We start from the raw sequence: 238707 nt of genomic DNA on the forward strand, positions 1-238707 counted from the left end.
GCTCAAGCCTGTAATCCCAGCACTTTGGGAGGCCGAGGCAGGTGGATCACGAGGTCAACAGATCGAGACCATCCTGGTCAACATGGTGAAACCCCGTCTCTACTAAAAATTACAAAAAATTAGCTGGGCACGGTGGCGCGTGCCTGTAATCCCAGCTACTCAGGAGGCTGAGGCAGGAGAATTGCCTGAACCCAGGGGGCGGAGGTTGCGGTGAGCTGAGATCGTACCATTGCACTCCAGCCTGGGTAACAAGAGTGAAACTCCATCTCAAAAAAAAAAAAAAAAATGCCTGAATTGACTAAATATTTATGATCACAGCTAGATTTGAAAAATGACATTCATGCTGCGCAGAAGACTCCAAGAAAATATTAGTAAGCTCTTTGTTTTGACTTTCAGATCTGCTTGAGGAAACTACATTTATCGCTGTCTCAGAATGATGTATGTAAACACATAAAACAAGATCTCCTAAGAGGGGTCCACAGACTGGCTTTGGGAAATCTATAAACTCCATAAAATTGTACAAAGAAGTAGTAATTTACATGCATTTTTTCTGTGTCTGTGAATTTCATCAAATTCACCAAAACATCTCACCAAGTTAGATGTTCCTAAATACCTTCTTTCTGGGACCCATTTGACCTCTGAGTATATTTTACAAATTTAATTGTCTTTCACTGGTCATCCCCATAGCTTGAGTTTCAATTCTAAATAATGTCACTCTTTTCTTGCCTCTTCCTCAAGTCACTTTTTTTCCTTCTCTGTTAATGTGTCTCTCCTTTATTGATCTCATTCCTTCTTTTTCTTCTCGTTCCTTTTCTAACTCCCTTTCTAATTTCCCTCTCTCTCCTATCCTTAGTGAAGCCCACCAGTGACCTCCATGTTTCTCATCTCTCAAAGCTAAAGGTGCTACTGCCCATTAAAAATATTCTATCTAGACCAGACACAGTGACTCACGTCTGTAATCGCAGCCCTTTAGGAGGCCAAGGCTGGCAGATCACAAGGGAAAGAGATTGAGACCATCCTGGCCAACATGGTGAAACCCTGTCTGTACTAAAAATACAAAATTTAGCTGGGCATGGTGACATGCACCTGTAGTCCCAGCTGCTTGGGAGACTGAGGCAGGAGAATCACTTGAACCCAGGAGGCAGAGGTTGCAGTGAGCTGAAATTGTGCCACTGCACTCCAGCCTGGAGACAGACTGAGACTCCGTCTAAAAAAAAAAAAAAATCTGTCTAGGTCTTAGTCCTTCTCTGTCATATGCCACATTCTTTTACATTTATTTCTACCCTCCGTCAAATGCCTGGAGAGTCACAGTGTGAGTCATTGCTGTATTGATAGCGTTGTCCTTCATGAAGGAAGATGACATCACTAATCCACCATCAGTGGGACAGGTGGCCTTGAGCAATTTTCTCTACAGTTGGAGCAAGTGAGTATTACTGTCTTCCCATGCCTCAGCTCATGCCCCTAAAAACAATCTCAAGAAAATTCTAAGCTGAGATTTGAGGTACAGCAAATAGACCCAGAATAGAAAGAAACCAACTTTACTGACTCATAAGATTTTTTTCCAGGCACAGAGTCTCAGGAGGCCCATATTCCAAACTAGTAATAATCAGAATCTTTCAACTGAAATTGATTTTGTTTATGCTTAGTTAGATTTGATTATGCATCTCTAATTTGAAAGAATCAGGTGCACAGTAATGACGAAGTTACCAGTTAGCAAGTACATAGTATGTGTTTTACATCATCTCTAATTCGCTCATCTTTGGGAAAATGATATTCACAGAGATTAAGTAACTTGGAAAAGCCTCATAGCTAGTAAGTGATAAACCCAGGCTTTGAATCTACTTTTCTTTCCATTACACTGCACTGACGTGTGTGTTATAGCTTCTGTTCCTTTCTTCTTGGATGCTGATAAAATGAGCCCAGCTGGTGGCAGAGAAGAGCCCAGCAGCAGCTTAAGTGATGAAGAGGTCCTCCTCTGGCCGACCTTCCATTTCACGGCCAGTTTCCTACATCAAGCCTGAGATGCTTTCAGTAACTGGAGATCTGATGACTAATGCCTGTCCTCAGAGTTTTAAGTGATATTTTCGTAACATGCTATCCTATCCTTGGCAAGGAAGCAGGATCCATTTTTTTTGTCTGTCTTTACTAACTTCTTACCTGCTCTAATTACTTTGATCAGCTGGTGCAGGAAGTAGCTGAGACAACCTAGGAACGGTTCATTTTCTTTCTGTCGCCTGGACAATGATCTTTTCTTGACTGGAGCCAGGTATGCCATCCTTGCACTCCAAGATCAAGTGAGACTAGTAAACGCTGGTCTTCTACTATGCTCTGGCTGCATTTTGTATATGCCCTCCTTCCTTGCAACGCTATGCTAATTGCTGAAATGGAATTTCAGAAGAGGTCTACTGACTTCAGAGACCATATGTTCAGTCACTACTCTGTATTGTTCCCAAAATTCTGAGAGGGAAATTTTGAGGAAAGAGGGGGAAGGAGTTTCTTCTAAATGTAGGTCAGTTTCCCTGGTTGGAGATTAGAGAGAACTCTCGATTAATTCTATAAATATTTGTTGGATGGTTACTACATCCTAGCCTCTCCGCTGAGTTGTAAGTTTATAGATGTACTTTTTTTTTTTTTTTTTTTTTTGAGACAGAGTCAATTCTCCTGCTTCAGCCTCCTGAGTAGCTAGGACCACAGGTGAGCACCACCATGCCCAGCTAATTTTTGTATTTTTTAGTAGAGATGGGGTTTCACCATGGTCTTGATCTCTTGCCATCGTGATCCGCCCGCCTCGGCCTCCCAAAGTGCTGGGATTACAGGCGTGAGCCACCGTGCCCGGCCATCTCTAGATGTATTTTTAAAAAAACAAAATATTAAATCTAGCTCAAGAGACAGATATACAAGAAAGAATATTTTCAAAATTAACTGAGGGGGAAAATGATGTGTTAGAAGCATGAGCAACGTGTTAACAGAAACCGAGAGGAAGAATCTGGACAGGATCCTTTCAGAGGCTGGTCCTGGGAGGGGTGAAGAGGATTTCTGTAGCTGGAGAAGAACAGGAAGGATTTTTTCCACTGAGGATTCACCAGAGTTATCAATAATCATAGCTACCATTGTTTAATGCATGCTATGTACCTGACATTGGTCAAGGTACATTCTATATATTGATTTATTTAACTCTGATAAAAATCTCAAAAATTAATATGATTTTCTCCATTTAGCACATCAAAGAAGTAAGGTTCTTAAAGGTTAAATAGCTTGGCTAAATGCCTGGGCTGGCTGAGGGGGTCTTTGGCTCAAAACCATGGACCTTCTTACTACCTGACATCACATCTGTGATGTGCTTGATAGATGTGGATGCCATCCTCGTACAGCAACCACATTAATCAGTCTATCAATTTTTGTTGTTTATTTAAATAAGATTTCTCCACAGTCTAAGAAAAGACACAGAAACAAGAAGCAGCTCAGTACTAGCCAAGATAGAATAATAAAATAGTATGACTTGTTTATTAGTACTATTATGTTTTCTAGTATGTATTGAGTTTTACCCCATCAGACAATGTTCTAAGTACCTTTCAGATATTAATATAAAACTACTCTATCATGTAATTTCTGTTATGATTCCTGGCTCACAGAGATGAGGACATCAGCACATATCTAGGTGACAGGGCATAGGTCAATCCCCTATCTCATCTATACTATATGCTTTATTTATTTATTATTATTATTATTTTTTTTTTTTTTTTTTTTTTTGAGACGGAGTTTCGCTCTCGTTACCCAGGCTGGAGTGCAATGGCACGATCTCGGCTCACCGCAACCTCCGCCTCCTGGGTTCAGGCAATTCTCCTGCCTCAGCCTCCTGAGTAGCTGGGATTACAGGCACGCACCACCATGCCCAGCTAATTTTTTGTATCTTTAGTAGAGACGGGGTTTCACCATGTTGACCTGGATGGTCTCGATCTCTTGACCTCGTGATCCACCCGCCTCGGCCTCCCAAAGTGCTGGGATTACAGGCTTGAGCCACCGCGCCCGGACTTATATGCTTTATTTGTGGGTGGTGGGGAGACCATTTTATCTAAAGCCTATTTCGTTTGTCATAGCCAAACTCTACTCCTATCCTAGATGCTTCCTTCCTTGACGTTCTTTTTATGTAAATGAAAGCTCCAAATCTGTTTCCCTCTGAATTGTGTCTACTAGTGTCCCTGAGCAAATGGATTTCATAGTAGTTCAAACCAGGCTCTGCTGACTGAGGATTTCCAGGGTCCCTAAGTTCCCTCTGGTGTAAAGGGCAGTGGCTTGACTTACATAGAATGGCTGCCAGACTGGCTTAGAACACATTTGAATGCTTAAAATACCAGTGCAGTCAAAGGCCAGCCTGCCAGATGAATGCTGACTGGCAGGAAGAGCAGACATTCCGAAGAAAGTGCTATCTGTCTTCAAACCCCAGTTCTCATCCAGGATTGAACTCAAAGCTTGGAGCAAACAGCCAAGAGCTTCAAGAGCTTTATGTGAAGCAAGAAAAAAATAAGGCAAAGAAGAGAGATGATGGGGCACCCTTTCCTCTCTGAATCCAGCCCAGCTAGAGAAAACACACAGCCAGGCTAACCTCCGTCACTTGCAATGCACAGCTACTAACCTCCCTGAGCCCTTTTGTGGGACCTTCTCATTCTATTATATATATATATCTAATTCATTCAATCTCCCTCTCTTCAAGACAAGAATTTCACACCTTCTCCTCCCACTTCAAACTACAATTCCTCATATTATATGCACAGCTGATAACAGAACACCCATGTGCTCCCATCTACCAGTCTACCTATATGCACTCTTCACTCTTGTTACAATACGTGAACTCCATGCTTTTAGCTGAAGTCAACCCCAATATGTGTACTCTGAGTTCCATTCCCTTTTACCTTCTCAAGGATTTCCCTCTCTCCAATGTTTCATCTCTTTACTACATAATGAATTCTATCTGCACACAAACGTAACTGACAAAAACAAGCAATGGGGAAAGGATTCCCTGTTTAATAAATGGTGTTGGGAAAACTGGCTAGCCATGTGCAGAAAGCAGAAACTGGACCCCTTCCTTACACCTTACACTAAAATTAACTCTAGATGCATTAAAGATTTAAACATAAGACCTAACACCATAAAAACCCTAGAAGAAAATCTAGGCAAAACCATTCAGGACATAGGCATAGGCAAGGACTTCATGACTAAAACACCAAAAGCAATGGCAACAAAAGCCAAAATAGACAAATGGGATCTAATTAAACCCTAGAGCTTCTGCAAAGTAAAAGAAACAATCACTAGGGTGAACTGGCAAACAACAGAATGGGAAAAAATTTTTGTAATCTACTCATCTGACAAAGGGCTAATATCCAGAATCTACAAAGAACTAAAACAGATTTAAAAGAAAAAAACAAACAAACCCACCCAAAAGTGGGAGAAGCATATGAACAGACATTTTTCAAAAGAAGACATATATAAGGCCAACAAACATATGAAAAAATGCTCATCATCACTGCTTAGTAGAGAAATGTAAATCAAAACCACATTGAGATACCACCTCATGCCAGTTAGAATGGTGATCATTAAAAAATCTGGAGACAACAGATGCTGGAGAGGATGTGGAGAAATAGGAACACTTTTACACTGTTGGTGGGAGTGTAAATTAGTTCAACCATTGTGGAAAACATTGTGGCAATTCCTCAAGGACCTAGAAATAGAAATTCCATTTGACCCAGCAATCCCATTACTAGGTATATATCCAAAGGATTATAAATCATTCTATTATAAAGACACATGCACATGTATGTTCACTGCAGCACTGTTTACAATAGTAAAGACATGGAACCAACCCAAATGCCTATCAACGATAGACTGGACAAGGAAAATGTGGCATGTATACACCATGGAATACTATGCAGCCATAAAAAATGATGACTTTGTGTCCTTTGTAGGGACAATGGATGAATCTGGAAACCATCATTCTCAGCAAACTGACACAAGAACAGAAAACCAAACACCACATGTTCTCAATCATAGGTGGGTGTTGAACAATGAGAACACATGGACACAGGGAGGGAAGCATCACCCACTGGGGTCTGTTGCGGGGGGCCAAGGGAGGGACAGCAGCAGGGTGGGAGGTTGGAAAGGGATAACACAGGGAGAATTGCCAGATGCAGGTGACAGGGGGATGGAGACAGCAAACCACCTTGCCATGTGTGTACCTATGCAACAATCCTGCATGATCCGCACATGTACTTTAGAACCTAACGTGCAATAAAAATAAAAATTACTTTAAAGTAACAACAACAATATTTCATGAGGTGACTGCGAGGATTAAAGTACATTTCACAATGCTTTGTAAATGATAAAACCCTATGTGTTTAGCTGCTGCTGTTGCTAGTGAACCAGAATAGGAGATTGCTTTAGAAGACTTTCCTGAGCAACTGTTTAACTGTTTTCACACATTAAAAATATTAACTGAGCACTGACTATGTACCAGGGGTCATGTGAGGTCAGTGACAGAAGATAGCACGGTCTGTGACAGAAGATAGCACATTGCCAGGCGATTACAGCAAGGCCCTTGCCTCTCAACTGTGGGCCTTGCCTGCAGCCTGGGAATCTCCTGGGAACTTGTTAGAAGTGCAGGATGTGAGGCCTTACCCTGAACATACCAAATAGGAACCTGAATTTCAGCAACATCTGGTGATTTGCTTCCTGCTATTGAGAGTGGCAGAGAAAACATTGTGTGCAGCGGGCGGTTCCTAATTTGTTTGCAGGGTCTCAAGGCAAGCTCCCATCAGAAAGTGACAGTAAAGCAGGGGCCTTAATTTCAGCAGGTACTGAGTACAGCAGGGTTTGCTGTCCACTCTCTGAGTGGTCTTGCTGCCCCCCTTCTTCTCCCCACCACTCACCCCCACTCCAAGCCTGGCACTATCAGGCACTCCTCACACACCAGGGTGAGGAGAAAAGCCCTCTGGCCCAGTGAATTCCTTCTTAAAATGGCATCTACCCCTTGTGGAAAGCAAGTGAGTCTTTTGGAAGAGTTTTTCTATGACGTGTCGCTTGAATAGAGGGATGGCTGATGACTTGATGAATTGTACGCTGAACTCTGACTTTTCGGCACTAAATATAAACTGTGCACATGCTGGAAGAGCTAAATTGAGCGGCGCTGACATAGGAGGGGAGGGAGGGGCTGTGGGGGGCTCTCCCGGGACAGGCTGGAAGCAGCCAGAGTGATGCCCCAGCAGCTGCTGCAGCCCAGGGTTAATTTACGATCCTGTCAGGGAAGGAGGTGTTCTGGCAATTTCATCCCAGGCTGATTTGTGTTTACAGGGATTGGTTGGGAGTCATTTTTCTGTTTTTCAAAAATAATAATGACAAATGTAAATTGGGAAGATGTCTGCCTCCAGCTGATCTGCTTTCTCCCATTTGGGTTATAGCACCGGGCTGTCCTCCTCAGGCTGGGCTCGGATCTCCCGGTGGTTATTTCTAATTCTGTCCCGTGCTGCCCCAGATCTTCTTTGTTTAGTAGAGAAGGCTCTAATTATTTAGATTGAAGGTCAGAATGAGAGTGAATCTCTAGTGCTGCCAAACTACAATGCTCCAAAGTGCCCTTTCTGGCTAAAAATCCCGATCGTCTAGTGCATTTTGGGGAAAGGCACTTAGCTGCTCATCTTGGTTGAGGTTGGGGTGAAGGGAGGAAGAAACAAGACTCCTTGGCCTCTTACCTCTCTCCCAGCAGTGTGAGAAGAGAGCATTAGTGCAGCACTTAGCCTGCCCTGGCAGACAGCAGACAGTGGAGACAGGGTGGCATCATTTCAGAACACAAAGTGGGTCTGCTAGCCCTCCATCTCCCACCGCCACCCTGGCGGCCACTGTGGATAGGGAAGCCACAAGCAGCATCCATTTGCCATTTCCCCTTCATTTTCAAGAAGCCGTGTTTCCCTCCTGGGGTAAGATAGAGATAGCTCATCTACATTTTGATTGCTGTCTTTGGGTAATGAGAACTGGAAATAGGCTCTGAACTCCCTCTACAATCACTTTCCATTAATTAGACTTAATTATGTGGCCCAAGCAAGGAAGAGAGAGCTCCTTTGCCAGTCCATGAATAAATCATACTTGATCTACTCCACTATGTTTTCCCTCACTTCTCCCTGGTTCCCACAAACTCAAAAGGAATAGGGAAGCACTGTGGTCAATTCACCGTATCACTTAGTATCTCGAACCAAGAGCATCTGTGTCTACCATCTCTCCCTCCTCCTCCTACCTCCCAGTGGTGACTGAGAAACTGGCTGGTCTCACCTTCAAAAAAAGGAGAAAAGACAGCATTTGCCCAACTGATGATTTAAGTGTCCTCGTTCGTCCACGTGAGTTTGGAGGTAACATTCAAAGTGATTGACTCCCAAGGAGCTCCCAGGCCTTGCTTTGGGGAATAAAGCTGAGTCCCTCCTGGAAAGTAAGGACGGACTCAGCCTGGGTTCTTGGAGAAAACTTTCCAGGGGTCCCTAATCATGCTCATTTTTAGCATGCCTACTAGCCCATGATTATACCCAAAGTGGTTTAAAAAGTCACAGAGATCTTCTGCTACTTTATGATTGGAGACTGACCTTTTTTTTATTTTTTTGTTTGTTTATTTTTTTTGTTTTGAGACAGAGTCTCACTCTGCTGCCCAGGCAGGAGTGCAGTGGCATGATCTCAGCTCACTGCAACTTCCACCTCCTGGGTTTAAACAATTCTTCTGCCTCAGCCTCCTGAGTAGCTGGGACTACAGGCGCATGCCACCATACCCAGCTAATTTTTGTATTTTTCGTAGAGACGGGGTTTCACCATATTGGCCAGGCTTGTCTCAAACTCCTGACCTCCTGACCTCGTGATCTGCCTGCCTCGGCCTCCCAAAGTTTTGGGATTACAGGCGTAAGCCACCACACCCGGCCTAAACATGTTGATATGAATATGGCTCAGGGACTTGATATGGGCACTCCTGGGAGCCCCAGAAAGAAGTCAGAGGAGAGAGCTACCCTGTTCTGTGACCCCCAGCAGCTTAGTGTCCATCAAACTCCCTGGGGTCTAGATCTCTCCATTCCTCCTGGGTTTCCTGTTACCGGCCCTGGAGACTTGCGGCATGATTTCTCTCTCAAGCCTGTAATGCCACTGGAAGAAGCGTTATCAGGCCATGGAGTCTCTCTGAGAAGTCAGTCAGCAAAAAGCAGCCTCTGGTACCAGCCCTCACTTCAGTGGCCTCTACATGTCTCACATCTGATGGATGGTGATCTTGAACCTAGGAATCCTGGGCGTGCGACAAGATAACGACATATGCAGATTCTCTTGATTTTATAGAATCAACTGACAAGTATACTTTTCACTACTTAAACTCCTCTATCTCTAACTCCAAAGGTATTTTCTCCTTGATTTGCCTTGAATTATGAGAGTCTGTGAGGGGACGAGCATTGGCTAGCAGACTCTCCGGGGGGGTCATCTGATTCCACAGGGTGTGTTCGTTCACTAGCTAATTTTACAACTCGGAAGGAACAGAATTTGAGTTTTAGAAAACTGAGAGTAAAGAAAATGATGTTTATGTAGAGAAATGCAGGTAGATTGGTAGAAATTTGACTGATTTTCATCCTAGTAAAAAAAAAAAAGTAACTCCAAACATTTTACGTGATTGCATTTTAGGCTATTAATCAGTTTTCTATCTTGTTACCAAATTCATTTCCGCATTCCTGCTTGTGTGTGTTTGTGTATTCTTCACATTCTCCTTGAACTCATTTTAGCATCTTACTCATTCCCTAATTAATAAATGGGTTAAGTAAAATTTTTGTCATTTATTCATGTTAATTTGCATGTGAGTCATGATTTTACCTTCTTGAAAATTGTACTTTAGCATAACTTTTTGGCTTAATGTTAACAGCTATTTTATCAAATTAGTAATCACTCACTTTATCAAATTAACTTTCCATTTTGTCAAAAAGTGGCAAAAAAAGAAAAATCTATCTGTTCATATTAGTCTAAATTATGTGCTACAGAATGTTAGAACAGAAGGCTTTTCTGTGATTTCCTAACTTATGATAAATAAGGGAAGAAGATGCTCAGATAGTCTTATGTATTTTCCAGGTATCTTGATGTAAGCTGTCAAATTTACAACTGATACTGTTTCCATCATTATTAGAAGACACTCTCTGACGGCCGCTATTTTAAGCTTTCTGCATGCCTTGACACACTGCATTATTACAGTAATCTTATGAGATAGGTGCTGTTATTATTCCCATATTTCAGATGAAGAAACCGAGGCACCAGGAGTTAAGCAATCTACCCAAAATCCCACGGTATTTGGTGATTTCTGGATTCGAGCCCAGACAGTTTAACCTCAGCACCTGTGCTCCTTAACTACTTTTACTTAATCCCGGTTCTACAGACGCAAAGACAGATGGCAAGTGGGGCTACTTGCCCAACATCACAAAGCATGGAAGTGGCAGTGCCAAGATCTATGCCCAGGTCTGTCTGATTTTCAAGGCAAGCTTTCTTTACTAGATTAAAAAGAGGGTAAATATATTGAAGTTGGATAGAAACTGAGATGTACCTCTGCCCTTCACCCTATTGAAAATCCCATTGGATTTAGAGGTCGGAAAAAATAATTCATATCCTATTCCTGAAAAGCAGTAATCAGCTGGAAGGAAATATGTGTTAGGTGTTTTCACCTATAGACACATACACACACTTCGCATCTTTCTCAAGGTGTTCAGGTACCATATTCGGCTGGATGCTTTATCTATCTGAGCTCTTGTCCTATTTTTTATCATTATCCTGCAAGCCACAGAGGGCAGCAACATTCCCTGAAGGACTTAGCCCAGTTCCTTATGCAAAATAAGCTCAAATAAGGATTGTGGGCTTGAGGCAGACTGTCGTTAGGTGGAGGTGGCCACTCAGCTGAGATCCTGAGCATCCTCAAGCATGATGACTCCAGGAGAGATACCTGTCCCTCACCCCATTGAGATATCAAGGAAAGCTATTATTTACTAGGCGCTGGGTGGGCCCATGGTTTAGGAAAGTCCAAGACGGGGAGGAGTCTGGCTGAGATCACAAGGAAGAAAGAATTTGGAGGACGGGCGGTGGGGGGGGGGCCGAAAGGGGGTGGAGAGGAGAAGTATATTGAGCCGACAGAAAAGGAGAAGCCCACAAGTGAAACTGTTCAGCTAATCAGTTACAGGGGCCTGCTGCTTTAATACCTCATCCCTCCACCGCAGCTCCAGGGCCTCTGTCTGGCCTTTCCCTCTCCCCTCTGTCTCCTCGGTAATCTCCCACACTTCATCCCCCAGCCATTGTCACAAGCAAGCCCCCGTAAGGCAGTTTTCCCCCGCCATTCCCAGCCTTCCCCCTCTAAATATGGCCAAATGAGGGCTCTATGCCCCAGCACCACTCCTAGAAGCTCCTGAGCTGTCCCCTCCGCCCCTGCTGCAGGCTCTCGGACTGGCTCTGCATTGCATCCTGCAGTTGCTGCACCTCCATGTGCTGTGAACTCAGCCCAGCTCTCCAAGCTCTGATCTGCACTGCGGTGCCGCCCCCGCATGTCTTCCCATTCTCCACTCTGCGCTACTGCTTGCAGCTTACATAACCCCCTGCACACATGCAGTGAATTCATCTCTATCATTAAAACCCCTGGCGAGGCAGTGAACGCTGAAATGCTACTAGGTTGTCCTCCTCTCCGGAGCTGTCAAATCGTCATGCCCTGAAACAACAAATCCAGCACAGCAAATACCCTGTGACAGGTCAGAAAGGCAGCCTGATCTAACCATGGACAGCGAACTCTTCTTCCTAAGAAAACAGGGACACTTGAGAAGGAGGCCTCTGAGTCAGTGCTTTGACCTCTCTGCTAGCACAGTGCCTCACCCAACCTGCTGCGACAATCACCAGCCGGGTAAAGCCAGCCAAAATCATCAAATCTACTTTGCTAAGAGAAATAAAGGACAAACTGGTTTGTGCTGAATTTTCTCAATTACCTCACTTCATAGACTGACCTTGTCAGTAATTGCTTCCCGTCTGGCTTTACTAGAATGTTCTACAGTGAAAATATTAAGAATTTTCCCTGGGGCCATGGGCTAGTCCCAGTTTCCTGCTGGCAAGAGTGAATGGCACCAACGTCTCCTCCTCTTGCTTCTGACCAGCCACAGCCACTCTCTTCCTTTCCTGGATTTCAAGTCTCACCCCAAGAAGCCCAGGACCTAAAAAAATCTGCATTTCACCTTCATGGGGATTCTCCTTGTCTTACAGATAAAAGACCACCAAGCCAATTCATCAATCCATCTGCCTTTGTTGGATGTAACTGAGCCACAGAATGTCTTTTTAGTGAGGACAAAGCATTTTATAGGGTCGGGTTCATCACCTGCAGAGGCAGAAAGAAGAAACTGCTTACAATTAACACAACGTGCCTAGGCTGGGAAAGCCAAAAAAGCCACATCACCCTCTACCCAGGACTAATTCCTAAGATTCCCATTTGCTGTGATCAAGCACCCAACCCTAGCAGGATCCAGTTCTCAAAAGCTAGTCTTAAATGTAGGAACAGAAGGAGTATGGATTCGAGGAGGGAAACTAATGAAGAAAATTAGGACCATGGTAGGGTGACTGACCACCCCAGTTTGCCCTAGATTAAAGGGAAGACACAGACTTTCAGCCAGGAAAGTTCTGGGCAGACTGGGACAAGTTGGTCCCACAAAGCAGGGGTAGAAGTGGTAAAGCAATGTCTTCTTGGCAACTTGAGCTTTCAATTAAAAATAAATATGTTTTTCTTCCCAAAGAAAAATGTATTTCATTCCCAAAGTATACATGAAAGTATTTGCTCCTTGGGGACTGGGAAGGAAGAGGACAACTCCTCATGAATATTTTAGAAACTTGATAAGCAGAACCTGATTGGGAACGTAAACAAGACAGCATTACAGGAAAAGGTGTCAAGAAATCTAACGGGCTAAGAATGTTCAGGACATTTAATCTTCAGCTATGTCTTGTTTGTGCCAGTTAGAGGGGCATCAGTAATGAAAAAGGACTCCATATCCAGGATGGCATCCCCACACTCCACTCTTGGCTGTCCCCATCCCCCACATGAAACTTAGAATAGTAACAGTCGGCTTCTACAGGGCATTTGCTGGGCATTGGACGTGGTCTCCTAGAAGCAGTCAGCTGCAACCTAATGGAAAGAGCCCTGGTCTTGAAGTCATGACACCTGAGTTCTATTTTCATCTTGGTCCCTTCTGATTGGATGACCTTAGACAAGCACTAACCTTCCCTAAGCTACAAAATATGGAAAACATTTTCCGCCCTCTTCTTACCCCATTGTTGTGAGGATTAAACAGGTAGAAAGGGCTTCCAGTGACTCTTAAAGTGTTAGGCCCTGAACAACAATTCCCACGATACCTTAACTCCTAATTTCCCATGCTGATTCACATTGTGCCCCGGCATTGGGAGTCATTGTATCCGCTCTAGATAAATACTTAATATTTTGGATATCTTCTCCTTGTGCGTCTTCATCTTATCAAATAGAGCACCTTGAATTCTGAAGTCAAATCTCTTTCCAGGCCTGTTTTGGCTGAATTCATACACCACAAGCATCTATTCAGATATTCAGATGACTGAAGTGGAGGTGAGGTGAAGGCCAATCTTATCCAGAGGGTAAAAGTCTACAGTGACAGCTAGGATAAGGGCACCTGTAGATCAATGACTTCAGAAGGATTTCCAAGGCTTGAATTCCTAAGAGGACCAACACTTGAACCTTGAGCAGGGAATCTAAGGACTCGGGTACCAATGTTGGCTCTGCAACGCACTAAGTAGGTTCTCTAAACTTCAGCTTTATCATCATCAAAGCCAGATTGGATCAAATAGGGGTCAGGTGGTTCAGGGATTACTAGATATTCTGCCCACTTCATTGGGCTATGAGGATTAAATGAGATATGGCAATATTTTGTAAACTAAAAAATGTAGTAATACTATTTGTCTTAGTCTGTTTAGTGTTGCAATAACAGAATACCTGAGCTTGAGTAATTTACAAGGAAAAGAGGTTTATTAACTCATGGTTCTACAGGCTGTACAAGAAGCATGGTGCCAGCACCTGCTTGGCTTCTGGTAAGGGCTTTGGAGCTACATCATAAGGTGATGGAGGTCAGAGGGGAAGCAGACACCTGCAAACAGGCAAAACTCGAGGGGCATCCTGGCTTTATAAAAACCACTCCTGTGGGAACATTCCCATAAGAACTAATCCAGTCAGCCAGAGGGAGAATCACTCACTGCCATGAGAACAGCATCAAGCCATTCATGAGGGATTTGCCCCATGACCCAAACACCTACCAGTAGGACCCGCTTATCAACACCAGCACCTTGGGGACGAAATTTCAACATGAGATTTGATGGGGACCAATCCCAACCATAACCCCATTTAAATGTGAAAGATTAAAGTAAATGTTTTTTATTGTGGCAAAATACGTACAGTAAAATCTGTAATTTTAACCATTTTAATGTATAATTTAGCGGCGTTAATTACATTCATCATATTATGCATTCATCATCACCATCTTTCTTCATAACTATTTAATCACACCTAATAGAAACTCCATACCCATTAAACTATAACTCCCTTTCCCCCTCCCCTAGGCCACTGGTAATCTCTAATTTCTATAAATTTGCCTATTCCAGATATTTCATATAAGTGGAATTATACAATATTTGTCCTATAGTGTCTGGTTAATTTCATTATGTGTAATGTATTTAGGTTTCATTCACATTGTAGCATATAACGGAACTTCATTCTTTTCACGGTTGACTAATATTCCATTGTACATATGTGCCACATCTGTTTTGACTTATGTGCTGCTGGATCATTGGGTCATTTCCACCTCTGGCTATTGCGAATAATGCTGCAATGAATATTGACATACAAGTATATGTGTGAGTTCTTGTTTTCAATTCTTTTTCAGAGTGGAATATCTTGATCATACTATGATTCTATGGTTAGCTCTTTGAGGAACCACCAAACTATAATATTTTCTAAAAAGGCTGCATCATTTTACATTCCCCCACCTGTGTATAAGAATTCTAGTTTTTCCACATCCTCATCAATACTTGTTGTTTTCTGATTTTTTAAAATAGCCATCCTAGTAGATGCGGTATATAGATTTTTTAAAAGGCACATTCTAGTAATACAATCCTCAGGCAAAAGCCCTCAATCAATGTATGTATCTGAATTGGGCATCAACTATATACAAATTGCTTCATTTAGAAAATGCTTCTTGAGTAAGGCACATTGCGTATGTACATGGTTCAGGTGAAGGAAGAGAAAGCTAGAAATAAAGATGGATGTGACGTTAAACAGGAAAGTTTTTCCCAACCAATTGCACATCAGAAACACCATTTGCCAAGGGGTTCTGAGTGATAAGCAACACTTCTGGGATTCATTGCTCAAGACATACCTGTTATTTGTTTAAGGTTGCTAGTCAATAAAGCTTATATCACCATCTCTACTCATCTCACCAGTAACTTATGAAATCATATTACCTTAATTTTTTGCTGTTGTGCATTTTATGAGATGTACAAGACACATACAGTACCATGGCGAAACCCCGCCTCTGTAAACTGCCCTGAGCCCACTGATGTATATCTTCCATTAAAGTTCCCTGGAATGGTCAAACTGTGTTTTTTTATTGGGATAATGGAGGTTATATTCATTGTCCGTATTTCCCTCTTTCTCAGTTTCTTTGCTTCCTCATGTTTTAGTACACTTCCACCTTTCTTTTGCCAAAAAGAAAAAAGATGTGAAACAAATCTTCAGGCTCACAACTTACCAGCTGCATTTGAGTGTTTATTCTCAGATTAATTAATGGCCAGACACAGAGGCTGGGCTAGGAAAGAAAGTAAAGTGTGAGAGACTTCAGCCAATTGAAGACCAAAATGAATTTGAATTATCTCTGAAACCATAATCTATGTCAAAGGAAAATCAGACTATAACAAAAAAAAAGAAAGAAACAGGCCATTATCCACAACATTGTGTTTACCTACATGGTAACACGGAACTTTCCAGGAAATAAGTAAACTGTGGGTAATTTAAGAACAGACATCATAACTTACAGACCTTCACACGAGAGACTTCTATTTGTTTCTTTACATCTGTTCTTTGCTTAACTTCTCTGATTTTTAGATGGAAAACAATTACATCGAATAAAGACTTAACGTCCTACACTTTCTTGCAGCTGAACTTACCTATATTTTTGGGGTTGCCCATGCAGCTTCTAGGAAATGTCTTTTGAAGGAAGAAACACATTTTTCTTCCCTTTTCTTCTTCTTCTTGGATGGAATGTGGATGCAAACTTGAGAATTAAAAAAAAAAAAAAAAGAACCTAGGTTCCAGGGATCTCATACCAGCCTTGGACTGATTAACTACTGATTTTGACACTAGATGACAGAGAAAAAAAAAATCGATCTAGTTTAAGCCACTATTATTTTGGTTTTTTGGTCACTTGCAGTTAAGCCTACTCCTTAGCAATACAACCCTTCGACTTCTGGAAGAACACCTTGCAATCAATCTACAGCTGCAGTTATTGTAATTACAATGGACTAAAGACATATGTTGGGGCTGTTGCTGTTCTCACATTTTTGGAAGGCTCAGTGTTTTGAAGTCTCAAGGATACAGCAAAGAGAATAGGGGCATAATTCATTTTAATATGGTGAACAAAACATGCTGAGGGAAATACACATTCATAAATATATATATATACATGCACACACATATAAATATATACATATGCATGCACACACTCACATAAATATGATGTCTCAATAGATAAGCAAAATACCATTCAGTGGAGAGTGCAGTGACCAGGGTACAAATACAGACACTGTCACTGGATGGTAGAGGCATAAATTGGTGTGATCTTCTGGAAGAAATTTGCCAATATGTATCACAGCCTTCTCTAAGAAGAGAATGTGAATAAAGAGCAATGGCCAAAATTTTCATTGTAGTAGTAGATACACAGAAAGTTTCTGAACCTAAGGGTTCAAGAAGTGTCTGAGATGGCAGTTAACCGGAGTTTTTTTTTTTTTTTTCCCATGAGTTGATTTTCATCAAGGGAAGAGTTTCTAAGCGTTTGGACATCAAGCGATAGAAATGCATAGGTGGCAGACAATGAGACATCTGCCTCCTACCAGTTCCATAGGTCAGTCTAGCCACCAAGGAGAGAGAATCACCCTCGAAGGCTAAAGAAGCTATTTCCATAAATGAGACATAGAGGCCTGAAAACTCTGTTTACTACTCAAGGAAGAAGTTAGAAGACTTAGTGCAGAGCATTCTTCACTTGGGGAAGAACCTTGGTTGGGTTCAGCATAAGATAGATGAAGATGTGCTTTGGCAACCTGAGGGTCTGTAGCTTTGGGAAGATAAGGAGACCTAGCCCAGGGAGACAAGCCAGCATCCGTGGTAGTGGGGAGGTGCTGCCCCCAAGCGGCTGTTTGGACAGTAAGCATCAGCAGGGGGCCAGGAGTGGAAGAGCAGAACATCTGTGAGCTCACCTGGTATATATCTTAACCACACACCCAATTTCAGTTCTCCCTGGGTCAAATTCCCACCTGCATATTCAGTTCTCCCTGGGAGAACTGAAATTGGGTGTGTGGTTAAGATATATGCAGGTGGGCATATGAGCCAGTGAAACGTGTAGCCACAGGCCCGGAAACAACCTAAATGTAGAATGTTAAAAAAAAATTAGGCCGGGCGCGGTGGTTCACGCCTATAATCCCAACACTTTGGGAGGCTGAGGCGGGTGGATCACGAAGTCAAGCGATCAGGACCATCCTGGTCAACATGGTGAAACCCCGTCTCTACTAAACATACAAAAATTAGCTGGGTATGGAGACACACGCCTGTAGTCCCAGCTACTCGGGAGGCTGAGGCAGGAGAAGGAGAATCGCCTGAACCCAGGAAGCGGAGGTTGCGGTGAGCCGAGATCGTGCCATTGCACTCCAGCCTGGGAAACAAGAGCGAAACTCCGTCTCAAAAAAAAAAAATCATGGTTTGTCTCATAACCTGTGAGCCTCATATTATCTGTAGATGTTCAGTAGCCTTTCTGTCCTTCTAAGCTTTTCCCTGTACCACAGGGGCTGAAAGCCTGGAAACCACGTTTCTCAAGTGCTTGTTTGAATATCATCGGGTGGCACTTTGTGACGTTTGCAGAAGAAAATGGTGGGCCATTGCCTCTAGTAGAAGATCTAGGTATCAGCAATCTGATACCATTTGTCTGAGTATCAGCAAATGGCTGGTGTGGGGCTTTGTCAGCCGCTCCCAGGTGCTGCAAGCAGCTAAGCTCAGTAGTAGTAGTGTCACTGCAATATTTGTGTTTCTAGATCTAGAGCCTTCCTAACCATTGCTTCCTTCCAAAGGGAGGCATATAGGAAGGTTGTATAAGCCTTATTCCCTATGTCAAATTCCTTTATAGTGAAAAAACTCAGAGAGGCTTCTGTTTTCACAATCAAAATTTAACGGACACAGCACAGCCTGTTGGTTAAGCACCTGAACTTGGTATCATTCAGACTTGGTTCAACCCCAAGATCTGCTTTAATCATAGTGAAATCTTGAACAAATTCCCTCACCAAACTTTGCCCAGTTTCTTCACCTGCAAAATGGGTTCATGAATATGCCCACCTTGTAGGACTGTCACATGGGTTGAATTCTATAATATATATTAACATCCATAAACATTAGATATCATCATCATTGAATACTGAATAATAATTACATTAAAGAAGTATCATAGTAGATGGAAAGCGAAGAAAAGAATTCCATGTACAGTAATCTCAACTACAAGAAATACAACAATGGAAATATACCAAAATGTTCTCTCTCTAGGATTTACATATGATTCTATTTTCTTATGTATCTTTTTATATTTTTAAAATGATCTACAAGAAGTATTATATACTATTTTATAAAAAGAATAACATGTAATGTTATTAAAATAGTCCACAGTGAAGTTACATAAATATATATTCAAACCTCAGCATCCCTCACAAATTCAATGCCTCATGCAAAGAAATGCACTCAAATAATACTGTTTCCTTGGTATCTAATATTCATCTCTTTCTAAAGATTTTTTCCTACCAGTCCAAGACCAAGTAAGTATTGTGATAACTCCAGATTTGGGTACACTAAACCTCTCGGTCAGGGAATCTGCAAAAAGTGAATTCTGGAGGGAGCAAATATGTTTGCGGAATTATTCTGGCAAGACTGCTTCATTTTTACCACAAATGGGAAGTGACTCTACTTCTAGGGCAGCTGTGGTTTGATATTCCATTCAGGAGAGGTTTGTGTCGGAGGGGTTATTGTTTGTTTTAGTCAGCCTTTAAATTCCTTCATTAACTCTGACGGTCACTTCTGCAAGACTTGGAAAGCCATACTTTCAGGGTTATGCCTCCTTGTGTCACAACATAATTATCAATGGTGTCTTTTGCTTTTGAAAATCTCTGGGTTTAGATAATTATGCACATGTATGTATACCCAATTCAAGACCTACCCAAATAACAAGAAACCTTTGGATAATTTTTTTTTTTTTTTTGAGACGGAGTCTTGCTCTTTCGCCCAGGCTGGAGTGCAGTGGTGTGATATTGGCTCACTGCAACTTCCGTCTCTCAGGTTCAAGCAATTCTCCTGCCTCAGCCTCCTGAGTAGCTGGGATTACAGGCATGTACCACCACACCCGGCTAATTTTTGTATTTTTGGTAAAGACGGGGTTTCACTGTGTTGGTTAGGCTGGTCTTGAAATCCTGACCTCATGATGCATCCGCCTCGGCCACCCAAAGTGCTGGGATTACAAGCGTGAGCCACGGTGCCCAGCCACTTTCGGATTTCTAATAAAGGTCTGTATACAGCATCAAATTGCTCCTTAGTTAACTACCCCAAAACAGCATCTGTTTTGTCTTTGGATGAGCTTCCTGGCTCGAGAAGTTGCAGCCCACTTCCAGCCCCCACCTGAAACCACCATACCTTACATATTTTTTTTTCTCCAACTAAAATACCTCTGGAGTATTGTCCTCAAAAATGAGTACTTTATTTAAGAAAATAAGTTTCTTGAATATTGTATTTATATCTATCTAGCATGCCCACCTGCTAAGAAATTCCGAGCACTATAACCCCACACTCATGTCCTTCTCTTCTCTGTATCACCAGAGATTCACACAGCAGCAATTTGTAGAAAGTCAACGAACTTTGAATTGAACCAAACTTGCTGTGAGTTACTAATAAAGAGTTGATAGAGGTATTCATTATTTGGGCTTATCCATTAATCATATTCATAGATTTTGTTTTGCAATTTATCTTGAGAATAAATGTTCTGGTGGGAATTTTTGTTTATTTTTTAATTTCCTTCTTGTGATTTCATTGCACTTGGAATTGGGTCAGCATACAGCAGAAGTATCATCAATCAAATGAGTCACTGGACTGAAATAAATAAAAGATTGTTAATACAGAGACATTGCCTTTGAGCTTCTTGATGTAATGCAGAAGATAAAATACATGTGTGGCTCTTTTTTTACTCATTGATGCATGATCTTGATAACCTATAACATGCAACTTCCTTCTTCTCCTATAACCTATGACTTTGCCGCTCTACATGAGCATGTGGACTTTTTAGCTTCAAGATGGAGTGCTAATTTACAGGAGAAAGGCATGTGGATGCTCATTAGACTGCAAAAGTGATGGAGCCCATCCCTAAAATGTCCTGCAAGCCTTCATGGAAAGCCCAAGAGCAAGACAGTCCCTTCATAACAAGTGCTAGATGAGTGCTACAGGACCTTTTTATTTTTATTTAATTAATTAATTAATTTATTTATTTATTTATTTATGTAGATGGAGTTTCACTCTTTTGTCCAAGCTGGAGTGAAATGGCATAATCTTGGCTCACTGCAACCTCCACCTTCCAGGTTGAAGCAATTCTTTTGACTCAGCCTCCCTAGTAGGTGGGATTATAGGCACCTGCCACCATCCTTGGCTAATTTTTGTATTTTTAGTAGAGATGGGGTTTCACCATGCGGCCAGCCTGGTCTCGAACTTCTGACCTCAGGTGATCCACCCACCTCGGCCTCCCGAAGTGCTAGGATTATAGGTGTGAGCCACCACGCCCAGCTGAATGCTATAGGATCTTAATGGGAAGAGAAAAAATTGGCTTCTGAGTGAAAAGGAGAGGCCTTGTGGAGTACATGAGACATGAACTAGGTCTTGGATATTGAGATGGGCAAGAGGATTGCTCTTCTGGCCAGGACTACACTATGCAGATGGATAGCAGTTTCTGCTAAGGCTTTAGGCCCCTAGCAGAAATTCTAGAACCCCTAAAGAGGGGCAAAAGCAGCAGGAGAACTCCATAGTTCAGAAGTAGAGGAAAGAGTCACATGGACATGATTTAGGGATGTCCCAGTGGTGGCCCGTGTGGAGCAGTGGGTGCCTGTGTGCATCAGGTGGGGATGAGGCTTGTCAGGAAGTGTCAGCTTTACTCCCATCGCCTCAGGTCTAGGGCAAAACGGCAAGAGGAAGAGGAGACTCCAAATTCAGTGCAATTACATTGTTCAATCCTAGTGAAACGGGATTGAAAGTAACATTAAGTAGAGATTTGTAAAACAAAGAAAATTATTTATTGCACACTTTTGCTTATTGACTGAAATATATATTTGCAATATATGACTCTTGGACGATCTCAAAAAAATGGCAAATTCACCATCTGTGCGTGCTGCTGGCTTGCAAAAGGAGTAAGAGAGGCCTTTACCTCCACGGTCCATTATCAGTCCTCATGCATGGGACTCATCTGCATAGTTTGCCTTGCAAGAGAAGGCAGGCAGTAAGCTTCAAGTCACAGAGCAGCATCAGGCCGAATTCTTTCCTTTGTGAAAGTGCACTGGATACAACTTTACCTAATCCAATTTGAGCTGCGAAATTGGACAGCAAATCTCAGAAGAGCGTCTGCTTTACCTGTCAGATTGTTAACTTACCATTTGCCTCAGCTCCTCCTGAACCAGATGAACAATTTTTCCTGTCGTGCTTAATTTTACATTCCTGTTCCCAATCTAAGCATAAAAGCGGAGGTGTTAGAGCAGGTAAAATGAAAAAGGATCGTGGGACAGCAGGCATTCCGGAAATCAGCATGTACCAGCCCTTTATTCCTATCACCCATTGTCATTGGGTATGTAATCGTACATTGTCAAAAATAAGTGTGTGGTTTTTGTTTTTTAAGAAGGTTTGTCTTAATGCATTCTTCATTACATCAAATTTATATGTCTGTCTTTTTTGCCAATCTCAAGTTTGTTAGCCAATTTCCTACATGAAGGGACCCTGCCATGTGGAAGCCAAAGGCCTGCCAGGAGAATGAAATAGCAGCAGAACTGACCTGCTCTCAGAAACATATTGCAAACATCAGCCTGGAAAACAGGCAGACTGTGTCATCATAAATCCCCTTTTCTCAATTCTCTTGAAAGAAGAGTTGGCCAACCCTGTTCAAAGCACCCATGAATCATTTTGCAGACATCTCCTGGGTGGAGATAAAAATCTCACTAAAATCAGAATTAATGAGTGGCATTTATGATTTGTCCCTTTCCTAACATCTCAGGGTCACAATGGAACCTACCAATCATAGCAACTGGCCACTTACTCACTGGAAGTGAAGGCAGAGGGTTTTCATTATACTGATGCAGGACAGAAACTGAAAATGTCAGCTCACATTTTTTATTGTATTGTTTTTTCTTTTTCTTGTGGTGGTAGATGAAGTCATAGATGAGGAAGAGGCCAGCCTCTGAAAGAAGCTTCCAGGATTGCTTCAAAGAAAAATCAGTAATGTAGACATTTTATATTAGTTATAATATATTTTATTTTATCTTTTTATTTCTTCAATCAAATTAACCAATAATAGTATCCTAAATCTCTGGTTTTATAACACTTCATATTTTTAGAGGGAAGTATGAAATTACATATGATCCCAATTCGATTTTTAAGAAATCAAAGAGGCATGGGGGATAAGCAAAAGAGAAATAGAAACAACTCCCTGAAATCTGTGGATAATAAGGTCGTCGATTTTTTTTACTATTGTGTGTTCTCTAGGTTTACTATTATGATAATTTTACCTTTTACATTTTGAGGGGGAGAAATGTGTAAGTACTTGTGAAAAAAAATCCTTTAAAACCATGTGCTCTTTAATAACTGCATCCTACTGGGATACCTGGGACCGACTGGGAGTATGATCAATGAGAACTAAGACTGAAAGGAATCTGTGGTTTACATCAGACTGAGTAACTTGGATTTAACCCAGCTGAGTCAAGAATGACAGAAAATGGAATGTTTCTAGGTTCTACTCATTCTCTGCAAAGGCCCCTATGCTCGAAATATGAATTTTTTCCTCATCTGTGCCTAGATGAGATTCTATCATCGGATCTGATGGAACAGAGGCATAATGAGGTGTCTGGCAGGTGTTCCTCCGTGGTGGAGATGGCAACACCCCTGCCACTAAGCCTCCACTTCCATCCCCTGATCCATAACAGTGCCAGAGAGGCTGAGGGAGGAGTGGAGTCCGAAAAATTGAGAGAAAGAAGGTAAAACTTACACAGGATCCACAATTGGCCCTGAGGTATATGCAGAAATTTCTAAAGGCCTCCCTTTGCTTTAGGGGCCGTGGGGAGGAGGCTGTCACTGAAGTCAGATTGCAGTGAGAGATTGTAGGGCCATGGGACAGAATCTGACATTTATAAAGAGAACTCCATTACAATGAATAGACTCAGCTGCAGGGTCCCAAGATGGGAGGGGAGTCACAGTTTCCACATTCTTTATGACGAAGGTGCTTGGAAAGTGCCTTAACTCAGCTACCCTGATTCATACACATGAGACTAGGAGAAAAGGGGCTGTGGAATTTACTGGAAAATGATCCTCTCTTTAACATGTTAGGGCTCAAGCAATTCTCCTGTGGGTCACTCCCGATTCCTAACAAAGGATAACTAGAAGGAGTGCGCATTCTCTCTCTCATGTCTAATTCCGGGGATCTACACCACGTGATGGATTCAAGCAGGAGAAAACCAGCACTCGGCTTGGCGCACGCCTGGCAGAATACACAGGATTAGAGGTTCCACTGGCTCCCACAGCAACAGAGGCCAAAGGAGATACAAGCAAGACTTTCAAGGGCAGTTCTAAAAACTCACTGGAGAAGTTGCAGAAATCCCTGGGGAAAGGGGCTTAGGACGAAGTTCAGATTTGGCATTAACGCCTGGCAGTCCCACCGTTAACACTGCCAGGACAATATTATAACTAATAGGTGGGTGATGAACAATGACAACACTTGGGCACAGGGAAGAGAACAACCCTCACAGGGCTAGGTGGTAGGGTAGAGGGGAGGAGAGGGGAGGGACAGTGGGGGGCAGGGAGGATGGGGAGGGATAACACCGGGAGAAATGTCTGATGTAGATGATGTGGGAGGGGGTATGGAGACAGCAGACCACCACGGCATGTATGTACCTATGCGACAATCCTACAGGATGCAGGATGTGCACATGTACCCCAGAGCCAAAAGTACAATTAAAAAAACATTAATATGCTCGAAAGTAGATTTAAAGCAATGCAAATGCCAAGCCACAACGGATTTTAGTTAAGCCAAATAATTAATTTAAAAATTAAGAGAGCCAGACCTTGAGAACCTCTACCGCTGACTATGAGAGGGAGCTAACGTGCTTGGAAAGCCTGCTTTGTACCAGGCACGTGGCAGGGGTTTTGCTTCCCATACTTAATGTACAGAGAGTCTGAAAACAGATTAAGCATCCTCCTTGCATTTTATTGCTGTTTCCAAACCACTATTTCTCTTTTATCCTGACCTTCCCTATACAGATACTTTGAAGATAAGATCTTGAGGTAATACTACTAGAAGCCAGATTCCTCTCCTGCTGCAGTCCTCTCCAGAATCAAAACATCCTAGCTTTCATTATTTGAAGATTTTAGCATCTCATCTCTCCATCAACACTTCATCTCCATCGTTACTTCTACTATAATCCTTGCTGATTTCACTCTCCATGCAGACTATTTGTTTTTAAATATTGGTCTGATCTCTTCTTTGTACTCTATTTCAGACCCTCACTCTCATGATCGTGCATTGTCATCACCAATGCATGACATTTCACTCATTACCTTGGTTCCTGGACAGCATGCCCTATCTCTGTATCTCCTTCTTTCTTGTACTTTAATCCCAATAATTCTTCAGCCTACTAAGTCCTTAAATATTTTGACTTTACCACATTTGCACTGACCATCACGCCCTAACATCCCCATCTCACCTCCTTTTCCAGCTTAGCATTACTAACTCCCTTGCACACACCAAAATGCCTTGTTCCTCTCCTTCCTTCAGTCTAGCCACATTTCCCTAGTTCGGTAGCTCTGCCACCCTTCTAGATGTCAATTTCTTGCCTTTGTTTCCAAGCTAACAATGCTTTTCTTTCCTTCTTTCCACTCTCAGCCGATAACCCTGGAAAAAGGAAGATCCATCAGAAAGAAGCAAGCCCGCTCGTGCTCCAACCACCAAACCTTCCAACCCACATGCAGCTCTCCTGATAAATTCCTCTACTTTTTCTACATTTGCAATGCATCAGCCATCCACGATCCTCTCTACAGGCTCTTGTTCACTGGATTTGGTAAGAATATGGAGAAACCTGAAACTTCACATGTTTAATGGTCAAGTAAAATGATACAGTCACTTTGGGAAACAGTTTTGCACTTTCTTAACAAGTTGAACACAGACTTACAGTAAGATCCAGCAATTGTATTCCTAGGTATCTACCCAAGAAGAATGAAACCATATGTCCATGCAAAGACTCATTTGTGAATATTCACAGCAGCATTATTAATATTAGCCACAAAGTAGGACAATCCAAATGCCCATTTGTTGGTAAATAGATAAACAAAGTGTGGTATATTCATGTAATGGAATACTATTCCGAAAGGAAGAAATAGACTAATGCTATGTGGTACAACATAAATGAGTCTTTAAAATAGAATGCTAAGCAAAACAGGCAAGACTCAAAAGACTACATATATCAATTCCATTTATATGAAATGTCAAAGGAAAGCAAATCTGTAGGGACAGAAAGCAGATTAGAAGTTGCCTGGGCCTGGGAGTGGAAGCAAGAATTAAATGCAAATGGGAATGCAGGACCTTTTGGGAGTGATGGAAATGTTCTGAAACTGGCTTGTGGTGACAATCGCACAGCTCTGTAACCGTGCTGAAAACATTATTTGTATATTTAACATGGATAAATTTCATGGTGTATAAATTATAGCACAACAATGTTTAAAATACAGACCCAGAAAGTCTCATATATGATCATTTTTACACCATCTCTTCTGCTTACCACCCAGCCACTGTCATCTTGCCTGGATTATTTTAATAGTCTAACTGGAATCTCTGCTTTTACCTTTGACTCATTAGAATTTACTCTTTATAGGGTTAGAACAAATTGCATCATGGCTCTGCTCAAACATATCCAGTGGCTCCTCCAGATAAACCCAAAGTCCTCCCATGGCCAACAAGGCCCTACAATGCTCCATGAGCTCTCTGAGCCCTCTTACGTGACTCTCCTCTTTGTCACCAGCCCTGGCCACACACGTCTTCTTGCTGCTCTTCAGCATCAGTCATACTCCTGTCTCAGGACCTTTGCATACTCATCCTCCTACAACCTAAAATATTATTCCATGAGACATCTTCTTGGCAACTCTCACTTCACTCAGGTTTCCTGCATATTATCAGAGAAGACATCCCTGACGACATTCTATTATAACATTCCTCCCTTTCCCTACAAATCATCCCTATCTTATTATCTTGCTTTGTTTGTCTTTGTAGTATTTATCACCTCCTGGCGCACTTTGATTGATAGGTGTGTGCACTTGTGTGTAGTTCCCCCTGACCACCCCATCTAGAAAGAAGTTCCATGAAGATAGGGTCTTGCCTCTTGTTTATTTGCTCATCAGTGTATCTCATTTGATTCCTACAAGCACCATGGAAGTTAAGCCATCTTATTTACAGAGGAAGACAATGATGCTCAGAGAGATTTAGCAGTTTATTAAAGGTCACCCTGCCAATGTTTATCCAAGCTGGAATTTAAGGCCATAATGTCTGACTCCAATGCCTGGAGCCACGCTCACTACACCAAGTCCTACACTGACTGTATACCAAGAAAGCATACCAAGAAGTACAGTTAAACCAAATCCCACTGCACAAAGTTCTGTTTATTCTGTTCCTCTGAAATCCTAGAAAATGGTCTTAATAATTTTGAATCCCAGCCGGGCATGGTGGCTCAAGCCTGTAATCCCAGCACTTTGGGAGGCCGAGACAGGTGGATCACGAGGTCAAGAGATCGAGACCATCCTGGTCAACATGGTGAAACCCCGTCTCTACTAAAAATACAAAAAATTAGCTGGGCATGGTGGCTCGTGCCTGTAATCCCAGCTACTTGGGAGGCTGAGGCAGGAGAATTGCCTGAACCCAGGAGGCGGAGGTTGCGGTGAGCCGAGATTGCGCCATTGCACTCCAGCCTGGGTAACAAGAGTGAAACTCGGTCTCAAAAAAAAAAAAATAATAATAATAATAATTTTGAATCCCTTGATTTTTTTTTACATCAGCAAGATCTGTGTAGTAAAAAAATAAGAAGTGCACTTGCAATGCTGGCTTCCCCACATTTGCTCCATCCTGTAGAAAAGCCAGCCATGAAATAAACCTATAACCCGAAATAAATACATTTCCCATAGCCTGAAATAAACACATTTCAGAAAAATTAAAAATTTCAAGCACTCACATAAATCCAGTTTAACATTAAGAACAAGAGGGTAGAAACATTTAGGATGGATGATGCCAATTCATCACAATCTCTTTCTTCCTCCAGAGCATAATCTGTTACACCTCTTCATAGCAATCCGTGTGATTTATTTGTGTAATCAGTGGATAACTACACCTTTTCAAATTGCGTCTTTGCTCAAAAGCTAGACACCCAAAATGTAATCAAGAAAAGAGTAAAGTATTTATTTACACTAGTGTTCATCTCAATGTCAAGAGACTCTGTTTTTACAGTTTCCTTTTTTCTATATCTTCCTTTATATTTTAGAAATCTTCCCAATATATACAGGTACTTATCAACGCAGTTGTGACCCCAGGACACTCCAAGCATATCGGTGCTAGAGAGAAAGAAAGGAACAACAAGGAAAGGTTCTCAGAGCAGCTGACAGCATGATCCACCTCTCTAAAACACACTGGGGAATCTGTTATTAGCTCCTATGGTGTGCCCACCCTTTTCCCAAGTTCTGAATATATAGAGATGGTGCTGCACAAAGAAAGATGATACTGCTCCACGAATCACACCAGTTACTCAGAAAGACAAGCAGGTGTATCCTCCCTAGTCTCTTCTCCTGAGTTCCAGGAGGTGAGGAACAAGAGGATGGAGCTGAGGCATCCATCACTGAAGTCATCACTACAGTTTCTATTGGAAGCAAAAGTATCCTATAGCCAACCGTCTCAACCCCAGGCAGAAACTCAGCACAAACCTAACATGCTGCTTAAAAAACAAATGAATCATGACATAATCATGGCTGATGGGGGGGAAAGCTGATTCCATATTTCAGGCTTGCTGTTGTATACCAATCCAAGGCCATCACCAAAAAGAGAGAAGTCTTTCTTCTCTTAATCTGCAGATGTCTTTACAAAAAAGCTTTAAGTTCTTTGCAGAAAATTCATACAGAATCTCTATGGTTCCCCCTGCAAGGCACTGCTGTGAAGTGTCTAGAGTCAGAGTCTGCTGTGAAGGCTGTTGGCATTGGTGGAAGGGCAGAGTCCAAGCCTGGACATCACTCATGCATCCTTCTTCAACAGGAGGATAAGGGAAACACTATATTTGTACATAAAACACTGAATCGGATTTATCTGATAGGAGCTGGAGTTAGAAATCATTCACCTCCACCTTATCCTTGTGGATAACCCCCAGTCTCTTCACAGGTCCCAGATTTGGCTGTGCTAACCAAGGGTAATTTGCCTCCTCATTATAACATTTTGACTTCTGTAACCATATTTGGGTCATCAGGGCTTCAAACATAGAATGTTTACAGAACGTTTCTCTTGAGAGAAAACACAGTGCAAGAGTTACTATAGTTTTGCTCGTGGTTAGTAAAACCTATCTTATCGAATTTCAGAGAAAGCTAAGAACCTGGCTGGAGGAAGAGATCACAAATCAATTAGAAAGGGTTTAGCAATTGTCTCCACTGTTCAGTGCAGCCAGGGATCTGTTTTACATTGAATGGACGCTCAATAAGTGTTGTTGGTGTGCTTTATTTACATCTTTTCTAATTATAAAAATTAGAAATCTCAATGCAGAACATTTGAAGCACACAAAAGAAAGAATTCTGGTTTTTACCGTGGTTCCGTGGTCTGTAAACTTTGCAGTCATTCCTTCCCTTCCTGCTTCATCCTGCCTGACTCTGGCTGTGAAGTTTCAGTGAATTAATGCAAGGAAAAACGTTCTGTTTACGTGATGGATTACGTGTATTGATTTGTGTACGTTGAACCAGCCTTGCATCCCAGGGATGAAGCCTACTTGATCCTGGCAGATAAGCTTTTTGATGTGCTGCTGGGTTCGGTTTGCCAGCATTTTACTGAGGATTTTTGTATCAACGTTCATTAGGCATGTTGGCCGGAAATTTTGTGTTGTTGTTGTGTCTCTACCAGGTTTGGTATCAGGATGTTGCTAGCCTCCTAAAATGAGGCTAAAATGAGTTAGGGAGGAGTCCCTCTTTTGCTACTGTTTGGAATAGTTGCAGAAGAAATAGTACCAGCTTCTCTTTGTACCTCTGGTAGAATTCAGCTGTGAATCCATCTGGTCCTGAGCTTTTTGTTTGTTTGTTTGTTTGGCTGGTAGGCTATGTTAACTACTGCCTCAATTTCAGAACTTGTTATTGGTCTATCCAGGCATTTGACTTCTTCCTACTTTAGTCTTGGGAGGGTGTCTGTGCCAGGAATTTATTCGTTTCTCCTAGATTTTCTAGTTTATTTGCATAGAGGTGCTTATAGTATTCTCTGATGTGAGTTTGTATGTCTGTGGGATCAGTGGTGATATCCCTTTTATCATTTTTTATTGTGTCTATTTGATTCTTCTCTCTTTTATTCTTTATTAGTCTGGCTAGTGTCTATCTATTATGTTAAACTTTTCAAAAAACCAGCTCCTGGATTCACTGATTTTTTTTAAGGGTTTTTCATGTCTCTGTCTCCTTCAATTCTTCTCTGATCTTAGTTCTTTCTTTTTTTTTTTTTAATGATTTTTGGTTTCCCTCTGTCCACTTTCCCACCTGTTTATATTCTTTATTGTTTAGTTTGTGATCTTTTTTTTTGTTTTGTCTTGTTTTATTTTATTTTATTTTTCTTTTTTAGAGGGAAAAAGAGAAAAAGAAGGGGAAAAAAAGAAAAAGAGAGAAAAAGGAATATTATGTCATTCCTAAAATGGGTTTCAATAATGGCCGATCAATATTTTGAGTGTTTAAAGTGGTTAATGCATATTTTATGTGTTTAAAATGGAGACCTCTATTGTCTTATTTGTTCTGGATCTAAGTTCAAATCCTGGATATCGTTATCAATTTTTTGTCCCATTGAATCTAAATCTCATTATGTGTCTTATGTATCTGGGTGTTAAGATCTCTTATTGTTGCATTAATCCTTTTACCCTTGCATCCTTGTAGCTTTGAAATCTATTTTATTAAGTGTGAGAATTGCAACTCCTGCTTTTTATTTAGTTATTTTTGCTCTCCATTTGGTTGGTGAGTTTTTTTCCATCCCCTTGTTTTGAGTCTTTGTATATCTTTAGATATATCGTTAGATTTTGTGGATAATGTATATTTTGTGTGTTTAAAATGGAGAGCTCTATTGAGTTTATTTGTTCTGGATCTTAGTTCCAGTCCCGGATATCGTTATCAATTTTCTGTCTCGTTGAATCTAAATTTCATTATGGGTCTTATGTATCTGGGTGTTAAGATCTCTTATTATTACATTAATCCTTTTATCCTTGTATCCTTGTAGCTTTGAAATCTATTTTGTCAAATGTGAAAATTGCAACTCCTGCTTTTTATTTATTTATTTTTGCTCTCCATTTGGTTGGTACGTTTTTTTTTCCAACGCTTTATTTTGAGTCTATGTATATCTTTGGATATACCATTAGATTTTGTCTATATCTTTTGATTGGGAGATTTGGTCAATTTAAATTTAGGGTTGCTGCCATTTGATATTAACTGGCTATTTTGTCCTTTTGTTGATAAAAATTCTTCTTTATGTTAATGCTCTTTACTTTTTGGTGTATCTTTAGAAAGGGTCATACTGATTGTTCCTTTCTGTGTATAATGCTTCTTTTAGAAGTTCTTGTAAAGCAGGCCTGGTGGTAATAAAATCTCTGAGTACTTGCTTGTTCCTAAAAGATTTTATTTTTCCTTCAAATGTAAAGCTAAAATTGGCAGGATATGAAATTCTGGGCTGAAAGTTCTGTTGATTAAGTATATTGAATATTGGCCCCCACTCTCTTCTAGCTTGTAGGGTTTCCATTGAGAGATCTGCTGTAAGCCTAATAGGCTTACCTTTATGGGTAACTCGATCTTTCTCTCTGGCTGCCCTTAATATTTTCTCCTTCATTTCGATCTTGGTGAATCTAACGATTATGTGCCTTGGGGTTGGTCTTCTTGAGGAGTATCTTTGTGATGTTCTCTGTATTGCCTGGGGTTGAATAGTGTCCTGCTTTGCTAAATTAGGAAAATTTTCCTGGATAATGTCCTGGAGAGTATTTTCCGGCTTGAATTCATTCTCTCGGTCACATTCAGGTACACCAATCAAGCGTATATTAGGTCTTTTCACATAGTCCCATATTGCTTGGAGACTTTGCTCATTCCTTTTTATCCTTTTTTCTCTATTCTTGTCTTGTCGTTTTGTTTCATTAAGTTGGTCTTCGACCTCTGATATCCTTTCTTCTGCTTGATCCATTCGGCTGTTTAAGCTTGTACATATTTCACTAAGTTCTCGTGTTGTATTTTTCAACTCCATAAGTTCATTTGTATTCCTCTCTATATTGTCTATTCTTTTCAATATTTCATCAAACCTTTTTTCCAAGTTCTTAGTTTCTTTACATTGGGTTAGAACAAGTTCCTTTAACTCCCAGAAGTTTCTTATCATCCACCTTTTAAAGCCAACTTCAGATAATGGAACACAGTCCTTTTCCATCAGGGCTTGTTCCGTTGCTGATGAGTCCTTTTCCATCAGGGCTTGTTCCGTTGCTGATGGGTTCTGATTTTGAGTATACTCGGCCTTCTTAGGCTGTTCTTTTCCATTCATTGTAGATGAACCGCCTTTCTAATTAGGTTTCTGAGTCGATGTCCGACTTATTGATTCCCAGTGCTGGGATGAGAGCAACCCACTGTGGTGGCCTAAATAGCAGCGATAAGACTGATGGTGCTCTTCTGCCCGGGAATCTCTCGTCTGGCTTCCCTCTTGAGTCCACAACAAGTGGCTCTGACTTCCCGGAGCTACAAACTCCGGTCAGTAGGGGAAGCGGTCCCGTTTGCTCTGCATGAAGAGCTGCTGCGCCGAGACGCCGGCAAAACAACTGCAGCGGCCACAAGAGTCGCTCTGGCGACCCGTGGGGCTCCTCCACTGGGAATTGGCTGATCGGTGAGTGACGAAAATTAGTCTAAAGATGTGGCGTTGTCTTGTTCTCTGAGCTTTCACTGGGAGCTACAATCCCGAGCTGTTAGTGGTCGGCCATCTTGGATCGATCCCTGATCTTAGTTATTTCTTGTCTTCTGCTGACTTTTGAATTTGTTTGCTCTTGCTTCTCTAGTTCTTTTAATTGTGATGTTAGGGTGTCGCTTTTAGATCTTTCCTGGCTTTCTCCTGTTGGCATTTAGTGCTATAAATTTCCCTCTAAACACTGCTTTAGCTGTGTCCCAGAGACTCTGATATGTTGCGTCTTTGTTCTCACTGGTTTCAAATAACTAATGTATTTCTGCCATTTGACCCAGCAATCCCATAACTGGGTATATACACAAAAAATTATAAATCATTTTATTATAAAGGCACATGCACATGTATGTTTATTGCAGCACTGTTCACAATAGCAAAATAGCATCTGGAACTGACCCAGATGCTCACCAATGGAAGACTGGATAAAGAAAATGTGCACATATGCACCATGGAATACTATGTAGCCATAAAAATGGATGAGTTCATGTTCTTTGCAGAGACATGGATAAAGCTAGAAACCATCATTCTCCGCAAACTAACACAACAACAGAAAACCAAACACCACATGTTCTCACTAATAAGTGAGAGTTTAACTACAAGAACACATGGACACAGGGAAGGGTACATCACACATCAGGGCCTGTTGGGGATAGAGGGCTAGGGGAGGGATAGCATTAGGAGAAATACCTAATGTAGATAAAAGGTTGATGGGTGCAGCAAACCACCATGGCATGTGTAAACCTATATAACAAACCTGCATGTTCTGCACATGTATCCCAGAACTTAAAGTATATATTTTTTAAATGTTCTAAAAAGGACACTTGTATACAGGAGCATTTGATGTTATTTCATGGCATCAAAATAATGTGCCAGCAGAGTGTACTGGGATCTTTTCACTTTCATGCAACGTTTCTGTGTTTATTGACATTGCTTCTTAGCATTTAACAAGATGATGGAGAAACACTTCATTGCTTAGAAGGAAAAAATCTTTCAAGCACTTAATCTTTCATCTTTACCTATAAGGCTTTTCACTCTTGGAATCACATAGGTGATCATGATTAGTATTATATCACTCCACAAAATTAATTTTTCAAAATGAATGTGACTAGAAATTGGCCATCTTCCTCCATTTCTAGGTCCGCCTTTAAAATTTGGCCCTCTCAGTTTTGTCAAATTTAACTCTCCTGTGTTCTTAATGAACTCTAGTCTTGAACATGATTGATTCATCATGACTAAGAGAGAAAACTAAGCAATTAATTCCTTCAATTTTTTATTGACATATAAATATTGACATATTAATTCCTTCATATTTTTATTGACATACTTTTTGACCTAAATCAAAAAGTACACATATTTTAAGTTAACAAAACAAAATCTCAACTGCACTAAGCAACTCACTTGTGAATTTAATGTTCCTTTCCAATGTCTTTTTTACTAAATGTTACAAATATAGTAGATGGAATGTAAACCTTTTTAGTATATTCATATTCAATTATGTAAATATAAGTTCTAACCCAAGCATGTTGCTTTGACACATATCAAAGGACTGTTGATCTCAATCAGGTGTAGCCCATCTAATCACTAGATTTCTCTGCTACTGTCAACTGAAATATTTAAATAATTCTGATTCCTCAAGACTCAAGACAACTTCTTCCAAACCTGCCACAACATCTGAATGCTATAATGAATGAATAAGTTAGGGAATTCTAGTCAAGGGAGAAACATAGTTATAAAAATGATGAAAACAATCATTACACTACACTAATAATCAGTTTGCCTATTTTGTTTGTAATAAAAAATATACACTAGGGCCTGTATTCATTCATCCCAGATGTAAAGGTAATGGTGTGGGTTTATAAATAACCATTTTCCCCTCTCAACCTATTTAATGCGGACATGTTTCAAGGCCTGACAGTAAAGCTGTCTCCTAAATGTGCCCTGAGGTATAAAATGAACCTTCTTCCCAAATTATAAGCCGCCCTCGTGGTGTCATTAAGGATAAGGAAGACCTTGGCTCTGGGTTTCTCTGCTCATGTGTCTCGGGCCTGCAGCCCACTGGCAAAAGGCCTGCTTGTCTGTGACATGGATCTCTTGAGGCACCCAGGATGCTCAACCTCAGCTGAGCAGTTCCAGCAATTGGTCTGGATGTCCATGATTTGTCATGATTTGCATTTCTACTGGTGTGGGCACAGTTATATGAATCTGTGATGAGGCCAACCACAGAAAATGATTCTAAATTACTAGATTAATTCAGCTATGAGATAAACTACTCAAATACTACTTATATTTAGAACTAGATTAATTCACCTATGGATTAAATTACTCAAATGCTACTTACATCTCAATGAAACTCAGGTCTTCTCCTAAAAAATTTTAGCTCTTCAAAATGCCCAGAAGATAAAGTTAATTCTTCAGCCTCAAGGACCTTTCCTAAGTCACCTTTTCATTCATCTGTGGCCACTCCTCCATTCTTATTTGGACCTAGTTGTCATCTTGACTCTCCTGGTCATACTCCCTGCCCACTTGGTGCTTATTTGCTGAGTGTTTGCATTATGCCCGGTGTCAGTATACAGCCATGAACAGAGCAAAAGTGAGCCTTGCTTTCATGGAGTTTATAGTCTAATAGAAAAGGCAAATTGATCAAATAAGCAACAAAAATATCTTGGTCTTCTCCACCTTCACACCTTTTTGCCTACATTACCTCTCTTATTTGCTTTGGCTTTTAAATTCTACTCACCTCCATGGCCCAGTCAAAATCTCTTTGTCCATGACACAAACTTTCACTGAGCAACCCAGTCTGCCCACAGGTCACTGCCCCTTCTCTGAGCCCCGTATGCTGTGGACCATACCAGAGTCACTGAATGATCTATGTGCACTGGCCAGCTTACAGCACAATGCAGACATCAATAACTGATCACAGCACTCCCTGCTGAGCCAGGAAATAAGGTGAAGATCCCACTCAACACAGAAAGTCTGCAGCCACTACCAATCAATTGGAGCTGATTTTATAAAAGAGATACTGTCATCCTCAGTCCATTCCATTTACTAGGCAGTTATCAGTGACCTCTGACTTTTACTGTCGTAACATCCTCATGCATAGTTATTATATCTACAACTACAATATAATGCATAAGTCGCAGGGACTAGCTCTTATGTTCCCTTTAATAGTTCTAATTCAGCAACTGTGTATTGAGCACAGACCATGGGAAAGCCCTCTTGTAGATGCTACAGGAAATACAGAGATTAATAAGACATAGTTCCTGCTGCCAAGAGCTCCTGATCTCTTTGAGAGATGAGAATTTTACAAATATCTACAATTCAGGGAAGAATAAAATGAATGCCAGAAGAAAGGCCTCGAGGTTTAGAAAAGCCACGTAATTAGATCTGGCTCAAAGGACAAGCAAGATTTCTTGGAGAAGGTAGCATCTGAGATGGATGCCGTTGATCGCAGAAGGAAGAAAGAGGAGGCAGAGTGCCGCTCTCCAGGCACAAAGAAGAGCCTAAGCAAAGCCACAGAAAGAGGAAGTTAGGATCCATCAGGTATTCTGGTTTGGCCCCAAGAATGCTTAGTATGGCATCTTGTGAATAGTAGGTACTTGCTATGGTTTGGTTGTGTCCCTACCCAAATCTCATCTTGAATTGTAATTCCCATAATCCCTACATGTCATAGGAGGGACCCAGTGGGAGGTAATTTAATCATAGAGGAGGTTACCCTCATGTGTGAGATAGTGAGTGAGTTCTCACGAGAGCTGATGATTTTATGAAGGGCTTTTACCCCTTTTGCTTGGCACTTCTCCTTGCTGCAGCCATGTGAAGAAGGATGTGTTTACTTCCCCTTCTGCCATTCTTGTAAATTTCCTGATGCCTCCCTAGCCATGCTGACCTGTGAGTCAATTAAACCCCTTTCATTTATAAATTACCCATTCTTGGGTATGTCTTTATTAGCAGCAAGAGAACAGACTAATACAGTACTCAGTGCATGCGGGTAGGTAGATACTTTGGGTGGCACTGATTAATTAACAATCTACAGGAACCAAAGAGTCTGTGAGAACCTCATATTCACACACACAAGCATACATACAAACTCCAGAACAACAGACATTTCCAAAAACAGGACTCCAGTCTCTTCTCTAGCAGCTTACAGAGACACTAATTGTAGCATCATTTTTCTTCTTTTTTTTTTTTTTTTTTGAGACGAAGTTTCGCTCTTGTTACCCAGGCTGGAGTGCAATGGCGCGATCTCTGCTCACCGCAACTTCCGCCTCCTGGGTTCTAGGCGATTCTCCGGCCTCAGCCTCCCAAGTAGCTGGGATTACAGGCACACAACAAATTTTTTGCATTTTTAGTAGAGATGAGGTTTCACCATGTTGACCAGTATGGTCTCGATCTCTTGACCTCGTGATCCACCCGCCTCGGCCTCCCAAAGTGCCAGGATTACAGGCTTGAGCCACCGCGCCCGGCCAGCATTATTCTTTCAGAATAATTGATCTAAGCATGTTTTTGGTCTAACAAGGCTTTAAGAATGTGTTCAATAAGCGTTCCTAGAATATTAATAACTAGTACGTGGAAAGGGGCTCCGTGCTCAGATTCACCTGAGGAAATGCTGAGGTAGGTGAGATTTAATGGGTATATTCCACAGTACTTCTTAGAGATTCTGACATGCTATGTCAAAGCAGAGTGGGATGTCATTATCATTTCCTAAATACATTTGACCATAGAGTCTTTTTTTAATGGAGGCTCTCATGGAATAAGTATTTCATAGACCACTCTATGATTTCTATGAGTTATATGCAATTATAGAAAATATAGAAAAACGCAGTTTGCCTAAATGATGAAGACAGGTCTCAAACAGTAGATTGTCAGCTACCAGGAACTCTTGAAGATGCTTGATGTATCTATTCCCTTTTTCATTCACCCTCCATTTTACTGCATCCTACTCCATTGACCACGGTTAATAAAAGCTGATATTTACTGATCCTGTACTATATGTCAGGCTCTGTTTTAAGTGCTAGAACCCTCACAATAAGCCCTCAAGGTCGGCACTAGTATTATTATTATTCCATTTATATAAGTGAGGCAACTTGAGGCACTGAGAAATTAAGGGATTTCCCCACCGCCACCTGAATGGTATGTGGTGGAGCCAGTGCACAACTCAGGCAGAGCTAAGGCTCCTGGCAACCACACAAGTTTCTCATTCAGATAGAGAGAGAGAGAGGAAGAGAAAGACCACATGATGGCTCCTCCCTCTTTTATCTACTGCCTATGATGGATTTAGTTCTGTAATACTCCACTCTCTCATCAGCCTCCCCACCCACCCAACTTTCAATCTTCCATCCAGTCGTCGCTCTTCCTTCACACATGATTCCGATTAAGATAATTAACACCTCAGATTCCGATTAAGATAATCTCCATCTGGCCATGTGGTGTTTTGTTTCCTTATTCTAGACGGTGAAACTTCTTTCCAAATATCTCATTCAGCAATTCCACTTTGATGAGAGAAATCACGAGTTCCAGAAAGATGCGGATTATATATCCAGTGTTAGCAATTACTCTAGGCAGCACAGCGTGACAGAAAATCAACATACATCACCTGTATTTCACTGAAATTTCTCCTGATGAGGAGGAACTTTCTCTTCGCTGAGATCTCTCTAAATTTCCTTCCTAGCCTCCAGAAGAATAGCCCCAGCTTATTCCTCTAGCCTCCTCTATTCTCAGCAGTCTGTCCAAATTTTTACTACTTCTTTCCCTAAAAAAAAGAAGAAAAAAAAAAGTCCCTTTGGCCTCTCCCTCACCTTCCCTGATCAAACTCCACCTTTCATCATGTTTGGTTGCCTCTGATCTCCACTCCAAACCTCTTTCACCTCATTTCTCTTTCTCTCATTACAGATTCATCTCTTCTTCTCTCTGCCTCCCACTGCCATGTGACAAATCCCTTTTAAAATAGCACCAGTGACTCACCCGGCGGATACTGTATTCCATTTATATGTACCGTCTTTATTTTCCAAGGGGCATAAAGAGTTTCACAGAAATTCAGGCTTATTTTTACCTCGTTCTTGTAAAAGAATTGTCTGTAAGAAGGGAATAAAAATGTAGTTGGGTATTTTGTCTAAACAACTTGACTATTAAGGCTGATAACCAGGTTTTCACTTTCCCAGGTTATTTCTTCTCCTCGTCTCCCTCTCTTTGGTGCTTGTTATTTTCTTCAGTAGCCTCACCAGAATTTAGACCTTAGTCTTACAGTTGCGCTGTTTCTGAATCAGTCACCCATGCTGGAACCCTCAGAGCTGACTCCAGCCCTCCAGCTTCTTCATGCCCATTGCCTTTGGGTAAACAGGCCACTCCAGCACTATCCTGAGGCCCTTACCTCTATTTTCACTGCCACAACCTGACTCCAGCCAGCCTCTCCTCTGACCTGCACCAAGGCAATGATTGCCTAATGGTTCCCACTGCCCTCAACCATTTTTCTACAAATTGTTATTCTCCACCTCACATCTGAGCATGCTGCAACTTGGGATCCTCTGTCTAAGATCCCATCCTTTGTCATGGTACTCAGGCCTCCTCAGTCTGGCCTCAAGCTACCTTTCCTCTATAATCACTGAGCTCTATAACACGCCCATCCTGGAAACAAGCAGCTTCCCTACATGTGCCTTCATTTCCCCACCTCCATGCTTTCATTCATTTGGCCCCTCTGGCAGGAGTGCCCACCCTGGTCTTTTCCTGTCAAGCTCTTTCTCAGGTTTAAAGGCACCTCTTCAGCTAAGCTTTTCCTAACTTACCCAGGGTGGACTTAAATATACAGAAGACTATATTCATATAGCTTTTTATGATAATTGTTAAAGTAGAGATATGTATAAGGTAGTACATATCACAAAAATGTATTGGAAGGCTATGATGTCCCAGGCACTGGGTGCATAGGCATCAGATTCATAGTCTTTAACCTACTTCTAAGTAAGACAGAAAATAAAGTCAAATAAATGGTATTTCAGGGTGAAATAAGCAGTAGTAGAGATGAGCCTCCTTCTTCCTCTGGGTGGTTGGTGCCAAGTGCACTCCCACGGACCCAACCTTAGCTTAGCCAATGAGTAATGAAAGTAATAAGGTGAATTCCACCAATGCTATTTTCTCCTATGCAAGCCCTGGCTCTATACAGCCAAGGAAATTGGTGAAAGGAGTCACTGGCCCAAGGCATTTGGCATTCACAGCTGAGCCGCAGGGTGAGTCACACAGTCATGCATAACTAATGTGCTCCCTGGCTAAGCAGCAAAGACTCATGAAGTAAAGGTAAAGAGGTTGTTGCACCATGCCAGGCCAAGTTCAGAAGTCACCAGGTCCAGAGCCTCCTCCCAGCTGGCTTCCTGACTCCTGTCTTGTTCTCTAAACCCCATCTTCCACCTGGCAGCTGATGTCATTTCCCACAGCCTTTAAAACGAAGTACATGCTCTTTGGACTGACAGGCAAGGCCCTTCATAACATCCCCTCTGCCTCCCTGACACCACTTTTGCATCCACTTCCTAACCTCTACGCTGTCCCTTGGTCATATTAAACTACTTGCATTTCTTTAATTCATCAGGATTTCTCTTACCCGCAGGCCTTTGCCTGTGCTGCTTTTTCCCTTTGCCTAGAATGCACTGAAACCTTCTGCATAACTCTGACTCATCCTTCTGGTCTCAGGATAAAGGCTATTTTTAAAGGGAAGCTTATCCCTACCCTTCCTTCATGCTAAGATCTGGACAGCCTTGCTCCTGTGTGTTCAAACCTCACACCCTCTGCTTTCTCCATCATTGCACATATCACACTGCATTGGAATCATTTGCTTACTTGTGTGTTTCCCCAGTGTAAACCCCTGGAAGGCAAACACCTAAAGGTTTCATCATTGCATTCCAGTGCCCAGCCAAGAATGCGGAGTGCATTAGGCATGAGAAGTATGTACTGGTGGAGTGAGTTCACGTACAACTATGAAGACAAGGTCAGGTTTTCCTAGTCAGGCGCAGATAGAACAGGACGTATACATCATCAGCTACTTGGATAGTAAAACCCTAAGCATGAAGCAAATTAGCAATTTAAATCGCATACAAGACAGCATGAATCTGTTATACAAGAAAGCATAACTTGTGTAAAGGTAGTGAGATTATTGTCCAATTAAAAAGGTGTTGATTTTTACTTAAACAAAGTTACTTTATACCAAAATTCTAATTTTTGCTAATGGGACTAAAAAAGGATAAGTTGTGTCATTCTATTCCTTTAAGAGGAAACCAAAATAAAACACAGAAAAAAAAAAAGTTGAGTGAAGCTACTTTTTGAGTAGTGGGCCCTCAGAATGGAAACCCAATGACAACTGGATTATTTTCTCCCTTCTTCTATAAACAGAATTCTATTATAGAGACAAGTTGAAATAGATCTCAAATTGTTGCCACTGTCACAGCTGTAACTTGTAACTCATGTGTAAAGAACCATTACAAGCTGGAATCTAAGAGTGATAAATATAGTTTTCACCCCTGGTGAACACTAGCCAGAATCTCTTCCATTATGGTTCCCATCAAGGATAGGTACAGGTAGGATAGAAATCAAACACGAACGATACTACCTTTCCCTATGTATTATGAATAGACTAGGAAACTATTCTTAATAATAAATATTTATTAATTAGAACATATAAGTGAATGCAGAAGGCATTTAAAAGAAAAATATAAAAGAACAATTTTATTCATGCAGTACTTTCATAAAAAGTGAGTACAAACTCAGTCCATGAATGTATAAAGTGAAATGAGCTGGCTGGCAGGAGAGAGGGTCATGGTGCCAGAGGCTACGCAGTCATGGTCACAGCTGTGTTGGTTGATTGCTGGGTTCCTGTTGGCTTGGTCTGGGTCATGTTATTTGTGGTCTTGGACTTCCTGTCCAGGCTCTTGACCATGTCGTTCACCCACTTGGCTTGTGAATCAGCACAGACTTTTAGGCCACGTTTGGTAATAAAACTGTAATACAAGGAAAACGTAGATGGAGTTAGCCGTATTCTCAAAGCCTCAGGGCCAGGAATTAAGATCAGAGCAGACATGAAGAGATCTTGTGCTGAAATTACTGCAAGAAATAGTCTTTCTGAGCCATGAAATCATAAATGAGCACCCTTCTTCTGCCATCTATTTTAACGTAAAGCAGAAATATCTGCAAATAGTATCCAGCCCCTTGTTCACCATAATTCACAGGCTCATTTTCTCATCCATGTCACCAAATCTTGTAACAAAAAACCTTTGAGGCTATCTAGTTCCATTAGTACATATCCTCTTCCTCTTCAAATTCAAAAATACTCATCTTATTTTTTGAATAAAAGGTGATTGTTCAATTTTCATGTCTTAGAGTAAATCTTGCCATTATGTGTTAGGAAGAGTTATTAGTTCTCAAAATGAGATCCTGGTAGAAGAAGGTCACCATATAGGTTGTCCATTGACTCATTTTCTTGAAATATGCAACTGACAAAGCATGGCACTCAGCCTAACTCAACCCTAAGAACCTCCCCCACTCCAGTGTGGCTTGCAGGGAAACCCTGAATGTGCCAGCCATCTCTAAACCCAGCCCTCAGAGCTGTGCACAGTATTCATCGGACTCTTCTGCTAAGCCAAATAGAGGCAGACTTCTATTCTTTATTTGGCAGACAAATTTTTTGCAATAATCACTATTCGGTTGGGCTGCATAAAGACATGATTGATAAGGAAAAATAAAGAGGTTATTGGTTAAGTTGAGGTGTTCTTCCATGTTAGCCTACTTTTCCTGAGGAGGGCGGCATTTCTATGAACTACATTTCTATACCTCTAGTTATCCACCCAGCCCAGCTTCTGAGGAGGGAAACTCACATTACTGCTTTCAAGGAGCCTTCCTTGATGGTATAGGTCTTGATTCTGTTAACTGGCAGTCGCTGGGTAGTGAGGCTCACACAGACACTCTTATCTGAGACTTCACTCCCTATACCTGGTGAGAGAAAAAAATACCAGACAATTCAAAATAAAGCAATTATCAAGATCACAGGAACAATCATCTGTTAAGTTACTCTGAGAATGTTGTAAGACTATAAGTCCATTTGCTTTTGGGGGGAAGATTTGACTCATAGGCATCCTGAATCTTGTGTCCATCATAAATTCTTAGTAAATAGTTGACTAATTTAAAAATTCAATCAATATAATTGTTTCGGGAATTTCATGAGAGAAGTATCCCATGTCTGTACATTTTCACTTAGACTCTTGGGACAGCTATCAGATGCCCCAGTGACATTCATTCCTTCTTTTATACAGCAGTGCTGATTGTGGCCCACATGTTTTATTAAGACAGATGTTATCCTGTTTTCATAGAGCACATCTTCTAATGAGGGAGCCAGGCAACAGACCGGTAAACAGAAAAGATCATTTCAAATAGTGAAATCTGTTACTATAAGTGACAGACTAATGCGTGAAGAGTAATCGAGGCAAGGCAACATTTAGTGGGGGAGGGAAGCTTGTTTTTCACTGACAAAATAAAGGTGTTCTCATTCTAAACTGTAAACTGTCTCCATTCGCCATCCTCCCAAGATGCTGAAAAGAACGAAGGCCAAAGGAAAGAAGGTGGCCCCAGCCTCTGCTGTCGTGAAGAAGGGTATGGGACAGGACATCCAGCCCAAAAGGGACCTCACCTGCTTAGTGAAATGGCCCCACTATATCTGGTTGCAGCTGCAAAGAGCTGTCCTCTATAAGCAGTTGAAAGTGCCTTCTGCAGTTAACTGGTTCACCCAGGTCTTAGACCCCAAACAGCTACTCAGCCACTTAACCTGATCCACAAGTACCAACCAGAGACAAAGCAAAAGAAGAAGCAGAGACTCTTGGCCCAGGCCGAGAAGAAAGCTGCTGGCAAAGGGGGTGTCCCTACTAGGAAACCACCTGTCCCTTGATGAGCAGGTATCAGCACCATCACCACCTTGCCGGAAAACAAGAAGGCTCAGCTGGTAGTGATTGCACATGGCATGGACCCCATCAAGCCGGTTGTCTTTCTGCCTGTCCTGTGTCCTAAAATGGGGTTCCCTTACTGCATTATCAAGGAGAAGGAAGGCAAGACTGGGACATCCAGTCCACAGGAAGTACCACTGTCACCTTCACACAGGTTAACCAGGAAGACAAAGAAGCTTTGGCTGAGCTGGTGGAAGCTATCAGGACCAATTACAACGATGGATATGATGAGATCTGCAGTATCCTGGGTCAAAAACCTGTGGCTCGCATTGCCAAGCCGGGAATAGCAAAGGCTGAGGAACTTGCCGCTAAACGGGGTTAGATGTACACTGTTGAGTTTTCTGTACATAAAAATAATAAAAACTCTCCTTCAAAAAAATTAATAAATGGTAAAAGGTAATATTATATATATATTTATGTATATATAAATAAGGAAGTCGGCCCTAAAATATTCATCCCCAGTAGTAATGGCCCAAGGGGAATTAAACTATTAAGTTTAGAGAACCATCTTACATTGCAAAAGGAAAAATAACTTGGGAGAAATAATACTGTTAAGGGTTGGGCAAAATCTAATCAAAGTTTCTAAGGCAGACTTTCTCCTCAGCTGTAGACACTGGCCTTTGCTTCCAAGAGAAACAGGCAGCTAAAAAGCATCTAAAGGAACCACTGATAACCACCGAGTCTGCTCTGTAGTGTTGCTAATATCAGAATGCATTTTTAAAGCATGGAACTAACAAGGGTGTTCACGGATGTCGCTTTTCCTCATCATTCCTTTTCCTTTCCTTCACTCCCAATGCCAGTCGGCACATTCCTGCCCTCTACCTTTGCCAATTTATTTTTAATGCTGAATTGTTTCTGAAGCCAGTGAAAGAGGAAAAATCTGGGCTTTATCTCTGTTTCTCTCATATTTTAGAAACAGTATTTCTCTCTGTGAAGTATCTAACATGAACTCCCAAGACTTTATACTTGAAACCACAAAGCCTTTTCCTTATTCTCAGCAATGTTTGTGTGTCTATGTTGTTCTTTAAAACATCACCTTCTCTCAGGTTGCAGAGTTGAGTCAAAGCAGAGACTGCTTTGCCTTACTTTTGTACATAAGAAGCTAGGCACCAGTGAGACTTATTGAGCTCCTTCAAATAGAAAACTTGGGAATCTGAGACTAGTGTCTACAGTTCCTCTCAGTCTCCAACAGAGCTTCCTTCCCCCTACTGAGACCTGAGTCTCCCTCAAATGGTATGACCATTGTCTTAGCAAAATGCCATCCAGGTAGCAGCATGTCACCTAGTGTAGTAATCAAACTTTTTTGTATATTAATTTTTTTTTGTTTTGCACACAATTTCAAGGACTTCCGCCCACCTTTATTCATGGACCCCCTTGTGGACCCATGATTAAATTATATGTCACAGTCCAAAGGATAAAAATTTACTCCAGTCGTAGAAAAAAGTAATCCTTCAAGAAATATCTACTGACTCTCAGGTCAGGGCTCAGTATATCTAAATCTTACCTGGATGTGTCTTGCAGGTTTATTGAACTGTGTATAAGGTGCTGATCTATTCATTAGTACTTATTATAATATGGTCTCTTACAAATCCAGAAAATTTCTCATAAATAATAACATTCATGGCAGTAATAACAGAATCACCCATATACTTGAAGGTAATATTGATTTTCTGGATATGAGGGTTTGAATTTCCAGTCATTCGGGGCTTAGTTTTGTATTGAAAACATTGATTCGCTCCAGAACATACATCCTCTAGTGCATCCCCACATTGTGACTGAACTCTCAAAGATTCTGATGATTTATCAAACTATATACTAAATAGACAAAAGATACAAGTGCATTTATAATCATCACCTCTCATCCAGAGCTAACATTAATTAAACAATTATGGTTTGTAAGGAAATCTGATGTTATTAAATGAATAAATAAGCCATAATATTTATTTAATCTTAATCTCAGGTGATCATGTCTGTTATTTTATTCAATGTATACATAAATAGGCATAGGCCCTGAGTGGTTAAGAAATTTACCCCTAATTACCCAATTAGGAAAAGTAGGAGCCCAGACACTAACCAAATTCTCCCTGTTCTGGGATTTTACAAAGGCCGCTACAGTCAAAACCATCATTCCTGTTTTGCACATGTGAAGTTTAAGGTTCATCTGGGAAAAGCCATTTACTCCAGTCACAACCTGAGTCAAAGCCAAAGTGTGTGCCCACCTGCCTTGCCTCCCTGTCCTTTATCTTACAGACAGCCTATCAGCTTACCTTCCACAATGTACGCAGTAAGAAAGCAGATGCCAAGGAGGACCAGGATGCGAAGTCTCATGGCTGAGGTCCCGCTGAGCTGTGCAGGGAGAGAGTGAGGATCAGGCTGTTTGAGGACCTCTTATATTCCTCCAATGGTCAGCACACTTCCTGTAGTGAGAGGGGGCTTTCAATGTGGGTGTCGGATCATGGAAAATCTTTGCAATACTGATGCTTTCTTTTTTCTTTAAAAAAAAAGTTCCTCTTCCCTGTTCATACTAACCTTGTGGCCATTGCCCCTTTGCGTGTGGTTAATGTGTCAATGAAACCAAATGTATGCATAAAAGAAAATGTGGTCGTGCTGTCTCTGCCACCAGTCTGAATACAGACAGATCTTCCGCTGTAGACATGCCTGACGGCTGTTCACTGTCATGGCCCAGCATGGAAACTGTAAAGGAAATGAGGTGTGGTGGTCTCTGTGTTCCATCCCACCTCATGTGACATCCAGTGTGACACGGGTCTTCCACAACCATGGATCATGAGCCCCTGGTGCCACCCTTTGACTCTCTCAGGAGGTAAAGAGAGGCTGCTGCCACACTGAGTTTCTCAATCCTTTGCTTTCTTTTTTCTCGTTTTTCTCTGCCACCCTTATTCAAGTTATCCCCCTTTCTTCAAACCAATCTCCCCAGGTACCCAAGAAACAATTAAATAATGGTTTGAGCATGTCTATATGCATATGTTTGCTTTATTACAACTTAGCACACACATTTATAAAAGCTTTCGAAAAGTTGTGCTATACCAACTTATTTCAAATAAAAAAGAAAATGATAATCTTATCATCTGGCAGTTTTCATTTTTAATATTTTTCCAGTGACTCTGTATTGGCATACATGTGTTCTCATAATTGTGGTCATTTAAAATATTGTTTTAATGCCAATTTAAATAGCTTCCCTTTTTTAGCCTTTGTATCTCTACTTTGAATAAATATATACACATACACATTAAACATTTTCTTATAACTTATTATCTAAATCAGAACTATAAGGTCGATTTCCTTAATATACACTGAATTACTTCCCTTTAATAACCAGGAGTGGGATTACTGGGTAAAACGATATGATCAGCTTTATAGCTCTTAGTATATATTGCCATATCGTCTCCCCAAAATGTAATTGTAATTTGCAATGCTCCCAGTAGGATTCAAATACTGACTACACTGGAACTTTCCAGTCACTGAGTCTGTATGTGGTTGTTCTTTATTTTACATCGGTAGCTATAAAATGTATTTAGTAAATATATGCATAGTTAAAGGTTTACAAAACATAATGAGGTATCACCCTACGCCTGTTAGAATGGCTGTGATGGAAAAAAAAAACAAAAGATAACAAGTGTTGGCAAGGATTGGAGAAGAGGGAACTCTTGCGCACTGTTGGCAGGAATGTAACTTAGTATAGACATTATGGAAAACAGCAGAGGTTCCTCAAGAAATTACAAAGAGAACTATCATGTGATCCAGGACTTTGGATATATACCACTGCTATATATATACTATATTTACATATATCCACTTTGGATATATACCACTACACATTATGGAAAACAGCAGAGGGTCCTCAAGAAATTACAAATAGAACTACCATACGATCCAGCACTTGGGATATATAGCACTACTGGGTATATATCCAAAGGAAATGAAATAAATGTATCAAAGAGACATCTGCACTCCCATATTTATTGCAACATGATTCATGATAGCCAAGATATCAAATCAACCTAACTAGATAAAGAAAATGTGATGCATATACACAATAAAGTACTAGTCAGCCACGAAAGGGGGAAATCATTAATTTGCCAAAACATGGATGAACCTGGAAGACATGATTTTAAGTGAAATCAGCCTGCATGATCCCATTCATATGTGAAATCTGAACAAGTTGATTCCATAGAAACAGAAAATAGAATGGTAGTTACCAGGTGCTGGGGCAGTTGAGAAGACTTGGGTTGGGTTAGGGAGATACTGGTCAAAGAATACAGAATTTTAACTAGATAGAAGGCATAATTTCAAGAGATCTATTATACAACATGGTGACTATAATTAAAAATACATTGTATTCTCGAAAATGCTAAGAGAGCTAATGTATTCTCATCACAAAAACTGATAGCTATGTGAGGTAATGCATATATTGATTAGCTTAGTCATTCCACAAGGTATACGTATTCTTTAAAACATCATTTTGTACACAATAAATACATACATTTTATCTTTCAATTCTTTAAATAAAATGACATTAATAAAAAGAAGTAAAAAATAAAGGCGTGAACTCTGGAGATTGTGCTTGAGGCTTTCTCATGTTTTCAATCAAATTGACAATTTGACTAATGGCTGAATTTTTATTTAGCATACTGACATGGAATTTGTTAAACTCTCAGAATGAATTGCTCACTTTCAGTCTATCAAAGCATACACTAGAATCTCTTTTGGGGAAGAATGAAATAACAGACAAGAAAGCAGAAACCTAGTGCAAAGTGGACATGACCTGCTAATGGGTGGACATTGGTTGACAACAATCAGTTGAGGGATACTTGTCATCATGAATATTTTTTATCCTTGACTCCTCTCCTTCTCGTAGATGTTATGCCCGATCAGCAAATACTGAAGTTTCTCTATCTTCAAAATAGAACCTAAACACTTCTCCCCACCCACAAACCACCCTATGCCAAGCCACCATCATCTCTCACTTGGATTAGTGGAGTCATGCAACAGCTTCCTAACGGGTCTTTCTGCTTCCACCTTTGCCTCTTGCTCCTTTGCCTCAAGTGACCATATCTACCAAGGTGACCATTCGAAAATGTAAGTCACATCATGTCATTTCTCCACTCAAAATCCTCCTATGGCTCTCCATTCTTACGAGCTAAATTCAAAGTCTTTGCAAGGGCTTACAAGTACCCATGCCCTGTGCTCGACTCTCTCATTCACTCTCTGACATCCTCCCCTGCTGTTCTTTACCCCTCTTACATCCCTGTAGCTATGTGGCCACCTTGTTGTTTCTGAGACATGTCAATTACGCTCCTGAATCCAAGTCTCGGCATTTGCCCATCCCCTCCGCCTGATACTCTCTTTCCTCAGATGTAAGCATGACTGAAACCCTCACCTCCTTCAGTTTTTTTCTCAAATGCTGTTCACTGTGGCTTTTTCTGATCACATAATTTAAAACTTTGTAAACATGCCCGTTCTGGTATCATTTGATCTATATTTGCTATTCTATTCTCATTGGTATCTTCAAATATAACAATTTGCTTGTTGATTTTTTTAAATGTCTGTCTTTTTCCAGGAATACTTAATCTTTTTCACTGCTGTTTCTTCAGAGTCCTGTATAATACCTGGCATAAAAGAGCTGCTCAATTTCTATATCCAGAATAAATGCAAGTATATGTGGTATGTAAGTGCAAGAGTGTGTAAGCAAGCATATGCATGTGTAAGCATCAACTTTTTTTTTTTTTCTGAGACAGAGTCTCACTCTGTTGCCAGGCTGGAGTGCAGTGGCACAATCTCAGCTCACTGCAACCTCTGATTCCCTGATTCAAGCAATTCTCCTGCCTCAACCTCCCAAGTAGCTGGGACTACAGGCATGTGCCACCATGCCCAGCTAATTTTTGTATTTTTAGCAGACAGGGTTTCACCATGTTGGCCAGGATGGTCTCGATCTCCTGATCTCATGATCCACCAGCCTCTGCCTCCCCAAAACATTAATATTTATATCTGCAAAGTCTAGTGCTCTGGAATATCAGCTCTGCTCATGCATGTGTGACCACACAGTGGAATGGGAAAATCCATTTTTGAAGGAAAGCATTCATTGTTGAGGGAAGAGGACAGAAACAAGAGGGGTACAAGTAAAAGAAACTCGATGTTTTCTCCTTCTTATGACTTTCTGGTCTCAATATATTAATTCATCTGAAAAGTTACTTTGTATTTCATCATACATAATGTATAATCCATATAAATATCTCTTCTTCTATAGAACATGTTTGTATAATTTTCCAGTTTTTCTATTAAATAATTTATCTTTTCCTTATTGGTATGTAAAGAATCTTTATATATTTGTCTCACTAATTATTTGTCATAGGTGTTGCAGTATTTTCTCAGTTCATAAATGTAGTTTCACTACATTTATGATGTCTTTGATTAACAAAAATATATAATTTTAATATAGTTTAATTTTTACTATTTTATTTTGTACTTAATGATTTTTGTGCTTTAGTAAATTCTTCCTTTCTCCAAAGTCAGAAAGATATTTACCTCTTTTTCTACTAAAAATTTTAAAGTCTTGCATTTGACATTGAAATTTTCCATTTTGCTAGTGTTCCTTTCTGTATGGACTATGAGATAGAGATCCAAAGGCTTTCTTTTCTTTATACATCCAACATTTCTAGCTCCAGTTTTTAAATAGGTCTACTTTTCCTGCACTACCTTTCACATATTAAACCCCCACATATATGTGCATTCATTTCAGGGTCTCTATTCTGCTCCACTGGTCCATCTGTCCATCCTTCACTAGCACCATTATAACTTAACTTAGTTTTCAGTAACGCAAGCCCTCTTAGTCCTTTTCTTCAGAAGTATCTTGCCTTAAGCTCACTAGTAATTATGAAAACAAAAGTCAAGACCACAGCGTGACCCTCATCTTCTTCCCATTCAAAGTGGTCAAAATTAAAAACTCTGATAGTAGTACTTTGCAAGGATATGAAGCAGCCCGTATTACTTCTGGCTTTGGAAACTGGCATTAACACTTTGAAAAGCAGTTTGGCATTGTCATGTAAACCTGAGCATTTGCATACCATGAAGATCCAGAAATCCTGCTCCTAGATGCATACTTAGAGAATTTCAAAGGAAAGGAGCATTATTAAATGTAAGTTACGTAAAATGTCCAAGTGCCCAAGTTGAAGGTAGGTTAATGGTGGCATATTATACAAAGTAATTAACTGAATAGAAGAAGGTCACATGTAAACTCATGTAGATGATATATAGTTGTATCATTCAGATTAGACTAAGAAAACCAATGTAGATATTCCTAATCAGTTGTCTGTCTTGAATGTTCTCCTCCAGAAAGTGCCACAGGAATTTAGGCTGTTTCCACCTCTGAATAATACCATCTCCTAAAGCCTGGGAGTCTGTTTCTTCCAGCTGCAGGTCGATGATTAAGAGAGTATGGCACACCTCCTCTTATCTAGAAGTGAGGTGTGTTCTTTGGTCCCATATGATGGGTGAGAACCAGTTATCTGGTCCCATCTAGAAGCAAGGACAGAGTGAGAGAATAGAGAATGAAGTTGCATCTGGGAAATGTAATCTAGATCAAAGAGCAGATAAGGTCTAGCATGACCTGTCATAGCAACACAATTGTCATTAATCTAATGGTGCACTTGAGGTTCAAGTTTCTAAGGCGTAAACGTAAAGCAAGATTACTGTGATTATTATTTTCTTTGAAACATGCCCACAACATCTCTTAAATTCCACATCTTTTTTTCCCTAAATTAAAATAGTGTTCTTGTATTTTTCTCTTAGAAAAACAGTATGATTACTGTAAGGAAAATCCAGGCACTATAGAAAATATTTTTAAGAAAATATAGTTCGCCCAAAGTCCACTACCCAGAAGTAACCACTTAACCATAACAGATGGACGCTCTTCCAAACAGCACTCTAGGTAAATATGCCTACGTATATCATTTCACAATCTTTCTACAGCATTCAATGGCTGCAGATTCATTGTACGTTTACAATGTGTGACGCTTTGTGCTAAGTACAAAAGGCCATTAACCCATTTATTTTATCCTTAAAAAAATATAATGAAATAAGTAGAACTATTGTCTACATTTTATAGATGAGAAAATTGAAACTTAAAGAGCTTAAGTAATTCACTAAAAATCACAAAGGTTGGCAATGCTAAAGATACAAACCCTGGTCTACCAGACTCCAAGCCCAAGCTACTAAACAATGCCCTATACTGTCAGATATTTTGATACACCACTAATTGATAACACCCCTCTTCAGGGGTCCTTAAATTGTCTCCCTTTTTATTCAACCATGGACTACTCAGCAATAAGAATATGCATTTCTCTAAACTTTTTATACCTGTCTCTACATCTCTGTAGTGTAAGCTCCCTCCAGGAAGTTCGCTGAAGACAGTCTTACTTTCATACATACTGGTTTCTTTAAAAGGTATAAAAAGGTTAAATGTATAAAAATGAAGCTGGCTGGAAGATTAATGCCATATCAGGTATCTCTCAATTGTTATTGCTTGAACTGTAAAACCAGATTAACCAGGATCTTTGTGGGCTCAAGTGATCTGTCTGCCTCGGCCTCTTAAAGTGCTGGTATTACAGGCATGAACCACAGCATCTGGCCTATTTTATTACTATGAATAACAACGACTGATTTTTATGGAACCAGTGAGGTCTATGATTCTCTGCTTTCCCATACTTGGCCTCCTCCCCATATCTGAAATATCAGGAGGAAGAAACATGATTGACGTCAAGCTGGAAGACATTTTCATCTTCCCAATGAAAAGATCAGTCACAAATACAAGACCACTTTTATGGTAGAATAAGAGGGCATGGAGTGCTATGCATGATCTAATTTTCAGATTAACTAAAATTATTTCTTATTTTAATCTTTACTGAAAACGTTCCAATTTTTTTCTGGTAGAGCAAAATAGAAAAATAAATTCTCAATGACAGAGGCTTACTTAGTTTTAGTGCCTCAGCCAGTAATCTATTGCACAGAACCTGGAAGAATCCTTCAAGTGCAAGCATTACCTTAAAGGGTATATGATATTGAATTGAATCTGAACGGCGCTTCAGAGTTGATTCTAGAAGCAAATTCATCAAGTATTGCCTTATCCGAAGTCTGCTCTCATTGCTTCATATAAAATAGCAGCTTCTCTCCGTTCCCAGAGTTTCTCTTACCCTGCTTTATTGTAACTCATAGCTCTTATCATCATCAGCTGACATTTTTATGCACTGTGTATTGTGGTTTTCCCTCTACTAGAATGTAATGACTGAGAGACTTGAGATTCTAAATCTCTATTTCTGAATTCTCAGCACTTATAATGTAGGAATTCAATAAATATTTATTTATTGAATAAATAAATATAAACTAATTGTCTTGTCATTTTCTTCTTTCCTCCAAGAAGTAAAAGCAGAGGCTCTCCTCAATTTAACATGAAGCCAGCTACTTCACACTGATATTATTCCAGTATGACAAAGAATACAAGGAAAAAAGATCAAAAGATAGTGGCGAGAATAGACCTTAAAAATTATGTAGACTTTTTTTATGAAGGGGAAAACAAACTAGAGTGATGGGTAAGGTCACAAAACCAACTTCTGTTCTGGCACCATCCCTCAGCAGGGCCCAGTGAGAGTCAGGAGAAAGACCAGCACAGACAAAACTACAATATGCTGTATATCCGGGAGAAAGATTAATACATTTCTTTGCTTGCTTTTCCAGCTATGCAAGACAGGGCTCATTCTGACAAAGGGTGAAGTGAAGGATTCATGTGGTGGATTCAGGCTTGCACCTGAGTCTTCACTCTGTCCTCTCAGTGGCTCCTTTTCTGCTGATCCTCTCTGCACCTCAGTGCATTTGGCCAGGACAGACCTTAAAGTGAGATGAATGATAACCTTCAGTGCCACCTGAGAAATCCACACAATTCAATCAGATCTACTTCCTGCTATTCTGTAAATGGCATTCCTTGAGCAACTTTTTAAAAATTCAAAGTGTTAATCAGCGTCTTCCTTTAAAGAATTGTGTTGAATACCCACAATTTCATCATAAGGTATTATAATATTTTTAATAATAAGCCATAGATGTAGAGCTGTATTCATACCAACTTCTCTTTAATAACTGGAAAAGTTATATATTCTACTTGGCTGCTTAGGCTTTTACAAACCACCATTCTCTTTGATTATTTGTGTGTCTGTGTGTGTGTGTGTGTCTTCCTTAGTTGTTTTTTGTCTGTTTTATTGGGTAGAGAGAGGTTGGGGAGGGATAACAGGGGAAGAAATGCCAGATACAGGTGATGGGGGGATGAAGGCAGCGAACCACATTGCCATGTATGTACCTATACAACAATCCTGCATGTTCTGCACATGTACCCCAGAACCTAAAGTGCAATAAAATATATATGTATATATATATATATATATATACTTAACATGAGATCTACCCTCTTAAATTTTGAAGTGCAAAATACAGTATTGTTAACCATATGTAGGCATAAGATTTTGTGGCAGATCTCTAGAACTTACTCATCTCACATAACTTTTTAAAAATCTTTTTTATTTCCATAAGTTTTAGAGAAACAGGTGGTATTTGGTTACATTAGTAAGTTCTTTAGTGGTGATTTGTGAGATTTTGGTGTGCCCATGACCCAAGCAGTATACACTGAACCCAATTTGTAGTCATTTTTAAATCTAATCTTCTAACCCTCCCCTGGCTCTCCCACCCCTCAACAGGCCCCAGTGTGTGATGTTCCCCTTTCTTGCGTCCATGTGTTCTCATTGTTCAACACCCACTTATGCGTGAGAACATGCAATGTTTGGTTTTCTCCTCTTGTGTCAGTTTGCTGACAATGATGGTTTCCAAATTCATCCATGTCCCTGCAAAGGACATGAACTCATCCTTTTTTTTTTTTTTGAGCTCTTGTTACCCAGGCTAGAGTGCAATGGCGCCATCTCAACTCACCGCAACCTCTGCCTCCTGGGTTCAGGCAATTCTCCTGCCTCAGCCTCCTGAGTAGCTGGGATTACAGGCACGCGCCACCATGCTAATTTTTTGTAATTTTAGTAGAGACGGGGTTTCACCATGTTGACCAGGATGGTCTCGATCTCTTGACCTCGTGATCAACCCGCCTCGGCCTCCCAAAGTGCTGGGATTACAGGCTTGAGCCACCGCACCCGGCCGAACTCATCCTTTTTTATGGCTGCATAGTATTCCATGATGTATATGTGCCACGTTTTCGTTATCCAGTCTATCATTGATGGGCATTTGGGTTGGTTCAAAATCTTTGCTTTTGTAAACAGTGCTGCAGTATGTGTGCATGTGTCTTTAAAATAGAATTTTTTATAATCCTTCAGGTATATAGCCAGTACCTTGAGGAATCACCACACTATCTTCCACAATGTTTCAACTAATTTACATTCCCACCAACAGTGTAAAAGCGTTCTTATTTCTTCACATCCTCTCCAGCATCTGTTGTCTCCTGATTTTTTAATGATCATCATTCTAATTGGCATGAGATGGTATCTCAATGTGGTTTTGATTTGCATCCAATTTGTAGTCTTTTACTTCTCACCTCACTCTCACCCTTCCCCTGAGTCCCCAAAGACCGTGTATCACTCTTATGCTTTTGCATCCTCATAGCTTAGCTCCCATTGATGAGTGAGAACATATGATGTTTGATTTTCCATGTTTGGGTTAGTTCACTTAAAATGATAGTCTCCAGTTCCATCTACGTTGCTGCAAATGCCGTTAATTCATTCCTTTTTATGGCTGAGTAGTATTCCATTGTACATATATACCACAATTTCTTTATCTACTTGTTGATTTAAGAGGATTTGGGCTGGTTCCATATTCATATTATAATGACTTATTTTCCTCTGGGTAGATACCTAGTATTGTAATTGCTGGATCAATGGTAGTTCTACATTTAGCTCTTTAAGGAATCTCCACATTGTTTTCCATAGTGGTTGTACTAGTTTAAATTCTCACCATCAGCATAGAAGTGTTCCCTTTTCACCACATCCATGCCAACATCTCTTATTTTTTTATTTTTTTATTATGGCCATTCTTGTAGGAGTAAAGTGGTATCACACTGTTGTTTTGATGTGCATTTCCCTGATCATTAGTAACGTTGAACATTTTTTCATATGTTTCTTGGCCATTTCTATATCTTCTCTTGAGAATTGTCTATTTAGAGAGAACCCCACTCTTTGATGGGATTGTTTGTTTTTTTCTTGCTAATTCATTTGAGTTCTTTATAAATTCTGAATGATAGTCCTTGGCCAGATGTATAGATTGTGAAGATTTTCTCCCACTCTGTGGGTTGTCTGTTTACTCTGCTGACTGTTTCTTTTGCTGTACAGAAGCTCTTTCATTTAATTAAGTCCCATCTATTTATCATTGTTTTTGTTGCATTTGCTTTTGGGTTTCTGGCCATGAAGTCTTTGCATAAGCCAATGTCTAGCAGGATTTTTCTGATGTTATCTTCTAGAATTTTAATAGTTTCAGATCTTAAATTTAAGTCCTTGATCCATCTCTAGTTGGTTTTTGTACAGGTAAGAGATGAGGATTCGTTTCATTCTCCTACATGTACCTTGCCAATTATTTCAGCACTATTTATTAAATAGAGTGTCTTGATGATATGATTATATACCTAGAAAACCCTAAAGACTCATCTAAAAAGCTCCTGGAACTGATAAATGAATTCAGCAAAGTTTCAGGATACAAAATTAATGTACACAAATCAGTAGCTCTGCTAAACACCAACAGCGACCAAGCTGAGAATCAAATCAAAAATTCAATCCCTTTTAAAATAGCTGCAAAACTAAAATAAAATACTTAAGAATATACCTACCCAAGGAGGTGAAAGACCTCTATAAGGAAAACTACAAAACACTGCTGAAAGAAATCATAGGTGACACAAACAAATGGAAACACATCCTATGCTCATGGATGGGCAGAATCAATCTTGTGAAAATGACCATACTGTCAAAAGCAATCTAAAAATTTAATACAATTGCCATCAAAATACCACTATCATTTTTCAAAGAACTAGAAAAAATAATCCTAAACTTCATATGGAACTAAAAAAGAGCCTACATAGCCAAAGCAAAACTAAACCAAAAAAGCAAATCTGGAGGCATCACATTACCTTTCTTCAAACTATACTATAAAGCCATGGTCAGCAAAACATCATGGTACTGGTATAAAAATAGGCATATAGACCAATGGAACAGAATATGAAACCCAGAAATAAACCCAAATACTTATAGCCAACTGACTTCAATTAAGCAAACAAAAACAGAGCTGAAACTTTATACCTGTTGAACAGTGACTCTCATTTCCTCTTCTGCTAAGATCCTGGCAACCACCATTCTACTCCCTGGTTTCTATGAGTTTGACTATTTTAGATACTTCCTGTTAGTGGAATCATGCAGTATTTGTACTTCTGTGCCTAGCTTATTTCACTTAGCATAGGCATTCTGTAAGTTTACCTATGTTTCTGCTTATGTCAAGATTTCATTTTGTTTTAAATCTGGATAATATTCTATTGTATGTAAATGCTAAATTTTCTTTATTCATTCATCTACTAATGGACAAATGGACATTCAGGTTGTTCCCTATCTTGACTATTGTAAATAATGCTGCAATGAACATGGGAATGCAGGTATCTCTTCAAAATCCTGATTTCAATTTTTTTGGATACATACCCAAACATGGAATTGCTGAATCATGTGGTATTTTTATTTTAAATTTTAATTTTTAAAATTTTAATTTTTTGAGGAATCTTTTACTGTTTTCTATAACAGTTATACAATTTTCTTTTTCAACCAATAGTGTAGAAGGGTTCCCATTTCTTCACATCCTCATAAGCACTTGTTATCTATTTTTTCTTGATCATAGGCATCCTAACAGGTGTGACATGATACCTCATTGTGGTTTTTATTTGAATTCCCCCAGTGTTAATAATATTGAGTATCTTATTATATATCTATTGGTAATTTGTATATCTTCCGTTGAGAAATGTCTATTCAAGTCCTTTGACCACTTTTTATAGCATTAGTTAGGATTTAGGGTTTTATTAATTTCTTTTGATTTTGCTATTTATAGGATTTCCTCTTCTCTTTACGATCATGATTATTTTTAATTTGGGTCTCAACCGGAGTTTATAGTGATGATGACTGTCACAATTACATTGACCTTTACTCTCTCAGAGTCTGCCCTTTTTTATGTTCTTGTTCCTTCCTCTTTTCTTTTATTTTCTTTTATGTTATTCCTGGTGTAGGAATTTCCTTAATTCTTGTATTTTTTATTTCCCATTGGAATCACCAAGTGCATTAATGTCTGAGTTTATTGTAAAAGCCAAAGATGAAATCATCCTTCGACTAATATAATTAGTTGATAATCCTAACATTTAAAAAAATCTTTGAATATTTCTCTGGCTTCTGTGTTTTTTCAGAAAAAGCCAAAAGAATCTTGCTAAAGACTACTCCAAAAATGCAATTGCTGGTGTATAACAGACAAGAAAAAAGTTTAATAAATACATAAACTTTACTTATTTGTGCTTAAAATGTTAGTAGGGGAAATGCTAACTCATTTAGTAAACAGTTCCTAGAAGTAAATTTATCAAAAGCAGTTAGAAAAATTTATAGGTGTACTTCAAGCATTTCTGCAAGAATCCTCGCCCCCACCCCCAGAAAAGGTGAACATATAGAAACTAAAGAAAGCAAATAGCAAAATAGAGAAGACCTTTATTTCCTTCCAATGGGGGGAAAAAGTTAATTAATCATTAGGTTTTTGTCTTCCAATGTCTATGGAAGTTTCCACATGATAGCCCTTTTCCCCAAAGTAGAATCCAGAACTCCATTTTCAACTTACCATTGGCATATGACTTAGACTGAACCAATTAAACCACCTCTGCAAGCTTGGATTTGGAAGAGATCAAAGAGAAAGAAGACTCCACATGGAATTTATTTTTGAAGAAAGGTATATGGTTGTTGACAAGAGTCATGGAGTTTGTTTGCTTCTTTGTTTTTTAACTAATAGACTTTATCTTTAAGGTCCACAGAAAAACTAAGCAAAAATACAGAGATTTCCCATATACCCGCTCACCTCATAAACACTCATAGCCTTACACACTATCAGCATCACTTACCAGAGTGGTGCACTTGTTACAACTGATTAAATGACTGACACATTATTGTAACTCAAAGCCTCTACTTTACATTAGAAGCTCACTCTTTGGGCTATACATTCTTTGGGTTTTGACAAATGTGTAATGACATGTATTACCCTCTTAGCATTGATACAGAATGGTTTCACTGCCCTAAAAATCACCTGCACCCCACCTACTTCTCCCTCTCTCCCACCAAACCTCCAATAACCACGGATCTTCTTACTGCTTCCATAGTTCTGTCTATTCTGATTGGCTTCTGTCACTTGGTTATATACATCTAAGGTTCTTCCATGTGTTCTCATGGCTTGAATAACTTGCTTCTTTTTAGCATTGAGTAATATTCAATTGTGTGGATATATCACAATTTATATTTTTACCTATATTGAAGAACATCTTGATTGCTTCCAAATTTTGGCAATTATGAATAAAGCTGCTATAAATGTATGTGTGTAGGTTTTTGTGTGGACACAAGTTTTCCTGTGGACATAACTCTTTTGGGTAAATGCCAAAGGACACAATTTATGGATCATATAATAAGACCACGTTTAGCTTTATGAGAAACTGCCAGACTGTCTTCCAAAGTGGTTATACCATTTTGTAACCACACCAATAATTAATGAAAGTTCATGTTGCTTGACATCCTCATCAGCATTTAGTGTTTTCAGTGTTTTAGATTTTATCCATTCTAATAGGTGTGCAGTGGTGTTCCATTGTTATTTTAATTTACAATTCCTTAAAGAGGTATAATGTAAACTATCTTTTCCTATGCTTATTTGTCATGTATATATCTTCTTCGGTTAGGTGTCTATTCAGATTTTTTGCACTGGTTGTTTAATAAAGTTGTTTTTGTATTGCTGAACTTTAAAATTTCCTTCTATATTTGGGACAACAAGTCCTTTTTCAGATATATCTTTTGAAAATATTTCTCCCACTCTGTGACTTATTTCTCATTCTCTTGACAGTGTATTTCACAAAACAAAAATGTTTAATTTTAATGAAGTCCAACATATCGACTTTCTTTTTTCATAGATAGATGCATTTGGTGTCATATCTGAAGGGCCATCTCCAAACGCATCTAGATTTTTTCCTATGTTATCTTCTAGGCGTTTAATAGTTTTGCATTTTACATTTAGACCTATGATGCATTTAGAGTTACTTGAGTTAAGAGGTAAAAAATCTGTTTCTAGATTTTTTTCTATGTTGATGTCTAGTTGTTTCAGAGCCATTTGTTGAAAAGACTATCCCTTCTCCAATGAATTGCCTTTATTTCTTTGTCAAAGATCAGTTGACCATATTTGTATGGGCCAATTTCTGAGCTATTTTTGTCCCAGCAATCTATTCGTCTGTTGTTTCGCCAATACCACACTGTCTTGATTGCTATAGTCACTGAGTTTTCAGAAGTCACGATAGCAGAGGACCTAGTGAGTGTGACCCATGCAGTATCTAAAATCCAAGCTGTGCTTTGGATAAGTGCTGTGAAGATACACCTGTAGACAAAGTGTGATTTGGGACTTACTCCCGATTAAAGCCTGTTTCGTTGTTTGCAGCTAAGAACTCAGATCTCTAAAGCAACATAAATATGCTTCCAATAAGAAGTTGCCAGATGTATTAAGTTCTTTATTACTCCTCTTGAAGTATTATGGAAATGAGAAAATACATGGTAAGTAAGTCAACAGAGCTAGGTCTAAGTCTTGGCTTTGCCAGTGGCTACCTGTATGATGCTATCTATCAACCAGCTTTCCCAAATCTGTATTTATTCTTCTGAAAATAGGGATAATTTCTGTCTCAATTAAGTAAGTGATCTTAATCTAAAGAATTTAACAGATTATAATGCTTGACCTCGTAACCTACCCGCCTCGGCCTCCCAAAGTGCTGGGATTACAGGCTTGAGCCACCACGCCCGGCCAAACATTCAACTTCTATGGATCCACTTTGGCCACAAAAAAATTCAATTAATGCTTTTTACATTTGCTGTCTGCTAAACATGGGGTGATCTTTTTATTTCAAAGTACCTTTTTATTTCAAAAGACAAGGTAAGTCTCTCTATCTGATTGGAGGTACCAGCTTAGGAACACTGGTAACAAGAGAGAAAGTAATGAAATATTTTCGGGCAACACAAGGACTTTAAGCCTGAGTAAGCCAAATTTTTGAATTGTAGCAGCTCTAAGACTCAAAAAAATAATAGTTGCACAATAGTATCATATCCAAACAAAAGAAGAAATCAGTATATCTTGTGGCCAAAGTGGATCCATAGAAGTTGAATGTCTGGCCGGACGCGGTGGCTCACGCCTGTAATCCCAGCACTTTGGGAGGCCGAGGCGGGTAGATCACGAGGTCAAGAGATCGAGACCATCCTGGTCAATATGGTGAAACCCTGTCTCTACTAAAAATGCAAAAAAAATTTAGCTGGGCATGGTGGCATGTTCCTGTAATCCCAGCTACTCAGGAGGCTGAGGCAGGAGAATTGCCTGAACCCAGGAGGCGGAGGTTGTGGTGAGCCGAGGTCACGCCATTGCACTCCAGCCTGGGTAACAAGAGTGAAACTCCGTCTCAAAAAAAAAAAGAAGTTGTATGTCTAAACTATATATTATTAAAACAATTTCTTATATCTGTTTTAGCTAATTAGAGATAGTTTCACTGAGGAAGTGGTATCATTAGAAACAAAGACAATATTTGGTCTATGAATTTCTGTGAAAAATCATTTTACTTTTCCTCATTATATAAGCAATTTAATGATTATTAATTGCATAAAAATACTTGAAAAACAGATAAGAAATGAAATTCAAATAATCTACAATTCTACTGTACAGAGATCATTATTGCCAGCATTTTTGTATTTATCTTTCCAAAATACTTCCTATGTATTTAGTTACAGATAGATGTCAAAAATAAGAATGAATTATATACTCTGTCACTTAGCCTGTTTTCTTTTTACATAAAACATGAGCATATTCTAGGTCTGCAAATAGAACTATATTGTTTTTCATGGCCACAAAGAATTCCCTTCAAAGCACGTAACAAAATTTATTTAACTATTCACCTATTGATAAACACTTAGGTAATATCCACAGTGGGAAGACGGCATGAAACAGACTGTGGAGAATAACTTTTCCCATATATCCTTTTGCACTTGTCCAATCATTTATTTAGACAAATTTCAGGTGGTACAACTTCTGGGTTAAATAAATGGTATCTATTGGTTTTCATGAATGAGAATCATTATATTACCAGAATTCATCTCAATAAAAAGGACTAAAAACAAGTCTACGGTTGCTTTTTTGTTTTTGTTTTTGAGACGGAGTTTCGCTCTTGTTACCCAGGCTGGAGTGCAATGGCGCGATCTCGGCTCACCGCAACCTCCGCCTCCCGGGTTCAGGCAATTCTCCTGCCTCAGCCTCCTGAGTAGCTGGGATTACAGGTACATGCCACCATGCCCAGCTAATTTTTTGTATTTTTAGTAGAGACAGGGTTTCACCATGCTGACCAGGATGGTCTCGATCTCTTGACCTTGTGATCCACCCGCCTCGGTCTCCCAAAGTGCTGGGATTACAGGTGTGAGCCACCGCGCCCGGCAACTGCTGTTTTCTTAGCAGTAGTATAATTTGTCTTCCACATACTCTCTCCCCCAACCCTCTCTTCATTGTCTCCCCCCACCCTTTCTCTCTCTCGTATGCACACAAATACACAACACACACACACTACCCCTAATGCATGGTCTTGCTGGTAATGCACTGTGCTGAATGTTAGCTTCATCACATTAAGGGAAGCCACAGTAAGCCTACGTGGTTTATTGAAAGTAACCAAAACTGCAGTGAAATTTCGTCACCGATGGCGATGAATACTTTCAAAACCGTTAGTCCTTACACTCCAATCACCATCGGATATTCCTCAGAAGCTTATCTTAGTCACATGTACCAAACTTTCTCCAGCCACTGCTTGTCCTTGATAACATCGGGGATCAGGTAAGCCAGGTTCCTTGTCTCAATTTATCTGCTCCCTCAGGTGTTTCCATAAGCTCTGATGCTAAGCCATGTGAGTAGAAGTTCAAAACATCTGTTCAGTTTAGAGATTTGTCTTTGAAAGGGGAAACTGGGAAAGACAGGGAAAGAATTTAGGGATGCACCCTCATCTGGCATGCAGAAGATAAACATGGGGATTTAATGATTTACTTTCACTCTAAAGCCCTATACTTAAACTTTTTAAAACTGTAGCAGGCTTAAAACATAAAAGAAAATATTTTACCACTTTTACTGCTCACTGCCAATAATTGCTTTGGAAAAGACCCTGCACTTAGAATCACCATGGGAAATTATAAGGACAGAATTTCCATTCCAAAGGCCCACAAAGAAGGGTTTCTTTTGGTATCCTGTAAAAGGCTATATTTTTTATTTGAATAGGTACTAAAGTTTTGTAAGAAAATCTCTACAGACAGGTTTATGCCATAGGAGATAATATTCATGCAAAATCACAGAACTCAAACATGATTGAATTATTTCTTTTTATTATTGCATTTTAGGTTTTGGCATACATGTGCAGAACATGCAAGACAGTTGCATAGGTACACACATGGCAGTGTGTTCTGCTGCCTTCCTCCCCTTCACCCACATTTGGCGTTTCTCCCCAGGCTATCCCTCCCCCACTCCCCCCCCGCTGTCCCTCCCCTATTCCCCCCAATAGACCCCAGTGTTTAGTACTCCCTTCCCTGTGCCATGTGTTCTCATTTTTCATCACCCGCCTATGAGTGAGAATATGCGATATTTCATTTTCTGTTCTTGTGTCAGTTTGCTGAGAATGATGTTCTCCAGACTCATCCATGTCCCTACAAAGGACACGAACTCATCATTTTTTATTGTTGCATAATATTCCATGGTGTATATGTGCCACATTTTCCCAGTCCAGTCTATAATCGATGGGCATTTGGGTTCCAGGTCTTTGCTATTGTAAACAGTGCTGCAATGAACATTCGCGTGCATGTGTCCTTATAGTAGAATGATTTATAGTCCTTTGAATATATACCCAGTAATGGGATAGCTCGAAGGAATGGTGGGAAAAGTTGAAAATGTTTGGACCAAAGTAAAGAGCACCCCAGGAAGGCAGACTGCTCTTCACCTCCGAGAAAGCGACTGCTTGTCATTTACATGCCCCACCAGATCAGTCTAGGATGAACGGGAGAAAACTGCAGAGAAGAATGACCTAGCAGACTAATCTCCTTTACTAACTTCTCACCCTAGCTGCTACATGGAAGCCGAGGGCTTGCAGGGGAGGCCATGACGTACAGCCATTTACTCAAGCAGTTAAAATCAGCACTCTAGGAAAGTCGTAGAACCAGATGTGTATACAGTTTCAGACCCCAGAACACTCAATGTAAACTCATTTAAATTTAATGTGATTTTGTTTATTTGTGGAATATCTACCTCTAAGAGTAATCCACTGTTGTGGTTTAGAGCCCTGGCTCTGGAACCAAACTGCCATGTTCATATCCGTTTGATCACTTAGTAAGTGTGTGACTTCCAGCAGGCTACTTAATGCATTTAATCTCTCTCTGCCTCAGTTTCCCTATATATATAAAATGGAAATAATAATATACCACACGAGGCTGCTACAAAAATCAAATTAGCATATGCAAAACACCTAGAAGACTTCCTGGCATGTATAAAGCACTCAATACTTATTAGTTGATGTTATTAATATAGTATTAATATGCAAAATCTTATGCATGTGAGAGTGAAAGTTCTTAAAAGAATGTTTTAGAGTAACGTCACTTGAGGAAAATTAGTAACAATTCAGTAGAGGGAGAACAAAACAATTTCTTTTGCTTAAATGACTGGACACCTGAATGGGACAGCTGATTTACCAAAAAACTTAGACTATTCCTCTTTTGCATTGAAGTTTGGTATTTAAATACAAAATCCTGACCAGGAAGAGTCTGTTTCTATATGATTTGTTTCTACTGGAAGAGGGAATGTGGAAGTGGAGTGTGGCATCAGGAACCAGCTCTGCACAGCATATTTCTGTATCAAAATTGGACTGAACTTCTTTGTGGTCTCCTCTGACCAGATAAAATACTGGATACCCTGGTATTATCAAAAGGATATAAGGGAAGCTCATAGATGCCATGGGCAGGGATGTACCCAGGCCCAGAGAACAATCTGAATGCAGGATTGGAGCCTTTCAGAGACCCCAGGGCCTCACTTGCAATCTCACATTCCCTCACAGCAGGCTAGCCTTCTTTACCTCCAATGGGACACATGGTGCATCACGGCCCCCCTGGTTTTCATGTTCTCTGTTCAAAGTCCCAGCCAGACTGAAACTGGAGTCTCTCAAGCCCCACTCAAGGTTCCTGGGGGTCAGAGGTAAACATTTGTATAGGATGGCAGAAGGGGTAGTTTTCAGAGAATTGGAAGGAGAGCCAAGCAGACAAACAGGAGGTATCCAATAAAACTAACTTATCAAAAACCAAAGAAACCCACAAACAAAACTGAAAACAAAGCAAGGAGAACCAAGAAGGCACATTTTGAAACTCAAATTGAGATCATCAGATTCAGCAGGTAACAGACAGACACTGTTAAAGCAAACCGCCCCCCCGCCGCCCCGCTTTCTTTCTGTCAATAAAATTGAGGCAATCTGGAGATGTGCTTATTCCAGAAGGAATCAAAAGTGGAAATATCCTTTCTGTAATGTTATGATGGGTAAGGGCAAAGAAGGGCACAGGGGCAGAGCAGAGGTTGCCTCAAAAGCTTTAACCCTAAGCCCAAGCTCTGATTTGCAGATACCTCACCCTAAAAGTTAACCCAGGATTCCATCAAATGAGGTGAAATAGAAATAATTACTACATTTCTCACTTTGTTTAGGTCTTCTAATACTCTTGGCTAAGTTTCATCGATTCTTCCTCATTTATTAAGTCACTTCTGAGACGCTGCTTTGTCATACTTCAGGCCTTCTGACATGCTCTTTCCTCTGCCTGGATCACATTTCCCTCAAGTCAAACCATGGTTAGGATGGTCTACTCCACCTGTGAGTGCAGTTGCCCTGCCCATGGGTAATAAGTAAGACTATTACTCAGTACCCAGGCCAGCGGCCCTTGAAGAAGTTGTCCCCTAGCCAAGTTACGTCTTAATCATGACTTTAAAATAGCTTGTTCCTGGTGCTAAATGGCATCTACAAAGCAGTTAGATATTTTCTCATGCTGCAAGCTCCTTGTTGTTATTTACGGGAGATAATTGAGCATTCCTGCTTCTTCTTTGACCCCTTAGGAAAAAAATACAAAGAGAAAGTTATTTCCTCTCTGCCACCCTGAGCTAGCAAGCACTCAGTTACCTTCCGGGGAATAATCCCATATCCCCCCTTTCCTTTATTCAATGATGTATTCCATGTTTTTGAACGACCACCACTGCTGGAGATTACGCCAGTGGCAGGCTCAGAGTTATAGAGGACAATTGGTTCCCATCCTCAAATATCTCCCAAGCTAAGTTTCCCGATGATCCACGTCTTTTTCTCCTGCTTACATTCAGACCCACAAAAGGCAAGAGGCGAGGTGTCTTTTCCAGAGCTCCCTCGTCAGCCTCATTCCCTCTTCACTCTGGCCAGCCAAGGATCAATATGATTTTTGGCGGTGGTGGGTCTGGCCCAGGCTGAATCTTCCCCTGCTTGGTGCCTGACAGCAGAAAGGTTGGTGGTTTCTCCACTGGCAGTCAGGACAGAAGGTTTGTGGTAGACCATCCTGAAGCTGAGGCTGGGGGCAGGCAGTGGAGCAGATGAGAAATAATTTCTGTTTTGAGAGCGCTGAGGGGAGGAAAGCTGAAGACAGAGGAGGAAGTCTCTGTCCTGCCTCTCAGCCCCCAAGTTTCTCACCCTTTGCTGTTCTCTGACTTAAAATCTTAGTCATTAGACTTTCCATGGGTGATTCTAAGGTTCTGAACTGAAGATTCCCCTGGGTGTGGGATCACCAGTGCAGCCACCTAACCAGCAGGCTGGAGAGGGGGCTGTCTGCCTAGGGTAGGCTATGCAAGAGAAATCAGTGGTCTGGGTGAGCCACTGTATGAGTGGAAAAGCTGACCTTTTCTCCATTCGCCACCACATAAGTCTCACATTTTGATTCTCTGTTCATTCAACTTCCCCATCTGAGGCAGGGTTCCAGCATTTTAATTCAGTGTGTGCTCTGTGTACTGTATTCTGTGTGGGTACATGTGGTAAAAGCAAACTATTGGCCCTGACACCCACATACTCACATAGCTGCTACTTTCACATAGCCTTTATGGGACACTGCTGTGGATGCATGTCATAGCTCCATTCTACGAGCGAGGATTCTCGTCACCTTCTTGGTGTCAGGCTAAGACTTAAGTCCTATCAAGCACAAAAGTCAAGAGGGACATAAGAGCCAAACTGAGAGTTGAGGTCATGCATCTGAATATTCATTGCATGCTGAGTTCCGTCTTTTATCTCATAGGCTGTGGAGGAAATTAAAATTGCTTTGCCACACACAAAAAAAATTAGCTGGGCATGGTAGCATGTGCCTGTAATCCCTGCTACCTGGGGGGGCTGAGGCACAAGAATCACTTGAACCCAAGAGGCAGAGATTGCAATGAGCTGAGATCATGCCACGGCACTCCAGCCTAGGCAACAGAGCGAGACTCCGTCTCAAAAAATAAAAATAAAAAATAAATAATAAAAATTGCCTTGCCAATCACTTTTTCATATTTGACAATTCACTCATATTTCATTAATTCATCCAGAATATGCTCTATGGAGCATCTAACAATTCCATACCCAGTGCCAGCACTGGGGACAGAGGGTGAGTCAAGAAAGCAGGTGCAACACAGAGTGATAATGCAGTATTTGAAAAAAGCAAAGAGTTGTGTGGGACCACAGAGAAGGGGCATTTCTCCCAGTGCGTAAGGACTGGATGGAAAAGTAATTATAGAGGATTGATGACTCAGACAAGTCTTAAAGGATGAGTAGACATTAGCCAGATAAAGGAGGAAACAAGGGTGCCCCAGGATTCCTGGCAAAGGCAAAGTCTAATGACATCGAGACGATAAAGAAATCAAGTGCCTGGATCATAATGAGGCAAGCAAGCTGTTTTGATGTGAGCTCTAAGATAACAAAGGTAGGAAGAAGCCAGACAGAAAAAAACTTCACCTTGTTAACCAACACATGTAGATTTTAACTCAATGTGTTTGGGGCACTGAAGTGTGCTAAGGAGCTTAAGCAGAGTAGTAATGAACTTAAATAGCAGGTAAGAGAATTAGATGAGGCTGTTAGCCATTCAACCAAAATTAGTGCTCCAATCTTGCCTGTCTCCCTTCGGTGTCAGGCACATAACAGACTCTGGAAGAGGATTTGTTGATCTGTCATTTTCTATTTCAAGGCTCTGCTTCTTCTTTGGACACTCACGAAGCATGGACATTCTGGTCATCCTACCAGGTACCTAAGACAATGTAAAAAACAGCTCAGACTTCTGTGTGGTTTTCGGCATTTCTCTGTTGGCCTCAGAGGACCCTTCTAAAACAATGAGAAGGGTGTTTGGGGGAGTATGAAAGCTTGAACTCTGGGCAAACACACCAACATCGCAATGAGTAGATGCCAGTAAAGTGAACTGTAGTTAGACTCTCGCCCAGCTGACAGAATTACTAATATAGGAGCATCAGATATGCCAAAGAGAGTTATTCAAAGAAGCAGGAATAACGTCTCAGCTGCACCACTGACCCACTGCATCATCTCAGACAAGTCACTTAAATGAAGCCTCAATTTCTCCTCTAAAAAATGGAAGAGATCATATGAATCCTGCCTGCCAAATATGATTTCAAAGTGAAGTAAGGCATGAGAAAGTACTTTGTATGCAGTAAAATATTGTAAAGGGTAAATTGTTGTTGTCGTTAGTGGCTCTGCATCTACGTAGAGTCAGTTAAGGCTTCTCCTGCATGTTAAAAGAATATCCTTCTGCTCTAACCTTCCCTTACAAGTACTACTCCCTTCTCTACCCACCCAGCAGGCAATAATGGGCAGTAACATCCGTGATGTTTGCAAAAGCATATGTGATAAAACTTACGTTATACCAGAAAAACTACTCTTTCTAACGAAGTTGCTTTTCTTGTGGCGAAAGTATCAAGAAGTATGCAGTGATGCATCGATAGAAGTTTCATGCATCTTTCAACAACTTGGAGGAGAGCGTGTTATTGTCTCTATTAAAAAAGGAAGAAACTGAGGCCCAGAGATTATGTGACTACATGGGGTCATCACACAGTTGGTAAATAAGAGTTATTTGTCTCCAAATATCTCTATTCCAGTAACAGTTCACCAAACACCCAGTCCTAGGAGCAAAATGGGGACTCAATAAATGACTGATTAAAATATGGCACGGTAGGTAACACTGATGCTGTCATAGTTCAGTGTTTGAAAATTCTGGTGGCTAAAGATTCTAATGGTGCTGTGGCTAAGAATGGTAAAAATTATTCCACTTGAAAGGATGAAAGAATTATTTTTAAATGTATGTTTAGAAAGAACAATGGTAGGATAGAGTTCTAAGAAATCATTTCTCTTTGTCTACATTTGGTTTAATTCATTTATGCAACAAATATTTATTGAGGCCTACAACATGTCAGCTGCTATTTCTAAGAACCAGGGCTACAAGAGTGAACAAAATAAGCAAAATCATTGAATTCATGGAGCAAACATTCTGATGAAAAGGAAAGTTAATCAACAGGATTATATAAGTAAAATGTATTATACTTACGTAAGTATATTATAAACCAGGAAGTCATTAAGTATTAAAGAGAAAAAGTGGCTCACGCCTGTAATCCCAGCACTTTGGGAGGCCGAGGCGGGTGGATCACGAGGTCAAGAGATCGAGACCATCCTGGTCAACATGGTGAAACCTCCTACCTACTATAAATATAAAAAATTAGCTGGGCGCGGTGGCATGTGCCTGTAGTCCCAGCTACTCAGGAGGCTGAGGCAGGAGAATTGCCTGAACCCAGGAGGCGGAGGTTGCTGTGAGCCGAGATTGCACCATTGCACTCCAGCCTGGGTAACAAGAGCAAAACTCCATCTCAAAAAAAATAAAAAATAAAAATAAAGAGAAAAAAAAGGAAGGATAGAGGGGGGGGATGAGATATTGGGGAGGCAGTAACTGAGATTTTTAGATAAGGTAGTTGGAAAACAGGTCTCACTGAGTAGATGACTTTAGGGAAAAGAACTAGAGGGAATGGGGGAGTTAGCCACACAGCTGTCTGGGGGAGCAGCACTCCAGGAAAGCAAAGGAAACAGCAAGTTCAAAGGCCTTCTGGCAAGAATGTGTCAGATGTATTCAAGAAATATTCAAGATGTCCAGAGTAGATGGTTTGAGAAATCAAAGGAGAGAAGTGGTAAAAAATGAAGGCAGAGAGGTGACAGGGAGCAAGGCCATTCTAAGCCTTATAGATTGTCGGTAAGACTTTGTCTTTTACTCTGAGTGAGAAATGAAGACATTGGGAATATGTGTGAGGAGATGTAATACAATCTGACCTATGCTTGTGAGGAGATGTAATACAATCTGACCTAGGCTTCAACAGGTTTATCTGTCCGCTGTGCTAATAGTAGATTGCAAAGGGCTAAGATAGACACAGGGAGACCACTTAGGAGGTTATTACCTCCTATGGAACCAGAGAGAGGACCAAAGAGGAAGGCTCAAATGCTGGTTTATTTTGAAGGTAGAACTGACATGATTTGCTGACAAACTGGGTGTAGAATGTTAGATAAATTGGATGAGACCAAGGCTTTTGATGTGAGACCTGGAAGAGAGGTGTTGCCATTAACTGAAGTGGGAAAGTATAGTAGTTACTGGTTTCAGGGAGAATATTAGGGGCTCTGTTTTGGTCATATTAAGTTTAGGTGCTTAGTAGACGTCCACATGAAAATGTCAGGTAGACAGATATCTGGGTCAGGAATCCAGAGGACATGTCTAAGCTGGAAATAATAATTTTGGAGTCATCAGCTTATATGTGGCATTAAAGTCTTAATAATGGGCAAGGCGTGTAGGTAGAGTTGACCAAAAAAAAATAAGAGGTTTAGGACTGAGCCTTGGATACAGATTGGGAAGATGAGAAGGAACCAGTAAGGAAAACTGAGAAGTAGACAGAAACAGAAGAAAAACCAGTCTTGTGTGGTATCATGAAAGTCAAGGCAGGAGCAAATCTGCCAAATGTGGTAGATTTGTCAGAAATTAGAAGTAGTTGGATTTGACAGCATGGCTGCCGCAGAATGATCATAAGGGAAAAAGCGTCCGTGGATTGGTAAGAGCAGAAACCTTTGAAGAAGGGTTGAGAAGGCCTGGGAGAGGAATTAACGACAACTCTTTAAAGGGAGTAATTTTAGACTACAGTTGCCCCATAAGCATCACTATAGAGGCTTGAAGAATAAAAGTACTATAGCTCAAGTGGAATTGGAGTCAAGGAGGGTGTTTTGTTTATTTTGCTTCTTACATGAGAGAAAAAATATCAAGTTTGTACGCTAATGGGAATGATCCAGTGGAAAGTTTAACACTTAGTATAATATCTAATGTATCAACTATATATGTTTGCTATTCTCTTAAAAATTTGAATTCATAAATGCATTCCCCTAGAAACTCGTTATGCACTCCTGATTCTTTGCATTTTCAATTTCATTATTTCCACCAGGAACTAATCGTACTAGCAATTTGGTCTACAGTTAAACTGTCGCCTGGTACGGATAAGAGAAAGAAGTAATAAATAATACCTTGTTAGAGCCCATCATAATTATACATTTTTTATAAAAACATGATTTAGTTAAGAGTTTTATAAACAGCCATTAGACATAAACTACCTGCCTTCATGTTGGAAAAAATTTTTTAAATAACTGTTGATTTCAAAATTAAAATGAAACCTCCCCAGGCGTAGACTGAGTCTTCCTCCTCTTTAAATGACTACTGATTAGTATTTGATTTAACCTTGGGTGTTTATTCAAAGTTCCAGTGGCAGTAAAGTTGACTTCTCCTAAGAGTCTGATATCTGTGCACCCCAATCCCCCATAGTGGGAGTGGGACATCAACTCTTCAGGTAATTCGAGAAGTAGCTCCCGCGTTGGCAGTCACTTTCACTGACTTCGGTATTATTACTGGCTCTTGGTGTTACCTTAAACAGTTCCTTCAAGAGAATGTCTTCAACACTGTGGTTTCCTGATCAACTGCAACTTCACTTTATAGTAAAACACCCTTCAACCCTTCCTTCCTGTTGCTTCTGCCCTTGCCCCAAACCAAGAGTAGTGAAAACTCTAAGTAATAACTATATAATTTCTCTCTCAGCCTCTTGGTTTCTACTTTCACTCTGGATATACTAACTCAGGCCACAAAATCACTCACAATTCCCATTGCAAAGCTTTTATCTTGTTTCTATTAAAAACTTAATATCGTATCCACTTCTCTGCTACCAGATGCCTCAATTTTATTCTTTTGTAGCCTGTTTTAGTTTTTCGTTTGTTGAGACTAACTTCACACATTTGATTTTTTTAAATAATTATGCATTTGAAGTGAACAAGGAAGAGCTTTAGATTGCAGTTGCCTCAGAACGCTTATTTAATGTTTGATAGGGCAAACATTTCTTCTCTTCTTTTATTGACAGGTACAGTCACATGCACATGTGATAGAGCACAGCAAGAATAGCTTAAAATTGCTTATAATAGTCCCTAACATTTACTGAGCACTTATTCCATCTCTAGCACTCTGCTAAGCATTTGACATACATTCTCTTATTGGATTCTTCATTGTGTTACTGACAAAACTAGGACTTTTGGGAAGTTAAAGCACTTGTCCAGGGTTACACAGCTAACAAATGATTGATTCGGGATTTGAATCCAACTGATCTGACTCCAGTAGCCACCTACTTAACCACTCATGAAAGGGTTTGCTTGCAGGACTATGTATATGGGCAAAACTTGTCCAGCTAAGTCTCAAGGGCAGAGGAGAGAGGTCTCTCCTAAATGAAAGAAAGTCTTGGTAGGAAGGAGTTATAATAACAGTTCATTGAAACTTCATGATTTATCTTAAAATTTGTGATGATTTCGCATTCTGCTTCATATTTATATTGCTTTAACATAAAAGAAATATTTGACTCTATTAAAAGACAAAAAGACATAAATATTTATGAACCAGATGACAAACATTGTAAGGATGTCAGTTTTCCCCAAATTAGTCTACTGTTCAATGCAATTCCAGTTAAAATTTCCATAGAGTTTTTGGAAGAAACTTTCTAATCAATTTTTAAATTTATATGGTGCAAAAATATTCATAGGCAGCTAAAACAAGTTGGGAAAAGAAAAACCAAGAGTAAAGAGAACTGTGCTAATAAAAAACACAGTAGTGCTAAGTTAGAGATTAACAACCAGAACAATAGAAAGCTCAGAATTGTGTTTATAAATTATGCATATATATATACATACACATACATATGTGTGTATGTATGTACGTATATAAACTATGATCAGATGAGAATAAGATATATCATTCAGAATGTGTTGTTGGAAACTTTTGCTTATTTTACAGAGAAAAATAAAATAAGATTCCTACCTCACACCACATACAAAAATAGGCTTCTGATAAATTAAATTCAAGAAGGAAGGAAAAAAGGGAATTAGGAAGAGGGGAAGAAGAAAGGAAGGAGGAAAGGAGAGGAAAAGGAGAAAGAAGGAAGGAGGGAAGAAAGGAAGAAAGGAAGGAGGAAAGGAAGGGAAAGAAGGAACACATAGGAGAATACCTTTATTACACCTGGACGAGGGAAAGATTCCAGAACTATATTCCCAAAGAATAACTCACAAAAAAATTTCGATATGTTTTCCTATTTCAAAATTACAGATAAACACAGAGTTGCTGTCGGTCTCTTTGCCCTATTCATTTTCTTTATAGCGTTTATCGTGTTATGATACTGACTAGTTTACTCGTTTGATTTGGGGTCTTGTGCTCATTTGAGGTATGCGTCAGGAAGGCAGGTACTTTGCCTATTGTGTTTACCACTGCAGACACAGCCCCAAAACTATGTCTGGCATAATATGTGGGCAATAAATGCGTCCTTCATACATTGTCTTAAGGATTTTTTAAATATTCCTGAATCGTATAGATCCCATTGCTATCTGGGATTCCTTTTTTTTTTTTTTTTTTTTTTACCATTTTGCAAGTTCTACTAAAACTTCCTCTAATATAAGTCCTAAAGTGTATCTACAAGACTGCTTATTAGAGAAATTTCAGTTTCTACCATGCCCAAAACTCTAATTAAATCCCTGTAGGCAATAGTGGGACTATTATGGAAATGTCTTTTGAACGCATCATGTACAGTTGATCCATCTAGAGATAATACCTTTAGGATATAACTGAAACCAAAGAATTGAAAATAGAAGAAAGCATATTTCAGCCTAACTCTATAAATTATTTTCTCCCATTTCAATTGTCCAGAAAGGAAACAGGTTGACTTGAGAAGCAGTAAATTATGCAACACTGAAATGTGTTTGGACAGAATCTGCAGGACCACTTACCAGAAAAGGAGAGAAAAGATGAGAAGAAAGGCTCTTTAAGGTTCCTTCCATCCTCAGGCTCTAAGACCCTCAGCCACTTTCTTCTTATACCCACTCCTCTCCACAATACTCTTCCCTTCCCCCTACCAGGAATATTGAAGCAGCACAATGCCAAAGACAGCAATAAACACTATAAGTAATTATTACTTTCAACACGTGATGAGTGACACCAAAAATTAAAGTAAAGCAGGCACTCTGCAGGGTCTTTGTTTTTGGCTCTGGAACACAAAGACACATCGTCAGAGACACACATTCATCTTCCACTCTTAGTGCCCCATGCCCACCCGCACTGAGGAGATGCTCACATGAACATCATGCAAATACTGCAAGGTGTGGGCTGAAATTCACAGGCAGAGGTATCAGCACACATTATGCAGCTTCCACCTTTGGAAATTCCATGGAGAGGCTTGGTCATGCACAACTGAGCACATCAAGAGGTTTGCTCTAGTTTCACTCTGTCTGTAACAGGGGTCCTACCCCTTGTTGCTCTTCTTTAAAAAAAAAAAATAGGGATTCATGAAAGTGGCCTTGGAAGTAGGAGGCGTAAGTTCTGAGTATGGGCACTGGATGCTCAGGAGTTGCATTCCCATACTGATAGCACCTAGATACCTTGTGGGAAGCTGAGGCTGCATCTAGGGCCTTTCCATCTGGCAGGAGTCCCACAACCCCATCCCTCTACCACACCTCCCACCCAGCCTCCCAAACCTAGCCCGAGAGCTCATTTCCAGGAATCCCCAAGAGTGCCTTTGATAGACAATGCCACTCATCTCCCCACCCTGCCTTCTACCTCTCCACCCTAGCCAGTTCTCTGGCTTACACTATAGAGCCTAGTGATGCTTACACTATAGAGCTCTCTGGCATTATGGGCATTTGCACATCCCTTACCTTGTTTCATCCTTTCAAGAGCCTTGTAAGGGAAAACGGCAGGTCTGATTATGTCCATTGCATTCGTGAAGAGACTGAGATGCAGACAGGATACAGTGACTTGCCTAAGTCATCCAACCATGTGGCGAAGCCAGGACATGAGGTCGGCCATCAGAACGCTCATCTCTTGCATTTGCCTCCAAAATAGATCTCTCATCAGGTTGCCAGACAATGATGCCATTCGTGTCAGACAGAGCACCTGTAAAAAGAACAGTCATCCATGACCCACTAGCTCTGGAAAGAAGGGCAGCATGGCAGAACTCTCTGAAATATGAAGAAGTAAGAACACGCTCCCACCAGAGAGCAATTCCCACCAGAACAGCTCTCCTTGAGCTGTGTCACCTTCACATGGAAGCGCTGCCACCTGGGGAAATAACACAGGACAGGTGCAGAGTGACACTGAGATGATTACTTTATCCCCCTCTGCTTTCCCTAGATTACAGGGTAGTGATTATATCAGAAGAGAAAGTGATTTTTCTCAATCTTTGCTAGTGGATTACATGTGAAAGTACAATCACAGCAACCACAGTTCCTGCACCTAACTCAGAAGTGGGTCAGGATATAGAGACATCTGAGAGAAGAAAGGATGACTACTTAAAAGGAGCTCTTTAGAGGCAACACAGGCGAAAGATGCCCTGGTTGCCCAATATTAGGAGGCTTCACAAGGAAAAGATAAGACTAGCCATCTAGTTTTAGTGACAGCGCCTGAGACTCCTGTGTCTGAATTAGGAAGTTGCCTTGATAGTACTTGACTTGTATCGATGGCCTGAGGTCTGCACTCATTCTGCCACTAACTAGCTGTGTGGTAATAAATACAGTAAAATCAAAAGGACACTGGATTAGGAGTTAGGAGGTCTGGGTGGCTGTGACCCCTGGAAAAGTCGCTTCTCCTCTCTGGGCACTGATTTTTTTCACCTATGAAGTAAAAAAGTTAAACAAATGATCTCTGACTTTCCATTCAGTTCTGAAATTCAAAGTTGTTTTCTACACATGGAAAATTAGATGGCTAAACATGTTTTCCCAAAAAAAAAAAATTCAGTCCTAACATTTTAATGTTTCATAAATATATTTTCTGAGTCATTTCTTTCTTGGGATAAACATATGGTCCCTAGTATTTCAAATGATACCTCTGCAATAAACATAAGCTCTGTGGATTGTACTGAATTAGGAAATTGTTGTGGTCCGTAAGATTACCCGCTAAATTATATACCATCGTCATGCAAATTATAAAAAGCCGTCCCTTCTGGCCAGACAACTTGGCAAAGTGTCTCACTGTGCAGAGGTAGTCTCAGAGAGGGCTAAAAGAGCAGTGCTTAGGCTGAATTTCCGCTTCCTCCTGCCTCCTCAGCTGAATACCCTTAGACAATGTACAAACTGCTCAACTAAACAGCAGCCCTAATGGAGTCGAAAATACTGAAGCCTTTTGTTTCAAGCCATACTCAAACTTTCTGAGGAAAATGCAGGGAAGTTAGAGCCGGCAGCATTCTGTGCTCTAGCTGGGCATAGACTGTGCTGAGGATTGAAGGGTTTCATGGTTGCAATGCTTATTTCACTACTGATGCCCTAAAGGATGGAAATAGCACCATCAATCATGGTTCTGGCAAAAAGACAAATCAGAATGTAATCTCCAATGGTCCATGAATAAAATATTAATCTGATTAACTTACAGAGAAAACAAATTATACATTAAACTTCCTTTCAAATAGATTTTAAGCTCCTTGGAGCAGTGGTTTCTTGTTCACTTTTACACCCCCAGAATAGACTACAGTGCCAGGCATGAAACAGGTGCTCAATAAACAATTACTGACAGAAGTCACCATAGGAAGTTGTTTGATTCAAATGCCCCAAGAATGGATATTTGTGTCACACAAACAAAGCATGATGAAGCTAAAGTAGAATTAGGAAAAGTCAACCTAGAGCACTGGTTTTCGATCCTTGGATTGAGATGTTTGGATCCTGGGGGCAGATCCCTCATTGCTTGGTGCTGTCTTCATGATAGTGAATTCTGGTGAGAACTCGTTGTTTAAACATGTGTGGCACGTCCCCCCACAAACACTCTCTCTCTGTCTCTCTCTCTCTCTCTTTCTCTCTCTCTCTCTCTCTCTCCCTCCCTCCCTCTCCCTCTCTCTCTGCCACATTGTGTGTCTCAGCTCCCCCTTTGCCTTCTGCCATGACTGGAAGCTTCCTGAGGCCATGCTAGAAGTAGATGCCACTGTGCTTTCTGAACTGCCTGCCAATTAGATCTCTTCTTATAAATTTCCCAGCCCCAGGCATTTCTTTATAGCACTGCAAGAATAACCTAATACAGACATCAACTAGTGTTTATTGTTTTTAGAAAAAATCTGTTACCTGTGAGATTTTTTGTTATTTTCTAAGAAATTCTTTTCTTTCTGGTAGCTTTTAGGAATTTTCCCTCTGTCTTGATGTTTTCCTGTTCTACTACAATATGTCTGGGTGTAGAACTTTTTAAATTCATTCTTCTTGCAACTGAATGCATTTCTTCAATCTGAAAACTCATCTCTTACCAGTTTTGCTAAATTCTCAGCCATTACTGATATTTCTTCTCCTTTATTGCATCTGGTCTCTCTGTCTGGAACTCCTAGTAGAAATAATATGTTGAACCTTCTCATTCTATCCTCCGTCTTTCTTAACCTCTCTTCTATATTTTCCACATTTTCTTCTCTATTCTGTATTCGACCTAATTTCTTCAGAGCTAAGTTCCTATTTGCTAATTTTCTTCTCAGAAGTGTCTAGTTAATGTTTAATCTGTCTGTTGAGATTTCTTTAAATTATTATTTTTAATATGTTTGTTTAGTTTTATTATTTCTTTTCCTTCCTAATTTTATTTATTTGTTTGTTTGTTTGTTTGTTTGTTTATTTATTTATTTATTTATTTATTTATTTATTTTGAGATGGAGTCTTGCTCTGCCATCCAGGCTGGGGTGCAATGGTGCAATCTTAGCTCTCTGCAACATCTTCCTCCCAGGCTCAAGAGATTCTTCTGCTTCAGCCTCCTGAGTAGCTGGGACTACAGGGCATACTGCCATTCCCAGCTAATTTTTTCTGTATTTTTAGTAGAGACATAGTTTCACCAAGTTAGCCAGGCTGGTCTCAGACTCCTGACCTCAGGTGATATGCCTGCCTCAGTCTCCCAAAGTGCTGGGATTAAAGGCATGAGCCACCGTGCCCAGCCCATTCATTTTAATATTTCAACTATTGTTATTTTTAAAATAACTCCTGGGAAACTTCTCTATTTTCTATATTTCCTTGCCTTTTGTTTTTCTCATTTGCTGTGTTTGTCATCTCTTTCTGTTTCTCTCTCCCTGTTGTTAATGAGTTTCCATCTATACTTTGCAATTTATGCAAGTGAACCTTCTGACAAATGCTTTCTTCTGAAGGAGCACCATCTCTTGCTGTCTGTGGTGAAGAGATCCTCATGGAACAGTGTCACACTGGCCTTTGCTGGAATCCCACTAGTTTCACTATTTTTTTTATTTGTGGAAATTCTTTGTTGTTGTTACTGTTGGTTTCCTTGCTTAGATTTTCAACACCATACAGGTGATATAAATTAGAGCCATATACCTTCTCCCAACAGAGGTTTAACATTGTGATTTTTCTTAGATCACTCTTTTTTAATACACTTCCCAAAATATGTGACCCACTGTCATGCTTGTTCCTGACTGCCAGACAGATATTTTCCAGTCTGTTTCATGGATGGGGCATTTGCCATACATGGCTTTGGGCAAGGAAGTCACTTTCAACTTCTCATTTTATAGAAGGATGAGAACTCCTGCTGTCTCTCCACCAAGAAAATCACAGCCCCCACCCCACTTGTAAGGTCTATACCTGCTTCTCTGGGCACTGTGCCCTATTCAGCTCCAGCTCCTGCTCACTGTTCAGTCTTTAAGTTCGATCTCAGTTCTAGCACCTCCAGATTTCCTTTCTCTGATTTTGAATCCAGAAATTAATTACTTCATATTATATGATATTATCTTATATTTTACTCAGCACTTCCATGTACTTGAAATGGAGGGTATCTTATACATCAGTTTCATCTGCTGTATTGACTGGAAATGATTATTTATATATACATTAAATGTGTCATAATTGGTTTTATATGTGCATTAAATTGATTTAATATAAATATTAAATTCAAATTCATTTGATATGATAAATATTAATTTAGTGCACATATGAAACCAATGATCTACACATTAGTTCTTTAATGTATATATAAATCCTTAAGGATTATTAAGTATAAGGATTAAAATTTATTCTTATTATTTAAAAATGATCTTATAAAATGGATAGAATCAATAATGTTGGCCCATGTCTACAAAATAACTATGTGAATATTGCCACACTGTGTCTTTCAATTGGAGCATTTAGCCCACTTACATTTAAGGCATATGTGAATTTGATCCTGCCATTTTGATGCTAGCTGGTTGTTTTGCTCATTAGTTGATGCAGTTTCTTCACAGTGTCACCACTGGTCTTTAGAATTTAGTATGTTTTTGCAGTGGCTGGTACTGGTTGTTCCTTTCCATGTTTAGTGCTTCCCTCAGGAGCTCTTGTAAGGCAGGCCTGGTGGTGACGAAATCTCTCAGCCGTTGCTTGTCCATAAAGGATTTTATTTCTCCTTCACTTATGAAGCTTAGTTTGGCTGGATATGAAATTCGGGGTTGAAAGTTATTTTCTTTAAGGATGTTGAATATTGACCCCTACTCTCTTCTGTCTTGTAGTCTTTCTGCCGAGATCTGCTATAAGTCTGATGGGCTTCCCTTTGTGGGTAACCCGACCTTTCTCGCTGGCTGCCCGTAGCATTTTTTCCTTCATTTTAACCCTGGTGAATCTGACAATTATGTGCCTTGGGGTTGCTCTTCTTGAGGAATATCTTTGTGGGGTTCTCTGTATTTCCTGGACTTGAATATTGGCCTGCCTTTCTAGATTGGGGGAGTTCTCCTGGATAATATCCTGAAGAGTGTTTTCCAAGTTGGTTTCATTCTCCCCATCACTTTAAAGTACACCAATCAAATGTAGATTAGGTCTTTTCACATAATCCCATATTTCTTGGAGGCTTTGTTCATTTCCTTTCCCTCTTTTTTCTCTAATCGTGCCTTATTGCTTTATTTCACAGAGTGGACTTCAATCTCTGATATTTTTTCTTCCACTTGATCGATTCAGCTATTGAAGCTTGTGTGTGCTTCATGAAGTTCTTGTGCTGTTTTTCAGCTCCATGTTCTTCTCTGCGCTGGTTATTCTAGTTAGCATTTCATCTAACCTTTTTTCAAAACTCTTAGTTTCCTTGCATTGGGTTAGAACATGCTCCTTTAGCTCAGAGAATTTTATTACCTACCTCCTGAAGCCTACTTCTGCCAATTCATCAAACTCATTCTCCATCCAGTTTTGTTCCCTTGCTGGTGAGGAGTTGTGATCCCTTGGAAGAGAAGAAGCATTCTGGTTTTTGGCAATTTCAGCCTTTTTGTTCTGGTTTCTTCCCATCTCCATGGATTTATCTACTTTTGGTCTTTGAAGTTGGTGACTTTTGGATGGGGTCTCTGAGTGCATGTCCTTTCTGTTGATGTTGAAGCCATTTCTTTCTGTTTGTTAATTTTCCTTCTACCAGTCAGGCCTCTCTGCTGCAGGTCTTGTGGATTTTGCTGGAGGTCCACTCCAGACCCTGCTTGCCTGGGAATCACCTGTGAGGGCTGCAGAACAGCAAAGATTGCAGCCTGTTCCTCCCTCTGGTAGTTTCATCCCAGAAGGATACCCACCAGATGTCAGCCAGAGCTTTCCTGTATGAGGTATCTCCCAGTCAGGATACACAGGGATCAGGGAGCCACTTGAGGAGGCAGTCTGTCCCTTATCAAAGCTCAAGCACAGTGCTGGGAGATCTGTTGCTCCATTCAGAGAGCTGACAGGCAGGGACATTTAAGTCTGCTGAAGCAGAACCTGCAACCACCCCTTTTCCCAGGTGCTCTGTCCCAGGAAGGTGGGGGCTTTATTTGTAAGTCCCTGATGGGCTGCTGCTTTTTTTCAGAGCTTATGATTTGGGTCCTCTCTCTGATTATCAGATTAGAGTTACCTGCTCTTTTAAGTTATTAATTGATGAGGTTTTTTACATAATTTGTTTCTTGTGAAATCTCTTCAAAATCTAAGAATTTAAAGATCCATATTCAGAGTATTTGTTAATTTCAAGCATGTTCTTGATGTTAGAGTTAGCTTATGACACATGTAAAATGTGATTCAATTTATACGATATTCAAAATTAAATTTGCACATAGACTTCTCTCATAAGTAGAGAGAATCTTGATTTGTTGAAGGCCACTGACTCTGGTTTTAAGGGACTTGACCTTGGCTTGTATATAGATTCGCTGCTACACACGTACTTAACAAGGTTTTCTGTGATCAATAAGTTCCTTGAGTCCTGGAGTCTGAAGGGATGAAACACCCAGTGTTTGTCTAGCACATATAAGCACTGACAGTGCCAACTGGTCCACAATTTCAGTGCAACAGTCAGCAAGCAAAAGGAGTTGGCAGAGAAGGCAGACAAGCCTAATCAAGCTGTTGTGAAGTGGCTAAACTGTATTCCACAGGATAAGAGGCTTTGCAGTTCTTTATGATGACCACATCACCTTTCTCCTGCAACCTTGTGGTCACAAGGGACCCCTCTGTCCCTCTGACTTCCAGATTTAGGTTAAAGCCTCAAATTCCACAGCCCTTTGTAAAGCCAAAACTCTCCACATAGTTTCTGCAAATTCCTAGAGACCCTTTCTTTCTTTTCATAGTTTCTGCCTCCATCTACTACCTCTATATATATATTGTTTCTGTTTCAACTCCACATCAGTGCTGACAAGACACACTCAGCTCCTCAGATTTCTGCAAAAACAAAGTGATTCCCATCAAGAACTTGGAAAATCAGTAACTTTTCTGATTTTCAGGGAAGCAGGAAATGAAGGGATGGTGTTGCATCATGTAGCCCACGGTCTTCCATCAAGTCACTCTTGGCCTCTTTTTTCTCTCTTGGCACCCTTCCCTTTGAAAGCAAAATGCATTCTACTCTTTATCTCACCCTTACAAGTTAGAAGAGCAAATGTCATTGGTTGCACATGCCCTGGAGTCTCACAATTCAAACTCAATCAACTTACCAAAGTATTTCTTCCAAACAAATAAATATAGTCTTGTCTCTAAAAGTAATCAGTTCAAATATTTTTCTTCACCTCATTATACCCACAATTAGGATTAATACTGGGACAGAGTCTAAGTGCACTCTGGAATAGTTCTCAATGGAGAATGATGAACTCAACCACACGCACTCAGCCTCATGTAAATTTGCTTTAACTTCCATCTACTTTCCCTTTTCAGGTATTAGCAAAGAGAGAACAAAAAAAAAAAGAAGATTTTTCCACATCATTTGGTATGGCAAATTAGGAAGTAGAATATTTTGTGAAGGAACATGTTTCTTTTAGGCAAATATGCTGGACTTGAGCAATGTGGTTTTCAGCCCTCCTGCACACGAAGCGAGGAGGCATCCTACATCATTTGTCCAGTCCCCTTAGATAAAAGCTCTGCCCATAGAAAGCCCTAAAAAGTCACAGAAGAGAATGAGGGGGAGGCAGGAAAGAAGTAGTGACATTTGCAAGGGGCCTAGAGGCTGGGACAACTATAGATTAAAATAGAAGAGTTGGGTGGGGTGAGAGGAAAACCCACCACAGTGATGGTAGAGTATTATTGTTCTTTTCCCCTCATGATGACATATACTAACATACACAAGTACCCTTTCACTTGGTCACACCCACAACTGCCTGCAGAGAAAACCACAATCTTTCTCTGCAGCTCCCCACTGCCTACTGAAGGACGGTCTCAACAGTGAGTAAAGAGTAGGAGGAGCTGTGACCTGGGCCCCGTGCTCATGTGAGGCATGTGAAGGGGAGGAGCTGCATGGGAGGGTAGGTACAGGAGGGCAGGGGGCACCTGCAAGGTCTCACACATGTGAGGCTTATTTTGGTTTCTAAAGGCTCATCCTGTACTTTTTCCAAGGATATTCATGTCTCCCAGCCTCAAGGCTTCGTGTGTAATCACCAAACCTACTTTGTCCAAGAAGCAGAGAATAAAAGTGAGCAGCCACAGGAAGTTGCACCTTTAAAGTGTATTCCTGCACCTACACTTTCAGTCTGAAGGTTTTGAATTCATTTCACAGGTCAGCTCAGATATTACATGTATTGAGATAATGAGCTGATGATAAAACTGAAGCCTGAAGAGTAAGCAGAATGATTTAAAAGGAAGGGAAATTCCTTAATCCTAGAAATTACTGAAGACCATTCTCTTTTTCTCTAGTGCGTTTTCCATTCATTATGTCTTCTGTGATTTTCAAAACAACTCTGTAAGATAAAAACCTTGAAAAAAGGGAGAGGTGGTCCATTCATTTTTTGCTGTATGGCAAATGAGAGATTAAAATGCTTTTCTACTTAAAAATAAAGTGTCATGCACACGTGGTCCGGCGTGGTTCACGCGGGTCACTTTGGCCGGGCCTGGGAACTTCTTAGTTCGTTTGACCGACGTAAGCCGGACCTAGCTCTCGGGTCCCGTTCTCGTCGCCAAGATGGTGAAGCCCAAATACAAAGGACGGAGCACCATCAACCCGTCTAAGGCCAGCACAAACCCGGATCGAGTGCAGGGAGCAGGAGGCCAAAACATGAGGGACCGGGCCACCATCCGGCGCCTGAATATGTATAGGCAAAAGGAGCGCAGGAACAATCGTGGTAAAATAATTAAACCCCTGCAGTATCAATCAACGGTGGCTTCTGGCACAGTGGCAAGAGTAGAGCCAAACATTAAATGGTTTGGAAACACACGTGTGATTAAGCAGTCATCATTACAAAAATTTCAAGAGGAAATGGATACAGTTATGAAGGATCCATACAAAGTTGTCATGAAGCAAAGCAAGTTACCAATGTCTCTTCTCCATGATCGCATCCGGCCTCATAACTTGAAGGTGCACATTCTTGATACTGAAAGTTTTGAAACTACATTTGGCCCTAAGTCACAGAGGAAGCGACCAAACTTACTTACAAGTGATATGCAGTCTCTTATCGAAAATGCTGAGATGTCCACTGAGAGCTATGACCAGGGCAAGGATCGTGATTTGGTAACTGAAGATACTGGTGTGAGAAATGAAGCTCAAGAAGAGATCTATAAAAAGGGACAGTCCAAGAGAATATGGGGTGAGCTCTACAAGGTGATAGATTCATCAGATGTTGTAGTTCAGGTTCTTGACGCTAGAGATCCAATGGGTACCCGTTCCCCTCACATTGAAACTTACCTGAAGAAGGAAAAGCCTTGGAAACACCTCATTTTTGTACTTAACAAATGTGACCTTGTTCCAACCTGGGCAACAAAACGGTGGGTTGCTGTCCTCTCCCAGGATTATCCAACACTTGCTTTCCATGCAAGCCTTACTAACCCATTTGGCAAGGGAGCCTTCATTCAGCTTCTGCGGCAGTTTGGAAAGTTGCACACTGACAAGAAACAGATCAGTGTTGGGTTCATTGGCTATCCAAATGTTGGCAAGAGCTCTGTGATAAACACATTGCGTTCTAAGAAAGTTTGCAACGTGGCTCCCATTGCAGGTGAAACAAAGGTCTGGCAGTATATTACTTTGATGCGTCGGATATTCTTGATTGACTGTCCAGGTGTGGTTTACCCCTCTGAGGACTCCGAGACAGACATTGTGCTAAAAGGAGTTGTTCAAGTAGAAAAAATTAAGACTCCTGAAGACCACATTGGTGCTGTACTTGAACGCGCAAAGCCAGAATATATCAGCAAAACATACAAGATTGATTCTTGGGAGAGTGCTGAGGACTTTCTTGAGAAGCTCGCTTTCCGGACTGGGAAGTTACTAAAGGGTGGAGAGCCCGACTTGCAGACTGTGGGTAAGATGGTCCTCAATGACTGGCAGAGGGGCCGGATTCCTTTCTTTGTCAAGCCACCCAATGCAGAGCCACCTGTGGCCCCCCAAGTACAGCTTCCACCCTCCTCATCTTTGGAAGTTGTCCCAGAAGCAGCCCAGCATAATCCAAGAGAGGAAGTCACCAAAACTGCAGGTGAAGGGTCAGAATCTGTCATTAAGAAAGAAACGGAAGAGAACAGTCACTGCGATGTTAACACAGAGATGCAGCAGATTCTCACACGGGTTCGGCAGAACTTTGGTAAAATCAACGTGGTGCCTCAGTTTTCTGAGGATGACCTGGTTCCTGTAGAGGTGTCAGATCTTGAGGAAGTGCTTGACAGCTTTTCTGATGAAGAGGTGGAGGAACAGGAGCAACAAAGAGACGCTGTGGAAGAGTCTTCCTCGGAATCCGAGGAGGAGCATGTGGGAAATGACAGCAAAGCTGTTATTAAAGCCCTGGATGAGAAGATTGCCAAATATCAGAAGTTTTTAGACAAAGACAAAGCCAAAAAGTTTTCGGCAGTCAGAATATCCAAGGGACTGAGTGAAAAGATATTTGCAAAACCTGAAGAACAAAGAAAAACACTAGAAGAAGATGTAGATGATACAGCACCTTCCAAAAAGGGAAAGAAGCGGAAGGCACAAAGGGAAGAGGAACAGGAACATTCAAATAAAGTTCCCAGGGTGCTTACATCAAAAGAACGGAGGCGAGCAGAACGGCAGCAACAGCCGAAAAAAGTTGGTGTGCGCTACTATGAAACACACAACGTGAAAAACAGAAACAGGAACAAAAAGAAGACCAATGGCTCGAAGGGACAGAAACACAAACACAAAAAATTCAGATAAAAGAATAATGTTTAAAAGGTTTTTATTAAACTATACAAAAACATGCAAAAATAAAAAAAAATAAAGTGTCAAGAGTATACAATTCTACCAAGTTAGATGGAGAGTGTAGGACAGGTCATACCCTAAAGGGTAGAGATTAACACTTGGTTTAAAGGCAAGTAATTAAAACAGTGTGCTCTTAGGAAGGAATAGGCAAACTGACCCAGGGAGCAGAAAAAGAGTGTGGACACAGACCCACATAATCTGTAACTGACCAAGCATGGTAGCTCAGAGGAGAAACAACAGACAATTAAATAAGTGCTTCTGGATCTACTGTGCAACCACATAGAGGGAAATGAAATAAGGTCTCCATCTCACAACAATAAATACTTAAATGTGGGGGAAAAAATAAAAGACTTATAGAAAAAAATATAGAAGATTTTTATGACTAAGAAAAAATACACAAAAACTGAAACCCCAAAGAAAAAGATTGATAAATTTAATGACATTCAAATAAACAACTTCTGTTCATGTAAAGATGTATAAAAAGGGCAAAATACAAGACACTATTAGAATGGAATATTTGCTACACATACAAAAACAAGATTTATATCCAGAAAAAAAATACTTCCTATAATTAGTTTAAAAAAAGAGACCAAAAAATCTTGGAAATGGGCAAAACCTATGAACAGGTGTTTTATAGAAGAGGAAACACAAAGAAGCCATAAATTAAATGAAAACATGCTCAACCTTAACCTCATTAGTAGTTAGGAGAAAATTAAAACTGAATGAAATGCCAAGTCTCTCTTTCCAGATTAATAAAAATAAGAAAGTAAAACAATAACAAGTGTTGACAAATATGTGGAGAAAGAGAATTCTCATTTCCTGCTTCTAGGTTTATAAATTTGTATAAATACTCTGGAAAGCAGTTTGGCAAATCCTTGGAAAGCTAAACATGCACATATCCAGTGACTTAGAATTTTTCTCCCAGGTTTATACCTAGAGAAACTCTTGAACATGTGTTCTAGGAGATATTTCAAGAAAGCTCATAATGAACATAAATTATTTACCTAATATTCATAATAAAAAAGAAAAATAATATATTTTTCATTTCCATCAAAGGGAGGGCAAATTTTTGTAACTAAATTTGTGTTATTATCTGCAAATGTTTTTCTTAATAACAATAAAACTAATACCAATGCCTTTTCATAGCTGTATGTGATCTGTATTCAAACAGGCCTATTAAAGGCTAAACTCTTTTCACATGAATCATCACAATGACCCTGAATGAGGACTGAGAACTGTTGGATTATAAATGGAAAAAATGAGACCCAACCAGTAAAATTTGGTCATAAGTTTAAGAAGAATTAGAAGCAGCTATGAGGAGGACAAAAAAAAAAAAAAAAAGCAAGACCCCAGACTTTCTTGGAATGAAAGTAGAGCTTTCCACTGATGACAGTGGTAATTTTATCATCAGTGAAGACTGATATGCATTTGACCACACATAAGAATTATTTCCTTCTGGTTTTTAAAAAACTCCTTCCTCAAGCCAGAAACGTATAAGTGGATGGCATGACATGAATGTGTATATGTTGTTTTACTCCTACACTGGATGGATACATGAGTTGCTCTTTGAGAGCAGTGTGTCCTCAAGAGTAGGTAAATCTCCTTTCACCAAGATGAAAACTTTTCTAGTAGGAAGGCTTTAGCAGCACCAGTGAGAAAAAGACAGAATTAAACATATCCAGGTTGATTCTTCACCTCTCTAAGTCTTACATTTTTCCATAAATGAAGTGGAGTTAAGAGAGGAAGGGGATAGAAGTGCCTAGAATATGCCATGCACAGTGCCAGGCACATGGTAGGGATTCAGCAGAACCTAGCTCTCTCCCATCAGGCTCTTACACCCACTCATGACTGGCCCATTCCACTCACTGAATGAGAGTCTGGCCTATCCAACATCTGACCATGCCCACAATTCTGAACCCAGATGTGAGCCCACCCAAAAAACACGTAGCAAAAAGTCATGAGGCTTAATAAGCTCATTTAATGGGCCAAGTGTTTTTGCTGAGAGCTGTAGAATATTCTATGTGGAGGTGGGAAAGCAGATTACAAGTAGAAAGCATTTCTAGAGAAGACCCGTGGTAAATTCCCTGAAAAACTACCACAGAGGGGAGAGGCCCCATAATCTGTTGTGATTTATTTTCTCATTCTACATAGATATTTACCTTCACATATTTTTAAAAGAATATTTATAGCAGCCTTTGTAATAGCAAACCTTGAACATAACCCATATGTCCAACAAAAGTAGAATAGACTAATACATTGTGGTATGGCCACACAATGGAATATTGAGCAATAATGAAAAATAGACCCTAGTTGCATGGGTGGATTTTGACAAACCTCAATTAATATTGGAAGAAATGTACATCCACAAAATATGTCCAGTATAATTCCACTCACATAAAGCTCAAAATATGCAAAATATCAACAATATATTGTGTAGAAATATATATGTAAGTGATAATACTATAAATCAAACCAAAAGAGTGATTAACACAAAATTCAGAAAAGTGGTTATCTCAGAGGTGAGGAATAGTAAGACTGGGGAGACACACACAAGAGCATTTTACTTTCTGTAATCTCTTTGCTAACCTACGTGGTTTTGTTATTCTTTGAATTGTACTCTTATTGTCAAAGATTGTTTTAAATTATCAACAAAAACATGAGACTCTACAATTTACAAGCTAGTTCCCAAGCTGGCCAACAACAGCACAATGCTGCCTATTCTCACTGTTACTCTGTCAAATTCATCTCACCCCAAAATATAAATTTTTAATGGATGACCCTTTTAAACTGGGGTCCCAGCTTAGACAGCTATTAAAAGGAGGAGGGAAATGAGCACATGCCTATTCATGATATCTTCTGAGATTCTCATGAATTTAGTCTCCAGATTTCCATCACAAGAGTCAGATGGCAAATAAGAATAGGAGCAGAAATTTTAATTTAGACTCCTTGGATATAAGAGTTAATCTGAGTTTTGACTTTCAGATTTTTCAAATAGTTGGCCCAAGTCAGGTTTGGTCAACCCTTTCTCTACAATAAACTAAAACCTCAAAAAACACTTTCATCACTCTCACAGACATTGAGAAACTATTATCTCTAATAATTGAAAAAAGGATGTTATCACCCTCTTTACACAAAGAAGAGAAGTTTAATGATACATTAAAATAAAGCCTCACAAAATAAGGTGAATAATAGTTACATGTATACTCTGTAGTGCCCAGAGATCTACTGAATTAAATATTATGTTAACAACCCCCATTCATAATATAAAGGCAAACCAATGTTATCAACTAGTAACCCACCCCAATAAGCTTGTTTTAATGAGTAAATATAATATTGATACCAAGAATTTTGGACCTGTGTTTTCTTAGGTCATGGATTACCAGCTCAGCCAGCTGACTTCCAAATGCATAGTGTCAGCCTTAATAGATTCAGGAGAGAATGTGTGGGCCTATCAAAATCTTTATCACGCTTGTAAAAACTCAAAGAAAACATCTTACCTCAGTGAATTTAGAATGCTATCACTTTTGAAATACATAAGAAGTTCTTTTTCTGATAGTAAAACAAAAAATATGCATGAGGAAAATTTTAGAAAAGGTAGAAAAAATAGTCTATTTAAATTTCCCATAGTTCTACCATCTAGAAATTACCACTATTCATGTTTTGGAGCATTTTCATCCATGGTGTTTCTTCCCAGGGACACATTCATATGTTTACATATTTGAGACTCTACAGTTGGTTATCTCTTTTCATATTTTTTCTGTTAGCATCATATCATAAATACTTTCTAATGCCATTAAGTGTTATTTGTTGATCATGCTTATGGTTATATATATTCTCCATATAGGTATGATATAATTTAAATAAAATTTTCTGTTTGGGGACATTTTGGTTGTCACCTTTTTATATCAAAAAGAACTCTCAGTTGCTCCAGTGATAAATGCACTTTACTACAATGCAATCTATCAATGCAGCAAAATTGGACTTGTACCCCATGAATATATACCAATAAAATAAATAAATAAGTGTGCCAAATTATTCTCAAGATAGCTGGAAAACAAAAAGTCTTTGTAGTTTTGTTTTTTTTCTTTTTTTGTATTTTATGTGCATCTCTCATGCTACACAATGGATACCAACTTTTGGACATCAGGAATGTTTTGAAAAATGTCATTGATCTCATTTTGTAAGGCTAGAAATCTATTTGTACATTCCTTCATTTAACAAATATTTATCATGTGCCTATTACATGCCATGAACTGTTTTAGGTGCTAGGGATAAAGCCTAGAACAACACAGATAAAGTTCCTGTCTTCGTAAGCTTATCTTACAGCAGAAGAGACAGAAAGAACATGTCAATGGGGTGTTTACTATAACAGAGGAAAATGAAGTGGGAGAAGGGGGAACAGAGAGTGTTTGTGAGGAGGTTATGGTAGTAGTGGTTTGATTGCATAAAAACAGGGCTGTCCGGAACGATGATAAGCTGAAATTTTAACAGAGACATGACGACATGAGACATAGGGAAACCTGGAAGAGAATTTCAGAAGAGGGAACAGCAAATGCAAAGACACTGAGGTGAAACAGGAATACTCCTGGTGTGCTTGAAGAAAAAAGAGGCCGATATAGTTGAGAAGGTGAAGTCTTGGGCAGAGAGGTAGATGACCAAGCCAGGTCAGGGAGAGCCTCAAGAATCATCCTGGCTGTTGTGTAACCAATAGGCTCTAGGTAGAGGGAGGGGCAAGGTGGAGGCAGAAAGACCAGTTAGCAGGTGATCACACAAAGTAGGTAAAATATGACAGTAGCCTGGAGTACAGGGATATTGGAGACGATGGAGAAATATAATGCTATTGTGGATATATTTTGAATTTAAAGATGTCATACTTGCTGATGAATTACATGGGGGTGTGAGAGAAAGAGAGGAGGCAAGGATGGCTCCAGGACTTGGGCCCAAGGAAGTGAAACAAAGGAGTTGTCCTTTATTGAGGTATAAGTGACCATATGATAATCTATTGCAGAAATCAGAACATTCTTCAGACTAAAGAAAGGAGCTCTTGATCATTAAAACATGACAGGACAACATGCGTGAGCCAGATCTGAATAGAGTAAGACAAATCACCACGCTACTCATTGGTGACCTTGACAAAAGCAGGCTGGATTTCTGTTTTGTTTTAGTTTTTGAGTGACGAAAGAAAAAGAAACTTAAAAAGAGAGAGAGAAAAAGAAACTTGACAATAATGTGTTCAAGGGAAAAGGTGAGAAAAGGAAGTGGAGACAGCTCGTAAAGATAACCCTTTTGAGGAGTTCAGCTTATGGCTCAAAAGGGGACCAGAGAAATGGGCTAATAGATCAAGGAACATTTACATTCAATATAGATTTAATTCTAGATGGGAGAACATTGTGCATTTGCATGCCGATTGGAAAACCCAGGGGTGGGAGAGACACCAGAGAGCAGAAACAAAGCTGGAGTGATACTTCTGATTGGGCAAGTGGACATGGGGTTCTGGGCCATGGAGGAAGGCTTGGCTTGGGTAGGAACAGAAATGTTTCATTCGTCAGAGGAAAAGTAGATTGAGAGTAGTGGGGACAGAAGCAGGTGGAAGTTCTCTTCTGATTGTTTGTGTTCTCTTGATGACTCCAGGAAGCCAAGTCAGAGATCCAGCCAAATAGAAAGCAGACTTCTTTATCACGGACTCAGAACAAGACAAGCTGAGTCCTTGTTTCCACTCTGACTTTTTTGACTCCTTTGGGACAAGTGCTCACATCTCCCCATAACACCAAGAGAGGCACTGGTAATGAGGTTACCTGCCCGTCACACCAGGGATGCAGGGGTGGCGGGGAGGGGACACGCCCTGCAGTCCCTCCTATCAGGGCATAGTGGAGCAGTGGAAGGCATTGGGGTAGAATGTGCAGCGGCCACTGAAGAAGACAAAGTTTGTGCAAAAGGGATCATTTATCTGCCACGAAAAGAGAAGAAACAAGAGGGAGTGGTATCCTTGATGAGGCAAGACGGGGATAGGCAAAGTGCTCTAGAGGGAGACTTCTTTGTTCAAAAGAGAATTCTCGGCGGGCGTGGTGGCTCACGCCTGTAATCCCAGCACTTTGGGAGGCCGAGACGGGTGGATCACTAGGTCAAGAGATCGAGACCATCCTGGTCAACATGGTGAAACCCCGTCTCTACTAAAAATACAAAAAATTAGCTGGGCATGGTGGCGCGTGCCTGTAATCCCAGCTACTCGGGAGGCTGAGGCAGGAGAATTGCCTGAACCCAGGAGGCGGAGGTTGCAGTGAGCCGAGATCGCGCCATTGCACTCCAGCCTCGGTAACAAGAGCAAAACTTCGTCTCAAAAAAAAAAGAGAATACTCCAGCGAACTGTGCTATGCTCTGGAGATTCAGAGTGAGACACAGGCCCTTGCCTTTAGGAGACCATAGGCAATGAGGGAAATAGAAAGCAAGGAAACAGTACATTGTTTGATGTTTTTGTTTGTTTGATTGATTGATTTGTAAATGGGTAGGATTTGGTTACATGATGCGCTAGGAGGAGGACTTTGTAAGCAAAGGAAGCATCCTGGACAAACGTCAGGTTTCTGAGGCGAACAAATCTGCATGCAGCCCTCCCTAGCATCAGGGAGTGGACTCCACGGCAACCTCCCCTCTCCCTGTACATTACAGACATCAAATTGGCCTCCTTGCTGCACATGCTGCGGTCAGTCCCTCTCTAAACTCTCATATGCACAACAGGAAGTGGCAGTTTCCCCCAAGGACACTTCTTAGTGACTTTGAAGTCCCTTAACATTTGGCAGCACTTTTATTTTTAGCATCAGCAAGTGCAGCACCCTCTGCTTGCAACAGCTATCACAAAATGCATCTATTCCTGACTGAGGCCAGACCCACCTCAGCAGTCCAGCCTGTCGAAGCCAGTACTCCACCTCGGGCTAAGTGGACACTGCTGGCACGCAAAACATCATGGGCTTTCGATGACACCTCAAAGCCCGAGGCAGCACACGAACTTTGGAGCCCTTATCCAACACCTTAACTCCTGTGCCACTGATCTTTAATTTCTTCCTTGACATTTAACCTTTCATGACATTTGCCCTCCCTTCCTTTCTCCCTTCCAGGTACGAAGACCCCTGAAAGCTTCCGGACATAAGAGATGATTGCTAAATGATACTGAAACATCAAAGGGCCTGTGTGCACATTAGTAAAATGCCAGTCCATCAGGTGACATCAGCAAACAGCGCAGGAGCCCTCGGTTGGGTCATTGGAAACTTAATCCCAGAAATCTGCCACTCCGCCAGTGGAGAAGCTGACAGGAGGCAATTTTTTTTTTTTTTTTTTTTTGAGACGGAGTTTTGCTCTTGTTACCCAGGCTGGAGTGCAATGGCGCGATCTCAGCTCACTGCAACCTCCGCCTCCTGGGTTCAGGCAATTCTCCTGCCTCAGCCTCCTGAGTAGCTGGGATTACAGGCACACGCCACCATGCCCAGCTAATTTTTTTTGCATTTTTAGTAGAGATGGGGTTTCACCATGTTGACCTGGATGGTCTCGATCTCTTGACCTCGTGATCCACCTGCCTCGGCCTCCCAAAGTGCTGGGATTACAGGCTTGAGCCACCGCGCCCGGCCGGGAATTTTTAACAGAAGTAACAACCAGAAGACAGGCTGAACCTGAGGGTAAGTGACCTGACGTTTAGCAGATGTCTATGATACAGTGGCAGGATTTCTAACACTTTTCCAAATTTCTTAAACTACGCGAGAAGTTCCCTGAAAACAAACAGTGCCACAGTTTCCCATGGCAGGTGTAGAAGCCGAGTCATATCAACAACTTGCTGACCTAATAGGCCATTTCCATTTCTTAGCAATGTTTCTAATGTTCAACCATATTAAAACTTTCCATGGCCCGTCCTGAGTTCTGGACCCATGGGGTAGTTAAGAGAGTGGATGGTCTACCTGGGTTCACATCTTGGATCCACCATTTGCTGGCTTTGTAACTCTCAGCAAATGGCCTCACCTCTCTGTGCCTCCCTTTCCTCATCTGTAAAGTGGAGTGAAAGCAGAACGTCATCCACACAGGGGTTGAAGGGTCACACAAGGTAACGTGTATGCCCTGGGCTTGGTGCTGGGGCAGCACAGAATACATGTTCAGCAATATGATTACTGCTAATATGTATGAAAGTTTATTTCACTTATCTACCTCACACTCAGTGTGCTCAAAACTCACCTTGGGTTTGCCATTAGCCCCAATAAATTCACAGCTTAGTGAGCTGGCTTTACTTGGAATTATGTTTAGGTATTCTTTCATGAAATTAAAAACCTTTAAGTTAATAGAGTTCCTGATATCAGCTGAATGATGAGACAGAGTGATTATTAGGAAGGAGAGCCTTTGACCAGGTCCTTAAAATCACACTGAGTCTTTAATGTAGTAGAGAAGAGCTGCCCTTTCAACTCCAAGTCATGGAACATAGATACCAGTTCCAACTCTCCTATTAGCATCTCACTGTGACGCTTTCCCTGGGTCCCAGCAACAGCTTCCAAAACTATTGTTAAATACTTGAGAAAACCATAACTAAAAGCTCAGGTTTTGGATCATCTAAGACACAAGATTAAATCCTAGATTTCCTGTAGCACAGCAAATTTAAATTTCCTAGTCTCCTAAGGCTCATTTTCCTTGGCTGGAGAGAATACCAGAATCCATTTCATAGGATGCTATAGGAATGCTGTGAAGTAGACATGATCATAGACCTGCTTCCAGCTAATCTAACTGCCCTGTGGACAGGGCAACTGCATCTCTCTGGGTCTGTTTCTGCATCTATAAAATAAAGGACTTGGATTCACTGATCTAAATTTCCTCCAGCCCTAATAAGCTTGATGCCATGATTCCCAGACCCTAGAATATTCAACATCTGTGATTTTACTAATATCGTTCCCTCCTTCTTGAATGCTTTCTTTCCAATCCTTTCATCAATTTCTGATTGTCAATATTCTCTCACAGTATAAGACAAAAAAAAGAATTCTTCATCTTCAAGATCTGTCTCAAAAAGGAATGAGAAATCGGTGTACTAGGAAAAAACTTGATGCCACCACTCCGGGCAAATCTCAGACCACCTCTGATCCTTGATTTCCCCTCTGTGAAAAAGAAATAATACTGTCCACCCTTGATTCCCCACAGTCAAATTGTAAGGATTGACAGATCATTTCATTCATTGTCTTTGCAACTGGTCATTATAAACAGGGCATTACTAGTTGCCATTTTCTCCGTGATCCCCTTTGCTCCTCTCCTACGGCTGCTTCTGTGCTGTGCCTTGTGTCGTTGACTGCATGACTCTACCACAGCCCTGCAAGACACGCGGTGAGGAGGGTCTATCACCAACTCCTCATGCCATCTCCTCGAAGCAGTCACCTCAGAGCTGGCACACAGTTGGTGCTCAGTGAATATATATTTCATGTATTCATTCATTCATTCAACAAAAAGTTATTAAACCATGCTGGCTTTTGAAGTACCATGATGAATGAGACACACACTTCCTGCACTTGTGGAACATAATGGCCCAGAAAAGCGAAAGACATTAAACAGATGAATGTAGAATTCACACAGCAACAAGTGCTAAGAAGGAAAATCACACCTGTTAATAGTGTGGATACGTCTGTGATACTTAATTTAATGTGAGGGGTCAGGGAAAGTCCCTTGAAGAAGTAACAGGGAAGCTGGATCTAAATAATCATATGACTCATTTGGCATGAAGGGGAGAAGGAAAGAAAAGCACACTGCCATGTGTGTTCCTACGCAACTGTCTTGCATGCTCTGCTCATGTACCCCAAAACCTAAAATCCAATAAAAAATTTAAAATAAATAAATAAATAAATAAAATAATCATATGACTGTGTTCATCAGAACTATAGTCTAGGGCAAAAGTCAATATATTTAACTCTCCCCCTGTAGGGTTCTCCAGGTCAGATGAGTATATTCAGTTGGTTACTTCAGTCAATCCCGCATGTGCAGTTCCTCCATGATCTTGCCATGCATCAGACACCTTCAACAAATAATAACAGGTAAAATGTGCTCCTCACCCAGCTCACACCGCATCATCCAGCCCAGCTTCCTCCTCTCTTCCCACCACCCAGCACCACTGAAAAGAGATGGAAAGTCACCTTCCTGCCCAGCAAATCACCTAACCCTCCTCCTTCTGTTCTGCCAGCCCAGACCTCTGGCCTTCCAATTCCTCAGCCTCAGCCCCCACACTTCACACATCACCTTCTTGACACTGAGTTTGGACCTTCACCCAGTCTGCTATTTAGCCACCCACGACACACCTCAGTCCCATTCTCAACCCTATGCAGACGCCTCATGAGAGAAATGATCTTTCATTCCATTGCAGTGGTTTCTCCCTCTGGGCTCTTTCGGGGGATGTGTATTTCCAGAGCACCCCCACCCCAGTTCCGTCTCATTACAGATTGTGGAAACGTGTATCTTTCTTCCTCAGCAAGATGGAAGGCAGAAGTGGGAACCAGGACTTAGCAGGCCACATGAGGTCACACAGCAGGCCCTGCCATCCAGCCCAGCTCTCTCACAAATTCTGCAGAGACCACACAGCTCTCTGATGTTCGAGTAGCTCTGAAAGGAGTTGAGGTATTTACCCTTATTCTGACCAGAATAACGCCCGAGATGTGGACTTTCCCCTGCATCGGTGACTCAACTCCACTGCTTGTGGGGACATTGGGCTATTTTAAGCATTCAAGTCAGCTTGTTCTGGGTTCTGAGCAATGTAAAATGAATGAGATTGTCCTTCAAAGATCAAATAAAAGGTTGGGGCTAAGCATCATTTAGCAGAAATAGCATTTAAATTATACTCACCCAAGACATTATGTCCCTGATTAGATCAGATATAAAGTAGGAATGAAAATAGCACGAATACTTCAATATTAGGCAGAATATAATGATTTACAGCAACTAATTTATGGTCACAAAAATGTAGTGGATTCTCAACAGGTTTCTATTAATTGGTGACTTAAAAGGAAGTTTCCATGGAAAACGACACCATGCAGGAGCACTTCTCTGAGGAAGAGAGACCTAGGAAAATGGCAATTGTCTGACTCGAGAGTCTTCAGACATGCGTCTGTCCACCTGAGACTATGGGCACACACATCTTCAAATGGCTCTGCTTGTGTACAGCCCAGAGGAAGGAAGATTCCAGAGTAAGGGGTCCATGTGGTCTCTAAGTGGAGGCAAGGAAGAAAGCAAAGGGGAAGTGACTACTGAGCCCCAGCCTTGGGAATAAAGATAGATGGCAGAATTCCAGAAGGGCCACCAGTTAACACATCGGAGAGGAGTAAGCAATCATTGACAAGACTTTAGTGAGATTCACGAACTCACTCCAGTCACGAAAGGACATGGTCTGTACAAGGTAATTAGTTTCTTTAAAGAATAAAACAAAATGGCCTGGGGATGAAACAAACTGAAGCATGTACAGCCTGACTGACTGTTTTTCACAACTGAGACATAAGCGTAGATCAGAAACCAGCTCTACCCTAAGACTCCTCTCAATGCTACATGTGGAGCATGCGCAGGAAGGTATTATCTGAACATCTGGCATCAGAATCTCCTTAGAGACTCAGCCATCTTTGGGGAATCCCTGGGGGTCGGGGGAGGAGGTGAAACCCCAGGTGTATACGTAGATCAACAAGCCAAAAATTAATCAGGAAGGAGAAGGAGAGAATGGCCGAGTAACAGAGCAGACTGTCCAAAGGTCCTTTAACAACAAAAGCATTTCAGGATAAATTTGAAATTTTTAAGTTCCTTGAAGTAAATGCCACACTTCTTTGCCTTTTCTTCAGTCCTTTGATAAACTCTGCTAGACCCACAATGATGTGTGTGTGTGTGTGTGTGTGTGTGTGTGTGTGTGTGTGTGATATCAAACAACAGGGTTGAGTTTTCTAGCCACACTGACCAGTGGAGAACAACAACTACACACACACAAAAAGAGTGGTCTGGAAGCCAAACTGCTCAATGGCCACAGAGGCTCAGAACTAAAGATAATTATGAAAGAGAAGCCCCTTTGTGAAACTGCGAAAATCTTAGAAAAGGTATTGAGCTTCCACATAAAATGATTTTCAGGTGAGTCAAATCTGAACCTTCAAAGGCAAACAATCATAGCAAACATCTGGGTCGCATATATGAGCACACTGAGAAGCCATGTATTCCCAAGCTCTGGGAGCAAGCCACTGGCCAATTTCTTTAGGGCAGCCACCTGAAAACTCCTTTGTATCTCTTAAGATTTAAGGAGCAAACAATAGCTATGATATCATCATGGGAAGTGTTTTCTCATCCAGCATTATAAGAAGACTGCATCCCTTCAGACCTGTTAGCCTCATGGTCCCCTAAGCCAATGTAAACAGTGCTGTTGGAGTCATCTATGGGTGCCTGTAAGAGACCACATAAGAGCTCTAGCGACAAAGGAACCTGTTACAAATAAGCCCTAACATCCCTTCACTTAGTTCCTTCTGGTGCTACCCAACTGTGACAGTGCCAGGGTGGCCTAGTTGTCACACTTCCTTCTTGGAGGAAACATAGACAAGATTTCCTGGAGTTGCCTGGGGAAGGAATTCAGGGTGGCACAAATCAGGGTTACATACATAGCTTTCCTCTCCAGTAACTTCTGTGCCCTAAAACAAGGCCAGCAATTGCTAGTTCCTTCACCACATATCCAAGTGTGGCAACAACTTCTTTGTAAGGGAGGGAGAGAGAGGCTGTCCAAGTAACAGAGCAGACCAACAGTCACAGAGCAGCCATTTGACCCCAAGAGTTGAGGACATTTTTAGCCACAAATAACTCTAGGGCCTCATGGCCTGTATGTCTATTCCAGCCTACTCATATACTGTCTTATTTCTGTTTGATAGGAAGTGGTTATTGCACATAGACTAATTTTCACATGGACAATTACCCATAAACTAATTCATCGCCACTGACTAATTGCCAGAGTCTTTAGAAAAGAGATTCAGTATTACTAATGCAGCAGAGCAGATTGCCCAAGAGCACAGCTTTGGAGTCCGATTAGATGTCTGAATTCACTTTTTAATACTTTGGCCTCCCCAAGAGCTAGGAAACAAGAGAGACTAGGCAGCAGGAAAAAGAACCACCCAGGCCTCTGGCTTCTCTGTCTGGAATAAGTTGCCAGCATTGAACTGTCCACCTGGGAAGCCTGTTGTAGGACCTCCTGCTCAGGCAAGACTCCGGAAGTCCAAGCTGGTAGAGCCCTAACTTCACCTGCTCAGTTTGCTGAAACAAATGTGAGTGATCAAAGGCAAGAACAACAACAACTCAGGCTTTCCAACTACTGACCGACACACCAAGGCTTCATCTGTACCTGAGTCCAGACTCAGCCTCTTCCCTGAGCCAGAGCTACCCAGTGTAAACAAAGAAGCACAGGGCTTTGCAGCCAGAAAGGATCACAGAGCTAATCTCATTCAATCCTTTTGTTTTGCAGATTAGGGAACTGAGGTGAAGCCCTCTTAGGTGATGAGCCCAAGATTATAGTCTAATAAAGATGGAATCAGAACCAGTACCTGCCTGGGTCTTGGCATTCAAGTCTAATGATGGTCATTTCATAACATCACACTGCAGCAAACTAGCAATGCAGGGAAAGCTCTCCAAAATCCCAAATAATATATCTAACAAAAAAAAAATGTATTTCAAATGAACCTTCCTCAGGAAAGAAGAAAATGCTTTCGGTCGTCACTGTTATCTCTGGTAGGAATAAGCATCTAGCAATGATGAGCACTTTTCCAATGTGCCAGGCATTGTACTGGGCACTTTGTCAGCACTATTTCATTTACCCTTCCTAATAATCTAATTACACAGGCACCATTATCACCCACATTGTGCTGAAAGGAAATTCAAGACACAAAACGTTATTTGTCCACACCCGCACAGCTACACAGGCGGAAGAGACAATTTAAATCCAGATCATCCATTTCATGACCCATTACTTAGCCACTCTTTTATACTGAAAATAGACGAACAAAAACCATAGCAAAAACTTCACCAAGATGCGCAAAAATGGCTCATGAGCCTTTTCTTTATTCATGATTTGCTTGGTTTCCTGGGGCGCTCAACATCTAAAATTCCAGCCCTCTAACGTGAGTCAGAGTCACTGAGCAAGGGTGTTCTGCGATCCTGTCAAGGGTCCAGTTCAAGATTCTGATGAGGTTTAGGAGATTGTAGAGTCTTGAAACCTCCGTCCCTGTGTGCTTCTGGGCTAGTTCTGTTTGGGATCCAGGGCATGCAAAGGAGCAGGATGAAGTTAGCATCCCACTCTCTCTCCTATATTCTGCCACCGAGAGCTTTAAGGACAAAGATGTGAGCAATCCTAACTGCTCTGTTCGAGTACACAGGGGAGATCAGAAAGAAAAAGAGACAGAAACACAAACCAGGCCTTTGTAAGGCTTGATGATGTGATGGGGTCAGAGATATAGAGGAAATGTTGGTGGGTACATTGCTTGGTTTAAAGGGCATTCGTTTACTTTAGTGTCTGATATGATCATCAAACTGTCATGTACCTACTGGAGCATCTAGGGAGATCTGTTTCCGCCAGTAAGACACTAGTTCTTGTAGGGTCCATCTTCAGATCTGCCTTGTGTCTCAGAAGAAGTAATTACTTTGTGACCCACATGTATTTAGTAATGCCAGAGCTAACTCCAAAAGAAGAGAAAGTCTGTGAGTACACAATTAGAAAGATGAAAAGGCTCAAATTACTGAGATCAGCTTCTTTCCAGAAACAAAATTTGTTTGGAGAAGGGAGAAGAGGAAGAAGACACTAGAGTGAAGGCAATGGGCTCTTGAAGCTGGAGTAGGGGTGAGGACACAAAACTCTTGGAAGAGACATGAGACTCCTGTGGCAAACTTCATGGATAATTCAGTATTGCTTAGGATTTTCCAATGGTACAGGACAGATAGAGGACTTTGGGTTGGCAGAGGTGGGAGTTAGTGGGAGCGAAAGTGGATATACACTGTAAGTAACATGGTGTTATTTTCATTTCAGGTACCAAAAAATAAAACACTTTCATCCCCTGCTTTCTGCCAGGTTCTTCCCATGCACAGTGTCATTTAGCCTTCATGCCAGTCCTGGGAGAGAGGCCCTTTAAGAGCTGCCTTCAATGATTTTTACAGAATGTACCAGCCAGGGGAGCAAGTAGCTAAAATTCAACTCACACTCAGCTTGCGACACCAAGAGTCCACAGGCCACAAGAGAGTCCCCTTTCTAATTCACACAAAGGCACTATTTGGGGTATCAGCAGCAGCTCTGGACATTATCGTCCCATTTTGCAAGACTCAGAGACGGTGAACCACTTGCCTGTGGTCACAACAATAAGTAAGTTGAAGGAAGAGTACCCAAACCCAGTCTGCCTAGGACAAACTTCACTTTTTGTTTCACTCTGCTAGACTAACTTGGTATTTACAGGGTGGGCAAAGGTCAAAGAAATCCCATTAGGACCGATGAAGTGAACAATCTCAGTGTAAGGGCCTAATGAGGAATCTGTGAGATAGACAGCAGAAAGTTCTGGAACCATAGTCATATATAAAAAGGTAGAAAGACAGGCAGGCAGGCACATTCAATTCAACATTGATTTATTAGACATCGGCCAAGTCCCAGGCAAGGGTCTAGGCTCTCAACACAGAAAGGAATAAGGTAACAGCCATAGCTTTCATGGAGGTCACTGTTAATACATAAGGTGAAAATCAAAAATCAAGCAGAACTAAGGGGGATTCATTAAAGAGACTGGCCATTGTTTGTGTTGCAGAGGACAAGAAAACTCCACAGACCCAGGTTGGAACTTGAACTTGACCTTGAGGGTTAAGAAAAGTCCATTGGCAGCAGTTCCTTCAGTAGTAAAACCTGTAGACGCACACTGCAAGAGCCTTGTGACCTCCAGCCACACTGTTGAGCAGTACAGTCTAAGTGTGGGTGGAAATGGCTGGGCCCTGCCTTGGTCTCTGCTGTGCTTCCCAGAGACAAAAGCCCGTGTCACAGGTCTCCTGCCCACAACCTCTCTGCTGCAAAGGCTGAAGGTGTCACAGAAGAGAGAGAAAGAAAAATGGCCCTGAAGGAGTAGAAAAGACTTGTATATTGTGACCTGACATATCTGGATTTTCTAGGTACTGCAGCTCACTTATTTGAAAGTCTTAGTTTAAAAAAAAAAATCAAGCCAGTCTTTCTCTACAGTGACTTGGGCACAGCTGTGGTGAGGCAATAAGGAGCCAGAGCCGGCTTCTGGCTGAGTGACATCTCAAAAGGTCATTTCTGCATAGGCAACCCAACTGCACTCCCAAAGCCTGGCATGGCTTGTAAGGGCACATATCAGCCTCTCAAAGTCCTTCCATGACCCTGTTCTAGGAAGAAGAGGAAAACGGGAGTGAGTGGAGAGAATATTACTCCACATATTTTCTCCTTCTGTCTTTGCGGTATCATATTGAGGAAGGGTTTTCTTACCCTGTTTAAAGGATAATGAACTGGGACAATTTCTACAACATAACTGAGGTCACATATGTCTTAAGGAACAAAGCCAGAAATTTAACCCAACTTTCAAAGCTGAAATTCTTTTTATTTAATCTAGGCAGTGAATACAGACTTGGGCATCTACTTATAAGGGTTTGAAGCTCAGATGTGCTACAAACTAGCTGGAGACTCTGAAAAATTCATTAAACATTGCTTTGCTTCAGCTTTCTCATATATACAATGAGGGTAATAATAGTGAGGATGGTGTGTGTTATAGACACAATGCTCATAGAATTGTATCTGGAACATAGGAATTGCTGTTTAACCAAGATGATGTTTCCATGTAGGAGAAGAAGTAAAGAGGCATTCTGAAAACTGGAAAAGGAAGAAAGGAATAGGAAAGACTCGAGGGGGAGGGGATATTAGAAAAGAGAGGAGAAGGGAGAAGGAAGCAACATTAGAAAAATCATTTTGTAGGCCGGGTGTGGTGGCTCATGCCTGTAATCCCAGCACTTTGGGAGGCTGAGGCAGGTGGATCAAGAGGTCAAGAGATCGAGACCATCCTGGTCAACATGGTGAAACCCTGTCTCTATTAAAAATACAAAAAATTAGCTGGGCATGGTGGTGTGTGCCTGTAATCCCAGCTACTCAGGAGGCTGAGGCAGGAGAATTGCCTGAACCCAGGAGGCGGAGGTTGCGGTGAGCCGAGATTGCGTCACTGCACTCCAGCCTTGGTAACAAGAGCGAAACTCTGTCTCAAAAAAAAGAAAAATCGTTTTGCATTAGCCACACCCAGAATATTCAATCTTACCTATACCTCCTTTCCCACTGTAGAAAACAGGCCACAGCCACAATCAGCCTTTCAGGGTGATGAAAGCTTGTCAATAGATGAAAGATAGATAGGCACACACACAGATAGATTAGATGAATAGATTGGATACATAGATGGTAAACATATAGATAGATAGCTTGCCAATAGCAAATGCTCTTATCATAAATGGAGATAACCAAAAAAAGGACACTAAAATTGAGGATTTGTGACTCCTTGATCCACTCATCCTCATGGTTCAACAAAGAGGTAGCTCCAGTTTGCACCTTCAAAGTCTGCACAGCTGTTTTTACCTGCATACAATGGACCTCCTGATCAGGGACTGCTAACCCCATACTCACGGCATCAATGGGCAGAGCCCAGAGGAGGAGGATCTCTTAGTAACCACCAGGAACAGGTATCATGGTTGCCAAAGGAACATTTAGCTCAGATCCAGCTACTCAAAAAATTGTGAAAGATATGACAATTATGATGTGAAATTGGCCTTCCTGTAGGGGATCTATCATGGTGCAGTGGAAAGAGACTGAGACTTGGGGTCAGACATCAAAGACTGGTATTCTGGCTCCATTATTATTCAGCCTTGTGACACTGAACAAGTCACTCTGCCTTCCTCAGTGCCATCTGAAAATGAGGGTAATAATTTTCTTTCCTGCTATTATATAACAAAGAATATGCCTGGTCTTTGTCCCAGATTGCTGGAAAAATGTGTTCTATACCTCTTCAATTTCCCAAGTGACAAGAGTGTTTTTGTTATTCATGGTGCACCCCTGGACCACACCTTAGTTTACACTAGCGAGATGACTTAGGATGGGGGCTGGTCAAGACAGAAAGGCCAACCATGTCATTAGAGGGTTAAGGATTTGAGCCAGATGTTATCAACCAAAACTCATGAACCCTGGAAAGGGGAGGGAACTGGAGATTGAACTTAATTCTGTGGCCAATGAGTTAACCAATCATGCCTCCCTAATGAAACCCCAATAAAAACTTAGAACGATGAGGTTCAGGGGAGCTTCCTAGTTGGGAAAACACATCATTGTCCCTAGAGAGATGCATCCTGACAACACGGAAGGGGTTAATGGAAGTTCTACATTTGGAACCTTACCAGACCTCACCATGTTAGTCTCTTCACTTGACCAGTCCTCATTTCTATCCTTTATAATTATAACTGTAATTATGATACTTCCATGAGTTCTGTAAGTCATTCTAGCAAATATCAAACCTGAGAGAATCATAGAAATCTCCAAATTCATAGCCAGTCCATCATAGCAGGTGGCCTGGGGACCCCTCAATTTGTGTCTTGCATGTAAAATGAGGGGAGTCTTGCGGGGGATTGCATCCTTAAGTTGTGGAGTCTGCATTAACTCCAAATGATTAATGTCATCATTATATTTCAGTACAAGCATACCTCATTTTATTGAGCTCCACTTTATTACACTTCACAGATACTGCATTTTTTACAAATTGAAGGTTTTGGTATGCCTGTGTTGAGCAAGTCTATCGGCACCATTTTTCCCACAGGATGTACTCACTTCATGTCTCTGTGTCACACTTTGGTAATTCTCACAATATTTCGAATGTTTTCATTATTATTCTATCTATTATGATTGTCTCTGACCAGTGATCTTTGATATTACTATAATTGTTTTGCAGTGCCATGAGCCATGCCCACATGAGACAGCAAATCTGATAAACATTGTATGTTTCTGACTGCTCCAACTGACCATCCCCCCATCTCCTTCTCTCTCCTTGAGCCTCCCTATTCCCTGAAACACAACAATTTTTAAATTATGCCAATTAATAACCCTGCGATGTCTTCTAAGTGTTCAAGTGAAAGGAATATTTCCACATCTCTCACTTTAAAAAGCTAGAAATAATTAAGCTTAGTGAGGAAAGTATGTCAAAAGCTGAGATAGGCTGAAAGTGAGGCCTTTTGTGCCAAACAGTTAACCAAGCTGTAAATGCAAAGAAAAAATTATTGAAGTAAATGAAAAGTACTACACCAGTGAACATATGAATGATTAAAAAAAAATACTTATTGCTAATGTGGAGAAAGTTCGAGTGGTCTGGAGAGAAGATTAAATCAGCTTCATTTCCTTAAGCCAAAGCCAAATCCAGAGCAAGACCCTAACTCTCTTCAAATTTATGAAGGCTGAGAAAGGTGAGGAAGATGCAAGAGAATAGTTTAAAGCTAACAGAAGTTGCTTTATGATGTTTAAGCAACAAATCTATCACCATAATATAAAAGTACAGGATGGAGCAGCGAGTGCTGGTGTAGAAGCGGCAGCAAGTTACCCAGAAGATCTAGCTAAAACAACGGATGAAGATGATTACACTAAATAACAAATTTTCAATGTAAATGAAATAGTCACCTATTGGAAGCAGATGTCATCTAAGACTTTTGTAGTCAGAGAGGAGAATTCAATACCTGGCTTCCAAGCTTCAAAACACAGGCAGACTCTTGTTAGGGGCTAATGCAGCTGGAGACTGTAAGTGGAAGCCTGTGATTACTTACCATTCTGAAAATCTCAGGACCCTTAAAAATTATACTAAATTTACTCTGCTTCTACTCTATAAATGAAACAGCAAAGCCTTACAACAGAACATCTGTTTACAGCATAGTTTACTAAATATTTTAAGCCCACTATTGAAACCTACTGCACATTTAAAAAACAGATTCCTTTCAAAATATTACTGATCATTGACAATGCATGCAGTCACCCAATACATGTAGTCTATTGCTGATAGAGATATACAAAGAGATTCATGTTGTTTTCATGCCTGCCAACACATTCATTCTGCAGCCCATGAATTAAGGAACCAATTCAACTTTCAAGTCTTTTTATTTGAGAAACACACTTTTCAAAGCTATTGCTGGCATAGACAGTGATTCCGCTGATGGAGTTGGGAAAAGTTAGTTGAAACCCTTCTGGAAATGATTCACTATTCCAGATGCCATTAAGAACATTTGTAATTCATGGGAGGAGGTGAAAATATCAACATTTACAAGAGTTTAGAAGTTGATTCCAACCCTAATGTATGACTTTGAGGGATGTAAGACATCAGCGAAGAAAGCAACTGCAGAACTAGAATTAGAAGTGGAGCCTGAAGATATGACTGAATTGCTGCAATGTCTTGATAAGACTTGAATGGATGAGGCATTTCTTCTTATAAATGAACAAGAACAGTTTCTTGAGATGGAATCTACTCCTGGTGAAGAAGCTGTGAACATTGCTGAAACGACAACGAAGAATTTGGACTCTTCTATAAACTTAGCTGATAAAGTGGCAGCAGGGTTTGAGAGAATTGCCTCCAATTTTGAAAGAAGTTCTACTGTTGGTAAAATCCTATCAAACAGCATGACATGCTACAGAAAAGTATTTCATGAAAGGAAGAGTCAATCAATGTGACAAACTTCACCAGCAAAAAGTTGATTACAACTTGTTGTAGGCTCAGATGATCACTAGCTTCTTTTAGCAATAAAGTTTTTTTAATTAGGGTATATACACTAGTTTTTAGACATAATGCTATTATTGTACACTTAATAGGCTAAAGTATTGCATAAACATAACTTTTATATGCACTGGGAAGCCAAAATATTCTGACTCATTTCATAGAAATATTTGCTTTATTGACCAAATAGTGGTCAAACGAGAGAGAGAGCAGGCTAAAAACTTCAACCATAGTACCATTCCCACAAATACATCATTTCTCACTTAAAGAAACGATTTTTAGTTCAAGTCAATAATAATTTAATGTCCTGCCCTTCAGACTGAAGAAGATGCCTCCAGCTTCTCATCTGGGAGATATTTACCCCAGAAGCAACAGCACAGGGAGCAATAGCACAAAAGCACGAAGGCCCTGAGGAAGCTTGAGGGTGCTGCCCATGGGAGAAGGCTGTGGGTATCCAGCTACCTGCGCATTGTAAATTCTTGGTGTAAAGCCACCTGCAGAGCCCACAATACTGGCCTCATTAACAACAGCCGGCCATAGAGTTACATGATGCCTGCAAGAAGATGCAGTGCCTGCACAGTATCAACTAAAAATAGCAACAGGACTGTGCAATGGAAAACATAAGTGCATTCTCCTGAAACAGCTGGATCATGTGACAAGTGAAAGCAAACACCACATTCATCTGAAGCCAAAGAAAAAAGGCTTGAGCAGTTTGCTAAGAGAAACTCAAATGAACCCACCCACTGTCTAATATTGTACCTCTACTGGCTTTTATCTTCTGACAGTCTGTCTACAACACTTAAATGCTAAACTCATATTCATCAATCCTACAGCATTGTAAATTTCCTCTAGAGTCTTTGATTTCTTCCAGCCTGTGAAGGACGTTTACCTTCTATACCAGCTCCCAATTTACCAGTTTAAGACTTGAAGACAAATAGGAAATGCTGCTCTGGTTTCACTGAAGTGCTAGATTTAATGGTTTCTGGGTTTTATCAACTATCAAAATGACTTGAATTTTTTTAATTCGATAAATAAATGCATATTTAGTATTTATGCATAACTATATGAAAATACAGGAAAGATCCAGTCTTTGAACCCAGTTTAAAGTACAGTAGCATGGCCCCAGAATACAAAGAATCACGTCCTAAGTTGCCCACGTCATCTTAGGAAAAATAGTGTGCTGGCCTGCATGGTGAGTCTTGCACCCTGGTGGGTTGGAGAGTATCCCTCTGAAGGGTGTCAATTCCACCTCCTTGCTCTCAGCTGACGTGAGCTCTTCCAGCTTTCCCTCCAAACCACTACTTGCTTTCTAGGTCGTTTTCCTTAGATCCTCTCTCAACCATAAGGACAGATTGATTACCCAACGTATATTGCTGAGGTTATAAGTAGCTATTTAACCGACGGCTTTAACCAGGTATCTTTTGCTGCCTCATCTCAGTCCCTGCTTAGGTAGCCTAGAGAGCAAGTTAAGAATGTTCCTGGCTGTGCACGGTGGCTCACATCTCTAATCCCAGCACTCTGAGGCTGAGGTGGGCAGATCACAAGGTCAATAGATTGAGATCATCCTGACCCAACATGATGAAACCCCATCTCTACTAAAAACACAAAAAATTAGCTGAGCATAGTGGCACATGCCTGCAGTCTCAGCTACTCAGGAGGCTGAGGCAGAAGAATCGCTTGAACCCGGGAGGCAGAGGTTGCAGTGAGCCAAGATTGCACCACTGCACTCCAGCCTGGGTGACAGAGACTCCATCTCAAAAAAAAAAAAACTTGAATCTTTCGTTTTAGTATAATAACCCTAGCACACGCACTGAGTATCTAGCTAACTGCATACTGTAAGTACTCAAAAAACTGTGTGTGTTTAAAAAATTATATATATCAGATAATGCAATTAATATCATGCCCACCAAACTTCAATAACACAGAACTCTTCAATACCATATTCTTCTAGTGAGATTGACAGACATAATGAAGCTGAAATGCCAAGACGCTCTTGTCTAATTACCTGCCCGCAAACCCAAACAAGGTTAGTTGAAGACCACATGTGTCTTGGGAGCAGGCTCTGAGACAACCAGTGGATGTGGGGAGGGCAAGGACCATATTAGGAATTACTATTTCACACCAGCAAAATGGAAATTCGAAATTAATTAGATTAAGAATGGATTAGAGATATAAAGACACAATGTGCTCACGATTGTGAGCTAGTTAGTAGATGAGCAGGAACAGTACCTATGTGTCTAACCCCCATCTCAATGAAGTTTCCTTGCTCTAACAGAGATTAGTATTTCTGACAAAAACTTGCTTGAAAGAGAGAGACTAAAAGACGTGTTTTCCAGATTTAATTATGTCCGCAGTATAAAGTCATTGCAGCTGGATATAAAACCTTTGGCTGCTGACAATATTCCTTTGCAGTTCAGTCTTTCTCTCTGGAAGGAATCTTTCCAGTGTCCTTAAGAGATGACCCTCCAGCCCCTGTCTGGTGTACACAGTCATGAGACACTCACCTTTTCCCAGAGATGCAGGCTAATTTCAATGTTGGGAAACTTTTCCGATTGGAAAATTAAGGAAGTTAAGCTAATCAATTTTCTTAATTGAATACAAAATCATACACCATGGTGAAATCACATTCTTTTATAATAGAAGAGAACTTGCCTTTAAAAGTCTTTATTTATCCATTTTGGGTATGTCTTTTCTGAAAACAGAATTCATATTTAGTGCTTTGGGGAAGGCAAAATTAAGTTCAACTTTTTAAGTTCTTTATATTCCTGAGAAAGGTAGTTTCAGAGGCATCAGAGAAACAATGAGTCCAGATTACACGATTTATTTAACATTTCTAAGTGATATGTTTTCAACTAAAATTTTATTGACCATGTATTAAATGTAAATTCTTCTTTCTATTAAAGTATCTACTATTATGCTGGTAACAATTTGCTAATTGCAAATCACCTCTATTAAAGCAATTTCTCTAAGGACTATTAGATTACATGTTTTCAACCTCACATATTATTCTAGATGTATGTGAAAACAATGAAACTGTATTTCTTTAAAAACATATTTTGTCATTCAGACTTTTTACTCACCAGGTGGGTCTTCTCCTAGTTTAGTGCATGAAGAGAGATTAGATTATGAGAATATTTTTGTTCATGAAAGTCACACGCTAAATCACTTCAGTTTCTGTGCTTTCCAGAAGTTAAACATTTACTGGAAGAAGTCAACATTCTCGATGGCTCCAGTGGACTTTTGGCATTCCTGTAGATGTGGGGAAAAGACACATGGTTCATATCTCTCTCTGGCTTCTGCAGAATTTTACACCAAATACCATATGCTTGGTTGGTGACAGTTTTCTTCCCTCATTGTGTCTTTTAACTCCAAATGTTCACATTTTAATAATTTGCTTGAGAAGAATAAAAAAAGAAAATTGTCACCAACTGAGTGTATGGTATTTGGTATAAAATTATGCAGAAGCCCGAGAGAGATTTGAACCATGTTTCTTTTCCCCACATCTACAGAAATACTAAAAGTCCACTGGAGCCATCAAGAATGTTGACTTTTTCCTGGAAATGTTTAGCTTCTTCTGGAAAGCACAGAAACTGAAGTGATTTAGTGTGTGACTTTCGCGAACAGAAATATTCTCTGTAATCTAATCTCCCCTTATGCACTAAACCAGGAGAAGACCCAGCTGGTGAGTAAAAAATCTGAATGACAAAATATATTGTTAAAGAAATACACTTTCACTACTTTTACATACATCTAGAATAATTGATGAGGTTGAAAACATGTAATTTATTAGTCCTTAGAGAAATTGCTTTAAAAGAGATGATTTGCAATTAGCAAATTATCAGCATGAGTTTGAGAATATATTTTTCTCTTAAAATATGTCATTATTCCAAATTTTGTTTCCCCTCCTAATTTTTAAATTATGCAATAAGTTTTAAAAATGTATGAGTCCTGCTTAAAAGACCTGAAATGTATTAATATGAATGTTACATGATTATGAATTTATTTAGAAAATAACAGTTGCACAAATGTGTAATAACTGCTCTTTTCTCCCCACCAAAAAATGATTTTCTAATCACTACAGACCCCTTCACTGATTTAAAAATAAAAATTCTCATTTTTAGCCAGAGCCATACTTAAAAATACTTGGTGACACACTTAAATACATTAATATCATTATTACATTTTTAAATCTCTTTTTTCTGTTCTTCATATCTACACTGAGAAGATAAAAAGTAGGAGTATGCAAACTAGTTGACTTCATTTCATCGAGACACGTGGTCCAATGGAAGACATTCTAGCCCATTAAATTAGATCAAGGAGAGAAAATGATTAGCATAAAAAATATCTGAAACCATCTACTCTAGTAGTGTAAAAAACAGGTAATAACATATTTCTCCCAATTATTTAGGATATTTTTGAACTCATTGAAATAATTCAATACCATGGGAATTTCAACATTTACAGCTCCAAACCTAAATTTTCCGCAATCACTGGCCGAGAGATTCCTATGGCTTTTCAGCACTAAATATAGAAATAAAATCTATATTGCCAATTGGCTTATTTTTCAATTTGTCATTTGTAATAAATTTTAAAACCACTCTAAATTTCACTAAATTTTTTATGAGTAGCATTTAGTGTCTGAGAGTATGGTCTTAGATATTTATATAGCTGACCTGACCTATATCCTAGCATAGCTTATTAAGAATATTCTCCCAAATAGCAATCTTGAGTGTTGTTTTAGACTTTTCTGCTTACATAGGTATTATAATGATAGTTCATTTTCAGGATAATTTTGTTATCAAAAGAATGGAAAAATATTAAGGAGAATAAATCCTCATCTTTGCAAAGACCCTTCATCCTTAATTTTCACAGTAGTTTTTATTGGTAAACACACAGTAGAAATAATTGGGGATTTGAAAGATGAATGAGGAGAATTAAAAAAAAAAAAAAAAAGAAGTGTGTTTGGAGAGTGAGTCTGGCAACCTGTTGGGTTAAATAAAAAAGAAGCATACAAGTATATGGCTCCTCCATTGTGGTGAGCTTAAGACCTTAGATCATGTGATTTAAGCCCAAAAATCATGTTATTGTTGTTTGGTTTTTGTTTTTTAAAGGGAGAAAAATGTGAGGCAAGCCTTTTTTTAAAGGGAAAGCCAGGTAGAGAACAAGTAGCATTAGTCAGTATTCCATGAAGAAAATAACAACCACTCTAGGTATTCAAGAAGATGAAATAGAATGAAAGTCTTACGTAGTCACTGGACTGACTGGAGGGGCACCATATGCACTGGTGTTCCTCAAATGACTCTCAGGGTACTGAACAGATTCTCTGGAGTAACTGTGACCTTAAGGTCATGGAAAGGCTGCATTCAACAGCAGGCGGATGGAGAGGTCGGGGAGGGATAACACGGGCAGAAATGCCAGATGTAGGTGATGGGGAAATGGAGGCAGAAAATCACATTGCCATATGTGCACCTATGCCACAGTCCTGCATGATCTGCACATGTACCCCAGAACCTAAAGTACAATTAAAAAGAAAGAAAGAAAAAAAATGAGAGGAAAAAAAAAAAGAACTCATCCCAATGGCTGTGATTCAGGAATCGGGATGCCAGGCTCTTGAAGCCAGCCCAGCAATGGCCCCTCAGATCCTAAAAGCTGGCAAATAGGTCTTGGTGAGTCTTGCTGCTGCCTCCTCTGAGCACTCTCTCCAAGGAGGCTACCCACCAGAAAAATTTCAAGACATACTGGAGGGGGTGAGAATTAATACACACAGACCAGGTAGGAGGCTTTTGCAATGGTCCATAGGACAGATGATGGCATCTTAGTGTTGGTGATAGAGATATAAAAGAGACACAAGTTTTTGTCTCAATGAGATTTTTGAAGGCAAAAATTATAGGATCATTTTAATAGGAAAAGTCAAGAACTGCTACCCTTGAAATGGCCACTGTGATGCAGAACTGACAACTGAGGTATCTTCTACACCTGAGAACTGCAAATAAGAACCTGGAAACTTGAGACCCATGTGTCTTCCTTCCACACCTGGCCAGCTGAAGATCAATGTGAGGGCAGCTTTATCAAACTCTTAAATGAGAACAATTGACTGAAGTCAAGATCCATAGCTTCACATCCACTTTGTCTCCTACTCACTCCAGGACATTCTCTGGTTCACTGTTTAAACTAGCCTCCCTTGCCCCTCTCTATCCTCTCCCTAATCCTTACCCCTTCACCCTACTCTATTTCTCTTCTAAACACTTATCACTATCTAGTATTACATATTTGTGTGTTTTTCTTCATTTTTATTTTCTGCTACCACTTCTAAAATGTAAGCTCCATGAGGGTATGGATTTTCTTTTTCATAAGGAATCCTAGTACCTAGAACAGGTGTAGAGGTAACAGAGATTTTAGCAAGAGAGTCAGTATAAGAGCAGAGAATGGCGCAGCCCACGTGAACTGAGCACCCATCCAGTGCTCTGCATCAGGTACCCACTAGGTCCTTGACAAGCACCATTCCCCCATCCAACAATACCATAAGCCTGCAAGATGTTCCTGCCACGCTTGTAAAGATGAGGGAGGTAAGGTGCTTAGCATTACAGAGCTAGTAAATGTTGAAGCGAGGTTCCAATTCAGGTCTGGCTGGCTGCAACATTCATGATCTTTCCACTAAGCATTATAAACTATAAACGGCTACTCAGATATATGCATTATCTATTATTATTATTTCATGCTTAAATTCTACAAAAGCTGTTTAAAAGGATAGTTATCAGAATTAAGTAAAGCCTACAATGCCACTTGATTTAAAGCCTCGATGACTTTCATAATTGTACCACTAGGATATTTTTAACAAATTGATACAGGATAGGAGGCCATGTGTAAGGAACTAGCCTTAGAAATGGGATGCAAATACTAGGGATACACAAATGTTTCTGAGGTGGCAGAACTGCCAAGTGCTTATCTGTGGGAGATCAGTGCCAGGGAACATGCTAGTTAAACTTTTCACATGTGCTAAGAGGGAGTGCATGGTGAAATTTCCTAGTTGCAAGTAACACTAAGTACTCCTCATAGCAAAATGCTAAACCTGCAGTCAACAGAAACTGCAGAGCATTCTACTCTGCCTGTGTAAAGAAGCAGAAAAACAGACAATAGGAACACAAATCAAACTATATTGACAGATTAATAGGTCTAATCCAAGAAAGGACTCTACAGCTTAGGCAAACAGATTCGAGACATTGTAAGTTCATGCAACTGAGGCCAAAGTTCCACCAAACCGCTGGGCATTGCTGGAGAGATTAATAGACACATCAGCGAAATCATAGCAAATGACCAGGCAGCCACACCAGAAACCTTCACTCCTGTGAAAAACGAGAGAGGTCCAGAAAGCTGAATGCTAAATAAGTATAGAGCTAGAATCAGAGGGAAGCATGACAATATAATGACTCTTCAAACAAAAAAAAAATGAAAAACTAAAGACTATCTTAAAGATGGTTAAAATTATAAACACAGCGTAATCTTCAAGTCTGAAAAAACATTACACAGACTGCCCTGAACTCCTGTTTTGCAAATCCCATTGGTGCTGTGCTGCAGAAAACCTGAATTGAAATGCAAATATTAGGCAGTCTTTCCTTCCTTCATTCAACAGTCATTAAATGAGCACATGCCATGATTAGGGCACTGATCCTGGCATAAGGGATATATTAGTAAATGAACACACAAACTCTTACCCTCCCACAGCTTATATTCTAGTGGGGAGAAACGTAATAGGAAATAAATCTATAAGAAAATTGTGCAGTATGTTCTAAGTTGAAAAGGGATGTGGGTAGTGTGGGGAGCATCCAGTGTCCGGGGAAGTCCTGATTTTAAATAGAGTGGACACTGAAAAGGTGATATTTGAGCAAAAACTTGAAGAAGGTCAGGGCATAGCCATGGAGATATCTGGAGAAAATATTTCCAGGTAGAGTAAAAAGTCAGAGCAAAAGCTTTGAGGTGGGTGCATAACCTTGTACTTGAGGAATCTACCCCATGGTGAGGTGGGGAGTAGAGTGGCATAACGTCAGAGAAGCACCACAGGGGTGGGTGGAAGTGGGGAGGGGAAGTGTGGGGAGATAATGCAGGCCTTTGTGTAATAGATGATTGTAAAAACGTTGGCTTTCAGTCAGAAAGGTTTGGAGATAGAGAAACGATGTATTTTAACACATGTTTATAAAGGTCACTGCTGAGTTTCTAGAAAGCTACAAGGGGACCAGGAAAGAAACCAAGAGGATATTGCAGTAATCTAGGTTAAAGATGATGGTGAACCAGATCGACAGCAAATGCAAGTGATAAGAAGTGGTCAGATTTGGGACAAATTTTGAAAATGGAGTTGACAGCCATTCCTAATGGATTAAATGCAGAGTGTGAGAGAAAAAGAGATGACCCTAACATTTCTTAGTCTGCCACTGGAAGAAGAGGGTTGTCGTTAACAGAGAGGATCATTTGATAAATGTGGCATGGGAACAGGCATATTACAGGACCAGGGAGTTTCTTCCCTGTTCTGCAGAAAGAAGAGACTTACAACTCTCTGGAGGTGAGCCTGGTAAGGGAATAATGGGAGACCCCCAAGAAAATTCTTCCCTCAATTGGATCTATGATATTTCCAGCACCAGCTTCTCCTGAAATAAAGCCAATAGTTAAAGGAATTAACTTTAATGTCAAACATATCTATAGAATCTTAGGTGTGCCACTTATATACAAACTCTGCTATTTTACGCAAATTACGTAACTTCTCTGTATGTTAGTTTCCTTGTCTGTGAAATGAGGATATCACTTACCTGACAGTGTCTTATGAAGATTAAGTAAAATAGTGTATGTAAAGTGCTTAGCACCATACTTGGGACAATGTAATAATCAATATTTTAGTTGTCAGCAGATAACATTGGTACTAACATTTACAGTATTATAATTACCATAGCTTCCAATCCAGTAAGTAATTAAGATACAGATGAAGATTTGAGAATATAGGAAATCAGCTAGGTAAAAATAATGCTGGCATGACAGTCAGAATTCTTGAGCTGAAACCTAAGCCAGTCTCCAGAGAACTTAAGACACTTCTTTAAGTCACAAGATACTTTACAGTAAGAATAGGACTAAAGCCAGAAAATGGCCTAGAGTTCATAAAATGTCCTTGAAGCATTAAAAGGTAAATTAAGCATGAATAAAAACACATGAAAACAGATCACATCAAAAATATATAATGGTATTGTATAAAGGATTAAAATGTAAAGAGGCTAAGAAGGATAAATGCAAACTCATAATTGACGGACACATAATGAGAAAATCAAGGAAACTAGAGGGTTGCTGAACCTCCATGCATTTACCTTCAGGATTTGTTATCAGGGACAATATAGCTAGCCCACAAACAAAATAGCTCAGCTCCAGTACAGTTTGCCTAGTCTCATACACATGTGCCTGTATTCTGAAGCCCTGAGCACCTGAGTGCTCAGAAGACACCCACTATAGGGACAAGGTTAGCTGGGGACAATCCAGGAAGGCATGTTGAAGGCTGGGATATAAGCTTGGGTTTGGAAGTACCTGCACATGCTTTAATGGAGAAAGGTAGGCCATTTCAGGTTGTCTTTGGAAGTGATTTGGGCTCTGTGGGGACACAGTGGTCAGGTATAGTGTGGTCTAAATCCAGAAACACTGAGACTCCATGGCCAAGTCACTTAAGTCTCATTTAATAGATGGAGCAGGCAGCCCCACACAGTGAGGGGCATGAAGAGGTCTAGCAAGAGTCAAATGTGTTATTTTCAACACATTTATTGGCTCTCTACCCTGCTAGCTGTTGAGAATTCTACAGTGAAAAAGACAGACGTGGCGCTTCTCCTCACCTAACTTATAACCTGTCCGGAAGGGGACCCAGAGATCCAGACAACCAAGTACCTTCAGTACTGGAAGGTGAGTATTATCTTAAAGAGGAAAAGTCAGAACTAGTAAAATGTGTATGGATACCTTTTGCTGCAAGAGAGATAGGGACTGTGATAAACAAAGAGATGAGTAAATACAGCAGTGGGAAAGAGCCATAGAAGAAGAATGCTGTGGAGCATTTAAGTGAGCATTTAGCTCTGTGTCGGAGAAGTAGAAAAACCTCCTGGAGGAGAGTACAGTAAAGCTGAGATTTGAACACACAGTAGGGTTTGTTGTCAGGACACTTTGCTGGCGTCTCCATTATAGGTTGGTAAATTTTACTGGCTCTCAGGAATTGTTGCCAAGGGTTACAGGAGATTCAGAAAATAAAATGTAGTAGAGTAAAATAATGCAAGAAATAAACCCCATCCAATTTGATTTCTAGTCTTGCCATAGATACTGACTTGACAAATAGCACAAGCCCACCATTCAACTAACTCCCCAAACACAATTTCCAGATTACATTTAGATCACTACTACAATGAATAATTTTAAGCAAGGTGATACAGAAAAAGGAAGTCATATATCCATGTATATATATGATATACACCATATATATCAAATATACTGGGCAATTTACAAGTAATAGAGAAAATAAATTCCATAAAATAGTATGCAAAGATGTGTTGCATTCCAATCCTTCAGAACTAAGTGAAATATCAAGAAAAAAATAGATATGAAATCTGACTTTCCCAAGGAATGATCTGTAATTTAGATGTTGATGAAATTTCATCAAGAAAGAAATCAACGCTTTTTCTCTAATTTCTACCAAAATGAAGAATTTTTATATTCAGGGGTCCAGTCTGCATTTATTGGTGGCTAGGAGTATTTCCCCAAATAGGTGTTTGCTCTGAAACCTTATACCTTCTGAATTATTTCTTATCCTAGACATATTAGATTAATTGTCGCAAAACAAGAAGCCATCATTTGTTATATTACATTTCAAATGATTTCATTTCCGGTTAATAATCAAATTTCCCAAATTGCATTCATTATTGCTTCAACATTCTATGTATGGGATAAGGGAACGTTAATTTATCACTATTGGGACATTTATTCCAACAATGTCTTGGAACTACAGTAAACTTCTATTAGCTGAATCTTTTGAGGGTGTGATCTCTTAGCTATTGGAGCTTTCTGATTAACTGAGAGGTGCCCAAAACACCTTTTCAAGCTTCTGTCCTATGTAACATGAACATTCTGTGAGCTATAAACAAATGTTCTGCCAGAAGGACAAGAAAGAGAAGGAAAAGGAGAAAGAGGGAAAGAACGTTGAGTTAAGGGATATTTTCCAGCTCAAATAAATTTGAGAAGGATGCTTAAATTGCACAACTTCTTTAACATGCTTCTCTAATACATTAATCAGCATTGCGCTTCTCCAACAAAAAAAAGTGTTCAACATTTTTTAACCTTATATAGCCAAGAATATTGTTTCCTCAATACTCCGCATATGATAAATTATTATATTTTGTAGGGTAAACAGTAGGAAATGCTATTCTACAGTATTTCTTGAAATAGTGGGTTTCTCTATGTCCCGTTGCCTTCATACATGTTTTATTGCACTGTAATTATATTCTTACAGGAGGTCTCTCCTATTAAACCCTATTCTGTTTGAGAATTATTATCCATTGCCGCTATGTTTTGGAGTACCTGTCAAGGAGGAGGTAACCAGTAATGTTTGCTTGACACATAGCAGGTGTGTTATGAATATTTGTTGAACTAATGAATGAACACTTTGTACATGACTATATGTATATATATATATTAGAAACAGGGTGTTGCTCTGTCACCCAGGCCCTAAGCTGAAGTGCAGGGGCACAGTTCTAGCCCACTGCAGCCTCAAGCTCCTGGGCTCAAGCAATCTTCCCACCTCGGCCTTCCAAGTAGACAGTACTACAAGTGTGTACTACCACATCTAGTCAATTTGTTAAAAAAATTTTTGTACATGTAAGGCCTCACTGTGTTGCCCAGGCTAGTCTCAAACTCCTGGCCTCAAGTGATTCTCCCACCTCAGCCTCCAAAGTGTTTAAATTATGAGAGTGACCCACTGCACCCAGCCTATCAAATATATTTCAGTGAGGGCCTCTTGTGAGCCCTGGTTTCCTCCTCTGTGAAGGAGAGCGGTTTGTTTAGTAATCTCTAAGATTCTGTGCGGCCCTCATCTTCTTGACTTCAGGACTTTCATGCTAAATAGCTTCGTCTTACAGAATTACAAGAGGACTTTTGAAGATTATTAAAGAGGACTAATAATAATAATTAGCCTTCCACAGTTAAAGAACTTGCCCTAGAAATGTCTTCTCAAAATAAATATTTGATATCAATTTGTTCCTTTGCCTCTTCTTCTCAGAAACCAAACATAGAAGTATTCTAGGTTACCAAGGGTTATGCTTTCTTTCATGTTAAGACATGAGTTTTTGCTATGAAATGTACTCCATTTTGGTCAAAAGAGTCTGGAGGTTTTCTCATAATGATTTTAGGTTTCTATCCTAACAAGAGTGCTGTGGACATCATTGAAAAGTTTCAATAATTTTCTACTAGGAATGATCAACTGAATAGCTTTTCTGGGCTTTTCTTTTTCTAGTAAAATATTTCTCTCCAAGCCACTAGATGAATTTCACATATTTTGTCAATCTTATTGTTATATCACTTAATGAGGATTCTTTTTGGTTCTTAAAACAACAACATAATTTCTGAGTATGAAAAATGTCCATCCAATGTAATCCCAACTGTGCAACAGATCTAATTTGGAAAATGGAAAATAATAATATGAATATTTTGTATCCAGGCAACACACCCCCAAGAGGTCTCATGATTTATAAGATTTCCTATTATTGCCTTCAATAGAGCATCTCCTCTAAAGTAGCCAAGGTACTTGATGAACACCCTCTTCCTTACTCACATACCCTAAGGAAAGAAACAGGTTGAACACATCATTGTCCTAATTTCACAAAGGTAGAGAAAGTAGCAGAAGCAAAGTGACTTTTTCAAGGTTACCCAAGGTTTCACTGTGTTCATGGTTTGGAGAGAAAGAGAGGTCTGGCTTCCAGCCAGCCTGGGAATCTGTGCTCTCCAATTCAATTTTATTCAAACTACAAGAGAGCAAGCAATTTCATGTTTGGCGTCACCAATGCATTAGTCCTGCAAGAGCTGGTACGGCACCACTAATATGCAAACAGCTGAATATAAAGTATCTTTTCTTACCAAGCAGAGGGCTTCCTACCCCTTAGGAAAATCAGCATCTACTGTACATAAAACAAGAATAAAATCGCAAAGGATAGCAGGTTAATCATTAATTCATTTTCATTAAAATATGAGGGAGAAAATGTAGCTATATTGCACTCTTAGTAATAACACTTAAAGTTTAGGAAGATGTAAGAAGAGACCAAATGTTTCTGTAGACATATTGTGCTAGTACAGTTTCTCCAAACACTCTCCACAAGGATTTAAGGTTCTTGGGCAAATGCCAGATAAATGACTGAAAGGTGATTCCACAATACCTCAGCAATTAACCCTGCATTTTTTCTTCTCTCTTGCACTGAAAGCATTATTAGAAATTGAGCATGTTGCTCCCTCTGGAAGTTGGGGAACTAGAGCGGAGAAATGGGTACTGTGATGTTACTATAATTCGTTGGAACCACGGTCATCTAGAGACCACTCCCTGTATACAGAAAGGAGTGGGGCCCAGCCCTCTGTTTTCCTCAACATTCTTTGTACACTTTGTTGCCTTCATTCTGTGCAATGTAAGAAAGCATTAGAAGAAAACCTTCCCTTGAACTCTCTGGAACAGGTCCTCTTTGTTCTTATTACTCAGGTATTAAAAGTAGAAAAAGAGAAGCTGAGAGTATCCACCTAGACAAGAGCAAAGTGGAATAATCTTCGTATTATTCTTTTTTTTATTTATTACACTTTAAGTTCTGGGATACATGTGCAGAACGTGCAGGTTTGTTACATAGGTACACAAGCGCCATGGTGGTTTGCTGCACTCATCAACCCATCATCTAGGTTTTAAGCCCCACATACATTAGGTATTTATCTAAATGCTCTCCCTCCCCTTGCTCCCCAACCCCCAGCAGGCCTGGGTGTACGATGTTCCCTTCCCTGTGTTCATGTGTTCTCAATGTTCAACTCCCACTTATAAGTGAGAACATGCCATGTTTGCTTTTCTGTTCCTATCTTAGTTTGCTGAGAATGATGGTTTCCAGCTTCATCCTTGTCCCCGCAAAGGAAATGCACTCATTCTTTTTCATGGCTACATAGTATTCCATGATGTATATGTGCCACATTTTCTTGATCCAGTCTATCACTGATGGGCATTTGGGTTGGTTCCAATTCTTTGCTGTTGTAAATAGTGCTGCAACAAACATACATGTGCATATGTCTTTATAGTAGAATGATTTATAATCTTCTGGGTATAAACCCAGTAATGGGATTGCTGAGTCAAATGGTATTTCTGGTTCTAGATCCTTAAGGAATCACCACACTGTCTTCCACAATGGTTGAACTAATTTATACTCCCACCAACAGTGTAAAAGTGTTTCTATTTCTCCACATCCTCTCCAGCATCTGTTGTTTCCTGACTTTTTAATGATTGCCATTTTAATTAGTGTGAGATGGTATCTCGTTGTGGCTTTGATTTGCATTTTCTAATGACCAGTGATTGTGAGCTTTCTTTTATATGTTTGTTGGCTGCATAAATGTCTTATTTTGAGATGCTTCTGTTTACATCCTTCACCCACTTTTGGATGGGGTTGTTTGATTTTTTTCTTCTAAATTTGTTTAAGTTCCTTGTAGATTCTGGATATTAGACATTTGTCAAATGTATAGATTGCAAAGATTTTCTCCCATTTTGTAGGTTGCCTGTTCATTCTGATGACAGTTTCTTTTGCTGTGCAGAAGCTCTTTGGTTTAATTAGATCCCATTTGTCAATTTGCTACAATTGCTTTTGGTGTTTTAGTCATGAAGTCTTTTCCCATGCCTGTGTCGTGAATGGTATTGCATAGGTTTTCTTCTAGAGTTTTTATGGCATTTTACATTTAAGTCTTTAATCCATCTTGAGTTAATTTTTGTGTAAGGTATAAGGAAGGGGTCTAGTTTCTGTTTTCTGCATGTGACTAGCCAGTTTTCCCAGTACCTTTATTAAATATGGAATCTTTTCCCCATTGCTTGTTCTTGACAGGTTTGGTGAAAATCAGATGGTTATATATGTGTCGGGTTACTTCTGAGGCCTCTGTTCTCTTCCATTGGTCTATACATCTGTTTTGGTATCAGTATCATGCTGTTTTGGTTACTGTAGCCTTGTAGTATACTTTGAAGTCAGGTAGCATGATGCCTTCAGCTTTGTTCTTTTTGCTTAGGATTGTCTCGACTAAGCAAAAAGCCTTGATGGGCTCTTTCTTCAGTTCCACATGAAATTTTAAGTAGTTTTTTTCTAATTCTGTGAGGAAAATCAATGGTAGCTTGATGGGAACAGCATTGAATCTATAAATTACATTTTCACTATATTGATTCTATCCATACATAAGCATGGGATGTTTCTCCATTAGTTTGTGTCTTCTCTTACTTCTTTGAGCAGTGGTTTATAGTTCTCCTTTAAGAGGTCCTTCATGTCCCTTGTAAGTTGTATTCCTAGGTATTTTATTATCTTTGTAGCAATTGTGAATGGGAGTTCACTCATGATTTGGCTCTCTGTTTGTCTACTATTGGTGTATAGCAATGTTTGTAATTCTTGTACATTAATTTTGTATCCTGAGACTTTGCTGAAGTTTCTTATCAGCTTAAAAAATTTGGGGGGCTGAGAAAATCGGGTTTTCTAAATATACAATCATGTCATCTACAAACAGAGACAATTTAACTTCTTCTCTTCCTATTTGGATACCCTTTATTTTGTTCTCTTGCTTGACTGCCCTGGCCAGAACTTCCAATACTATGTTGAATAGGAGTGGTGAAAGAGGGAATCCTTGTCTTGTACTGGTTTTCAAAGTGAATGCTTACAGCCTCTGCCCATTCAGTATGATATTGGCTGTAGGTCTGTCATAAACAGCTCTTATTATTTTGACATATGCTCCATCAACACCCAGTTTCTTAAGAGTTTTTAGCATGAAACGATGTTGAATTTTAATGAAAGTCTTCTCTGCATCTATTGAGAAATCATGTGGTTTTTTGTCATTGGTTCTGTTCATGGGGTGGATTACATTTATTGATTTGTATATGTTTAACCAGCTTTGCATCTCAGGGATGAAGCTGAATTGATCATAGTGGATAAGCTTTTTGATATACTGCTGGATTTCGTTTGGCAGTATTTTATTGAGGATTTTCACAGCAATGTTCATCAGAGCTATTGGCCAGAAATTTCCTTTTTGGGGGGTGTCTCTGCCAGGTTTTGGCATCATGATGAGGCTGGCTCCATAAAATGAGTTAGGGAGAAGCCCCTCTTTTTCCGTTGTTTGGAATAGTTTCAGAAGGAATGGTACCAGCTTCTCTTTGTACCTTTGGTAGAATTTGGCTGTGAATCCATCTGGTCCTGGGCTTGTTTTGGTTGGTAAGCTATTAATCACTGACTCAATTATAGAACTTGTTATCTGTCTATTCAGACATTCAACTTCTTTTTGGCTTAGTCTTGGGAAAGTGTCAGGAATTTACCCATTTCTTCTAGATTTTCTAGCCTATTTGCGTAGAGGTGTTTATAGTATTCTCTGATAGTAGTTTATATTTCTGTGGAATCTGTGGTGATATCCCCCATATTATTTTTTATTGTGTCTATTTGATTCTTCTCTCTTTTCTTTTATTCTTTATTAGTCTGGCTAGCAGTCTATTTTGTTAATCTTTTAAAAAAAACAGCTCCTGAATTCATTGATTTTAAGTTTTTCATGTCTCTATCTCCTTCAGTTCTGCTATTATCTTAGTTATTTTTTGTCCTCTCCTGGCTTTTGAATTTGTTTACTCTTTCTTCTCTAGTTCTTTTAATTGTGATATTAGGGTGTCGATTTTAGATCTTTCCTACTTTCTGATGTGGGCATTTAGGGTGTAGATCTCCCTCTAAACACTGCTCTAGCTGTGTCACAGAGATTCTGGTACATTGTCTCTTTGTTCTCATTGGTTTCAAAGAATTTATTTATTTCTGCCTTAATTTCATTATTTACCCAGGTCTCTTCACACAGTCCCATATTTCTTGGAGGCTTTGTTTATTCCTTTTCATTCTTTTTTCTCTAATCTTTCTTCATGCTTGATTTCATTAAGTTGATCTTTAATCTCTGATATCCTTTCTTCTGCTTGATCGATTTGGCTATTGACACTTCTATATGGTTCACAAAGTTCTTGTGCTGTGTTTTTCAGCTCCAGCAGGTCATTTATGTTCTTATTTAACCTGGTTACTATTGGTAGCAGTTCCTGTAACCCTTTATCAAGGTTCTTAGCTTTCTTGCATTGGGTTATAACATGCTCCTTTAGGTAAGAGGAGTTTGTTATTACCCACCTTCTGAAGCCTACTTCTGTCAGTTCATCAAACTCATTCTCCATACAGTTTTATGGCCTTGCTGGAGAGGATTTGCAAGCACTTGGAGGAGAAGAGGCATTCTGGCTTTGGAATTTTCAGCATTTTTGCACTGGTTCCTTAACACAGGGAGGGGAAAACTGCCTACTAAAGCCTCAGTAATCCTTTGTATTATTCTTAAGAACCATTAAAATAACTACAACCCATATTTGTTCAGTGCTTTTCCGTTTATACATTTCCATCCATTTTTGTTTTTGGTTCTTACAACAATCCCGTGAGATAAGTAAAATGAGTATTCTTTTCTAACTTTCAATTAAGAAAAATTTCCAACCTATAGAAAAGTAGATAGAATGGTGTTATTCATCTCCCAAAACTCACAGTATGAACAAATCACTATTGATCTGTCTTTGTTTAAACTGAAGTATCTTAGTAAAGTATATGCAACATGTCATTTACTCTTATTCCACCTAAAAATTAATAATTCTCTAATATCATCTCATCTCTAATTCCTAATCAAATGTCCCCCAACAGTAACATGAATGTTACTCTCTTACTTTACAGGTGTGACTTTTTTGAAATAACCAAATAAACCAATGGCTTGAGGACACACTGATCATAAAAATGAATCTAAGAACCCAGGTGTAATCATCTGATTTCTAGGTCCCAACCCTTCTCATTTTAAAGCAGAGTTCCATAGAAATACTCTATCAAGAAAAAAAAAAAAAGCCACAGATTCTAAGCAGAGTTCCATAGGAATACTCTATTAGGAAAAAAAAAGAAAAGCCACAGAGCTCTCTAACATTTAAGCAGGAGTGTCTTAGTAAAATGTAAAATGCACATGTGAAATCTGTCTCCAACAAGCGCTTGTGTTATTTTTAGTGGCCCTTCTCATCCCTTGTAGTGTTTTTTTGTGCCTTCCCTCAACCCATTTCCATTGCTCCCATCCAGACTTTGACCAACACCTCTCTCTGATATGCTGCACTGCCTGAGTGCCTCACCATGTCTACCTTGCCCATGTGTCTCCCTGTCCCCATCCACAGGGGTAATGCCATCTTCCAGAGAGCAAGCACTCTGAGAAGGCCTGATGGACTCATCTGCCTGAGACTAGTCATTATGACTGGCACCATAACCCACTCTGAGTGTCCATGGAGTAAAATAGAGATGATAGCAGTTTGCCTTATGAAATGTTAAGAAATAACATCGATATCATGATTCTTGCAGCATTTTGAGTATTGGCAAGGTAGTCCTGCATTGCTCAAAGGTGTGCATCCAGTTTATACAATCCCTCCTCACCCATCCAGAAGAAATTTTCTCTTCCATCTAAATTGTTTACAATCCTCTCTCAATTTCAACCCCCCCTCTGATGACAACTATTACACACATAACCAAGTGAACTCAGCTGGCCATTCATGCTTTACCTCTAGTCCAAAAATGTTTACATTTTCTTCTTCAGGGTTCTTGGCATCTTTTGAAAGTACCTGACAATGACTACTGAACATTTTTCAGATGGATGTGAGTATGCTCCAAATCATGACATCAGAGGTATTTCTTGGATCTACTGAATGATTTAGCCTAAGTGGATCTGACAAATATGGAAGTTATATAAATCTTATGTGTCACCCAGGGGAAAGAATGTGAAACATTTTAAGGCAAAAACAAGTCCTGGTTCTTATCAGGCAACCCTGGGAATGTGAGATGACAAACCAATGTCATGTTGCCCAACTCTGGAGAACAAGGGAAGAGAAAAATTAATCAGAACAATCTCATTTCTCATCCCAGACTCAAGCTGCTTAGACAGGAATCCAAATAAGTGCCCTCCCCAGCTCCAAATAAAGCATTTGACACAAAAATAATTTAAAACTCCATATACAACACCTTTCTCCTAGGAGTTGCATATCAACAGAAGAGCCTTCCAGACATAAAAAATAGTCCAAAAGGCCTTTCTTTACATCCCTGAAACCATACCACTGTTATATCAGCCACAGTTCTGAATTGGGAGCAACAGAATCCACTGTATCTGTATCCACTGTATATGGTTCAGGGAGAAATAATGGTGGGGAGGTTTTTAAAAGATACTTTTGCCCACAGAATTATTGAACTAGCTGGAAAAACAGATCAGAACTGAAGCTTTCAGGAATAATGCCGAAAATCACACAGAACTAATGCAATGGAGAAACAATATATAAATCCGTGGAACTTGGCTATTCTGTAGCCACTCCTCCCACCAGACCAATTCCACTTTGATCCTGTAACTAAGGTAAACGTTGGGTGTCTTACAGATCCACAGAGTCAGTTGCTGAATCATAGTGCTCATATTTGAATTGAAGTTTCATGTTTATGTCTCATTGGCAGAGCCTTGCCCTATCCTAAGCTCTTTGAAGCATTAACTCATTTAAGCCTAAAAACAAACCCTAAAAAGGTTGGCATTACTAATATCCCTTTTTCTAGCTGAGGGAACTGAGGCATATAAAATCATGTAACTAGGCTAAGGTCACATAGACAATCAGTGGCAAAGTTGAGATTTGAATTCAGATAGTCTGGCTTCAAAGCTCGAGATTTCTTAACACATTTTGTGTTCTGTTTTGTTGAAATGTTCCCTTCATATGTTTGCATCCTAACTGCAAGGAGGTAGAACTAGTGTTCACTTACTCAAATCTAAAAATGTTATTCAAAGTGATGGGTAAGCATGAATATGACAGATGTCTACCACAAATTTGTAAAATAGGTAAGGCCATTTCTTCACATTTTTGTATCCCCTTAAAATTGTTTAATGTAGGTCCATTTCTACGTATATTTACTATCCACAGTGGTGGTCTCTAAAGACAGCTCCACATTGCTTCACTCACAGCCCCCCGTGTACATATGTTGCTCCTCCCATAAAAAGGAGGAGGTTTATTTCTCCACCCCTCTTGAATCTGGGCTGACCTTGTGACCTTTGGAACTCTTCATGACATTCAGTGAAATGCAGCAGAATGAAGCTATGCTTTGCCTTTAAGGGCTGGTAGCGTCTACTTTTGCACTGGGGAAACCAGTTGCCATGTAAGAAATCCATCTACCCTCAGCCTGCCATGCAGTGACAAGCCCAAGCTAGCCACATGGAGAGACCACATGAGAAGAATACAGTCACTGACGGAGAGAATTAAATCCCTGCACAAGTGTTTCTCATAGACCCATTCAGACCATCCTGGCCAAGGCTCCAGACAGCCTTACCCTGCCTTGTCCAAAATCATGACCCACACAATAATGAGCAAACAAAAGGATAGGTGTCTTAAAATGCCAAATTCCAGGGTAGTTTGTAACACAGCAACAGATAACTTAGACACAAAGTAACACTATATTCTCACCTAATTAATAATTTAAAAATTGCATCTCCTTAAACATCCTTTTATAGCAATAGTGAGCAAACTTTTCTTAAAGGGCTATATAGTGTTTTAGGTTTTGCAGACTACAAAGCAAAATTGAGGCTATTATATAAACTCTTAGATAACCATTTAAAATGTCAAATATTCCTAGCTCAAGGGCCATTAAAAAATCAGGCAGCTGCCAGATTTGGCCTATGAGCCACAGTTGGCTGATTTCCACTCTACAGCCTCACTTTGATGTGTGCTTTGCACCTCCTGACAGGAACTCTGTGTAACTCACTTAATCAAGACCCTATTCTTGAGCATTTACTTTGTTTGTAATTTTTTCACTATCTCGAAAAACTGTCACATTAAACCTTGTGGTTATTTCCTTAAGGGGTGGTTTAAAAGAACTGTTTGTATTTCACATCGCTATTTGAGTGTGAGCAGAATGAGTCCTTCCTCCTCAGTCAAGGATAATCTTTTTCTCCTTTAGCTTCCTTAGAACTCCCTAGTGCAGAGTCAGACTATAACTGAAGCCCAACTCATTGCTTTTCTAAAAAGAGATTAGCAATCCCAGGCCCTAGGGAGCAGGCCAGGAGAAAGGCTGCTGGCAGGGGCTGGCCTCGGCTCCTCCTTAGCACAAGCACCCCATTCTCACTTCCTCCCTTTCCCTCTCAGCAAGAGGTGGCCAACACCAAGCTTTGGTTCCAATCTTGACAAACTTCCAGCTAGGAGGTGGCCTACCCTTCCACAGCTGAGCCAGCCTCTGGCTTCCCCCAACTCCCTCTCCTGGCACTTGATTCTTCCCCTTCAATTCTCAGCCTGCAACAGGCCCCACAGCAGAGCACAGCAGGACAGAGGACAGGATGAGCCCTGTTGATGTGGTGTCCCAGACACAAGGTCGCCTGCTGGAACAGGCTCTACGTAAGCCTGCATGCTCTAATCCTGTAACCCGACTATCTAGTGGAAATCTATTGCTGCTGACACTGTCCTCTAGATATTTTTAAACTGTGATAACTGCACTTACATGGAGTACATGGAAAACAGAAGTTTGGCAGCACTGCTGCCCCACAGGCTCCTCTCCATCTCCTCCCCGCAGATGCCCCTGTTTCCTCCTTGCCCAGCCAGATCCCATGCATGCCTCAAGACACAGTTCTCACATCTCCTCTTTAGGAAGCCCAGCCTCACCTTTCCTGATCCATTCAATTCCTTGGTCTACCCGGTCTTAGAGTTTGTAAAGCACTTTCTCCACACCTTGTTCTATTCTGGCTTGTCACCTCCATTGTTGTTATACCCACAGATGCTGGCATTGTCAGTGCAGCTAGATTGCCTTCTCAATGAGAGCATGAAATGTGATTTTACATCTGTGGCCCTTCATGCAACTACTGGCAGTGCTGGGCACACAGCGAAGAGCTCATTAATTATGTTGATCAATCAGAGGTCATTTTAGGATTCAGCTTAGGAAAATTCCAAACTACCCACTCCGAAGTGTCCAGTCCGTACTAAGGATTTTGCAACTAGACACAATTTTGTTTGTTTATTTGTTTGTTTGTTTTTTCTTCAACTTTTATTTTAAGTTCCGGTGTACATGTGCAGGATGTGCAGCTTTGTTACAGAGGTAAACATGTGCCATGGTGGTTTGTGGCACAGACCATCCCATCACCTAGGTATTAAGCCCAGCATCCGTTTACTATTACTCCTGATGCTCTCCCTCCCTCACAGGCCCCGGAATGTGTAGTTCCCACCCATGTGTCCATGTGTTCTCATTATTCAGCTCCCACTTGTAAGTGAGAACATGTAGTGTTTGTTTTTCTGTCCCTGCATTGGTTTCCTGAGGATAATGGCTTCCAGCTCCATTCATGTTTCTGCAAAGGACATGATCTCGCTCCTTTTTATGACTGCATAGTATTCCATGGTGTATATGTACCACATTTTTTTAATTAATCTATCATTGATGGGCATTTGGGTTGATTCCATGTCTCTGCTACTGTGAATAGTGCTGCAGTGAACATACATGTGCACATATCTTTATAACAGAATGATTTATATTCTTTTGGGCATATACTCAGTAATGGGATTGCTGGGTCAAATCGTGTTTCTGCCTCTTTGAAGAAGAGAAGAGTTAATGGATGCTGAGCTTAATGCTTATGTGATAGGATGGTCTGTGCAACAAACCACCATGGCACGTTTATCTGTGTAACAGACCTGCACACCCTGCACGTCTTCAACAACGGTTGGCCCAATGTGCACTCCCACCAACAGTGTAAACACGTTCCCTGTTCTCCACAACCTCATCAGCAGCTGTTGTTTTTTGACTTTTTATTAATACCATTCTGACTGGTGTGAGAGGATATCTTACTGAGGTTTTGATTTGCATTCCTCTAATGATCAGTGATGTTGAACTTTTTCTCATGTTTCTTGGCTTCATGTATGTCTTCTTTTGATACATGTCTGCTCATGTCTTTTGTCTACTTTTTAATGGGGTTGTTTTTCCTCTCGTAAATTTAAGTTCCTTATAGACTCTGGATATTGACCTTTGTCAGATAGGTAGATTGCAAAAAATTTCTCTCATTCTGTAAGGTTGTTTGTTTGCTCTATTGATAGTTTCTTTTGCTGTGCAGAAGCTCTTTGGTTTAATTAGACCCCATTTGTCAATGTTTGCTTTTGTTGCCATTCCTTTTGATGTCTTCATCACGAAATCTTTGCCCATGCTTATGTCCTGAATGGTATTGCCTAGATTTTCTTCTAGGGTTGTTTTTTTTTTTTATAGTTTGGGGCTTTATATTCAAGTTTTCTTTTCTCTTTCTTTCTTTCTTTTTTTTTTTTTTTTTTTTTTTGAGATGGAGTTTCACTCTTGTTACCCAGGCTGGAGTGCAATGGCGCGATCTCGGCTCACCGCAACCTCCACCTCCTGGGTTCAGGCAATTCTCCTGCCTCAGCCTCCTGAGTAGCTGGGATTACAGGCACACAGCTAATTTTTTATATTTTTAGTAGAGATGGGGTTTCACCATGTTGACCAGGATGGTCTCGATCTCTTGACCTCATGATCCACCCACCTCGGCCTCCCAAAGTGCTGGGATTACAGGCGTGAGCCACCGTGCCTGGCCTATATTCAAGTTTTCAATCCATCTCGAGTTAATTTTTGTATATGGTGAATAAAGGGCTCTAGTTTCAACTCTCTGCATATGGCTAGCCAGTTCTCCCAGCGCCATTTATTAAATAAGGAATCCTTTCCCCATTGCTCGTTCTTGTCAGGTTTGTGAAAAATCAGATGGTTGTAGGTATCTGGTGTTATTTCTGAGTTCTCTATTCTGTTCCATTTGTCTGTGCACCTGTTCTTGTACAAGTATCATGCTTTTTCACTGTAGCCTTGTAGTATAGTTTGAAGTTGGGTACTATGGTGCCTCCAGCTTTGTTCTTTTTGCTTAGGATTTTCTTGGCTATTCAGCCTCTTTTTGTTGTTGTGGTTCCATAAGAATTTTAAAATAGTTTGTTTCATGTTCTAATCCTGTGAAGAATGTCAATGGTAGTTTAATGGGAAGTTTAACATTGAATCTATACATTACTTTGGGCAGTATGGCCATTTTCACAATATTGACTCTTCCTATCCAGGAGCATGGAATGTTTTTGCATTTATTTGTGTCCTCTCTGATTTCTTGGAGCAGTGGTTTGTAGTTCTCCTTGAATAGGTCCTTCACTTTCCTTGTTAGCTGTATTCCTAGTTATTTTATTCTTTTTGTAATTGTAGCAATTATAAATGGGTATTCATTTATGAGTTGACTCTCTGCTTGCCTGTTGTTGGTATGTTTGTTTTTACAAAGTCTCATTAGGTTGCCCAGGCCAGCCTCCAACTCCTGGGTGCAAGTGCCTCAGCCTTTCAAAAAGCTGAGACTACAGACATTGCCACCACACCCAGCTTGAACACCGAGTTTTGCTAGCCCTGGAGTCAAATGAAAGAGTCAGTGACAAGATTAGGAAGCAAAAGACCTGAAATCTAATCTAGTTCTCTCACTTAAGACATATGAATTTGAGCCTCATCTGTAAAGTCAGAAGAATATAATAACTTATAGTTCTATAAAGCTTTTAATGAGACTCAAATAAAAGCAGGCTGCTTATATATATATATACATATATATATATATTACTTATACAACCTGCAAACACATCTGAAAGGTGAGCACTATAGTCCCCATTTTATAGATAAAATTATAGAACCCTCAAAGTAAAGAAACCTATCAAATGTCACAAACTTAGCAAGTAAGAATTTTAACTCAAGTCTCTCTGATGAAAAGAGAAAAAGAGAGAGAGAGAATGAGAAAAGAAGGAAAAAGAGAGAATGAGAAAAATAAATGTTTTACCTTTCAACAGTTAATAATTTTAGTGTCTGTCCTATATAAGCTCATTTGTATCATCTTCATTTTTAAGAGAGGGAAAAATCTAAGAGAGAATAAACAGAGAGTACAAAAATGACATACGGGATTGAGGAAATAGATGAGGACGCCAAGAGTTAAGGAAATTAGTTCAGTCTAGCAAACTTTACTAAATACTTCCTGTTACCCAGGAACTGAGAACCAGCAGGACAAACATTAATAAGAAGATGGTCTCTGCCTGTGACGGTGGTGGAAGTGATTCACATAGAGAGGCTTGTGGGGAGGGGGAAAAGGTTGAGAGAAGAAGAGAGGAGACAGTTTTGCACTCAATCTAGGAGGAGCCTGGGAGAAGAAAATGAGGTTGCAAATATAAGTAAGGCTAGATCTTGGAGATCTCAATATGTCAAACCCAGTAAACAACAGAGTGATTCAAACAGAGGTACTACATATTCAGATAGAAACGTAAATGTGTTTGATTATTCACTCACATATTCGTTCATTTATTTAGAATACCTGTACATGGCGGGGAGGACTTCTTCACAAATTGACTAGAGAACATTGTTGGATGTACAGGCTCTAATCACTTCCCATACCCTCACCACCACCCTGGTTCTTGCTACCACTGTCTCTCTCCTGGGCTACTGAAATTGATGCAAGGCAGGTTCTTGGTTCATCCAGGAAGGAATTAAAGAGCAAGCAAGTGGTCAAAGAAAACAACTTTACTTGGGCAGCTGGGCAGTGCTACAGCTTTGAGGCTGCTCCTGCAGAGCAGGGATACCTCATACAAAGTCTGTGAGAGTAGCAGCTCAGGGGCAGGTCTGCATTTGTATTTATACCCACTTTTAATGATATGCTAATTAATGGGTGAGTTATCCAGAACTAGCTAGAAAATGGGTGGTAACTTTCAGCTGTTGCCATGGCAAGGGGTGGTAACTTCTAGATTGTCGCCATGGTAATGGGAAACTGTCATGGCACTGGTGGGCATGTTTTACGGAGAAGTGCTTTTGGTGCGTCCCCCTTGTTTCAGCCAATCTTCAATCTGGTCTGGAGTCAAGTCCCTGCCTTCTACCGTACAGTCATCTCCTATCTGTCCTTGTCCCTCATAATCTAGTTGCAAAGTAACCGTAAAGTCAGAGCGTGACAGTCCTTGGGTCAAAACTCTCCAGTGGCCCCACTCAGAGTAAAAGCCAAAGTTCTGACAGTAGTCTTCCAGGTTCCACACAAGCTTCCAGCCCATCCCTATCCCTTCCCCATCTCTTTGACTTCCTTTCCTACTACTCACCCCCTGGCTCATTCTGCTCCCTCCATAACAACTTCCTTGTTCCTACTCAACTCCAAGTTTCCTCTCACTGAAAGCATCATCCTGCCTGGGGTATTTGCACATCCTCTTAGCACTGCGTGGATCCCTCTTCTCTCACATGCACCTGCATGTTTGCTCCCTCACCTCCTTCCAGCCTTCCCTCAAATGTCACCTTCCTAGAGCACCTTCCCTTACCATCCTATTTAAGATTGCAACACACCACCCGTTTCCCTGAACTCCCCACACTGCTTCTGTGCTTTATTTGGGCCACTTCATTTATCATTGTCTGATATTTTTTATTATTTTTGGTGTGCCCCCATTACTGCTCTAAGGTTGAATATAAGAATATGGATCTTTTATCTGTTTTGTTCATTGTATCCATGCTTAGAATATCTTTGGTACATATTAGGTGTTGAAATATTTATGGAATGAATGAAGGGGAAATCCTTCTCATAAATTTCTAACTATCTCATCTCTTCTGCTAACGCCCCCCTGAATCCACTTTTTCCTTCTTGCTGGGCACATGGTCACTCGGCTAGCAACTATGTTTCCAACCTCTCTTGCAGGTAGATGTAGCTGCCTAATGGACTATAGGGAGAAGTTACGTGGATCTTGAAACTAAATCAGCAGCAGCACAAAACAGACCAGGAAAACTATGAAGGCCACCAAGAGCACATGTTCTCACCACTTCAAATGTGACCAAGGCAGGTAAAAAGACAAAGAAGAATCTCCTTTCTGCAGTCAAAGCTAAGAGATAAGAAGGACCATGGATTTACTTTTTTGTTTGTTTTCTGAGACAGTCTCACTCTTCCACCGCTTCCTCCTCACCCTTCCCAGCCAAAAGTAACATCTGGGGATTGGCTTCTAGCAGGATCAGCAGGCACTTTTGATGCTTGTCAGCCTTGGGATTCTGTAAGCCCCTAAGTCTCATTTTAAATTAATTTGTATTATATGACTTATTACTATCTTGAGGAGGAAGCTCCACAGTTTAATAACAAACTAATACAGAAATGACTTCTTAAAACACCGGGTCTCCCGCCATTTAGTGTCCCAGAAAGTTTGTTCCAAGTGCCATCAATTTCAGGGTTTCTCTTCTCAACAAAATGAGACTTTCTAGTGGCAGCTTGGTAAAAAAGAGACTCTCTGCCTCCATCCAGCTTAAACACTCACACTAATTATATGAAAGGAGATACATATTTAGGCCACCTTGGTTTTACAGAGGGAAATGGAAATGCTCTTTTCCCTAGCTTATTTGACTTGCCCAAGGCTAATCCAACAGGAAGCAGGAACTGAAGGTCATGGCCACGAATCTGATTTTTATTCTGCATGTGTCACTATCAGAATTATTTGCTCTAACAAAGAGCTTTCCATCTTCCCAGAAAAAAAAAACAAACAAACAAACATATAAAGTATTAGTTTACTTATTATATATAAAATTATTTGTGCCTATACTTGTAACCCCTCAACCATTCCATTGTAATAGGCTGGTCAATAATCAAGGTCAACCAGCTCATCTGTTACTCTATAGCCACAACATAGCCTCTGCCCCACCCCCCACCTTCTACTTGCAGCTCAAAACATTGCTGATGGGCAGGGGTCCCTGTCAATACAGAGGCAAGTCAGCACTATTTTCTCCTTCCCATCCCTTCTCATAAATTTCTAACTATATCTCATCTCTTCTTTGTCACTTCTGTTCCAGAGAGGACTAAAGTAAAATGATACCTTGGGAAATTCCTGACCTATAAAGCTGAGGAGAGACCAGGCTGAAACCCAGACAGGAGTTGGGCCCTTATTCTTCGGCAGACATTCTACTGAAGTACCAAGCATGGTAATAGACAGTCCACAGGTTTACTTCAACCTCTAATTCTTAGGTTAATTCACAAACTACGTATTAAGCTTCTACTACTATAGAGGCTTAACACAGGTGTTGTGCTAGGTGCCAATGGGTTTGCTTGTTTTTTGTTTTGTTTTGTTTTGGTAGTGAGAAGACTGGTTAGACATCTCCTTATCTCCTCTCCCAGCCCAGTTCGCCCTCCTCTTTCTGCCTGAAAGATGCCATCATCATGGTCCAGTCTGAAAGAAGATCTGTTATTTAATGTTTCTAAAGGTAGTTCTGCACTATGAGAACCTTGGACCTGAAATTAACAGGAAATGTCTTGGCCAGGTGCATGGGCACAATTCTAGGACATGACTCCAGTTAATGACTTAATTCAGTATGTCTAATATTTGTAGACTCTTCCTGCTCAGAAAGATGATCTCTTGTGCTTCTCTTAACATTTTGATCCTTAGCCAGTAGGTAAGATCAGATTAATCTCCTTCATCCTTCTTTTCAGAACATTCTATCCTTTCAAATTTAGCCAAGACAGAGGATTCCATTCCAGACATTCTTTCCATGCATGGCATTCAGTTAGGAATGTTGGTATGCTTCCATCTTTTTTCACTTAATAAAGGCTTCAGCCAATCTAAGTTACAAATAAGCCTGACTCCATTGAGTTATAAGATATGTTTTCTGTAGCTGGTTTAAGAGAACTGGAATCTGAATCTTTGACCTTCGCTAAGACTACAAGATTGAGTTGGATGACCTTTGCAAAGGTTTCTGGGAAGAAGATAGACCAAGAAGCATGGGTCCTTCCCCTTCCTGTCTGGAAAAGTACACAGCATGTACAGGTTACCCCCTGGACAGTGCTAGTTCCAGGAAAATTCCTAATGCTGGAAAAGCTAGCTGCTACACACCTAATACCCAGTCTCTCTTTCCTAAAATTCCTCCTGCTGTTAGTCACTTCCCTACTTCCCAGAGTTCATGGGACTAAATTTTGTTGCAACCATACAGTTGAATACTATGCAACCATTAAAAACCATATTGTGGAAAAATATTTAGCAGCATACAAGACATTCAGGTATTCCCCCAGGCCTCCAATTCTCAATCAGAGCATAAAATTTATCAAATATTTTACTCTGGTCATTGTTTCCTGAGCATGTAAAACCACACCATTTCCTGCACCAAGTCAAGGTTTACGGTTTTAGTTCCAAGAACTACTTTATAAGTAATTAACCAGACTATTTCCGGTTAGACTAGCAATAATATAATTGTTCTTTTCTTTTAGAAGCAGTGAAATGGATGTTTATCCATCCTAACATTCTCAAAGATGCAAACTTCTCACTGGAGCTTAAAAGACATCCTTTTTGAGTAATCATTAGCTAATAATGTTGTTTTTTGAATAATATTGTTTTTTGAATAAGATATAATATTGGTTTTTTAATAAGATATAAACCCTAGTCCATCATTTCATGGCTAGGGGATTTTGAACATGTAACTTAATCTCTCTAAGGCTCAGTTACTGTATTGGCAAAATGGAACTACACTAGTATTTATCTCTTATGTTCAGTTGAAAAAGTAAACGAAATAGTATGTAAAGAACTTGTATAGTTTCTAGTAGTCAGCAGGTTCTCAATAGATGTCAGCTATTTTGCAAACTGCTGGACCTCAATTTTATCCTCTAGCCTGTATTTAAGAAGGGAGTTGAGAGAGTCTCATCCCCATGGATAGGAGCAGAGTACAGGCTTCACCAGAGTTACCCGTCTGTTTTATAAGGGAGTCAGGAATTAAAGACCAGCTTCATATGATCCTCTGCTTCGTTTTTGACCCAGCCTCTCTCCACTATGAAAAGCAGCAAGAGAGGTTTCACCTGTGAGACATAGCAGGGAAGCGGGACCTTGCCCTGGAACCAGTCTTAGGAAACTGTTAAGTTTAAAGACGACCAAGAGACAAAGAAAGAGAGAATGGCCTAAAAGAAGAGAGAAGCCAGCTGAGACCAAAGGGCCTTGGCAGTGGCAAAACATAAGGGCAATTTGGGAAGACAAAGATGGGCCTAAGAAATTGTCTTGGGAATGAGCAATAGGAGGCCTAGGTAGGATTCCTGTTATACAACTCTTTCCCATCAGGAAGACAAAACTACTCTTGGACTTAGTAATTCCCCGGTCCATATGGCACCTTAGCCAAAGGGCACATTTAATTCCAGTAAAGGAAAATATTTAGAGGGCCCTCACAGTGGGGAAAGCTGTCTGCAGCACTGGTGCAGAAATGTTGATGAGTGAGAAACTCCAATATGTTTGTGTTGAGAGAAAGAGAGAGAGAGAGGAGACACCCACAACCACTCTAAGTCAGAATGTGACCCCTGTGCTAGCAGAGGTACCAAGTGCTGTGGGGCATGGGGGAGGTAGCTCCAGCGTATTTACCAAGGAGTGTGAGCATGTGCAAGAGTGGGAGCTCGGATGGGAGGGGCCAAGAATCAACACAAGATTTGCAACAAGAGCACCTCCTTTCCAGGATGGCTGACATACCCTGGGCTTTCTGCCAGCTCCGACCATCACCTATTTAAAAACCAGAATGAAAAGCAATTCCCCTTCCTCAGATTCAAGTTCACTTGCTCTTCCTTCCCATTAGAGTTTGCCTCCCTTTGTACCTTTTAAGAAATTATAACCCTGAGCTCAAGTGAAAAGGAGGATCATCTGATTTCAGCTTGTTAAAGAATATTGGAGAGTCTCCATGGCCGGTTGATGTATAGTGTGTGCCTTTCTGCCCTGCCTTGTTTTCTGGTCTGAGATTTTGTACCGTCTGTGAATGGCTAGAGAATTAATTTACCTCCTAACTGCTTTCAGGCTCACCCTTTCCCTCAAAAATTCTACATTCCCACTCTTGAGGTCAGACTTCTTTGGGGCCACAAGGTAAAGACACTGGCCTTGTTTTCCTAGTTCCTCTCCGTGTGATAATCCGAGATCTTTCTAACTGTTTGAAGTAGGCATTTAGCACTATAAACTTTCCTCTTAACGCTGCTTTTGCTGAACCCCAGAGATTTTGGTATATTGTGTGTCTGTTTTCATTTATTGCTAAGAATTTTTTTTCTGCATTAATTTTGTTATTTACCCAAAAGTCATTAAGGAACAAGTTATTTAATTTTCATGTAATTGTATGGTTTGAGAGCTCTTCTTGGTATTGATTTTTACTTTTATTCCACTGTGGTCTGAGAGTATGTTTGGTATAAGTTTGACTTTTTAAAATTTATTGAGGCTTGCTTTATGGCCAAGCATGTGGCTGATCTTGGAATACAGCGCCTGTGTCTGTGTGAGGATGAAAAGGATGCATATTCTGTGGCTGATGGATGAAGTAGTCTGTAGCTGTCTATTACATCCAATTGGTCAAGTGTCAAATTTAAGCCCAGAATTTCCTTATTAGTTTTCTGCCCCCACTGTCAGTGGGGTCTTGAAGTCCCCCACTATTATTGTGCAGCTGTCTAGGTCTTTTCATAGGTCAAGAAGTAGCTGTTTTATGAGTTTGGGTGCTCCAATGTAGGATGTGTATATATTTAGGATAGTTAAGTCTTCTTGTTGAATTGGAATCTTTATCCTTATGTAATGCCCATTTTTGTCCTTTTCCACTGTTTTAGTTTAAAGTCTGTTTTATCTGATGTAAGACTAGCAATCCCTGCTCTTTACTGTTTTTCATTTGCATGATCGATCTTTTTCTAACCTTTTACTTTGAGCCTATGGGTGTCATCACATGAAAAGTCAAAAAACAACTGATGCTGGCAAGGCTGTGGAGAGAAGGTGATGCTTATATACTGTTGGTAGGAAGGTAAATTCGTTCAAGCACTGTAGAAAGCAGTTTGGAGATTCCTCAAATAACAACCATTCAACCCAGGAATTCCATTACTGGGTATACATCTAAAAGAAAATACATAGTTCTACCAAAAGGACACATGCACTCCTATGTTCACTGCAGCACCAAATGCACCATGTCTTTTGCAGCAACATGGATATGGCTGGAGGCTGTGATCTTAAGTGAATTAACTCAGGAACAGAAAACAAAATACTGCATGTTCTCACTTATATGTGGGAGCTAAGCATTGGGCACTCATGGACATAAAGATGGGCACAATAGACACTGGAATCTAGAGCAGGGAGGGAAGGGGAATAACGTTTGAAAAACTAGCTACTGGGTTCTGGCTCACTTGCCTAGGTGACAGGATTAATCATACCTCAAACCTCAGCATCACACACTATGCCTGGTACAGTTTAGCTGTGTCCCCACCCAAATCTCATCTTGAATTGTATTTCCCACCATCCCCACATGTTACGGGAGGGACTTGGTGGGAGGTAATTGAATCATGGGGGCCGTTACCTCCATGATGTTTTCATGATAGTGAGTGATTCTCATGAGATCTGATGGTTTTATAAGGGGCTTTTCCGCGCTTTGCTCAGCACTTCTCCTTGCTGCTGCCATGTGAAGAATGTGTTTGCTTCCCTTTCCACCATGATCATAAGTTTCCTAAGGTCTCCCTATCATGCTGAACTGTGAGTCAATTAAGCCTCTTTCCTTTATAAATTACCCAGTCTCAGGTATGTCTGTATTAGCAGCATGAGAACAGACTAATATAATACCCATATAACAAATCTGCATATGGAACCAATGAGTGTAAAATAAAATTTTTAAATATTAGAAAAAGAAAAGACACTGGCTCATTGTGACCAAATTGTGCAATTGTTCTGAGAAACGAGTCTAAGGAAGGCTCTGCAGGTGCTAGCTGAACTCCATGCCAATTCTCACACTGGACACCAGAGAAGATGGTGCTAGTGAAATGAGAAATGAACTAGGTTTCAGGAGATGGGGAAAAAGGTAAATGAGTGCCAGGTTATACATGGCAGAATTCATTCACTCATTTAAAATTTAACAAATATCGCTAGCATGTCCAGCACATGCATGCAACAAGAAAAAGGCACAGTTCCTCCACCCAACAAGACCATGGCCTACTGAGAAGGAAAGGCAACCAAAAGATAATTATACTACAGTGTGATCATTGCTACAGTGGGAGAAAGTCAACATAGAATAAAGTAATGCAGGAGAAGGAAATAACTCTAAGTTGTGCAGTTGAAAGAAGGCTCCTGGAAAGAAAACAGAGGTAGACTTGAAAAGAGTATGGCATGCATGGGGGTCCCCTGGCCTGGATGGCGGAGGAGGAAGTGGAGGGGTGCAAATCAGTTCCTGAGGCAGCCAGGGTGTGGTTGACACACTATAAGAGCACCCATCTCTCATTCTTTCCTCCTCTATTCCCTCCCTTTCTTTTGATGGATCTTCTCCCATCAGATTTGTACACCAAAGAAATAAGCAATATAGACCACAATAAAAATGGATCCAAGTGGCTTTTTAAAAAGGCAACCTCAGTTAATTAACATGTTCAGTCTCCATGACCCTGAAGAAATTCAGTGGAAGTGCCAGTTTTCCCAGTAGCCCAGCACCCAAGAGGGAAACTAGATATAACCACACCTATGTTGCTTTCTCTCTTTTCCCTCTTTCTCTTCTTTCTCCTTCCTTATCCTTGACCCTGAGAGAGAAGAGCAAGAAAACTGAGTATAAAGAGGTAAAAGAAAGGATGTGGGGATGAAAATACAAGAAAAAAGAATGGCAGGACATGAGGAATGCTGGAATACCTCCTGCATATGGGCTATCTAAAGTGATCCTCAGGAAATCTTTTTTTTTTTTTTCTTTTTTTTTGAGACAGAGTTTCGCTCTTGTTACCCAGGCTGGAGTGCAATGGCACGATCTTGGCTCACCACAACCTCCACTTCCTGGGTTCAAGCAATTCTGCCTCAGCCTCCCAAGTGGCTGGGACTACAGGCATGCACCACCATGCCCAGCTAATTTTTTGTATTTTTAGTAGAGATGGGGTTTCACCTTGTTGACCAGGATGGTCTTGATCTCTTGACCTCGTGATCCACCTGCCTCGGCCTCCCAAAGTGCCAGGATTATAGGCGTGAGCCACTGCACTCAGCCAGGAAATCTTTTTTAACAAGAATTTTCTCCCATTCCTCTTGGATAGGAGGATGGTAAAGGAAGGGGAAGGCAAGACACCTGGCTCAGGAACACAGCAAAAGTGCTGGTGGTCTGGTGAGAAGGTGGCAGAGGCCATCTCTCTACTGCACTCTGTCTCCCCTGAGCCCCTCTTTCTCCTCCCCTGCCCTTGGGCAGTTGTCTCAGATACCTGAGGCTCTCTGAACACTTTTACCCCTTTCTCTGACTCTCTTCTGTTCTCTACTACTAAGCATGATGCTTACAGCAGTCCTGAGTGTCTCCCCTCCTACTCTTACTAAGGTGGATCTCATGAACTCCCAGGAGGAACATACATGGAGTACTGGACATAGTTTTCATTTCTCAAGGACAGCAGGATCCAAGCTGTTCATTAGCAACAGCAGCATTGTATGAGATGAAGCAATGAATGAAGATGCACATGGTCTTCTTCCTCTTAACAATATCAATGACAACACAACAGCCTTCTATGGAGCCTTTCCCAACAACCTTTCACCTCCCTCTGATTCTGATTTTTTTTGTGCTGTTGGTCAGCATTTCACAGATAGACTTGCAAGATCATCTGTTTTTTAACAATGATAATGTCTAGTAGGAATCAAACACTTACATCTAGACCAATGACACTACAAAGAAACTGAATCAACTAGTGTGCAGAACAACCAAATAGCATCATGATGACAAGATCAAATTCACATATAACAATACTAACCTTAAATGTAAATGGGCTAAATGCCCAAATTAAAAGACACAGACTGGCAAATTGGATAAGGAGTCAAGACCCATCAGTATGCTGTGTGTAGGAGACCCATGTTATGTGCAAAGACACACTCAGTCTCAAAATAAAGGGATAAAGGAAAATTTACCAAGCAAATGTAAAAAAAAAAAAAAAAAAAGCAAGGGTTGTAATCTTAGTCTCCACCAAAACAGAATTTAAACCAATAAAGATCAAAAAAGACAAAGAAGGGCATTACATAAAGGTAAAGTGAACAATTCAACAAGAAAAGCTAACTATTCTGAATATATATACACCTAATACAGGAGCACATAGATTCATAAAACAAGTTCTTAGAGACCTGCAAAGAGGCTTAGACTCTCACACAATAATCGTGGGAGAGTTTAACACCCTACTGTCAGTATCAGACAAATCAACAAGACAGAAAATTAACAAGGATATTCATGACTTGAACTCAGCTCTGGATCAAGTGGATCTAGTCGACATCTATAGAACTCTACCCCAAATCAACAGAATATACATTCTTCTCAGTGCTACATGGCACTTATTCTAAAATTGACCACATAATTGGAAATAAAACACTCCTCAGCAAATGCAAAAGAACTAATATCATAACAGTCTCTCAGACAACAGTGCAATAGAATTAGAATTCAGGATTAAGAAACTCACTCAAAACCACAGAATTTCATGGAAATTGAATAAACTTCTCCTGAATGACTCCTGGGTAAATAATGAAATCAAGGCAGAAATCCAGAAATTCTTTAAAACTAATGAGAATAAAGAGGCAACATACCAGAATCACTGGGACACAGCTAAACAGTGTTAAGAGGGAAAGTCATAGCACTAAATGCTTACATCAGAAAGCTAGAAAGATCTCACACTGACACCACAATTAAAAGACCTAGAGAGGCAAGAGCAAACTAATCCAAAAGCTATCAGAAGACAAGAATTAACTAAGAGCAGAGAATAATTAAAGAAAATAGAGACATGATAACCCCTATTAAAAAATCAATGAATCCCAGGAGCTGTTTTTTATAAAAAAATTAACAAAATAGATAAACTGCTAGCTAGACTGATAACAAGAGAGATAAAAGTCAAATAGACAAAATACAAAATGATAAGGAGGATATCACCACTGACCCCACAGAAATACAAACTACCATCAGAGAATACTAAAAACAAGTAAACTAGAAATAAGCTTCTATGCAAATAAACTAGAAAATCTAGAAGAAATTGATGAACTCCTGGATGCATACACCCTACCAAGACTAAACCAGGAAGAAGTTGAATCCCTGAATAGACCAATAACAAGCTCTGAAATTGAGGAAGTAATTAATAAAAGCAAAAAAAGTACAGGACCAGTCAGATTCATAGCTGATTTCTACCAAAAATACAAAGAGGAGCTGATAACATTCCTCCTGAAACTGTTCCAAACAATTGAAAAGGAGGGACTCCTCCCTAACTTATTTTATGAAGCCAGCATCATCCTGATACCAAAACCAGGAAGAGACACACATACGAAAAAGAGAAAACTTCAGGCCAATATCCCTGATAAACATCAGTGTGAAAAGTGGTGGCTCAAGCCTGTAATCCCAGCACTTTGGGAGGCTGAGGCGGGTGGATCATGATGTCAAAAGATCGAGACCATCCTAGTCAACATGGTGAAACCCCGTCTCTACTAAAAATATAAATTAGCCAGGCATGGTGGCGACTGCCTGTAATCCCAGCTACTCAGGAGGCTGGGGCAGGAGAATTGCCTGAACCCAGGAGGCGGAGTTTGCGTTGAGCCGAGATCGAGCCATTACACTTCAGCCTGGGTTAACAAGAGTGAAACTCCGTCTAAAAAAAAAAAAAGAAAGAAAGAAAATCCTCATTAAACCACTGGCAAACAGAATCCAGCAGCACATCAAAAAAACTTATCCACCAGAATCAAGTTGGCTTCATCCCTGGAATGCAAGGCTGGTTCAACATATGCAAATCAATAAATGTAATCCATAACACAAACAGAACCAAAGACAAAAAACACATGATTATCTCAATAGATGCAGAAAAGGCCTTTGATAAAATTCAACATTGCTTCATGTTAAAAACTCTCAATAAACTAGGTAGTGATGGAACATATCTCAAGATAATAAGAGCTATTTATGACAAACCCACAGCCAATATCACATTGAATGGGCAAAAGCTGGAAGCATTCCCTTTAAAAACCAGCACAAGACAAGGATGTCCTCTCTAACCACTCCTATTCAACATAGTATTAGTAGTTCTGGCTAGGGAAATCAGGCAAGAGAAAGAAATAAAGGGTATTCAAAAAGGAAGAGAGGAAGTCAAGTCGTCTCTGTTTGCAGATGACATGATTTTATACTTCGAAAACTCCATCATCTCAGCCCAAAACCTCTTTAAGCTGGTAAGTCCAAAAGTTCTTGAACTAATAAGCAACTTCAGCAAAGTCTCAGGGTACAAAATCAATGTGCAAAAATCACAAGCATTCCTTTACACCAATAGGCAAGCAGAGAGCCAATCACAGATGAACTCCCACTCACAATTGCTACAAAGAGAATAACCTAGGTATACAGCTAACAAGGGATGTGAAGGACCTCTTCAAGGAGAACTACAAACCACTGCTCAAGGAAATAAGAGAGGACACAAACAAATGGAAAAACATTCCATCCTCATGGACAGGAAGAATCAATATTGTGAAATTGACCATACTGCCCAAAGTAATTTATAGATTCAATGTTATTTTCATCAAACTACCATTGACATTCTTCACAGAATTAGAAAGAAAACTATTTTAAATTTCAAATGTAATCAAAGAAGACCTTATATAGCCAAGACAATCCTAAGCAAAAAGAACAAAGCTGTAGGTATCACATTACCTGACTTCAAACTACACTGCAAGGCTACAGTAAACAAGACAACATGGTACTGGTACCAAACAGCCATATAGACCAATGGAACTAAACAGAGATCTCAGAAATAACACTGTATACCTACAACCATCTGATCTTTAACAGACCTGACTAAAACAAGCAATCGGGAAATGATCTCCAGTAAATGGTGCCAGAAAACTTACTAACCATATGCAGAAAACTGAAACTGGACCCCTTCCCTACACCTTATACAAAAATCAGCTCAAGATGGATTAAAGACTTAAATGCAAAAAACATAAAAACCCTAGAGGAAAACCTAGGCAATACCATTCAGGACACAGGCAAGGGCAAAGACCTCATGACAAAAATGCCCAAAGCAATTACAACAAAATCCAAAATTGGCAAATGGGATCTAATTACACTAAAGAGCTTCTGCACAGAAAAAGAAACTATCATCAGACTGAACAGGCAACCTACAGAATGGGAGAAAGTTTTTGCTATCTATCCATCTGACAAATGTCTAACATCTAGAATCTATCAGGAATTTAAACATATTTACAAGAAAAAACAAACAACCTCATCAAAAAGTGGGCAAAGGATCTGAATAGACATTTCTCAAAAGAAGACATTTAGGTGTTCAATAAACATATGAAGAAAAGTTCAACATCACTGACCATTAGAGAAATGCATATCAAAATCACAATGAGATACCATCTTATGCCAGTCAGAATGATGATTAATAAAAAGTCAGGAAACAATAGATGCTGGTGAGGCTGCAGAAAAATAGGAACACTTTTACACTGTTGGTGGGAATATAAATTAGTTCATTTTTCATTTAATTCATTCATTTAAATACTAAGGTAAATTAGTATTTTCATACTGTCTTCATTGTGGAAGACAGTATGGCAACTCCTCAAAGATCTAGAATCAGAAATACCATTTGACTCGGCAATCCCATTACTGGTCATATACCCAAAGGAATGTAAATTTTTCTACTATAAAGACACATGCACACGTATGTTTATTGCAGCACTATTTACCATAGTAAAGACATGGAACCAACCCAAATGCCCATCAATTATAGACTAGATTTAAAAAATGTGTTACATAAACACCATGGAATACTATGCAGCCATAAAAAGGAATGAGATCATGTCCTTTGCAGGAACATGGATGAAGCTGGAAGCCATTATCTTCAGCAAACTAACACAGGAACAGAAAACCAAACACCACATGTTCTCACTCACAAGTGGGAGTTGAACATTGAGAACACATGGACACAGAGAGGAGAATAACACACACCAGGGCCTGTTGGGGGGTGGTGATGAAGGGAGAGAACTTAGAGAATGGTCAATAGGTGCGCAAACCACCATGGCACATGTGTATCTATGTAACAAACTGCACATCTACACATGTATCCCATTTTCCAGAAGAAAGAAAGAAAAAGAAAGGAAAGGAGAGGAGAGGAAGGAATTTTTATTGTTTTTAAGCCAAGAAAAAAAAAAGCAACTGTGGCCCCTACTTCTTTGAATAATCATTTGAAGTGCTCAATTGTGCCCTGAATATAGGCTTGATTTCAAATATGTCTGTAGCTAATGAAAATGAAGTTTGGTTGTAGAGAGTGATATAATAAAGGCATTAACCAAGACACACACAGCTGCTTTCTCATCTGCAAAGCCAGGCTTGTCTCCCAAATGCGCATAGTCATTAGTAAGAAGCTAAATTTAAAGCCATGATAAAATAGCTAGCCAGTTGCTAAACAAAGGCATCTTTGATAAATCTTCATTTGTTTGTATTCTACACTGAAAAGTCATCAAACATCCCCAAATAGATGGTGAGGAAGAGCAGGTATTAAGCCAGAGCTGTGTTTCCTAAACCTATCCAGGCAGTGACATCCCTGTGACTTTGCAAGGACAAGAAAGTCACTAATCTATGCCACATGTCTTACAGACTGTCCATATGCAAAAAGCAGTCCTTATGCTGATGGCAAGAGATGGAATTTGAAAAGAGAGATACTTCTTGTGTATTTCAAAGTCTCTCCAGTGATTTGATTAGAAAAACATCAAAAATAAAGATGAAGGTCTAGCAAACTAGTGGAACGCAGAAAAGGAGGCATAATTCCCTGTATCCTAATGCTGGCTGGCTTCCCCTGCAATGTCACTTTGTATAAAGACATCAGTGAGGAATACCTGACTGGGCACAATAACTGGATTTGGCCTTGACACCAGCCCTGACCCCCTGGGTCCTCCCTATACACTGGTCCCCTGCCCTCCTTGTCTTGAGCCACCATCCTTTGGCTCAAACATTCCCGTAGTTGGCCGGGCACGGTGGCTCACACCTGTAATCCCAGCACTCTGGGAGGCTGAGGCGAGTGGATCATGAGGTCAAGAGATCGAGACCATCCTGGTCAACATGGTGAAACCCCGTCTCTACTAAAAATACAAGAAATTAGCTGGGCGTGGTGATGCATGCCTGTAATCCCAGCTACTCAGGAGGCTAAGGCAGGAGAATTGCCTGAACCCAGGAGGCGGAGGTTGCAGTGAGCCGAGATCGCACCATTGCACTCCAGCCTGGGTAACAAGAGTGAAACTCCGTCTCAAAAAAAAAAAAAAAAAAAAAAATTCCTGCAGTTGCCTTGATGGAACACTACCCAGCAGTTTCCCACTCTGATTCTTAATAACTTCAGAATCCTTCAAAGGGCAGAAAAGAGAATGACCCACAGTCAGAGAGTATATGAACCTCTGAGTCAGCTAACCCAGCAACGGTTAATGCCTTCTAGAGAGGGAGTCCACACCAGACCAAGGGGAGGTGTCATCCAGCATCAATATCTGTAACAAAGACTTATTTCTCTTATTTAGGAGAACTCAAGCTTAAAATCATGAGTGAGACTTTTTTTAAATCATTGTCCAAAAGATGAAACTGTAGCCCTTTTCCAGCCGGAGAGATAAGCCACGTGTTCATTGACTTGCAGAGTTCAACCGAATGGAATGGTCTTGGAGAAAGGCAGTAACAGAAAAATCAGCCTTTGTGTCTCACCTAGTTTTTAATATTCTCATTGATCTCTCAATATGTTAAAAATCTCATGATATATTTGGTCGAATCTCTTAGGTACATATCTCCTCTCAGAAGGTACCCCAACATGTAAAGGCAAATGTGCCTTTCAATGGAGTGAAAGAAGAAAAGGTTGACAAGAGAAAGAGCCAGAGAAAAGGGGGCCCAGCTCTTGCATTGCCATCTTGACTGGCTATCACTGGCGCTGTTGCAGGGATGGCACAGCAATGCTCCACTTACCAAGTGCCCCCTGCACAAGACACCTCTGGCTCCTGTACATGAGACTAAGGCCTCTCCCTTAGGGATCATTTTGCTACACCTTCCCCACAGTGTGTCTCAGAAACTCTCTGTCATTCTCCATATTCAAATCACAACTTGAGTCAATTTTATTTGCCCTTTTCATGACATGTTTAAATTTCTGTGTTGACATCTTGTCTTGACATGAGCTTTAAGGGAATATGCAGTAATATCTCTGTGATGAGAGTTCCTGAGTTATGATTTTAAATTTTGTTGTTATAATAATATGAACCTACCTTTCCTGTTTTGAATGCTGCCTGACGTGGAGAAACTTCTAATATTCCAAGGGGATTTTCTCCTTGTGATTATTTATATCATTGTCTCCAAAGTTTTTTGATTATCCACCCCTGTGAGTAAAAACTTTTGAGCATGTGCCCCCAAAATATATTTACTTATAAATATTATATGTAAGTCACTGTCAACCCATATAGTGTAAATTTTTAGAGCTCAATCTCTTTATTTTAGACATAAATAAATAGAAATAGAAACTCTAATATTTTGCTCCTGTGCTGCAGTAAATTGTCATACAGAAGGAATGCTCATACCCCTTTGGAGGCTATTACATAAAAAGAGAGGAGACGTGTATGAGATTGTCATCACTCCTGCAATGATAGAAACAACGTTCTTCTCCCACCTCAATGGACTGTTGTTCTGATAGATACACATACAAGGCCCTCTGAGCTAATTTAAAAAGAGAATTCTTCAGCCTAAGTTAATGGGAAGCACTGTGCCATAAATAATCTCAAATCATTATCCTGGCCATTAATGTCAGCCTCTCCCCCTTGTTGCACATGGTTTTTGGAATGACCAACTTGCAGCAAAATTGGCTCATTTGCTGTCCACCTCCCTTCCTTGGCTTATCCCTTTCTGGAAGTGATAATTGCAGTGAAATAGTCAAGTTGAAGGAGGGAGAAAGGAGGATGTCCACAAACTGGGAAACAGTGTCCAAATTATCACAAGGTGCCACAGAGTCACTGTCACCTTCAGACCACCTAGGGAGCCAACTGTTGCCATCACTCATCCATGTCACTTACAGATCTGTCTGTTCATAAAGAGAGAAAGTAGATGAAAAGGTCTGTTTATCTTAGAAAAGGAAAAGAGCTTAGTTTCCATGTGCCTGTGATTTATCCTCTTTCTGTAAGTTGTACATGTTGAAAGAAAATAGACATGGCCTATGTGCTTTCAAGCAGCACTCTCCCTGCCAGTTCTCAACAAACATTAAATAAAAAATTTTCTGTAGAGATCCACCAAGCTGTTCTGATTTAAATGCAGTGCATTAGACACAACACAAAGTGAATGGAGCAAGTCAAGAGGCAGGAGGAACGTCCTCGCAGGCTGGGGCCTAGGTACCGCAATGTCTGCTACCAAAATATGACACTCCCCATTTAAGCTGAAAGTCATCACCATGCCAATATCAGCCAAGTTTATCATTCGCTGTAGACCAACCAAACTACCTGAGGTTGGCAGTGGGGGCTCAGGGGATTGGACATGGTGCGTGGGGCTACAAAGATGGGCAAGACCCAGACCTGCCCTCAAGGTGCTCACTGTCTATAAAGCAGCTAAACTTAAGAAGAAGGAACGTGTTAAAGGGTTCGTGGGCAGGCCATACTTCCACAGCTGGGTGTTTCCCTGTATCCTCTGAAGTAGTCCTCTGAGTAGTGGAGAGGGCAGCATCCATATGAACCTTATGCAAGTTATATAAACCGAACACTTTAAATGTCACCTGAGGGGCAGGGGGACTCCCTGTACTAATTATTAGGATGTGGAAGAGATGATACAAAGGCTCATATTATAATGCCTTTCTTGTCTGAGTGGGGAGAGGAGCAGCATCCCAAGACACTCAGAAAATTAGATTATACAGTCCCTTGTGGTAATCCCATTCTAGATTAACCAGCCTCCCTTGGTGGAAAGACTGCAGGCAAATGCCAACAATTGCACAGTTCTAAGGGATCATGTGAAAGTTGCCATTTAAACCTTCCTTTCAACAGGAACTCCACAGGGTCTTTGGGATCAAAGGAAACAGAGAAAGCTGGCAGGTGGCAGGAAATACTGAGTCTCCTTGCCTGCACAAGCTCTTGAAAATCTGTATTCCATTTCTCATGCATGCACGGGCCTGCTTAGATCAGACCAAGTAAATAATATTTAACTTTTCAACAAATATTTATTAAATGCTGTTTGTCACTGTTCTATGCCCTGAGAATACAGAAGTAAACAAAGCAGATGCAAACCTCTGTCTGCATAGAGCTTTTACTAGCATACGTAAGTTATATAAATGGCAGGGTCTTTAAGTGCCATGGAGAATCAGAAAGCAGAGCAGCTGGATGGGGAGGCCCCATTGCCACACCCTGCAGAGACCTTTATGGGAATTAGAGTCTAAGGCTGAGGAGGATCTGAGAGTCCCAGAATTATTCTGGTAACTCATGCAAAAGGGATCAAGAACCAGATGAAGTCAGGCCTTGTGGTCTGGTGGTCATGGAGAGGCTGTGTATGTTGAGGAAGAAGGGGCAGGAGCACACAGAGTTTCAGGCCCCGTCCACTTTTTCTGTAAATAGTGTGGCTGTTCTGGGATGGGGTGGTGTTACCTAGATCACCTGGAAGTCTTAGCTCCTTCTTTCTTCATTCCTGTAAAAAGATGTGGAAGCAGGGAGGAACACTAGTGTTATTGAAACAATAAAGGTTGTGTAAATTACTCATAATTTTCATTATCTTCTATCTTAAGATAACTATTTTTCATGATTTCAGCAAGTAATAAGTTTTTACCCTGAAGCACAGACTTTCTTAGTCTAAGTAAATTTGTGGTTTTTCTCAGTCCCTCCCTACCCCAGGCTTGCTGTGGACAGTAACCAAGCTGTCCTGGGCTAAATGCACCATCTCGTGGTCAGCACTAGAAATTATCTGACCCCTGCTGCCCTCACTAGTTACCTACTCTACCCCTTCTATTTATCCCTGAGTAAATAGATTTCAAATTATCCATTTACACAGGAATATGACCCAAAAAATTCTTTCTCCCTCTTTCATCCATCTTTTATCATTGCCTCTTCCTCTTGTATACAAGTCTTTCTCGATTCTCATGGAAAAACTTATAATTTCACACATAGAAAAAAAATCACACTTAGAATAAGACACAGAGTACTTTCATGGCCGTCTGACCTCTCTGACCTCACATTTCATGCTGTCTTCTTGCTGCACCATCCAACTCACACTGGCTTTCTGCTATTCCTGGAACCTGCCCATGCACGGGGCTTTAAGCTTCACATCTCTCTGCCTAGAATGTCCTTCCTCCTGCAGAGCCACATTCTCACTCCCTACTTCTTTGAGGAACTCTATCAGCAGCTCCTACAGAGAGATTTGCCTTGCTTCGTGTATCTAAAAATCTTATCTCTCACCCCGATCTTTTTTCTTCAAAGCACTTATCACTACTTGATATTTTATGATGTATCTGTCTTTCATTAGTCTGTTGTCTAAATATCTCCAGAAGAAAGAAAATTTCTCAAAAACAGAAACTTTGTTTTGTCCCTTGATGTATCTCAAGTGACTCCAGGCCTGAAACATAACAGAACTCTCCCCAGTCTCCCCTCCCACCCAAAAATGTGAAATCTATTTTCATGGTCGATAGATATAAGATTGATGCCTGAGAAGCAGCAATAACAAGAAAAGGGGAATCTGTAGACATTCAAGTGAAAGTCAGATTTATAAAGAGCCAGGGAAATCCTGAAAGTTGCTGAGACATCCCCTTTAGGATCTTCATATACCTCTTATCCCTTTTTAATTAAACGTGTTTTCCTTCAAAGACTAAACATTCAAAATAAACATGGTTTAGTTTAATTTCTTTTTTAAAAAACTTTGGCATTGTACCATTATGATCTTTAAGTATCTGTTTCAAATGTGCTCTATTTCAGCTGCATTTTGAGTTATACTTGGGCTAGGAACCTAGTCACAAGTAAGTATATTATCTCTATGTAGATATATCCCTTCTGAATTACAAATAACCAACTTGTAAGTGACATTTTGAATTATAACCCTGCTGCAAACTGGGAACACTCTTTAGGTGGCTTTTAAAATTTTTAGAATCCTACAGTGACAATTAAAGATGGCTGTACCCATGTAATACCACTAGCGACTAGTTATTAATAACTCAGAGGTTTTTAACTGGTCCAAATACAGAATCCCCACAGCAAGAATGAAGATTCAGACTGGCTGATAACGGGAGGAAGTTCAGGTGGGATGGCAGCTGCCGTGTCAGCATTCACATGCTATGCGGCTTCAGGATCACATACGGGAGAATCAACCAGAAATCCTGCTGTCCACTGTGCGCTTGTTGATTTCAAACCAAGCTATGGCTTAGTTTTCCATCATGGTCTTAACTTCTCTGATGAATTCGATGGATGTGCCAGGAATATTAACCAGATGTGCGGATAATACAGCAATTGTGTTGGGTGTACTGGCTGGACATGACCCCAATGATTCTACCACAGTACAGGACCCTATTAAACCATTCATGCTTCCCAGTTTGGCAGATGTGAGCAAACAATGTATAGGAATTCTGAAGGAATATCTTGTACCAGAATTATCAAGTTAAGTACAGTCTCTAGTCCAAAGCTGCTGACCTCTTTGAGGCTGAGGGGGCCAACATAATTGAAGTATCCCTTCCTCACTCCAGTTATTCAGTTGCCTGCTACCATGTAATGTGCACATCGGAAGTGGCATTAAATATGGCAAGACTTGATGGGCTAGAATATGGTCACAGAGGTGACATTGATGTGTCCACTGAAGCCATGTATGCTTCAACCAGATAAGGATTCAGTGCTATGGTAAGAGGAAGAATTCTTTCAGGAAATTTTTTTCTTATTAAAAGAAAACTGTTTCATCAAATATTTAATCAAGATTATTTCATCAAAGCACAGAAAGTGAGACACCTCATTGCTAATGACTTTGTGAATGTTTTCAACTCTGGAGTAGATGTCTTGCTAACTCCCACCACCTTGAGTGAGGCAGTGCCATACTTGGAGTTCATCAAAGAAGGCAACAGAACACAAAGTGCCCAGAATGATATTTTGACACAAGCTGTAAGTATGGCAGAATTGCTAGCAGTGAGTATCCCTGTTGCACTGTCCAACCAAGGGTTGCCAGTAGAACTGCAGTTTACCGGATGTGCATTTTGTCACCAGCAGCTTCTTACAGTAGCCAAATGGTTGGAAAAGCAAGTACAGTTTCCTGTTACTCAACTTCAAGAACTCATGGATATTGTTCAACAATCCCTGAAAATGAAAAGCTACCCTCTGTCTCTCTAAAACAGCAAACATATCTTGCAAATTAAAATGACTTCTACAGGTTCTATACTCTAGAGAGTCAAATGGTCTTGCTCAATTCTTGTAATTAGTTTTCTTGTCAATACCATCATTCCATGGAATCACTTTTTTAAATTCCTGTGATAATTAATAATAAATAATGTATCAGCATTTATTAAGCAAAAAAAAAATAGGATCCCAAGTTGATTTTTTCCATAACATTTCTTTTACACAGCAAAGGAAAAAAATACAACACCAATAGCAAAAGTAGCAAGGAGGAAGGTACGTGATTCAAATAAACTGTTAGTTCCATTTAGAATGGCATTCAGAAGAAAAGCTGCTAATTATGACACTTCCAGACAGTTGTACCCTTGGAGTCTAGCCATTCTGGTTTTCAGGAACTAGACAGAAAGACTGCAAGATGCTGAGGACTCATATGATGAGTGACACCCCATCAAATCTCATGTGCAGCTGGTGCTATACTGACCTCACCCCTAGACCAGCAATGCAGTCAACAAAATTGGTAGCTGAAAAACAGTAAAAACTTAAATTTGCCAGTTAGTTCTTTATTATTCACTTTGGTTTAAAATAGCCCTCCTTTCCATTGTAAAAGTTTTCTGCAGGTCTATTTTTGGTTTTTCTGAGTGTATCCCCTTCCTGTACCGCCCACCTAAAATGATACGTGGCCATATGTGGGAGATTATGGTGATGGGTGGCAAGGCCTCCAATCTGCATGTGGGTCTTGGTGCCTCTCTTCACATTCTCATAGGCCCCCTGAAGGTGGCTCTTGTCCACCTGGTCAGTTCTCTTCTTGCCAATGCCCACAGCCGAAGTCAGCAGCCAGTCAGACTCGTAGTTGACCTTTTCTTATTTGCTGAGAGCCTAGTGGCCCTGCTAACTGACTTGGCCCCACCTCAGCTCTCACTGGCACTGCATGGCCTCTGGGCCCCTCTGGGATCTGGGGTCTGGAAGGTCATCTGATCCCTAGTGCAGTTGGTCTGCCAAACAGCCCTTACTACAGGGTCGCTGGCCCACCGCGTAATCGGCTGCTTTTCATGTCACTCAGTAGGGTAGGAAGAAATATCTGGATTCTTCTCATTCCACCTGAGAGCTGGAGAAGACCTCTAGAAGCTGAGCTCAAGTTCTCCCTCTGCCAAGCCATAGCTCCCCATTTGCTTTGCTCTAACATGACTGTTCCATGTGACACAAGGAATATCTTCCAAGGCAGTTTCCTCCCAGAGTCCCAAAAGGAAAATAGGAAAATCAAAATGTCCTCTGCTTCTGGCTTTCCCACATCTACCAGGTAGAACCATGATGAAAGATTCTCCCCAGCCCATGTCTCCTCTCCTTCCCAAATTTCATCAGGGCCCAAGGCAGATATTTTCACTTCTTGTCCTCTCTGGAATGCACTTTCTGCAACTTGTCTTCTTCTCAGGGCAACAAAACTTTATGCTCAGGTTAATTGCAGAAAACAGTGTCCCGCTATGCTACTGAAGAATTTCTAAGACCTAGTTCAACTAAGCTGGCTTTTAATACACTAAAAAGCCAAAGAAGCTTTGAAAAGCCCTTTCTAATTTGCAAGGTCTGGTATCACAAAACTATTAAATTTTTTTAAAAAAATAATTTGTTTAAATAATTCCTACTCTGGGCCTCAAAAAGCTACATAGTTTTCCTTTTGTATTCCTGTTATAGAAGCCCTAATCCTCTTCGAGGCAAATGGATGCTTCTGGCAGCATGGGAAGGGAGACACCTGAAAAAAATGCATGAGGAACACGCTCCAATACATTGCAAAGAATAAATCCCCAGCACGGTGCTCTTAACACTCTTTTCTTGAGTATCTAGTATGTGCCAAGCTCTAAGCAGAAGCTACCTGGCCAGTGTGGCCCACTCGGGTGTGAGTAGTGTGGAGCACAGACATGTAGCTGGTGCAGAAGGGTTGAGTTGGTAATCAGCTCTGCCCACGATTTCAGAGAATTGGCTCAGTAGTATGAATGAAGTTGGACAGAGAGTCAAGGGAAGGATGGAAGTCCTGGCAAAGGGAGTGTCATGTGCAAAGGCACAGAAACATGAAATATCTGCCCCATTCAGAGGATTTCAAATAGCCTAACATGGACTCAATTTTATATTAGGCTATTTGAAGTCCTCTCAATGAGGCAAATATTTCATATTGACTCAAGGCAGCCTGACTTCTGCATTCACATTCTGGCTCTGCTCTCTGCTGGCTGTATGGTGCCTGCAGAGCTCAGGCTTTTGCAGCAATCCAGGTCAGAATAATGGTGACCAAGGATTGTGGTGGGCAAAATAAAGCCTCGCCTACCAAAGATGTCCACTCCCTAATTCCCAGTACTTGTGACTACATTAGGCTACATGGCAAAAGGGGACTAAGGTTGCAGATGGAAACTTTTAACTCACCTTAAAATAAGGAGACTGTTCTGGAATATCTGGGTAGCCCAAAGTAATCACAAAGGTCCTTAAGAGTGGAAAGGGAGGCGGAAAAAAGGATCAGAGAAAGAAATGGAAAATCCTGGAAATTCCAGGATGATATGAAAGGAGATGAAATGAACTCAAAAGACTCCATTTCCTTCTCTGAATCTAAAGTCACTTAGCTATTGATATACTATGTTTTGATTCCTTCACAGCATAGCCTCATCCATTTATTCCATACTTTTCTGCCTTATTTATTTGAATTCCCTCATTCAGCCTTTCTATTTGTATCAACAGCCTCACCAGCAATTCTCTGTATTTTGTCTATTTTCTCAACCCATGATTACCTGATTCAGACCTTTAGTGAACCAAAAAAGTATCACATGATCCTCATCTCCTTCTACCTCCTTCTGGTACATTTTCCAGTTTTCTCTTCCTATGTTCTCTCAAGAAATAATTCCAATACACTCTTTGATGAGATTTTGCCTTATAAGACACAGACATCCACCCAGGGAGCTTCCACTATTGGGGAGCCCAGAAAATCAATACCAACAATAAAGTGTGACATGGTAGAACACCTAACCTAGTACAAGGAGCGGACGGCTTCAGGGAAAGCCACACAATTCTGCATGGATGTCTTTAGAAAGTAATTTCGCATCATACTTCTCTTAGCTTTTCCACCTTTAGATTCCTTAGCAGGGAAATGTCTGCCTAAAAAGCTAAGAACGGGGCTCAGGCAGACTTGACAGAAAAAGTGCTTGCACTTGTCCAACGGCAGAATCACAGCCCCCTAAGGTGACCCAGGCCCCGCCATTTACTTGTCCCATCCGAGGAGAAAACATAAAGGGAGGAAATACCCTGGCTTTCTGATGTTTAAATTTGCTTTACAGAGGAAATAAAAGAGTTCGTTTAATGGAAATAAACATTCAACTTAAAGTCACAAAGATATTCTGGGGAAAAAAGTTACCATCTGTTCCTTCTACTTTAATGTAAGTTTGTTTTCTACATACAGAATGACTGCATCTATTCAAAAAGTACATGTTGAGCTGAGTGCTGCGACAAAGACCTCAGTGATATCGTCCCTGACCTCTAGGGCTTATAATCTGCTTGAAAATAAAACCAAACATACAACCTTGAAGCACCATAATAATAATAATAGTTACAATACTTTTTTAGCTCTTTTATGTGTGTTTTTATCTACAGTTAAATTATAAAAGCAGTGCAGAACAAGTCTGCAGAATTTCAGAGAAAGGAGCTGGAAGGAGGTCACAGTTCTGGAAGGCTGGAGGGAGATTGTGAGCTGGAAGATGTCCTAGAGAAACACCAGAAAATCTGAAACACACAAAGCCACAGAAGTAGAATATTTACGAGAAGGTTGCGGGGACAGTAACTAGACCAGTTTGGCCAAAGCAAAGGTTAGAAGGGGAGGGTATTGCCAGATCATGGAGGACTCCCACACTTTTCAAAAGGGTTACTTGCTGAGAGCATCAGAAACCACACACAACCATGGTTTTCTTACATGTTCATTTTCTCTGAAGCTTTGGAAAGTTCAGTCTGTAAACTTGTTTTACACATTATTTTCATAGACATGCAAATGTTGGTATATTTCTAAGTGAAAAATACAAATTTGCATGAATGCTTAAGATAAAAACTTTCAAAGAATGTTGTCCCTTGCAGCAGGACCTCAAACCCTGAGTGTTCGTTCACCTTGCCAGACTCTTTCTGCTCCCTCACCACCAACCCCAAACAACGTATAAGCTCAGTCAAGTGCAACTCCTCTCATTTCCCAGGTTGAGTCCTCTCCCGCCGGCCAACACTGCCCCAGCTCAGGTTCTCATCACTCGGGTTATTGCAGTTGAATCCTACCCAGACCTGCTGCCTCCCCATCATCCCTTCTCCCTCTCCTTACTCTACACTAAGGCCAGGGTTGTCTTTCTAGAAAGAAAATGGAATCATCCTACCGACAGCTGAAACCCTTCTAGTCTCATCTTCACCTTTCACCACCTGTGCTCCAGCTATACCAACTCACCCCACCAACAACCACCCTGAGAAGTTCCCTAGCTGGGCTTTGTTGTGCCACATCCGTCCTGCACACACTGACCTTCTCCACCTGACAAACACCTCATATGTTGAGAAAACATTTCCTGCAAACATTGCAACAATTTGCCTTCTTACACAACATGATCCTTGGAGAAACCAGAACCTCAGTAAGTTCTCTTGAAGGGATTTTCTTTTCTTCTATTCCTGAGATAACTTATTATCCTCCACGTGTTTTAGCTCTATTTTCCAGCTTTCTTGAGAATCATCAGAAATCTGCCAGTATTTTATTATCTGAGAAATACTTCTAGACAACAGAGACAGGATACAGTCTTTTAGATCTTGTATCTTCCACATAGCCAATCCCAAAGCACAAATCAATAAACATATATAACTGGCTTATTATGATGTGTTGGGAATTTTTTTAGGTTCCGACAATAAAGAGATGAGTGAGACACAACCCTGCACTGGAGAAATAAACAATTTTCTTTCTTTTTTTTTTTATTTTGAGACAGACTCGCACTCTGTCACCCAGGCTGGAGTTCAATGGTGCGATCTCAGCTCACTGCAACCTCTGCCTCCTGGGTTCAAGCAATTCTCCTGCCTCAGCCTCCCATCTAGCTGGGATTACTGGCATGTACCAACACACTTGGCTAATTTCTGTATTTTTAGTAGAGATGGGGTTTCTCCATGATGGCCAGGCTGGTCTCGAGCTCCTGACCTCAAGCAATCCACCCACCCCAGCTTCCCAAAGTGCTAAGATTACAGGCGTGAGCTGAAAATTAACAATTTTCTAAGTGTCTCTATTTCCAGCCCATGCCCACAGCCAATTCTTAGCTATCACAGAATATGAGTCTCACACAGTCACTGGTTACACCAGGAAATAGGCCTGGGAGAGCCCCAAAGAGAAAGCTGCTCAGTGAGTCTAACCACACGGAAAGAATCCTACATCACCACCACACAGAGGTGGTGGTTTTGCTCCAAAATAGCAGGGTATTGGGCCTTGGCTTTCCCCTTTATTCTTCTGTGGTGATCTGCTTCTCAGGGTCTCTTTCAATATAGAACAGGTACAGCCAGGTACTCCCAGTTCAAAAACAACTTTATTTCCTCTGAATAGAGACCTTTGAATAGAAGAAACATAACTCGATGATTATAATGAAAGCCTCAGTATTCTCTGTAGCCTGGACTAGATAACATGGTTCCCAGTCTTCTCTGGTTATCCCTGCCTCAACTCCAATTTTTTTGCTTGATCTATTCTTCCTTGTCCATAACCACCCACGTCCACCTCCGTAATTATTCCATTCCCATAGAACAGCTCCAGAGCAACCTTTTTCAGGTATGAGGTGATAAGTTTCCTTCTGCTTGGCTGTCGTGGAAACTGCTTTCTCCATGGTTACTGGGACTGTGATTTGGCCTGTGTCTCAGACTCTGCCCCCAGAGTCTTCCTGAACTCATCTGTTATTTTTCTGGCATTATGCGAAAGGGTTTTGTCCAGGAAGATATCTTTATCTGGACTTACTCATCTCTTCATCTTCCTCACAATTTTTAAGCTTCTAAAACCCTCATCAGAACTCAGCCAGCCAGCTAAAGTGTACAGAGTCCCTGACAGGAACCAAACAGGTTAATAACTATGGGCAAAGCAGAAGTAGAATCAGATCGATTGCATTCAGTCACTACCTTAGCTAAACACCAGAGAAAGAGAGAAAAGGAGATATTGTAACCCGAATCCAGGAAGACAAATGAGTGCCTGAAAGTGTACGGGACACTGGGCTTTGGGTCAGAGTTGGCACATTTGTGTCCCTGGAAAAATCAGCTCTACCAGCCAAAAGACAAAGGTATTTCATCAGTTTCATGAGAGATTTTTCTCTTACAGCTGCCCAGGATTATGTCTCATCCTTGAAACCAGAGGGTAGGTCTGGTCAGCTCCACCGCAGATGTATGGTCAGTATCTCCACGGGAAAATGTAAGAGCTTTTAGGTCTGTGTCAATATCATCTGGCAAAAGGCTTATGGACTCCTCGCTAACACAAATATTGATCCACTAAAGACTGAACGGGATGGTCATGGGCCCTCTTCAACCCCTAATGAACCTCATTCTCCTCCTATTTTGCTCATAGTGCCTAAGTTGATGAATTGGTCAGGTAAATCCAACCAGACAAATTCTCAAAGGATAAAATATGTTCAATTATCTTTCTGTGTTTTCCCCAACAATTAGAGTTATTCTAGGCACACTGTGGCCTGAGACTCATAGCAGGTCGCCTGATGCTGTCCCTTTGATGGTACCCACAGCTGCTACTCCCTGACCTTACAAGTGCTCATTCTGAACCCCCACCTTCTCAAAAACTCCCTCTGCTGGCTCAATATTTGCTTACACATGAGCAAATCTCCACACTTCAGCTGACTCGGGATTGCAGATCGACAGGGATTTATTCTGGACTCATCTTAACTGCTTGTATTATAAACATGATTTCGCACTTAATCATGAATTATCCTGTATTGTTCTCAAATTGTGTGCACTTCTCGAACAATCGAATTGCATGATGGTAAAGAGCTCTGACTCTGAACTGACATGGTTCAAATCCTAACCTCCCAACTTACAGTAGAATAAATTAAAATACCTATAATATTTTATAGTGTTACTGTGAGACGACATAAACTAGCGCACACAGAATGCTATGTCTGGCACAGAACAAGGCTCTCTAAGTGCCAGTCTTATAATAATCCCCAAGTGGGGCAAGAAGCATCTATTCCTCATAAACTAAGCATACAATAAATACTAGGCACAAGATGGGTGTTTAATACATGCTGACTGACTGACTGAATAACTTCCCCAATAGGCTGCATTCTTCCGAGGCTGAAAAAAACCTTTCTGCCCAAGAATTCTATGAACATTGTTACAGCTGCTATTTAGGCTCACACTTTGACTCGTCATCCCATTGCCCTCCTCTCCATCACATATTCCTTTAAAGTAAGAAAGAATTCCCCATGCTGTTCCAGTTGCTAAAGGTCTCATGGCTGCAGCAGTGAGTCAGCAGCTCAACCTGTAGCTGGCAGCTCAGACCCAGCCATGGCCCACTGTGCTCAGTATGTCCTGCAGCAGCCACAGGTATGCCCAAGGACACTGCGGCATCCCACCTGGGGCACTGCAGTTATCTCAGATCCATGCCTCACTGCAGCTTGAAGCCTGATGCTGATGAGTGTGCAGAAAAGCTGCTTCACTTCAGCTGCCTTTAAGCCCCTGGGCACGTCTGGTCCCCAAAGCCTGCAGTTAAGGAATCAGAGCACGTTCCTGCCAAACAGAATCCTCAACAGGATGGCCTGGCAACCATCTGCATAGCAGGCAAAGCACATGCAAAGCTGCGTCTCCTAGTCTGAAAAGCAACCTTTTTATTACTGACTGTGTCTAGCCAAACCTCAAGCAAGTGGGTAGGAAGATTGGGGAGGGCATCTCTTGAGCAGGGCACTTCTGTGAGCCCCTTAGCGCCTAAACGTGCTTCTTCGGGAAAAGAAGACTCTATCTTTTTCTGATAGAAAACAGACTCTATCTAATTTCTCTTGATGAGACAGTGAGCTCCTTGAGAGCAAAGACTGCATGGGGTTCCAGAGGCATCCCGGGTGCCTAGCCTGCATACAGGAGATGCTCAGTTCATGTTTGATGACTGATGATGGCTGCTGAATGGCCAAGCCCCTTAAGTGGGAGTGCAACATTACAGTTTCCTCCCACACGCCTGGAACACCACCACTGTTCCCCACCATGATTCCTCCCTCCTCACCTCTACCACATGCTTCCAGTGCCGCTGGAGCAAAGGAAGAGCTGCCTCTCTCTCCACATTGGGACCTGGTTTGTTAAAGTTGCCCCCCACCACCTCAGAAGCCAGAAGAGAGGCTTTGATGGAGGGCACACAGCTGTCCTAGCAACTGAATGGAGATCACAGGTACATATATACATTGATGGTGATACTTCTGAGGGATCTATCTCAGTTCCCAGAAGAGGAAAATGGCATGACTTTTTCACTGGGTGTGGTCACTATGAGCTTCAATGATTGAAATGGAAATTAAAGTGAAAGGGTTTCCTCAGTCCCCAATCATGTATGTTTCTGTCTTGCCTTATACAAATTTTGCCCCAAAAGCTATTCTGTTTGATAGGCTGCCTCTCTTTTCTCTCTCTCTCTCTCCTCATTCTCTCTCCTCATTCTCTCTCCTCATTCTCTCTCTCTCTCTCTCTCTCTCACACACACACACACGCACACATACACACACACAGATACATGCTATGTAATGTGCTAGAAGAGACATTAACCAATAACTACTGAATCGACAGTAGTGATTTTCATACTTTGATGTTCAGTAGTAATCCATAACTACTGCGGACCACAGGTAAGTGCCCTAAGTCTCACAGCCAGTGAGTGACCTTACTAGACTCATGAATTCCAATCCAGTGATCTTTTCATTATGGAAATATTTCATTCTGGTTTCTTGTTGTTGTTGTTTTGTCTTGTTTTTGCTTTTCTTTAATAGGTCTTCAAAGGAGATCTAATGTCAGGTTTTTTCTCACTGAGAAGTTGCAACACCTCCCAGGTAAAAGCCAGGTCCTCCAGGTAAAACATTCTCCCAGCCTCTGCTTTTTTTTCTTTTTCTTTCTTTTTTTTTTTTTTTTTTTTTTTTTGCATTCCCCTGAATGTCTCACCTAATACTGTCTCACCTAAAATGGCAGGGAGGACCCTGGACCTCTCGCCTTCCCATGCAATAAGTGATAAGTATACTTATCACACACTAAGATGGAGTGACCCTTCCCTGTCACAACCTAAAGCCCAGACAGGTACAGTCATCATTTGTGAAAATGAATATTTTCCTTTGCAAATGCAGCCACTTAACGGTAAAATTGTGGAAAGAAGGCTGTGTGTGTTCACCTTGGTCAGTGCTGCAGCCCAAGCTCAGGTGGTGCCTCCAGGGGGCACCAAGTGAGGGAACAGTCATACCTGGCAGGTAGTCCTGACCAGCGCTTTTTGCCCTGGTCTCCTTGGATGCCTTCGCACTGCAGAGGTCTTACTCAGTTTGCATCCCCCGCACAGTCTGCAAGCCAAGCTGCAGACATCAACCTGTTTCAGGAGAAAGAGCGCCACCTGCTGTCTCTGGTCTGCAAGACCATGTTTCTTTGAAAAGCGCAGTGATGCTACTCTCCAAGCTGCTCGGTGCCTGGAATTCCGCTCTCCGCAGCGAAGGGAGAAAACGGCAACGAAGAAATTCGTACTGATACTCCATGTCACACTGTGACCCAGCGACTCTCCCAGGAAAACCCTGGACGAGCCCTGTAGCACACATCTTTCTCCTTTCTTACAGTTTCATTTCTCCCCTCCAGCTGAGAACAGACGGAAGCCTTGGAGGCTTGTCGCTCCGCTGAGGGTCTGAATGTAAAGAGACGTGCCCAAGGTCACACAGCGGCCCCGCTCTGTCCCAACACAGACCTCGCACACCACGTAAAGGCTGGATCGAATTTAGGCATTTCAGAGTTCTTGCTCTTTGCCTGCAGCAGAAATGTTGCAACCTAATTTTCTTCACTGCGGCTTTGCTGATCTCACTAACGCTGATCCCAGCTCCACATTATGCTTTGTAGTATAGCTGTGTATGCTCAAATGCTATCTCCCCATTAGAGCCCAAGGAAGCCAACACCCGATTAATCTTTGCAGCCTCCTGGAGGACTTCCTCACAGTTAAGTGTCTGGGGACTCAGCTTCCCACCCCCTATTTCTTCTCAGGGGCCTCAGAAATCAGATCCACTCTCCTGGTCTTTTTAAAGCTGTCATCTACCGCTCTCTGAGGGGGTCCTGTTTCCCCAAGACTGAGTGAAAAGGACGCAAGCTCTCTGGCTTCTCACTTAGTATGTTCTTTCCTGTTCACCACCCCCAAAAAACTACATCAGCCCTTAATATTTTAAAACTTTCATTTCTAATCCCTACCAGCAAACAGATAACAAATACAACAGGTTTTTGTTATCAAGTTCGACCAAGTTTCCTGAGATTTTTTCTGAATAATTATCTCCTGAAACAAAAGAAAATGCTCAATTGTGAACTCTACTTATCTCTGCTCTCATCCTACCCCCTAAAAAAGAATCTTGAGAGTGAAGCCGCAACTTCACAGCCTAAGGACAGGAAATCCAGGGCGCCATGATTTTCACCAAAGGAGGCTCCACGGGCACAGGGCATGACATAGCCACCCTGCCTCATCCTCCTCTTCTGTAAAATGGCCAGAATAAAAGTGTTTACTCATAGGAAAATCCTCATCTGAGGATTAAATTAGGTCATTTAGACCCTAGCGTGGAATATGGCAAAAACGAAGTTCACGGTCAATGGTTATTTAATTAATTAGATGACTTATTTCATAAAACAAACTTGATGACAAGGGAAGAGAACATTAAGGACAAAAATCCTCCAGGTGGTGGCAAGGGCTTAGTCAAAGTATAAGGAGTAATAATTTAGGGGATGTGCCAGTGAGGACCAGGAGGAAAGATGCTTTGAAGAGACTGGGAGGAGAGAGAGAGAGAAGAGTCCAGAGATCTCGTCATTTCACTTCAAACAAAGGCCAAACAGCAAAATTCCAGGTCCCAACCAAGAAGCTTCGGTCACAGGCATCTGGGCCTCTCCTCTCACTAGAGAACGGGGCCAGTGCTGCTGCTGTCCCGGCTGACTTCAGCTCCATTAATCCACCCCCTTGCCTTCCATTCTCCTTGGAGGCCGCGTGTGCTGAAGGCCTCTTAAACTCCTTTGCTATTCCAACCTGCAGTATCACCTGGGGTTGGAAATCCAGCAAGTAGCAGAGGCTTTCTGTGGCAGGTTCTAGGTCGGTCGCCTGAGGACGGCACTGCCCTCCCCTGCCCCTAGCTCTGAGACGCCCTGTGGGAAGTCCTTGCCTGCCATGGTGGCTGTCCTACCAACAGCATCTCCCTTCAGGGTTCATCTTATTTTCTTCTGAGGTGTAAGCTGGCATGCGCATTTGGCAGGGAGGGTGGATTTCTTGGGGACATTCTATTACTCACTCTCATGCCCAACCCGCCCTGTGCTGAGGCAGCAGAACCTTCTCCCCTACCAGGCACTGGGGATGTCCATTCACCAGGCAGCTGGTGGTGAGCAGGGAGGTGAGAAGGGGGGTCTTTCGGAGGAGCAGGCTAGCAGGTCAGCCACCTGGAGACACTTAGGGGAGGTAGGTCTATTTTTCTCCACCCAACATCACTGAAGAACCCATTCCCACCCTAAATGGGCTAAGAAAGTCATGGGGTGACATGCTGATGCCAACTAGACTGGCATCTCAGACAAACCCTAGAATGAAGCTCAGGGAATGAAGCAATGTGTTTTTAGGCAGGACTCTCAGCTCCTGCAGCCTGAGCCTACACTCTTGATCTCAATTTTCCAGAGTTGCAACAACGATGAAATGCCCTCATGTGCAACTCACAAGTAGCCCATTAACTGCCCGTCAGCCTTGAGATAGAGATAAAGCTCCTTGTTAGGAAGGTTATGGCTACTTTGGAAATACATTTTATAAGTAACCACAAATGTTTATGTCTGTATTTTTATTGTTTTCATACAACTACAACCCTCTTAGGGTAATTTTTGCAAATCCCAGGGGTTTCTTCTGTGGTCATCTGTGCCTGGCCCATGTTGAACGCTGGGTATAGCTCAGCAGCCGTGTCCCCAGTGACTCAGGCTACAGCTTTGTCTCCTTCCTCATGCAGCTGTAGTGTGATACCTGTTCAGCTTATTCAGGAACACAAATGCTGGCTGCAACTGTGAAGGTCACTGCTACAGAACCACACCATAGTTGTCAAATGTTGGCAGTTATCTTAATTACTTAGAGCATTTGTTAAAATTAGAGATGCTCATCCTGTACTACTGAATTTGAATCTATGATGATGAGTAGTTGTAAGAGGTTCCCAGGGGTTTCTGATGCACGCAGAGTTTGACAGCTGCATTCTAGCACCTGGCTACTCAAAATGTGATCAATGGACCGGTTCGCATCCATACCTACAAGCATGTTAGAAACGCAAACTCTCCAGCCCCACCCCAGACCTCCTGAATCAGAATCTGTATTTTAACAAGATCTCAGGTGATTCATTTGCATGTTGAAGTTTGAGAAGCACTGCCCTAGGACAAAGGCTATAATACCCTGGCAATCTGAGGTAAGTAAATAGAAGTTCCTCCTCATTTTCAGGGTGAATGATTTCCGCCTGTGTGGTGACTGCTTGCCCTGCCTGCCGGATAACAGAACCCAGAGACATGCAGGTGAAGCAGCTGGTCCATCAGAACCTTTTAATCAACCTTCAAATTCTCCTGTCCTACCCACTCTTGCACTTTGCCCCTAATCGGTGACATTAGAGATCCAGAGATGGTGAAGGGGATACACCCAGGCAACATGGCAGACTGAAGTCTAGTCCAAATCTTAGCTCTAGGGCTGCCGTGAAAAAAATCACACTACCCTCCCAACGTTTAGTTTCTGTACATGTAGAGGACATCTGAAGGGTTCACAAAGGTCATTCCAGCTCTTCATGTAACACATCCTTCCCGTCCATTTCACACGTATGAAAAGTCACAGCAGGAAGGGACCTTTGATCACCTGGTCCTAAATCCTTCCTTGCTGTTCCAACTCATACATGGGGAACCTGGGCCAGCCAGACAGCCCATGAAAGGGCAGAGCCCTGACTAGAACCTAGAGCTTCCCAGGCCGAGTTCAGCATGCTTTACACCATCTAGTGCCTGGTACATCATTCTTGGGTTGCATAGTCCAGGAAAAATATTCGGAGACAGAATATTTGTATGCAGGAAGTGTCCTGGGGAGTGCTCTCACAAATAACTTCTTTAAGAGAGTCAGAGGAGTCAATTGGGCAGAAGGACAAGATGAATCCTGCAGGAAGCCCAGGAGCTGGGATGTGCTACAAAGCTGTCCTGAATCAAGACAAAGGAACTGGGCCTTTGTATTCCACACCAACAAGTCTGGGTAATTCTTAGAGAGGGACTCTGAAGGGAGCCAATGGCCATCAGTACTCCCAGCAGTCAGGGCACAAGTAGCTGGGTTCTGTGTGGGAAATCTGAGCAGCACACCACAGCACCTGGGACAGTACGCCCTTGGCACCACCAGCTCACTGGCTTCATAGTGTAAGTGTGCCCTTTCTGGGAGCAACTTCATTGTTATTCTGGCTGCTCTCTTCACCTGGGGAAATTCTCAGTGGGGGATTAGTGGGAAAAACCGCATCACTGCTCTGATCTTGAGGCTGCCACTGAGTCTTATTCTGCCCCTCCTCTTCTATCCATTCCAGATTCCTCTCACCGTTGGTCCACACCTCTGCTGACCTCCATGCCTGGTGGAGTGGCATGAGCCCTCATCACTGAGACACTGAGGCCCTGGTCACCACACTCTTCTCTGGCTGTGGCTGCTACACTTGTCCATTTACCTCAAATTGGGCAGGGGAGACACCCTAACATATCCCATGAATGCCAAAACAGATTATCTCCCACCCTCTTTAAATAACAGCAGCACTACTTCCTCCTGATATCAGGGCCAATGGCTCCTGCCAGTGTGGAGACTCCTTTCCCTGACTGCTGATATCTTAGTACAAGGAGCTAGAAGAGACAGATGGCAATGACAGCTTAAAGAATAATGGGCCCTTATCATATACCTCGATATAAGCCTTCTACCCCTAGGAACCAGCACCTGTAGACCCACAGAGTCTCCTGCTGTGGGGATGGACAGCACAGGTTCCACCATGAGTCACCGGGAGGGATGGTAGCAGGGCCACGCCCACGTATACCCCTCAATTCCAGGATCCATGAATTCCACCCTTGGCAGCACAGCCCCCTACAGTGGTGGTTGATTTAGAGGGTATACCACATTGCCACCTGAATCCTTAATACCATGGCTGTTCTAATCTCACACCCATTGCTCAGACACTGGAATGACTAAAGACTGAGGCTGGCTGATGTCAACAGGCAGAGTCATTCTGTCTACATGGCTGTCTGGTGCCTCTTCCGAAGTAGCTGCTGTCTGGTGGTATTAACATCAATACATAGACTCCAGTGCTTTCTGCCCACTCCCATTGCCCATCCCCATGCCCCTCCCCAGCCCCTGACATCGGCCATTTGATCTTTTTCTTTCCAGGTCCCTGACCAATCAGTCAATCCATTCACTACTCCTCATGAGCCAAAATACATTTGTACTTTAATCCACTTCTCTTTCCACGCAGAAGAATGACTGAGTCTACCTCCCAAAGCTCTGCCTATTGAGAGAATTTCCTCTCATCTCTCTCTTTCAGGGACACCCCCAAGTGGAACTTTAGTTCACAGCAGTTCATTTTCAAACTGGAACCTACATGCAAAGCCAACCCATCTGTGACCCCTCCTGGCTTTTTTCTCCTCTCTAAGCTGTTCATCAGGGAGCCTCCACTGCAGCCACAGCCGTGGGTACTTGCTAGGGAGAGGAAACAGTAGCGGTGACATGGGAGTCTAAGCCACTTGCTCATGTGGCTCCTGGTGATCTCTGGCCCTGCTTGTACTTGATACTGAATGAACCACTTGCATCTTAGAGACTCACCTGAAAGAGCACAGCTCATGATGGGTGGCTCTCTTCAGCCACAGGCAATGTCTGAAGAGGGACTCAGCTGAGTCCTCAGCAGCCAACACTGGCAGCTGGGGGAGTGAGTACCTCGTCTTTGAAGGAGAAATGAAGCAAGTGCATTACAGAGCCCACATCACCATGGAATCTCCAACACAAACCTGTGAAGAAGTGAAAGATGGTGTTAATACCTCCATCATGCAGATCAAGAATCCCAAGTATCACAAGGTTGAACAACTTCTTCAGTTCATGGAACATCAATCCAGCCTCAGAACAAGTGTCTGAACCAGAACTGCCCAATAGGAATACAATGTGAGCCATATATACAATGCTAAATTTTCTAGTAACAACATTACGAATAATAAAAAGAAACAGGAGATGTTCATTTCAATACTAAATCATATTTAAACCAATACATCCAAACTGTTATCATATCAACATGGAATCAATATTCGTAAATTAATAAGACACTTTACATTGTTCTCGTCATACAAAGTCTTTGACATCTGGTATGTGTTTTGTGTTCACAGCACATCCCAGTGTGAACTAGTCACAACGCAAGTGTCCAGGGGCCACATGTGGCTAGTGACAACTCTATTGGAACCCACAGCTCCAGATGGTCCAGTTATTCTCTGTGCTATCCTCTCAAGGTGTTCCTCCCTCGAAGGAGCCTAGACCTGGAGGGAGATGCTTGAGCAACAATCCTGCCTTGGGTGAAAAGCTAAGTCCCTGCCGCTTACCAAGCTTCCAGAACACCCACTCCATCAGCGCAGCACAATCTGCTGCTGCCATTTAGCTTCACAGGTGTTTCACCACTTGCCAGGAAGGTTCAATTTGAAAAGAAAAGAAAAAAGCAGTAGTAGACAAATGTTTGACTCCATCTCTGTGAGTACCCTGTAATTTAATGCTAAATTCAGCTCCATTTGGTTTCTGTGGCAACCCAAAGAACCAGCTCTCCACGGCTCATATCATCACTCTTTGTCAGATTTCTAAATACAGGGTCCCTGGAAAACAGTTGATATCCCAAATGTCTGAGCTCTGATACTCTCAGAGGCCCCTGATTCGGAGCTTGATCCACAGGTACAAGGATACAGTATGGGAAACGTCTTAATAAAGACTTTGGCCAACACAGAAAATGCAGGAAAGACAGGATTCAGGAGACTTCATTCCTAGAAATCCTTTGAAATGGGGCTGATCTGTCTATGGTCCAATAAGACTTAGGAAAAAAAGTTCGTGGAGACAAAAAGAAGGCTTTGACCTGATGCAGTCATTGCCAACCCATGGCAGATTAGGCAGTGAACATGTTCTGCTGGGATTGACCCGTGTGGCAGTCATGGACCCTCAAAAGCAAGTTTGGGCTGAGCACGGTGGCTCACGTCTGTAATTCCAGCAATTTGGGAGGCCAAGACAGGCAGAGAGCTGGAAGCCAAGAGTTCAAGACCAGCCTGGCCAACATGGTGAAACCCCATCTCTACTAAAAATACAAAAAAAATTAGCCAGGCCTGGTGGTGCATGCCTGTAATCCCAACTACTTGGGAAACGGAGGCAGGAGAATTGCTTGAACCCAGAAGGCAGAGGCTGCAGTGAGCCAAGATCAGACCACTGCACTCCAGCCTGGGTGATGGAGCAAGACACTGTCTCCAAAATAATCAAAAGCAAATTTGCCTACTTCTATCTTCGTCCCTTTTTTGCAGGTAGCATGCATAGGATTTGGGAGATGTGGATTTAAATCCTGGCTCCAGCATTGACTTAGATGCTTGAGGTGCTTACTTGTCTCTGAGCCCAGAAATGTGAAACCATTCTGGAAAACCTTCAGCCATCCATGGCCAAGGCCCCAGGACTGCAGCGAATGATTCAGTGATCACATGATAAGTGTTAGTCCCTCCCCATTCAGCGCTGAGGTCCTTCCTATTGGTTTAGAACCCCAGAACAGATCCATTTCCTTAGAAGTCTCTGGAGCAGTGACTTCCAGATTTCTTTTGACCACAACCCACAATACAAAATGCAAGTAACATCGTCACCAACACCTTGGTCTACCCACATTCATGATGAGTTCCTCTAATCCATTCTGTACACTCACTCTATCCAGAGTGGTCTTTTCAAAACACACGTTTTCACTATATAAACCTTCCTGGTGACCTCCCATTGATCTCAGAATAAAAGCAAAACCCCATTAGTTTGGCTCAAAAAGCCCAGACCACAGGCTCCATGTGCCTCTCCAGCCTCATCTGTGCTCAGCCCTCACACTCTCCAGCCTCCCTCCCACCACAGGTGTGCAGAGGCTCCTCCCTGTGCCTGAAGTGCTCCTCCACTCACTGCCTCCAACCTGGTTAACTCCTACTTATCCTTCAGATCTCAGCTCAGCTATCCCTTCTTCCTGGATTTCCCCACCCAGGTGAAATCTACTGGTTATGAGCACTCTGTTTCTCCCTTAACGCATACGTGTCACTGTTGCAATTTTACATGTGTTGGTACATTTGAGCTCTCCCACTGAACTTGGTGCTCTGAAGAGCAGGAATATTCTCTGATTTTACCCAGAATTTTATCCCAATGCCTGCTGCAGTATTTGACATCAAGTAAAAGCTCAGTAAATATTTGTCACACGATCGAATGAATAAATAAATTTCAAGTGACAGATCCTGACAAATGGTAATACTTTCAGAGAATTCTCTGTTGAAAAAACTTCTAATGCCAAGGAGACTGGGCTCAGATTCAGAAAGTGTCATCGTTCACTGGCCATGGCTCCACAGCTCATGGCTGAGAGCAGTGGCTCGAGTCCTGATCATTTACCACCATATTCTGGAATCTGATTTTCGCAAATAGGCCCAGACCCTAAGCAGTTTTTTAGGTTGGCTAACTGCTAGAATAGAAGCCCAAAACCCATACAAATCCTTATGGAGTACCCTGGAACTCCTGACACCATCAGATTTTATGTTCCGAAGCAGAAATATCCTCAGATTTGAGGCCACCAATCTTGCCTCCCAAGAACATCGAGGCAAAAGGATCCAATCTTTATAAAATATGCCCCTGACAACTGCAGAAAGGCTGAGGAGGCTGCAGTTCTCAGGACTAACCAAGGCGAGGCCAACCCAGACCCTAGATGGAAATACCACCCAGAGCAAAGGATAGGACCAACCCCATGGCCTGTCCACAGCCTCCCTCCCCACCCTCCAGGTACCCAGGGCTGAACTGGAGGTAAGAGGCCCCATTTTCAGATTGACAGACTGTGTATCTGCTGTAGCCACAGAATCGGACTCGTCCATTATTTTGCTTGGGATTGGTGAAAGGGGAACCGAGGGTTTGAGGGAAAAGTCTGTTATTTCATGGTAGGATAGCATTTAGCTGGAGGGGTTTCTTCTTTCTTTTTTTTTTTTTCCATTCTTTTCTCACTGCTCCTCTCTACCACCCCAGTTGGCTCAGACTTTGGGCTTCTGTGCAGCCCTGCCAATGCCAGACAAGTGGACTGAGAAGATGCCCTGCTGGGAACCACGGCTGTGGCGCAGCGGTCAAGTGCTGTGTGGGTCCTCCCCGCCGCCCATGCTGCTCTGAGTGGCTGGCTTCGACCACAGGCCTTCCTCTCTCTCCGCCAGGCCGGAGGAGGTTATTCTCTCAGCCACTCTCCTCAGCTGGGGCTCTCCTTGTAGCCAGTAGCTTCCTGAGAGCAGTTTTATGGCTTCAGCAGACGTCAGGCCTTTCTTTCATCCTCTGCCAACAGTGTAGTTTGGAGTCTATTTTCAGGGCAAATTTAGCAAATTACACTTATGAGGAAAAAAAATCTACCCCTCACCCACAGCAGTGCTAGGTGTCAATGTCACCTGGCATGGATGCAGCACTTCACGGAGCTGTCTCACTGTAGGACTTTATCTTACTCCCTCAAAGCCCTGGGAAGGAGATGGTAAAACTAACCCAGTTTTCAGACGTGGATGGTTCAGTGACCAGCCAGGAAAGGGAAGAATTAGAACAAGGACCCAGGACTAACGTGCCCCCCTTTTCCATTCACCACCTGTCTCACCTGGCTGCAGTAGCCTTCCCTGAGGAAAGTATCTCATCACGGGGACCGAGGAGAGGTCACAGCACCTGCCAGGCAGCCTCTGCCCCTCAGAGCCAAGGAAGTGACCCAGTGCTGGCTGTGGTGGGGCAAAATTGTTTGCACTCTGCACAGAGGAGCAGACTGGCAGGGGTGATTTCAACTCAGCCTTGGCATCTCCCTCCCTCCCCTGTGATGCTGTAGTCACCCACTTGCTGTATTTCTACCAGGGTTGTGTGTCCTTATTCCAAAGTGACATCTGAAAGTTCTTAGGGGAAATGCTGCCTACTCAGCAGTTCTTAGGGGCGTGCTGTCTAATTCTGTAGGACACAGCACATCATAGTCGAAGGAATATCAAGTTTTAAGGCCAGAAAGACCCAGGTTTGAATCTTGGTCCTTCTCATGTCACCTTGGGTTGCCTCCCAGAGCATACAGCCCTGCGCCTATAAACTGCAGTTAATATTACATATTCTTGTCAGGTTACAATAAAGATGAATGAGGCACAGTGATTAGAACAAGGCCTGGCAAAAAACAAACAAATAGAAAAAAACACCTTAAAGAAACACTAGCTCTTATTTGTTTTTTGTTTTTTTGAGACGGAGTTTCGCTCTTGCTACCCAGGCTGGAGTGCAATGGCGCGATCTCGGCTTACCGCAACCTCCGCCTCCTGGGTTCAGGCAATTCTCCCACCTCAGCCTCCTGAGTAGCTGGGATTACAGGCACGCAGCACTGTGCCCAGCTAATTTTTTTGTATTTTTAGTAGAGACAGGGTTTCACCATGCTGACCAGGATGGTCGCGATCCCTTGACCTCATGAGCTACCCGCGTCAGCCTCCCAAAGTGCTGGGATTACAGGCCTGAGCCACCATGCCTGGCCCTCTTATTTGTTTTTATCAGTCTTTCTCAGTCTGTTTAATTCAGCATAAGATGCTTCAGCCCTAGGGGGGCTGCCATCTTTTGCTGCATTAAAAGAGGTATAGAATTTCTCTGCCAAGATGTCAAAGTCCCTCATGGACTCTGCAGTGTGGACCACCTCTAGGGTTGTATATCTGTTTCAAGTTTCAGAGCTTCTAATCTATAAAGTGTCAGCATTGCTCTCCCATCCAGATTATGAAGGCTTCAGGGCAGAACTCTTCTTCTAAATAGCTATGTGTACTTACTTCACTGTCCCTAGCACAGCTCAGGGCTAGGGACAGGATGGGCATTTCATAAATAGCTGGTATTGTCTGGTCAGGGATTCCTGTGGGGATGGCTCTGTCCCCTCTCTGATGAAGGCTATAAAGCATCCTCAACTGGTCAGTTTTCACCTGGGTCCAGTGACGTTAGGCATATTGCTGGTGCCATCTTAGGTGGGACAGCCATTAATTACAAAATTACACAAATTCTACAGGTGCCAGGTCTAAAGCATGGCCCCAGGGGAAGAGGACTCACATTTTCTGAGAATGTTCTATAGATCAAGAACACTAAAAGTATTGTTGTTTGTTACTAGTTAGCATTCGTAGCTATCTTAGGAGATATCCCGATATTCTAGACAAAGAAATTTTGAGCCTACATGGCCAAAACCATAAATCTAAGAGGCAGAGCCAGCATTTGAACTGGGTTGATCTCATTTAAAAAAAAAAAAATGCTCTTTTAACTTCATACTGCCTCCCATGGTTCAAAAAGACAAGAGGCCTCAAAGCTACCACAAGAAAACACAGAGAGGTGAGTTCACACCAGTCCACTGAGCCCCTGAGGAGTGCCCAGAGACCTCAGGGAGCAGCTGGGTGGAAGTGCCTGTTCCCAGGGAAGGGGTCCTTTGCTTCTGCCTCCTGCCCTTTTCTCCCCTCTGCAAAGCCCCGCTGTGCTCCAGGACACTTAGCTGCAGTTGCCCTCACTCTTCACCCTAGAGAAGCATTTGTCTCTGGCAGATCTTGGCTGTCCAGCTCCCCCCACCGCAGGCTGAAATGATTCCTCAAGAAGGTGCCCAGCTTGCACCTTGGGACCTGTCAGGATGAAGGATTCCAGTGGGGCTGCCTCTCACCATTTGTACACTGACTTGGCTCCCTGCAATTTATGTTTATGCTCATCACCTTTTCCATAGTGTCTCTCCCTCTCCACTTCTCATTTTTCTGATATAGTACAGCAATGTGTTTGGCCTCTCTTGCATTCCAAAAATAATTCTGGACTAGGGCTTTTTTCTTTGCAATTGCAGAGCTGCCTGGGCTCAGTGTTCTATCCATGGAACATAACCCTGTTTACTGAGTAAGGTGTTTTTTGGAGTAAGTTGTCCTAAAGGGTTAATATCCTGAGGAGGCAACAGAATGAGCATTTGCTGAAGGGATTATTTCTTTAATAAAAACAACTTTAGGCACAGGTGATGAAGGGGAGAGGTGATAGATGATGTCCTTTCAGATCATCTAAGCCAACCTGGAGCAGAAACTAAAATGCCTCTCACAATCTTTAAGATGTGATCAGCTAAGCTCCCTCTAAAAACAGATAGATAGATGATAGATAGATAGATAGATAGATAGATAGATAGATAGATAGATGATAGAGAGATGATAGATAGATAGATGATAGATAGATAGATAGATAGATAGATGATAGATAGATGATAGATAGATGATAGATAGATAGATAGATAGATAGATAGATAGATAGATGATAGCTAGCTAGATAGATAGATAGATGATAGATAGATGATAGATAGATAGATAGATAGATGATAGATAGATAGATAGATAGATAGATAGATGATAGATACTCGATTTTGTGCCAAGTAGTAGTATAGGATTTAATTATCTCTGATGGCAAAGAAAATAAATATAAGATGCATATGAATGATATAAATATAGAGATGGTACGTGATGACAAAAGAATAATAAATTAATTTGGAGATAAAATATACCCAGATCTAGTCCTCATGATGAAATCTCCCTCCTGGTTTTGTAACCACTTGGCTAACTTTCTAGAGCTGCCACCCAGGGCAGCAGGCATTTTTGTTTCAGAAGCTTTGCTTCTGGAATTAGGAATGTCCTCCCGAGCTGCCTACCCAGTTCTCCATAAGAAAACATACTCAATAATGTCAGAGAGTCTCAGGACGCAATATATGCACAGATTAGGCAAAACACACATCATTGCACATTCCCCAATGCCCCCGGTACTGGTTGATATATAAATGGAGTTTCTACAACTAGTTCCAGTTCCCTAGTTTAAATCAAATCTCTCTTGTTCAGCATTTCTGCATATTCAAAAGTAAACAAACAAACAGAGGCTTCCCCAAGGGCAGCCGCCCTCTCTGCCACCAGCCACATCAGACTAGTCCTCACCTATCCCTTTGGCTTCCTTTCTCCTGGGATCCCAGCCCCCAGATCCGGCCCTGGAATGCTTCCTGCTCAAAATATTGTCTTTGATCATTACACCTTCTAAGAATAATTATCGTATGGCCTGGCACTCATCCCAGTGTTCCTTTCCAGGACGTCCATTTCCATCTGAGTCCTGGCCCTCCTCCCAGGTGGTTCTCAAGTTTCGTCCCATTTCAGGGTCAGCACTGGTGGGACCTTAGTGGACTGAAAACCCAATCACAACGTTACTATCCTAGCCCCACCAGCCAATGCATGGACACCATGTATCCGAGCACATTACTCCTGCCAGAAAAGCAGTTGAGGGGAAACAAGAATGACATCTACCAGGAAATCAAGCTAGTGATGTAATTGTTTCGTGGAATCATAGGTTCTCAGACTTGAAAATAGCTTCAGAGGTCATCTAGGCCAACCTCTAACCTAAGGTGAAATGCAGATTGTCCCCTTTGAGATTTGGAAGATGGCCATCTGAGCTCCCCGTTGTGCAAGATGAAATTATCAGTACCCTCCCAAATACATCTAAGGATGTCCAGAAGTGTTTATGTTGTCCAAGATGTCCCGTATGCCTCTTCCCGATATCACCTCTCTATCCTTCATCACTGGCCAACTCATAACAGCTTCTCCTGGCTGCCCAAGCTATTCATCCTGTTCTCTATAAAGCCAAGCGTGGACACTGGCATCCCTTTGCTTCCCAAGACATTGCTAATTAAGGACTAGCATGTGACAAACTCTACCAGGGCCGAAAGGCAGCCCATGGGGCAGGGGTTCTTCCTGACCATCTTTCTTCTTAGCATTTGCCTAACTACCTTGTGCTCAGAACCTGCTCTGCTCTCCTGAATGGGATGTTCCTTCTAACCTCCCCTCTCCTGGGGCCCAGGCTCCTAGCTTTAGTCTCGGGTTTGTCAGCAGAAGCCAAAATCAGTCACTATATTTGTCAGCTCAAATTAGGTTCACCTGTGAGTGACTGAAAACCCAAAATAAAGTAGCTTAACCAAGACTGTAGTTATTTCTTCCTCCCATAAATGTCTCGGTTGCCTGCAAGGCTGGTCCATGGTGTCAGAGAATAAGACTCCTCCTCTCTGGCTGACCTGTCCTGCAGAGGCCTTGTTAATGACTTGATGGGGCTCCAACCATGCCGGCTACATCCAAGAATTGGAATGGGGATTGCAGGGAGAAGGAACAGAGAGCACACAGAAACTGCCCCATTCATCCTGTTAGCCAAAGCTTGATACCTAGAGCCCTCTCGCTGCAAGCAGGCTAGAAAAAAATGTGGTCTTTATCCTGAGTAACCATGTACCTGGCTAGTGTTTCCATAACTAAAGAAGAGGGAGAGAGAAAATATTGGGGGTAGCGGATAAACATTGTCTCTACTGAGTACATATGTCTGTTGATTTTGATTCATTGTCGACTTCCCCCTTTCCTTTCTATGTCCTTCCCTCACAGCTGCCATCTCCTTTTTTTCAACCCCATTGTTCCTGTTCTCATTCTGGTTCATGGATTCTCACCTAGGATTTTGACACAGCCCCCAGTAGGCCTCCTTGCCCCCAATTCACCCCTCTACTTTTCCCCTGGGAGACCTTGTTGTGCAGAGCTGTTACCTCGGACCTCTCAGGTCAGACTCCTTCAATGACTCTCCACTACCTGCAGAATGAAGCCCAACTGCACAGCCAGACATTCCCTACTCCAAGCTGGGTGTAGAGTTGGGCTTTATTTTGCAATTGGTGGGAATTCTTTGAAGGTGTGTGGCCTGGAGAGTCCAAGATAACAGCTCTGCTCAGCAAACATACCCAAACAGACCTTGTGTTTGCCACTGGCTTCCCCACTTCCCCTCCATCTCTGCTTGTCAAACTCCCACCCATGTTTCATGATCCAACTTGACTGTCGTCTACTCTGTGGACATTTTCCAGTTCCAGGCTTTGTCCTAGCTCTGCCTGTCTCACCATTAAATACACACACACACACACACACACACACACACACTCCATCACCTCCTTCACCTTCTCTGCTTCTGTGTTAGTTTTTCGTTTCATTTTGTTTTATCTGTATAGTAGAGATGATCACTTTGTATCTGTGAACCCATCTATCCCCGGCACTCTGGTAACATGGACCATACCTTGTTCATCTGTCTCCCACCCAGCAACTTGGACAAAATGCTCAGTTGGCACGCATTAAACTGATCATCGGCACCAAGAAAGTACAAATAGATGAATAAAAATCTGGAAACAAGAACTCATGGACACAGGGAGGGGAGCACTACACGCTGGGGTCTGTTGGGGGGAATAGGGAAGGGACAGCGTGGTGTGGGGAGTTGGGGAGAGATAGCATGGGGAGAAATGCCAGATATAAGTGAAGGGGAGGATCACACTGCCACGTGTGTATCTATGCAACTATCTTGCATGTTCTTCACATGTACCCCAAAATCTAAAATGCAATAAAAAAAGAAAGAAATGCTACAAATCAAAATAATAATAATAATAATAATAAAATAAAAGGTATAAGAAGAAAAATAATCTGGAAACAATCTTTCTCAGCAACCATTCCAGAATCACACACTTTCTCTCGCTTGAACATAGGATCTAAATGCAATTCCAGTGGAATTAAATGTATGGGTTGTTTTCTGTCTATAGCATGACTCCTTCCTGTCTGAGAACTTTCTGGAACCTAAATTGCTGGTGCAGCTGGAATCAGGGTGTCTGACAAGAGGCAGCTGTCATTTCACATTTTGCAAAATATTTCCACAAAATTGCCCCAAAATGCAGAAATCTTTCATTAGGAAAAGCTGATTCATGGAATTTATAATAGGAATCCTATATAGCTGTGTAATTCAGTTGAGGGAAATAGAAAAGAATAAACAAGTACTGGTCTTTCCAGGCCATTCCTTCTGAGGCCACGTCAGGGCATAGAGCACTACAGACACTGCGTGACCAGCCTGGTTGAAGGGAATGTTGGAGATAAACTCTCCCACGCAAAAACCCTTCTCAGTCCTGAGTCTCTGCAAACATCCACAGCTCTTGCATGTTCACAGAGACATCTCCTCCCCAGGCAGAGGAGTCAACATGGAAGCCAAAGCACACTAGCTCTTCAGAGACCAAAAACCCTGTGACACTTCAGAACTCCTGTGCCCTGACATATACTCAGCAAAATACTCTGTGACGGTGTCACCATAACCTCTTTGGAACACATGGCTGTGGGTCTCACACTTCCTGCCTTCCTATGTACATTTCATATGGAATCTTTCTCTCTCTAGTACATTCAACCTCCTTCTAACAACTGGTTTCTTCCAGTTCATTTTTTTTCAAATGGAGATGAGGTCTTTCTATGTTGCCCAGACTAGTCTCAAACTCAGCCTCAAGTGATCCTCCCACCTCTGCCTCCCAAAGTGCTGGCATTATAGGTGAGAGCCACTGAGCCCAGCCTCTCCATTTGACTTTTAATGCCTAAACTTTTCACTTGAGAAAAATTAGCTTCCCTCAGGTTTCCTTTCGCTGGCTTCTCCCCTTCTCCCTGACCTTTGCTTGGCAAGATTCTTCTGGGTCAGTCATCAGAACTTAATAATTCTCCCTCCACGCTATCTGGAAAGTTGCACCCATACCCACAGCTTCCATAAACACCAATTCCCACATGACTCATAGTTTTCTGTGTCGAACCCAGCCCCACACCCATCAGCCCAGCTGCCTACTTACCATCTCTGCTAGACATCTCAAAGGCATCTCAAATTAACCGGGTCCAAAACCAAACTCTCATTTCCATCTCCCAGTCCTTCAGACAAAGAAACAATAAAAAGACAAGACTCTCCTCCTAGTGTTTCCTAACTTCCTGAATGATACCCACCAGGTGGATAAGCAGAAACCAGAACCCATCATGGGCATCATCTTCTCCCTGGTATTTCCCATAGCCAGGCTAGCGCCAAATCATGTTAATTTACCTGAAGATCCTTCAGCTCTTCATACATTTCCCATCACAGGCCTTTCACGTGATGCTCCATGGCCTAGAAAGTTCCCCTTCCCTCTCCTGGCTACCTGGTCGATGATGAGGTAAACGATAACAGACCACAGAAGCTTTTCATAATAAAGGCAAAGAAACTAGAACACCTCTTCAGCACGGATAAATGGCTGTGGAGATCTATCTTCCAGGAAACATACTGAAAAGACTCTATGTTCTTTAGGAAAACGTTTCCCAGCTCTTCAGTCACTGAAAACCAATTCCCCTAGAGGCAATTCCACACACTCACTTTTAAGCAAGTTGACTTGCTTCCACTTTTCTCCAAGCGTGATCCTGATCCCTGGGTCATCTATATTAGAATGTTTATTAGAAACACAAGCCATCCCAGACCCGTAGACCCAGGAACTTGAATTTTAACTATCCCAGCTGATTAAGATGCAAGCTAAAATTTAAAATCAAGACTGCAATTTTAGAGAGTAGACTGCCATGCTTTGCAACTCTGTTGAGCCAGCCTTCACCTGCCTCCTGGCAACCCTTGAGCAGTGACAAGTACCTGCCAAACGCTGTGGTGAAAACCTCTTTCCTGGAAAAACAAAGGTATTTTGCTTTCTAAATTCTATAGGAATAAAACTGCTTTAGAAAAGGATAATTTGGCCACCAAGGAAGTTGGGAGAAACAGTTTTCTCTCTGGAGCTGAGCTGAGGGTGTTTACAAGACCCTTTGGCCAGTGGGCTAGATCCAGGACTGACCTTGGGACATAGGGCCAGCAGGAGGCAGAGCTTTGCAAGGTTTTGGCATCGGAGTTAGAGAGAGGCTTCAGCCATGGATAGCCTTGGGACCTTGAACTGCAGTACCTCTATATGGACCAAGAGGTTTGGGAGATGGACAGGGATCAGGGGAGAAATGCTTTGCTTGAAATGTGACAGAAAACCCCTATCCTACAATAGGTTTCTATGTCTCCTGTATTTATTTCACTTTAGGTCGTGACATTTTGAGCACAGTCAAGTGTGGGATGCATTCATCAATAGAGCTGGAAGCACCGACCACCATAGGAAGTAAACTATTATAATAATAACAATAAAAGATAGATATAGATAGATAGATAGATAGATAGATAGATAGATAGATAATATGGTTACTGTACACCTAGAACTCTGTTCACTGGCTATCATCTCTTCAACATCTATGAAAAGTAGACAAAAGTATTAGCACAACGCAGAAGAGAAAAACAAAACTAAAGTATGAAACGTATAGTAATTTTCCCAAGGTCATGCAGCTAGAAGAGTGGAGCTGGGATCTGGACCCAGATCTGTGCCTTTCCACCGAGCCATGATAGGTAGGAGTTAAACCTATGTGGGGTATTGATGAGTCCATTCCATCCTTGTGCAAAGCCACCTCCTCCACTGGGATCCCCAATTTTATCTTTGGCCACCAAGGAAGTTGGGAGAAATAGTTTTCTCTTTGGAGCTGAGTTAAGGGTGTTTATAAGAGCCTCTGGCCAGTGGGCTAGATCCAGGACTGACCTACCTATTTACACTTTACTTTCTGCTTCTGTAAATTTGATTCTTTTAGATTTGCCATGTAAATGAGTTTTTCATCCTGTTTGCGCCACCCCAAACCCACTATCACTAATCATATTCCCGTCATTCAAGCACCTGTGAATGCACGCTAAGATGTACCAAAAGGAAGACCACAACTTCAAGTCTTCAACCAGTCCCTGAAAACATACAAGTCATTTACTGTTGTGAATAGTTTATCTTTTTAAGTTTGCATATTGAATTAGCGTAAAGTATGTCCCTAGCCTGACTTACTGAGGAATTTCAGATCTGCTGACTAGTACACAGCAGAACGAGGTTGGCCCCTTAGTGGGCAGCAATGAGATGAAACAGAGTTCCCTGCTGAGAGGCATATCAGGATCTTGCTTGAATAAATCAGCTTTGAAAGACGTTTAGAAACCACTGAAAATTTTCAGTATAGACTAAGTGTCAGCTGATACTGAGAAATTATTACTAATTTTGTTAAAGTGGTACTGTAGGTATAGAAAAATATGTTCATTTTTACAGGCACATGTTAAGCATTTCAAGTTAAAGTTATGTCTATAATTTACTTCAAATTCTTCAGAAAAATATTAAAAAGAGATTAAGCAAACATAGCAAAATGTTAACAATTGTTAAATCTAGGTAATGAATAAGTTGTGTTCATCTTACTATTCTCTATTTTTCAAAAAATTCAACATATTCATATTAAGTGGCTTTTTTAGAGAGTTTTGCTACCAAGGCAAGGCAAAGTAATCTAATCTTTATGTGCTAGGCACCTTATAAACCTTAGCTTATTTTGTTGTAACACTAATAAGTAAAATATTAATTTTACTAATGTATGAAATGTACTAAAGTATTAAATATATAGTGATTTTCCCAAGGTCATGAGCTGGAAGAGTAGCATATATCTATTTTACAGATGAGAATTACAAATCCGAAAGAAATTCATGACATAAAAGATGGAGGTTTAGGCTTTAATAAAATGAATCTCAACCTTTGGCTATCGGGTCATCCCTAAATCTAGGGGGAAATCATTTCCACATAGAGGCTGCCCTTTGTCGGGCTCCACTTCCTGGAACTAAATTTAATTATGGTGAGATGGGAAGGTTCAAAGGCATTTTGTCCATTTTTCCTCCTGAATTGTTATGTCTCTCAGCATCTTTCCCAGGGTATAATAAGAAGACTCTGATTATTTCCTCATTTCAAAGCTAAAGAGGCCTTTCTATAATCAAGAAGCTCCCAGACAAGCTTCCTTCATCCAGACTTTGAAGGACTTTTCTGTTGAATCAGACACTTTTCAGCAAGTAGAAAGGGAAGAGGCACAAAGATATCTAGCCACATCGCTCCAGACACTGAAATCATGAAGATCAAATATAATCAGGCTTCCATCCTCAACTATCATTGCTCGTGTTAACTTACAGTGTGCACTCCCTTCAGACAGTGAATGATGTAATGAGCACCATTAAAGATGGAGTTTTCATTCTACGTGATTGATAGCAACAGCTCTGCAGGTTAGAGACCAACAGGAAAGCCAGCCTCCCAGCCCCATCCCACCCCCTAGCCAACACAAATATTGGCCGGTTCTAATAGCATCAACACTCATGAGATGTTAGGCCAGTTCCTCTGAAAATAAGGCAGGCAGGTAAAAATCTAGGAACCTGAAAACAGGAGCCAGCACATGTTAACTCACACTAAGAAGTATACCATCATTAGCAACACAAGTGGGTAACATTAGAGCTAGAAAATTTTTTGGCAAGCTATCTTTCTCTGGAATTGGGCTTTATTTTTAATTAAGTGCATCTTTTTTCTTGAGTTCTTATCAAGACTGACGTTGTAAAACAGCGAGTAAGCAATTATGTGGGTGGGGTGATATCCAAGGTCCTGAAAAGGATTTCAGGAAATACTTTCTTCATCCCCTCAGTCATCTCTGAAGTTCCTTTAAGGCATGATTCCTTTGGTTTAAGGCTTGGGCCTCTGGAAAAACAAAACGTAAAGCAGAAAAGAAAAAAAAAAAACTCCTGAAGTTGTTGTCAGACTGTCATACTACAGTGTGAATAAGTTGCAGATAGTGAGAACAGGTTTTAATGGAAGGGTTACAGCAAGGAGATACTGATACCTAACTGTGATGGGTGAGGAGGGAACATAGGGGAAGACAGAAGAACAACTGAGAATGCATTCTGCATCCACTTAACCTTTTCTTGAGTCTGCTCTAGGTCTTACACTACCCTTCAAAGACATTCTTGCACCAAGAACAAACATCTTTCCATGTTTAATAAGGACCTGAAGCTCATGCTTTCACCTAAAGATACACAGTAAAAATAATATATACTTTTAAAGTCTGTTTTCTCCACTAGCCCAGATCCCTTTGGTATAGTAAATATAATTTTATGATACTGAACTTTGTCTTGGGCTGAATTGTGTCCCCCTCAAAATTCCTATGTTGAAGTCCTAACCCCCAGTATTTGGAGATAAGGTCTTTAAAGAGGTAACTATGGTAAATGAAGTTATCAGGGTGAGTCCTCATGACTGATATCCTTCTAATAGCAGATTAAGACACAGATACACATAGAGGGAAGGCCACGTGAAGACAAACCCATAGATGGTGAAGATGGCCACCTATCAGCCAAGGAGAAAGGCCTCCACAGGAAACCACAGGAAAGGAAACCACACTTGCCAACACCTTGATTCAGCTCTCTTTCAGCCTTCAGAATTATGAGAGAATACATTTATGTTGTTTAATTTACCTTGTCTGTGGTACTTTATGTCAGCCCTAGCAAACTCATAAAAATTCCAAAATGCATAATGCTCTTCACCTTGAATTGCTATTATTTTTAACTAAGAATAATAGTATGTGTTTATTCATATGGGGCACTTAGTCCTGCCCCACTGTGTTGTTCAAGAAGCCCCTCCAGGGCATTAGTCATCAGAATTTCTCAAAAGCTAGTCAAATGAAATGCAAAGAAACCAAACAGACTGAAGTCATCAAAAGAATTTATTGCAGCCAGTTGCCAATAGAATTTGGCCAATATGAACGGTTTCTCAGAGGAAAAAAAAAATCCAGGTATCATTCAAGAGTTTTCAGGCCAAATGGTCACCCAAGTTTCTTTTGATGCTGTTTTACTTCTAGAAACATCCAGGTCACTCTTTTTGTCCACATTTTGCATTTTGTGTCCTTTACATAACTTTCAGAGGCCAGCAAGAATTTCTTTTGATGATGGTTTCTCATGCATTGCATGTGGGAAAGTATAATAAAATGGTGCAGCTCATTTGGAAAAGTGACTAGTGGCTCCTCAACGTTTAAACATAAAGTCATCAGATGACCTAGATCTTCCACACCTAGATACAGGGCCAAGAGAAATGGAAGTGTCTGTCCACACAAACATTTGCATACAATTATTCACAGCAGCATCATTCATAAAAGCCAAAAGTGTGAACAACCCAAATGCTCATCAACTGATAAATTGTTAAACAAAATGTGGTCTACCCATGCAGTGGAATATTACTCAGTGATAGAAAGGAATGAAGTTCTGATGCATGCTACAACATGGATGAACTCTGAAAACATTACACCAAGTGAAAGAAGCCTGACAGAAAATGCCACATATAGTATGATTCCATTTATGTAAAATGTCTAGAATAGATCAATCTATAGAGACAGGAAGTAGATTGGTGGCTGCCAGGAAGTGGGGGTGAGAGGGATTAGAGGATGACTGCTAACGGGTAGAGGATTTCCTTTTGGAGTGATGGGATGTTCCCAAATCAATTGTGATGGTTGCCTAACTCTTTAAGTATGTTAAAGTCTACTGAACCATATTCTTTAAATGGGTGAAATGTTATGTGACTTACATCTCCAAAAAGCTATTCTACTGTATATTTACATATGTTTCTCATCTCCCATTTTCCTTTGCCTGTACTCTGCTTCCCAATCCCAACATATACACCACAGGATTCCCTTTGACAGAAGTCATAAAAAGGGGAATTCAGGATAGGGATCACAGTAGACAGGTATTCAGGCCTTCTTCAAATCTCAAGAATTTAAAATGTCTATTGGTCACCTACTGTAATACTTTCCTATTGCCGTAATAATAAATCACCGCAAACCAGGTGGCATAAAATGATACATTTATTATTTCACCGTTCTGGAGATCAGAAGTCTGAACTGAATTTCATGGGGCTAAAATCGAGGTGTCAGCAGGGCTACGTTCCTTCTGGAGGCTCTACTGGGAATCTGCTCCCTGGCCTTTTCCAGCTTCCAATGCTGCCCACATCCTTGAGTCATGGTTCCTTCCTCCATCCTCAAATCTTTTTTTCTGAGACAGAGTTTCGCTCTTGTTACCCAGGCTGCAGTGCAATGGCGCGATCTCAGCTCACCGCAACCTCCACCTCCTGGGTTCAGGCAATTCTCTTGCCTCAGTCTCCTGAGTAGCTGGGATTACAGGCACATGCCACCATGCCCAGCTAATTTTTTGTATTTTCAGTAGAGATGGGGTTTCACCATGTTGACCAGGATGGTCTCGATCTCTTGACCTCGTGATCTACCTGCCTCGGCCTCCCAAAGTGCTGGGATTACAGGCGTGAGCCACCGCTCCTGGCCTCCTCAAATCTTTTTTTAACTCTTTTAAGGACCTATGTAATTGTATTGAACCCACCCAGATAATCCAGGATAATCTCATCTCAAATCTTTAATATCATCATATATACAAAGGCCTTTTGCCCTGTGAGACCACATGTTCACGGGTTCCAGGGATTAGAACATGCACACGTTTCGGGAGCGTTATTCTGCCTACCATCCTACTGTGTACTACTGGTGCCTGCAGTATCAGAAGGGGGCGGCGGACATCAGGTCATGGTCATGGAACAGAGGGAAAGCAGGAGAGCTAAATCCTCACCACAGCAAATGCCTACAAAGACCACGGACCCATTTCAAGTCCACCCCAAGCACCTGGCTTGTACTCTCCATCTGTCCCCTTATGGATATCAGCAAACAATCAACACCAATAGTTTCAATTTTCCAAAAGGGAGAAAAAAAAAATTCACAGATTTGGAGTGACTTTTTAAGGAATCTTCTGAACCTTCAGAAGAGGCAGCAGTGATCTTCAGGAGTCAGCATGGGCTCATGAAGATCAGAACCTGACAATGTCACCTTCCTTTTTGCTCTGGCAAGGCGGATGTGATGATTAGGGAAACGTGGAGGTGCAGCAGGTCTGACCTATTCTAAATTTCAACTGGGCCACTAGCAATATCACAGGAGACAGGATGGAGAAGCATGGGCTGCAATGTTCAGCCATTCTCTATATAAACAACTGGCTAAATCATCTTTGCTTAAAAACTGTTGATAGGTAGATTGCTTTCATCTTGTAAGTCCCTAATGTTGGGCCACAGGGCTGAGGTTTGACATTTTTGTCAGTGATTTTAATGAATATGTATCATGCTTATGCACGACGGCCAGGAGGGAGGTCATGAGCAAGATGCCTGGGTGTACATGGGCAATACAATTAGATTTTATGAAGGGGTGTATGTGGAAGGTAAATGAGCCTGGGAAGCTAGGTTGGGGCCTGATCTTCACTAGAAGCAGTGACACACCCAGAGCCATGCTTAGATTATCTGTGTGTCTCAGTCTGTCCTAGCTACTGTAACAAAGTACCATAGACTGGGCGGGATACAAAACAGACATTAATTTCTCAATATTCTAGAGGTTGGGAAGTCTGAGATCAAGGTCCCAATATGGTCAAGTTCTGACGAGGGCCCTCCTCCTGGTTGCAGATGGCTGCCTTCTCATCGTATCCTCACATGGCAAACAGTGGAGGAGAGAAGTAAGCGCCTTCATGCCTCCTCTTATAAAGGCACTAATCCCATCCATTATAGCTCCACCCTCTTGGTCTAATGACCTCCAAGAGGCCTCACCTTCAAATATCATCTCATTGGAGGTTAGGATATTGACATATGAATTTGCAGGAGACAAAACCGTCAGTTCACAGACTGTGATACAATGAAAACAAAACAAAACAATCAATCAGAGACTGAAATGGGAAACAGCCAAAATGACACAGCAGATAGATGAGAGTAGAGGTGCACCTATGTGCCTGAAGATGCAAGAAAGCATCAGCAGAAAACACAGTGGTGATGAAGGAAGAGCAGAGGCAATGATGAAAGGGTACACTCTTAGGGGAGCTAAGAAAGGACAAGATCGAAAGTGCAGGGACAAGTCTTAATGCCAGGTGAAAGGAACAACAGCAAATTGGCATACAATCCCACAATAAAATGTGATACAGTCATTAAAGCAAGGCTCTCGAAAAATAGTTAATAGCATGGAAAATACTCTCTGCATAATATTAATTTTTAAGCCCCACTCAAATTAGTGTAAATAGAATCATAATTTTATTATTTTAAAAAGTGTGCCTAGAAAAAAAAAATAAGAAAGACCTCAAAATGTTAATGGCAACTTTCTCTGTGTGGTGGGATTATGAGTCATATTATTTTCTTCTTTTACAGCTCACATTTTCCAAATTTTCTGCGATAAATATGTATTACTTTAATAATCAGGAAGATAATTCCAGAGTACAGGTGGAAGAGTTGGCACTAGGAAGAAAACTATCTTTTTATCTCAGACAAAAGAGAAGAAAGAACAAAAGTGCATAGAAACAAATACTTGGAGAAAGAAAGGAAAGTAGGGTCAGTGAGGAAACTCATGACAGACAATGTCTCAGTCAGATCGAGAAGTCAATATTCCTTAGAAAGCATTTCCGCAAAGAGGCAATTTTCCCCTTGAGTAAAGAAGACACTTTTGATTTTTGTTCATTTTAGAATTTTAGCACCTTTTAAATGAGAAATGTCAGGAAGAAACGTGTTGAAATTAATCTGCAGTCCAACTGTTCTCCAAACTTAACAAAAATCATTAAGAGCCATGAGTCTCTGGAGGCGCCTGCGAACTTTAGTAAAGCAAAGTAGGGCAGCCCTCTTCATTTCCTGGCAATTATTCCTGGCTGCCATCACATCAGCTGCCACTCATCTGCCATTCATCGATAATGCATTTGCCCTGCTAACTAAGTAATCAGCAATAACTAATAGGCCATGGCCAGCCAATGGCCAAATTAGCCTCGGCTCTCTCATCTGAAAAAGGAAGACATGCTTTCAACATCTGAGGAGAAGGTAGCAATATTCAAACGATTTGAGCATAGGAAATAGGGCCATGCTTCACACCTATGCCCAATGAATTCAACAGCCTATCTCTGACACCAGCAGGATGTTTCTGGCTAGAGCTTAATGGTTTTCTCTGTTCTCAACATCCTAACTTTCCATTAAAATGGTCTCTTAAGAGAACTGTAGATCCAATGCCCTCATTTTACAGAGAAGAAAACTGGGCCAGGCGTGGTGGCTCACGCCTGTAATCCCAGCACGTTGGGAGGCCAAGGTGAGTAGATCACGAGGTCAGGAGTTTGAGACCAGCCTGATCAACATGGTGAAACCTCATCTCTACTAAAAATACAAAAATTAGCTGGGTGTGGTGGTGCACACCTGTATCCCAGCTATTCAGGAGGCTGAGGCAGGAGAATCGCTTGAACCCAGGGCACCAGAGGTTGCAGTGAGCCAAGATCATGCCATTGCACTACAGCCTGGGGGAACAGACCAAGACTCTGTCAAGAAAGAAAGAAAGGAAAGAAAGAAAAAGAAAGAAAGAAAGAAAGAAAGAAAGAAAGAAAGAAAGAAAGAAAGAAAGAGAGAGAGAGAGAAAGAGAAAACTGAAGCCCAGAGAAACTAACTGATTTCCCCAAAGTCTCATAGCTGGTTGATGGTAGAGTTGAGACGAGAAACCAGGCTTGCAGATATCAGGCAGATATCTTCACTCTCCCTCACCAACCCCCCCATCCACGCTTGGTAGAAATGAGTACCAGAATGGTGGGATGGGTGGCACCACACATTGTCCAGTATAACTGATGAAGATGCCTGCTGGGACTTGAAGAACATATGTTCACAAGAGAAGCAGAACCAAAGAAGAGGTGATACCCACAGGAACCTTAGTCCCCATATTTATAGTAAAACCTCTTGTATATATTTACCTAAATATTTTCTTTTATTTACTTATTTATTTTTTTGAGACAGGGTCACTCAACACGTCACCCACGCTGGAGCACAGTAGTGTGATCTCAGCTCACTGCAACCTCTGCCTCCTGGGCTCGAGCAATTCTCCTGACTCAGCCTCCCAATTAGCTAGAATTACAGGCGCCTGCCATCACATGCAACTAATTTTTTGTTTTGGAGGGTTTTTTTGTTTTTTATTTTTTTTGTGGAGAGGGCGTTTCATCACATTGGCCAGGCCGGTCTCAAACTTCTGACCTCAAGTGATCCACCCACCTCAGCCTCCCAAAGTGATGAGATTACAGGTGTGAGCCACCAGGCCCAGCCTGCCTAAATACTTTCTAAAACCCACTTTTACTTTGCGCCTATACCATCTCAAGATTTATCAAATGCTATATATTTACCACCAGTTTTACAAAATGACACAGTACCATTTTGTATTTTTAGTAGTGACCTGATATCCTTATCTACCTCGAGCATAAGCAAAAAAACAAAAAGGTCCCATCCCAGAACAACCAATAGCGATGGACTGCAGCCAGCCCATACTCAGATGCTCAGATACCGGGGCTGTGGCCAAGACTGCATTTGGAACAAATATGAGCGAAGAGACTGAAGGCCTACAAATGTAGACACAAGGGCTCAGAAGGCGGAGTTGCAGTATTAGGTAAGCAGAGGATTAAATGAAGGATATTGTAATGAAATTAGGTAAAGATATGACTTCTTAGTGGAATCTCAGTTTCCTTTACTGCAAAATAGGGATAAATACTTCTTTCCTTGAAAATTGTTTTTAAAATAAAAAAGAGATTAAACACATAAAGCACTTAGCAAAATAGTTAACATATATTAATTATTCAATAAAGGATAACTACTATTATAATTAGTGAGAGTAATATTTAATTGTGGCATTAAGAGGCAGAGAAACTGTTAATTTTATTTAATTTCCTGTAACTTTATTCCTTCCAGAGGAAACTTTTAGTTACAAGCACATACATAAGTAAAATCAAACTCAACTGGAATGACATTCCTGAGGATGGAGACAGAGGTTTTTTTGGTTGGCCCATTCAAACTTGAACATCAAGTCATAATTAATCTTCAATCAGAAAGTCCCAGGTGAACAAATCTAAATACATTTTCTGTCTCTTGCTTTTCTTCTGCAGACAGAAGGAAGAAGGTTTTGCAGAGGCATTTGATTTGCACCTTGCCCCAGTCCGTACAGAAGATAGGGAGGTACAGGTACCACTACTCCACTAACAAGATGCTTTTCTAAATGGCACCGAAGAGGCCCAAGGAGGAAAGTGATTGACTTGTTCTCTGGGAGTTGATTAATAGAATCCGGCTCACAGTATAAAAGACAATGATGTCCCCGAAGTCCTTTCTAGACCAAATTATTATTATGCAAAACAGAAACTTCACAAAGCCAGCTTCGGGGAGTCTAAGAGGCTTCCTCAGAAGACAGTGGCTGCAGACTCACTGCAGCAAAACTCCGCATTGCACCTTTCAGCACAGACATGGAAAGGTCTTTGGAGAACTGCCTATTTTTCACAGCCAGAGACAGTAATGCTACTGGAAATTCAAAGACAACTTAAGTCTGTGGCAGATGATAAAATGGAGGTTAGAATTAAGATATTTCCTACAAAATACGGACCAAAATATCCTGAAATATTTTGTTATGGATTAACAATCAAATTGTTAATCTCCCCAACCTTCACTTCTAGCCTTTAGCATGATGGTCACAGGACCAAAGTGACAAAGTTGTCAAAACAGCACATGCCATGTGCTGAAAACCACATGACAGGAATTATCTCACTTAATTTTCATTATAACCTTGCCAGGTAGGAACTATTATAACCATTTTAAAATTAGGAAACAGAGGCTCAAAGAGTAATTTGTCCAAGGCCCACAACTAACAAGCAGTAAAACTAGGATTTGAACCCAGGCGTGTCGAGCTCACAGTTTCTCACAGTGCTTACCACATCTAGCCACTGCATCCCTGTTGCTTTACCCAATCCCACCAGCACTCACCGCGCACAAGCTGTGTACTAGGCATTGTGTAAGGAGCTCTGGGAACATAGATGGGAGAAAGATGGATTTTTCCAAGGCTCCTCTCAGGGTAGATAGATGAAAATTGATTTCCTATTGATAAAATGTTGTGTTTGTGTTCTATTTTTTAATTTGGACCTCCTTCCCTTTTATGCTGCTGTTTGCAGAATGGAAACTAGGATTGTTAGTGCTGCTGTTGCCCCAGCCCTTCCCATTTTGAGGACCCTGAATTCTGGCTCAACTGCTCTAATCCTCTATTTCCCATCATGTCCTCAGGAGCTACCAAGCACCTTGTGCACCTTGAATGCCCCAGAACCATTCTTCACAGGTCGTCTGTGGAAATTGTCACCCTTTCACCTTTAGATTCTGGCTCAAAGAAATTGTGGGAGATGAGTCACCTAACTCTGTGACTCATATCTGGGCTCAACAAAGGTTTTTTATGGGTTGGAAAAAAAGAGGCTTGCATATAGATGAGACTAGAAGGAAAACTTCTAATGAAAATAATTCTGCAAAAGTAGTGAGATCAGAGATCTCTGTGTGTGGTTGGAAATTTTATTTAATGCATAAATGACTATAAAATAAAAATGGATAAATTTTATAGACTAAAAATTCATAATTGCTAACTTTATTCTTCCTCTGATCAAGATCAGGGGTAGAATTTTTTGAGACAAAGTTCAGAATCTTCTTTCTGCCCCTAGATTTCTTTTCCAAGGTCCAGTTTCCTCCGCTTTGCTACTTTCTTTCTCTCGCAATCCCTTTCTTTCCTCATATTTGAGGTCATCCCTGGAGAACGAGAGAGAGAGAGCTGTGCAGTGGTATCATTAGGGTATTCTTGCTACTCACTCTTCCTGGAATGCTTTTCCTCCCACCACCTCTGAGGTATTTGCCCAGATGTCAACTTCTCAGTCAGGTCTTCCTTGACCACCCCACTAAAATTTGCAAACCACCCCTCAACCCCTAGTACTTTGTATCAACTTCTCAGCTTGATGTTTCTTCATAGCTTTCCTTATGAAAGCCAAGATTTTTCTGTTTTATCTACTACTCTTCCCCAATACCTAGAACAGTTCCTGAAACATTCTTAGGTTTATTCAATGTGTTGTTCAACTCTTTTAAATTCTTACTGATATTTGTCTGATTGTTCTATCAATTACTGACAGATGTGTAGTAAAATCATCCACTATGGTTGTCAATTTCTCTATTTATTGCTGAAGTTTTGATAATTTTTACTTTATGTATTTTGGGATTATCTTACTTGGAGTAAAGAAATTTAGAAGTGATTTATAACCTGAGAAATTGTCCTTTGTCATTGTCTGTAGACTGTTTATTTCTAACAATGATTTTTTTCTCCTGTCTCCTCCCCTTTCTTCAGTCTAGCCATCCTGTTGGCTCTCCACACTGGATAGACTCTCCCAATAATATTCAATTTATTAATTCTCTTTGCAACTATATCTAATTTTCTGTTAATTCCATCTGGGTTCTTTACTTTGCTTACTGTGCATTCTAGTTCTAGGATTTCTATTTGATACTCTTTTAACTCTATTCTGCCTCTTTTTTTAATTTCTGGGTTTTGCTAAATTTTCAAGTATTTATTTCTTGGAGAGAGCAGACAGTTGTTTTATAGTCTATGTCTGATAATTCCAATATCTATATCACTGATATACCTAAACTGTCTTTTTTTCTGTTGGTTGGCTCTTATTCATCATGTCTTACTGCATTATCTTTGATGGTGTAGTACATATTTATTTCAAAGAAAAGTATTTGCTGAAATAATATGAGACCTAACATAGTGTTATTTTCTTAGGACATTTTTGTTGGCTTCTGCCAAGCACCAGAGACATTAGCAGTAAAAGGCCACTTTAATCTAGGCTGAAGGCCTTTGGATTTCTGGGACATCATATGACACAAAGAAACTGGTGTCTTGTGCAAGGAAATAAACTCCTGGTTTATCTACACTCCAAAAGTACAGCCCTTGGGGCCACAGCACAAAGCAGAGGTGATTCACCTGGGTCCACCAATTACCACTTTTTCTCTCACCATCGGAAGCCACCAAAAAGTACAAATCAGTCTCTCTGCTCTCCTTTGAACTGAGAAGTACCCCAGGACAAAAGTGGCCTAGTGTTACTCATCTCTCTGGTCACAGCCTGGTATGTCTCACTATCTTGCTAGCTCTTTGATGATTCTAAGGAGAGGTTTTTTCCCCCCAGCTTTTTAGTTGCATTTAGAGCGGTGGCTGGCCCAGATTGCCTCATCTATTATTACCAGAGCTGGAAGGTTTTTAGATTGCCCAGATCCATGGAGTTTGTTTATATGAGAGAGCAAGATAAGCATCTAACTTCAGCCCTACTGTTACTTTAGGTTTTCTGTCACCTGCAGCCAAATCTAATTTTAACTATAGCATTCTTATCCCACCAAACAGGGGAAACGTATTCTAGGTCCTTATTCATATTCCCCCTCACTTTCTTTATTTGACTGTCTCCATATCCCAATAGCCACCAGCAATCAGATGCCCCAGTGGTTTTATAGGTAGCTCTCATGCAACATTCACCCATGATTTTGGAGGGAGGAGGCAAAAAAGAGGAAGAAGAACATCCCTTATCACAAACACTGCATTCCTGTAAAAGACAGCCTTGTCCCCTCTCTTCGGTCCTCCTCTTTATGTTCAGTCCTCTGAAGACTGGCCTCAGCAATTCGCAGTGGCTCTCTGAACCTAGAATATATGTTCTTTGCCCCTTCTTTTCTCAGCTTTGAACTTCAATCACAATTCTAAAAGGAAAAATTACACTCTGTAGTGTAGCTAATGCTATCCTGCTACACTCCAAGACATAGGTAATATATTCTCAATGAACAATAAAAATATACGTGAAGATATAACAGCTTTGAAGGGCAGTCATACAGACTTTTTCATGTATTATTATAAAGTTGTCATTATTAGCATTAGCCATCTTCATTCTTTAATCTGTTTTTTACTTTAATGTTTTCTACCAGACCAAAACAAAATAATTGCTTTTAGATGTTTTGAAATTACTTTGTTTTTCAAATATTTGCTCGTGTCATACAATTAACTTTTCTTATTCTAATGGCAGCAAAGCTTACAATGGTCTTTTTTTTACTTGCATTTTAGGTTTTGGGGTACATGTGCAGAACATGCAAGATAGTTGCATAGGTACACACATGGTAGTGTGTTTTGCTACCTTCCTCCCCTTCATCCACATTTGGCATTTCTCCCCGTGCTATCCCTCCCCAGCTCTCCCCCCACCGCTGCCCCTCCCCTATTCCCCCCAATAGACCCCAGTGTGTAGTACTCCCTTCTGTGTCCATGTGTTCTCATTTTTCATCACCCTCCTATGAGTGAGAATATGTGGTATTTCATTTTCTGTTGGACTATAAATCGTTCTACTGTAAGGACACATGCACACGAATGTTCATTGCAGCACTGTTAACAATAGCAAAGACCTGGAACCAACCCAAATGCCCATCGATGATAGACTGGACAGGGAAAATGTGGCACATACACACCATGGAATATTATGCAGCTTACAATGGTCTTAATTGGATCTCCCAGTTTCTGGCAGCCTCGCCATGCTCATGAACTTACTCTCCTCCCTTAATCTTTTAGCTAGAAGGCAATTCATAGGGAGTCTTAGCACATCTAGTCTGGGGAAAAGGAAGGAGGGAAGTAAAAAGGAAGACTCCCAATTGATACGGAGAATTAAGGGAAATGGTGTTTAGTTTTTGTTTTTTTTTTTTAAGTTTTATTCAAATAACAAATGGCTGCCCTTTATGGAGTCATTCTTTGATTTGTTAACTCAATAGATGCGTCATTTTCTCAGACTGAGGATAGTAATTGGGGGTGGAGTGGGGGAAGAATCCAATGGAGAAGGCAGTGGATCCTGAGAATCAGTGGTTGGGAAGAGTCAGAGGAGAAAAGGCCAGAGTGGGAAAAACACATAAAGTTAAGGCTGGAGATGACACGACAAAATACTGTCATCTACGCTATTTGTCCCAGTTCACCTGTCTCCCATTATCTCACAGCAACGCTTTTACTATTCTTAAAACCCAATCCACTCTCTGGAGGATTGCGTAACCTACATGACAACAAAAACAGAGATTATCCAATCGTAATGCCTCCAACACGTGGTCTCCCCACTACACATTCGTTATCAGATAGTAATGCCTTCAACTCCTGGTCTCTCCACTACAGATTCATTATCAGATAGTAATGCCTCCAACACGTGGTCTCCCCACTACACATTCATTATCAGATAGCAATGCCTCCAACACGTGGTCTCCCCACTACACATTCGTTATCAGAGAGTAATGCCTTCAACTCCTGGTCTCTCCACTACAGATTCATTATCAGATAGTAATGCCTTCAACTCCTGGTCTCTCCACTACAGATTCATCTGCTCTAGGTGGACCCTTGCTCCCTCCTTTATGTCATAGGGGAAGCTTCTTTTTCCCTGTCTGGGGAAAGAGATAAGGAAGCTGTGCTCTAAATGCGCTTTCTCCTCTCCTTTTTGCTGCTATCTCAGGATTGTGTATTTAAAACTGCTCAAGGCTAGGCCTGGCACGGTGGCTCAAGCCTGTAATCCCAGCACTTTGGGAGGCCAAGGAGGGTGGATCACGAGGTCAAGAAATCGAGACCATCCTGGTCAACATGGTGAAACCCCGCCTCTACTAAAAATACAAAAAATTAGCTGGGCATGGTGGTGTGTGCCTGTAATCCCAGCTACTCAGGAGGCTGAGGCAGGAGAATTGCCTGATCCCAGGAGGCGGAGGTTGCGGTGAGCCGAGATCATGCCATTGCACTCCAGCCTGGGTAACAAGAGCGAAACTCCATCTCAAAAATAAATAAATTAATTAATTAATTAATTAATTAAATAAAAATAAAAGTGCTTGAGGCTCTACCCTCTTTAACAAGAAAAGCCTCTCTTCCTATAAATTCTTTTTACACATTTACTATAAATCCCCTTTATCTACCACCACACCTCTGTGTTTTCTTTTATAATCCAACACCCACTTCTCTTCCCCTTCCATGCTCCCTCCCTGGGCTGTTTGTTTCCACTGCACCAATGTTCACTTAGAGCTATGGTCTGATGTGTGTGCACCCCCAAACCCATGTGTCAAAGGTGAGTCACTAATGTGATGTATTTGGAGGTGGAGCCTTTAGGGGGTGATTAGGTCATGAGGGTAGAGCCCACCATGAATGGGATTAGTGCCCCTATAAAAGAGGCCTCAGAGAGCTGCCTTGCCTCTTCCATCACACGAGGACACAGCTAGCAGGAGCCATCTGTGAACCAGAAAGTGGGCCCTCACCAGACACCAGATCTGCTGACACCTTGATCTTGGGCTTTCCAGCCACCAGAACTGTGAGAAATAAATTTCTGTTGTTTACAAACTGCCCAGTTTATGGTATTTTGTTAAGTCACTCAAACAGACTAAGACATTTACACATAAATGACTCTGCCCTGTGCTTGAGACTCCAACATCTCACTACTTACTGATCATCTCCATTTGCATTTCTCAGAGATACTTTAAACTCAAAATGTCCTACTGGATATTTTTCTCCACTGTCTAAATCTAGATCTCCTTCTTTTCCTTTTCTCAGTAAATGGTCCCCAAATTTATCCAGTCATATAAAGCAGAAACTGAGGGTTCTTTCTTGATACCTATTTCTCCTTCGACCCTATATCTGATCCGTCTCTACATCCTATCGTCTAACCATCTAGACATCCCTCAATTCTGTCACTGTTTATCTCCTTTGCCACCACCCACTAACTGCTGACTGATCTGCCTGCATGTTGCTTGCCCCATCGAATCTATTCTCTACAGTAGACAGCAAGATCTTTATAAAAATGCAAATCTGAATCTGTCACTCCCTTGCTAAAAATGCTTCGGTGACTTCCCAATGATCCTAGGGAGAAGCACCCAAAATCCTTAAAATAGTGTAGTAACAGAAATCCTATTTTGAAACATAGACACACCCCACACACTTTTCTCTTATGCCAATCCAAAAAAGTAAATGCACCCCCTAGGTGGCCAGAGCCATCCGTCTGCTCTGGGAAAGATTAAAACTGTAAAGGAAAAATGCAAAGGAGCTGGGAGGAAGAGTTCATCTTCCCATTTTTTACTTTGAAATGAAATTTTGTAGCAAACCAGCAGCTATGCAAGAAAAGGTTTCCTAAATTCTTTTATCCTCTCTTTTAATCTAGAATCAAATCTGGCTGCCCAGATCATGGGTTCCTCACAGAACCCAGAAGGTCCCCCTTGCTGTTCTATAGTAGCAATCAAAACATATAGTTTATACTTCTCATCCTGCACATATTCCCATATACAGTGAGCTCCTAACTGAGAGCCCACAGCCTACCAAGACTTATAGGAGCAGAAATCAGATTTTACTCCACACACTTCAGGTGGACACGTGGACAAAGCCATCTGAGAACATGACAAAAATACAGCAAGAGCTGAGACAAGATCAGATCATCCAGGGGGCAAATTCTGGGCTCTGACTAATTTGAGAGAGAAAAGGAAAAAAAACCCAGCTACAAGATGCACAAGTAGCAGACCACAGCCACCAACATCAGCAGAGCAATTGGAGGCCAGGAAGACAAGGACACTTCTGAAGAGACTGAAAAAGCAGAAGATAGTCCAGGTCACTGCAAGGCTCCAAGGTCTCCTTTGTCGTTTCTGTTACAAGTACCAAGTAAGCCAAAATCCAGTCCACTCTTCAAAACCATCTTGAGGAGTTGGAGGTCAGGGCTGCTGCATCTGAGTATGTTTACTCACAAGATTACAGATGCTCCTCAACTTACAATGGGATTACATCCTGATAAATGTGTCATACATTGAAAATATCTCATAAGTCAAAAATGCATTTACTACAACCTAACCCACTGAACACTGTAACCTATCTTAAAACACAATCAGGACACTTCCATCAGCCTACATTTGGGCAAAACCACCTAACATGAAGCCTATTTTGTAATAAAGTATTGAATAACTCACACAATTTATTGAATACTGTACATTACATAGAATTTGTGACAGTTTCACACCATCATTATGTCGAAAATTGTTAAGTCAAGCCACCATACCTCAGGGACCGTCTGTATTTATATTTTTACTTCACACTAAGCTTTGAAACTGAGATTTTTGCTCTTCAGCAGATGGGGTTTCTGAGAAAGACCAAATTAGTTACAGAGCACCAGCTCCCCCTCCAAAAAAAACAAAAAGAGGAGAGAGGAGGAGGGCATCATGGGGAGGAGGAAGAAGGAGAGAAAAAGGAAGAAACCATTATTGCATTATTGCTCCCTCATCTGAACAGCACTGCAAGTCAGCTGGGGCCTCCACCACAGTGTCCTGGAAGCCATGTTTGATCTGCCCATTTCTGGACTCTCCAGCCACACTGGCCCCCTTTCCCTTTCTCAAACCTGCTGTGGTTCCTGCCACTTCATGATAATTTCCGAACAGTCTATTTCCTCTGCCTGGAATGCTCCCAACCCCACCCTGCCCAGCTAACTCCATTCTTTGGCACCTGCATCACTTTCCCAAGGAAGCCGTTCCTGGACTTCCCTGACCCCTGCCTCTCATCTTCACTGGCCCTGAGTCCCCTATGCTACGGTCTCATCGCCCCAGCACTGCTGCCTCCCAGGACTCTTCCCCATCAGTAACTGCAGTCCTGCTGGATTGTTCAGTTAATTTTGCCTCCTCTGAAGACCACAAGCCATGATAGCAAGAAAGCCTAGCTCACCATTGCACCTCCATTGTCTAAAAACCATAGGCATGTCAATTCATTTTTGTGGAGTAAAGGAATTACTCAATAAGTGCACAAATAAATTAACGTTAAAATTTGTTCATAAACAAAGGGGTTTTCTTGTGAGAAGCGGCTGCTCATTCTGGAGCATTTGGGTGCAGTGAGATGACAGTGATGACCATTGGAGATGCTTTTGAAGTGATGCCTGAACTAGACAAGTGGCTGGAGTGTGTACCCTTTAAGGACTCATCCATCTCAGACATCATGTGTGTTTCCGTACGTGTAAATGCACAGAGAGACCAGAAGGATATGCATTCAGCTTCTTTTCAGACTGTGAAGGTCCCTGCAATCAGAAGAGCTTTCTTCAGGAAAGGATGAAGGGAACAAGCATCTGTCTGTGACTGGTAGTTTTGCAGACTGCTCATCTCAAGGTGGAGTGACAACATAATGGGACAGGTGGAGCACCAGTGAGGAAGCTCTCATAGGCCTGAGCCAACTGAATTAATTAAAGCCAAGAGCAGTAAAGGGACCCAGAGGGCAAACTCTGAGAGGCAGTCATACCAGAGGGGCACCCTCTCCCCAAACTGTATTACTCATTCCCACAGAAGTGTGTGCCTGCTTGCCTTTAATCTATTCTGACCATAAGCCATTTTGAGGTGGACACCCCAATCCCAATGATGGCTACCATGTTCTACATAGAGTAGATGCTTCACATACATCCATTAAACAAAAATGAGCGAACCAACCTTTATCACTGGGGATTTGTTGTTTCCCCACTGGTTGCTCCTGCTGCTCAAGGGTGTGTGTGTGTGTGTGTGTGTGTGTGTGTGTGTGTGTGTGTACATATGTGAATGGAATACACATGTATGGGGGGTGAAATACAGAATTGAGGCACCAGTAAGTATCCAATATGAATGTTTCTAAAGTCAGTATCAGCAGCAAAGAAGGTACTGCACATACGCTTTGCAGGGAAAAACCTTCTTACCAGACCACAGCCCACCACCCAGGCCCCACTGCATAAATCTGTATTTGAAAAGCTAATTAAAGATTTAGTGGGGGGTGGGGGGCGTCTTGAAATACTTTGCCTTTGAAAGCTCCTTGTTAAAATGAAAATGCCTTTGGAAGAGGGAATGGTTTAAACTCCTATCGCTTTGCATTTTAGAGGGGATTATGATGGATATTTAAGAAGAGTCTGGAAAATCAGACCCCAGATTATGAGTGAGGAAAGGTGGGGCAAGGGGATGAGAAAACCCAACAGAGAGAGCTGCTGTCAAAAGGAGCTTTGTCACCTGTGAATATCATTTCCACAAATTTACTTGGGGAGGCCAAAGGTTTAACGGCCTCTCCTCAAGGAATGCTCTGCAGATCTCTAAGACAAATGGACAAGCTTAGGTTAGATTCGATGAAACGAAAAGGTGCTACACTCATGCAAGGTTTTTACGATTAAAGGCAACAAGCAGCGTCTTGGAGCTCTGTAGCATCAAGACTTTTGCAGCCTGGCCATTCATCCCCTGGTTGCTAGAATGAGGAGCAGCAGCAGATCAAGCCACATCTACAGTGGTGGGATGAGGTCTTAATGCCTACTCCAGAGAGCTCAGGATCCAGTAGGAGCATCCAGGGAAGTGGGTGTGGAGAAAGAAGTGAAGGATGGAGAGTGGGAAATAATGAGAAGAGAAAGAGGAGGGCGGGTTAAGCATCTGGAAAATTACTGCAGTCTCACGGCTTTGGCTGCTTCAAAGCCTGGATGAGTCATCAGTTGGTTGCCTAGGCAATGACTATTTTCCTCCTGCTGCTGATCAATTTCATCTGCACAAATGTCCCAGGAAACTGTGAGCTGTGAAGATAATATACCCGAGTCACAGAAAGTCTTATCAGATGAGGTCTGCATTTCAAGTGTTCTGAAGAAGACCTTACGTATACCAAACCATCCACCTTCCCATCCCACCCCAGACCACACACACTCACACACCCCTACCCTATGGGTAGTGATGGGCCAGGACAGGGGTACAGGCAGGAGGAGATCGCCACCTCTGCCTTATCCCGTTTATGATCCTAGGATCTTAACTGACCAAGCTCACGGTCTCCAAATAGAGACAGAGAGGATATGTGGTCATTTTCTCATGTCTTAAAACATGCTTGTATTTTTTTAAAAACACAGCCACAGAGGATAGCCAAGTGCAATGCCCTTTAAGCTGTGACCTGCACTCTGTGCTCCTGGGTTCAGAACAGGGGAGAATGGCTACTGTCTCCACCCTTCATCCTTCCAGAGACAATGCTGTACCTTTCCCCTACCTTACTTTCCTTCCTGGCTCTAGTTACTACATACTACATACTAAATATGCACTTTTCTGTGTCTTCCCTACTAGAGCATCTGCTTCTTTAGCAGAGGAATTTTATTTATCTTACCACTGCATCCTTATCTCCTAGCCTAGCTCATCCTACACACACTGAGTGCTCAGTAAAAGTTTGTTGAATGAATGAAAGAAAATGTTCTTGGATCATCTCCAAGACAACACTAAAAAATGTTTAAGAAATATGACCAAACTGTTTCCAAGGTGACAACACCTACACTAGGTCTAATCTGGAAATTGTCACAATTTTTGTGATTTCCCTCCTTCTAGCTCCCCTATGTAGGACATAAAGAACTTTGGAAAGGTCTTGTGCAAAAAAATATACCCAAGTGTCATATACATGAAGTCAGCCCCTAGCGCAAAGCCGGAAGAGCTGTCATGTCCATTTATATGTTGCTGATATTCACTAAGAGTTTGCAACATAGCAAGTACATTACATATATTTTCTTATTTCATTTTCACAGCAGCCCAGGTAGTAAATATTTGATAATTCTCATTGTTCAGGTGATGAAACTGAGACTAGGAGAGGTTAAGTAATATGCTCATGATATGCATGTCATGTGTGGTAGCATCAGGACTCGACCTCAGGTCTGAGCTCTTAACCACCACTCCATATTGTCTCTCTGTTTGCCACACCCTTCTGCTTATCAGGATAGCCCTGTTGGTGGCATTTCCAACACACTTTCCTCCTTCAAGCAGCCCAGAATCTCTATTTTTTCCTAGAGTGGTTTGTATTTGTACTAAGCTTTCTTGTTTTCCACGTATTTTCATATACATTCTATAATTTTCTCTTCAAAACAATGTTTTTTGATAAGCAGGACAGATATCATACTCTGCACATTTCAGACATAGAAAATAAGAAACAAAAAGATTAAGTGACTTGCCTTAATTCATTTGTCAGAGCTAGGATTTGCATGCTGGTGCTCAGATGCGACCACCCCTCCTGCCCAGATGCTCTCTAGAGAAGAGCATCCCGGGTGCTCATGGTAGGAATGGCCCCATGCCTTGAACCACACCCTAAGTTGGCTCTGGGCCCCCACCCCTTCTCAGAGCAGTCACTGGGAAGCCTCAAGTTGGCAAATCACTGATCCACATTGTCAGCTAATTGTAGGCAGATCCTGCCCTGGGGAACCTCAGGAATCTTTTCCCAGAACCTTCAATAAGAGGAAACCTTCCATGATTTCAGAGACAATTTGTATATCTAAGAAAGGGTCCAAATGTTACACTTATTTCAGAAGATGGTGACAAATATTTAGACCTAATTTTACTCTCACTCTCCTTGCCCTGATCCCCTCAGTCTCCATCCACTCTCCACCTACCCCTTTTCACTCCACAAAGAAATAGCATTAGATCATATTCCATAGAATGAAAAGGCTCTGAATTACAGCTTTATGAACATGATTCTGAGAAACCAGTTTATGAAAGATCCTTATCAGCTATTCAGGCTAAGTGGGGATGAGTAATTGGAAGAAACAGGATTATAAATTTTAATCTACTCCTTTTTAGAAACTCTTGTGAGATGTCATGGCTGACTAGCAACAACAAGCATATAAAATGAGCACAGTAATGATCACCAAAAGTGAAGAAGTTTGCCTTACGTGGTTTCTGTGGAACAGTCCACTTGCCTGCCTGAGCCATTCCTTTTCTTTAGCTCGTCTTCATTTCCCCATGACCCCTGGGACAATCTTCATGCCCACGTGAAAGCTATATTTGTCCTTCTGTGCCTGAGCCCATGTGTTTTGCACATGTATCTGCTTGTTTGCATTGGTGGGAGCTGGGTCGAGTGAGGCCCTACCAAGCTGCAGGCACTATGATGGGAGTTTTCCATATATAAACTCACTACGCCTCCAGTGGACCTATGATGTGGGTGTGATTGCTAGTATTGTTCTCCTTTTACAGGTGAAGACACTGGGACTCAAAGAAGTTAGAAGATTTGCCTAAGAACACATAACAACCACTAAAAGTTATCCTAGTGATATAACTAGAATAGTAACTGGGTATCAGCACTAAAATACATCCACACATTCTTTCAACACTCTTATTTCAGCATAGACCTACTTTTTTCAATGAATCTGATTAGTGCTAACATTAAGCAACTAGGGAGAGAAAACTATGTGGAATCTTTAATGACTTTCTCTTTCTCCACTTAAGAGATCTATAATGACAATGTTCATCTTAATTTCATTTTGGCTAAATGTATTTCATGTCATTTGTACGTGGTTTATAGCTTAGCCCCTCATTATGTTATGGGACAAAATTATTTACAAAACAAGTCAGAGATCTTTTAGATTTTTTTAAACCACCCATCCCCTCAATTATGAGGGCAGGATGATAGCTATTTAGCATTTCTCCAGGAACAAGTCACCACATCAATTCTAATAATGATACATGAAGCCATGTTGGAGTATATGAATAATTTGCTCCTTTCAATCATTGTACCATTGCTTGATTGAGCTTAAGAAAAATTTTTTGATGGATTAAGTGAAAATTAAGTCTGATCTTAACGCAGCCTCGTATATGAACACATATCTGAAGAAAATAAGCTAGACCACAAATAATAAACCTGCCAACATCTGCTTTAATTATTTATATATCTGACCCACAATTTGGAAAACACTCTCCATTATACTCTTGTTCTAATTAGATGCATCATTGTCCAGTCTGTGAATAGTGGAAGAATGGTGGCCAGTGGCTTTAGGAGGAGCAAAATATTCTCAAATTATTTTATTTTTTCCAATATTAAAATCTATTAATAAATTTGTTTACTTCCTTAAAGCTATGCACTTTTCCTTACTTCATAATTGTGCTTAGAAATTCAGTATAAATCACATTTTTATAACATAAAACACTTATTTTTGTATGTGTGCTCCATTCATTTATGTGATTAACTTATATGGGTATTTTCCTAAAGGAACTGTAAGTTTTATTAAATATAAATGGCCTAAGCTTGTTACCATTAAAATATTAGGACTTTAAAGATAGTGGCTGCAAGAAGATCTGGGAAAGATCAAAGACCATAAAGCAAGTTAGGATAAAAAAGAAGCCAAAAAAAATTTTAGAAGCTCAGGTCTTGGCTGGGTAGTACTATCAGAGCAAGAATGTATGTGGCCTAGGAAAGAAAAATGACACTAGAGAGGTAAGCAAAAGTCAGACCTTGAAACACTTTACCAAGGAGCACATCAAGAAAAATTCACTGGAGGAGAAAGACATATCAATTTGGAAATTGGATTTGAGAAAAATGACTCAGTCTGCAGTATGGAAGAAGTAATGGAGGGTGGAAAATACTGACGGCAGGAAGAATGGTAACCTGGGTTACATATGGTACCCACATATGGTAAAGCAATAAAGGACTAATCCAAGGCAACCTCAGTGAGGATGGAGATGCATTGATTGATACAAGAGAATTTAAGGAGGCTATGAAAGGTAGTAACTGGTTTGCTGAGCAAGAGAAGATGCACAAGTGAGTGAAAGTTGTTCATCCTTAAAATGAACAACTAAGGGGCCTGTGATGACATTTACGGGAATAAGAAACATAGCAGAAGGTGTGTGTTTCACCAAGGATTTAGCATACTGAACCTGAAATGCCTTTGTGCATCCTAGTAGAACTATCTAGTAGAGAGACACTTCTGTGCAACACCAGAGAGAAGGTTGGCTTTAAATAAGGTCACTCACCATTAGGGTATGGCGTAAGAAGAGAAACACTGAAGTTTAAGAGGGGAAAGAAGGGGATTCCATGAAGGAGGTAGGGCTAGGAAGGAACCAGAAGATAGTGATGCCTCAGAAGTCAAAAGAAAAGAGAATTGCTAGAAAAAAATGGTCCACACAGGGCCAAGCACAGTGGCTCTTGCCTGCAATTCCAGCACTTTGGGAGGCAGAAGTGGGAGGATCACTTGAGCCCAGGAGTTCAAGACCACCCTGGGTAACATAGGAAGATCCCCGTCTCTACATAATTTTAAAAATTAGCCAGATGTGTGGTGCGCACCTGTGGTCTGAGATACTCGAGAGGCTGGCGGGGAGGATCACATCACTTGATTCCAGGAGTTCAAGGCTACAGTGAGCCATGATTATGCCACTGTACTTGCACCTAGGTGACAGAGCAAGACCTTGTGTCGGAAGGAAGGAAGGAAGGAAGGAAGGAAGGAAGGAAGGAAGGAAGGAAGGAAGGAAGGAAGGAAGGAAAAAAGGAAGGAAGGAAGGAAAAAAGGAAGGAAGGAAGGAAAAAAGGAAGGAAAGAAAATTGTTCACAGAAAGAATGCAGAGACTAAAAAGTGTTCTTGGTTTCACAGAGTTCTTGGTGACTTCATTTCAGTGCAATAGGGAGGGTAGAAGCCAAATGTAACAAGTTTGAGTTGGAATAGATCATAACTCAGAACTCCAAATCTCAATGCAGTTTGAAAACTACTCATCAAATCCAATATTCCAATTTTACAAATGAGCAAACTGAGGCCCAAAAAGAAAACATGATATCCAAAGTCACATAGCTAGTGACAAAACCAGGACCTCCTAACTTCCATCTCTCTCTCCAGCGTCATTTTGGACCTGCCCATGATACCTTTACAGTTTACATACAGTTTACTGCTGGGATGCGATACCTCTTGGACACCATCAAGCCATTCTGACCCTGTGTCTGAGATACATGTGTCACCATGACCCTAAAGAACAGGACGGTGGCCTTGTCCATCAGGACAGTTGCCTTGTCCATCTTCTCTGCCCACTTCTGATTAAAAGCTTAGAATTTAGGATTCAAACTTTAAATAGTTCAGATGAGCAATCATTAATAAACAGTGCAGTTCAACTGCATTGGATCCTCGTGTGGTCCCTCCTGAATGTGTACGTAAAGAACCTCTGATTCCTTTATCACTGGAAACAGAGAGAGCAGTCAGAGGAGTGTGCAGGGCTCTGAGGCGAGCAAACCTGAGTTCTAGTGGGGACTCCTTAGGTAACGTTTTAAGGTGAGCATCTATTGAGCACCTACTGAGTGCCATGCCTTGAGCCTTGCATAGGGAATGCAAAAACTATTAATCCCCAACCCTGGCTCTTGAGGGATCCGTTTTGCTCTGACTATGGCTGGATACACTTAGATAGAGTGGAATCTCTTAGGCAGTCAAGCTAGTGCCCTCCAGAATCTTTAACTCAACCAATCTTAGGAGCCCTGCGATCATCTCTGTGCCTCCAAACTAAAATAGTGTCAGTGGCATGAGGAGAAGCAAATCTGTAAGGTTAGTGGTTATGAAGTAAGCAGGGCCAGTCCTGGCCAGAATTTAGCTACTCCTTTACCTTTCATTTCTCCTTTTCTCTCCCCTCCAGGGACACCTACTCAACATTGCATACCTGACATCTACCTCTCTCCAGCTCTTGCTCTCACTCTCACCCTAGTTCTTGGACTCTGACCACAGTGCTCTCAATGATGCGTGCTGTGTGTTTTTAATTAAGTTTCTTAACTTCTCTCAGTTCTCATGTCTGCAGGCATCAAAATACTCACCTCATAGGACTGTCAGAACAATTAAATGAGGCAATAAATAGAAGGTGCCCATCACAGTGTTTAGTGACACTAAACAGTTCTCCATAAATATTTGGTGTCACGTTATTATTATTATTTCTGGTACCAATTGTTATCCCTTCCCTTAACAAATACTATCTTTCTTTGGGGTATTTGCATCCAGTGGAAGACAAAGAGCATTTAAATACAAACAATTAGGTTCCTAACAGCAGGGATTCGGACCAAGAGAAATGTCATGGGCACCTACTTGGGACTCACAGAAGCTGCTATCTGTGCCTGAGCCTCCTTCCCGATGCAGTAAGGTCTGCCACTCCACATGGAGGGCCTACGTGGCTCGGCTGCTCAGGAACGAAGCTGATCACCATTAGGCAAGATGTGCCTTGGGCTCCTGCCAGGCAGGACAGGTACAATGAGCCGGTGTTCAGGTGCAGCTGCTATCAACCAGAGCAGGGCCTCTTTTGCTGGAGGCTGACTTAGTTTTGTGGGCTCTACCTGACAGCCCAGGATGGCCCAAGGTCGAATGACCCAGGGCCTCATGGGAAGTTTATAATGAAGCCGGCAGAGCCGACTGTGCAGCAGCAGCAAATGTCAGCATAAAACTGCCTTCGGCTCCAAGGGTAGCAACACGACTCAGCATGTTAGTCAACCTCCTAAATGTCTCTCATTTTTATCCCTGAGCTTCATCCCTACAGCTGCTGCCTTAGCTGGGGCTCTTATAATTGTTCCCCAGGTGAATCATAAACAACTGATGTCTACTAAGTGCTTATAGTGAGTCAGGTAATATGTACTTAGAGTTTTGCAGGCCATTTCCCATCAAAATCTCAACACTATGAGATAGGAATTATTTCTTTCCATTTTATAGACTAAAGGATGCTCAGAGAAATTAACTGGACCAGAGCATGCCCTCCTATCCTCCTCCCACCGTGGCTACCTATCCTCCCCACCCAACCTGCTGCCCTCTTGCTGTGCCTGTCTATCTATACCAACTATTAACCAGGGTCCGCCACGAGTCTCTCTCTCCTCCAACCCAGCTAAGTCCATTTACAAGAATTCCTTCTGACATGAATCTGACCATGTCACTCACATACTGAAAATCCTTCAAAGACTCCCTTTTAGGTCCAGATAAAATCAAGGCTCACTAACGTGGCATTCTCTTTTTTGAAAACTTGCTCCAATCCCCTTTCTGGTTCCACCCTCTGCTCCCTCCCACGTTCTGGCCGCACAAAGCCACTCAGCATTCCTCAAAGGCTCTCTGCTTTTGCACCTCCATCTTTAAGAGTAACGCCATCGTTCTCTTTCTGGCAAACATCTATTTGTGCATGAAGATCCAGATCAAGTGTTACTTCCTCTGTGAAGCCTCCTTCAGATCCTTCTCTCTGTCCTTCTCATTCTAGTCACTGACCTGATACTACATCAAATGGCATGCAATTACTTGTTGGGAGACAGCTATCCCAATGAGGCTGGGAGCCCCCCCAGGACGGGGACTGGGGCTTATTTGTCACCTTTTAGATACAATACCTGCCTTAGGTCCTGGAGCAGCATATTATTGAATATGTATTTCAGAGATGGATGGAGAAATCATTGTTTATTCATGCACACGTTCATTCATTCAGTTACTTAGCTAATTACCTACTATGTGCCAAGCGATGCACTAAGGCACTGAGGAGGCAAAGACAATAAGAGTCAGAATTCCCTGAGGAGTCCTTGCTTTGGTCTAATGCTTATATAATCAAGGGATTTTTATTGCCTTTTCCTGACTCCCTTCCCAGAAAACAAACTGAACTGCAGAGCCTGCAAAATACCACCTAATGCCATCCTATTTACTATGGAACCAACTGCCATCCATTTAACTGCCACACTGCTTACAAGAACCTCAATCGTCAGGTCAAAGTCACAGCTTGTGCAAATAACCAATGTTAGATAGCTTGCAACTCCATTGGGTCCTAAATCCATCCTGATGTTAGTTCGTTAAATTCTGTGAATTCAATTAACTCTCCTGATTAATCATGGATTAATTAACCCAACTGTGCTGACGTGAAAGTATTGAGGCTCACGGTTGTTATTTTTTTAGAGACAAGAGCTCATAATATTTGGCTGTGTCATTTCATTAGATCTAAATTGAAATCTTGCTGTCTGCCTGCTCTGTATTGTCCCATCATCTGAATATATGCTACTTGGCTCTCTAATTTTTTTTCTGCATAAATAGGCCTATTTCATCAATATAATAAGGATACTGGAATCACCTTCTGGGCAAGGACTTCACCCTTGTTTTTCACTGTTAAGTAAATTTTATTGTGTAAAAAGGCCCAGAAAAATAACTCGTTTTTTTTTTTAATATTTAAGATATATAACAGGGCTGGGCACGGTGGCTCATGCCTGTAATCCCAGCACTTTGGAAGGCCGAGGCAGGTGGATCACCTGAGATCAGAAATTCTAGACCAGCCTAACCAACATGGCAAAACCTGTCTCTACCAAAATACAAAAATTATCTGGGCCTGGTGGTGGGTGCCTGTGATCCCAGCTACTTGGGAGGCTGAGGCAGGAGAATCACTTGAACCCGGTTGGCGGAGTCTGCAGTGAGCTGAGATTGCAGACTGCACTCCAGCCTGGGCAACAAAGCAAGACTCCATCTTAAAAAAAAAAAAAGATACATAACATGATGTTATGGAATACATACAGATTGTAAAAAGGTTACTATAAGTAAAGCATATTAACATATTCGTCATCTCAGTTATCTATTTTGGGGGGCAGGTAAAATCTACTCAACATGAATTCTATTTACAATAAAATTTTGTTGCTTTTAATCCTCATGCTGTACATTATCTCTTTAGACTTGTTCGTCCTGAATATCTGCTGCTTTGAATCCTCTGACCTACTTCATTCACCATTTCCTCCCCTGATCCCATTCCCAATAACCGCTGTTTTTCTCTATCCCTGTATATTAGACATTTTTTTAGGTTCCACATATAAATGAGATCATGCAATATTTTTCTTCCTGTATCTGGCTCATTTCACTTAGCTAATGTCCTGCAAGCTCATCCATGTTGCAGCAAGGGTCAAGATTTTGTTCTTTTTTAGGACCGAATAGCATTCCATTGTAATGATGTAACACAGTTTCTTTATGTATTGATCCATCAACAGACACTTAGGTTGTATCCATGTCTTGGCTATTATAAATAATTCTTCGACAAACATGAGTGCTGATATCTTTGCAAGGTGATGATTTCATTTTTCTTGGGTGTATGCCCAGCAGAGGGACTGCCAGTTTGTATGGTAACTCCTATTCTTAATTTCTTTCAAAACCTTCATACTGTTTTCCATAACAGCTGTACTAATCTACATTCCCACCAACAGTGTACAAGAGTTCCCTTTTCTCTACAGGGACTCCACCTCTTAGACCCTCACAAAACCAACCCACCTGGTGCTCTCCTGCACACAGAGGTCACCCCAGAATTGCAGATGGCAACAGCTGGAAGAGAACCTGGAGATAATCTAATCTGAAACCCTCATTATATAAATGAAGGAAAAGAAGCCCAGAGAAGGGCAATGACTCACCCAAAGCCATTAGGCTGAGCCAGGATTTCCTAAACTCAATTAATGATAATAGCAACACAATGGCTTAATTTATTTATTGCATATATATCTGCTGATTCATAAGCAGCATGAGGCTACACGCTGAGAAGCTGGTAAGTGCCACATAGCTGGAGAGACACAGATTTGAGTTCAGGGCTACCAAGTCAGCCCAAGCCTGAGGGGACTGATTCCTAAAAGAAAGGAAATACAGAGAAGCGATTCTGAATTCTGGACAGCTCTTGCTCTCCAGATTTGCTGATTTGTTGCTGATTTTTAAGCAGCAGCAGAAACCACTGGGTAAAAGGGAAAGATTTTAGCAGCCTCACAGAGATATGGAAACAAAATGTGGAGTTCAAGACCCACCAAAAGGATGCTCTCGAAAAAAACACTCAAGACTTTCAGCAGGAACCCTTATGTTAATGTCCAATTGCAACAAATTTACCACAAATGTAATGGCTTAAAACCACACGAAGGTATGGTGCTAACCTGTAGCTCTGTAGGTTAGAAGTTGGACGAGAATCTCACTGAGCTCCAATCAAGGTAGCAGCATTCCTTCTGGAAGCTCCAGGGGAGAATCTATTTCCTTGCCTTTTCCAATTTACAGAAGCTGCTTATATTCCTCAGCTGGTGGCCGTCTTCCTCAATCTTCAAAGTCAGCAAGACCAGATGGAGTTCTTCTCACAGTTCATCACTCTGACCTCCTCTTCGGCCTCCCTCTTCCATTTTTAAGGGTCCAGGTGATTATGCTGGAGCCACCCAGAAAATCTAGGATATTCTCTATTTTAAGGCCAGTGGATTAGCAACTTTAGCTCCATCTGCAAATTTAATTCTCCTTTACTGTACATATTCACAGGTTCTGGGCATTAGGATATGAACATCTTTGGGGAGACATCATTCAGCAGACGCATCCTTGCAGTAAAAGTGACTTAGAAATAGACAAGTTCTCACAAAACTGAAACACAGCTGTGAATCATCTCAATCCCCAATAGGATGAAGGTGATGTGCCCCCAGTGTAACAGCCTGCCAGAAGCAGAAACAAATTCTCTTTGGAGAAAGCTAACATCATCCAGATGTTAACTGGATGTTATTCTTACATAAAATGTCCAGCATTCGATCCAGGATTCCCAGGAGTATATAAATATACAAGACCGAATGACCATTTTTCTGTCTTTCTTCTCCCACATTAGAATACAAGTCCCCTGAGAACAGGGACTACGTTCAGTCTGTCAGATCCCAGAGTTCAGCCCCGGCTGTGGTGTATTCTATTGCTCTGCAAATGTGTATTGAGTGAATGGCTCTAATCCTCATCATGGCAGCACCCCAACAGAGAAAACAGTCCCAAGGAGCCAGCTTCGAGCAGGGGCTTTCAGAACTGGCATCAAATTCTCCTAAATTCAACACCATCTGTAATAAAGTCACACTTTGGCTGGTCGCAGTGGCTCATGCCTGTAATCCCAGAATTTTGGGAGGCCAAGGCAGGCAGATCACAAGGTCAATAATTCGAGACCAGCCTGACCAACATGATGAAACCCCATCTCTACTAAAAAATATAAAAATTAGCCAGGCATGGTGGCAAACGCGGTAATCCCAGCTACTTGGGAGGCTGAGGCAGGAGAATTGCTTGAACTTGGGAGGTGGAGGTTGCAGTGAGCTGAGATCATGCTTCTGCATTCCAGCCTGGGCAACAGAGTGAGACCCTGTCTCAGAAAAATAAAATAAGGTCACACCTTATCCAGTGTCAGCTCACAACAAGCCAACTTTAAAGTATAATCATAACAAGAAGGAATTTTAAAAAAAACAAGCTTCTGATGCTGCCTGCAGCTTGTGGCAGACAGGCTAGCCATTGGGAGCAAGCAGGCCTGTGGTGAGAGGAGACCAGCAATGCTGAACTGACACCTGATTTCCTGTGATTAAATCTATGTAGAACTTTCATCTGCCTCAACCCTTATTTGTTTTGAATCTTTTAAATATTTCTATTAGACTTAACTCTTCCAAGCTGCCTTCCAGGAAAATTGCTGAGAAACTAGAGATGCAGGAGTTCAGAGCCAGGGCCGCTGCATGCTGATGTGAAGCTTATTCTTTGTTTGCCAAACCATTAAGCCTCTGGGAGCCTGCACAGGCCTGCATTAGGCTAGAGGAGGAAGGACCTTTGTTGAATTTGTCTGCCAGCTGAGTCACTTTCTCTAATGTGTGCAAAGGCTTAGTGTGTGCAAATGTCAGCCCCAGACCAGAAGCATTTTAAGAAATATTCTAAAGAGGAGAAATAACCATCATTTATTTGAGTACCTATTATGTGCTCAATCATGTGTTAAGCACTTCACTTGTTTGATATCACTTACTGCTTAAAACTCCGTGGAGTAGATATTGCTATCATTTTATGACGAGACTGAAGCTCAGTGACGTTAATTAATTGGGTCAAGATCACACAGCCAGGAAGTGGTAGAGCCGGTGGGTCAGTGTCACACAAATGCCTAGGCGTTTGGCCACTAAAGCAATTCTGTCTCAACCACTAGTTCTGGTGACCTTCTTCTTGCATATAATCCAAATTGGCACATCCGAACATCTCAGTGGCTCCAAAAGCAAACACGAGAGGAAAAACAACACATCTGTTGAACGTGGGTAGCTGAGGATCTTGAGCTTTGAGTGGGGCCATTTCCCCTTCTCTACCATGTGGGCATCTAATGGTGCCCACCTCTGCGATATTTCCAGAACCCTCATGAGTAATGGGCCACATAATTCAATGAGACTTTACATATGAAACAGGTGGAACTGAAGAGCACTGTCAGAGGGCAAACTAGCAGTTTCCTTTTCCCAGAACATACAGATTTTATGTGAAAAGAAAGAATCCTGGTCCCCCACATGTCCTTCAGGTTATTCCAGCATCATCCACTTGAGCAGGCTCCACCTACAGGTTGCATGAGTACTGGATAGTATCTCCTGATGATTAAGTTGCTTTTCTGGGATAGCGCGATTCGTTTATAGCTCCTTGTCACTAAAGCCGAGAGCCCAGAAGTCGGCGTGTGCGCCCACGGCATTGTGATCAGGTGAGGTTGCCGAGGCAACGGCAGCCGCGCCTGACGTCACTGAGCGAGGACACCTCCGCAGCCACGCGGCCGCGCCTCCCGCGGGCTTCACTGGCCTGTGTCAGGCTTAATTGATTCCCTGAGCTTCTCCAGAACTCCCAGAACTGCCCTCCCACTCCCACCCACCTCAGCAAACACAGGAAGGGAGGAAGCTGCCTTTATGAAAAGGCAAAAAGAAAGAAAGAGAGAGAAAGAGAAAGAAAGAAAAGAAAAGAAAAACGGGGGGGGGGGGTCCTGAATGATCCCCATGCGAATGTATCTGTGACTCTGCGTTGGGACCCAGGGAATGAGAAAATGGATAGCCGTGGGAGACTGGAAGGGGTTTGCCCTCACTCTGTGGAGCAGGAACAACAGAGGCAAATCTGATCAAGAAAGTTAAAACCCCTTTCTCCCCCCACTGCCTTCCTACTTGAAGCCTCAATTAATCTCTGGGCAAAGCCCATCACTCAATTAGTATAACGATTTCTCCCCACAGAAAAAAAGGGTAACCACTGGGCAGGGAGGAGGAAGCTGGAGACCCCCGATGCCATTCTCTCAGACAGCCTACTGCCACCAACAAACGTTTAGCCATCCCCTTCCATGCTGTAAAACTGTTTCGGAGAAGCCTCCCAGCAGCCTCTGCACCCAGGCCCCATGTGACCAGTTCCTACCAGCGAGCAGAAGTGATCTGGGTCATTCTCAAATCAAAATGAGGCCATCTCCACCCTCTCTCGCCTTCTGCCGCCTCAGACTAAGATGGTAAAGCAGGGAGATAGAAGGATCCTGGATCCCTAAGTCACTACAGGTGTCCCTCAGTATCCAAAAAGGGTTGCTTCCAGTACCCCCACTGATACCAAAATCCAGGGATGCTCAAGTTCCTTTTATAAAACAATATAGTATTTGTGTGTAACCTATGCACATCCTCCTATATGGGTTAAATCATCTCTGCATTACTTATAATACCTGATACAATGTAAATGCCATGTAAATGATTATTATACTGTATTGTCCTTTTTCATTTTTTTCAAATATTTTTTATCTATGGTTGGTGGAATCCACAAATGCAGAACCCGTGATACAGAGGGCCAACTGTACATTGAACACAGACATTGGATTGCTTTGTGAGTCAGAAACAAATTCTCTTGTAGTAGGCAACTGGGATTTCAGAGTGTCTCTGTTATGGCAGGTAGCATTAACTTCTACAGCCTTATCACCAGCAAGGTTAAGCCAATGACACATGCCTTGGGCTCAGAGGTGCCAGCACAATTGGGCCATCAACCAAAGCTGAACACAAAACTTACTCTAACTAAAACAAGGCAAGCTACAGCAAGACACCTCAATGTGGCTGTTTCCAGGACACAGGAGAGATATTAGGCAAGAGACAGTCAGAGTAGTCAGTCGAGGCAGGGACGTTGGAAGGAAAATGAATTTGTTGAGGCTGAGGCCTCTGCTCAGTCCTCAGGCCATGTGTGTGTCTCCCTGAGCACACTATAAGCCACTGACACGGAGGCCCTTAGAGCAGCAGCTAGGTATAGAACCTCCCAGGACTGCTGTGTGCAGTTGTGTAAGTCACTGCATAAAGACATGTAGCCAAGAGTGTAAGTGGGGGCTGAAGTACCATGTCCCCTGTTCTTACCAAACCAGGCATTCTGGCTCAGAGTTGAGTTCACCTGAAGGAAAGGCTTAGGACTGCCTCCACCTGATGCTTTTTAAAATGTATTCAAAGGTGCCATTTGTGTCTAACTTTGCACCTGTGGTAACACTTTATACGCTTGGCACAAGGGCAGTGGACTGGTGGTAGCCTTGGCCTTCGTGAGTCTTGTAAGTCCAGGCCACAGAGTTCTCACTTTCAAGCCAGCCTCCACAAAAAGTCACATGCAAAGAAAAAAAACTCTAACAACCAAAATAAAATTGAAAAGCTTGATCCCACAGCTAAAAGAAAAATATACTGTCTCTCTCTCTCTCTATCTCTTTCCTCCCTATCCCTTTTCTCAACCCAGAATCTCCTCCATGCTTATCTAAATCCACTTTCCCTTCCTGCAAGGGAAAAGACAGGAGTGCTCTTTGTTTCAAAGGGCTAGAGAAAGGCACCATAAATTTCACTCCTGGAGGCCTTGATGTGCTGCTAGAGACCAGAACAGGTACAAAGCAGGCCAGCAGCAATGGAGACCAGGCCCAGAGCAGCTGATGGGAGAGAAACTGGGAGACAAGCATTTGGGGGAAGGCTACAAGGAGGACAAAGACAAGTGAGATTCCAAAAACAATGTGTCAGAGATGCAACAGAGGATGAGCTCATTATGACGACAGGGTTCTCCCACAGAAGACAAGTAAGACTTTTAAAGGAATGAAAGAGAACTTACACAGAGGCCCATGTAAGGAAATATCAATATTTCTTGCAAAATTAATCACTGAACAAGAATCATCATTCATAAATGACAGGGATTTTATAGGAAATTGGCACAACTTTTTCTGAAAGGCAATTTGGTTCTCTCTATCAAAAACTTAAATATTCAAACCTTTTGATCTAGCAAGTCCATTTCCAGGAACTTAGGCAACAGAAGGATTCCAACACTGGAAATGTCTAGAGAAACCTGTGCAGAGGTGCTCATGGTTAATAAAACATGCACTTTTTAGGTGTATTTCCTGTGAAATGTTGTCAGTCTTTTTTACGAGAAACTATGCATCTGTGAGGTGACTTAGTTAGAAATCAAGGTGCTATCTGACCTCATAAAGGAACCAAGACCTGATATTTAACTAACTGTTTCTAAACTGATCTTCACCACTAGACTTGAAGCCCTAGTCACTATTCATTTTCAGACCTGTTTCAGAGCCGGGTATATAGTGGGTGCTCAAGTGCTCTGTGTTATATGAATTCATTATTTAAGCATGCTTGGTTCAAATTTAGTATCTCACCTTCGTTAGGACAGAATTCTAGAAGCAGAGTCAGTGGATATGTGTTTTGTGCCCGATTGATCTGCTACTATCAGCTGTGTTCTGACTCGCCTCTCTGTGCAGTTGCTGGTTGAGGAAGAGGCAAATGAAGGGGTTCAGGAAAGGGAAAAAGCAGAAGAATATGGTTAGCAATTTAAGTTCTCAAGATCAAATAAGTTGGGATTTTTAGCTTGTTTTCCCTACCTTGACCTCTTGAAATTATATGCAGCCTATTTCTCGGGAAAAGGTATATGGTTTTCATGACCTTCTCAAAGAATTCAGGTCCGTGACATTCCAAAGTAAACATGATTAAGAATCACTAAACCAAGGGATTTTTTATGCAAAAATGAAACATGATTAGACAACTGTGCCAAGAAGTAATATTCTAAAGGTGATAGAGAAACTAGTGAGAAAAGGCCACCGTCACAAACAGACCTACAAATGACTGTAAAATAACTCACACTGATGTTCCAATTTTCCCTTCATAACCCTTTAATATGCTACTTCAAAGCATTACAACCTAAAAGGAGATTTATTACAATACCTACTCAGCTCATAAACTTACCTTAACATTGTTATATGTCCTAACTGATTGCGAAAAGTCATTTTCTGACTTTTAAAAAAACTAAAATGGAAAGAAAAATCTCAGAAACTGACAAACTGAATGTATAGAATATCACCTATAAGAAAACGTAACACGTGATGTGTCACTACACCTTCCGCCTTAATCACAAAAGTGTTACTCAGATACTTTCAGGTAGGCAGTCAAAAGCAGCTGATTTGCTGTGACAGCATTTCATTCAACTTAGCAAGTGAAGGAGGAACGCTATTCATTCACTTCCTAAATCCTCAGAATACCGGATTCTCCCCATCCAGCACAACCACTGTTATTTTACCAAAACAGCGGTCAATTTAGCCTCAACTTCTTTGCTTTTACAAAGCTCTGCTACTGGCCAGTTTGATTACCTTTCAACGTGTCTTTAGTGTTCCTGATATTTTGTAATGAACCAAAGTTAGATATAACAGAAAGAAATTTTCGGAAATTTGCCCTAATATGTGTATTCACTACATACCAATATTAAATTAACTATTGTGTTCCCAGTGCTTTTCTACTATAAAGGAATAGATAAGATGGCTTTTCCTGAGACAGAACTTTTCACCTCCCTCTACTTCTTATCCTCCCATCACCCTGTTGGCTCCCATCCTTACCACTGACCTACAAGTTAACAAGTAGCTATGTCTGAAGCCACCTAGACCTCTTCCCAGGAAGATAACAGAATCACCAATACCTCTTGTTAGCACTTATCTGCCTGCTTCGTCATGCTAAGTGTTATAAAAAACAAATTCATCAGATGCAGCACTGGTCTCTAGATGTCTACCAGTGAAGCAGAGAAAAATCTGTACTTGCATACAAGAGACGTCTGAGTATAGAATGGCAGAAGGAGAACTGACCTGGGGCACAGTACTCAGTTGAGAAATTGCAATTTAGTTTGACATCAGTTGAGTGATACAATAGTTATTAGAGAATAAATAAGTACACGCATATAGCCTTTGCATTTTATAATATGTTAAGGCTGCTTTTAAGATCAAGCACTGCTGCCTAGGACTTGTAAAATGGAGGTGGCCTAGGCCAGTGGAGCAAATACTGAACTGTGCGTTCAAACACTGGGGCTCTGAGTCATTCAACTTCTGAGTTCTTGTCACTTTATCTCTTCCACCTATAATGGTGGTGACCCCTAAAGTCCTGATTATGGACTCTCTTTGTACTACCTCAGTCTTTCCTCTCTCATGACATTGGACAGAGTGGGAGGCTGGGAGACCTAAGGAGGCACTGAAGCAGCTGCACAGCCTGATACCTGGGGCATATAATAGCAGAGAGCCCAGTGGTATTGATTTGGTTGAGAAGTACTCAGTCCAGAACCAAGGTGCCAAACCCAGCCAGGAAAGCTTGAGAGGAGGAGCGGATGTGGAGCCAAAATATCCGAACCATGAGGACTAATGCAGGATGATTAGGCTGGTGCTTGTTGTGCATATCGTGTAACTCCAGGGGGCACCATTTTCTCATAATCATTTTAGATTTCTATAGCTATTTTTGCAAAATTGTGGAAGATATCAGAAAAGTATCTTGAGGAAGGATGCTATTTTCTATACCGTACTGGGTTTCAACCTGGACTAGCTGACAAGCCTGAGATAGCGGGATGAGATGAGCAAGCCCAGCCCCAGGGCATGGCTCAAGGTTGAACTCCACCAAGGCTTTGGGAGCCCAGCCTGGAAGCACACACTTCCACGGTTACAACTATCACCACTTCGAGGTGTTGCCCAAATCTCTACCCCTAAACCCAACCTCTTACCACCTGCTCCGTAAGACCATCCAGAGATTCTCTATTCAGCTCAAAGCACCGTACTCTACTCCTCTTCTTCCAATAAAATAAGCTCCACCTTCTCACTTCCCACTTCTGTTGAAGGCCTCATAGTTCTTTCATTGCTCAAGTCTGAAATCCTGAAATCGGCTTGGAGTCCTTCATCCTTCCTCCACTTCGGTATTCATCCAGAGACCATGCCTCTTCCTTCGACGGACTCTTGCATCTATCCCCTCATTCCCAGACCTCCTGCCACCACGCAATTCAAATACTCATCTCCTCTCATCTGAACTACACAGTATCTTCCTAGCTGGTCTTCAGAGCACCAATCTTCCTGCTTTGCTATATGGTGAACAGGGCTGGCTAATTGTCCTAAAATACTGCTCTAAACATCACTTTCTGCCCCCAAACTTCACTGACATCTTCCTGCTTACTGAATCAAAATCAAACTGCCCCCAAAAGCCACAACACCACAATTCCCCCTCCCATGTAGGCAACACTCAGCAATACCAAAATCGTTTCTTTTCCACAATTAACCAACCAGTGACCTGGGGGAAACTATCTCTAAGCCTCAATTTCCTCACCTGTTAAATGGGGATATTAACAGTACTACTCTTAGAGCCATCGTGAAGACTAAATACAGTAAGATATGGGAAGTGATCAGCATGCTGCATAACTGTTGGTGTTGATGATGATGATGAAGACAGTCTCCCGGAAACAGCCTTCAACAGGCTTCATTTAACCTCTGACTCACGATTGTTTTATTTTATACTATATTTCAACCACATTCACCAGCTATTAGGCCCAACAAATGCATTTAATATAGTCACTTGTTTTTCAGTCCCCCTCTAGCTTCTGCAAACCTGCCTTTTCTAGCACTCAAGAAATGGAAGCTTCTTGGACAGCAGTGAAGTAATGAGGAGTCCAGTCCACTTATCTTAACACTTTGACCAGACACTTTCTTTCATGTAAAAAAAAACATCCAAACCAGGCAAGGCTCATGCCTACAATCTCAACACTTTGGAAGACCACGGCGGGCTGATTGCTTCAGCTCAGGAGTTCAAGACCAGCCTGGCCAACATGGCAAAACCCTCTACAAAAAAATACAAAAATTAGCCGGGTGTGGTTGTGCACACCTGTTGCTACTCAGGAGGCATAGGTGGAAGCCTCATTTAAGCCAAAAATGTAGAGGTTGCAATGAGACAAGATCACACCGCTGCACTCCAGTCTGGATGACAGAGCAAGACTCTGTCTCAAAAAAGAAAAATTTTTTTCCAAACCAAATTTTCATTAGAGAAGCAAGGAAGACATTTTGTCTCAATTCTTGAAAATGTAGGTCTTACTTTCCAATAAAATTTAACTATGTATTTCTAAGAGTAAAATATGATTCTTTTAAGAATGAAATAGACACTTAAAATAGTTGAAAAACAAACTGTGTTCCCAGAGTATAAGAATTGGAGTGATAGAGTGAAAAGAACATGAAATTCAAGTTTAGATAGCTCTTGGATACAATACTAGCTTTTCTACTCCCTAGCTTAAGCTCTGCTCAAGAGAATGGGAGCTTGAGTGAAAATCAAATGACACGCGTCCAATCTGGATGCCGTCCTCACTAGGAAATCACTCTCTGAATCTCACTGTCCTCCTCAGTAAAGTGGAGGTAATCATACCCACTCTGCAGGCTGTTGTGAAAAGTAAGTGGCACTATCTGTAAGAACCCAACAGAGAGCCCGGCTCAGGTTCCATGAGGGTCTGCTCTGCCCATACCACCTGCCCACGGTAACTGCTGTGGCTTAAAGAATACCTGTTGCTAGAGAATGGGCTTTGCTTTCAAGCATGTATAGCTGTTTCCCCAGACTGCACATGCTGGGAGTTAAAACAAGAGTGATGGCAAGGTTTGGCCATTATTAGTATTATTAGTATTAGTCTGTTTGGGCTACCTACCATAGCAAAATTCCATAGACTGAGTGACTTAAACAACTGAAATTTATTTTCTGTTCTGGAGGCAAGGAAATCCAAGATCAAGGCACTAGCCAGGCAGGTTTTATTCTGAGGCCTCATCTCCTTGGCTTATAGACAGCCACCTTTTCACTGCGTGGTCACTAGATCCCTCCCCAGTGCCTGTGGGAGGGGAGAGAAAGAATGAGCTCTCTGATGTCTCTTCTTATAACGCCACTAATCCCATCAGACCATGGCCCTACCCTCACAACCTTATCTAACCATAGTTCCTTCTCAAAAGCCCCATCTCCAAATATCATCATATTGAGAATTGTGGCTTATAAATTTGGGGACATAAATTGTAGCATATAAATTTGGGGGACAAGGAGGGCACAAACATTCATTCCTAAGCATTACTTGACACTGCCCTTATTCATCATTACAGAATCTAAACCTCCCTCCTGAGTTAATATATCTATGGGGGAAGTCCCAAAGATATGTCTCCATGTGCCCACAAAAGAGTCCTCTTGGCCACCACATGGCACCAGCCATTTTTCTTCTCCCCTGCTGCAATGCCTGACATCTCTGAAACTCAAAGATGCTGCCAAAGCACAAAGTCTCCACGGACACCATGGGAGAAAAGCCTCCAGCATGGCCAAGACCACGGCCTCCTGCTGCTGTTTCCTCTGAATCTGCAGTGCCAACCCCAAGAAGCTGCTCCTGGTGCCAGAGCTACAGATGTGCCGATGCCTCCCACCCCACCACAGCCAGAGCCCCGGTGTCCTGAGAGTAATGCAGCAGAAGCCCTTCCACCTTTGGGCTGAGCTGTCTCAGAGATTTCAGACAAGTTTCCTTTTCTTCACTATTCAGTGGAGCACTCTGTTCACTGCACACAGTGTGGCTCTTGCAGGTGCCCAATAAACATTGTTTAACATGCGGAGGCCTGAGCTAGCGGGAGTCCTGCAGGATGAATACTATACTCCAAACTGTCCTTTATCTCTGATTCCAAGTCATTTTTCTTAAAAAAAAAAAAAAAAAAAAAAAAAAAAAGCTTGTATCTCTCCCCTGGGGAGGACAAGTAGGTTCCCCAAACCAGAGTTTTCCAACCAGCATGCTGCAGATAGGTCACTGATAGGCCAGGAGATATCCTTTCCCTGAAGTCTCCAGAGTTGCTAGGCTGGCCCTGAAGGTCAAGAGTCACAGAGCCAGGCCCTATGCAGGCAGCAGCCCCTCAGTTGACCTCAGTGTGGCATACCATGGCGATCATTCTCTATGTAGAGCATGAACAGGAGGAGCTTGAGAAACACGTCCTCAGGCTGAAAGAACCCCAGCAGGCCCTTCTCTCATTCTGTCATGTCTGGACCCTAGGACAAGCTCTGCTTAGATTCAAGATGCCCTCCCTACCAAGAACTTGTGAGTGCAGCATCATCTGAGTCTGCACCCTCATTTCTACACATGCGCTGGAGCTCACCCCTTCTTTTGTTTCCTTCACACATCTCTCAATCTTGTCCTCAACTGTTTTCTCAATAGCTTGGCCTCTTCATTTGGACCCGACCCCTGTCCCAGCCAATTGGTCCCCATTCTGCTGCCCCATCCCCATTGTTGCATCTTCGAGAACAGTAATTTACTGTCGTACAGATGTTTGAGTGGAATTCCTTAAAATTGAGTGCAAAGAAGAAAGAGACTTTGTGTTTGGGGGCAAATTTTTAGCAGAACCCACAAGCTTTGCTACTATTAAAAGCCATACTATAAAATCAAATGCTGCTCAATTAATATTTTTAAGCAAATGAATGCATTAACTAATCAGCATCCACGAGAAAGAGAGCTGAGAGGGAAATTATGCATAAGTGCAATTCTTCTGGTCAAGTAGCTCTTATGGTCGATAAAAAGGAGGGTGGAAAACATTTCTGTGTGAGGAAAAACAGTGGGTACCTCACCTGCCAGGAAGCACTTGAAATTCACTCTTTTAACTTTTTTTTTTTTTTTAAGATGGGGTCTTGCTATGTTGCCCAGGCTGGTCTTGAATTCCTGGGCTCAAGCGATCCTCTTACCTCGGTCTCCTCTTAAAAATGCTGGGATTACAGCCATGAGCCACTGCACCGGGCCCACTCTTTTAACTTTCAAGTCTGACAGCTCCTTAAATGCAACTAGGTGATAATTTCCCTACAGAACAGTGTTACTTCCCTAACTAAAACTTGCCTTAGTTTGTTTCACTCATTCCTCACTAAACTGTGGGAAATAAGAATCAAACATCTCTCTCCCAATTATCTTGCAAATAGAAAGAAGATGGCACTCCTTCTTTCAAAAAAGAAAGGGTTGCTTCCTGCTATATATGATTTGCTGTATGTAGATTGATCGATTTTGAAAAAAGAGGTTTACATGCACAAGGAAAGAAATTGAAGGGGAATGTTTCCCCAGAGGGTTCAATGGAGGTATTTTTGCACGTGTACAGGTGGATTCGACATTACCACAGCATGATATTTTCAATTTCTTTATAGGAGTTATTTGAAAGCAATAGGCACTGTACTCTCTGGGGACAGAAGCACCCCCAAGGCCAATTCCTGCCCTCAGCTTAGCTTCACAGACAGAGTTCCCATCATGACCCTATGTAGCACTTGACAATTCAGTGAGATTAAAAAGGAAGGAAGGAAGAAGAGAACTGTGGAGGTTAGCAGTAACGGGAATTGGAAGCATTTTGCAGCCACCATTGCATAAAGCCCTCTTCCCTGGCTCTTCTCTCCTAGTGACCACAGTCCCCATGCTCAGGGTTAGGAGGTCCTCTTGAACAGAAACTCCTTTCTGATATTTCACTCTTCACCATTCATTCCTTTGACATCATTAAAGCTTTTTTTCTAGACTCTCTCTGAAAATGCAAATATCCCAGACGGAAAAGTTGAAGAATATGCTAAGGAATCAAGGTTTCAGTGAGATAGAAAATTATACCAGTCCTACTATTTCCACGGTAATTTATAGTTGATTAAGCACTTTTGCAGGCATGGCCGCATTTGACTGTTATTAACAAGCGTATGACTTAGAAACGCTGGACATGCTTTTGGTATTATCATTTCCATTTTACATAAGAGACTCCTGAGAACCAGAAGTACTGACCCCACACTCCTATCCTATGCAAGTCAAAGGGCTGACTGCAGACTCAAAACCAGATTTCTGCCTCTCCAAGAATGGAGCTGCCCCAGAGTGATTCTCACTCTTTCCTCTCCCTTGCCTCTCCTGCTCTCCACACTGATCAGTCCCCAAGTTGTGCCTGGGTCCCAAGTCCAGAGACCCTCACCAATTTCCTGCCCCATTTTCCTGAAGTCAGGCAATTGCCTAAAGGACCCTGGATCCTGTCCTTCCTTCTCTACCCTGCACCAGCAACTCCACTCTATACAATTCAACAATAACAAATATTTATTGAGCAACCTACTGTGTGCCAGGATCTAGGCATTCGGATGCAGCATGGTAGGATGAGATCCAAAGGTCCTTTCTCCCAATCAGGACTCTCTTGCCTGGTTACCCACCAGAGTGGTATGGATCTTCATTTCAGTGGTGAGGGTGTTAATAATGCCTAGGAGTTACTGGAGAACTTACAGTGTGTGATCAGCTATTCTCAGCATTTGACTTATGCTAATTCATCCAGTCTTTATAACAGCCTGATGAAGTATTAGTCACATTTAACAAAACTGAGACAGAGCGAGATTGCCTAGTAAGACTGCACACCTAGTAAGAGGCAGAGCAGAGGCAGACAGAGGAAATTGGCTCCCAGTCCATACCCTCATCTCTTAGGCAAAGCTGAAAACTGGTGGAAGCAGTGGAAAGAGAAACAACCTTTAATCCAATAAGTATTAATGTAATACTTCTCTGTGCTCAGGCCAGGGATAGAAATGAATGTAAGTGCCTCATGGAAGGAGCTTCTGTTCTCCACCTTTTTTCAAAGACAAGGCCCACCCATGCGAATACATCTCCAGCAGGAGGGAGGGCCCCAGACCTCCAAATTTATTGTTCATTTGCCCACTCTGTGTGCACGCCCTTGAGCTGGCCCTGCCTCTCTGATCACCACTAATGCTGGGCCCTGATTCCCAATAGTCTCCCAAAGCCTCCTTGGTCTGATAACACTTGGCTCTGTGTCTCCGACTCAACTCAGCATGCACTCTGAGACCCATTTCTGATCTTCAGCTCTCAGCCTTCACACTCCCTGACTCGGGTAATAAGTCAACCCTTCCTAAATTAACCTGCACCTTCCCCCACCTGGAAGTGGGTTAAAATACTAGTTCAGACTTACTACCTTCCAGCACAATATGCATACTTGACTCACATTTGTCTCTTTGATTCACTTTCCTTCATTTATCCCTTCCACAAATAATGTGCACCCAGTATGGGCTAGGCAAATATAACATACTTTACATGCATTGTCCCTTTAAATTCTCCCAAGGACACCATTAGGTTTCTACTACCTCCATTTTACAGATGATAAAGCTGAGCTCTCAGCATTTTTATCAAATTCTCCAGGAACCAGAAGAATTTGCTATCCATGAGCAACTTGAGGCAGGCCTACCTTTGACCTTCCCGCCCTAGCCCTTAAACAGGCACTCAGCAGACATTCGTTAAGTTGCGCTGGATTAAGGGCACCGTGTGCGGCCTACCTCCTGATGACCCCCAGTGGAGATCTTGCTGTTCTTGGGACCTCTCTTGTTCATATTCACCCGGTAAAAATCAGCCTGGACGTCTCCTGCATTATCAGCAGCCACCAGACACAGTATCCAAGCTTTGCAAACTAGGAATGATTAAAAATTTAGCTCTTGCCACATCTCTGACAGAACAGAACCAAAAGCAATCATCTGACGTTAGGGGGTGCCACACACAAGCAATGAGGACCTTTGCCAGCCCAGCTTCCTCTTGAGGAGGTGTGAGCTTTCGGCCTGGGCACCTGGAAAAATAACATACCTGATAAGTGCTCTTTTCTTTCCCCTGGAGGCCTTGACAGCTGTCAGCTCTGTTCAGACAGATCCCAACCATAATGAACCAGTAACAGGCCCTTACTAAGTCATCAGATCCCTGGGGGATGCCATGTGCCAGGGGAGACCACCCAGAGACTCTGATCCCGAGGCAGAGGCCTTCCTGGAGGATTTTAGCCCAGGACTTTGGCCAAACACCAGCGCACTAAAACTCAGGCCTGACCTGATTGCAGGGTTTAGGATTCAGAGCCAATTGACCAAACACCCCCAAAGCTAAAAGCAAATGGTTTTCTGAAGACAGTGGTTCTTGCTGTTTCCTCTTAGGACTCCATTAATAAAATAATAATCAAAATAAAGTCTCATTAAAAGAACATATTTAGTGCTCGCTTCAGCAACAAATATACTAAAAAAAGAACATATTTAGAACAATCATTCCCTTCAGCAGGTTGTAATTCCTGTAACTCTCAGGGAACAGCTTTGGGATCTGCATAGCGACTCCCACGCAGGACACAATCTGTCTGTCTAAGAGGGAATGAGTCAGCCTGCAGCAGGAGGGAGGCAGTCTGCAGCATCCTCCCCATGGAAACTCCACAGCCAACCTGGGTTTTCTTACAAGATGAGCTTTTAACCCAATAAGCAAGTCACTTCTTTCTGTTTCTGAAAGAGGAGTGTCTCAGAGGCTTCCTTATTATAAAGGAAGTGTCCTGTCTCAGAAGCCACCGTCCCTCTCCAGTGCAGGACTGATGCCCACTCAACTCTTCCCCAGTCCGGGTTTGCAAAATGCAAAACTCTGTATATACTTTTGACCTCTCCTGTCTGTCGGTCCCTCACGCCGTCAGTATTTCCAGCTATAGATCTGATTTTGCAGGACTTCCTGATGTGCACTGCAGACATTTTGAGTATGAATTGCATGCTAAGCCCTGTGTTAGGTGTTAGTAATTTAGGCTGTGAAAGGTAAACCGCAGGATCTTCCTGGGTCAGGCCCAGTTGGTCATTATTCCTTTATCTTCCTTCCCCTCAGAAACAAGATAGGCCTTATAGCTGAAAAGACAAAGCTGAACACTGGCACGTCAGCCCTGGTTGTAGAATTTCTGCCTTCACCCAGCCCGCTCGGCTCTCTGCATTATTCTCCCTAGAGGCTCTGCCCCAGGAGCAGAGCCACAAGCAAGGGGCCAGGCCGCCTCTGTGTGGCCAGAACCCAGAACTGAGCTTGAGAAGCTCCTCTTTCATGATGACTTATACCTGACAGAGGAGCTGATTGGACACGCAGGGGTCATCATCTCCTGTATCCCCTTGCTGCTCAGGGTGTTCCCTCATGTCCAGTCAAGATGTTGCTTCTCCTCCCTATTCTGCCTTCATGGGGAACGATGCCCCAAGCCCCTCCTGCTTGGGGCATACTGATGGAGTTCTCTGCCATCAAGGGTGTGTAGATTCGTGCTGCGCCTTCCTCCTCTGCCCCATGACCTCCTGCTTTCTGTCCACCTGACTTTTCCCAGTGCTTTCTACTGTAGCCCTCAAGAAGCACGTGGATCAGTGACACATCATTCTGATTTGATCGTCCCTCCTCCATTTCCTCAGTCAGCTCTGTTCCTTTCTCCTAAACACCCACAAATGTGCATCTATTCCAGCAGCTAAAAAGCCTCAGTATGCACCAGGCTCTCCAGTCTACACTGTAAAGGAAGTAACTGCCACTTCCAGAAGCAGAGACAGCAGTGTCTTCTGGCTAGCTGAAGATGATGATTATCTTCTTACAGTCCCACCCTTTTCAAGGGCAGCTCTTCACTTTCCTTAACTGGCCCAGGTCTTCCCTCACTGTGGCCAGAGTTGTCATTCTAACATTTCTTTTATTTTTTAACCATCTCCAAATGATTCTTTATTGAACACCTGCTATGGCTATGCAACGTCCTCTCCTTGTCCTCTAATCCGGGCTCAGGCACCCCTGCCAGGAGGATCCTCAGAAGGCACCTCCCAAGAGTGCTGAGAGATTGGGAAGAAGGTAAAAGACAGCAGGGAGAGGGAGGAAAGGGAAGACAAGAGCAAAAGAGAAGAGGCCTAAACTGTACATGCTTTTACTGCCCAGTACCTGAGGGAATGTGTTCCTTTTCTGGGTCCATGATGGGGCGTAGCTATTTTTTGTTTGTTTGTTTGAGACCGAGTCTCGCTCCATCGCCCAGGCTGGAGTGCAGTGGCCTGATCTCGGCTCACTGCAACTTCCACCTCCTGGGTTCAAGCGATTCTCCTGCCTCAGCCTCCCGAGTAGCTGGGACTACAGGCACTCGCCGCTACGCCGGCTAATTTTTTGTATTTTAATAGAGACAGGGTTTCACCATATTGCCCAGGCTGGTCTCGAACTCCTGAGCTCAGGCAATCCGTCCGCTTCGGCCTCCCAAAGTGCTGGGATTACAGGCATGAGCCACTGAGCCCGGCCAGGGGCGTAGCTTCAATAGCAAGAATTTTCCGGGCACCATGGACCCCCCCCTCCCATCTCTCTCCATCCGGGAGATTCAACAGTTTATGTTTGAATTTCACGGGCGCGGGAAGAAACCAAAAGTCAGTCACTCCAGCGGAAGTTCTAAGGAACGCCTTTCATTGGCCCAGGGCCTGGGAGATGGTGGGGGTTCCTCCCAGGATAAAAGTCCATGCTCCCTCACCTGTGCCGGATTTTCAACTTTCTGGAATCCCCTCCCACATAGTGGGCTCTCCCTCCGGGATTTTCCCCCCGGAATCCCCTTCCACACTCTTCGTGGAAGCCTTTCTCCTTTCTTTCTCTTCTCTCTACCTAAATAAAATCACCTTTCTGCAACATTTTTTGGGTCCGATAATTCACTTTTCGAGAGCGTATGGTGCAGCTGAAGCGGCCCCACCACTTATTCTTTAAGAGGTTGGAGGACAAGGACCCACAACATCCAAGAAAAAACCCGGTCACACACCCATTCATCCCTTCTTCTGTTAAAATCATCCGTCCATCACAACCACCAGTACCACCCCTCAGTCTCTGCGGGTGCATGCCAGCCCTGTCCACTCAGTGCCTTTCATCTTCCTGGTCACAGTGATAACTTGAGGCTGGATACCTTCCTCATCTGGACCAATGAGAACCAAATCCAGCAGTTCCGTCATCAAAGGGGAGAGCTTTTTACCAATACCTGGTGCTGAGGGGCCACATCGTGAAGCCTGAGAATAAAGCCAACTCAAAGGAAAGCAGAGCTGAGAGCCCAGGAGGCAGATCCCTGTTTGGAGTCCTGGGATGCAGCGCGTAGCCCAGTCTAGCCCAGCCTTTTTAGCTACACGAGCCATTAAATTCCCTCTGCCCCAACCTCACTGGAAAAAGTCCCAGCCAAGGTTCTTCCCATCTGGTTGTTCTTCTGGAAGTATTCTGAGGACAAGGTGATTTTCTTCTCGAGGATTATAAAAGTAATTGTGTGGTGACAGACTGTTCCTAGGTCCCTGGGGTGAGAGACAAGAGTCCAGCTGGCCTTTCCAAGGATACACACGACTGTCAACACATCTTCAAATACATCAGCACACAATTCTAAACTCCCATTGTTTGTATTAGCTACTGTTTTTGTCTTCCTAGCACCTTGTTTTGGATGGAGAAAAGGTCATGACCTACACTGGATTAATCACGTGGCCAAACACACATGGCCACAGTGACCGATCCAAGAGAGCATGGGACTCACAACAAACAATTGAGAATGTTGGGAGTTTTCCAAATTAGAACTGGACGGGAAGAAACCGTTAATTCAGGGCCTCCTGAGTGAAGGAGGACTCAGGTCTGGAGCTGACAGCTGTCATTGCTGCATGAAGAAGGCTCACATGCAGCAGGAGAAAAGGAAGCAACGCAGAGGCCTGTGTGAGTTTGCTTGTTGCCTCCCAATGGCCTTTCTCCCCTCACTCCTTTTTATTAGCAGAATCTCCTTCCTCAGAGTGTTGGCTGTCCAAGTAGAAACTACATCTACAGCCTCCCTTGTTGCTAACCGTGGTCACATGGCGAGACAGTAGAAACCTGGGTGCCTGATGATATCATGGAACCAGCCATTTGCCCGGCCAGGACCAGCTGACTATCTCTGCACTGGTAAGGGAGAGAGAAATAAACTTCCATCTTGTCTGAGCTATGCGGTTTTAATGTATAAACGTTTTTTTAAAAATGACGAACTAGAAAGGAGTTCTAGATGGAACTAGTGGAAATGATTACATACAGCTGTTTTGTTTTACAAACCCTAGAAACGGACATTAAGTCAGGATGGCTCCTGCTAAATTCTAACCTTCAAGTCTGAACTGTTCTGCCCTATTCACTTACAGACAGAGCACTAAGCAAGGCCAACCTTCTCAGCCCCTCACTTCTAAATCTTCCTTCTAAGCTAAGAAGTCAGAGCAGAACCAGGAAGGGTTGTGCTATTGGCCAGAAGGAGATAGTAAGAACAGCCCTAGCAGCTTCATTTACTCCTGGGGCTCTGTCCCCACAAACTGATTTTAAGAGCCCTTCATATATATATATATATTTGTGTGTGTGTGTGTGTGTGTGTGAATGGGCTCCTAATACAGATGTTTTTGTGTGAATTGTGGAGTTTATGGCAAATACAGGGTAGGCTGAATGGTTCCAGGGCAGGGAGCAAGAGTTCACAAATATGGTGTCTTCAATGAAATAAGGTATGTACCTTGAGGCAAGGAGTAACCATCGAACTAATGCATCCACATGAGAGACTCAAATCTAACACTTGGCAAAAGTATCATCTGGGATGCTGAGGTCCCCACTTTTAGTGAAAGCCAAAGGCCCTAGGTCAAAATGGTAAAAAGTCTTTGACTAACTACCCTAGGACAGCTAAGGTCCTTTTAGGAAGAAGAGAGAGAAACACTAATCACCCCTCCCTTCAAGTTTTAACAGCCAACAGGAATCTGGGCTCTGAAAAGTCACAAACACCTTTTCCCAGGATTATGAGCAACTGCAACAACTGGCCAGATGTGTTAGCAGCAGAAAAGATGGGCATTACCTGCATGAGCATCCTGGGCAGCCTGAGAAGACAGTGACCAGTGGGGCCACAGTTTCTGGAGATAATACTGCGTCATCAAGAATTCTGCAGCAGTCTTTCAACACACACCAGCACCCAGTCACCCAGCTCTTGCCAACATAGGAACCAATCTGAGCTGCGTTGACCATATAATCTTCCTCAATAAAGACATGGTCCCCAATATGTAAAGGAAAGAATGCAACACCTTTGCTGAATGTCTTGAATGGTGGCCTTATGACACTACAACTTTTCACAACACCATGGCGTCCAACTCTTACGTTTGCCAGATCCGCTAGGATAATACAGTCATTCGTCACAACAGTCTTGCCATTGAGAACGATGGTCTAGATTCCACACAACACTGACCGGCAACTGACTTTGTTCCCAGACGCTGCCTCGATGTACTCAGACTTGTTGTAGAGCAGCTCACCCAACTCCACGGCCACCATCTCCCTCCCTCAGCCCTGGATCCCGTCAGTCAGTCGGTTGGTCTTTCTGAGATCCTGCCATTCCAGCGTTTCTATCTGGCCACAGCATTTCTCTGCTGAAACCCTTAAATGAGGCCACATAGCCCAGGGGCTGTGCTCAAATGCCTGGTCTCTGAGGCTGGACTACCCGGTTTCAGTCCTGACTCTCTCGTTTCTAGCACAGGTTTCTCATCTGTAAAATGGGGATACTAATAGCTCCTGTCTCTTAGAGTTGCTTTAAAAACTGATTGAGGTCGTGGAGTAAGCATCTGTAAACACTTACTCTTCTCCACTCTTCACTATTTAAAATCCAAGCTTCTTAGATGGTAGATAAAAGTCTCTACTATCTATTCCACTTACCTTTCCTGCCCCATCTCTCAATCTCCCAAGCCAGCACACACTGCTTCAGACACACTGAGCCTAGTGCAGACCCTGAAAGGACCTCTCTCTCTCTCTCTCTGTCTCTCTTCCCCCCCCCCCCGCTTCTCTCTCTCTCTTTCTCTCTCCTTCTCTCTCTCTCTGTCTCTTCCCTCTCTCTCTTTCTCCCTCCTTCCTTCCCCATTAGTTCTTTGCCTGCCCAATTGCTCCTAGCCTTCCCCACCCCTGCTCCACAATGGGTCAGTGCTCTGTGTGCCCACACAGCTCCCTCTTGTGGTAGGATCCAGCCTTACAGGGTCCTATGAGCCCCTCTCTACTGGTGCGGAGATGAGAAACTGTGGAAAGAAAAGACACAAGACACCGAGATAGAGAAAGGAAAGTCTGGGCCCAGGGGGCCACTGCCAACCAAAGAGTGGAGTCCGGCCGTGGCCCGAGTGCCCGGACGCTCTGACTTTTATTGAGAACAAGACTGGGGGCAAGGTAGGTAGGGAGAAGCATTGGTGGTCAGTGATAGGGTCAGGTAACTCACGTGTCTTGGAGACAGGGGCCCAGGACTTTCAAGTAGCCCAGGTAAGGAGAAAACCTAATGCGTCAGCACTTTTTTCATACTTGTCAAGAAAGAACAAAGACATTAAGATTTATGTTACTTTTACTAATTATTATCCTCTAAGAAAAAGAGGAAGCAGGTGCAGAAGCGGAACAGGAAAGTGGACATGGAACGGGACCGCTGAAGCACAGCATCACCTAGAGACGGTCAAGCCCCCAGATGTCTGTGGGCTCCCTGACAGCCGTCAGGCCTGCTGCAAGAGCTTGGGGGAGTGGAGTTTTCTCCTAATTCCTCCGAGGAAGGAGACATCTCCAACATCTCCTTCCATAGCTAGCTAAACAGCAGGAGCTTTCCCAGTGTTGGCGCTGCCGCACTGCCAAGGCGCCCCCCGGCAGCCCCTACACGGGCGTGACAGAGGGCTGAGAGCATCTTGCCTTAGGGTCACCTCTTTCACAGTGTTACGTCAGTTCCATGCTTCATGACCCGAGACTCATTAATAAAAGTAGAAGTTTATATTGAGTATATATATATATGTGTGTGTGTGTGTGTGTGTGTGTGTGTGTGTGTGTGTGTGTGTGTGTATGATTACATATGAATAACTATGTGATTATTTATGATTATCTATAGGAATAACTATGTGACTATATCTCTAACTCTTTTCTAGTTCAATATTTATATGGGAACAGGCTGAGGCTTCAGACCCTTGCCTCAGCACTGGCGGGGTCTCCCACCCACACGTCACTTCCTAAGCTATGTTCTCATTCTTTTTCCGCTAGCCTAAAAACCCAGCTGTCTTCTCAGCATGATGCGCAGTGCCTGTTACCTACTGGGTGCTCAGTAAATATCTGATGAAAGAACAAATGTCCAAGCTGTGTGATAAATTCATCATCAGCCATATTTCCAACTCCACAGTCATTCCACATACGACCATGGCTTGGACTTAGCTCTCTGCACCAAAAGGAAGCTGCTTCTCTCGCAAGGATGTCGAAATCCCAGAAAGAAAACAGGGACCGTGGCAGGGAAGAGGCAGAGGCAGAGTCTGGGCCAGCAGAAGACAGCAACCATGAGCAGATGTGGGCTCCATCCTCAAGACTGGAATATTCCAAAGGGCACACGACCCTGGAACATGAGGGAAGGGCCTCTGGGCGTGTGGGTGGTATCAGAGACCTGGCCTTGCCACTGACTTGCTGGACAACCTTGGACTAATCATCTTTCCTCTCTGGGCCTGTTTCTTCACATATACAATGAAGGATTTGACTTTTATGCTCTCTAAGGATTCTTGCAACTCTAATGAAGTGTGTCTATGATTCAAGTCATGTGATTCCTCCTTTCCAAACATATGCGGTGGTTCCCCATCACCTGCGGAATCAGGAATCAGCCAGAAGCAGCGGCTTACTCCTGTAATCTCAGCATCTGGGGAGACCAAAGTGGAAGGATTGCTTGAGTGCAGGAGTTCAAGAACAGCCTGAGCAACATAGTGGGACCCTTTCTCCAGCAAAAAAAAAAATAAAAATTAATTATCCAGGCATGGTGGCATGTAGCCTCAGCTACTCGGGAGGCTGAGGTGGGAGGATCACTTAAGCCCAGGAGGTCAATGTTGCAGTGAACCATGGTCATGCCACTGCACTCCAGCCTGGGTGACAGAGCAACACCCTGTCTCAAAAACAAATCAGAACAACACTTGCTAATAGGATTGTGTGCTCTCACTCTCTCACTTTGGCCAGTCGCAAACTCCCAAATTCCCCCAGTTGAAATCTTTCCCTTTGTGCCAATTCAGCAAGTCTATTCCCTGTTCCCCCATGAGCTGGTTATTCTTCCACCCACAGTGTCTTCCCTCCTCTCTGCCAGTCTGACATCCTCCCCCTTTTCAAGATCCAATCCCAACTCCTTCATGCAACTTTCCCCAGCCAACCCGCACAGGGGACCTTGGCTTTCCCTGTGGGCCTCCATTTACGGGTTATCTACATGGTAGCATACTGCCTTCCTTATGCATTGCCTCTGATCTTGCTTTCATTGATCCCTACGTATTAGTCCCTTCTTCTCATAAGGAATATGTGCTTCTCCATATAGGAGCCCTATCTTTATTTTGACACCTTCCTCTCACCCTGCCTCCTATTCTGTAAGCCAGAGAATTGCACTCAGTAAACACAGGTTGGCTAAATAAGTAGCTTTCTGACTGAATTACACATCTTCTGAGGGTTCCTAAGAGTTCAGAAAATGGTGCTATATACCATCATATTTGAGGAGCCCTGTTTTTCATGAAGACAGCTTTCACAAAACAAGATGCCTCCGAGTTTGCCAACGGTCTCATACGTAACTATGCAGTCACCTCCCTTGTGCAGCGGAGGCTCCCTCTGCTAGGAGATCTGCACATGCTGAGCTCTCCTCTCCTTACCACCGCCCAGCCTCATCCCCATAGTACATGGTGGCAGAATTGACGTTTTGAAAAAAAAACCAAAGCTGAGAGGAAATGTAAAGGGAAGAATCTATCAGACTCCCCCATCCTTTTTTGGGCCTTCTGCCTGATTCAAGTCCACCTCCAGATTTGTGACCCAGTACTTTTCGTGACTAATTTTACCTAAAGTAGACTCTCTTTAATGCCATTTTTTTTAAATAATAATGTCAGAAAACTCATTTTCTTACCCAATGGCATGTATTGTGAAATACCCAGTACTGTGTTTCTTTCACAAGCCTTCCAGTACAGAAGAGTCTGACACTCCCCTCTTTCCTTCCCTCCCTTCTTTCCCTGCCCAAGCTCTCCATCCGGCATCATCAACATCATCACATCCTAACAGTGCTGGCCACAGATGACACAGCCCTCTCGTGGCCCTTATCTATTTCACCCTGCTCTAATTGCTGTCAGTAGGCAATCAAGATTCTCAGGGGCCTTCCTCTCCCTTCCCCAGTCAGCCACTCCATAGCTACGGCCTTCCCAGACCACTGCGTGATTTTTGGGGATAAGGTGGCCCACTCATGTGGTAAAGGAAAGTGTTCAGAGAGAGGCAGGAGGCAGGAAGGGGCTGTGACAGGAGGACAGACCTAAAGCTAAAACCCAAAGACCAAAGTGAATGGCTGGTAGAGACACCAGTCCCATTTAGGAAACTGCTTCTACCTCTTTGGATGTCATTTTCAGCTTGGGGTTTTCTTGGTGTCATGATAAGGTGAAGTGTTGGAACAAATGGTGACAGCAGTACTTCCTTTCCTTCAAACCCCAGATGGTGCCAGATACAGATTTCTCTCAGCCATAGGTCAGCCCAGTGACTTAGAGAGTAGTCGTCCAATGAAGCTCACAGAGCAGCTCTCATGTACAAAAGGATTCTGTTCTACTTGTGTCCAAGTCCGTTTTCGTGAACTTAAAAATGCATTTTCCAATAGAATTGTTTTTATAAAAGGTGGCTGGCTTCCATAACCACCTGCAAAAATCCCCATCCAAATGTAGTTGACAGAAAATTCACTTAGTAGGGAGAAAAAAAAATGACTCTGATACTAGGAATGAATACCAAAAGATGCTTTTAAATAATGGGTAAGACTAGATTGGGAGTCCTTTGAGGGCATAGCTTTTTTCTTATGTAATTATTTTTCTGCTTTCCCAGGCTTACTCACTGCCCATCACTGAATGTTTGTAACTCATTAAATTTCAGTGCTTGAGAAAAAAGCAGGTTTCATTAAAAGTGTATTCAGATATATCTAAAGACTTGTGTGGATTTTCTTTTCTTTTCTTTTCTTTTTTTTGAAACCGAGTATCACTCTGTTGCCCAGGCTGGAGTGTAATGGCGCAATCTCAGCTCACCACAACCTCTGTCTCCTGGGTTCAGGTGATTCTCCTGCCTCAGCCTCCCAAGTAGCTAGGATTACAGGTGCCCACCACCACACCCATCTAATTTTTGTTGTTGTTGTTTGTAGTGATTAGGTATTACCATGTTGGCCAGTCTGGACTCAAATTCCTGACCTCAAATGATCCACCTGCCTCAGCCTTCCAATGTTATGGGACTACAGGCATGAGCCATCACACCTGGCCTGGATTTTCTAAAATGACTTCCAGGACTTTCGATCCTGACTCTACCAGTTGCCTCATTTCACCCTCAGATAGAGAACTTTCCTTTCCACTGATGTTTTGGTGGCAATATTCATGCATTTATCAATGATAATTTTTTAAAAATTGGTCTACAAATGGACTAAACAAAATAAAAGAGGAAAAGGAGGAAAAAAGAAAAGAAAGAAGTGAAGGAGGGAGATTCTCTTAAAGCACCTGGGCAAAATTCCAGGGTATAAGGTGGGGAATATTGTTAAGCTAGAAAGGAAAGAAAGCAAAGAGAGTGAGAGGGAGAGAGAAGAAAAAAGGGAAGAAAAGAGAGTAGAGGAGAGGGAAAGGGAGGAGAAGAGAAAAACCAAGACAAGCAAGACAGGGGAAAGGGAGCAGGTAATCCACTGCACGTTCTTCCAGGTGGGGAAAGAAAGACGGTGGCCAGAGCCGACACTGCCACCTGCCTCTCTCACAGTGCACCTTGACTGGCTTATGTCTGCCTGGTGGGTTTGAGCCTATCTCTGTGGATGCGCTTGAGGGCAAGATTACGTTGGTTTCATGGTTAAGGAGTTTCTCTACTTCAAAAGTAAACTTTACAGTTTAATAAAGTGAGTTGGAGAAGACCAACCTGTAGCCTAAGGAATCTACTATTGGCATTTTAAAAGGAAAAACCATTTTTTCCCCACCTGCATGATGGGAGAATATACAGTGTTCATTGCTCAGGCTCTGGAGTCAGACAAAGGCTGAGAAATCCAAGCTCCTGCTCTTCCTCACTCTGGGACCTTGGGAAAGTTACTTACGGATTACTGACCTCTGTTTCCTCACTTATAAAATGGAAAAAATTATATCTTCCTCCAGGAAATGAAAATTAAAAGAAACATCACATGTAAATACCCAAGTACCATGCTTGGTATCTGATACATTTTGAACATGCTAATAATTAGTTTTCTATTATAGGACTGTTATTGGTGTTACAAGATTAGTAAGGCTGCAATGGAGACTAAAGAATCTTGTGCCAGCAAAGTGACACCTGACATATCACCACCCAGCATAACTGGGAGATGAAGAACTAGCAAAAAGAGAAGCTGCTGACTGGGACTGAGCGCAAACCCACAGTCTGAGCCGGGTCTACAGGGCGAGCCTGTCCTCCCAACACCTGGAGCTCACCGGGAATATGTGCCTTCATCAGGCGGTGGGGAAGTCAGGCAGGACACAGGGACTTCTGCCACACTGTCCAGCTGGCCAGCAACTCACTGTCTTAGTCCATTTGTGCTGCTACAACAAAATACCTGAGACTTGGTAATTTATAAAGAACAGAAATTTATTTTCTCACAGTTCCGGAGGCTGAAAAGTCCAAGGTCAAGATACCGGCATTTGGTCCGGTGAGGACGTTCTTGCTACATACTCACATGGCAGAAGGTGGGAGGGCAAGAGGGAGCAGAAGAGAAGCCTCTTCAGTAAGTGCCTTAATCCCATTAACGAGAGAGGAGCCCTAATTGCCTAATCACCTCTGAAAGGCTCCAGTCGCCTAATACTGTCACACTGGCACGGCTTGATTTTTGAAAGAGACGCATTCAAACCATAACAGAAACCCACATCCTATTTGGAAGAATTTCCTATTTTGTGAATGTTGGTAGGAGAGAGTCGGCCTCCGACATACATACAGGAGCCAAATGAACTCTGTCACCCAGAGTTATGAGAAAAGCACCTTGGCTTCCTGCCCCATAACCCACAGGAGCCCACCTGGTTCTGTTATCAGTGACTGAGTTCCCAGCAGCAAATGCATACAACTCTGAAGCAACCCCAATTCTTGCCTCCTCAGGAGAAAAAATTTGACTGAGGGACACAAGGCAGAAGAAGAAACTGAGGCAAATTTTAGAGCAGGAGTGAGAGTTGATTAAAAAGCTTTAGAGCAGGAACGCAAAGAAAGTACAGTACACGTGGAAGAGGCATCTTGGAGCACAAGGGTGGGGTTTGACCTTTTGGCTTGGGGTTTTTATGTTGGAGTACTTCTGGGGTCTTGCATCCTTTCTCCCCGCTTCTTCCCTGGAGGTGGGTTTTCTGCGTGTAATGGCCTGCTGGTGCTTGGGAGGGGAGCACGCAGTGTCCTCGCACAGGCTCACTTGAGGCATTCTACCTATTCCGGTGCAATGCCTGCAGAAGGTCCTATACCAGTTAAACTCCACCATTTTGTCTCTTATTGCGCATGCTTAGGATCACTGGCCCAACTCGTGAGGTTTTATCGTGAAGCTACCAATCACCAGTTTCAGGATTTTTCTA

The 238707-nt window shown here is 41.6% G+C and overlaps 1 protein-coding gene, 1 long non-coding RNA gene and 3 pseudogenes across 5 annotated transcripts; 2 read left to right on the forward strand and 3 right to left on the reverse strand.

Annotated features, from left to right (window-relative positions):
* Nucleotides 1-41414: 41414 nt before the first annotated feature.
* On the reverse strand, nt 41415-46116 carry XCL1 (X-C motif chemokine ligand 1). Its single transcript, XM_054247382.2, has 3 exons — nt 46021-46116; nt 42635-42749; nt 41415-41761 (listed from the first exon to the last, which is right to left on the reverse strand). The coding sequence occupies exons 1-3, from the start codon at nt 46079-46081 to the stop codon at nt 41593-41595; spliced, it is 345 nt and encodes a 114-aa protein (XP_054103357.1). The 5' UTR covers nt 46082-46116; the 3' UTR covers nt 41415-41592.
* A 17316-nt stretch (nt 46117-63432) lies between these two features.
* Nucleotides 63433-225832, reverse strand: LOC144580269 (uncharacterized). 4 transcript variants are annotated; one of them, XR_013529562.1, is made up of 4 exons: nt 225694-225832; nt 168602-168783; nt 75390-75627; nt 63433-67292 (listed from the first exon to the last, which is right to left on the reverse strand). It is a non-coding gene; the product is annotated as an uncharacterized LOC144580269 (long non-coding RNA). The 4 variants fall into 4 exon arrangements; XR_013529560.1 differs by having other exon boundaries at nt 63433-66197; nt 67178-75627; XR_013529559.1 differs by having other exon boundaries at nt 63433-75627.
* LOC100402561 (guanine nucleotide binding protein-like 2 (nucleolar) pseudogene) lies at nt 83917-86288 on the forward strand (annotated as a pseudogene).
* Nucleotides 92054-153596, forward strand: LOC128931123 (glutamyl-tRNA(Gln) amidotransferase subunit A, mitochondrial pseudogene; annotated as a pseudogene).
* Nucleotides 225833-227305: 1473 nt separating the features above from the next.
* On the reverse strand, nt 227306-231460 carry LOC144580124 (dynactin subunit 5 pseudogene; annotated as a pseudogene).
* Nucleotides 231461-238707: the final 7247 nt, after the last annotated feature.

Source organism: Callithrix jacchus, chromosome 18 (assembly GCF_049354715.1).
Source record: "Callithrix jacchus isolate 240 chromosome 18, calJac240_pri, whole genome shotgun sequence".
NCBI lineage: Eukaryota > Metazoa > Chordata > Mammalia > Primates > Cebidae > Callithrix > Callithrix jacchus.

Excerpts from the sequence above, each read along its gene's own strand:
- XCL1 (XM_054247382.2), bottom strand. The coding sequence starts at position 46,081 with ATGAGACTTCGCATCCTGGTCCTCCTTGGCATCTGCTTTCTTACTGCG. Across the intron at positions 42,750-46,020 it reads TACTGCGTACATTGTGGAAG|GTATAGGGAGTGAAGTCTCA; the intron begins GTAAGCTGATAG and ends TTCTCTCACCAG. Across the intron at positions 41,762-42,634 it reads GGCTCCTTGAAAGCAGTAAT|TTTTATTACCAAACGTGGCC; the intron begins GTGAGTTTCCCT and ends CTTGTATTACAG.